We start from the raw sequence: 271674 nt of genomic DNA, 5'->3' as shown, positions 1-271674 counted from the left end.
CAACACTGGCTCTGCTCCATACTCATATCATTGACATCCATGCAGACGATTATAGAAAGGATCCTAGAACTGGCAGAATGGCACTACAAGACAGACCATTCAAAGGAGGTAAAACGAGTTACCAGACACACTGAAAGTTGCAGAAGGAGCTCGTGTCATGCTCACCAGAAACATTGACATACAAAATGGTTTGGTTAATGGAGCTTTTGGAAAACTACTTAGAGTAGTTCACTCTGAAAATGACCAACACATCATCAAGCTTGGACTTAAAATGGATAATGAGACATCTGAAAGAATAACCGCACACCAGCAGACGACATGGTGTACATTGAGAGAGCAGAGGAGAATCTAAAGCAGAAAGGAGTGGTACGAAGACAGTTCCCAGTGAAGCTGGCCTTTGCATGTACAATACATAAGGTACAGGGTATGACAACCACATCAGCTGTTGTCTCTCTTAAGAGCATTTTTGAGCCCGGCATGGCCTACGTAGCTGTCAGCAGAGTGACGTCTCTCAGTGGACTGTATCTTCTTGATATGGAGGAGAAAAAATATTCACCAACCCAGAAATCACTGCAGCGCTTGAGAACATGAGACAAGCCAACCTTGATGACATGATGCCTCTTCTACAAGTGAGACAAACACTGAGCAGGTCAGACGTTTTCACCATTGTTCATCATAACACAGAGGGACTGCCAGCTCACATTAATGACATCAAGAGTCACCATGAATTGTGTCTAGCAGATGTTTTGTGCCTAACAGAAACACACCTGCGGGGCTCTTTTTGTCGCAGAGAGTCTCCACTTGAAAATTACAGTTTGTTCAAACGCAACAGACACCTTTCCTACACAAACTTTCCCCAGATGGCAAACAGAAGTGGTGGTGGAGTTGCTGTTTATGTGAAAAGTGACATTCAAGTGCATGAAAACAGTACATCCATAATGTAACTGACCTTGAATTTCTGGCTTTAAAGGTTGAAGCACCAGTCAGTGCACTGATTGCAGTTGTGTACAGACCTCCAGACTACACTCTGAGGCCATTCCTGAAAAACCTGGTAAGCCTATTAGACTCATTAGAGATCATGGACTGTCATCCCATCATAGTGTGTGGTGATTTTAATGAGAATGTTTTATCCAGTGCAAACAAACCAATCCTGGAGCTGTTTGAGTCTAGGGATACGCACAGGTCATCACTGCCCCTACCACAGAGAAGAACACACTGCTTGACCTAATTTTCATTTCTCAGCCAGAGCGATGTCTCCATTCTGGAGTCATGAAGACCTACTATAGTTACCATGACCCTGTATACTGTGTATTGTCCTGTGATGATTCATGATCTAGATCTTTGACTACAGTAAGTAATTTCTATATTTTTGAATGACTTAAGAAAGTAGAGCGATATTTAAAAGTTGACTTAAGAAAAAAATGCCCTGCATTGCAGTATAATGTTTGAATTTTTACATAAAATACAATTAAATGAATTAAATAATGATATCAATAAAATATGACAATTTTATTTATTACAGAAAATCTAAAAATCAGTAATCTATGAATGTCAGAAAAATCAAATATAGCAGTTTAAAACGAACAGTGTAGGCATATCCTCTCTGCAGCCAGGCTTCAAAATCCTGCCAGGCTGCCCCAGTCTCACTGTGGCTGGGAGGGAGGGAGGGTGGACCAGAGGATTGCCCACACAACAAATAAATGTTCAACAGCTTCTTCATTGTTTCTGAGAGAACAACACAGACTAACGTTTGCTTTTTTAAAAAGAAAAAAAAAAAGAAAAGAAAAAAAAAAAAAGAAAAAACCTAATTACAGCAATAATGACAGTTAAGCCAGTTTATCTGTGCCTCTATTTTGAAATAATATTTACAAAATGTTATTGATTTCAGTTTGTTATAATCTTTAAACTTTTTCAAAAGTATATGATTATATTTTTGGACAAATCTTACGATGAAACATACATTTTTATGAGCTTTTATCATGTTTCAGCCAGTGCATTTATCAGGGTGGGTCTGGGTTGATAAATGCACTGGCTGATAACTTCACATTTCTGGCCAGAATGTTTCAGCAGTGTTACATATGCACTACATATGTTACACTTGCTTTTGTTACCAGCTGATACCCTACATTTGTATAGACATTGGATGGTGTGAGGCTGGGGAGTTGAGTGGAGTGGGTGGGTGGGAGTTGAGTGGGCGGGTACGGTGGGAGGTTGTTAGGCTTCTTTCTTTTTTTTTTTTTTTTTTAAGAGAGACACAGTCCTCCTGTGTCTTCTCAAAGCTTCACATGTACAATCCAACAGTGTGAAGCACATAGCAGCCAGAAACTGTAATGCCACAGATCAGAGAGGCTTCATCATCACCATCTTCGCCGTGACGATCAGAGCGTGAGACTTCACATCTAGAAGTCCTCCTTCTAGCTTGTCCCACAAGCAGTCGGTGAGATTTACTCACAACAAAAAGGGTTAATGACATTATTTCCATGAAAACGTATTAATTCTTTGTAAAGTGTTTAAATTGTGTTTTCACTTGACCTTAGGAGTGTTATTTTGAGTGTATTTTAATATCTGTACTCAGGTGTTTCCCTCTGTGATCCATCCCTTCAGAGCTGAGACACTCAGGACTGAACAGACTGCACAGTTTCTGTGACCGAGCCTCAAAACATCTTCTTTGAAACCACACATGATAGAAGGGCTTTATATTTGCAGCAGCACTACTAAAGGTATTCAGTTTATTACAGGATGTGTTTGTTTCTTAGGACCAGCTCCAAGTGCACACTACCTAACATATACACCTTTCTGTTCCTTACAAACCAACTACTCTGGATCATATGGCCAGTTGGCAGGAATGTTGCTGCAGGAAAACATCCCTGGAGATCACCATCATTGCCAGACTGACTGTGCCTCCTCTGTGCAGTGTCAAGATCCTCCTTAAATGAGTGTGTAAGTTAACATTTTCATTATTTTATTCCCTTTGACAAGTATCACCGGTATTTACATTTACAACTACATATGTTCCTGTTTTCTGCTCTTCTTTTAAAGTCCTCAGCTATCCTGCTTCTGTGCTGCTTGCCACACATCAAACACTGGCCGGATGACAGGAGGATCCACTCTGAAGTCACTGGACATGATGAGGATCATATGGGACTTTATAGTTTCACAGAAACGTTGTGCTCTTTGATTACAGGTTTTAAATGGACATAATGACTGCCTCTCTCTGATCAACAGGCTAAAGGATTGTTTTCATTGTTAGAGCTCTGTACAATGTATGCTTATTTAATATTTCATCACAGAGCAAACCTTTATTTATTTAACATATTTTTATTTTGTTTTACTGTTGAATTAACTGTGGGATTTTTTTTAAGTGGGCACTCAGGATGTCATATGACCAGAAATGTGGTAACTGGAATTCTACAGTATGTTAAAAAAAATCTGCTAAGAACAAAACACACACAAAAAAACCCCAAGAGAACTCAAATTCGTTCCATGTAATCCAATCTAAAACATTTTAAACTGCTGAACAGCAACACAAACAGTGTTAAAGAAACAGTGTTAACAGAATAATTATGATGAGTTTGTACCAAAGTTTCAGGTCACATGGCACACCTAGTGTGTAGTGCGGGGTATCAGCTGGTAAGTATAGGTTTTTTCATATTTGTGTCCTTAGAGTTCAGATAGATAAAGCCTTGTGTATAATAATTAGTCATAACCACAACTCAAAGTCAGGGACTAACTAAATTTGTGACTTTGTGTCTGAGCCCAGGTTAAAACACAGTGTTAAAAAGCATTTAGTGGCATGGCTGAACAATGCTGTAAACTAATGATACTTATTTATCCATGTTCACAAAAAGGACTAATGTGTTTATTTGATTATTTTTATGTGTTAAACTGTGTTACCACCTTAGGCTTTCATTTGAGTTTACTCAAAAATCTCTATACAGTTCTCTTTTTACCACTGTGTGGACACTGTTTACAATAAAACATAAAAAGAATGAGTAATAAAAGATGTGTAGACAGATCAGTAGATTAAGTAGACCAATAGAAACAGCTGTTCAGCCATGTTCTAAGAAACCAACACAATTTAAAAGGTTCAGGATTATGGTTTTAAAAGTTGAATTTTCATGTATTTCATATGTTGCTTATTATTTTTATTTGGTTATTTAATTTAGTTATTTTTATTTATTCTCCTGTGAAGTGTTTAACAAAAATAGCTACTTTAATTTCAATTTTATTTGTTTATTATTTGGTAATTCGTTCTTTGAGAATCGAGTCTGTGCCAAAACTAAAGTTGAACAGACACATGACAGGATCAGATTATTAACACCTTAAAACATTGCAAACGTCTCTTTTAAAAGGATTTTATTCTATTTTGAAAAAAAACATTTGTTGAATTAATTTAAGTCCTTTTCAGAAAGAAGCTGTAAAATATGACGTAAGATTTTCATGTTATTTTCTATGACATACAAAACAATTGATGTATGTAATACCATTAAACATGATATACACATGTGTATATGTCTGAAAAACATTATGCTGTATATTAAAGCTTGTATTTTCTCCAGAATGTTTGTTCATCTTTTCAGTTCAATTCAACAAATTTGTTTTTACATTTATTTTATTATTATTTTTTATGAATTAGAGATTTATAATACATAATTCCACTCTTTAACTGATTAGAAGAATATGAACTTTTGTTATTCATTCAGAGGTTTTCTGACTACATTTTCTTTTGTCATTACTCATCTTTTCTAATTTACATTTTAAACATGTTCAGCTATTTTCCAACTTCTTCTGTGTGAAAATCAGCTTTCAAAAGTTCAGCACTTTTGTTTTCAGGTTAAAAATTCTGTATTTTCCAGCTAATTCAACATTTTTAGCTTAATATTCAGTAATTATTTCATTTCAGTGCATACATTCAGATTCAAGCATTCACACTGCAGTTTCTTCAGAAAATGCACTTTCTAGTTATTAGTGTGAATGCTTGTAAAAGCATTCACAGTATTGTTCTTCTAATCTTTATTATTCTATTTTATTATTATCTATTCCAGACGTTTTTTGTACTCCTACTCCTTCAAAACCGTTCAACTTAGAAAACCATTCAAACACCGTTAGATTCCTCTTCTTTTGGACATGACTGCTTCTATTTTTCTCATTTTTAACATTTATATTTTTAATTTTATTTAACTTTTTTCAACAAAAATTTCCCATGTATTTCAATGGGGAGACCCTTCAAATCATCATTCAACTTACTCATTTTAAACTCCTACTACTTCGACATACATTGACGTAGAGCCACCATTCAAACTTTAAATCGAAGACAAGACATTCAACTATTGAACTTGTATTTATCTTTTCAATATCTCTTATACTTTTTCTTCAGTTCCAGTTTAAGTTTCATGATGTTTTTCACCCGTTTCAGAGTTTATAATGGGTGTGTATGGGACGGAATGTTGGGGCTAGAGTGAGACAGCTGAACTGCTAGAGTGAGAGGAGCGAAAAAAAATTAATCTTAAAATATTTTTAAAACTGCCGCTGTGTCCGCAGCGTTTGCTCTACAGGTATGATTTTACCCTCAAAACGTAGCCATCGCTGTCCTCTTTCATCCAATGTGTTTACTATTGTACTAGGTGTTATGGTTCTTTCATAAATGTCACCAATGCACAGCCTCCTCCCTCCAACTCCTCCATAGACTCTAATGTTAAAATGGCTCAGAAGGTTCGTTTGAAAAGCAGAAGAGCATGGTGTTTTTACACTGTCACCACGTCCATATAATAAACTCCACAGGCATGAAAACTGAGAATTAGGTAGACTGGACATTGCTGCCGCTCACGGTGAAAGAATTTCGTCAATAGGACCTGTACTTTTCATTTGGGAGCGATTTGTTTCGACCTGACTTTTCTGTTCATTTTAAGCAGCAAAAGTGAGGTGCATGTCTGTGTGCGTGTGTATGGAGCCACTGGGTGCAGTCACTATAGCAACCAGGCTCACACCTGCCTGCCTAACGAGCTCTCTCTCTCTCACTGTGCCAAGATTCATCTTAAACACTTCTCTTTCAACTGCTGCTGTATCCACAGTGTTTGCTCTACAGACATCATTTTACCCTCAAAACGAAGCCATCGTTGTTCTCTTTCCAACAGCGTGTCTTTCAAAGCTCATAGATACAAATGTTTTAAACTGTGTGCATCCAAGTGGAGGGATCACATTTTAGTCATTCAGTGATTCAAAGAATATGAACTTTTAATATTCATTCAGATGTTTTCTGACTCTAAATTTTCTTTTCTCATTTCTTAGGTTTTTCTAATTTTAATTTAAAAACTTTTCAGCTATTTTCCAACTTCTTCTGTGTGAACATCAGCTTTCAAAAGTTCTGCACTTTTGTTTTCAGGTTAAAAACTCTGTATTTTCCAGCTCATTCAACATTTTTATTTTTAACTCAAAATTCAGCAATTAATTCATTTCAGTGCATACATTCAGATTCAAGCATTCACACTGCAGTTTCTTCAGAAAATGCACTTTCTAGTTATATTTTATTATATATTCCGTACGTTTTTTGTACTCCTACTCCTTCAAAACCGTTCTACTTAGAAAAACCATTCAAACACCGTTAGATTCCTCTTCTTTAGGACACGACTGCTTCTACTTTTCTCATTTTTAACATTTATATTTTTAATTTTATTCAACTTTTTTCAACAAAAATTTCCCATGTATTTCAATGGGGAGACCCTTCAAATCATCATTCAACTTACTCATTTTTAAACTCCTACTACTTCCACATACATTGACGTAGATCCACCATTCAAACTTTAAAACGAAGACAAGACATTCAACTATTCAACTTGTATTTATCTTTTCAATATCTGTTATACTTTTTCTTCAGTTCCAGTTTAAGTTTCATGATGTTTTTTCAGCCGTTTCAGAGTTTATAATGGGTGTGTATGGGACGGAATGTTGGGGCTAGAGTGAGACAGCTCAACTGCTAGAGTGAGAGGAGCAAAAAAATTAATCTTAAAATATTTTTTAAAACTGCTGCTGTGTCCGCAGCGTTTGCTCTACAGGTATGATTTTACCCTCAAAACGTAGCCATCGCTGTCCTCTTTCATCCAATGTGTTTACTATTGTACTAGGTGTTATGGTTCTTTCATAAATGTCACCAAAGCACAGCCTCCTCCCTCCAACTCCTCCATAGACTCTAATGTTAAAATGGCTCAGAAAGTTCCTTTGAAAATCAGAAGAGCAGGCTGTCTTTACACTGTCACCACGTCCATATAATAAACTCCACAAGCATGAAAACTGAGAATTAGGTAGACTGGACATTGCTGCCGCTCACGGTGAAAGAATTTCGTCAATAGGACCTGTACTTTTCATTTGGGAAGGATTTGTTTGGGGCTGACTTTTCTGTTCATTTTAAGCAGCAAAAGTGAGGTGCATGTCTGCGTGCGTGTGTACTGAGCCATTGGGTGCAGTCACTATAGCAACCAGGCTCACACCTGCCTGCTTAACGAGCTCTCTCTCTCACTGTGCCAAGATTCATTTTAAACACTTCTCTTTCAACTGCTGCTGTGTCCACAGTGTTTGCTCTACAGCCATCATTTTACCCTCAAAACGTCGCCATCGATGTTCTCTTTCCAACAGCATGTCTTTCAAAGCTCAGAAATATAAACTTTTTAAACTGTGTGGATCCAAGTGGAGGGATCACATTTCAGTCATTCAGTGATTCAAAGAATATGAACTTTTAATATTCATTCAGATGTTTTCTGACTCTAAATTTTCTGTTCTCATTACTTAGGTTTTTCTAATTTAAAATTAAAACATTTTCAGCAATTTTCCAACTTCTTCTCTGTGCTTGTCAGCTTTTAGCAGTTCAGCACTTTTGTTTTCAGGTGCAAATTTCTGTATTTTTTTATCTCATTCAACATTTTTAACTTAAAATTCAGCAATTAATTCATTTCAGTGCATACATTCAGATTCAAGCATTCACACTGCAGTTTCTTCAGAAAATGCACTTTCTAGTTATTTGTTATTATTAATCTTCATCTCTGTTCCACAGCTCGTCTTTGTCCGGTCTTCAGCCACTGACCCCGAACCTGTTGATGCTGAAGTCACAAAGTGCCTCATACACTAGACCCCACACTAAAATCTGCACTACACTTGGCACAGTATAGTCAGACAAGTACTGTTCTCATTGCAACCACCAAACTCAGACTTGTCCATCAGAACCTGTTGCAGCAGATGGCCGCACCCTCCCTGAGCCTGGTCCTGCTGGAGGTTTCTTCCTGTTCGAAGGGAGTTTCTCCTTCCCACTGTCACCAAAACACTTGCTCCTATGGGGCCATATGATTGTTGGGGTTTGCTCTGTTTTCTTTGTATTATTGTAGGGTCTTTACCTTACAATATGAAGTCCTTGAGGCAACTGTGGTTGTGGTTTAGGACTATATAAATAAAACTGAATTTAATTTAATGCAGTGACTCCAGAGAGCAGAGGCTGAATTGTAGTTATCATGTACAACCTTATATACGTCTTTGTCTCTTCTGCTGGATGTGAGGATATGTCATAATACAAAAAAATAATGCTCATACAAATTTCTGTCCAATTAGATTCCACTACTCTCTAAATCTGTTTGCACTGGTGTCAAAGAAAAGGCTGATAATGATGATAAAACTCTGTTTACTAGTCTTTACTAGTTTTTCTCCACCTCACGTGGCAAAAAAGGGCTTTGTCCTAAGTGGGCCTAAGTTTCTGCACCAGGACCAGCAATCTGGAAACTCTGGCACAGACCCAGGACCCACTGAAAAGATAATATCTAAGCAGAGATGGCCAGAAGGATATCCGTGAATGTTTGCTTAGACTTTTTGCCCCATCAATCTACACCCAGATGAAACTGTATGGATGCATGTCAGTCTTTGTACAGTATAGTCTTTTAAAAGTATTATATATTCAGTACCTATATTATGAAGCTAAATATAATTAATAGTAAATACCATTCTAAAATAGATATTTAAAATAGAATTGATTAAAGAACATTTTAATTAATGGGAATAAAAGACAAAAGTTTGCTTTATTATATTAGACCATTATTCATTAATAAAAAAGACACTAATTCTGACAATGAATTCAACAAACACTTTGGACATGCAAAGGAATTCAACGGACTTCATCCCTCTTTCCTTCAGCTTTGCTGAACCCAGAATGACCTTTATGAATAATGAGGTATTCCAGTGGTAACCTTGACAACTGGTCTATGTTGTTGGCAGATAGGCACAGAGTTAACGTAATTCAGCTGCCGACAAGGAATGCAGAGTGTTTATTCTGCCCACTGAATAGAGGGATGGAAGTTTCCTGATTAACACTGACAATCTGAAGAGCACAATGTGCAAGTACATTAATAATAAACACTTAAAATGCCTGAGCATGCTTTTAAAAAGGGTTACACAGTCATGAAAAGATGTAGGTAAGGTGTATGAATGAACGATGAGGGAGGGATGACAGCAAGGTTAAAAGATATCTTGGCTCGGTTTCCTAAACTTTATTTGGACCGCTTGTCCTATTTTATAGCACCTAAGAAGAAATTCTACAAATTTTTTGGGGTGTACTAATTAGTGAGGTTTTTTTAGGATGTACAAAGTGCATAATTAATAAGCCAAGAAACTTAAATGGCTTCCTTGGTGTTCAGCATTAATTACCTCCTCAAATTAACATATCCGCCCCATCATTTTCTCCCACTGTGACTTTAACACTTTAAGATTACAGAATACCCACGGGCACTTCCTCACAGGGACACTGAAAAGGTCATGAACCCAGAACATATATGGCATGTCTCTGTGGTATATAAAGGATAACTTTATGGTTATGACAGCATTATGTAGGGTCAGTTTTCTGTCCCATCCCCCGTTCTGAAATGCCTGGGGATGGTTTGAGTTCTCTAAGTATATTGATCTGTTTGTCTATATGAAGAATGGATAACCATAAGAACAAATAAAATCTACTGTAGCATTGACTTCTGTTCATTTAACACATAAATAGTAATTGCTCACTACATATCTGAGATCATGCAAAGGACACTTAACCATTAAATATTGTGAAGTATCTTTTTTACTGGTATACTGGTATATTGTAGATATTAACTTTCACATTTCTGTACTTTGTATGTGTTTCTGTGAGTAATTGTTACTTAACTTGCTAAAAGAAATATTTTTGCATGATTAATATTGACAAAGCCCTTACTGGCATAACTTGTTATGAGGCCAATAAAAAAATGTGTTCAACACTAGAGCCTTTCCTAAGGCTGCAAAATATTTACTGAATATTACTGAAATGAATTTCATTGACTTGTGCTCTGCATAGATGCACTGATGTGTGCCAAATGTGCCAAGCCAGTGTGCCAGCTCTGTGGGTGCAACTCCCCCAATGTCAGATGACCAGGTTGTGAATCATTGATCTGAGCAAATCAATAGTCAGCACGTCCATCTCCCGTCCACTCTCAGTGGGTCACCATCTGTGTGTGTGTCCATATCCTGTCCGAAGCCATCGCAGGAGCCCATCAGCACACACCAGGTGGCTGCCATCTGGGTCCCGCCGCTTAACACACAGCATGGTTCTCTGTGTAGGAGAGTGTTGTATGTATGCATGTGCTTGCAAGATAGAGACTGACTACTAAATGTCACATTTGTGGGCGTGGATCCACAGTTACTGTGTTGTAAGTGTTGAATTGAGTCCACACATGTGAAACCACAAAGGTGCACAGCGTGTCCATGCAGAAAGGTGAGGATTTCTGTAAAATGTGTGCAGACAGAGATACCCAGTTCCAGAGGAGCTGGTGGCCAGCATTGAAAAATGTTGCGTGATAATAAAGTGTTAACAAGGTGCTTGTTGTTTTGGCATGCCACTATCTTGATGACTAGGTGTGAAATATTTTAGAAGATAGTGTTTTGAAATAAGTGTACAAACATGGAAGTGTTGTTGCGTTGGTGTGAGTTTCTAACACTTTTTGACTAGCTCCCTTTCACACTCTTAAGTATCACACGGCTTGCTGAATTTGTGGACTTGAGTCATGACACTTCACTGCACATTACATCATGCTTAGCTGTCAAAATTGGGACAGAAATCACCACATTTCTCCTCCCTTTATCTATTTGCGATATTCATTGCCATGCCATTTGACTTCGAAAAGGTACATATTTTGAAATTTAAACAGATTTTTAAACTCCTACACATTTTTTGACAAGTCTTTCTAATTCAACTTTATTTTTAACTACCAACTTCTTCACATGTGCTGCACTACACTAATGTATACTAATGTATACACTAGTAACTAGCTGCATATTTTCTGGGCTTTACCGTACATGGGCCGCCATCTTCTCCTCCGTCAAAGACAGGAAGTCAATATACATCCGTCCAATCTCTTCACAGCATTTCAGAACAACATATTAGGATGCTTGGACACTCATAAATCAGAATTGGTCTTGTCACAAGTTATTCACCCATAAAATAATTATATTCTCATCAAATTTATTTAAACTAATACACAGTAATTTTGTTAGAGTACCTAATGTAATTATGAAGCTTCTAACCTGCCAAGCTCAAATGTAAAAAAACAAAACAAAAAAAAAAACATGAAATATCCACATTATTTTGTGCAACTTTGACCATAAATTAAATTTATATATTGTTAATTAAAATTACATTTTAATTAAACCTGATTTAAATATGACTGCACTCACTTGCATATATGCATCCAAAACCATGGACTTGTCAAAGAGCAAAGATTAATTTCTGTGTCAAATTGTCACAACAGCTGGCCTCGAGCCATGACCCAGAGACTGAACAGCACTTTTTGGTGAAAAAGTCTTCTGAAGGGTAAGATGAGTTCAGGAGTACAACCAGGAGCATGTTCAGTGTCTTGGCATTCATAGCGTTTGAATTGGGGACGCGTTCCCTAAGGTCAGACTGTCAATGCAGATTTATGCTGTAATGCTCTAAGATGTCAGAGGGAAGCCAAGCAATGTGTTCTATTCTGTGCAAGGACAGAGCACATTGAAAACACAATAGTTTTTGCCAAATCCAGTTTTTACTTAGCACCCACCACACTCTGAATTTGGGCTCCCTGCAGTCTCCAAAAAGTACTACTAGTACAAATCCTAAACATATAATGAACGCCCATCGCACATCACAGATGCACAAAGAAAAGTGGTTCTAATGTAGCTGTGCTTTAGGTGCAGCACTTGCCAAGGAGACAACTTTCCAAGAGAGTTTGTCTAAAATTAGATATGAGTTTTGATTAGGCAGCAATTTAATCCTCTTTATTGCTTTACCATAGAATGCATATAAAATGTAGACATCTCTGATGTCAACCATTTCTTTGTGGATTCCCATTTTGACTTTAGCATTTTCACTGTCGTCATTCCAGTTCTGTTTAGGAGTAAAATATTGCCATTTTGCATGCGAAGGTGAAATGCAATGATAGCAACTAATGTTAGCAAGCTTGTAATCCAGACTACATGGATGCACACCTTCTAATTAGTGCTAAGCAACATAATAAAGTACTAGACTTCCAGTTGTTTGTAAGCACTGTTAGTAGAAGGCTCTGTAAAACGTGTTTTGCCAGATAACTTCAGTAATAATGTTCCAAATGCACCAACACCACAAACATGGTCCCGTGACTCATATTAGCATAAGTGACACTTGGCAGACAACTAGATTGGCTAGCTTTTGGAACCAGCCTTGAGTGGCCATTGGAGGTACTTCAGCATTAACATTACCCTTTCATCAACAGAGGCTACTTAAAGGGAAATACTTGATGTAAGAATTATATTAATATATTTAGAACTTTTCTTTTCCATTTTTATTGAACCTTTTACTAATGTAATTAAGAAATTCTTATTCTTAACAAATTCTTATGCATATACTTCTCAAATAACATTATTTAAATTAAATATTAATTTAAATAATCTTATTTGACCTTCAAGGATACAATAATTCTTTTGGTTGTCAGTTACATCTGCAGTTGTACATATTTACTTACATAAGTGCATAAGTTTTATGAAGGGCCATATATGAGTACAAATCTAACTTCTGTCTATAAGTTCATTAACATACACATTCTGGGCAGCCAACCATCGCACATAACCTTTCTGCATGATTTCCTCCTCTGCTTTATCTATCACTAGGGATGGGAATTGTTAGTCTGCTTGTTGGTTCCACTTAAACATGCACAACAATCTGCTGATTTTAATTTGTGTGTCAGAGGAAAATAACAATGCAATCTATAGCATGTATGGACATAACCTTTTTTATAATGCACAAAAGCACGAGAGTGCGATTGTAAAGTGGAAACTGCATCCCGGACAGAAACAGCTGCATTATGCTGCTAAAACATATTTGACTTTTTGCAAGCACCTGCATAGACAGCATTCTAATACTAAGCTAGCCAAGAACCCAGAATGACATTAAAGCTGAGTGAAGACTGTCCCCAGCCCGGCAGCCAGAACCTGTACTTCAATAGGTAACAAACCCATGAACATCATGCTGCAGCCTGACTAATTAAGTGGAAATAACTAACTCTAACTAATTAGAATCTCTGTGGCGGTTGCTTTAAAGTGTCTTTGTGCTGGTGGTCAGTTTTGCTTGGTTTCAGCTTTGTGTTCATATAGAAATACTAATCAAAAGATCATAGAATAGGGACTTGGGTTGGTGTGTGGGGCTGTAGCCTCTGGTTTACATTGTTAACTGGTAATCAGGAGTGTGTTTTAGCTATTTTATAGAATAACAAGAAAGTAATGTAACAAGGAGTATAATAACTTACAAGTGTTCTGTGTAATATGCCTAATATTTACTTTTTGAGTAATGACCCCAACACTGAGCACAAGAAAGATGGCAAATACCTCCAAAATGCACAAACATTTGATCCAGAGCATGCAATGCATTTTCAAAAATGTAATGTCTTTGATATGCTGCTCAGCAATGGTGGTCAGTCTCAAAGTGAAGCCAAAGAGAACCCAATGAGAATCAATAAGAGATTTGACAAGTGATATTGACAATGGAAACACAATCACTAAATTCTTATCACTTCCCATCCCTATCTATCACTGACACAAAGCATAATGTACCACACAATTCCCTGCATCTTGTATGGGTGTGTACCCCATTCCGTCTTCAGTGCAGATGTTTTAGGTGTGTATAGATTAACATGCACATACATACAGTCTGTTTTGTATGTTGTCCCAAATCCCCAAACACTGCTACCTGCTATCATAGTAGCAGTTACACAGGCTGCGCTTTGGAACAGAAAAGTAAACATACTGTGAAAGACTCTTACTCCCTTGATAAAACTTGCAGTAACCATACATCACAAGAAAGTGACCTGAAAAAAAAGAGACATATTCAGGTTCATAGGCAAGGGTAGTTTCAGAGCCTGGCTTGGCTTTAGTCTGTGATTACAGTGTAAAAGTAAACAATTTCTTTGGTCTGCAGAGAAAATAAGAGGCACACTGGCGTTGTTCACTGCAGGTCTAATTATAAACCATAAATTCCTCATTCACCCTGCTGGGGCCTTTGGGGTCCTGTTTAGTATCTTAGGTGTCCATAGGACTCTGCTCTTCTGGATAAAGCTCTCAAATGTCGTTCCTAAAATCTGCTGGAACCACTCCCCAGTTTGGGGGGGTCACTGCCCTAAGTGTTTTGATTACTACTGGGACCACTGTAACCTTCATCTTCCACATCTTCTCTTGCTCTTCTCTCAGCCCTTGGTATTTCACGAGCTTCTCAAGTTCCTTCTTCCTGATGTTGCTATTGCTTAGTATTGATACATATATCATTGTGGCTTTATTCCTCTGCTTGTTCATCACTACTATTAGCTATTAGCCATAAAGTTAACATGCAGAACAATTAGGATTCAAAGAACGCATTGGGAGATACTCCTTTCTACCTTCCTTTTTGTAAAATAACCTGTGTCAGAACATTGCATCCAAAAAGGAGTAAATATGGCAATTAAAGATTCAAATTTAACACTGCCTGTAAGTAGTGAACAATAATGGGTTATTTCTTCTGTGTTGATCGCTCTGTGTACTGTATTGATAGTGGCTGCTAGGTTACAATAAAAGCAGAAGAGTTTTGGGGTGTAGTACAACATTTGGGTCTTTGCCACAGACAATATAAAAGATTAAACTGCATACTCATTGGCTAACAACACATCCTTGTACCTTCCACCAAGGTGATGACAGTGAAAACACTTATCTCGAGGCTTCAAAATGTCACCCATTGGTTTATGTTACTGTGTTAATGTGTCATATTTCAAGCATAGTATAACCAAGATTTACAAAATAGTTTTCTTTTTTCAATTCAGTATTAATTGAGTGGCTGAGCAAGTGAACTAGCAGGAACTTAACAGAAAGCCATTTCCCATGGATTTCTAAAGGACTATACCAGTGGTGTCCAAACCCAGGCCTAGAGGGCCGGTGTCCTGCAGGTTTTAGATGTGTCCTTGATGCATCACAGCTGATGCTAAATTAACTCCTCTTGAAGTTCTCCAGAGGAGTGGTAATGAACTAATCATTTGGTTCAGGTGTGTAGACCCAAGGTGGCATCTAAAACATGCAGGACACCGGCCCTCTAGGCCTGGAGTTGGCTAAGCCTGGTCTTTTTGGAACCACAGCTATCACCATCCGGTGGTCTTTAGATAGAGTGCAAATTATTTTGACCTTAATTTTCCTGATGTGGCAACTCTATCCATGTTTTATACGCTCTATAGTCTTTGCAACAGCCTTTGCTTTAGGGCCCATTTTGCATAGAGAAAAACAACAGCTATTTGATAGATACAAATCATATTTAGACTTGCACCCCCAGGCTAATGCTAGCTTAAGCTAGATATTTGCAGTTTTGTCTTAAATGTTTCAATAAATATTACATGAACTAACATAAGCATGAAATGTCAAAGATTTGGTGAACTTTCATCATAAACTGGTTTTATAGTCCCACAAATGTTCCAGTTTTTTCAGTTGGACAGAGGGGGGACATGGGTTTATACCCTCCCAAGATGTGTTCCTGTGCAGTCCTCCAAGATGCTGACTTCCAAATCTTGATTGGCTGACGAGTGGGATAGAACAGAGAAAGGAGCAACAGCGGAGTTCACTGGTAACCAGAAAACCATGAAAAACACCTCAAACATAAAAAAAATATAGTATGAAAAGCACAGAATGTGGCTGGAGTGGACGATTTTCATTGTTTTTAACACTCGTTTTTGCTTGAGCTTTTTGTCTGTTAAAACGTTTGAGTTACCAACAACAGCACAAGCAAGAGTGGCCTACGGGCCATTTGTACATTACCTCTATCTGACAGCAGACAGATGGGCAGTGTGTGGGGTGGAGCAGACAACAAACATGCTACTTCTGCTCAACCATAAAACCAGCTGTAGCTTTCTTAGATTTGTGTTTTTGCGCTATTTACCAAATGTTAGGATACTAACAATACTACCTTAACAACCTAAGACGTTCAGCATTTTGATTGTAAGCCTGTTACCAAGAATATACAATCATAATTTCAAGATTAATTCAGTAACATTTGATTTGTATTTGTTGGTGAAGTTTCCTAATCTGACACATGCTGTGTTGTGCTGTGTGTTATGAGCAGGTTGGTTTCTTCATAACGCTCGGCTGAGTTATATTGTACACTGCTTTTTTTTTTTTACATGCAAAAAAAGGTCTTAAAATAGCAGGTGGTGAATCACATGCAGAAATATGTAGAAAATGAGTGACTTTGTGTGTGTGTGTACACATGAGCCTGTCAGTGGATATTTGCTTTGTTTTCGCACAGTTTCACAAGCTTAAGTGACAGGGTCGTATGCCATCTTCTTCTCTCCCTTCTTTAGGTGTCAAACTTGGACAGGAAGTCAGGGAATTTAAGCCCTGTGCTTCCTGCCAGTGTATGACTCAGTTATCGTTCAAGCACAGCTGTTTCTGCTGAGAAATGTTGTCATCTCCCTTGTTGCTAGGATTATTTCGATTTAGGTATCTGTCACGCACACTGATGCTGAGGCAGAGTTCATAGAAATCTGGGGGAAGTGCTCTTATTTAAAATTCAGACCCGCAAAGTGCATATAAATTTAACAGTTAACCAAGCTACATTTTAATGACACATACAAAGAGGTTTATAATTCAACAATTCATGATTTTGGACTCTGGCACCAAAGGAATCTTATGTGATATGATCAAAAATTGCCGTTACACATGAACAGAATTTAGCATGGCTTTGTAAATGCAACAGGTGCCAACAGTAACTTTCTTGCTTGACTTCAAACGCTGAACATAAACACTGATGTTACATACGTTTTTGAGGGCACTTGCAAGCCCACATTTACTATGGGGCAATACTATCAGACTGTGTCACATCTGCTAAGAATTAAAGGCCTCGGATCAGCCAACCTTCATTTTGAAACATTAGGTGAGAAGAAAATGTATTATATTTCAAAGAATTTCCAAAGTATCTCTCATCTTTAGAGCCCCCGGCTATTAATTTTGGCTTTACATTTATGCAGCTGTTAATGAGGATTTTTCAGTGAAGGATAAATAGTAGATATTATTTTAAGAATTTATAACCAGTTAATCAAACTTTCTGAAAAATCCACAGGAGACACAATTATTCTAAATGATTATTAATTGTCTTGAACACAGAGACAGTCTTCGATTATATAAATTTTTCAAATTAGATGTTCATTGGCGTATAAAATGTGAAATGTGTATGAATATTATTATATTTAGTAGATTTAGACAAATAAAATATACTTCCTGCTAAATGATAGAAATATACAAATCTATATTAATTGTACACCAGGCTATAGTCCTACTATTTACACTAACAGACTATGAAATTTTAATATTTAAAGATTAACAGCATTGCATTTAGTGACTGAGTTTGCAGATTTATCACAATCTTTAAATTTCATGCTTTACTCTTTGTAACACTAACCTATTGGAAATTGATCTTTTTATTGATAAATGTTTAAATCATGGCAGTTAAAGAATTACATCTCTAAGATAGACATGCTCTCAATCTTTTCTGAAGGATGCTGATAACATGATAACAATGTAATTCTAACAGGTTTTTTATAGAATATTTTTATTTGTCCTTGAAAACTGATTTGTTATTTGCAGCCAATCTTGAACTGAAACATTATTAAGACTTGTTGCTGTTGCTAAATAAATGCAAAGACATATCTCAGACATTTGTATAAGGCTTGCATGGTTAACATGCAAGTGTTTTTCTCACCTCCGCCTCCAGCTTAAATTAAACAGTTTTTTCAGGTGCTGCCAACAGCCCTCTTAAGGCAACGTTTGTTTCTTTCCTTTAAGTGAATGGGTTATCATTATCGGTATGTTCATCTCAGGCAGGTCATTTAAAACTAGCACAAGGTTAATTAATTAATCAAGCTTAATGGAGGACCTTTAAGAATCTCATGAAGAAATATGTGTTTTATAAAGACCTTAAGAAATGTGGCCTTACTCTTCGCCAGGAGTTTATTGATTGGGCAACCTCATTCTTTTTAGAGGTCTAAGTAAGTTTTGTGGGTGTAAGTGAGACGTACTCGGTCTCTTTTTATTACCGAAGCAGATGATACGCAATTGAAAATGTAGTTTTTAAAGGGTAAAATATTTCAGTGGATATTTTGCAAACAAATACTATTTAAACTATGGACAAGCAATGTAACTAAAAAAACATATTAATCTATCAGGATCTAAATTTGTACAGTGTGTCAGATACATAATTGCCCATAAGGACTTCAATATTTATATAAAAAAGAAGCAATCTTTGGGAAAAGCTACGGTAGTTCCCTTCTTTATTATTATTAGCGTTTACAGAACTTAGAGTACTTTGAGTTGAATGATTCATTTAGCAGTCCAAATTAATTTAATAGCTTCAATTATCCTCAGAGCTGTAGATGATTTATTTACACAAAAAACATTACTACTCTTGGTTTATTGGAAAAAAATCAGTATGTTCTTTTTTCTGTTCTTGTTTTGTCATTTGCGATGGCGCTCAATCATATATAATATCTGTTACAGATTAAAGTTCAGAAGACAAAGAAGCTCTCCCTATATTTTCTATACTTCTGAACATGCTAAGTGTCTCAGAAGTGCACAGTCAAAAAGCAATTCCCCAGTATAGGAAAAATATTGAGATTTTCTTTCCGTCAGAATCAAAATAACTCCAGCGAAGCAAGGGTTAAATGATATTTTAGTGCCATTATTTTGCTTATGATCAAGTGAGAAGCACAGATGATGATTACACACTTGGTTCAAAGCATCACAGAGACTCCTGTGGTAATTCATGTGTTTGTTGATTTTAGCTCAGCTTTTAACACTGCACAGCTGCATATCTTAATGCAGTGGATGCTTTGTTCTTCTTGCCACACTATGAAAGAAGTGTTTAATTATTTTTCTTAGTTTGGAGTATGGCTAATAACTGTCAGAACCAAGATCAATCAGCATCAGCGCTCTCCAGGGTTGTTTCTGCTTAAGCTGTCAACTGTGTCACGTTCTCTTATGACACTTGTTCGTGGCTTGAAGCACAATAACAGTGGTCTGTCATATTGCCTCTTTTAAGTATGCGTTTGCAAAGTGCAGTGATAAGCATGCGCTGCTTTGTGAGTGAATGCATTCCAGGTTTAAAACATTAAAACTAACTGCCTAATATTGTGCAGGTCACCCTGCTTCAACCTAAAAAACACTGATCTCTTGAGTGATGGACACTGGACCTGTGAGCATAATGCAGGATTTCTATGGATAAATGCCAGCTCATCACCATCAGACTGGGATCTGCAATGTTGGAAACTGTGTCATGTGTTTTTTTGTCATGTTCTTTAAACCTGGACACTCTTATAGGGTTTGTTTATATGTAGGGTTATTGGCCTGCCTCAATGTTTAGGCGGGTTGGAAAACTCAAAGTAACATGCTGGGACCTAAGGTTTTCCAGAACAACATAGGAAGATGTGTGTGATTTTAATGTTGAGACTGTTCAAATATGCAGCTATTTAATCTCTTGGGTCACTTTTAATGAATTTGAAGTGTCTATAATTTTTTTTCCTTTCAACAAATATATTTTCATACTGACTTTGGGGTTTTGGTGTCAAACACAAGCTTGTGCAAGATGTGGGATAGCACGGTTTATATTCAAACCCGGCACAATAAGCTATTGTGTCCTGGGGTGCTTCAGTGCAGCATATTGTTGGAGGCTAAAATACATTTAATGATGCAATACAAATTAAATTTTTTTCTTTTGTAAATGTGTTTTTTATTGTAAATGTGTGGGACATGTTGTCTACCTGATGGCAGGAAGCTCTGTTTTGTTTCATGATTTGTAATTATGGTGGATCAACTCAGCTGTGAAGCCAACTTTCCCCACAGGGACAATTAAATGTATTATCTCTAATCATAATATGTAGCTGAACTTTGCAGTCACAGTTATACTCTCTCACTGCGCCTGTGTCTGGGTGCAGACTGCATGTTGTCTGATTTTGTGCAGTTTCTGGAGCAGGCAATTAAATACTATGTGGCATAACTTAAAGAAAAACCATACATTCATACAACCTCTTGCCACAAATATTTGTGTAGTTATGCAAAATTTTATGTCAAGCATTTTTAAAATTAAGGGGTATATATTCCATATTTATTTCCACCACATCAGTCCATGTTTGCAATATGTTAAAGGTTAATTGAAGAATTTTGGCAAAAATACTTGTTGAAGTGATGCAACATGAACTGCGGTCTCTGGGGCACATCATATTTTACACTGACACTATATGTAAATTGAGCTGCACATTTGTCAAATGTATGTATGGGTTGAATAATTGTGAGCTGTCCTCTTCAGTTCAAGTGTCATCGTAGAGCTCAGCATACCTTCCAAAACATGCAAATTAGACAATATGACTGGAAAGACCCCCCCCCCCCCAAAAGGGACTGAAATAACTAAGTTTACTGTTATAACATTGTTATATAATACCACCATTGTCAGAATTAGAAATAGTGGGTCTTCACATCTTGGGGAAGGCATCATCAGTTCCAAGATATTTTGCTGATTTTCAAACTAGCTAATTAAGCTCAGATGGTAAGAAGACACACATCATCCTTGTGTAATGCACTGGCAGACACTCTTACTTGTTTCATAAACACAAGAGAGCATCCCACCGTGAAATGAAAAGGTGTCCCTACTGGTAAATGTTTGGTTTGTTTTCCATATTAGCATGCAAAGTGTAATTAAAAATTGAAGAAAACTACCTGCACGTGGCCTGTGAAATGGAGTGTGCTGATGAAGCTGCATTAAAGCATTGATTTTTAATTAGCAATTCCCAGGTGTGACATGAGCTGAAACGTGAGTCTGATTAAATATGGTCTCTCATTTCAACTCCCTATTTATGATAAAGACATTTTTCAGTATTTAATAAATTATTATTAATGTTAATAATCATCTCGGTTTTGTTAGTATAACAAAATATTGTAAAACATTTAAGTGTTCATTTCCTTTTCATTTGAACACCATACCCTCCATAAGCATATTGCTTTCTTGTCAGTGGGTTATTTAATATACAATGGTGACAACATAATGGAGCACATTATTCTTCCTGCTTTCTTTATATCCATTACCATAATATAACTGTTGAACTGTTGTGATAAAAAGGGGATCCTGGTAATGAGAAAATCATACTTTGCAGCAAATAATCATTGAATATATAGTATACGTCACTCTAATCTACTTTCTGTGTTATTCATCCTCAGGCTTTCATAACATTGTTGTGCTGCTGAAACATTTGCCAGAGTGTATTTAACCTACACTCATTTCCAGAGAATTGGCTTGGTAGTTTGCTAAGCCAACAGTCGTTTCTCTTCCACATCACATCCTCTGAATGTATGCTGTTTGTTTTTTTCCTTTCATTCTTAGCTCTGTCTGGTTTTGTCAAATGTTCAGCCAGCATTTCAGTCACAATAAGAAGTAAACTTACACTGAAGCAAATGATTTAAATATCCTATGTCTCTGATATAGCATACTCACACATGGACACATTTGTTGCACACTGCAGGTTTGGAAGGCCAGAGTGGCAAACTAGAATGCTAATAGAACAGAAAGTATAACAGTCCAAATAAGTCATGCTAATCTTTATCGAACTGGGAATGAAGAACTTGAAAAAGCTCATCTTTATAGCACACACATAAACACACACACACACACACACACACACACACACACACACACACACACACGGTCTTATTAATACAGTAATACCATGCATAAATATGTTTGTGTACATAAGTACACGCACAAGTGCAGTCAATTGGAAAATTGTTTGTTGGTGATTTACTGCGTGTGGCTCGACAGACTGGTTAAGAGACAGTAAGAAAAAGCAGCGGGTGTCTGTTTAAATGTTGACAAATCCCTGACACTTGGACAGTTTGTTATCTTTCCACCCGTCTCCCATAGTGTCCCATCACACAATATCATTTTTTTATATTTTTCATGGATGGATTATGAAAGTGTTCGCTGAATTCACAGATGTTAAACAGCACAACTTCAATCTTTCAGCTCAAGACAAAGGTCTAGTTGGGCTTGTCAGGATTTTCTAGCATATAACATATTTTTAGAAGTGGCTAGCATGCTTGTGTTTTATTTTCATCACCAAATTTAAGCCAACCCTTCCAAGGAACGAATCCTATTTGATCCTGTGTTTTTGTTATTAAGAAGGCCACTTCCCCTTCTCCTCATGCATAATGCAGACCAACAAAGCTGCTGGCACAAATTTGAGTTCAAGACCATCAAGGACAAGAAGCTGCCTCTACAAATACACAAATTCCATTCATCATGCATCATGTCCTTAGTTTTTTCCTGAGTGTCTTTTGACAAGATCAGAAGTAACAAAGAACAAATAATTTATTACAGTACTTTTCAGATATTTGGCTGTGTATTTATTATTATAGTACTATTATATTAGTATTTATTATTTTGAAACTGTTATTATTCACTGTAAATAAATATACTGTACTTTGACTTGGAGCCCTGCATCAGAGTTCTACCTGTGTCCAGATCTTGGCAGCTACTTTTTATTTTAAGCCTTTATATTTTCACTTTTACTTGAGTAAAGATATTGAATCAGTACTTCAACTTTTATTTAGTATCTTGTACTTATATACTTTTGTACTTATATTTGAGTGACAAATGTATGTACTTTTGCCACTTCTGTTTTTATTTTTTATTGTTTAACTGATTCGCTCTGTTGATTAATTTAGTTCCTCTGAATTTGAACCAACTCTTGTTTGCGTCATGTGCCGAGTCCACCATGCTTACATCCTGGCAACTAACCCAAGATGGATGCACAGTGTGTTGGATTCAAATGCAGTGCTCGCAATTCATAGTTCGTTCTTGTTACAGCCCCTAAATCCATGGCTCAAAGGAACCTAACATATAAGATACCACAATGCTGCTGCAGTATCAATTTTGAATAATGCAAACAAACATCAAACACTAATAAGAGAAATTGGAACCCCGGTGAAAACAAAAGGGGAAGAAGACCATGAACCAACCACATGACAGGAGGTTGGGTTCACTCTTATCTCTTAAACTAATATTGGTAATCTAAGTTAATAGAAACAAAACTAAAACGGAATTGCCAGGACATCTGCTTTAGTTAATAATTATTAAACAAAACTAAGCTGTAAAGCATGACTAAAGAGTAATGTCAAAAGTGAAAAGGGGAAGGGAAAGTGAAAGAGACAGAGCAAACCTGATCTGCATTTTTGAGCTTTATGTGCATGCAGGTGAGTCTTCTGCAGCCAATCAGCCCCATGAATTAAAGAGGAGAAACCAGATTAATAAAGATGGCAGATGGCAGCAGTTTCATCTGAAATCAAAAATGGGATTTTATATTTTTGTACAGAGTGACCTTTGTAAGCACCTTTGTAAAAAACTGTAACCATACAAATACTTGACATCATTCCTAAGGATACATTGATAAGAAAGTTAATGTAACCTCAGTCAGTCACATATACTTTCTGACCCACAATGGCATGTATTTGAATTTATTCCTTACTTTTGGTCAGTGCCATAGATATATGACATGTGAAATCCCCATTCAATACATTTAAGAGAGGTTTACTTTGGTTTGAGGGGTCAGTTTCTATTTACTATAAAATCCAGTAAACGATGTATATGACGATGTTTCGCATTGACAGGAGTCAGTATAATAAATGAATAAACTACCTTTTAAAAAAGATAAGTACACCTCAATGCTAAATACTGTTACTGCGACTTTGATGGAATGTCTCAATGGATTTTGAAAGTCACCATGTATAGTGATTAATAAACCACGGTTACATGTCCAAATTCTACGATTTAACATGATGAATCTCACATATTATTTCTGGCCTTTCTGATATCTGCTAAAATGACTAATCACAGGATGAATTGCTCAGCTCAGTTTCTGGATACAGTATAAATCACACTGTCAGAGCAAGCCTAGCATCATCCCCCCTGTTGGAGTTTGCATTTCTGAAGGCATGAAGCAGAATGGTGATTTTGTGATTTTTAATTACGGCCGTTGGTTATGTCTTTGGCTTCATTATAACATTGTCACACAGTTCTGTTTGCAGTGAAAGAAAGAAGCAGCTCCCTCACATTGCTTCTCATTAGAGACACTCCTGGGGCCTCATCAAAGATCCCCCCTCCCTTCTGCCACTTTCCTCCCTCACTTTTTCCATAATGTGCCGTTTTCCCAGTACACTGCTCCCGACAGCTCTAGGACATGCTTAACAAACACACCAGCAAAACATTCCTCCTGATGCTAACTTTTCACCATTTTGCTTTACCAGGAAAGAAAAATCACAGCCAGTCTCTTCCACTACAAAGTTCAGTGTAGCTTCTTTGCCAGCAAATTGTGTTTTCAGAGATGGATGTTTGATCTGCACAGCACGAAACAGGATCTAGAGTCCTAATATTGTTTGAGAATTATTGGCTCATGGATGCGCGTTATACATGTGAAAGATGAAAGAGCCTAAAACATGGCACTTTTCAGCATTGCATTTCTATAATCACTGTGTTGACCTGTCAAATTTTGAACAGCAAATTAAACTTACCTAAAAGCAATGATAAAAATACTGAGCCTAGTTAATAGCATTTAGAGTAATAAAACAGATTTGACCAAAAACTCAGTGTTAAATTCTTTAGCGTATTATCAGTGCACGCAATATGCAAAAGAAAAAAATATTCTTCCCAAGTCTCTCTTTTATTACTCACAAACCAGGTGATACTTATTGACCCAATGAGATTTTTATTCTCGAGACTTTGTTCACTACTTCCTAGTCTATGGTTTTCCTGAGGCACAAAAGGTCTGGGAGGCATCATGCCACACCTGGCCTATCTATTATTCATCATCAAAGTACTACTGAGGCATTACAATAATACAAAGTACCCACACAGGGTTCAAAGGCCCAACTGAATGGAAAAACAGTCAAAAACTCAGTTTGTAACAATTCAGTTCAGCTTTCAGTACAACAATAATGGAATTGTTAGTGATCTACAGTTTTTGAGACATATAGTTAAATGTGTCTATCACACACACCCACACTCATAAACTCTTTTATATACAAGTCATAACAGTAGGACAACTAGTAGTGAAGCTGGTTAAGAGGCAGAATAAAGGAGATAAGGGAGTGGCAGGAAGTGGGGATATAGAGTTTTTGTTTCTAGTTTTGTTTTGATTTTGATTTTTTTGGTCTGATATAACGATTTCCCCAAGTTTTTGGTACAATGGACATGTTTGCTCAGTGCAAGAAAAAGGAATTATTTCAAATTGAGTTTAATTACTGGGGAAACAAATATAATGAGATTAAAATATATGTACTTTGCAATGCTACTAACAGTAACAGTATTACTAAATTAAAATCTTTTACATAATTAAAAATTATGTAAAAAAATAAGACCAAATCAAAGACACTGAAAGCAAGTAAAAAGGAAAACTAAATCCACAACCACAAGGTCAAAAAAATCAACCATGTTTGATTATGTGCAACATTTTAGATCACCAGGACACCTCAGTTAAACAATCAATATTCCCCACCTCGAAGTGAACTTATTGCATTAATGACGGGCTAAATTTCTTTCTGTATTTTGATACAAACATAGCTAGTGTTGTTGTTGGACTGCAAAGCTGTGACCATTAATGCTATATGTTAGATATGTGTCATCTGATTGCCCCCTACTAACCCCTACAAATCCATACCAGTAGTCAGCCACAGACCCCAACAGTTTCTTCTATTTATTATTGAATTCCATTTATCCATCAACAAAAATACAGCTCATGTCTTTAATTTTGGTTTACAGTACACATGGACAAACTAGTACACTGCCATGATGGGATAGGTGACCCATAGTTATTATATTATCCACTGTATTATTCATAACTTCAGAGAAGAACATTATTTTATGTGAAACATGGTTCATAGAGTAACACCATAGGGTTTCATTCCTCACTTTGTAGGTTATGCATTTTCTCTTATGACTTCTGACATCAAAAAAGCAGAAAAGAGGAAAAATCACTACAAAGATCAATGTTTTACACAGACTAGTACACCCATCATCATATATGAAACCCATCATTCAAATTGAATGAGACAGTTCATAAATCTTGACAGCAAAAATCTGAAAAAAAGAAAAGAAAAAATGAAGCTGAAAATACAGCAGGGGAATGCATTTGTTATGTTTATTATATGTTTTGAACAGATGTGTTCATTGTTGTATCTTTAGAAAACAGCAATGTGTTTACATTTTAGGAATTTGCTTTTACGGGAATTTGCCAGTGAGGTCAAATTAAGTTGGAACTAGGTTCTTCAGTGCAGCGCTACACCATGGACCTTCATGTGATATTTATTTGTAATAGTTTTCAAGACCTTGGTTAACCCTGGGGGTTTCTCCTCTGTAAGGTACAGACATCCGTCTGCTTTAGCTATACAAGTGTGGCACCAACTAGCCTACAGTCTTTCTCTTCTAAACAAACAAAGAAAAAAAGCACAAACAATCCTTCAAATTTTGTCTACCTGTGAAGAACTTCCCACTAGTCTGAACACTTTCAAAGGACATGCAGACTCTTTTCAAAGCAGGCTTTAGCATAAAGGCCAAAGCCCTGTTTTGAAAAACTCTTATGGCCAAGTACAGGGATTAAAAGAAGAAACCAGACACAATATGGATTGCGGTACCATTAAAGACTTGAAAGAATGATAGGCCCATCCATGCACATTGTGTTGCACACATCTCTTAGAAACCATCAAAGCACTGCTGAGCAAGGTTGTGCAGAAGGGGTCATTGCAAAAATCATCAACTACAGGCAATCAACAATGCCACATATTGTTTGAGATACCAATCATGAAAAGAAGGCCTTTGGATACAAAGTATGCCTTAGGATCACCAACTACATGAACAGCACAAACTTCAATCACTATATCAAATAAGATACATAGAGCCATCAAAGCAGTTCTGTTGAACAGTGCTCTATGTTCAGTAGGCTCTCTAGGAAAAGTTTTAGTGGATGAAGCTTCAGTATGTGCAGCTTCTGTCAGTCCTCTCCTTTCAGCTTATAGTGTTATTACTAAAACTATGTTTACAACATACAAGTTATGCACAAGATGGAATATTTTGTGGCAATTCACACCTGTGCATTACTGATCTTTGCGAGTTGTCACTCATTTTCTTCATAAATGCATTGTGCATTGCGTTGAACAAAGGCATTTCCTTATTTGCCAAAGAAAATAAGAAAGGAAGTATTGAACCTGACCTTAGGATTCATAGAAGTACACTAATTCATATCATAGATGACAATTAACATTATTATCACTAAATAATAATATAAATAGTAAAATTCTCACAAATCATAATTTAATGCAGTTTTATAATGTTCCAAGCACCTGTGTCATGACAAATTCATTCAGATAAAAATGCACCCAGGGGTTGGAAGGTGTCAGATTTGATAGTTTCAGATTGTAAAGGTGACCCTCAGCTTACATTTGAGTGGTTTGCAGTGGAGTGTAAAGGACCTGGAATGAGAATCACCTTCATGTCTGAGGCCATGGTTCACAGCTTGAAAAGGGTGGCTTTCCCATTCCTAGCTGGGAATGATTTGCTGTCCCAAGTGCAAGAATTCAACTGTTTCTGTGTCTTGTTCATCAGTGAGATAGTTGAACATGACAACAAAGCTGTCGAGCTACCGCTCAATCTGCATTTCCACCCTTACGCATGGCCATGAGCTAGCTGTGGGTAAGAATGAGCTCGCATATGCAAGACATTTGTTTCTTCTAAAAGTTGTCTCCACTCTCAGTTAGATATAGAGTGAGGAGTACAGACTAGAGCTGCTACTCCTCCACTTCCAAAGATGCCAGTTTAGGGGGTTCAGCCATCTGACTAAAATACCTTCTTGTTAAATTAGGTGTTTCAGGCATGTCCAACTGGGAGGAGACTCGGAGTTGGGCCAGAGCATGATGAAGAGATTATATCTGTTGGCTGTCTTGTGTCCTACAAGAAAAGCTAAAGGAGGTGGCTGGGGAGAAAAAGGCCCTGGCAATTCTACTTAGAGTGTTGTTCCTGTGACTTTGTCATAGGGTGGATAAATGGCAGAAAATGGGTGGGTGGATGGATGGATAAAAACATTATATAATTGTTGAGGCAAAAAGCTTTATTAAGGATGAGCATTAAGCGATTCCCACCTCTTCAGTGATGTTCCTAAAGTACCTTAATCAAAAATGTCCCAAATACTTCTTTAAATGGAATTTGTCATTTTCTTTTCTTGTATACATAAAAAATAAAGGAAAAGCTCATTTAAACTTGAAAAAAAAAAACCCTAACAAAACTCCACAAAAAACTGCAAGTATAAGGACAACACACAGAACGGCATTCATGAATTGCACAGATCATGTACTCCAATGCACTGTAATATCCAGTCTGGCTAGAATTTATCAAGTGTTCCACAACAACTTTCAACAAGTACCATGCAAGGCAATATACAATGGAAGGGAGGAATAAAGGAAGAAATAAAAGAAGAAAGAAAGGGCCTGTTCAAGCCTGCATAATAGAGTTTACAATACTGAGGACTGTCTTGGCCTAATTACCTTCTATTTGGTATTTTTTTGGCAGCAAAAGAACAATTATAAAAGGAAGATGAAAGTTGTGGACACACAAATGACAAAAAACATGGTAAACCTGTTTTTATGTATAATTTCACTTTGTATCCCAATCTTCTTCTTGCTCCCTCTTCATATTCCTCTCTCTATTCACAGCAAATTGGTCTGAGACTTATAAAGTGCCTCTAGCAGAGTCCTCACCTGGGAACTGGCCCAGGTCTACGATCTATGCCTCATGCACTTCTAACTTTAAGTGTGTTGCCATCAGCTCAGCCAATTAAGCCTCTTGTTTCCCTGAAGTCCTGCCTTCCTCCTCTAACACCAGTCATTGGAAATGAAAACAAGGTAGATGGTTTTCCCAAGGCATTTGAAAGGAATAGTCTCTTCAGGTCTCTGCCTGCTCTTGGACATACATATCAAGCTACTGATGTGTGCCTAATCTGGAGTTTAAAGAGTAAAAATAATACAACCCCACAGAAATCTGTCAGTTTTTCATCATATGAGGTTAATAAATACCCTTTCACCTGCATAGTCTGCTGCTGTCAGTTGCCTAATTATGCACAATCCCAGACCTTGCACTGAGACAGGAACATTGGATAACACTCATGTTAACCCCCTGTACACTAAAACATTTACAAGTAAATCGCAGTTAAGTGCTGTGGGAAGGATGAAAAACACCAAGTGTATTAGGCTCCAGGTTTTTAATAGTCTCCTCTGAGAACCAATTGAAATTCCATTTGTCCAGAATAGACCATGGCTACTTCAGCTCACTGTAAATAAATATTAAGAAACAAATGAAATAAATGTGCGTACCTAAATATATGACCAAAAGAAGTTTATGCCAAAAGAACAGGCATCTTTTTGACTGGTTATGTTTTATTTTCACCATATCCTACTTGTGATTTTGGTTTGGATTAAATTTCTTTGCGTTATTGTTCTTTTTTCAAGGGTATTTAAAAAAAGATTCAGAAATGAGACATCAGTTAAATAAAAAGAAAAGAAAAATATTTTTGAAACATAAAAATACACAATATACAGGTGTAACCAATGTAACGTCCTCAGACCCGCTACAAAATAGAGGACCAGTGCTTAGGTTTGAGAGGTAGGCACTAAAAGATGTAGGAGTACAAGGAAATAGCTTGAGGCTTTGACAGTGTTTATAACACTTTATTTTGCAATACAGAAGCACAATGAATAACTTAAAAGACTGCATTTACTGTACGCTGAAATAAAATATTAACATAAGTGGTATATGGTGTAAATCTTACTCCAGATTAGAAATAAATACAAATAAAAATAAAAACAAAACAATGCCACTACAAAGTGGGTACCAATAGGATTTTTAAAATAATTATAATAATAATAATAATGATAATAATGATAATAACACAAGCTGTTTAACTCCTTTCACTCAAGTTCAAAGAAGCACCTCTCCAACAGCCAAACCCATCTGTTCTCTGATTGGATTGTTAAATTTGTGATTGACATGACATTGACCAATCAGCTGAAAGGAAGAAAAATCGGGTCAAAATTTGTACTTGCAACTTTAAACTTGCACGCAAGTGAAGGAACTTGAGTGCAGTTTTACAGTTTTTTTGCTTTGTATGTGCAACCAGAGCTGTTTACACGTAGTTTTTTGATTTGTGTGTGCAACCAGACCTTAACGAAAAAATTTGTAACTTGTGTAAATATTTTTTACAAACGCAAATCATTTTTTCTTTTCTTTTTTTTTTCCTTTTTTTTTTTTTTTTTTTACACACACACACACACACACACACACAAATTCTCATCTACAGACAGCACAAACATAAAATTTTCAGATATTTTGGTTTACAAGGTTACAAAACTCAGTTCACACATACGCATTTGATTTACAAATACAAATTATTTATGACCTCAATTTGAGCCATATAAAACAGACACAGACACATTAGCAAGACACTGTGCTGGCTGTCATGCCAACACTATAGTTAGCTACATTAGCTTAGCTAAACTCTAACTTGATATTTCACTCACCAAGATGGGTTTTTTTTTATCTTGCTTAGGTGGTATATAAGTCACCTTATATAGTGTAAACTAGCATTAGAAAAAAGCTTTTTTTTAAAAAAAAAAAAAAAAAAAGTATTGAAATACTTGCACAAAACAAAGTGCTATAAAAACAATCAAATAAAAAATCTCTAAAAATACTTGCTTAGCTATTTATGGTAGATAAGTTTTTTGTTGACCCATCTATCCACCTTAACCTTCTGATAGATTAGAAGATTAAAAACATTGTCAACCAACTTCCTTCTTTACTCCTGTCACAGCAGTGACAGGAGTAATTTTTCATTTTAATATGAACACATCTTTGAGGTACTTGCTTAAAAATCAAATTTAAAAATCCTTGACAGGCAATAAAATGAACTGGTCCCAGTAATCTTACCATGTGGGAAACAAATAGTAGTTGGCCTTATGAGCAGTCTTCTGCATCCACTCCCTCCCTTTGCCTCTTTCACTAATTGCTGTGATGTTCATTTGCACCTTATAATTAACTCACAATATCGCTGTCATAATGTGGAAATAAACTGCTATTTTGCACAAATGGTAATTTAAGCATGTGTTTGTGTGTGGAGGGGTAATGGTAAAACAAACGATATCAAGAGGTTAATAGGAAGAGAATTAAAAGTGAGATTAGACACTGATTAGCTTGTGTAGTGCGCTAAAAGTAAATGAAGGGAGGAGGGAACTAGAGGAAAGGAGAGCCAGGAAGAAGCACAGAAAAGAAGGAGTGGTAGACATTAAACCGCAGAAGGGATGTAAGGAGTTGAAATAAATATGGAGTAAATTGTCCTCGCATAAAAGAAAATTTCATAGGTCATTTCTAAAAAGCAGCTTGTTAGTACTCCTGCTTGCATTTTATTTTTAAGAACCTTGAGTAATGCTTTATAGCCATTATGTTTAAGTAATCAATTAGCTGCTATCTCATCTTGACATGAGATACTGTTTAAGTATTTGTCAGATGTATTTTGGCAATTAATTTAACAGATATAACATCCAATGGGTTTAAAGGAGCGGGTAGGCTTACCAGTAATTATGATAATGAGTAAGAAAAAGCTAAGGAGAAAGTGGTTTTTTTTTACTTTTTTACTCTTCTTTTTTACTTTACTATGTACGCTCTTTTTTAATCTATACGAAACAATATTTCATTGCCGACTATTTGGAAGTGCAGGAACAATGACATTAAAGGATTCATTTTAATTTGATTCAAGTCAGGTGGCATTGTTGTAGAGCATTCTGGATACCATTAAAGATGACAGCTTATTTTTCCCAGTAAATACCAACAACTTATTCATACTTCTTCTTTTTTTTTTTTTTGGCCTGTAAGGAATTTGAAATGGCAGCCATCTGGCTGACTTCATGTTGGTTCACTACCTACATTATTGGAACATAATACATTAATCAAGCTAAGGGGCGTACACTTGTTTCAATCATTTAGTTGTCAAGCTTGGGTAATGTCTAGTGTCTGATGTTCAGATCACAAATACACGATGCACAATGTGTCTGTAGGCATACTGCCACTGCAACTGTAGCAATCTACAGTTATGTTGATATGCTGTAGTATTTTCAGGACATTCTCAGATTTGTATATGTTTGCAGCTAGGCTCAGGTGGTGCAGTGGATTGCCAACTAATCACAGACGTTGCATCTATTTCAAATGCCAAGATGTAGTCGAGCAAGATAATGGATACAGAATTTCTCTCAATAGCAGTACCTTTATGGCAGTCCTGCCACAACTGGTTGGTATCTGGTCAGTAAATAATAAAAAACATGAAGGTTGGGGCCACACTAAATTTATTTTAAACAAGTAAATATTTTAATAGCTTTGTAAAGAGTACATACCTCTGCAGATACTCCCAAGCACACAGAATTTCTTTTTCTACTACTTTTTTTTTTTTTAAAACTGTACCACTATACCTCTGTGTATACTTACTGAGAGAGCATGGTGTGAGTCTGAGTTCTCTTCATTTTCTGCTTCATACTAATAGAAACCACTTTCTCTTCCTCATGTCCACCAGTGAGATGTAGAGTGAGATCAAATGAATCCCACCGTGCACAGGTCTTGGAGAGGTTCTCTCAGGCTGACTTCAGTTTAGATTTGTCAGCATGAGCTCAAATGAAGTCTCCATTAGCTGTGCCTGAGTACCTAAGCCTATTAGTTTGGGGTTGAAAGGAACCACAAAATAAACTAAGTAGAAGAAATAACCATATCTACTTCCATGCTTGCAAAAAAGTTCTAAAGGAGCAAATGCTTGAAAACAAGTAATTGTGTTCCTGTACCTACTAAATTACTGATTTCAGACTTATGGTAAAACTCATTAGCAGAGGTACTACAACTGATATTTTGATTATTATTTTCTGCTCTTCCACCTGTAAAGAATATCTTATAGTGAAAGATGGTGGTTTTATAGCTTTTTAGAAATTTGTCTATTGATTGTAAAAATGACAAAATGTAAAAATTACTGAATAACTCACCAACATCAAACACCTACTACTGATGTTTATATGCTAACAACAAATATAGTTTGAAAAATGTCTGTACTGTAGCGCACAGATCATTCAATATCACACTGAATAGTAAAAACAAAATTGCACCCCACTCAGCGCAGCTATTATAAAATATTAATATTCAACATATCAGCAATATGATCAGTAACAATAGGTAGTATCTGATTTGTTTTAACTACTTTATGTATTTGTATATATTGAATATGTCAACTTTCAAAGGGGTATTAGGATTATACATTTTGTGGCTATTTTATGGTTAAACTCTCACTGGAAGTTTGTGATTTTGGTTTTCACTAAAAAACTTGAAGAATTAGATGTTTGACAGAATTGTTTATTTATTGACATATAACAAAAGTACACACTTCCTTATTTAACAGTTCCCATGATTCCAATTTGCCTGTGGGTTTCCAGTGTACTTATAGCTATCCTCATTGTCTGCAATCGAAGGAGCTCAGAAAGAAAACGCATCTGGACTTCTTTAAGTTTCTTGGAGATGTTTCACCTCTCATCCGAGAAGCTTTTTCAGTTCTAAGAGCAATTGTTGGAGAGTCCAAGATTTTAATCCCTATGGGACGGTCCCAAAGAGGGTTGTGGACCCCTTATTGATCCTCTACCTAATCACATGAGCCAAGGTGTGAAAACGAGTATGTGTCACAATCAGCCAAGGTTTCGGGTGACCTCATTGTGAGACCTAGCCCCACCCTATCATGTGATTTCCTGAGGTCAAATGGCCCAGGATGTGAGTGGCCATTAAAGCGTCTGGGAAGGGATCTCAAAACTGGATTATAGATGGCACACAGTTGGTGTCGTAAGCCACCGCCTCTGCTCAAACATGGTCATTCACAGTGGACGGCTTCTTTCACTCCTCTTTCAAACCATCTATCTTCTCTGTCCAAAATGTGAACATTGGCATCCTCAAAAGAGTGACCTTTGTCTTTTCAATGCAGATAAACAGCTGAGTCTTGTCCCATGGAGGTGGCTCTTCTATGTTGTGCCATGCGCTTGTGAAGTGGCTGTTTGGTCTCTCCAATGTAGAGGTCTGGGCATTCCTCGCTATACACTGTAAACCCAGATTTTGTTTCTAGTTAAACTTCTGAGTGATCATTACTTATACTGTTATGTTTTGTAAAAACCTGCTATCATTACTAAACAACATTAGTTAATTGTACTTTTTAGCTGAAATAGTAAGTGCCACTAATCCGGTTTAGTAGAATTAACTTGGTGTGTTTAGTTTTATAACAAAGGGGAGGGGCCTAATTCAAAACTTCACTGGGCGCCCCACAAGGCCTCTGCAACGGATTCAACGCGGACTCTGCGGGAGGGAAGAAAGCAGACTGTTGCCGACATTTTCTCAGCAGCATTGAACGCCTTGAACGGTTAGTATGTAAAATAAGTAGTATAAATATCTTTGTTGGAACATGCAACACCAAAAAGCTTGAGGTATTTTTGACGCTGTCACTTACTGTACGGTTTAAACTTGGTGCATATCGGTAATATATAGGCTACTTATTGCTAGCTAGAGTCCATCTATTATTGTCAGCAGAATAATAAAGTTAGATTTAGTCAGTTTAATTTGTCAACCACAATTACTTTGATATATAGGGTAACATAAGTTTATATTTGCTGAATCAACGATTTAGAACACTATGATGACCCAGGTCAGAAACTCAGAACACGATGTCTTAGAGAAATGATTAACATTAAAAAAATGTAACAACGTTAAAAACAACATTGTTAGACAAACTTTCTTGTGGCCTTCTGAAGTGTTCTTTAATTTTTCACAACTCTGCTTGGCTTGTTATCAACTTTTACACATACTGCCACCTTTCATTTTTAACATAAAAGGTCTTAAAAGACTAACTAACCTGTAGGAACTCTGTTCTCGTTCTCCTCACTCTCTCTTACCTATTTACGTGCCAGTTTTATGGTAACACATATATTTTGGTTCTATTACTTTTTGTGTTATACAGCAATATTATTTTGGTCTGATAGTTTTCTTGTTTTATGTTTTACAGATCCTTGTGTTGTGAAGATGCTGTGGAAGTGTAAGTATTGTGAGTTTATGTGTGAGAAAAGGGTTACCTTTAAAAACATTACCGGTTAAAACACGGAAACTATGGAAGAACAGCCCCATTTCCTGCTTACACCAAGAATGTGTGTGCACATTCAACTCCATGAATGCACTCAAGGTTCACTTAGCAAAGATCCACCAAAAACCCAGGTTCCACAGCCAATATATACTGCACAAGTAACCTTTCAGTGTCAGTCATGTGACTTTTCTGCACCCTGCACAGAAGCAGTCTTCCTCACTCACTTGCGCAGTACACATTTGAAGGTAAATCACAGAGTCCAGTGTCCATTTAATGGCTGCAACTTTCACACCAGTGTGTATTCTACATTTAATGCACACAGAAGTAAAGAGCACAGAACACTCGACTGGAGGATGTTCAGGCCGGAAATTGTTGCTGGTAATGTAACTAATGAAATGGCACAAGAATATCACGAGCCTCCCAATGACACCTCCGAATCGGAAGACAATGAGGACTCTACCAATGAAGATCTTCATGATTTAGAAAAACAGCTGGAGCACAATCTTGCTGCTCTTTTTTAAAGATGCAAACAGTGCTACACATTCCAGAAAATACAGTACAAGAAGTTATAAAACAGCTGCTACAGATTTGTGAACTAGCCCAGCCACTGCTGCATAATGCAGTCAAGGAAATTCTCAAACCACATACAAATGTGGAAGATTCTGTTGTGGAAGAATTAGTAAGGGCTGCTGAAAAGGGTAATGTAATGATGAAATTCTGTGGCAAGAATGGCCCCTTATCAACTACAAAAAGGAGAGCAGCATATGTGAATAAAAACTTTACAGAGGTTAAACCAGTAGAGTACCTTATTGAAAGAGGAAAAAAATGTAGTGCTGTATATGTACCTTTGCATCCAATGCTACAGAAGATGTTGAGTAGGGCAGACATTTTGGATAAAGCTCTTTCCATCCAAAAGCATGTGCAACATGAGTACAGTTCATACAGAGATGGTACATACTGTAATGAAAATGACCTCCTTAAAGGGGATGAATTCAAAATCGCTGTTGGACTATATACAGATGATTTTGAAGTGTCCAACCCTTTGGGAACATCTAGAAAGAAACACAAAATGAGTGCAGTGTATTGGGTGATAGCTAATGTCCCATCAAAGTACAGATCCACACTCCACTCCATCCAGCTTGCTGTCTTGTGTAAAGCCTCTTATGTGAAAGAATTTGGCTATGCAAAAATTCTCCACCCACTCATTCAAGATCTAGCTTCTTTGGAGCAACATGGTGTCTATGTTGAGAAGTTGGGAGAATGTGTTAAAGGGACAGTTGTATATGTGGCTGCAGATAACCTGGCTGCTCATTCTCTGGCAGGATTCTTCGAAAGCTTTACGGTGGACAGATTCTGCAGGTTCTGCATGGCAACAAGGGACGAGATGCAAGCCAAAGAGGTAAATTCAGGTGCTTTTGAACCCCGCACTATTGATGCTCACAATCAGCAGGTGCAGGAGGTAAAGCAGGATCCTACTAAGGCAAAACAATATGGTGTTAAAGGAGAGTGTGTACTGACTGATGGTCTGGAGCATTTTCACGTTGTCCATGGGTATCCCCCCGACATCCTCCATGACCTTTTGGAAGGATTGTTCCTGTTGAGCTATCACTCTGCATTTCAAACATGATTTCTAAAAATATTTTACCATAGACACACTGAACTATGCTATAAAAGCTTTTGAATATGCCTTTGATGACAAAACTGACCAGCCTCAGCCAATTTCCCACAGCTTCTCTACCAAAGGGACCATTGGGGCAATGGCCATGAGAACTGGGCTCTACTTAGGCTGCTCCCACTTATCATTGGCCATAAAGTCCCTGAGGGAGACGATGCATGGAACATTTTACTGCTCCTAAAAGAGATTGTTGAGTTGGCTGTTGCAACAAAGCACACTGAAGAGTCAGTACATTTCCTTGACTGCAAAGTGTCAGAACACAGAGAATTGTTGCAAACAACATTCCCAGATTTTAGATTACGGCCAAAACATCACTACCTCGAGCATTACCCCGAGCTGATCAAAGCATTTGGTCCCCTTTCAGACGTTTGGACAATGCGATTTGAGGGGAAACACAAATTCTTCAAACGGGTCATACGTAATGCCCACAACTTCAAAAATGTAGCTCTGACATTGGCTGTTAAGCATCAGAAAATGATGGCTTACTATTTGGACACAAGTTCATTTTTCAGGCCATCAGTTGAAATGGACAAGGTCACTACAGCATCAATCAGATCTTATCCTGAGGATGTCCAACAGGTTTTCTGCCGGAAAGTTCCTCAGCTCACATCAGTGCTTGTTGCATCATCAGTCTCTGTAGATGGAGTTACATATCGTTCTGGCATGATAGTCTCTGTTGGTTCATGCGCTGGGCTACCTTCATTTAGGCAGATCAAACAGATAGTGGCACTCAACACCGAGATCCTGTTTATTTGTAATGAGATGACTGCTTGGTACCACGAGCATCTGAGGTCTTTTGAACTCATCTGTGACAGCAGGAACCCCTCTCTGTGTGTGGTGCAGCTGAAAGATCTAAATGATGTGTTCCTCTTCCAGCATACACATATGGTCAACATTTAGTAGTGACCCTCAAGCGTCATATTATATGCTAAAAAGCAAAAGTGTGGTTTCTGCAATCAGTCTAGACTGTAAGGTTTTTGTCTAATTTTAGAGCTCATGATGAAATATATAATAATACAGTCTGAGAAGGGTTTTATATTTTTTCATAAATGTCTGACTATTTTAGTAAATGTTTTTCTTGTACATTTGAGTAGGGGGCTTCTATAGAAATAGACTAAAAATGGAATTACCACTTAAATCTCAGGATAAATCATAATTTTCTTATCTTACATAGAACACCAAGACAAACAACAAAGTCATGTACCACACAGACACAAGCAACACCAACAAAAAACAACACACATTTATTGGATGTACAACTTCAATCTCATGGACATCCATAGTTTTTCCCCTCTGGATAGTACTCATAACTTGTTTCTGTGTTGGTGATAGTTCAGCTTGTTCAGTGTTTTCCAAAGCCCAGTATGATGCTCTCAAATATTTTGACTTGAAATCATAAACACTTCTATCATTTAAGTTATCTTAATTATTTTCATAGTGATGTTTCTTCTGAAGGAAAAAAAAAAGTGTACTGAATTTAGGCAACAAATGCATTAATCAACTATTTTTGTGATGCACATAGTGATTGTTTAGCCGTTAAATTCCTTTTTTTATATGTAAAGTTATATTCTAATTGTTGTTTCTATTTCCAAGATGACTGCAAACCAGAAAATGACCATGAGAGTCATTCTAACAGAGGCAGATATAAGGAAAGTCATCCCACATTCAAGGCCTTCTACAGTAAAAGACTTGATAACCAAGCTTCGAGAGTCACTGGGACTTCAATACAACTTCAGTCTCCAATTCCAAGACCCTGAATTCAATAATGAACTATGTAATCTAACAGATCTTCAAGAACTTCCAGAAAAACCAACCATTAAAGTCCTGCCTGTCTTTGACCTGGTGCCTGTCTCATCTGATGACGCCTTTAGCGACACAAGTACTGCAGATACAGAGATACTCTCACATTCACCTCAGGATCGACGTGAACCATGGCCAGAATTTTTGACATTCCAACATTTTCTGTTGATGTGGAGTATAGACTGAGGCAAGCAGATTTGCTGTTTATGAGTGAAGGAACACACCTTAAGGTCTCAAAAGAGCTGAAACATGAGATACTAGAGAGACTGGCAGAAAGCATGTATAGCTACACAGCATACCCAACTGCTGCTCAGTTTGAAAGTGTTGCAACAGCACTGATAAACAAACACCCCTGTCTCCAGGAGCGAGGCTCTGTCACTCGCTGTTGTGGTTGGAAAAATAGTCTAAAGCATAAAATGGGAAATTATAGAACAAAGCGCAGGCAATCAGGATGCCTTGATGTTGCAGTAAATGCCGGTAAGCGGGAAGGCATTCATCAGATGGACAACCAGCAAACAAGCGGATAAAAAGGCAAAGAAAGGTGAAATCAACTACTTGCCCAACTTTCCGGATGGATTTGATCAAGCTGCCCTGGAAGAGGCCCGTAAGGACTTGGCTGATGAAATGCAGAAGAGAACCCCAAATGGACTTCTTGTAAAACAAAAGATGGATCAGACTTTTGCTTTGAGAAGAAAAGAGGTTGTGGACTCTGAACCCCCATAAACATGATGGTGAAACGCTGGCCTGCCCTCTTCACAGAAGATCAGGTATGTTCACAAAAGCAAAGATAACTAATAACTATCTGTGTTTTATATAATGTGCCTAGATGTCGATTTCTTTTGACCCCTTTAAGGAAAACATGGATGACTTTAATGTGGAGCATGTCGTTTATACATAGAAACATCAAAACTTAAAATTCCACAAAATGACATTCATGGCTGTTTCTCCAGCTCTACTTTGCAGATGGCTTGTCTTGTACAGGTTGGTTATGTTAAGTGCTTTTTTTTACTCTCTCTCTTTTCTGTATTTTTCAGGTGTTCATGGAGTTCAGCAGGATTGTGGGCAAGAACCTCAAGCAGGAATTTTATGAGAACATCGATCGGCACAGTCCTCGCTTTCCTTGAGTTATTTCGTTCCAAGAGAGGGAATGTTGGACAGTTGTTGACTCAGATTTCACAACAGACCAATGTAAGTTCATACAAATTATGTTTAGTATTGTTCTTTACAGGTTTTACAAACATCATAGTCCCAGTCTATAGTTTGTGTAATTCAGTTTATTGTTGATCAGTAGCTTTCTTACTGATAAGTTATTTTGTTTTATTTTAGTCGCCTAATTTGTTATTCTGTTTCATTCCCAAAGACTACTGACCCAACTGCAATCCGGACACAGGTGCTCAGAGGGCTTCCAATCATCCTGGGGACAATCCTTCAACCTTCTTCAAAGCAGGCTTTGTAAGTACACTCTTGTGTTCTTTTAGCCAAACGTCTCCTGGCACAGCTTCACCCACATGCAAGGTGCACAGAGAAGGTCAAGAGTTGATTGGACAGACGCCTGCAGTAAATAAAACGCTTTGAGGTTATAGGAAACAATAATCAACCTGAAATGCACAAAATATATTTGGAAAAAGAACAAAAGAAAAATAATATGAAAATAAAATATCAAAAGGAATGCAAAGAAAGAATGTCTAAGTATAAAAGGAAGTAATTAACACAATTAGAATGGAATTAGAACCGGATCAAGTCTGAAAAATCACTTATACTGATCCAGTTCAAATTGCTTTTGACCCAATTAAATTGAAGGTACCACCCTACATTTTGATTGGTGTATCGACGCTCCTTCCTATATTATGCTGCATATTTAAACGCTGGTTGGTTGGTTGTTGTTTTTTTGTTTCAATAACCCTGTCAATCTACTTATGAAGATTGTTTTATAGCACTTCCAAGTGTTCCCGAAGCCTCTATTCCACTCTTTTCTTTTACATTTCACTATGACACTCTCATGGTATCATGATTGAAGTTTATTTTTGTAACGAGTATTCTAATGATTATGTACTTTTGTTTTACAAGGAATCAGATGCTGATTTTTTCCGTGACCTTGACATCGGGATTCTTCTCACTGAGCGTGAAGAGGCTGTGCTCACATCTGCCCAGCATCCAAGTCCAACCTTGTTGAAAATTATCATTGAGGGAGAAGTCGTGATGGAAAACATCCAAGATCTGCCTAAAGCAATGTGCATTCTGTTTGGACTCACGTATGCACTTATCGAGAATAGAAATATTTTACTGCTATTATTTGTTGCTATTTTATAATCGTCATTACCATTTCAAGTGATGTTGCATTCAGATGCACTCAGATGTTCAAAATATATTGGTATTATATTAGTCTTTATTACAGGTTCAGTTATAATCAGTTGAATCTATAATTTAAAGGTTTCTGAATGTTTTATATTCTTACATATAGTCTTCCGTGGGTGAGAAAACTGAGTTGCAGGCTGACAGGAAACGGTGTGCTTTTTGCAAAAGTGAAACCAAAACCAGAGTCTGGGTTTGTATAATGAGTTTATACATTTTACATAGAAGTTAAGATCATCACAACACAGGATGGCCTTTAGCCTGGTTGCCTACGTGAGGTCAACTAAGGTTCAGAAAGCAGATGCACACTCTGTGCACGCCAGCAGAGACATACACACACACACACTGTTAGGGTGTAGGTGAGAGTTGACTGATGAAGCAGTAGATGCACGATGCGAGAGCTGAGCTGGCTTACGGAAACCACCGGGAGAAGATGGAAGCCAGTGTACTTTTAATTGTGCCTTAAGCTGTCAAATAGAACATTTGTGGTTTTGAAGCTGATGTATGTGATGACGCAATGAGGGGGCGTCACTAAATATACTCTGATGCATATAAAACTGTATTTTGATGTTAGGAGGATGAGATTGTGGGGCTGTCTGCTTACAGAGTCCGCTCATTCTCCCACGCGTGTCATTTCATTAAAATCATCGTCTTTACCCTTTGGACCAGTGTGGTTACTTGCATTCCTCCTGTGTTTCCTTCCCTATATTTTTGAACCTTAACATTTGGGGGCTTCGTCCGAGGGGGGAAGTGAGACAGGACGGAGAAAGGTCCGAGGCCAGGCGCTCAGGCATTGGTCAGTGGTCAAAGTGAGTGACAAGCCGGCATATAACAAAAGGTAGGCACCACCTGTTGATCTTATGAACCAAAGTGTGTCAAATTGGGCTGTGTAAATTGAAAGTCTACTCACTGAAACTACTGGTAGATGTCTGCTTTGATTTTGGTGAAAAGTTGAAGGTTGAAGTAATGATAATGATAAGGAAGTATAAGTGACAGTACTGAGTAATGAGAATAAAGGAATGAAAAGAGAATTAAAGCAGTTGGACTGCGAAGTGAACTTTAGAATGATAGGGAATTTGGTCATTGTGTGGGTTCAAGTCCCATTGGTTATGCAACCCTTAAGAACTTTCTCGGAGGTGACGCCCCTGCTGGATAGAGAAATTTATCCTTCACCTAGCGATGACTAGGGATAGTTTCGGGCAACATCCGAAGAGGACTGGGGAATCTCTAAAACTGTTGAGGGTTGTCCTTAATCTTAATCCTGTTTTGGGTGTAGATTGTTGTTTCAAATTATTCTAAAATTACTTGAGGACGAGGAGTCTGGGACCCTTAAGAAGCGCATTTTCTCCTTGGTAACGCTTGCGCTAAGACAGGACGCTGATCTTAGACCTACTAGGACAGTAGGGATAGTACCGTCGACAGCGGGAGAGAGAACTTGGGAACCTCTGAAATTGCTAGGAGTTAGAGTCTCCTATTTGCGCTTTTTGGCTACGATAAATTTGGTTAGGGCATTAGCAATCGGGCCACCGTCAGGGACGGAATACTGGCTAAAATTGGTCGCAAAAAAGTCAGGGACTTTTATCGGTTGGACCGTTATGGATAAATTTGTCGAAATTTGTAGGAGCGACAAGGCCTAAAAAATCTGTGCAGTTGTAATTTAAGACGTCTGTAATATAAAATATGAGATCTATGAGTAGGATCAGTCTCTGTGTCAGTCATGCACAGCCGGAAGTGCACTGATTGTGTGTGTAAATGCAAATGAGCAGCAGTGACGCGCAGAGAGGGTGGTTTCAGTTTTCGAGAGGACTGAGCTTTTTGCTAAATGCCTGTATATAAGAGGTTGGTTTTGATTATTATGAGAGTGTAAATACAGTGTGAATATATTAGTGTGGATGTATAGTAAATGACTGAATTTTGATAGATGTATATTTCGTGAGCCATAAATGTTGGTGTGTTTTATTTTCAGTTATGTGTGTGGGGAGAAGCCGTGAGGATGATGAGAGGTTTCAGTTTTCTTTTTCTTTTTCTTTTGACTTGCTCTTTCTGATCATGGAAGGCATGTCCAAAATACTCGTATGAAAGCGTATTTCGAGTGATTTTAACTGTGTGAGTGCTGTCAGTATTTGATTTGAGTGACTCTGCATGATTTGTCTGAGTGAGTGGAAAATGGCAGTTTGAGAGAGAAAAGGCAGTGTGTGAGACGATTACTGAATGACTAAAGAGGTTAGAACTTTTAAAGGTGTGTATGGAATAAAGGAGTGTGAAATATATTTCTTGGGTGATGAAAAAGTAGGATGTTTTAAAGTTTGAAAGTGCTTTTAATTCAAGAAATCCATGAGAGATGTTATGACAGGTTGAGTTTATTTTTTCTGATTGAAAATACATAAGTATATACACTTGGGAAGCCCAGTTAAGAGATTATTGGGTGACTGATGCTATAAAACTGACCTAAAGAATGGTCCTGTGCGTGGAGAAGTGTTAGTTGTCCTGATGTTTGGAAGAGCTCTATTTAAAAGTGTGTGTGAGAGGAAGGTGTGTGTGACTGATGATGTCAGGGGAGCACCCAGAGAAATAGACAGAGTTAAATTCTAAGAAGATGAAGCGAATGCATGTGTTAAGAAAAAGTAATAAAGTAATAAAATTATATTAATTACAGGGTTTAGAAAAGAGACAGACTGAGAGAAATAAATACAGGAACTAACAATTACATTAATGAATTGAAAACGCACGTACACAAACTGTTACATGTGAAATTATTGTTGAAAGTTTAATAAAGAAAGCAGTTTACACTCCTTTAATTTCCAGAACCAGTGTGTCCCCTAGATCTGATAACACTCTTGCCCAGTTGGCTCCTGTAGTAGGCGGGCATGGAAGGCTGGACAGCCCATGACGGGTAAGATCCCACCTCGAAACCCTGGGACAACCTAAGGCAAGGCGCAGTCACGATTGCTCGAACCTAAGTCCCGGAGTGACCTTGGAGTCACTGGAGGAGACGGATTTAACAGGTAAGGCCACTGGGCACAGACGAAGGGAAATGTCATTCACAATGACCAGTGATGAGCCAAAGAGAGAAAACACACCCTGTCAAAAGGAGTTTGGAACACTGGAAAAGAAACATTTACAAGATCACAAAGATCATAAAGAAACATTTATAAGAATCACACATACAAACAGAAAATGCACTAACCTTACAGAGACAAGCTCATGAAGATTAATGAACAGATAATGACTTAAAACCTGGCTAAGAACACAAACATACGTAATTAAATCAGCCTGCTAATTTCATGAGGGTTAAAATGGTGTGAATGGTTAATACAATTGATGGAAAGATTTAAAAAGATGGAAAAACAAAAGAAAAGTCTCTATAAGAGTGACTCAGGAGTGCTCTTGCACTGATTGATCAAAGTAAGTGATTAGTATAGAAAGAAAATGAAAATAATTCAATAATGTGATAAGGTTTAAACATGTATTCCTCTTGTTAAGTTGGCTGTTGAGCTGTGGGTTTATGCAAATTAGCTGGAGTGAGTGAGTGACAAAGACACTTCCTGTGTGCGTGTGTGTCGGAGGCTTTCAGTTCAAGAGAGATCGGGGCTGATGAAGAGTATGGGGAGAAATATATAATGGTAAAGTATCAGGATATTTGATTACGGTGGTCAGGTCTGTTCAGAGGGGCAGATTTGGACAGGAAATTTATAATTTAAGGATGATACGTTGTTGAAATTGGTTTTTATCTTGTGCTGAATGAAAACGGTCTTTGATCTTTTGACGAGGTTTTCGGTGTGTTGAACGGGTGAAATTTAAGATTGTTTTAGATTTTTGAGGCTGTTGTTTCTATTTCAAGAGAGGGAGTTTTGATAAACATGGACATGTCTAAAAGGGCCCATAGTTTTTGTAACAGTGCACTTAGAGAAAAAACCTGTCAGGTGATTTTGTTTTGTACTTTGATGAGCTAATAATTAGCTCTCTTTTTCATTTTTGTTCTAAGCAGGCCTGGAAGAGAGTGAACGGACGGCGCTGACAAATTACCAAGTACGAAAATCAGGTGGGCTTTACAGAATTATAATTGATTACAATCAGAGACTGATTGGCGGCAAGTCTCTGTCTAAAAATGGATTGTATCGATTCAATCCAGTCAAAAGTATAGAGAACTATTTTCCTAAAAACGAAAACGGAATAAAACAAATGATTGAGCTCATTTTGCTGATGTGGAGCATCTGATGACGTGCGCGGAAGGCTGCAGATCAGCAAAAAAATATCATGTGTGAATGCATGGGAGTGAATGTGAGTGGTTGGACCAAGGGGGGAAATAAATAAAAGGTTGACAAACAGGAGAAGTGGGAGACTTAAATCTGGGGATGCTGATGTTCCTTTGAGTGAATTTCTGCTTTGTTGATTTGGGTTAGACCATATTGATACATTATAAAATGCTAAAAGGGAAACATTGATGTAACTTAAGTTACCATTAACTGAGGTAACACATGATTAATAACTGTTCTGTTTAAGTTTATTTTGTGTCATGACACAGACTAGATCATAAAGGGAGAGTTGAGTATGAAATGTAAGGCACAGGTTTTGTTTTCAGGAAATTCCAAGGATCCAGACTTTGCATGGAGCAACGAGTTGGAGGGGATTTGACATGATGATTGAATTGATTTTGTTCCTTAAACACAGGTTTTCAGGGCTGGAGCAAAACACCGGAGAGGAGAATTGCTGAGCTGTTCTGGGAAATGAAATGACTAACCTTTTTCCTTTTGATTTGTTAAGCTTGGGTGAAGATGTTGAGTTTTTGCCACATGAGATGTGTCAAAAAGAGAGGGATTTAAGATTTAATTTGTTTAATTTGAAAGGGTTTTACTAGGATTTTATAATGATCGGGGTTGTTTGATAATTTAGAGATGGTAAAACTGAGGCAGAGATTGTTAATTCTAAAGAAAGGAGTAAAATGAACCGAATTCTGTTTAGAAGATAAATTGCTGGGGTTAATAAGAAGTTGTACACCAAATTTAAAGGGGAAACTGTGGGAATAAAGGATATGCTTTGGGGAAAATAGTGAAGATTTTATGAGTAGAAAATGTGGGATTTCTTTTGAACAGATAGTAAATAGATTTATTTTAGGGTAGAGGAGAGCTTTTATGAGGATGTTAAAAGTCTCGCTGACTCAAATGAATAATATTGGAGATTATATATGTAGAAATGATTTTTCATACACATTGCATTTTTGTGCATTTTGTGGCTCAGAGAGTCGTCTCTTGAGGGTCACAAACTTTTGGTTAACGTTATGATTAGCCAATCTACTGTGAGAATGACCTGAGTTATTGAAGGATTGCACACGCTTACAGACATATAGAGTTCATTAAGACCTGACAGTATTGATTCCAGGCAAAAGGCCTGAAATCCATTTAGCATTTAACTGAATAGGAGTTTCGTTTGTAACTAAATTGGGTGACATGTAAAATATGGAGATAACACATGCAGTTCTAAATTAGTCCTCTTATATAAAATGCAGTTACAGGATAACAAATACTTGTTGAAGGGATCAAGTTTTTGCTTTAAACCAGGTCCAAGGGGGAAAAGCTTATGTATTTTGGTTAAAACTGATAAAATATAATGACTGATAAAATATAATTAGAATGTACCATTACATTAGAAGCAGCAAAATGAAATAAAATGATAGATTCAAACAGGTTATCACCTAGGAAATGGGAGTTCAAAATACAGTTAGAGTTCAGCTTTTAGCTATGATGAAGTTTATTTAGGAGCAATTAACTATGTGTTTACATGTAATGATTAAAGTGGTTGTTTTTATCCTTTTAGTAGAATAAGCCGTTATGATGATTTCCTTGATACATTTTCTTGTGATAGGTGACTTTAGGTGAGGGAACTTGCAGCAGCAGCGACAGTTTGTGCACAGGATGTTGATGATCAGATAGGAGCAATAGGAAGCACATGCAGAGACGTGCTTCCTTTGATCCTCTTAAAGACAACGCTTTCAGAGGTTCACAAATGCTGAGTACGGTTGAGTGAGATATAAAATAAAAAAGTCAAAAACCAAATACAAAATTAGGTTCATGCTTTGAGTAATATTAGCTGGAATCAGGTTTGAATAAAGTAGGGGAAAGTGTTTTCTATCCTTTACAGGAGAAGATTTCCACGAGAGAGGGACCAAGGACAACCTGACTTTACCCATGGAGTGTTCTTAGGGGAGCTGGCATTTCTAGAGAGGGTCAGAGTAATGTTATAAGTGTATGGTGACCCTTTTAAGGGTCACCAAGAGAGGGAGTATCGAGAATAGAAATATTTTACTGCTATTATTTGTTGCTATTTTATAATCGTCATTACCATTTCAAGTGATGTTGCATTCAGATGCACTCAGATGTTCAAAATATATTGGTATTATATTAGTCTTTATTACAGGTTCAGTTATAATCAGTTGAATCTATAATTTAAAGGTTTCTGAATGTTTTATATTCTTACATATAGTCTTCCGTGGGTGAGAAAACTGAGTTGCAGGCTGACAGGAAACGGTGTGCTTTTGCAAAAGTGAAACCAAAACCAGAGTCTGGGTTTGTATAATGAGTTTATACATTTTACATAGAAGTTAAGATCATCACAACACAGGATGGCCTTAGCCTGGTTGCCTACGTGAGGTCAACTAAGGTTCAGAAAGCAGATGCACACTCTGTGCACGCGCAGAGACATACACACACACACTGTTAGGGTGTAGGTGAGAGTTGACTGATGAAGCAGTAGATGCACGATGCGAGAGCTGAGCTGGCTTACGGAAACCACCGGGAGAAGATGGAAGCCAGTGTACTTTTAATTGTGCCTTAAGCTGTCAAATAGAACATTTGTGGTTTTGAAGCTGATGTATGTGATGACGCAATGAGGGGGCGTCACTAAATATACTCTGATGCATATAAAACTGTATTTTGATGTTAGGAGGATGAGATTGTGGGGCTGTCTGCTTACAGAGTCCGCTCATTCTCCCACGCGTGTCATTTCATTAAAATCATCGTCTTTACCCTTTGGACCAGTGTGGTTACTTGCATTCCTCCTGTGTTTCCTTCCCTATATTTTTGAACCTTAACACACTCCATCTTAACTATCCTAAAAGTATGAAGCTGACCTTTCTGTTCATCCAACAGATTTTGCTCTCATTAGGCCACACTGACCTAAAGCCAAAGATACAATCTTTGAAAAATCAGCTTACAATGTAAAGTGATGTCATCTCTACTGTGACATGTTTGTTTTTTTTCCTCACCTTTTTGGTTCTGTAAAACAGCCCAACAAAAAGGCACAAAACGCAGAAACAGACACATTCAGCACCCAGTCAGAACAGTCCCATACAACACCTACAAACAAAAAACACTACACATAAACTTCTATACACACAAACACACACACACACACACTTAGATGCTTTAGAAGTGAGCAGAAGCATGTGACGTGAAAGTAAAAATTGAAGAGTTGTACCTGAAAGACAGACATTGTTTAAGTTGTTGCATCATAAGTCTTTGTAGATGGAGTTGGATATTGTTCTAATTAGAAAGTCTTTGTTAGTATGTCTGTTGACCTGCCTTAATGTAGGCAGATGGTGCAGATCCTGTTTGTAACAGGAATTTTTGGGAATTCTGTTTTTGTTGGTTGTTACATTCACCTACCACACAACACACACATTCAACTACCACACAAACACACACACATTCAACTACCACACAAACACACACACATTCAACTACCACACAAACACACACACATTCAACTACCACACAAACACACACACATTCAACTACCACACAAACACACACACATTCAACTACCACACAAACACACACACATTCAACTACCACACAAACACACACACATTCAACTACCACACAAACACACACACATTCAACTACCACACAGACAAATTAACATTGGCTTTGTTGTGGCTTTTTCTTAAAAATAAAATGCATTGGAGCATTTGAAGATTTTGTTTTTTTTCCTATCCAACTTCATTGTAACAATGTTTTTTATAATTCATAAAAAAGTTATTTTGTTAGAGGAAAATACAATCTAATTTTTTTAGTAAGTACCAGTAACAAGTAATATCTTGTTATTCAATAATTCTGACTACACAAAAAAATATGAATATGAAAATTCATGTTATATTAATACAGCTAAAAGTATTTAGTTTCAGCTTGTGTAAAAACGTAGTATTCCATGTTAATAAAACTAAAAATATTTAGTTTTAGCTTGTGTAAAAACTTAACATTCCATGTTAGTTAAACTAAACCTATTTAGTTTCAGCTTGTGTAAAAACGTAGTATTCCATGTTAATAAAACTAAAAATATTTAGTTTCAGCTTGTGTAAAAACTTATGATTCCAAGTTGGTCAAACTAAACCTATTTAGTTTCAGCTTGTGTAAAAACTTAACATTCCATGTTAGTTAAACTAAACGTATTTAGTTTCAGCTTGTGTAAAAACTAAAGTGGTATAAGGCAACGGGTTTCCTCGCAATTTGCGAGTAAAGTCAACTAATTCGGGTTAAGAGTGTACTGTACAGCATACACTACATTGTTAAGTTTGTGTTTGGGAGTTTTGTCTTTGGGATGAACCAGTTTTTGTCTGAGTGTGTGGCTGGATCTGAAGTACACTGGGATGTCGTGCTTGGAGAAGACTCTCCTGAGTTTCTGCTACATAAAGGATGGCAATATTGTTTTGTTTGTCCTTCTGATTCTCCCTAGTTGGTGTCTGATCTTCTTTTCTGTGCATCTTTGCTGATTTGATGAAAGCAAAATTAGGATAACCGCATGTTTTAAGAGTTTTCTTTACAAGGGTGTGTTCCCTCTTTTTCCTTTCTGGCTTATAGGGAACATTTTCTGCCCGGTGATGTAGGGTCCTGATTACTCCAAGTTTGTGTTCCAGAGGGTGGCGGGAGTCAAAGAGTAAGTACTGGTCCGTGTGTGTGAGTTTCTGATAAACTTCAATGTTGAGGTTTCCATTCTCCTAAATGCACACAGCACAGTCCAGAAATGCAAACTCTTATCCTTTGTGTCTTCCCTGGTGAACTTTATGTTTTTATCCACTGAGTTGATGTGAGCAGTGAAGGATTCCACTTCTTGGACTTTGATTTTGACCCAGGTGTCATCAACATATCTGTACCAGTGGCTAGGTACTGTCCCTTTAAAAGAGCCAAGAGCCTTTCTTTTCACTTCCTCCATGTAAAGGTTGGCTACAATAGGTAACACCAGGGAGCCCATGGCACATCCATGTTTTTGTCTGGCACCTTGATAAAGATGCAAGGTCAGCCACAGCCAAAATAGCTCCAGAAGATAACATGGGTGCTGAGAGGCCTGCTCAATGGTAAGAATAAGATCAAAGGTTTTATTGCATATGCACCACTGGCCATCAGATATCCAACTGAAACAATAAGTGGAATTATTATATTTACTTATTTGCTTAATAAGGAGCAGAACACTGCAGTTAGGATAGCATTTCCCACTGACAGCAACAAGGAGCACTGGAAAACCAAGAAGTAACATTGGCTGACAGAAATGGATGGTTGGAGCAGATGTGGAAGGTGAAGTCCAAAGTTGTCCCAGTGGTGATAGGAAGGTCAAGTCAATTCAGTTCAATTCAGTTCAAATTAGAATAGTAGCTCTAGCATAACATTAGAGGTCTTTGTTCATTTGAGAGAGAGCAACATGTCTGAGAGAGGACCCAACTTTTAGGAGGAACACACGGGGGATTGGGGTATTATAAATATTCAACTAGCAAAGAAAGGATGCTTCAACTTAGCAATTATTGTTGAGTATTTGAAATATAATGTATTTTTTCGTCATCGTGAAATGATGAAGGAAGCTCTAACACAAGTGTTACAACAAGTAGCAGAAAAAACAACAACAGAAACTTAAATCAGACCTCTTCATTTACTCATTTTCATCACGGAGAGTTACTTTGTATCAATCACATCTGCACACAATCAGCCCCAAAGCAGATTTGTTCTTCTTGTTTTATGCATGCACCCCACTTGTTTGTTTGCTCTTATTATTGATGGCTTTTTTCTTTTGTATTACCAGAACAAATTTAATTAGAGCTGAAGGAATACAAATCAGAGTTCACCCACCAATTGCTATTTGGTCCCCTAATAAAGAGCGTGGAGAGGGGAAGGAAAGAATTACAAATGCATTTCAAGAGCTGGAAAGAGAATTGCTTGAGGTATGCGAGTCTTTTAATAAATGGATTTTACAAATTGGCTTTATAAACTTGGAAGAATATCTATCCATCCATCCATGCATCCATAGCTGAATAGACAATCACAGACAGGGTGTCTCAGTGACATAAAACATCAGAGGTTTCTAAACCTCCAGTAGTTATAATGCAACTTGAAATGACACACAAATGAGTAAAGTTTTCAAAGCTCATGCATGGTGTTATAAAAGCTGCATTATCTGTCTATCAAGTTTTTATTGTAAACCTGAAAAGAACCTAAGGTCTATGAATATTGGAGAAACAGTTAGATGTAATATTTGATTTAACACTTGTTAACAGCTCTCTTTTATTTTGATACGAAGTCACACAAAGGCAGACTTTGAGCTTATCCTCCTCCCACTCACATTGTACATATTCATCTGAAAGCATGGGGAGTATCATTCCACCAGGGCTCTGATAGTGGATTATTGTATTTAATCCTAAATGGAGCAACACAGTCCAGGATATTAGTGTATGTTGAGTCAAAAGGGGTGATTAGTTCCTCAGCACTTAGAACATCCAGGGTTAATAGCACACAGGGTGCATGAGGTAGAACAGAATTCTACCCCCAAAAGAGCAGCTTTAGCAGAAAATTAAACATAGAAAATATATTGAGACATAGTACATGTGTCAAACATTTCATACATGTATATGTTAAGGTTGGGCAATATGTAAAGTTTTTCAACGACATTCATCAGGCCAATAAATGACGATAGGTGACATATTTGCGCAGGTGACTTTTTGATGGGCAGAACAATGTAGCCATGCACAGACTGATTTGTGCATTTATAACACAGAAGAAGTCCAAACATGGAGGAACAAGTTGCCAAAAAAAACACAAAGTCACCAATTCTGGATTCTTTGGCTTTAAACAGGATGAAAGAAGTAAACCTGAGGATGTAACCAAAGGGGTGTGCTGCTTGCGCAGACGTATAGTGGCAACAAACGACTCAAACATGGCTTATTTACTTGAGCATTTACGTGTCCACCATCTGGTTGAGTATGCTAGGCTGTTACCAGCTTCTGCAGCTCCATCAACAAGCTCTGGAAAAGCTTTTCACCAGTAGAATATCCAAAGTGCTTTTACTAAAACAATATTATTAGCAAACTAACTCATGAGCGGGGAAATAAATAAGTAAACCGCTCTTGTAAAAATGACCGGTAAAAGGCTCAGCCTATAGTTGATGGTTGATAAATTCATCCAATCCCCCAACCTTAGTATATCTATATAGCTACAATCAGCAAGAACTTACATAAAAAAGTTGAAGCTTTTACTCACAAAATCTTTAGAATCTCCAATTTACAAGCACTGAAGAAACAATTATGCAAGGAAGTCTTGTTTAAAGGCTATTAAAAGATTAACTAGAGCCATTACAAAGTATGAGCGTTTTGTTGACCAATATGAAAATATGAGCCAACAGCTGAAGACCTCCATTGACCACACTGACTATACAGCCACAGACCAGTCACACTAGAAAATGCTAGATAAATCTTCAATTCCAACAGTACACTTTCCTGCTTACCCAGTCCTTTTAAACATTCCTTTTGGGAAATGTAGCAGGGTAGGTAATGCAGATATAATGGTGTACAAGTAATTAAACTAATTTAACTTTGTTTCTTCCCAGATATTTTTTACACTGTTAAGTAACTAAATTTTTCTTCACTATGCCATCCAACTGCACCTCTAATCTTACTTTATTCCTTTCTCCCTCTAGCTTGTTCTGTTCCCTCACTTCACATTTCAGCCAACTTTATGTTATATTGAACCTATCGTTTCTTCCTTGTATTTCTTCTCCCTTCCTAAGTTTACCACACGTCCTTCCATGGCCAGGGATTGGACCACCAAGAAACGGACGTGCAGAAACATGTAAGGCAAAGCTCAGGCCTAGTAAACTGAATACATGCTTAACCATGGATTTTCTTGAGGTACTCCAGTCCACACACATGCAGGTTAGTTTCATTGTTGCATCTACATTTGTCATGGTCTTGGTGGTCTGTTTTTGTCCCCCTTATTTGTTTTTCTTTCTCTTCATATCATCTCTCACTCTCAGATGGAGTTGTGGGCTGGCTGTTCTCACTGGACCTTGTCCACTGGCAGAGCTTCTGATTTTCATGAACTTCAGTCATCACATCTGTTTTCCATCTCCTCATCAAACCGGCTTGTGCTTCCACTCTCCACCAGATCATTGTCACCTCCTTGATCATAATTGGGTTTTTTATGCTCTTGTGCTTGCCTCCTGCTTTGTTTAATCCTGCCTTCTTGTCTAACTCCAGTGACCTCCCTGGTGAAAAAAGGTCCCTAACTCCTCTGCTCTGTGGAGAGTTCTGAGCTAACCTGCAATACTTAGCTGTTTCCAGAAACAAGGTCACATGCCTTCCAAAGGAAAACTCACCTGCCTGCCTACTCTCCATTGCTGTGCTTCCCCCCCTTCTGGATTCCTTCAACCCACCAGGAACCCTTCTTCTACCTAACAAAAGAAATAACTAACTAAGATATCTAACCAAAAATCCATTCATTATTAAGATTACTTCTAAAACACTCATCTCTGGCTGTGTTTCAGAATTGATTTCAAATAACAAGTTATTAATCTGGGCAGTTGTAGAGCATGTAAATCCTTACAGATAATTAGCAGATGCAGTGCAATTCATTCTTCAAGGAGAAATCCTTGACTGCCATGCAGCATTCGTACATTAAGTAAAAATTAATCAAATCACAGGAAATGCATCTCATGTAGACCCTAAGGAATTTGCATGTAAAATATCATTGTATTTTTCTTCCATTACACATTAAGTTGTTGAATTGAACTGGGAAGCTTTAATAGTGATAGATACTCTTTGGACAGTTTAACTGACACATATGATTAGTGTAACCTAGTAATGTTAATTAAATGTAAAGAATTTGACAAGCGCAATGAATTTACCTTTTTTTCTACAGGTTGTTTTTTTTCTATAGTTGTTGTTAAATGGTCACCACTGGAGTTTGTTAGCTTATCAGCTCAGGCTGCAGTGAGATAGTGTCTGCTACTCACAATCCAAACTACGCAGTCTGAAACAAAGTTCATTTACTATATTCTGAAGCTTCTAATCTTTATAAAATCTAATTAATGTTTTAGATCTTGTAGCAAGCTGAACACTGAAACACAATTGATAAGATACCAACTACCGTCAAATAACTTGTGAGGTTTTCGGAAAAGCCAGACACACATTGCATCATTGTTTTGAGGAATTGTACACTTCTTAACTAAAAAAAAGGCTTCATGAACTATGTGCAGCTTTTCTTTCAATGAAATCTCTGCAGAGTCTTCACTACCAACAAATTTATTCTGCAGGTCTGCCCTATAGACTTCTCTGGCTCTCCAGCTTAGTAGGAAAGCCCTTTATACCAGACAAACACATTGATTGATTGACTGGTTTATTGATTACTGTTACCTTGACATTTTGAATGAAATGAATCAATGAAGCAATAAGTACAATGTAAACATAGAGGCATACGAAATATCTGATGGTGGATTATGAGCCAAAATGTGCACTGATGTCTGCATTACTGCAAAGCACACGATGACTTCAAGGCAAATAAAAAAAAATGTTGATATAAAATACACATTTTACAAAAGGTGTCTGTATTACATTAAAAATACATTACATTAAAAATAGTGTAAAGAGCACTTATATACAAAAAATAGAAATCTTGTGCGCTTAAGCATACTTGTACACATAGCTAAATATAGGATGTACAGATACTTTGCTTACAGTGTTGTTTCAGTGCATTTTCTACATCTCATTTATCATTCAGAATGCAGGACCAGTCATGGCTTTACTTTCGAAGCAGTGCTCACCTCGAGCCCTGCTGTATTTATGGCCATGTTCCTCTGTGGATGATACAATTTCCAATTCATTAAGCTGGGTTTTGTTTGAGAGGGCTTGCAAATTAAAGTGCCGGATGCATTTTTTTTTCACCCTCTTTACACCCTTCATTTGTGTGGATCTTTCTCTACTCTTACACAGCGGAGTGTTGCAGTGAGCATGACTTTGTCTCTAAACCTCTAATATAGAGCCTGGCTCCTCAATGCCCTCCACTGTGTGTGTGTGTGTGTGTGTGTGTGTGTGTGTGTGTGTGTGTGTGTGTGTGTGTCTGTCCTTTTTAATCTAACAAAGAAACTCCGCCCAACTGTGTTCTTTCATTAGCTTCCCACCAATTCACCCTACCAAAACAAGCAGAAGTACTTGTTTACTGTCTAACAATACACAACAGGCATAAACAATCTGATTCAGCAAATAACCAACTCTGTTATCCTGTTTTACCTCTTTGCTCATCCCTTATGAACTGATTGTTTAACCACTGGAGCCAGTAAGCCAGTAAGGCTTTTTTCTTCCAACAATAGCTATTTTTTCAGGATAGCTTCTATTTAGATCATCTTCAAAGAAACCTACTTACCTTAAAATATTACATGGTATATTTGTTATTTTGATTCAGAGACCACACTATCAGCTTTATAGGCTATATAGACCATATAGGTACTGAAGTGCTTTGACTTAATGCTAATATCATCATGTTAATTGTAATTTGCTGATGTTTATCATCATGCTAAACAACGCAGATATAAACTCAAACACTGCAATTGGAATTGCTAGGGTTTTTTTTTTTTATTTCTTTTATGGGAACTGGAAACTATGCAATGTTTATTTGGACATTTAAAAATGAGAACTTCAAAGTAGCTGGGGCAGAAAAGTCAAGAGATTCTTAAAGGCATTGGTAAAGGCGGAATTCAGTCATTTTCGTAACCTTTTGATAATCAAGTAGCAGGTTATTAATAATGTTAATATTTGCATAATCCATCCAGTTATCATATTTCAGCTTTCACCAAAATGAGAAGCTGAATTCTCAGACCTATATTGTTGGTGTGACTAACAACACAAAATGCCATATTTTGGATGTGCTGTTGTGGTACCAATAGAGGCACACGTAAATTTAATAATATAGCTCCAAACATGTTTTGACTAATATCACAGGGAAATCAAAAAAGCAGAGAGTGTATGTAGAATGTTTCACATTCTGTACACCATGCCCCCTTTGCTTCAGGTAGGAACAATATTTATATTACCTCCAGCTCCGTTTCCACCTCCCCACAATTTCTGTCAGTAAATTTGTACAAACCGCCCAATTCAGAACCCCAAATAATCTGGTTCAAAGTTCCACAAAGAGGGGATGGACAATATAGAGAGAACATTAACTCAAAAATATATTTTGGTTCCTTCTTGATGACTATGTTTCTTTTGTTTTTATTGTTTTGTTTTCTCCCCAAACCAATAAATCCACAAAAGCGTTTGAACAGGATGTATTAAATATTGCATTATTATCTTTATGATTTCATCTGAAAACCAAAATCTGAAGTCTTGTTAGACAATCAATTTCACATCAGTTTGTACCTTTAGTATCTTCACAATATGTGTCTCCCTAAAGTGCATTTTAAGAACTTGGCTATCTGAGTTTATCAGCAGACACAGATGCATAGAGGTGTTTCAGTAAAGTGGACAAAGAGAAGAAGGAAGCTAGTGGTATCATGGAAACCTTATTATCTTTTACAATAGAGGCGCAAACTTGGAAAGCTATATAATTGGTTGGGAGGCTGCCTGTGCGTGCACAGTGTGAAAGGACCCTGTGCTACAGATGAGCCACAGTCAGAGCAATGTGGATTGGAATACATTAGACTGTAATAGATTTGTGGATATTCCTCACTTACCATCTGTAACTCAGTGTTGTGCTGCTCTGTGCTGCCTTATCTGTCCGTGAGTTGTCAGTGTCTACGTTATGCCAAAAAAATTTGTCAGGTCTGTGTAAGAATGGATGTGCATATATCATCTTACAATAAATGTATAAGAGCTGGGAGCCCTGTTAGTAACACTACACATGTTGTAATATTCACATTACAAGCAGTGCGACTAAGAGTAGCAGTAGAAATAATTGAGGCAAAAATTTATTTACAAAAAAAAAGATTGGTATCAGAACCATAGTTTCTCCCCTGCTCCTTTACTCCAAAGTGTATATAAAGATACCACAGCCATACATGAAATGCAACTCAATCAAGCTCCTGCTCCCAACGTATGGAGTATATGTCACTTAATACAGCTCTGAGTCCGGAGGACTCCAAAGGCAAAACAGGAAAGAAAAAAGAAACAGGTTGAGGCCAAGGGACAGCCAGAACTGAGACCAACAGTCAAGGGAACAGAGAAATGAGAAAGTGCTTACAGAGACTAGGCAACAGAAAGTTATACAGCACATACACATGGTTTAAGTCATTAAGGATTTTAATGTTTTAAAATCTCCTGTGTATACGAACATTTAATGGTAATTGAGATTTAAATAGAACATTTTTTTTCCCCAATCTATGCATTTGTTTTCCCTTTGTTTGACTTTTTGATAATCACAAATGGTAAAGTTTTGTTGTAATACTTTTCCAGTAACTTTTCAACAACAGAGCTGAAAGATAAGCCAGTCACTTTGGTGATTGTATTAACTGTTATCTAGCTGTTAGCACCAATGGAGAGCAAACATACTTAGCACGATGTTCTCTATCTGGTCCATGCTGAAGCAGAATACACACTTTATGCTGATTGTGCCTGTTAGTGTGTGTGTTTGTGTGCGTGTGTGTGTGTTTGTGTCAGCACATTTATGCAGAGAGTGTGCAAACACAGAAACAGATAAGCAGGCGATTCAGTGAGAGTGGGTATCAGACTAATTGGCCAGTAATAAAACCACTGGCTTAATTACTCACACGGATATTTAATTTGTTCGAAAAAGAAATCACAGGACTGGAAAAATCTGCACAAGGTCAGGGATGTATTGTAGTAAATCAGCAGTTAGGTCACAGGATAAAATGCCTTTTTGCCTGTCTATTTATCTGTCCAAAAATGATTTAAGTCTATCGATTCTCACAAGTTCTTTTCAGATAAGGTCACTTGTGAATGTGAAAACTACTGTTCATCTGGATATAGGGTCCGGATGAACAGAATCAACTTTTTAGGATCAATGCCAAAAGGCTGGTGGAAACTAAGAATAGGCCACAGCAACCTCTCGGAGCAAGAGTCAGTAAATATGACAAAGGCAAACATCCAACTACATGCCTTCAGAATGAAGAGCTGGACAGCATCAGGATCTGACATCACCCACCCTACTGGGTGAAGAAATGGCACCTAGCAACACAAAAAAGGGGGCTGCTAATACCTGGTTCTCATCAGAACCGGCTAACATAGGACAGATCATGGAGAATCTTCACAAGGGTATGACACCATTAAACTATTGACCGATTACTTGCCTCCATGATGTGGAAGCTATTCTTAGGGGTCATAGTAAAACAGCTGAGTAGCCACATGAGTCAATACATGAGCATAGATCAGCAAGGGACTGAAAATAACACCAGAAGGCCAAAGGACCAGCTCCTGGTTGACTAGAGCAGTAGGCCAGGAGACCAGGCCAGGCAGAGTGACCTGATAACTGCCTGGATAGACTACAAGAAATCCTGTGACTCAATGCCCCACACACTGTACAAGGATTCAAGAGTGGCGCGAACATCATTTCTGTATATGAATGACATCAAAGCCAATGTCCTCAAATCTACAGTAGGACATTGAGATGTCATTCGGACTTGATAATGAATGCTGCAAAGAGAGAGAAGGTAATCCAGACTGAAGTGGAGGAGCTACTAGAAGGCAGAATAGCAGATATACAGGTCTCAGGCAACCGAATCCATGATAAAGATGCAAAAAGGTCAGCCACAGCCAAATACCTCCAAAACGTAATAGCCCTTTTCCACTAGTACCTACTCGGCTCAGCTTGACTCAATTTGGTTTTTCATTCAGTAACACTTAAAACCTATTACCCGCTTGGCATTAGGGCGATATGAGGAAAATCTAATATCACGATACTCAATATATACTGCGATACGTCTTGAGCCCCAGCACCCCTGGTACAGGGGGAGAAGGGGGTGTGCTGCAGTTTATGTGAAGTCAAGTTTTTTATGTAAATATCAGCATGCGCGGTATCCACAGAAAGCTCCGAATCTCAGCTAAACGCTCATATAAACCATTTCTACAACCAACAAACAGCGAAAATAACAAAAAATTAAAAGAGCATGTACATAATTTTCCAAAATGTGCCTAAACACAAACAACAAAGCCACAAGCTTTCTCGACTTTATGTAACCAAGCAAGCGGCACATTGTCTAAAAGCAGAGATCTCACAGATTCCAAAACTGCTAGTTTCGTCATGCTCCGATGAAAATTCACTGAACCAGCCTCAAAAGAAGAGCACAAATATGCTTCTTGTTCTATAAACAATAAAATGGAATTAGACTTACCGTGCTGCTTCTCTTACCGTTGTAGCTCCAATCACAGCTGGTTTATTTTAAGTTTTTTTGGTGTGGGGAGACCTTCACATGCAGATTTTAAAACAGTCTTAATTTGGCAGTGGATGACTTTTCAGCTGACATAATAATTTTTTGATACTGCTACCATTTGTTGCAATAGTTTTATGGCATGTTTTGTAAATTTCCGCATTTTATTTGACATCCTTGTGAAATCCAAACGACGACCGACGAGGCCATATTTTTCCCTAAACACGCATGCTCCGGGTAGAAGACTTTCCGTTTGCGAGGGGGGATCAATGATGCATTTGTTGCATGTGGGAGAAAAAAACTCACACTGAATTATGTGGAGACAGCTTAATATTTCCATGGCAACCTATTCTCTGTGGTTACATAAAGCCATTTTAACCATGGTGCGTTAAAAGACGATACATCGAGTATATTCAATAGATCCTCATCCCTACTTGGCAGCGGTTCCAAATGAGCTGAGTCAATTGAAAATGTGACATCAACAAACTGTATGCCGCCAATTGGCCAGTTAGTGGCATCACTTGACAAGTTATCAGAGTGACTCTCTCACAAAAATTAAAACCATTTTTGAAATCCGACAGCAAGGAAATGGCTGCACAAGACCAACGCTATGGTCCCTGAGTGAGTCTCACAAAAACCATAGACTGAGCAACAGTTATACATGGTAAGCCCCCATTGTTGTGTTTATAACACATCCAAATGATGTCACAGTACTTTTAGCCCCATTGCTATGTTGACCCAAGTTGGTCCTCAATTGTAATGATAAATGACCAAAATCCAGTAGAGCTGAATCGAGTCGAGCTGAGTCAAGCCAAGTAGGTACGAGTGAAACAGGTGCTGAGAAGTCAGCTGAACGGTAGGAATAGGATCCAAGCCATCAATACATAAACCATACTCCACCCGAAATCCAACACCCTGAGGCTCTATAAGCTACAGAAGGCAGGAGGGCAAGGATTATTGAGTGTCATAGCCACAATCCAGCATCAAAACTGAGAATCTGCGATTACATCAGAAAGATGACCTCCCTCACTCGTGAAAAGAGCTGCTCCAAGAATAACTCAGGACACCTTTATTTGCCACTTAAACCTTGTCGCATTTCATGATATAGCATCAAAATTGATACCACATTTGCTGGTGCAAACTTCTGTTCTGGTGTCAATTTAGTTGGTTGTGCACTTCTTGATTTTTGTAAACTGGAGCATGGTGGTGCTGCCACTGAACCTGGGTTGAAGACTTGAGTGTAAGATTGCTTTGGTTTTACCCCCATTTTAATAATATATCTGTTTCAAAGCTCACATATTACACAGTTGGGTATTTTGCAACAGTTTGAAAATACAACACATTGTGAAAAATAAAACTATGGAAAAAACACTCTGCAATGCCTTCTTCCAGTTCTGATTTCTTTTTCTGCTATATGAGTGCTGAGGTAGTGGCAACACATATTGGTCAGGAGAATACTACAGTTGCTACTTGCTAGTTGCTCCTTAATGGTGAGCATAAATGAAAGTGACTGTGTGATGACATTGCAGCAGCACACGAAGTAGCCAATGCAAAAGCCATACTGGCACCTTTAGGCAGCTGAAAACAGAAAGCCATAAGGAACAGGAAAGGGAAGTATCATGGACAACCACCCCCCTGCATGGGATGTACCATAAACACTTTAGTCCACACTTTTTGAGAATCTTTAACAGCTTTTAAAAGTGTAAACCCACAAATTCCGATCTGACAATTTAAATGTTGCTGCAGAATTCAAGACACATCAGACCAGGCAACATTTTTCCAATCTTGTTCAATTTTTGTGTGAATTGTAACCTCAGCTTCGTGTTTGTAGCCTTAGCAGATCACTGAGAAGGGCGATCTGCTTTAGGGCTGGATCCCTTAAATTGATGTGTTGTGCATTGTTCACTGTTGCCTCACAGCAAAAAGTTCCTGAGTTCAACCAGATTACCATCTGGCCAGGGCCTTTCTTTGTGGAGTTCTGTGAGGATGTTCTCCCTTGTCTGTGTGGATACTATGGCTTCTTCCCACAGTCCAAACACATGCAATTAGTGGGGTTGGGTTAATCGGTGATTCTAAATTGCCCATAGCTGTGAATATGGCTGGGAATGATTGTCTGTCTTTCTCTGTTAGCCCTGTGACAGACTGGCGACCTGTCCGGTGTACCCTACCACTTGCCCTTTGGCAGCTGGGATAGGCCACAGCCCCCCGTGACCCTGAATTGGATAAGTGGATGAAGATGGATGGATAGAGGGATAGACACTCCTAAACCATGTGGAAAGCCATCCTAGAAGAGTTTAAACTGTTATAAATGAAGCAGGTAGGTCACCATCATATGAAACCCTATGCATTTAGAACGGGATGTCACTGACGTTTATATGGTGGGAAAGCAGATGAGTGAATACTTTTGGCAATTAAGTGTATAAAGATTCCTCTTAGTGCTTCATGATCACACATACCAACCTCTTGCTTTCTCTCTTTTATTTTGTTTCTCTTACATTAGACACAACACACACATGTACACACAAACGTGCTCTTACTACTCTAACTCAGTATATCTTGATCACTATAACAACGAGTCCATTTACAGATAAAAGGATAGTAGAAAAATCAAAGAAATACTTTTAAGGATCCCTGTGATGGACTAGGTAGCAATATATAGAGTTAAATAAATATTCAAAATGAATTATTCTAGAAGCCAGCTTGATTTTGAATTGTTAAATATTAAACAATGATGGCAACATTATTATTACTCTATTATGATTGCAATGATAACACACAATAATTTACTATATATACTCTCCTATTTTGACTCCATAATTAATTAGTCTCTTCTTTTTTATCATCATCTTTCTTTTATTTCTCTGTAAGTAAATGCTTCTCTGACTCTGGAAGATAGCTTGTATGTGAATTAAGGAATTTTCATTTTTTTATCCTTTAAACTCATGTCTTTTATATAAAAAATGAATAAACAATAAGTGTTACATTCCTTAACAGCAACATTAGCTTGTTGTTCACATTGACTATTAACTTATAATTGCTTCTGGTCTGTAGTGTATGAATGGATAGCTTAGCTGCACCAGTTTAAAACTTAAAAACAAAAGGTAGTACCAGGGAAGTATCTCTTGTAAAATGTTGTGAATTTAAAACAGTCTGAAGCTGCATTTTCTGATTCCACCTGCTTCTTGTACACGAGCCATTCCTGTCTCTGTTGTTGTGTATGACCTTGCTTAGCCCAAATCAATAGTTGTGATTTTTAAGTCACTTTGATTCCATTTAGATGCCAATGAACATTAGTATTCATGAGGACCGCTCACGGTCTTCAGTATTTACCAATTTCAAATAAAGTTGCATTGATTATCTTATTCTGTCTTTTTGGCCCACCTAATATTTTGAATTTGGAATGATAAAAAGAATATATTTTATTAAACTATGACTGACATAAGCTAAACATGGAGGCTAAACATGTAACAGTGGGAAAGGCAATAGGATTATCACAGAAGAGTCTGTAAGTATGCTACCAGGTCTTTGGGGCTATATAGCTGCCCTTCTGTGTTAAATCTCAGGAAAACTCTTGGAATAACTGAGGCATTTAATTTAAAACCACATATTTGAAATCTATTGTGGCACAAGAAAGGTCACATTTTCATGCCAATTCATCCAATATTTATTGGAATGCTTTCGTCAAAATGTGGTGCTATTGTTAAAGTTACAGGATTACTAAACTATTGTAGGCTGTTACTGTCTGAAGGTTGATTATAATTGATTATATTCCACATACCCAACATAGTATCATGTAATTATAGGTACATAGAGTTGCAGTTAAGACACAATTTTTATGCCAAGTCATTGTCAGTGGCAGTGGTTTGAGCTAGTTAGAGTGAAGATGTCATTCCTTGAGACTACAACATGAAATTAAACCTTAAAATATGATTACTAATAATTTAATAAATGAAAAGTTTGCTATTATTACATAATTTCATTATACCAGCCTGTATATATATATTTTGTATGTGGAGTGTGTGTGCAGACTTCACTTGTTTTGTTCAGCTAAAATCAGAAAACTGATGGTGCAGTTCATCCAGGTGATTGGAAGTAATGTTGGAAATGTTGCTTACTCTAATGAGTCTCAATTTCTGCTGCAACATTTGGATGTAAGGGCCAGAATTTTTAGTAATAAACATGCATACATCCTGCATCATATGAACAGTTTAAGCTGCTGGTGGTGTAATGATGAGGAAATTGATTATGGAAATTATGCAACTATGAGGAAATTAAACAATTTCCTCTGGGATCAATAAAGTATTCAGATTCTGATTGATTCTGATGATGTGGTGGATAGTTTTTCTTAGTACACATTGGGAACCTTAGTGCCTGATGACCATCATTTATACGCCACTGACTATATGCATCCCTTTATGATCACAGTGCAAACAGTGGAAGTGACCGCTTCTAGCAGGATAAGGTGCCATGTCAGAAAGCTTAAATAATCTCAAACTGGCTTCTTAATCATCACAACATGAACTCGTAATCAAATGGCCTCCACAGTCACCAGATCACATTCTAAAAGAGTACCTTTGGGATGTAGTGGAACATGAGATTCTCATTCATGTGCAGCCACACATCTGCAGCAACTGTTTAATGTTATCACGTCAATATGCACCAAAATCCCAAAAGAATTTTTCCAGCATCTTGTTGAATCTGTGACAGGAAGTCAAATGGTAGTCCAACCTGGTATTAGGTGACCAGAGAGTATGTTTACTATCGCATAGACCAGCATGTGCAGAAAATCATAAAACTGTGTGTGAAAAGAAGATGTGACCTTTTTTCTGTATAGTAAATCATTCTCGTGAGACCCTGAAACATTTATCAGAACAATTCAGCATTGTACCCTCAGATTTCTGCCACTGAAGTAGCATTTAAAAACGCCACAGTAGAGCAGTGTTTGATGAATAATGTAAAGAGGACAATCATAAGGATGTAGAAGTTTTCCCCCCTAGAGTGTCTAGAATAAACCACATAAGACCTCCAGTGGTTGAATATCAAACAAGTGAAATTCACTCCTCAAGCATAACAGAATGTTTCCTGTGTAAGTTTGCCACTCCTTTGAGAGCAATGCACATGTTAAAGTGTGTATGTGTGAAGCTCTCAGCCATGAGATGTACTGGTATTCTCAAGAGGGAAGAAAGAATGGAGGTAAGACAGGTAGAAAAAGTAAAGTCCTGAATTGTACTTCTTTAAATGTGATTCTCTTAATCTCTGTTTTAAAGCCTACTGATGGCTCAGTTTTTGAAAAACTTGAGTTATATAACTGAATATAATGTACCTGACACAGCAAGCCTTTCTTTCTTGTTTTTTTTTTTTTTTTTGGTATAAAAATATACATATATAACATTTAAATAGTTCAATTTAAGTGTCATACCATGTAGTAAAAGTTGTGATTTTACTTTAGATATTAAAAAAATGTTCAAATTCAGCAAGCAATTTTGGTCTATTGTGGTTCACAATCCTATTTTCAGAGATTAAACACTGTTAAGTTACTAAAAGATACTTAGGAATAGGTTTGTGCGATACACCCCCCCAAAATAGTCAATCTTTCAGCAACAGTGCAAAAAATCGGGTCAAAAATGAGCAGATCAGATGATGGAGTTTTATCTATGTGTTTATCTCTGTAAGCAGCAAGGCAGGTTTGATCGGGAGAATCAATATGTTGATGTTGATGCAAGTGGAACTCTTAACCTAGGGGCGGCTGTAGCTCAGGAGGTAGAGCAGGTCATCTACTAATCAGACAGTTGGTGGTTTGATCCCTGTCTGCTCCAGTCTGCTTACCAAATAACCGATATCTGCTCTCTGATGCATTCATTGGTGTATGAATGTGTGTGAGTGTTAGAAAAAACATAGAAAAAGCTTAGAAAAAAGTGCTTGTATAAATGGCTGTGAATGGGTGAATGAGGCAAGTTTTATAAAGAGCTTTGAGTGCTCGGGTAGAGTAGAAAAACATAATATAAGATCCATTTATCTAACTCAAAGACAGAACCAGTGTTGTGTCTACGCATGACAGACCAAAGATATAAAGTACCAGTTTTACATTTTATTTTTAGGCACATATTAGACATTGTGTACAGTGTGCGGACAAGTGGAGGACAAAGTGTCAGGACTAAAAAACTATCCACAGCAAATGAACAGCATTTTGAAGTCATGTCCTTAGGAAGTTAAAAAAGAAAAAAAGTCCAGCAAAGACATGCCACAAAGACATGCCAGGGTCTGAGAGATGAATCTTGATCTACTGAAGCCTCTTCAGAAATGGTCTCAGTGGAAGGGTGACTTCTAAGAAGCCATGCTTAAGGAAAAAAAAGATGGAAAAAAAAGTTGAGATGTTTCAAATTACACAAGACCTAAACTGATAATCAATGGCAATAGGTCTTATGGAGTGATGAATCAAAGTGTAATATTTTAACATGATTAAAGCAGTGTGGGATCATCTTGACAGAGAACAGAACAAAATGTAGCCAACATCCAGAGAAGATCTTTGTAATGTTTTTCAAGAAGGCTGATGAACTGTTGCTTAAAAAATTCTTAAAAAATAAATAAAGAGAATTCAGACTACGTTGAAGAATGAAGATGGTTATATCAAACACTGACTTTCAAGTTTTTTAGTATTGGACAAGCACTGCATGTTTCATTTTCCATACTCCAAATTTTAAAAAAAAGAAAAAAAAAAGAAATGAGGGGTGGCTTAAGAGTTTTGCACAGTATGGTACATTGATAAAAAGTTGCTTCCTATATTGGCAACTCCCTCTCCCTCCGACACTGTTCTTCTCACATCAAAATTCCAGTACTGAGTACCAGAAATAAACGTGACCCTGCTAAACATTTGGGGTGGCAAAGCTTTTAGCGCCAAGCACACAGCAATTCACCCACAACAATCCTGCATATATTCTAACAATATTTCCCCATGCCACTGCAAATAAATAAGCAGATACTATCACTGCAGTACCAGGTGCAAAATAAGACATTGTTTTATTTTTAAGCATTAAATAATGGCAAAATTAGCACATAATAAATTAGTAGCTGCTATTATGTTTGTATAACTCATTTAATTATGCTCCAAATATGCTGTATTGTTTTTTTATAGGAACATTATGGCAATATGTAGTTGGCTTATTCATAGTGAGAAACCCAGAAAAAATATATTAATGCAAACCTTGATAATTGTATGTTAATTGTAGGCAACTTTCTCTATGTAACCAGGATTTCTCAGCAGCAAAACTTGGAACTATCAGTAAGGAACCCTGGTAAATCTTTGAATTAAGCAGGCACATACAAGTTCAAGACGACTGCAGTCACAGTCAGTAAGAAATCCTACCTCCCCAGTGTCGAAGACAACAAATGAAGGAGAACAGTGCAGCCCTGAACCATTCAGCTCAAACCACTCCACCTAGCTCTCCACTAAGAGGCAGCTTAGAGTAGAAAGCACACATTAATTAAACTTCTATCAGTACATCTCTGCCTAGTTGAGTTGAGGGAGTAAAGGAGTGGAGGAGAGAGTAAAAAGAAAAAGAGATGGGAAGAGAAAAAAAAAGCTTTATGTCAGCTTTGATACTGTGCCTGTAAGATGACAGGATTTTTTTATAATTATTCCTTTTTTAAACCTATAAGAGCAAGCTATAATATATAAAAGTCAATACGAATGTCAGTGAGGAAAAAAAAAACGAAAAATATATACTCGCATGCATGGATCTGATTGTGACAGAGAGAGAACAGCCTTGTCTCAAACAGACCTTGCAGTTTATTGTGAGAATAGAAAGCCTCCTGCTAAAGCCAAAGGCTGAAACTTAGAGAAAATAATTTGAGTAAAAATAGCCGAAAACCTCAACTATATGACACCCATCACTTTTCTCAGCTCTTTAGACTGAAGTGAGCAAGCTAAACAGGAACAGCCTGTTATAAGAAGGTCAAGAGCAGACAGAGCTGTTATACTTACTGTACATTTTTACATCCGATATCTATTTTAGCCGCCATAGAACAGCAATCGGAGTCAGTGTGGGGAAATACCGAAATAACAGGCAGAATGACAAAAAAGACAGACCAAAAGTAATGGTTAGAAAAAGAAAGCGTATGCCAAAAAAAAAAAAAAAAAAAAAGGCGTTTATAGACAGCGATAATGTTAGTGCAAGTGAGAAGATAATCGCACACTTCAGTGGAGTGTAAATTACTTCTTATTACTGTATTCATTGTGATGGTATTACTTTGTGGTGACATCCTAAACTGAGGTGCTGAAAGACAGAACACATTTGTGTCGCTTCATTACACTTGTGCAAACATTTTAAAGATTAGGTGTCACGGTGAGTAGAGTGAGCCATGTGGAAATATTAAAGGAGGATCCAGTCGCAGGCACTCGTGAAGGTGAGGTGGTTTATTGAACACAAAATGCAAATGGAGAAACAGCAAACGGGACTGAAAACTATCTAAACTGAGAACAACTAAACTACTGGACACAAACCAGGACCTGAACATGAAGGAGGATGAGCAGAGGTAAAAGACGACGGACAGCAGGGAGACACACAAACAAACAGAAAACAAGGAGCACAAGAGTTCAGATCAGTCCATAACAGAAGAAAACAGTCCAAGAACAAAACCAAACCAGAGCTCAACAAGAGTCCATGAAAAGTCCAAAAAACACAAGAAAACAGTTCAACACAAAAAAGGAGCACTCATGAGTCCACAGTAAGGTCTGGGGGTCGACCCGTGTAGACGAAAACAGCGGCGACGAGCCAACAGTTCAGGGGGCCAGCCGTGCACACGGCAATGGCGGCGACAGGCAAACAGTTCTGGAGGCCGACCGTGCACACGGCAACGGCAGCGGCGCAGGCAAAATCAATCTGGAGGCCGACCACTTGGAAGGCAGTGGCGGCCACTGAGCAGGTCCGGAGGTCGGCCGCGATGCCAGTGGCGGCCGTCCTCGACGGCCATGATGCCAACTTAGAGGCCTGGAAAACGGCCGGCAGAGGCGAGGTGGAACAGGGCGGGCTGGGTCCCATGACGGTGTGGCAACCGCAGGACCAGACGAGGCCGGACCAGACGAGGCCGGACCAGGCGTGGATGAAGACACAGAGGCCGGACCACGCGTGGATGAAGACACGGCTGCGGAACCTGACGGCAGCGTGGCGGCTGCGGAACCTGATAGCGGTGATGCTGCAGGCGACGATGTGGATGCTGCAGGCGACGGTGTGGATGCTGCAGGCGACGGTGTAGAAGTCGCAGGTGATGATTCAGCAGGTGACGGCTGAACAGACTTCCCCGGACCATCAGCTGACATGAGGATGTGCTGGCTGGGTCCTCCTGAACCCCCAGGTGACGAAACTTGAGGCTGGACGGGCTCCTCGGGCCCTCCAGCTGACGAAACTTCCGACGTAGCAAGATGCTGGCTGGGTTCTCCTGAACCCCCAGCTGACAATACTTGAGGCTGGCTGGGTTCTCCCGAACCCCCAGCAGACGTGGCTTGAGACTGGACGAGCTCCTCGGGCCCTCCAGTGGAGACAGACACTGAAGCAGCAGGTACTGAGACCTCTGGCAGTGTGGACACTGGCTGGGGCTGAGCAGCACAGTGGCTTGACTCAGGCAGCAACAGTGGGATGCAGTCCTCGGAGGGGTGAAAGTGTTCCCCAATACACTCAGCAGAGGACGGAGGCGGACGGGTGAACTCACTTGAACTCTCAGGGGGTGCTGAGAGCCAAGACTGTTCTGGTGAGTTCTTTGGGTGAGCTGCTGGCGCTGGCGTCTTGACCTCTAGAGGTCCAGAGTTGGCTGGTGACTGACACCCAGCCTCTGGGGAGGCCCTAGAGGGAGCAACTGTCTCTGAGAAGGCCAGCTTAAGAGAACCAGCAGATGTAATGATGAAGTGTGTTCCCTGCTCGTAATGAGACGGTGAGGATGGTGACTGAATGAACGAGTGGGTAGGCTGCTGAACTAGTGGCAACTGAACTACAGGTAACGAAGATGGCGGTAGCGGAGGTGTAACAGGTGGTGGAGTGGCTGACTGAACTGCGGGCAGCGGGGCAGCCGACTGAACTGCGGGCAGCCGGGCAGCCGACTGAACTGCGGGCAGCCGGGCAGCCGACTGAACTGCGGGCAGCCGGGCAGCCGACTGAACTGCGGGCAGCCGGGCAGCCGACTGAACTGCGGGCAGCCGGGCAGCCGACTGAACTGCGGGCAGCCGGGCAGCCGACTGAACTGCGGGCAGCCGGGCAGCCGACTGAACTGCGGGCAGCCGGGCAGCCGGGCAGCCGACTGAACTGCGGGCAGCCGGGCAGCCGACTGAACTGCGGGCGGCCGGGCAGCTGGGCAGCCCGACTGCCCGACTGAACTGCGGGCGGCCGGGCAGCTGGGCAGCCCGACTGCCCGACTGAACTGCGGGCGGCCGGGCTGCAGACTGAACTGCGGGCAGCCGGACCCCACATTGAATTGTGGTGAAGGTGTGGATGGGGGGGTATGGTCAGGAAAAACTGTTTCAGGGAAGTTTATTGCTTTGCCTAAAGGAACTGATGCAGACGAAAAGGCTCCCCGAACATATTCATTCCCTAAACTCGTAGTGCTAGACTCAGTAACTCCAGGCTTAGAAACAACAGCGTGAACACAGTCATTAACCCTGAATGTGGGCTCAGCAAAGGCAGTCTTTGGAGCAGTGGCCATGGGTGAGACGGAAAAATCATTGTTATCTTCAGAAGACACACAAAAAATAGCTCCAGAAAACACAGTCACAGAATCTGACGCAGCAGAAAAAGTGTCCCTTTCACTCACCACAGCCGGCAGCTTACACATCCCGACATCCGGCTGTGGGGTGCCACGCCGGCGGCGCGAACATCGCTTCTTTCTTGGAGACGGCTCCGACGGGCCGGGTAATTCCTCGTCCAGCGGTTCGGACGGCACGTCCTCCGTTGAAGCGAGCAGGCGAGCGGTAGCGGTGGGGGGGGTGTAGGTGAAGCTCGTGGAGAATGAAATTCTGTACGAGCGGATGCAGAGAGTCCAATAGCCAGGGATAACCGGAAATAAGGTGTTGTAGGTTGGCTTCCACAGTGTAAAGAGACGCTTCTCCCTCATGCTCTAACCACTGGTTGATCAATTCGGAAGCAGAGTCGACAACGGCCTCCTGAAGCTCCCTGGGTGGGCTGAACGCCGCTGGATCGTACTGTCACGGCGAGTAGAGTGAGCCGTGTGGAAATATTAAAGGAGGATCCAGTCGCAGGCACTCATGAAGGTGAGGTGGTTTATTGAACACAAAATGCAAATGGAGAAACAGCAAACGGGACTGAAAACTATCTAAACTGAGAACAACTAAACTGCTGGACACAAACCAGGACCTGAACATGAAGGAGGATGAGCAGAGGTAAAAGACGACGGACAGCAGGGAGACACACAGATGAAGCAGCGTGGATACACAGACGGACCAGCAACTACAATGACAGAAGACGCGACTGAAATACACACAGAGAAACACAGGGAGATTACACACAGGTGGGGGAAACAGCTGGGAGTAATCAACAAGACGAGACAAGAGGTAAAACTGAACACACTCACATGAGACCCAGACCTTCACAATAAAACAGGAAGCAAGAAATCACTACACAAAGACGCAGACTCAACACTGAGAGACAGAGAAAATGACACATGGAACTAAACCCACACAAAACATGAGAACAGAAATCCTTAACCATGAGTAAACAGAAACATGGAACTCTAATAATACGCAACTCAAACAATAGGCAACAAATCCTTAAACATGAATAAACAGACACAGAATTCTAATAATAATGATAATAATAATAATAATAATAATAGCACCCGAAAAACACAACAATCATTCAAGAGATAAACCAAAACATAATAAACTCAAAATGCTGGGTCGAACCGACCCAGAACCATGACATTAGGCATGCATACTCTGGGAATCTTGTCGGTTATTAGTGTAAGTTATTAGTGTTAAAGCATTTATATATATATATATATATATATGTATTTATTTATTTATTTTTAAATAACTTCTCAGAATTCTTGCTTAATATGTTTCATCTGCCATTAATTCTGTTTAGCAGAAAGGGTTCATCCAAACATTATTTCTTCAACCTATAGTCAAGCTATTTACTTCTGTTCAGCTATCCTCAGAACAATTTAGTGACTTTGCTCCATTATTATGACAGGTTGACAGTCATCCAAACATGTTTTTCTATTAATCAACGTAGCATTTAAAAAAAAAATAATAAAAATCTTGCTGTATACAAGCACCTTCTGATTTGGTGTATTTTGTAAAAGAAAAAAAAGTGGCAACAACCTGTCTGAATATTAAATATGACAAGAAATACTTTGCAGTCCAATAAGTAACTCATGAGCTACAATTATTTACTGTGCAGGAATGAAATTGAACATAAATAAATGCTTTGTTTCTAGTAAAAAGTATGGTGTGGGTTAACAACACTAGAATCAACCACTTGAACTCCATTTCAAAGTCTCAATACTAAAGCCTTTTTTAAACTCAAGCTGATTTGTTATCTTTAAAGACATGCAGATAGAGTCCCAGGTTTAAAAAGGGCTTTATTCATAAGCTTGAAAAGCCTCCTTCATTTTATTGTTTTCTTGCCAAAAGTTAGATGACAGCAGTTGGTCAGCAACTGTAAACTGAAAAACAACTAGTTCAGCTTTAAGTAAAGACAGTCAAACCTGCCAACCAATGACTATTTAATGTTTAGGCTAATCAACTGCTGGCTGTCGCTTCAAATCTGGCATAGAACCGCAACTCAAAATGTATATTGTCAATATTATTTTTGTAAGATTTGTTTAATGATGGTTAATCTAAAAACAGTAATAAACTGAAGTAAAATATAGTCAGAGTCCAAAGTTATAATGATAGTCAGTATATATGATATATAAAAAGAAAAAAGTCTCTCATTTGAGCAACTGATTAAATCAATTAATAGACACCATGTATTTAGAGTATGTGTAGGGTATTGCTCTCAACAGCTCTCTCCCAACACTGTCCTCACCCCTATTTGAGAGAGAGTTTTGAGATTTGAGAATAATAATAATAATAATGATAATAATAATAATGATACTAAACACATCTATTTGTTTAATAGTTTTTTTTATTTATACCTCTTGGGTAAAATTTCAAATATATTCTCCTCTAAAATGCTCAATTACATGACAGAGATGTACAACACGCAGCATCTTTTGCTACCGCTCTTTCTTTTCTACCCGTTAAAGGTGCATTTCACATTTTCTGTTCCAAAATGGATCAATGCATTGACTGCTGCATGCTGTAAAATCTGACAGTCTGCACTGTGACCGGTGTGCGGGTTCCCAAAATTGACTTGATATGAAGACGATGTTCTTACAGTGTGTTACAACAGTCAGGTGAGTCATAAAAAGTAATTTATAAGATTTTAAGGCTTATCACGTTGAAGGTGTTTGCTGTCATATGACACAGCACATAGATACTGTTGTGGGTGTGTTGAATATTAAAAAGTCCACTTGGACACTGGCATTCAGTTACTTGTGGACTTGCAAGATATATGCATCGGCCACATGTTAATCAATTTCGATAAGTCCTTCTGTTTTTGCAGAGAGTGTACTCCATCAAACATTGAGCTGATATGATCTTTGTCTACAACCACATAACTCGGTCTTGAACCTTCTGTTTAGAAATCAGGCAAAGGTCAAAGTATTTAGTGAAAAAGGTTATTCTGGTGTATAAACAAAGGCTGTAAGACCTAAATGATACTTTAAGGAACATTACAGGAAAGACTTATTCAGGCATGTTCAGCACTTACATCGTGTTTCACATTATATTATTTTGATGTAAAAAAAATAAATAAATAAAATATGTCTCACTTTTTCTGTTGCTGGGAAGAATATCGCCACAGAACTGCTCAGTGCAGACGCTTTGTTCTCTGCTTTCACATTGTTTCGTGTAGGTCCACAATTGCAAGACAGTAGACATTTTATAGTAGGTGGAAGATTAACAGTCAGTGTGCCCACTCCGTTTGTTATTATTCATGTGCATGATAGCAGAAATGTGTGTTTGTGTGTCAGTGTTTGCCTAAGCCAGCAGATGAATGATATTGCTGCAAATGGAAAGTGGAAATGAGCATTTAATGGACACAAACAAGATCCAAGAATTCTGTAATTTTTGGAAGACTACACTGAGCACTGGTGTTTCACTGAGCAACTGATCTAAACACTGGAGCAGATTTTATGGTTACCAAATCACCAGATAACTTTATACTGTTTACATAATTTTATCCCCAGTATGCGTGTATTAAGCATTTAAATTGTTTTCCTCTCTTTGGTTTCACTTTTCAATTGTTTTAAGTATATTATTATATTAAGAGCATCACTCAAACCACTATTAACCATCTTTAAAAAATAATGAGTTTATGACAGATGTTACTTTAAAACAAATGAAGTAGATAGTTTTATTGTATGGCACTCAAATAATGAATATCACTTGAATTCAAAAGCATGTAATCAGCATGTCATTTTATTATGGAAGATGTACGCAAAGCTTACTTTTTATCTAGCCTAAATACATGTCCAAACTGTTGCTACATGTGTGATTACACTCAAAATATTGAAAGGAATCAATGGATAGTAACTAAAGGATCATTATAATTGTTTATATAAAAACAAATACAAACATAAAGCCATTTAATTAAAAGTTTGTTAAAAAAATTTTTTTTTTCCAATTTAGATTTGAACAGGGATCGAGTACTGCCAGTACCAGTAAGGTGCAAAATTTGTTGGATAAAAATACAGATTTTGTAGTTCTCTAAATAGTGTCTTTGCCTAAAGTGACCCAAGACAATGTTCAGAAATCTAAAATTGTAATAAATCTAATTGTATTTCTCAAAATTTATTATTTTGTGTCATACATACTTAAATCAAAAAGTAATACATTGATTTTTAATCAGGGAATACTAAATAATAATTATATGTGTATCTTTATGTGTTAACATTTTATTCCTATGTGGGACCACTAATATGATGGCTTTGCCTTTAATTATAAGTTGTCATGGAAACAAAAAATGAAAAATGAAAAGCATTTGCATCTCTTTGTGAAAAAGATAATGCATCATACGACTTCCATCTTTAACTTGCAGTTCTAACAGTGTTTATCTTGTTATTTCTAAGGACAAAGAACTATGAGGAATGATATGATGTTAACATGATAAAATGCCACATATAGCAATGCTTTGTAATATTTCTAAAGTGCATTACCTACTGCACTGTTATTGTGCTTGTTAATGCTTCTGATGATGCTATACAACTTAAGCTGATATGAATGGCTCATGTAACACATTTGCCTAATCACACAAGGTGGGGAGACACTGAAATCAATGCTGAAAAAAACAAAACAAAACAAAAAGAGCCACTATGCTGTGTTGTGTTCTATAAATTGATGGCTATTTTGAAGACATTACCAGGAAATGAAGATATTTTAGGCCACTTGCAGAATGAACAATCTACATTTACAAGAAAGCATCTCCCTAGAATTCCCCATCAACTAATTCGAATTAACTCATCCATCAGATGCACTTATCAGATCAAAGTAAATGGATGACGACAGAGCTAAAGCTAAGATACAGGACTATTTTTGCAATATGATGATTTGCTTAGAGTAGGCTTCAAAGGGCTTCAGTGTTCATATAATACAGTACTGTCTGTGGTGTTTCACAGAGATATCCTACATGTGTTGCACAACCTTGCAGCAATTACACAATATGATGTTATACACATAAGCTGTGCAAGCAGGATTGCCGCGCACAGCAGTCTCAGCAAGTTAAATAGGCACATAATCTCTTCTATTTATGAATGAAAAAACATTTATGAATAATGTATATTGTTTACCAACTACAACAAAGAAAACAGATATAAACAAAAAAGTGAAATAAATTCACTGATGAACTCTCTGTGACATAATACACAGAAAAGAGATGAATACACTGAAACACATGGTGATGAAGATGATCAGCATAGTGGCTGATCAATGTGGAGTTTTTTGAAACAGCTGAAGCACAGTACAGAAAAACTGAAGCACACTAAAATTTAAATGGCTACAATTACCAGAATTACACTGGTAACTGCAATAATTGATGAAAGATGAAAGATAAAGCCGTTCTGCTGTGCTTTGGACACAATGATTTTTTTCAGAATACTTTTAAATGCAATGAGAAACAATTATGTAGATATATAGATATGAGTATTGCTTAATTTTAACAATCATATCTATGGGACTATGAGAAGTGCTTATAATACAGACATTCAGTAATTAAACAAAGAATGTATTATTCAATCCACACTGCACATCTGGCAGAGACTGATAATCTTCTCCACCTTTGACGCATTGGGTAGGGGAAATCCATACATGACATTCAATAACCCGCGAAGGAAGAAGTGCTGAAACTTACTCCAGGCGCTTATCCATTTCCCATAAAACACCACAATTTGCTTTATGTTTGAGGCACGTCTGCCTGCTGTGTTCTGATTAATTCAGATATTTGACTCCTATATCTAGTAAAAAGAAGTTTATGAAATAGACAGTACAAAAGTAAAAGTTGCATCTACCAGCCAAGGTTTTCCTTCTGTGTTCCTCATCGGATGACATGTGTTTGACTGTGATTTCAGAAATGAAAACTGAGTGTGCATTCGTTTATGTTTGAGTGTATGTGTGTACTCAGTACTGTATCTGCGAAGAAAATTTGAGGTTACCAGATGGTTTGGGTCATCTTTGCATTTCCATTCACGTGCTCAGTCAGGTTCTGGATCACAAATCATCCTCTCTGCCTCTCATAAATATTAATGTAATACTTTAATTACCTTGACCCTCATGATGCCATAACAGAACAAAAGAGCAAATATCAAAAACACTGAATAGGTCTGACAAATTGCAATATCACATAAGAAGTTGAATAAAATCCAAAGGAACAGCAGAGGTTGTATAAACGTTGTGCTTCTTTAATTTCACTTTGTAAAGTCCTCCACTGCCCTAGCTGTGTTTTTGTTTAACCTTCATTATATTTAATATATATTTATTTATATATATGTATATATATATATATAAGATAAATGTACACGTATAATCCGCACTGAGGTTCGTCTCTTGTGGCAAGCAGAGAGGCTACCAAGAGGCTACCAAGGACACCCTTCTTTTATCCTCAGTCCTGGTTTGTCATTTCCTCATCGATTTAGTTATTTATTTATTCATTCAGTCATCAGTTTTTAGTGTCTCCTTATCAATCAGTAGCTCCCATGGTGCCAAACGCTGGTCCGGAAGGGAGACAGTCTTTGTGGAAAAGGTTGTTTTGACCACTTTCCCTCTTCTCTCGCTCTTTCTTTAACTTTCTTCCTAGAATTCCCGTTCCCCCATTTCATTCCCTCAGGTCCTTTGTCATCTTTGGTTGAGTGTCTGACACTTTGGTGTGTCTGGGGAATAGGGTGGAAGGGCTTCTGAGGATAGCGGCTCAAGGGAGTGAAGATACATGAAGGGTGCACATATGGACGAAGAAGGATGACAAAGGAGAGAAAAGAGACAAAGTTGACAAAGTGACACACTGACATGGATAAAGAGAATCTAATCAAGGGACAAAGGAGGGAATTTCAAGTCTCTATGTCAAAGACCATTAAGTATGTTAACCTTAAATACAGTATGAGCATTGGTTGGTTATATGAAGCGAATAGGTGAAATATTAAAAAAAAGAGCAGAGGACGAGAAGATAGACAAATACATAGTGTTTCTTGTTGGATGCATGAAGGACAGCAAGACAATAACTGAAGAGGACAGACAAGTAAACGGACAGGTACGCAGAGGAAAAGACAGGTAGAGGGGAAGAGAGAGAAGTAAAAGAGCGCAAGTCAGGGCAGTGTCTGTCAGCACAGACAGTTGGTGGTGCTATGGGGAGTGCTCATCATCTGAAGAGTAGTGAAAGAAAGCAGGAGAGGCCAAAGGTCAGCCATTTAGCCAGTGGGAGTGGGTGTGATCCTCCGATCAGAACTACAAAAAACACAGAGAAACAGAAACAAAAAAGAGTCATGTTAAGAAATAACATATTAGCAATTTTTTTAACAGCTTCTGCTATCAAGATTAAATAATTCCAGTATTCTTCCAAAACTGTCCTGCACTATAGAAATGTAGGCCTTGGTAAGGTTCATTGCTGCTATGCTAACTTACTTTATGTTCAGGGTAAAAGAAGAGATACAAAACCATAACCTAAAAATCCCTCATATCTAGGGTCACAGATTGCAATAGTCTACATTTAAAAAGAATATTGTCTATCAAACACAAAAAAAACTGCTATGCTTTTTTTTTTGCAGCTGGCCTTATTGCATATTTATGTGTGGGGTTTTCCCTTTTAGAGCACAACATTTTGGGAGGAGACTATTTAAAGAATCACACGCATGTGATTTACTCGGAAAAACAGCATGTAACAGCAACAGTAACAGCATGTTTCCTTCGTGCCTGTGATACTTGCCACAAAGAATGTTCGTTGCTTTGGAATAAGAGGGGGTAATGTTTTCTCACAAATGGATGTCTCAAATTTATGAGTACGGAGCCAAAAGTCTGGCTATGTCTTGTAACTTTTCCCTGAGTCCTACATTCCATCTGAGTCTTAACTCATATGACCCATTAATAACTCATTTTCCCATTAATTTGTAATACAAATCTGATTCCAAAAAGTTGGAACGCTTTGTAATGTGTAAACAAAAAGAGAATGATAAGATGATAATGAGATTTTTAATTACTTGCAGTCTCATAAACCAAATTTTTTTAAATGTACCATTCTAGGAAAAATATTAGCTCATTTAGCTGGGACACAGCCCAGTTACCATTATGTAGTATCCAATCTTTTAGCAACAGTTTGTAAACTTTGTAATTTGGGAACTATGGCGACCAGTTGCTGGCCTTTTGGGAGAGGAGTATTGTGCCATTCTTGTCTGATATAGGATTCTAGCTGCTCAAAAGTCCTGAATCTTCTGTGCTCCAAAACCAGTGTATACCTTTTGTGCAAGTGGCCAATTCCATAGACACTAATGCATACCATCAAAAATGCAAAGATTTGAACTGAACAAGCCAGATAGACCATATCCTTTCAGTCCTTCAGTTCTGGATCATGTTCACATATGACTTCTTCTTTGCATGATAGAGCTTTAACCTGCATTTGAGGATGGCACGATGAACTGTGTTCACAGACAGTGAGTTTTGGAAGTGTTTCTGAGCCTATGCGGTCATTTCCGTGACAGAAACATGATTGTTTTTGATGCAGTGCTGCTTGAGAGCTTGAAATCATGGACATCCAATATTTGTTTTTCAGCCTTGTCCCTTGCACACAAGGATTTCTTCATATTCTGGGAATCATTTGATATTACAGCTAGCAAGATGATCGGTGCCCCTCTGCCCTCCCTTATGGACATTTTCAACATCCGCCTCACCCACAAAGCCATCAGCCTTGCAGGTGACCCCTCCAACCCTTCACAGGCCCTCTCCAGCCCCCTGCCATCGGGGAAAAGGTACCAGAGCATACGGGTTTGGTCCAGTAGACAGCTGATGAGTATATCTTGCGCTACTGCACTACTGTACATAGGTTTAACTTTTGCACATTTCCCTAGAATGTCCATTATCTTTCTTAACTCTTGTCTTCATTCTTCTTTACAGTAAGATTAGAGAATTTCCTATATGTTCCTACTTGTACATGTAGCAAACTGACAATAAAAACCTTTGAGTCTTGTATCTTACTGTAAAAATGAGATATTAGAGAGAAATAGCAAAGATATATGTCTTTGCTATTTTAAGTCCAGGAACATTATTCTGAAATTTTTACACAATTCGTAGACGATGGGATTCGTGGGACGACAGTCCCACTGCTGTAATCATACCAAACAGGGTGCAGAACAACGCTCCCACTGCTCTTAGTAAAATGCAAACTGAAATATATTGGCTGCAATTTTGCAGAATTTCCTAAAGGTGCTTTTTTGTGTTAAAAACAAGCGGTCTCAAATTTTTTACACATATAATTAAATTTCAACAATAACAAATATAAAAATGACACTTTTCCTGTTGTAAGCAATATATTTCTACAAGAGTTTGCCAAAGCCTTTTACAGTACTTGTTATTTTTTTCAACAACCTGTTTTGTATGAACACAGTCATAGCTACATTCGCAAACTGGTTTGAATGATCCAAATCAAATAATCACCTTTTTGTGAAAATTTAGTCATGTTAGACTTTGTGAAGCAAAATCCATCTAAGCTTTCTTGAACTTGCTTTTTACTACAGGTCTCAACTGATGTGCTATTTGTAATATCCCTAATTAAAGTAGCAGTGAACAATCACAAAGGCTTTGTAGCCATAAACAAATATATATTTTTAAAATTACAAGAAACATGATTTTTATATCTCACAGGAATGAACTTGTTGCAAGGGCTGTATAACCAGGATGGTTCAGAAGGTTTTCTGTGATAAAGACAACTTTTAGTAAGAGATGTGACAGTTTACTGAAATCTAAAAACTATGAAGGACACTTATAGGCATTTACATAATAATCATCCATTATCAAGGATACAAGGAACATCACACTAAAGCAGACAGCAAGCTTTTATGTGACAAAACTGTGATAGAAGACAAACCGAAGATTGAAGACAAACTAAGTAAATAACTGTGCAAGTGATGATTATGTTTATCTATGTGGCTTAAGACTTTCTTAAAGCCTGCGGGTGTGTTGTCTGAATCTTGTATGACTGTATTTGTTTTATTGTGTTCCTTTTTTATATTTTATGTCTCTTTTATTGCATTTTTAAATGCATAACATGAATGTAAATTAGAACTATCCTTCAATGATTTATTGACTCTAAACAAATTTAATTTAATTTGAGCAGTAAAGAATGCCCTGAAGTGGTAGTTTTACTAAGAAGTATCATGTGAAAAATATCAAACCGTGTGGTGAATGTTATGAAGAAAGAAGGAGGGTTTGTAGAAAAAGGTTCACAGAAACTGTCAGGGAAGAAAGAACAGGTTGCATGGAAAAGAAAAGATGAGAAGACAGTCATGGCTGAGAAGGTGGTTGAGTAAACAAGAGAAACAGAAAGCTTCACCACTGAGATCCCATACATTGCCATGACAGCTTTGAGATTTTAATGAGAGAAAAGAAGTTACGATTGATGTCATCATCAATATTTGTTGAACCGTTTTCCTTAGCTTTTTCCTGAAGGTCGTGACTGTTAAAACACAGTTGGAAGACACAATGCAGACATTTTTTTATATAGTGTAATCTAATTGTTCAGATTTGTTGAATTTGAAAATTAAAATACCAGCTCAGACACAGCACACAGGATCATCTAAAGCTTTCATTTATATTCATTTATATATACAGTCCTATAAAGCAAACTACAAACTACAAAACACAAAAACACACATACAATACACACCCTCCTTTAATACATAAATTACAAATGCAAGCTGTTCAAACACAGTTTCATAAAAAAGCATGGGTATTGTATTTAAAAGATCAATATGATTTCATATCAGGGGTCCATCCTTCAGGCAGAAAATCAATGTTTGCAATAAATTTTGTATCTGTATGCAGAAGATACACACTTAAACAGGCACGCACAGACACACACACATTCCTATAGTAGAGTCTAAAGTATGCAGGCAACCAATTGAGTGAAACATGGTGTTTAGGATACAGAGTAATAGAGCACTCAACTCCAAATCTTTGGAAGATAAACAGGGTGCAGTCTTTAGAAATGTAGCAGAAAAGGGAGAAAACACTGATAAAAATACTAAAGGGCAAAAAGACATACAAGTTTCAGCAAGCCGCCATTAGTATAATTTAAGAAAACAATAATCACAATATGTAAAAACCAGGTGGTATTCAAATACCAATCAAAAACCAGCACACCGTAAAGAGAACTGCCCCAGAGGTTAGCAGATAGGAGCAACTTGTGTCAGCATTCACAGCCAAATTACAACCAGATTCTAAATATACTTCTACACTGAAAGTATCAACACAGCATCAATATACACAATAATATTAAAAACTAGAAGTAAAAATATAGCAAACTAAAAAGTATGACTAGAAAAAAATGTTTCCACTAAAGTTGACAGACGTTAAAAGAATGCATGAAATACTCTATCTCTAAGTGACCCCATCCACCATATTAATTGGTTTAACAATTAAAAATTCTTCATTTATGCTTTATTCAAGATTTTAGGGCTTTCCATGTGTAATGCAGTTAAATATGCTTCCCTCTGTAGTAATAATCTCTGTAATATTCTCCCTTCAGAAAAATGTGGCTGCAAATGCCAATTTTTTAAAGTGTTAAAAAGAATTCTGGGTAAACACTGGCATATCTGATGAACCTTCCATAAGTCACTTGTTCTAAGAAACTGAAAAAAAGATATTATTCAGGCCTTATTGCCATAAATCACATAACGTTTCTTTTTTGGCTGTAAATGATGACACGATTCTCTCGTCTGCTATCCTATGTGGCGGTTCTGTTTGCAGATGGTTTTCATTATTTAACTACAGCTCTGATTTTTGATTGGTATTGGAACATTGTATTTCAAATACTTTTGTCTTGCTTCCCTTTCATTTAACAAATGTTCTCTTTACACACTCATTCATTTGTTCTATTTCCAAGACCAGGGGTGCTGGGGGTGTTGCAGCACCCCCTCTGGCCAAAGGCAGCCATCACAGCACCCCCTGGCAAATGAAAAAAAAAATAGATGAAGGTGTTGAAACACTTTTGCTGTTGTTATTTTACTCTGAAATTTGTAATTCAGAAAGTTGTGTTAAATAAATTAAAATACTCCGTCTCCCTGACCCCCCACTGCACGTCTTTTATTCTCCAAACTGCGATTAAAAGCATGTCTAAGGATAACCATGGTGCAAAATATACTCACACACCTGTTGAAAAACTTTGGACATCAGTGCCCCTCATGAGGAAATTTATCAAATTAACTTCAGAGTGCCGAGTCACATTTGGATTAAAATATCTGCATTCAAATAAGTGTAACACTTTGGCTTATTATGAGCTGCCCGGCACAGGTTAACAAAATAATTAAGCAGTAATTCCACAGTTCTGCCTTTTTTGCAAAGGTTTTTGACTATCTAAATCTGGCTATTGGGTGGAGTTAAATAATATCCACATTTGGACAGGTTCTTGTCAGGTGTGCAAAAATGGGATTATTTATATCTTGACTCCTGGATCTTATGAAAATTCACAGTTAGAAGGCTGGTATAGTTTTCATAATAAATTTGATCACCTGTGTGTGTGTGTCTGACATGTGTGCCCTGTGGGGTTTAATTAGTATTTGTGTTAAAACCTTGTGTGTAAGCTGAGGTTTTAACTTCGTTATTATCTGTGCGACCAAGTTCAGTTTAATTTTGGCTGCTTATTCTTGCCTGCTGCGTGCAGCAATAGAATCAAATATATTGTAGTTTCCAGTATTATTTTCTTTAAGAAAGAAATGAGCATTCTGTTGGAACTTTTACCCACAAATTAAATTAAACCTTGAAAAATAGGATAAAGCTCCATTTGTATTACTGCATAGGCAGACATTTAATATCAGTACCAGAACTCTGCATGTCATTACCCAATAGGTCTTTTTGGACTAATTTCAGCCTTTTGTATGTACTGTTCATACACTTTTTTAGAAAAGGTTTTTGTTTAATTCTTTGAGAATGGACCAGCATGACAGAAGAGCAACAGAAAAACAACAAAGATTTCAGTTAAAAGTAAAACTATAAGAGACAAGCCTACCTTCCACTTCCTCTTCTCCTGCAACAAAACACATCTGAGCCAGGTGGGGCTCTGTGATTTGTGCAGGTGGAGTTGCACCAAACATGTCAGAGGCAATCATCCTTCATTTAGGATAACAGTCTCCTGTGTGTGCACAAAGCTGACCTGAAGTAAATGTGTGCAGATGTGCATGTGAGTATGCTTATACGGCAGCTGCAGTGGTCGCATACACAGTAAGCACCTGCTCAAAACACTTCCAAGGTGGACGCACATGTATTCGTGGGAGTGTGTGTGGGTGTGTGCACTTTATGTAAAAGTATGAAAAAGACACAAGCGTGATCACAGCAGGGCAATGCTGCTGGTTACATCTACATGTACTCCTGTCACATATTGTGCAGACAAGTGCCATAGTACTGATTTTTCATCTCTCCCCCCTAATATCTATCTCTTCATTGATAACCTAAAAAAGGTCTAGATCTATATTTTACACAAGGTTCCAATTATGACACAGACTTGTACCTTTCTGTTAATCAGTCATAAATGTGTGCTCCATCGTTCACTGCCAGAAGTGGTAAATGTCTGTACCTAGCCTTCCTGCCTAGAGCTTGGTCATGAATTAACTTCATGTATTCTAAATTAATTAGCATTTTTCTCAAAGTCATAAATTAAAATTTACAATTACTGACAAACAGAGTTGGGTTTATTCTTCTCTAATCCCTATTTTACCTCACCAACTTCATGGAGGTAGTGCTTGTACCCAAGACTTGTACCCATTTTGTTTCTTGCAGTGGCAAAGACTTTTTAGTTACTTGCATGATAATTGCCCATCTGTCTGCACTGTGAGTCTCTGCCTGCATAAAACCTGCAGGACACAAATGCACACGTGCCCGCTCTGAGAGCTCAAGAGCTTTCCTCTTCCTGTTTACACCTTCATCCATTATTCACTCCATCCGCTAGTGTTGTTACATGCACATATGTGTGAGATTGCACTGCACATCCAAGCAGACATTCATCAGCACACTCAGACACACCAACTCACACTTAAGGTTTGAGAAGGTAAAAGGAGGATGTTAATAATCCATTAGATTGTGTGTTTTGAATTTTTTTTCTTTTTGTTTATTTCTAATATTTTTTCATAATAATTTCTGGCAAAAGTTAACATGAACATTCTCAGTACATGTCGTTGTATTTTGTAATGCGGCTCACAGCATTTGCTCCTGTATTTCATGTATGTCTGTACCTGGGGTCCTTCCTATTTTGCTCTGAGTTCTTATTCTTTCCCTAGTAAAGAGTGTATTTCAATCTTTTTTTCGTTTTTTTTTAAACCAATGAGATAGTGAAACCACTGAGGTAAATTTGTCATGTTGGGCTGTGTAAAATTTGTCACTTAAAACTGGTCAATCAAATTGTAGGATCAATATATTATGATAGAAAGATTTTTTTTTCCTATTAGAAAAAAGTAAGTGAGCACAAAATTACTAACAAAACTTCTTTAACAGTCTTAAATTTCATCAGATCCTTCTTGACTTGGTTTGCAGAGGACAGCTGATGGTAGCCATCTTTTGTCTTTTGGATCACTTTCCATTTGTCTTTGTTTTGCTGTTTCTTACATTAACAGACACATATACATGCAAATGAACAAATACATATATAAATAATTTTGAACACTGTGTTTTTGACCTCTTATCTTGCTATATCTTCTCTAACCTGCAGGCTATTGGAATCCCTCCACACACTTACATGGACTGAAACTGCTTCACTGAAACTTTTTCCTGTTGGATTCCCGCCTCTTGCTAAAGTTGCTCTTGTCAAACAGTATTTGTAAGCAACAAAATAATATCATGAGTATAGCTTAGCTTGACCTAGGATACATTACTGTATATTAGGAGCGGACTGCTTGATTTAACTTAGCATGCAAACTTGATTGGTCAGTTTACTGTGTATAAACATTTTTTCCTTTTCTTGTGCATATGTTTCTGCATTTAACTTCTTTTCTTATCTAAATCCTTAATTATCACACAGTGTCTCTGTCATTTCTCTACATTTCTAAAATAAATAAAACAAGCTTTTAAAGATAAAGAGCAGTGAGCAGAGCTATGCTGATGAATAAATGATAGATGAAGAATGTAGGGTAAAAGGAAACAAGAATAGATATAATGACAATAAGTGTGGAAGACGCAGCAGGATGTGGTATGGACAGTTAGATGATGAAAAGATAGCAAGATAAATGCAGTTATTAAAGAAGAAGAAGAAGGACCACAAATTATGATGAGCCTTCCAGCTTGCCTCCATGCTGGTGCCCTGTGGTGTCCACTTGTCTCTATACATCCCGCACAAAGACAATATTTTTTCTTTGCTCTATATTCCAATACCACCCAAACACTACAGAAGACTTTTAGTTCTCATATCGTGACAGCTCTAAAAATATGGTTTCTATAGCAATTAAATTCTCTATTGCCTCACTTTATTTTCATTTTAAATTAATCCAGCTCAACACAGGTGAATTTAGTTTGATAATTCATTTTCTTAGTAAGTCTCTGATTTTTATTTATTTCTGCTGAAAATAATATCAAAGCTATACATTTTTTTAAAGAATGGTATTGCCTGTCTCATTTGAAGTTTCTCTGAATGGATGAAGATGACCAAACCACAAATTCCAAAAGTTGCTTTTGTGTGCTTCTTTGTTAATTAAGTATATTTCTACACAAAAATCACAAAATATCTTACCTGTCTTACCTGCGTTGGCTACAGTGTTTTGTTGCTTGCACTCTCCTCTGGTGATAGACACGTCGTCAATGGCAATATCCCCCTCAAAACCCGAGCCTCGAATTCCTTCAAACACAATCTGTTTAGAAAAGAAACATCAACAGATGAATGCTAGCTGAGTATGTCCCGAGAAATATATACAAGGCCCTCTCTGCTTTTGTGTACACTTTGTACACAAAAGTTTGTACACTCCATGATGTTGCTTGCAAAACAACCTTTACTAAAAAATAAGTAGTTGTTTTCTGTATGTTTTTATCAGTGTCTCGTATTGTTGTGGTGGAAGTGGAGGAATGGCCCACTTGTCTTTACGGTGTAGCTTCAGTTCATTCAGGTTTTCAAGCATTGTTTATACACAGCTCTCTGAGCTCTCTTTAGGATCATTGTTCTTTGCATGACTCATTACTGGCCTGCCTTTAGCTGTTGGGATAAAGGGCCTCATATTTGATTCCAGAATAATTTGACATACAGGGGTTATTTGTGTGGCTGTAAAACAAGCCCAAATCACCATCCCCATAGGTGTTAAGTGTTTGTGCTCATGTGCTGTGTTTGGTATTTGCCAAATGTGGTGTTATGCTAAAATATATCAACTTTGACCTCATTTCACCAAAGGACACTGAACTAGAAGTCTTTTTAAAACCTAAGCTATGTCCTTTTTAGAGAGTGAAGGCAACCCTCTTAGCAACCCTTCCAAATAAGCCATAATTGCTCTTCTTTTCCTAATTGTGTCATTAAACTTAACTTTTCACGCACTGAGATATCATTCTTTGGTTTTGGATAATTCTCTGAGCATTTCATGGTTTGAAGTGAATTTCTTGGGATGTCCACATCTGGGAAGATTGGGACATTGTGTTAACACACACCTGAATGGCAAACCAGCCAAATCTGCCAAAATTTATTGAGGTGATGCTTACTTATTATCGGCACCTGCTACTTCTTAATACCTATAGAAACAGTAAGTATACTTAGTTTTTCACGGGACTGGATACTCCTTTAAAACTTCTTAAATTTTGTAAAATTAATTTAAAATTAAAATGCAAAACTAATTTAATTAATTTAAAGAACCTACTTTCTGTATGTAAAGTTCAGCAATAATATCAATAATAACAACAACAACAATCTAATTAATAATTATAGAAAATATGAATACTTTAATTAAATAAAGACATGGAAACATCTATTACAGATAGCAACATGCTAGTTTATTCTCCCATTTCAGGAATTTACAAGCTGCAGTCATATCCTAACATCATTTTTGGACCCACAACAAGAAAACTAAGCAGGAGACTCTTCTGAACACTTCCCCATTTTAGCCACCAGCCATCTGGTTTTGACTGACAGCCTAATTACTGTGGTGTACCAAGGCACCAAAAGCCCAGCGCACCCAGCTAATCAAAAACCAAGTGTATTCTCTCTCGCTTCTGAGGAGGGAAAAGCAAATAAACAAGAAAACTTTGTTTCTCCAAAATAACAACAAAAGTAACTCTCATGGCTGCAGTTGTTATTGACTTTTACTGCAGACCCCAGTGCTTGATAAGTTTAATTCTGAAAACAATAGCCAGAGTTGTTGCTTTGTAATCATATTTGAGCGTTTCTGCAATTCCAATGCCTCATTCTGTTTTGTGAAAATTACTACATGGGCTGAAGTATACAGCAATAACTTTTTTTTTAAACTCCAGCATCTAGCAGAGCTTTAGCAAGGTATTTAACCCTCAATTTATTCAAAAAAAAAAGTGAGAACAGAGCAGGTGGTACTGTAGAAAGGAATGCAATACTAATGAAAATAAAAAAAAAAACTAAATGCACTCTACTTGCATAGTATGTCTGTATACCTACAGGTTAACAAGCGAGCAGGTGCAAGCATGGAGGGGAGGCAGACCGTGCATAACTGGGTTCACTTTAAAAACTCCATCTGTTAACTGCAACATGCTGCGGTTAAAGTATCAACTGAGCAGGCTTGCTATCAATTTGTGTGTAAATATATCGAGCCAGAGCAAGGGTGGGTCCAATTAACCTGATTCTGACCCAGCAAGAAGAAAAGAGTGACCTAATCCCACAGGTACTCAAAAAAAAACATATACAATGGCAGTGCAAACACACTGTTAACATGATCTTACTTTTGAGGCATTCCACTATTGTGTTTTAATCTATGAGTCCTGTTAGTATCTAACGGCAAGTTAACTTTAGTGGGCAGATAATAACTCTTGTAACCTTGTAATAACAACTAATCTAACTTTAGAGTAGTTTTCTTCTTTACTTAGCATAAGTTAGATCTGCTCTTGCACAATTTATCCTCATATACACTTATATATTTCATATATACTGCAATATATTCTACTCCAGCTGCTAACTAACCCTTGAGTACACCGCATAATCCACAAGTTATTTCAAAACAACAGAGCGAGGAGCAGGTGTCTCTATGCATACAAATGTAATTTTGATAGAAAAGCTGCACATACTCTCGTTGTATACCATGAGTACATAGGTACCCTAATCATTTTCTTATATTTTCTCTCTACTTCTCTCCACACAGAGCCAATTCAATTTCATTCAGAAAGGGGAGGAAAGTACAAGAGCATTATCATTTATTCCCTATTTGCTTTCTAATTTATTCCCCGAATGAGAGCTACTCTTTGAATTAACAAATAAAATAATTAGGAGAACCTTGACGCTGATTGCGTGGTGGCGAGGGAGCAAGTCCAGCGGCACAAGCTGTATGGCTTTAACAGGTCTGCTCATTTATACAAAAAGGCTATTTTCTTCCATATAAGCTGTAAAGAAAATTCTGTGGTCCTCAAGTGAAGAGGCTTATTCGCCACAAGGCCATGATCCTTTAATTTAAAAATGCTACAATGAAATTTCCTTGCTGCTTGACTGTCGTAAACATTTTGCTTTATTTATGCTTTTTCTTTCTTTAATTCCAGTTTTCTTTGTATATTTGCCAGCCATAGTGTGATTTTTTTTTTTTTTTTTTTTACATATGCACACATGTACTGTACCTTTACATCACTTAACTAACAAGTGTGTCTTTATAAACAAGCCTGTTGTTTAAATATAGTCCAGACTATAGACTAGAGTATGATAATTGAAAAATGGAAGCTAAATGACTAACATTGGCCTTAACAAAGAAAGGTGCAAAACTACTAATTAACTGTCTCATTTAAGGTACATAATACAATATGGTCAGCAAAGATTTTTTTTCTCTAAGATATCAAACACAATAGCATGAATAAAACAACACAATACGATATCCTGTCACCGCAAAATAATGTTTTTCTATGTTTAGTTTTTGGATATGGCTCAGGGAAATAACTGACGAGCAAGCTTAAATGTGAGCACCGACATTACTGCTGGGCACTTTGCTGGGGTCCCCAACAGTAATGTGCTTCTCAGAGTTTCTAAACCTTGTTAGTTGTGTTTGGTGACCTGTATTTTTGCATCACCTGAGTTATACAGAAATGATAAGTTGGAGAGCTGTTGTAAATTATGCAGTTATCAAATTCTGGGACATAAAAATGTGATCATAAAAGATACATGTTAAATATAATAAAGCTGATATTTACCTCTTACATTTTCTGAATATTTAAATAAATAAAAGATCTGCACCCTTCATGAAAAAAACATGACATAATTTTCTTTTTGAAAAACTGTGTAAAATTTTCTGTATTCCAGTTCTTGTTATTATACTGCATAACATGTGGGTGTGAAGGATCTTGAGTGAGATAGAAAACTTGCGCATGTGTGTGCGTGCATGAGTGTGTGAATGCAGGATCAAAGGGTGTGCAGTAAAGTGTCAGGTTGAAGTTGTGAGTGTGTCGTTTTGTCAAGCCTTGTAACCTTTAATGTTCCCATTGATGTGCTATCCACATACCAGAGGGGACACAGCTGTGAGAGTGAGGGAGTAAAAAAGAGAGAGACTGCATGCACATGTGTGTCTATGTGTGTGTGAGAGAGAGAGAAAGAGAGAGAGAGCTTTAAAATACCAGTGCAATGTGAGGCACACAAATGTGGGTTGGCCTGGTTTCCAACAAGCCCCCCAGGTACCAAACACTGCTAGGAACACAGATGGCCTCTGGGTAATCCACAGAGGAGCAAGTAGGGACACAAATAATCTACTACAACACGTTACCGCCTTCTTTGCAACTCCATTGATTTTATGTGTTCATGTAATTTCTGCTATACAAGTTGGTCTCAATAAACAACCTCATTAAGATGAATTTATTTACTAGGAACCTCAAGAAGTCTGAGTGGAAGCTTGGGAAAGTAAAAGAGTTGCAGATTTAGTGCAAGAGAGATCGTCACAGTTATACTGATATCATAACAAAACATACACCCCTCCATTAGGTACACCTGCTGTATGCCAGTTCATGGAGGTTTGAAGCCTATCGCTGCTATTACTGGGCAGGAGGCTGGGTAGATAGGTCAGCAGTCCATTACAGGGATAAGTTGAAGACACAACACTTTGAAAGCTAAAATTCGCACCTGTGGCCAATTTACAATTGCCACTTAACCTACTGTGCTTATCTTTGAGCTGTTGCAAGAAGCCATAGGTTCCACAGAAAACAACAACACACATTTGTTCCTAAGGATATTATGATCCCTGATAAACAGCATTAAAGGTCCTAAAGTAACGCTTCAAATTACGTGACTTTACAACTTTAATATACATGGAAAGTAGTAATCATAGCCAGTAGACCGTATACAATGTAAAATCTTACGCTTCCTTATCAGTTAGCTTGCCACTGTTTACAATGAGAATCTTACATTAATGCTAGCCAGAGGCTGGGCTCAAGCCTGGGCTGTTGTAGAGAGGCAGGAAGGAAAGCTGTTTTTCAATACATCATTACTTTTGTTGGATAGAGCACAAAGAGAGAGGAAATGCAGAGCCGAGTGGCAGCACCTCAAAGACTTTCTGTGTATGCAGTCAGTGAGGTGTGCACACGACTAGAAAGTTTGTGTTCTCCATGGACAGCTCTCAACACTAAGCAGAAATGAAACATGCGTCAATACGCAGTCACTTCTGCACTCTGTGGAACTCAATAACATCCACATCAAAAACCACCTCTGGGAATTCAAGCGAATTAGAAAATCATATTGTTCAAAGGCTACATTTGAGATAACAGATAATGGACACAAAAGGCTACCACTGTTTGTTTTTCTATTGAATTTGGATAAATGGTTTCTTCGGTGGCAGACAAAAAAGAATTAACATTTACATTCAAAGCAATAGTCACAGACAGAGCCACTGCTGCACTCAACAACTCAGCTATGGGCTATTTAATAGTGGCTAAACGAGCAAGCTACTGTTTATACATGCCACAAGAAGGGAAAGTCAAAGTCAAGAATTTGTCATCTTAGATGATTCTATTATATTACCAGACACAAGTAAGTTTATTAGAGATATATTCAGGGTCCATACAAGCTCCAGTGTGTTGCAAGTCTAAAAAGCGGGGATGGTAGCTAATTACATTTTATTTTTTTTACTCTTGTAGTTGTGGTGGAGGCGTGGTCCCTGGCTCAGCTGCAGGGGAGGGGTGGTGCAGTGAGCCAGAGACCACACCTCCGCCACACTAGTCAAAAAACAAACAAAACAAATAACTCCCATGTATTTTAACCCTGGGGAAAGAATTCAAAGTCTAGGCTTGGAAAATGTGGACTATTTAACTAAAACCTGCTCAGCTTGATGGAGATGGAGCAGATGGAGCATTAGCCTTCGTCACCAACAAAGCTACTTGAATTTGAAACCTAGGTCACTTTGAAACACACGTTTTGTCTCTGCATACATCCAAAGTCCATGCAGAAACTAGCAGAAAATAAACTAGCAGGAAACACAGCTTTACTGGTCATGAGAGGATTTAGAAACACAAAGCGCGAGTTCCTGTTTCGAAAATCAGAACATGGGTTTTGATTTTTAAGAGTTGGTTTGAAGAATTATTTGATTAAATTTTGTACAGTACATAGAGGCCGTGTTTGATTTCATTTGTGCTGATATAAGCTGGAAGCGAAACTCTTGAGATTCTTGCATGTTATTTCATATTAGACTTAATATGACTTAATTAATACAAATATATACACAGCCAATCACATGGTGCAATGCATTTAGGTGTGCAAGTATGGTCACAGCGTGTTTAAGTTTAAGCCAAGCACTACATTAGGGAAGAAAGGTGACTTAAGTGACTTTAAAAGTGGCATGATTGCTGGTGCCTGACAGGCTGGCCTGAGTATTTTAGAAAGTGCTGATCTGCTGGGATTTTCAGCACAGATATCTCTAGGGTTTAGAGACAATCATCTGAAAAAGAGAAAATATCCAGTCAACAGCAATGTTCTGAGTGAAAATACTGTCTTGGATAGAGGTGGATAGCAGAGGAGAATGGCCAGACTGTTTCACACTGATAAGAAGGCAACAGTAACTCAAATAACTACTTGTTGCCACCATAGAGAAGTACATCTCTGAGCACACAACATATCAAACCTTTAAACAGATGGGTTTAAAGCAGCAGAAGACCACACTCCTGTCATCTAAGAATAGGAAACTGAGACTACAATTTGCATAGACTCACTAAAATTGGACAATAGAAACTGGGAAAAAATCTGTCTGGTATGATGAGTTTCGACTTCTGCTGCAACATTTGGTTGGGATCAGAATTTAGCATAAACAATGGGCATGGCTCTATCATGCCTCGTATCAATGGTTCAGGATAGTGATAGTGGTGTCATGGTATTTGGATATCTTCTTGGCACATTTTGATACTCTTACCACCAATTAAGCACAATTTAAATAACACAGATAACCTATATACCTTTTTGACAACAGTGGTACGCATCTTTACAGTTTTATAGTTGTCTCTGAGCTTTGTGCAGTGAATCCCTAATTACATAACATTTCTATGATTTATATATTTGCTTTTTCTCTCTTCCTTTTTTGGGGTGGAGGAGTCCAACATTTTTAAATAAATAAATAAATAGATAAAGTTTTCCTTTTCATTTTAACAAAATGCCCCATACGATGAGGATTCATTTTATCATGCACCACTAAAATGTGTGCAGCAGAAGATGCCTGAAAATTCTCCAACTGTAATTTTTAATCTTTAAATCCCCAACATTTGCACTGCAGACAGTCTTATACCCACTAAAAACTGTGGGAAGGTTTTATTAATAAATAAATAAATAAAAATGTATTGAATATCACACAGAAATCAACTGGAAGTTTACTATCTTTTCTACATTTGCTTAGCCTTAAGTCATTTAGGCGTGGAGCTTATAACGCGCCTAGACAGTACCAGAAAGCATATTTGTTTTGAACGAAAATAAACATTAAAAATCCATCCTTTCTAGATACTGTTTCGTTGCTAAAGGCTGCTGGCCCTTGCATCATATCCTTGTGAAGACACAGTAATATCTAACTACATCCTTGTAGCGAAAACACAATCCCCCTTTAACACTCATCTCCTCCTATCAAGAGTTTTTGAAGCAGTGAACTGAAAGCAAAAAGCAAAATGGGCTTAATAGACCCACTGAGTGTATAAAAAAGAAGCTAAGCAGTACAACACAACAACACCAATTGTGTCATAATTCCCACTGTCATGAGCAGACAGCTCAAGTCATTACTATTGATTATGAGGATACCAGCACTCCCCAAAGACATACAAAGAGGAAGAAGAAGAGACAGATAGAGGATGGGGGGAAAACAGGATAGCTTGAAAACCCACAGCAACAGAGAGTAGTGGCAGGCAGGACTAACCACTGAGACGGGCCATGCATTTAAAACCTTTATGATATGTATAAAAGTATTTTCACAGACAACAGTGAAAATTATTGAGCAACCATTTTTTATAGCTTTTCTATAGTAATCTCAACATTTTGAGGGGTTTTAATGCTGGATTGGAAAAAAAAGCAAATGTACTGTGATAACTGGCTAATAATGGGGATTTTCATTTGATGATCACGATTGTTTGTAGATTTACAATTATTTTGCAATTGAATGATGACATTTCTTGTGTGTTAATTACTTATATACAAAAAAGAAAGAAAGAAAGAGAGGGAAAGAAATGAAGTTTGATCAAACACAACTTTAATCTATCAAAAAGTCGTCCTTCTTAGATGCTCCAAACATATTAATTAAATAATGTATTAATTAAACCATGTAGGAAACAAATAATTCAGAGTGATCCTGTGGCCTTACACTGGCCTGCTGGTAATTCTCGGTTAGTGATAGAGCAGTAATAGGAGTTGAATGGAGGAGGAGGAGGATGGGCTACTCAAAAGAGCAACTCAAGGAAGACAGACAGGTATAGAGCAGAGGGAGAAATGGGGTTCACCCTTCTTATTTCATTTCATCAGGCCCTTGGGGAGCTTGGAACATAACAGAACGTCGTAAGAAATGAGTCAAAGTGAGAGACGGAGAGAAAGAGTATGTTTATCAGCTCACCTCCTCTGTCTGGCTGCTAGGATCAAGGCTGCTTGCTTTCTACATTATTAAACAACTCCATTTGTTACACAGCAGTGGTTTGTGTGTATGTGTGCATGTATGAGTTGAACAGATAGATCACACCGAAGTACTGGAATATCTGTTGTTGTAAAGGTAAAGAAAGATATGTTTTTAGCTAAAGGAGCGAAGCTAAAATAGCCCATAGGATTTGCTCAATATCTGTCATACCTGAAAAGTTGTGTACAAGTGAGTTTTCTGATATTAGATTGTGGCAGTTAAGGCATTAAACTGTATAAGTTAGAAAAAAGAAAATGTTCTGAAAAATTACAGACTGACTGATGCTGTGTACTTTGTATTTTTGTGTTGTCAAGCAGTCTTAAATATGCTTGCTGAGTGTTAAGAATTAAAAATTGGAATTAGTGCAATCATCCTAAAATATAGCTCAGTGAGGAGTAATTGGGAATCCTTGCATTTCTCCATAAAGTTGAAATATTTCAGAGTTGTACATGAAAAAGGAACAAATACAAATATAATATGAAAAATATATATATATAACAACAACTCTGAAAGACAGTAATCGCACAGTGCACAAAGTCTCACAAAGACATGTGCTGAACCAGACAAGCATGCATATGAAAAAAAGAGTACACCTTGAAGAGAGAGACACCAGCCATGTACAAGGCAACCCTCAGTTGCCAAGGAGACGACCACTATCTTTCTTGCATCCTTCCTTATTCATCCATCCTGCCTCATCTACCTTTGCAAAGTCACGTATAAATAGAGTGGATGAATAATTAAGCTGCATTAGGAGCTTTATTGATGAAATAAAGACATCCCCACCTGACTCACTCCATCTTGTTCATACCCTTTTTGTAAAGTACCTTTTACTTGGTTCACAAACACTTACACGTAGTTTCCCTTTTGTCTTTTTCTTGGCTGTGTAATTGCTGTTGATAACCAGCAGATGTTAGTACCTTATGCCTAAGTCACACAGACCCAAGGACCACTGGTCATGAGGAAAAAGATGTATTCCCTGACTAGTTACAAGTGTTTGCAAAATGTCCCATCCATGGTGTGAAACATATACTATTGCCTTCAGAGTGAGATCTCAACTTAAATGAACCTCAGTGAGCTGCACAGTTTCAATGGTAGAGCTTTCATATTGTTTTAATACGTGACCGTTTATAATACTTCTGAGAAAAGTATGATTTGTTCTGTTGTATGTGCATTATGTACTAAGAGTGGATGCTTGTTTTCTTGGGTAAAGAGATTACCCTACTGTAATTTAACAACTGTGTTGCACTTCAAAACATTGACGTCAACTACCATGCCAATACAGTATCACAGAAGAACCTTAAAACATACACTTTGCCCATGGGTTTACTGTTCGCTTCCCCTTTAATAGTTAAAGAAACATTGGGTCGCAAAGGCATGGTTAATGAAGAGCAAATGCAGCCCCTAGCTAAGGCCTTCAGCCCACATTCATCATGAATTCAATTTCCCCAATGCACGTACAAAGAGTATCTGGAATCATTACAACACAACTAGCAGGCATCCCCTGCTCATAAATAAGCCTGTTAATTGACCTGTCATAGCTAATTGCTGCAGGGGATATGAGACTGGTGAGTGTGTGTTTAAGAAAAAGAGTTTATGTGTACGTCTGCATACTGTACTGTGCAACAACCACCCTTTGTATTTTCCTAGGAAAAGGGGAACTCGATAAGGTGATTTATTGACATGTAAAAACATACATGAAGATGCAGTATGCAAGGCAAAAACAATCCTAATGAGGTTGAAAGTCATTATTTGGTATGACCACCTTTATTCTTTAATGGTGAGATGGAGGAGGCAAATCTATATTTTTCATTTGTGTTGTGCTTTTCTTTTAATCCAGGTTTGCTTTTACTGAATTGCCGATGTATTTGGGACCATTGCTATACAGAGAAGCAAAGCCTTTTCAAGTCAGATGGTTTCTAGATTGAATCAAAATCTAATGGTAATTTTTCTGTGTTCATAATTAAATAATTTTTAACAAGGTTCTCAAAACCACTGGCTTAAACAGCCCAAACCATGACTGAACCTCCACCATGTTTTACAGATGGCTGCAGACACTCACTGACTTGTTTTGTGTATATAATCAAGTGATACCTGTCAGGTGATCGAGTGCAGACCTTTTAACTGTTCCCATAATTAGATCTTCTGTAACGAGCTGAGAATACTTTCACTTTACGTGATCATGTGATCCTGTTCTTTGGAAAAGGTTATCTGCTGGCCTGAGGTCAATTATCACTTCAAAAAACAGACTCAAAACAGTTTTATTCCCACAGACTTACATTTAACTGTGGGTGTGGGTGTTTTAACTTATATTTTATTTCTTCACAAAGCTGTTTAATGTTTTTATCTTCTGTGTCAAGCACATTGAGTTTATGTGTGAAGAAATATGCTATATAAATACAATTGTACCTCTCTCCTGACCTCCTTCACACATATTTAGTGATGATTTGAAACAACAATTCCAAATTTGAATTCATGATTCTACAAGACCTGTTGTCACTGATTTTCTGTCCAGTTCTTGTGTAATATGGCATACCTCGACTTTTCTTCTATGCTTCTCTTTCACTGAGACCATTTCTGATGAGGTTTCAGTAACAGTAGATGTCTACATTGATGCACTCTCAGGTCCTGTGTCAGTTGTTTCCTATTTCTTAAAGACAGAACTTCCAGATACTAGTTATCTGCTATAGATAGTATTTTAGACCTGCAACGTTTTCTTTCATCCTCACTGTATTCAGTTTCCTTTTTTTCCTTAACAGACTACTGGTAACAAAGTGTCTAAAGATTACAATCTAAAATTAATTCTTTGCTAAGTTCCCTGTCATATGTAGACACAACACTGAGGCATCCCTCGAGCTATAGGTGCCTTTTTATGTTTGAATAATTCATAGGCCATTGTTAAGTGGAAAAGAGGAACTGCTCGAGACCACTTTAACAAATTAAAAGAAAGTCTGGTTCCTTAAAAACAAAATATAAAGAAAGGAGGGTTGGCTCAAAACTTTTGCATAGTACAGATGCCTGAATCTACGCTGTATGCTTGTGATTTTATTTGTGCATAGATAGAATGTAGACAGATATATGGAAAAAGAATGTGTGATGGGGTATTGGCAGCTTGATAGCTGAAGACTGTCCTTTTTAAATTTAAAGCCATTAGTCATCAGCCTTGAGAGAAGATATCTTGAAAGCAGACCAGGACAAGAATCAAGCCAGTTACTCCCCTTGCCCCAGCACTCCACGAGAGAGAAAGATAAGTGGAGAGAATGGGAACTAAACAGACGGAGACAGCAAAACACACATAGCAAAACTAAATTGTCATCATTTTTGCCCTCCTTTTTTCTCACCCTCCGCTGGATTTTAAACATTCTAAAATAGAAACATATATATACAAACTCACAAACAAACACATCGAGTAAGAAAAGCTGGAAAAATGAGTGAGAAAGGAAACATCATGTCCAGTTAGAAAGAAGGACTGAGTCATCTAGTTTGTTCTGCCACATGCCAACAGGGAAGAACTAACTGCAAGCGCAGCTGCCAAAGAGCCGAAGGGACTTCAAGGATGTGTCAACAGACAGTGCTCAAACACGGGCGCTTCTTCTGTTATGTCTTCCAGGCTATTTTCTTCCACTATTGACTGAATGTGCACAGTTACTGTAACCCAAACTTTAAACTTCCGGTGAACTTAAACAAGGAAAGATGACTGTACAGCTAAAAGCATGAACAATTGCACCCCTTGAACTGAACTGAGAAATAGTTCGGATAACTTTCTAATCCAGTCGAACAGACTTTTAAATGGAGTTTCATTTGAGGGTAACAGCTCTTGTATAAGCAACAATCAGAGACTGGAAATCACCAGCTGATGTAGAAGGCCTGAGGTAGTTCTCTTGCAATTGTCTTTGTACAGTAAATTGAATTGTCACTGTCCAATCAAGTGTGTGTTCCTTTACTGTAGTACTAGGTTTCCTACTGTATAATCACAAGTTAGTATGACATTTCTTGTCAAACTAGTGTTTTCATGAAGAGTTTTTTGCAAATGCAAGAACATTGAGTTGGTGCCCTCTCTTTGTATCAGCTGCATTACTTTCTCTTCATGGGAGAAGTTGAAAATAAACTACCTACACTGTGCCTAAGAAGAGCTGTTTTGTCTGTGACACACAATTCACCAGGCTTTTAACAGGAGGATCTTGCAACTTTAATCAAGTGCAAGTGCAAGTCCAGATGTGTGACTAATTAAAAGGAATAAAAAGTGCCCTTAACCCCCACAGGTACGAAATTTGGTGTCTTAGTTATGCCTTTTGGATTCACTCATACCTTTAGAGGTAGAGGCCACTGTTAATCAACCAAAAGTTTTTTTGACTCATCACTTTTAACACGTAATTAGACTTGTCTCTTCCAGGCAGACAATTGCCCTATTCATAGTGCAACAATTGTGTGAATCACATGCTGTGGCCTTCGCGGTCAGATCTGAACTACAGTATGGGAGATTTTGTACAAATGAAAATAAAGTAATGAATATCTTTTTGAAAAATTACATTTTATTCCTCATGTGGACCTCATTGTTGGATTAATTCCAAGTTATACTGAAGCTGTTATCCTTACAAAAAAAAAAAAAAAAAAAACCAAAAAACCCAACAGATTTGGTCTTGTATTTCTGTCCATTTGCGTACCTCTAAAACTAAAGAAGCAATATGGGAATTAAACCAACCCAGAGGCTAAAGAGATGTGCTTGCAAGCAGTCCTCAACAAAAATATGCCATCCATGCAGAATGTACTATATTAGGTTGAATGCTCATTGTATAAAAAGCACAACAGAGTAAACTACAAAAGAAACTATCACATTTTTGGTACTGATTCATATATTGGCTTGTACATTTGGGTCTAAAACATTTTGCTAGTACCAAAACAGAGCCAGTCCATCTATTCTAAAGAACTGTCTGAGTGTAAATAAATAAGATCACTGGTGCCGGGATGTTTTTCTTTTGTTTTGTTTCTGGAAACAAATAAATTAAGCGTCAGTATTTAGAGAAATTTATTGTATTTGATCACCACTAGCTACAGATGTTTCTGTCTGCTTACTTTCATTTAGAGGTCAAAGCTGTATGCATAGCTGCACATTTATGTCATTTGGACCTTTCAAATCTGTATGAAATCTTGTTGCCAGCCGTAAGATTAGCACATTCTTGATGAAGTAAATGATTTTCTGGTTACTATGTGAATAGGCTTGCTGCTGACATTCAGCAGAAATGAGCCCAATGTGTACTCAAAGGTCCCCATTTATCAATAGTGCCCTCAGTGCTAAAATGTCAAAATCCTGTATCCACATTTATTTAAGAAATGAAAAATGCACACAAGTCATACAAAAAGCTTGGGGTTAATTTATATTTATCATATTTTTCATTGCCTTCATTAGTACTACTTTTGGCACAAATTTGTAAAACTTGATAAATAATAATGTCACATTATATTGATTCTATTGGGTGTACTCTCACATCGCAGAGTATGTCTACCTGCAGTGTCGAAGCCACTGAGGGGAGGACTGACTGGATGTATGACCGCTAAAAGGGGTATGAATTCTTTCCCAACACACTGCACCAACCAACTCCTAAAAGCTTAAATACTGTATTTGTTTTTATGCTACTTGCAAGTTTTCTTTCATCACAGAAGAGAAATGAGATTATTGGATATTAGTTAACTCAAACATCAATAAATATAAAGCGATAGTGATTTTGGGAAGTAGATCTCTGGGCAGTTTAAATGTCAGTCTTTAAAATATATAGTGAAAAATTCAAGCAGTGTTTCAAGACCAACTCTTTTTGGGAATTTCCTCATTTCCATTAATTCATGGTGTAAAATCCCAGTGCTGCCTTTGTGCAGTGGAGAATGTTCCTCTTGGGAAAGACACAGTAGAGAGAAAGTGGCTGAGAAAGAGGGACATCCCACAGATGAAAGAGATGACAAAAAAATAGATTTTTTTAAATGTTTTGTCAAAATACAGTTAGGTCCATGATTTGTTGGACAAAGACAAATCTTTTGTAGTTTTGCCTTAGTATGCCACCACAGTGGATTTTAAATCAGCCAATCAATATGTGATTGAAGTGCAGACTTTCAACTTTAATTCTAAGGGTTTTACAAAAGATTTCGCATTAACTGTTTAGAAATTACAGCCATCATTATACACAGTGCCCCGTGTTCAAAGGCTTAGAATTAATTGGAAAATTGACTGACACACAGTTTTGTGCACTAGGTGAGACCTGTTTCCTTGTTATTTCATGGCAAATGAAGCAAACATAATATCTGAACTGGATTCAAAGAGTTGAATTTCTACGTCGGAGCTTTTTAACAGAATTTTAAGTATGAGAGATGTCTGTGCAAGTGAGAGAGGCCATCATTTGTCTGAAAAACAAAAAAGCAAAACAACAACAACAAAAAACTATCAGAGAGATAATAAATAACTTTAGGAGTGGCCAAATAAAAAGAATCTGGTACAGTATATTAATAAAAGGAACATCTTTGCAAATGGAAATATAGACTGGAACCAAGAAGGTGTAAACACTCAAGGAAAGGAACGCCTGAAGAGATTTTGCGACCAAAAAAAATGTAAAAAAAAAGTCTGTCCAGTTCTGGAAAGAATTAAAAAAAAATCTTTGCACAGGTGAACTTGTACCAGAATGATAGGAAGAGAAAAGCCGCTCACGTTATTAAGCATACCGCGTTATCGACACGTATGGCTCCTACTGGTCACTAGTGTTTATTATTGATGTGACTGCTGATTCTGTAATCACCAATCCTACGAAGCAAAGAAATCAGAAAGGCCTTACCTGAAAGGGTCCACTGGGGGTAACGTCAAAGAATGCTTTCTTCCAGTCTGGGCCTTGATGACCAGACTTTGTCCACATCGCTCTGTCCACAGAGGCAATGCTTCTCACTCGCAGATAAACATTGAGAGTACCTGTGAAAGAAAATGCCATGCACAGCCACACATCCAGACAAACACAGCCACAAACATGCACAGGAAATTAGAAACATTCAAAGTCATTGTCACTCTAGCTAGTCTTATAGTTATGAGCATTACCAAACACAGATATATTCCACTGCAAAAAATTAAATGGACTGAGAAACTGCTATAAACATAAAGTGAACTACTTTATGTTTAACCGCCCATCAAGAAGTAAGCTGTGTTGTGATTGCTAAGTTATAAGTAACAAAGATATTGTCTGATAAGATTAATATCCAAAAGCACGTTGGAAGGACAATATTCCAGCACGAAAATGATCCATAACCAGTGAAAACTAAGGCCTGGCCAAGTAAGTTGCTTTGAATCCGAAAGAATACATTGGGGTTAGTTAAAGATAATACTAGAGCAAAGATCAGTTTGTCTTGGAAGAATGGCCAAATGTTTCTCCTGAAATTTGTGAAACATGGTATCATCCTGTGGAGATTTGAGTCTGTCCCCCAGAATAAAAATGACTATAATAAACATTTAAACAAGATTCCAATTTCAATAGCTAAAGGTGCCGTGACTTTTGTTGCATTTTATTCACATTGTGAGGACTGTATATTTAATATAGCAAGTCTAAAACTCTACCCTATTGTTTTACTTGCCATGGAGAAATAATCCAAATAGTGTCCATCTCTTTTTTCGCCTCTCTCTGTCTCTTTCAGGTCTCTAAAAGTAGGTGTGAGAGAATCATTCATCTTCTTAATGATCCCCAGCCAGCTCCTAATTGGAACATTAACCAACCACGAGTCTCTTAAACAAATTTGCAAGCAGGGGGCATGCTATGCTATACTATATTTGTGTGTGTGTGTGTGTGTGTGTGTGTGTGTGTGTGTGTGTGTGTGTACTTATAGACTTATGCTTACACAATGGAATCAATCATTGTTTTGTGAAAATATAAGCCTATATTCTTTAAATCCTGGAAAAATCACCAGGCTGGCAGCACTAAGCATCATACTTTGTCACAGGAGATTTGTGATACTAGGGGAAGGATCCAACTGAGCAGTTAAGCAACATGTTTCAACTGTCTGTGGGCACCGAGGGAAGCAGTGTTATCGGACTGTCAATCCAGTCTTCACCTTAACCCTACATATTTTAGCACTGTGAAAATGTCAAATAAAACGAATGACGCTGTTTAATTAAACATTTCTGGCACATTTACAGAGATTTAAAGATTTGTTTGGCAACTGGCAGATGGCTGGTTTGATTCCAGTTGATAACAGGAAGGGCATCTCATGTAAAAAAAAAAAAAATCAAGACATGCGGAGGTGCTGTAGTGATCCTTGTGACAAGGGAGGAAGTGAAAGTAGCTTTAGTGGAAGCCAAATTGATAACAGCTACAGCCAGTAGCTAGTCGATATATACTGAGAACCACCAATACCTCCAGAAAACCATTGTATCTGACCAAACCTGACTCCTATCAAAGAACATCTTGTTTTTGTTGAGTTTTTAGATTCTGTGTGAATTACATAAAAGCAATATGCCGTATTTAGTTGCTTTTGAAAGCCATGATTCTTTTGCTGCCTTTGAATCAGTAAAGCTGTTTTTCCATGGTTGTGGTCATTATAAGGAAAGTCTAGTCTCCACAAAAGATGGGCAGTAACGCGTTACCGATTACTATTTTCAAGTAACGAGTAAAGTAAGGGATTACTATTGCAAAAAAGTAATTAAATTACTGTTACTTTCCCGTAAGCACGCTGCGTTACTGCGTTACTAAACCGTGATTTTGTTTGTGAGAGTGTCTCATGACAATGACGTACGAGCGTGCGACGTCCGTGGCAGCAACAGATGTGTGTAGTACATCAACAATGGATAATATAGAGTGCGGGACAGAATATGACCATGCAGTATTTAAAGCTTGGAAGTACTGACTGTTAGTCCGTAAAAAGTGACAAAAACATTAGCGTCCACTGTACACGCTGCGTGGGAAGAAAACTTCTTTCTACAGTGAAAAATTAAACTTCAAATCTGAGCAAGCACCTAACAAGCTGCCACAGGAATGTGAAATTCACAGAGAAACCCCTGGATCCCCCCGCTGACTTGACCACTGCGGCACCGGGCAAACCTCCACCAGCCCCACTCCTGCTAAACAGGTGAAAATAGACTTAAGAGTGACAGGGCTTCGTGCTGCTGAATCTTTGATTTTATTTATGTTTTGCTGTGTTTTACTTGCATCTATTTGAAAGAGTGAGTGTAAACACAAAAAATTATTTTATTTTATATGCTGAAATATGCAGAAAATAGGTTTAAATGTTAAATAAATTTCTTCGAGTCAAAGACTGTTGCATAATTACATTTTTGCTTGATGGAATGTGCATAAAGTTAAAAGATTAAAACTAATAAAACAATTTTTAAAAAGAGACTTTTTCATTTGATTCAATTTTATATGATAAATTATGCAGAAAAAATAGAATTGGGCTGAAAGGTCCTATTGCTTCATTACGTATTCAGGTTGTGTATCATGTTTTTAAAAAGTAGCTAAGAAATAAGTAACTAATTACTTTTGAAAATAAACAATCAGTAAAGTAACAGGATTACTTTATTGGAAAAGTAATCAGTAATTAGTAACTAATTACTACTTTCAAGTAACTTGACCAACACTGGTCTCCACAGTGAAAAGGCAAATGTAAAACAGAATTTACCTTTTAAATGTAACTGTGGGAAAAAGAATAAGGTCACATATACCAAAATGTCTAAAATCATTTTTTTTAATACTGAGTATATTTCGCATGGTTTAGTAAAATCTGGATCTCAGTAAAAATAATGATCTGATAGAGTTGGAACAGCTACATTACTACATTACAAATGTTAATTACATTAAAGGTTACTTGCTCTTCTATTAGGTGAAATCTAGCAGATCTGTTTTTCGGTGTCCTACAAGGTTTTCCAACTGGAACTTAAATTTCACTTCCAAGAAGTGAACAAACATTAAATGTTAGAAAATATTTACCTCCCAAAGTCCAAAAAAGCAGCATTTCTGCAAGCAAGACCTAATTTTGATGTATAGCTTTACCTTTTAACTCAATCTCTTAATGTAACACTACATATCTGAGCCTCATAGTTTCTTTCTTCTCTCATTAGCCATACTCTCTTTCTCCTCTTACCTCCATAACCACCTACACACACACACAGAGCCAAAAGAGTGTTTGCGGACTCTGATAAGCAGTCTATTGATTGGACTGAGGTAAGGCAGTATATGCTGGTGAGAGTGTCAGGCAAGCAGAGGAGAAGGCACAGCTCTATCAAGGCTACTTGTCTGTGGAATCATGATTGGGGAAGACAGCAGAGATACACAGACCCACACACAGACGGGCATGCACTGTGATACTTGAAATCAAATGAGTTGTTTTTGTTTTGATATCTGAAAGGCCTACATTGGGTTCTCATCTCCCCCCATCCCTCATCTCATCCTAAATAAGGCTCATGGCCTGTCTGGTATGTTTCTGCTGCTGGTTTGCTATGAAAGCAATGCTGAAGAGTCCAGAGTAAACTGAAGCTTGTAGCCTCTGTCACCAAAGGGCAATACTATTCAATGTTTTCAGTAAATGCCTGATTCAGGGGTATACCACTGGGGGAAAAAAATCTAGGCTTAGACATATTCTTTTTTAAATCAACCTTTGCCATGCAGAGGCTGGTTATAATGCTTTCCTGAAGATAGGGACTAAAACCTATCAAGTGAGAGACAGACATAAAAAGCATCTAGAAAAACTGCGTATAATTAAAAAGAAAGTTGTGTGTGCAAAATACTATGCTAACATTTATATTGCCAAAGTTATTTAAAGTGTAATAAAACTGTTTTTCAAACCGCATACAGGAACTAATTGTCTTCAATCACTCTGGAGTGAAAATAATCCAGTAATTCCAAGTAAGCTTGCCAGTGGCATTGCAAACCTGAGCCATAAAAAATACTAGCCAATGCCAAACAGAACTAATTAAATGTTGTTTATTGTTGCTGCCAGCAAGCCCACAGATAAACATATTAAGGTGAAAAAAAAACACATCACCTGGGGAGGTCTTTATTTGTGCTGCCCTATTGCAAACCTGCAATCCAAAGTGAGGAAAGGGCATTATTCTTTCTGCCCTCATTTTTTTGCAAAATCTTTGAAAGGTGCCTTTACCTCTTTTAAACTCTCAAAGTCTTAGGATTACAAACAAGCAAACTATATGTGGGCTAGAAAAGAGCAGCATTTCAACATCTTGTCTGAAAATTGTGTGGCGTCAAAGTGCCTAAATGCTTTCAATATATACAACCTTTTAACACTTTTAGCACACTATATATCAAGTACATTAAAACTGGCTAGCACTACAGCATGCTCTCACTATTTCTGGACATCAACAGGCTCTCTATTTTCTGTGCTTAATTTTTCTCAGTATTTTTCTTACCATTCACTTTGGTCTCAGTCTCATCATTAACCATCTCCCTTTTTCAAAAGGTTGGCCAGCCCTCATCCTCCCCTCACTTGTCTTGTCTCATCTCTCACTGACCCCCTGTCTTATCCTCATCTTGTCTCTTTCCATCATTAAGAGTCACACTGTGTCTCCCTAGCAAAACTGTTAGCTCTGCCAAGGTAAGGCAATTAAAGTAACAACAAATTGGACAGACCGGGACGAACAGCACTGGAAATTGAGAGAGGGCTTGCAGCGGTGGTACCACAATGTGCTAATCATATGCAAGCATAGTGCAACTGATGTTTCACTGTCTCATTGCAAAACATCTAAAATACCTTTGACCAAACTACCCAATAAGAAATGAAGTGCTCCAGTATCTCTTATAAATCTGCCACCTATAAACAGGCATTACATATTATAGTAACAGTCAGGCCACCTCTATTTTAAGCAGAGACATTTTGAGTAGTAGCCAATTTTTGGCTCATTCTTTCTGATCTATTAAGGTTTCTCTCTTTACTGCAAAACCCTGAATAACCTGACAGAAACATTTCTACTCTCTTGTTAGCATGCCATTGAAATATTTGTGTGTGCAAAGCTATTTCTCTGTGGTAAATGTGCCCAAATCTTTGTCTTAATAAACTACCTCTCATTTCTCAACTTGAATATGCTTAACTATTACATTATCACACTTGGTTACACACACAGACACAAAGGCAAACTCCCACACACACAATACACTGTGCCCTTTTAAACCAAACACATCCTAAGGAGACAGGGAGGTCAGCAGGTAACAAATGCTAGATTAAAGCATATATGCTTGGGCTATGGACACATAAATCAATATTGTGTGCGTGTGTTTGTGGATAAATGTAGGTGTGCCTCTATGTATTTGCCATTTTTCCCCTTTTTGTAAAGAGCACATTCCCGCGTGCGTGCGTGCATGTGTGTGTCTTCGTGTGTGCACAAAAGTGTAAGAGTGTGCATGCAGGTGTGTAGGGCTCCTAGATGTATGCATTCTAGCTGTGTGACAGAGCATATTATGATGAACAACTCGCCCAAGTGACTGATTGTGTCTTGCCACTGCCATAAATCACACACCCACTGCCCCCTTCAACCACCTCCAAACACACAAAACACACACACACACAAACTGAGACCCAAGAAGCCACATACAAACAGAACTTTTGTAGCATCCTACATCCCAACACCCTCGCCCCCCTCTCTATTCCACCTTTCACCCACATATACACACGCACACACGTACACACTCTCTCACACAGACCTACAATTTTCTGTCTGACATGCTCTGCAAGCAAGGTTCAAGCACAGGGTTCAGCTTTTGACAGAGGCAAGAGCGATATGAGAACCCCGATAGCAGAGAGCACCAGTACACTGTTCCCTGTATACCCATGTGTGCCATTGTGCTCTCATACGAGAGAAGATAATAATGTTTGTGTATGTGTATATGTTTGTGTGAGCATTATTCTTCTTTCTGCGACTTACCAATGTGTTTGCCCTTCATGTGATAGTAGAAGGAGACGCAGTATGGGACTCTTCCTTTGGGGCCCTTGCTTGAGGTAATATTAAAAAGTGGCGATAGAAGAAGAGCCTTGTCACCCTGAGTACGTGGGCGTGATGCTTCAATGTACATGTAGTAGCCTAGAGTCAACAAGAAAGATAAAGAGTAGAAATATTAATAATAATAAAAGGCTTTCAATGGCTAATAAAGCCCTCTAATGTAAATTATAGACTGTAGGTATTGGGATAACAACATATTTCTGGGAGGTTTGAGGTAACATAATGGATCATAAGCTAGTGCCAAGTTTCTGCTTTATTTTCTATGTGATAAAAATATCTTAACACATTTAATCACATGTTCCACAAGTAAGTTAGACAAACTGAGGAAAAACAATTGAAATTTTTTCTTGGTCTTCCAAGTTGTTTGACATTTTATACACCTCCTCAATCTAATGCTAACTTCAAACTCTAAATCAGCTTTGAGATTTGAGCACTTTAATGCATGAAATGATGTCAGAATAAAATATCTTCCACAGCAGTCCTTTATATGGTAATGTAGAACTACTCACACTAAAGTTGAGACCTGACACTAATGTATTATCCCATATTTTATTTATAATTGCCGTGAAACACAACAGTGCGTGTACAACAACAACAACAACAAAAAGCACAGTGTCTGAAGATGAATGGTCTTGACTGTACATACACATTTGTTTTGTTTCTGTGCCTTTGAATTTACACTTCCACATTATACATTTGTATTTCTCTTTAGATGAGTCATAGTTTCCTCACCCTCCTTTGTTCCACTGCGGTCAGTGTCTGGCCCGGTGTTCGCAGACCGCTTGGGATTCTGCGTCAGGTGATTTTGTCTCGTCCAGTCAAAGATATCACTCCGGTCTTGAGAGAAGCCACATATGCGCTCATCTTCAAAACCACACACATGGTCTGAGGTGTGTGCGTGTTGTTACAAAAAAAAAAAAAAGAAAAACGGTAGAAAAACACATTAAATCACTGACATGTCAAGTGGGTGACATTGCAAACTGTAGATGACATAAAAGGCTGTTTCTTTTTTTTCACCCACCTTTCCCAGGAAACAAATGGCAACATCTATATAGGTCTATAATGACCTCTGCAATGTGCACTTCAAATCAGACAGCCAGGCAATTACTGACAAAGTGATAGGCACCATGTAGGAGGCACTGGTATACATATTATGTATAATTGAAAGTATGACTCTTACATTCTCAGACTCAAACTGTGTAAAACGATAAAAAAAGGAAATTAAAAATACCTGGAATAATGAATTGCACTAAAGAATTGCACTAAATCTTCTCCTTTGTATTCACTGTGCAATTCAGTGAAAAAATGCTCACCTGATATTGTATAACACTACTACTCATCATAAAAATAAAAGCAGTATTAAACATTCAGTCATCCAGTCATATGGCAATTACAAATGTTGTAAAATTTGTGGCTGTTCATCTAATTCTGTAGTTTTAAATAGCAGTGAGAGTCAAATACAATGTGCCAGTTTGGAAAATTAAAGGCTAAAGACAGATTCTAGCAAAGTTCGTTGAATATGCAAAGTTCATATTGTTAGTGTACCGACTGCTTTGACTTATGTTTAAAATCAAACCAATAAAACGAGAAAACACTGGCATGTAGGGAATATACCATAATACGGACTCATTTTCAAAATAAAACTGCAGACGGGTGGTACGAGTGTATATGCCTCTGCTCTTATACACTCTGTTCTATTAGTTGGGAGTGTTATGGTTCACCACACATTCATGGTACAGTTTGACATGCCTCAAATTGACCTTGTAAAGTGCAAGACAGATTGAGACCAAGATTTCATTAAATCTATCTTGAACTGTGTGATATGAAAAAAATAAATGTTGTTGGACCAAAACACATTGTTGGAGCTTCACCTCAGCACACCTACACAGTTAATGTTAAATCAATCAACCAATATGTGATTGAAGTGCAGACATTCGGCTTTAAATCAAGTGTTTTTACAAAAAAAAAAAACTAACAGAATTTTAAATATAAGGATTGTTTTCAATACTTGGATGAAAATCCTTTCCTTTTCTCCCACGAGATGCTCTGCTAGGCCTTTACTGTAGCCACCTTCAGTTGCTTCTTGATTGTCGGTCATTCTGAATTCAATTTTGTATTTAATAATGGAGAAGCATGCTCTATTGGGTCCATCACGTGACTGCCCGATTTCTTTGCCTTGAGAAAGTAGTTTTTACATTATGCTTTGGGTCATTATCCATTTGCACTGAAGCATTATCCGGTCAGTGCTGCAGCATTTCGCTGAATCTGAGCAGAGAATATAGCCCTGTACACTTATTTATTCATTCTGCTCCTTTTGTCAGCAGTCACATCATCAATAAACACTAGTGTCCTGGTTCCACTGGCAGCCATACATGCCCATGCCCTAACCTGTCCGCTGCCTCTGACATGTTTGATGGATAATGTGGTATGCTTCTGATCATGAGTCGTTTTTCTCCTTTTCCATACTTTTCTCTTCCCATCCTTCTGGTACAAATTTGTAATCTGCCCAAAGAATTTTTTTCTTCGGCAGAGTCTTTTATATGTTTTCTGGCAAAGTCTGATCTGGCCTTCTTGTTCTTGACTACCACAATGATTTTTTCCTTGTTGTAAACCATCTTATTTCCATTCCTGGAAATTTCCTTTATTTATAACCTTGACAATAATATGTGTAACTCTTGAAAGTGTTCTTGAGTTGGTTAAATGCTTTTTAAGTTAGTTTTTTAACCATATAAATTCTGTCATCACACTTTGGAACTGTCTTCTGTGGTCTTTTAGGCTTTTTGCTTTTGCTGAGCTGGTACCACAATCTGGTACAATTTTAAAAAGAATGTACCAGATTGTGATATTGGCTACTCCGTAAATTTTTACTATGCCTCTAATAGATTTTTTTTGCTTTATGTTTTGGGGTTTTTTTTGCCAAATGATTCCATCCCTCACATGTGCTCTCTTTGGGTCTTATAATTAAAATGACTGTGAAAAGCTCTAAAATACAAATTCAATATTTGATCAAAGTCAAATATGATGTGTCCTTTATTAAAAATGACCATAACACTTCGTGTCAGTCAGCTGTTGAATTAAAGCTGCTCCAGAGTTATGCAATTTCATTTTGATTGTTTTGTTTTTATTTCAGTTTCGATTCAGTATTAGTTTTAGTCATTTTAATTATTACTGAATGGAGCCTGCATATGTCAGAGGCACGATTTTGGAAAATCACGACAGGTATTGTAATAAAAAGCAGAACTTTTCGAAAGCAGTTGATTCGCAGTCTTATTGACATCCAAAATCTCAGTAAACGCATCCATCACAGCCTCATGTGGCAAGTAATATCATTTTTACCAAACTAGCAGATACTAAAACTGAGGCTGTTTCCTCTGTATTTTCATTTTATTTTTGTTAGTTTTTTCACAAAATAATTTCCGCCAGCTTTAATTTTCTTAATAAGTTTTTATTTTTATTTTATTTAACTAAAATGTTTTTTGCACATTTAGTTTTAGTTGTGAGTTTTAGTTAACCATAACAACCTTGGTCTGCACTTTATTCGTATATTGATTATTTGATTAAAAATCCACCGCGCAGGTGTGCAAGGGCAAAACTGCAATTTCTTTGTTCAACATATTTTGGACCTGACAGTAGAAGTACGAGTCTACCTTTCTTGTTTTTGAGTGCTCCTACTGGCTGTTGACACCTTGTGAATATAATCCATAAACACAATTGGGTAAAAGCTCTAATGAGATGCAGTTTCCCTGAACATTTAATCTTCTCTGAGCTATGTGATTCTTTTAATGTTTTCCCATTAATATGTTTTGAGGGACACTTTGATACTGTCACATAGATCATTAAGGATAAAAAAGATATTTTGAAGAACACCTCGAGTTTTGTCGTCGTTGATGTTAATGTCTCTTGTTAAGCAAGATAAAGAGCCTTGTTTCCGTGGTGTAGTCACCTTCATTAGCCCATCTGGAGGGCAATTATCAGAGACTCACTAAACAAATGAAAATTGAGCCAAGAGAGTATAACAACAGCCATCTAAAACCGTCCAAGCTGACAGCATCAGTGAAAGCTTCCCGGACACACACACACACAGTCCGCTGCAGATGCATATGGCTTGTGCTCCCCATGAGGACGGCGTGTGTGTGCCTCTTTGTTTCAGGGAGCTAATCTATTACTATTCACACCCTGCTCTAGTACATGCGCTGCTTTCAATTTACACTGTTGTTCTCGCAGTCTGTTCCAATCTGCTGTTGTTTTAATTGCCTCACCCTGGCGGAGCCAACTGACACTCCTGCCAGAAAAATGCTGCGTGTCTCTTAATGAAGAAAATAGACAAGATGCAATTGACTGAGAAAAAGAGAGGGATGGTAAGAGAGAGGCAGGACCAGGATAGACGCTGGTGGAAAACTGTGACAGACAGAGGGGGCTAACAGAGAGAGAAAGGAACTAAAAATCTATGATGAGATGGAACATAGTTTTAATATAGCCTGATCAAGTAAGTTAACACATACAGAATGGCCCACATTTTGTATTTTTCATTTTTCAAGCCAAGCCAATCATACCATCATAACCAGCCTGATGTCCTTCTCCCATTGTCACTATCTCAGGACATTTAAAATTCTATAGAACTTGTTTCAGCCACATTTTTTGTTACCCCATTATTGTCATCGCAACAACATGATTAAGGGTCATGAGTCACGGGGTCATGTGTTGGGAACCTTTGCCTTGGCAGACTTGTGCTGACACTGCTTGCAGCAAACATGCTTATTTAACCCTTCATCAAAATTCAACATGCCTTCATCTCTTTACCACTCTGTCATAAATCAGGTTGAAAAAGCAAGATGAAATGTACAAGAGCAAAGGATGGCAGCTGAGTCTCACCTGAAGGTCTTGGGTAAGTGTAGGCTGTAAAAAGAATTATAATAATATTGATTAGCACTCAAACATGAACAACCCATCAATTGATCTATGCTCTGTGTAAGTATATGATTGGATTAAAAAAAAATATCTAATGACTGCAGACAAAGATCGAGGATTTTAAGAGAGACTCACGTTCTGAATACTGGATGATTCGACTGACATAGTCCCCAGTGCTGTAGGTGGTAATAGGGGCCAGCCGGACCTCGTAGGACAAAGGGATTTTCAGGTCTGATACTGTGTAGGACATCAGAACACCCTTTTCTGGTGCCTTACCCTTGAGGTCTATTTGTTTTGACAGCAGGTTTTGCTTGTTCTGCATTCATACATAGGCACACAAACACATACACACAAATAGAAAAGATGAAGACTTGTTAATGTGCTATGTGTACTTGGTCAAAAGTGTAAAAAACTATACATACAATGATTTCACTGAGTAGGAGAAAGGGTATAGGAGTCACATAAGGACGTGTCAGTAGTGTCAGGCATATTTCCCATTCCCCTTTCTTTCTTTTCATTTTGGGTTCATTCATCTCCGGTCATACCCCATCAGCTCTATCACTTCACTTTGATATCCTAAAATTTCGTCAATCAGAAGTCACTGGGAAAAAGCCAAAACTCATTTAACAACTCCAGCTCATCTCGCATCTGGAGGATTTTCATGCAATCCTAATCCTTACTAGTGTAACAGTCATAATACCCCAGCACTTTCATTTAAATACACAAACAACCTTCAGACACAGGGTTGAAGTTTGTCTTGGCAAAAAAAAAGAAAAAAAGAAAAAAGTAAAACATGGCAGCTCATTTAACAAAAAAATCATCAAATCACATCACTGTATGGTTTTATAAGTGTGCCTGTTTAAGTTTTTGTTTATGGAATGTGAAATTACATATAGGGATAAACTTACCTTTATGGGGTATATTCCCAACCAACATAGCTTAGGTATGTTTTCAGTCTACTTTTTTTTTTCAAAATAAAGTATACAAGCTGCCTTCCTAAAACTGATTCTCTCTAAGAGCTTTAAAGGCCAGAAGAGGCTACATTAGTCTCGGTATATCATTGGTCTCCCACATCAATTTTGATGTTTAAAAATACCTGTTGGTTAGTTTTAGTGCTCTGAGCAAGTTATGTGATTTCCACTTCTGTTTCCACAACAGGGACTCAATAAGTTTGTTTAATAGCAGCACTTTTCAACCATGTATGCTTTTAAATATAAATATAATCTCAAAAAAATACAACTTCTAATAACTTATTTGGCTGTGTATCATTAAAAGTCATATGAAATATTACAATGGTTAAGATATTGAGCTCAACCAATTGGTGTCTTCTCATTCTTTTAAAGTTAAGTCTTTTTTTCCATTAAATAGAGCTATTGCTGTGTTATTCCACCCACGGAGAGAAGGATCCATTAGCTGTGTATCTGCCTCTGATCCCAGCTACTTAAAGACCTGACAGTGAGCTCAATCTAATGCATTAGGTCAGCCACTCCACCATAACAGCTTAGTACACCCACAGCATGCCATTATCAGGTAACACATGCAGCACAGGGGTGTGTGTATACTGCGGGTGTTGTGTGTTTAAGTGTGCACATGGTTTTGTGTTTATGATAAATGTCTCCTGCACAGTTTCCTCAGATAGTCAGCAGCTGAAGTTTTGTGAACATCATACAATTACAGACACATTTTCTGCTATCCAGCATGAATTTGGATTTAGGATCTCTTAGATATGACATTTCATACTTCTTGAGTGACACTGCGATAAAAATATATATAGGTTTATATAGGTATATGTATAGAAAAAAATGCCCTTATGGGCACACTTGTTGTTCTAATTTAACATTAAATCACTGGTGGATTTAGTTACTTTTGCTATAATTGCTATAGTACTCTATGCTCTGACATCCCCCCTCAAGTTGAGGTGTGCAGTTTCCATTGGATGTCTACTCACTGACACAAATTCCAACTCTGCTAGACTGAGCTGACTCCTGCCTGGCCTGCCAAAAACTTTGTACAACTCCAATTACTGTACGAGACCCCAATGGCAGCCACAGCCCAAGTGTGTGCTCAGCAACATGCTTGGGATCAAGTCCATGCATCCTCACCAGACATTGTGCCATAATGGCAAACTTCTTTTCTCAGTGCCAATCTTGGTGTTTCCATTTCAGTTCTTCCAAAATGAAGTTTGCCCTTTTTGCCAGCCATTGCAGATCCCTTTTGCTGCTCCACCACTAGAGACCATACAAGCTAAATAATTGCTTACAGAAAAAACAAAAACAAAAAAACACCTCTTCCACTTAAATATTTTTTTGGTTTTAAAATAGTATAAGTTGTATCTAAAAAAAACTGAACTGTTAAAAAAAAACCATCCATAGTTTTCCCAGCTTTTCCCAAACATTCCTGTTGCAATGCAACTAACCAAAATACTTGAGTCCATCAGTGCATGGCTGATATGCAATGGACCTAATGATCCATTCACTAAAAACTTGAAGAGGGTAATTTTAAGCAAAAGCAATAATACAGCCTAATAAAGTTTTAAGCCAAAAATGGTCTACAGCTTCAATTTCTCCAAAAGTAACGAGTCTTGTCAAGTGTTATAGGTAGGGCATGATATGAATATTATTTGTCCATTCTTTTGGTGCTGTTGTTGCTTATTATTTATTGTAATCAGCTGCGACTACAACTGCAGATGAGTGATTTCCTCAGATATTTGCTCCGTGCTGGACCATTTACATTATTATATAATGCAGAAGAGTATGAATTGCACCCTTTTAGCACCAACTTATGCTCATATTGAGCCATAAAAACATTTAGACTCTGCTCACACATCGGATATGCATATTTATATGGAAATACAGCGGGAAAGAAAAGTTATGCTCATTTAAAATGTATAGAGTGTGTGTTAGCAGGAAGAGATGAGTGAATATCTGTCTGAGTTTTGGAAATATATTATCCTTTATTAATGAATGGGCAGTGTGTATGTGTGTGTACACACACATGCAGTGCGATGGAGATAAATGATACTGAAAAACTATGAGGGGACTTTAACACACATGCACATACACTCTTTGGAACTAGGACCACTGGATCAATGAGGTGCTGAAGTGTGACTTAGAGGAACCAGCTGCTCCTACCACAGGTTGAAGTCTGTTTCACCCTGCCTCTGTCTTTCTCTGCTTTCCTCAGCAGGACATATTGTCAGTGTCTCTACGCGTATTTGTGTGAGTCTATGTGACAGGCAAGGGGAAAGGGGTAAGAGTACAAAAAAATAGTACAAAGGGAACAACAGAATGAGACAGGAGTGTGACTGACATATTGCCTGCTGTACAGACACTTTCACCCAAACAGCATTTTCATCTGTATTGCCATTGGACTTTTAATAAAGACACAACAAGACAAATAATGTGTAAAAGAGGGCAAGCGCAGGAGAACATGTACTATGAAATAGTACCATGGATACAGACTGATCTGTAAATGACAGAAATGTGGACTGACAGCATAAGGCGAGGCAGCCTTGTGCTTAGGTTAATTTTTCTATTATCGTCTGTTAATGGTTCTCTTTTATGACTGATCCAGCAATTTACTGATACTTGATGCATTTCTTTGCACTCTGTCTATTGAAAAGGTATGCTTACAAAGGCCTATGTGGTCTATCTGTGTGCAAACATGTGTGTGTATCTGCCTTGTTGGGCTAGTTATGTACATAAATTATTCCTATATTTGATTTAATGTACAACTCTAATTCATCATGAATATTTTTCATCTCTCATATATATGGTAATGTGGACTGTGTGTTTGCACAGAGACACTTTGTGTGACTGTGTGTGGCTAAATCTTAGAGTGCAAGAACCTGCATAGTTATTATGTGAAGGCAGGTCAGCTACTAGCTGAACAACTTCAGTCATATAACACACACAACTTGGGTTTAGACTGGTCAACATAGAAAAGAGGTGAAGGATATTCAGACTTGACAGGAAAGGTTTTTTTGAATAAAAATGGATAAAAAAAAATACAAAGAAATGGAAAGAATACAAATATAAATTATATACTATTTTTGGCAATAGCTAAATGTGAGTAAGTCACTTTGTCACCAGAATCACACACTGAATTCAGGATTTTTACACTTTCTTTGGTTTCTTTTAGGCTTTAGCTTCTTTTTTGTGTGTTGTTTGGTTTGATCTTGATGTTTTCTTAGGCTTAAGCAACATACACACTGAAAGAAATTCACAGTGACATGGAGACTGGTGCTCATAGAGAGTGAATGACACGCAAATTTTAGCAACTATGGGCGAAATAACCATGGGGGCCACTTTTCTGAACTTCCAGGCAAACAGCTAAAGTGAATACCAATGACAGAGTGATAACACTGACTGACATTTGACCTGAAAATAAATACATTTGGGAGTCTTTTAAGTAACTAGAACCGTGACCAGCGGTCAGCTTCAAAGTGATGCGTGATGAGCAAATAGCTTCCAGTGTATATGCATGTTTAGGCACCAAAACCAGTTAATCTGGTTCAGGCAATAAAACAAGCTGGCTAGTGTGAGAGAGAGACTATTCGCTCTTTAAGTCTGATGTCATTAGCTGTTTCCAGGTCCAATCTTAAAGCCGACACAGCAGTCGCAACCTACAGCAGCAGAAGACCACCTTAGTGCAGCCTTGGCTTAGTGTCAGCCAAGACTGAGACTACAATTTGCAAAAGCCTAACAAAATGGGATAATAGAAGATTGGAAAAGTCTTGCTTGGTCTCGATTTCTGCTGAAACATTTGGATGGTTACAGTTGCTCCAAGGCAATAAAGACAGCAACAGACTGAACTAAATTAAATAACAGAATATATTACAAAGTTAGAAATTATAAGAAATAGTTGTAATATATACAAATAGCTCTGATATAAACATCCAGAATATTACAGAGATTAAATACATATGATTGACATTTTACTCTAAATTATAGACTGTAAAACTTTGTAATTTGTTATTTTCACTGTGCAAAAAGGTGTAAGTATTGCACTGTGCACTGTGCATTAGATGGAGGAGTTGTACAGGGAGATATCCACAGGCAGTGTCGTTCAGTGGTGCATTTGGGTAATCTAAGTCTTTCACTGAACGTGCTTCTGTGACTGGCTACCTCATCAGGGGGTGGGTGGGAGGTATTGCCCAGCATTGTCCTTATCTTGGACAAGATCCGCCTCTCCAACACCACCTTAAAGGAGTCCAGCTCCATTCCCACAACTTTACTGGCCTTGCAGATCAGTTTATTGAGTCTGTTGCCATATGTGACCCTCAACATGAAGTGCATAGAATCAGAGATTGGACCAAAACCTCAGAGGAATGTTTCCAGCACCCTATTGAATCTTTGCCCTAAATAATTAAGGGAGTTCTGAAGCAAGGTGTACCTAATAATGTGTCCAGTGAGTGTATGTAAGAAAATAAAGGACAGCAGTAAAAAAGTAGTTTCTGATTGGCCAGAGTTAATAAGGATATTCAAAAACCTTCACCAAGGCCATGTTATTGCATACGAGGTTAATGGAAAGATGCGGTTAGAGTCCGTCAGAAAAAAGACCAGAGTTTAATAAATTTGATTTACAATCCTACAGAAAAAAAATCATAAAATGAAGAGAGAGCAAAGTGAAATAACAGAGTTCAATCAGCTAGCTTCAGTGTAAGCACACAGTGACATATTTCAGCACACAAGCAGTGAGAGAATCCAGTGTCAGCTAGTCATCGTTTGTACAGTTGGTCGAGGGCTGTTTTGAGTGGATCAAAGGAGACTTCACCAACTTCTCGACTACTCAATCAATTGGAAACACCCGCGTTTCCATAGCTGTGGCAGCTGCAGACAACCACTGCAGAGTGTAGACCTCTCTATGTAATGCTCTCTCTGTGCTCTTCTTTCTTTTCTTTGCTTTCCCCTTACTCCAACAGGTCACTACAGATGGTGCACGTCCTGAACCTAGTGCTGCCTTTCTTCATGTAATCATTTATTTTTTGTTCTTCGCAGTAGTCAAGTGTTTGTTCAAAGGTAAATTTTTAATCAATGGGGTTTTTATCTGTAATATACAATACCAGGAACTTTATTTTGCAATACATAATAAAGTGTCTTGAGCTGCCAATTGTCGCTAAATTGTTGATTGTTGAAATGAATTAAACTAAATTGAAAACTTCAACAAAGCTGCATGCAAATATATGCAAAAGACTAATTCACTTTCTTTTACAGTTAAAGACATGTTTACTGAGCAGCTTTCTGTATGTCCATTTCAAGTTTGATGACCACCATGTTAAACCTTTCTTGTTCTTCAGTTGTTTACGTGTATTTCTAGATTTTGCAAATCTGTAACTAATTCTACAAATTTGACCCTCTTAGGTTGAATCATATTTATTTACATAACACATAAATGCACATGCATCACAGAAGAATTCTGATGACATAAACCCTGAGCTTTCTATGTGTGTGAGACTAAATAATATCAAAGCCATGAGAAACAAAAGTAAATCAGCCGCTCTTGCTGTAAAAAGGTAAAATTATCACATATTAATTTATTATCTCTCGAGGAAAAGTGGAGTGAGGACAGGTTTAAAAAAAAGGCCCTGTCAACACTGTTAATTCAAACACAGGGAAACCCCCTGCAGGGAGAATGAAACTAAATTAAGACGTGTAAGCAAGGAATTCATAGCCTGCCAATGAGTCATGGTGTAAAGCACATAAACTGCCATGCGAACACACACACACACACACACACACACACACACACGGACATTTCTTGTTCAAACGAGTAAATATATTAATGCCAGTTATACAATATGAAATACATTCATATTCTTCAGGCATAAAACAGAATAAATCTGCATTAACTCTCATTTAAAACATACCCATTCGCACATAATCAAAAATCAAGCTGCAGCAAAAAGTATAAAAGTTATAGTCATGTACTCAGATCTGCGATGAAGAGCACTGTTCTACACGAACCGAGTCCTCTTGTATTCCCCTCTATACCTGCTTGTTTCTCATGAGACCCCCATATCATTTTGTAGGTGCTAAAAAGATAGAGTGCCAAGGCGTTAAAAGGATGAGCTGGAGAAAATGTTTCAGAAATAGATGGGTTGTGAAATTGAGATGGTATTACATTTGAATTTTCTCGTACTCTATTTAATAGTTGAGAGGGCCAGTGAGATTTGATGTTTTTCTTTAATTTGCATCGTATTTCTCTCCATTCGCACCCTTCCGTTCACTTTCTTGCTCACAACCTCCATGCCTTCCTTATTTTTCTGTCTCTTTTCACTCTCTAATGAACACATAAAAAAAACATTCAGGTAAAAACCTTGAAATTAAATTAAAGCTTAACAACATTTAAGAAGTCCTAAACTGCCACTTAATGCAACTCATTATTTTAACACTGTCGGCATAAGAACTTGCAGCCACCATTTATCAGCGCTATTCCGCTTTCCATGGTTCACCCGACATCAAATGCCATTAGGTTTACAGTTTACGGAGATGGGGAGAGAGAGAGAGAGAGAGAGAGGGAGAGAGAGGCCGAGAGGGGTGGAAGGATTGAATGCAAAAGTGTGACCAAGGCACAAAGGGAGAAAGAAATGGGATGGACAGTAGGTAAGAGACTAAAGTGAAATAAGGATACATAGCAGAAAAGGCGAGGACAGCCAGGAGAGGTTGATGGAACAAAGGAGGAAGAGTGAGTTTTCAGAGAGCTTAGGCATGCAATCTAATGTGCATCTTAGGAAGACTAGTGCTCATTTTCTGTCTCCCAGAAGAGCCTTACTTAATAAGGTAAGCAGCCAAGTCTTGAAGCAGGAGGGGAATTAACTATTCATCCACACAAAAGCAAGCTGGCAGTCCTCGCATTCCCTCTGTTTAAGTGTCTCTCTCTCACACACATGCATGCACACCATACCCAACCCCAGCCAGTTGTGTATAATTCACCACTACCTTCATGTCTTCTGACAAAGGCCAGTAATATACGAGTAGATGCTTGAAACATAACAAGAACATGGCCTCAGGGTGCTCTACTATTGTGGACAGAGGTTCCTAATTTTAGATCATAGTCCTATTAGGGGCTTCGAAAGTACTGGAGTTCATCTAGGGTCAGTCATAAAGCCTACGAGTTTATGTAAACGTACATAAATGCGGTGTATCAGATCATGGTGAAAACATCACCTTGTTTTGGCTCAAAATTGAGTTGAAAGAAGTTAAGGTTTTAAAAGCTTCTTCAGCACATGCTTAATCTAATTTGTGACTGCAAGACTAATTTAACAACCTTCACGGGGTTCCAGAAATGTAGTGGCATCAATAGAAAGTCAATCCTTTGGGGGCAAGCTAAAACATGAAAATGGATTTAAAAAATGCTAACTGTCTCTCGACTCATGTGGATAAAAGATGGCATTCCTTCCATTGTGGAATTGGTAATAAACACATTAGTACTAGTCTGGCACTCAGAGCCAGACAGCAAATTAAATATATGTGGCAAATCTGAAATAAAAAGTCCAGAAGGCTGATAAATCCTGCCTAGGAATTGCCTCAGAGTGATCTGTCACTGCAAGGAAACACAAATGTGTTTAATACAAAACTTTTTTTAATAAAAAAAACATACGTACAATACAATCCTATTATCCTTAAAAAGTTTGCATGAGTGAAAGGAAATGAGTGGCTTCGACTGTCTACACATGTCTGACACTTTGACACTTCCCAAGCTCATAAAGCCCCATGTTTACTTAGAATGTAAACTTTACTGCTTACAGTCCTGTGTGTATGCTTTTTATCTATACAAGCTGTCAGCTTTCAAGGTGATTTTTACAAAGGCAGGTGACCAAAGTTTGCCTTGGATAAAGTTAGACCAACCAAATCAGTCTCATGAGTGCTTGATAAACAAAGTCAGTGAGTTACTGTTTGTCAATCCACTGCACTTGCCTCTTATCAAGATCTCAGGAATGATATTATAAGATGCTACACACAGGACATGTGTGTAAAGAGGCATGCAAATAGGCATACAGTACATATATACATATATATATATATATATAAATAGAGACTAAATATGGGAGAACTTTACCTTTCGAACATTAATCCAGTATCCAATGATGCGATCTGTGGCATCGGGATCTTTTTGTGTCCACTGCAAATTGTAGGAATAGTTGTTTCCTTTCAGAATCCGGACAGGGTTGGGTGTATCAAAGTAAAACTCAGCATTGTATGGTTGTGCTGTATGACAGAGAGCGATGTAGAACAAGAGGGCAACAATGTTTTATAAAAATTTACTGAATGACACAGAAGGAAAAATAAATCTTTATATGGAGGTAAGGGTGCATGAGTACGGGAATATAAAACTGATAACAAGAGGATTACGACTTTTTTTCCATTAATGGCACACTCACCAGAGACATTAAATGTGCATGCTGATGTTCCCACAGTATTGCTCACTCGGCACTCGTAAGAGCCATTGTTGGTGGGTTCCAGTTTGAACTTCAGCTCCGGTGTCTCCTTCAGGTCTGGCATTGGCATACGGATGAAGTCACCATTACGGAACCAGCGGATGTCTGTCAGGCGAGGAGGGTTTGATCGTAGGACTGTACATCTCAGGGTTACCATTTGATAGTTCCTGGAACGGACATCTTGAAAGACTGGGTCCAGAATGGGAGGGTCTGCAGAAAAATAAACGCTTGTGTTTTAATAATAGAATGAATATTATACTCTGTTTTTATGCAAGTGCAGCAGTAGCATTTTTTAAACAGCCTTGCCACTGTTATTGCAAGTCTAATACTCATTATTAGGTTTTTGCATGAGTACATCTTTATTGTAGAGCTGAATCCTTATTTTATACTCTCTTACTTATATTCAGTAACTGTGCAATAACTTAATTTGTGATTATGAATGCAGATAAACATTTGAAAATTAGTTTGGTCTAGCTGGTTTCCAATGTTAAAAATTGTTTTCATCATAAGGGAATGAAGATAAACTGAAGCAGACATTTCCAAAAAAACACATTTTAATCTCAGAAACTCGTCTTCGACATGCAGTACCAAACAGACTGCAAAGACAGTCTCATCCATGTCTCACTTCTTTATGTTCTTTGCAAAGTGGATTTCCTCAAACCATTATAAAAAATGTGTTGTTACAAATCATCCAACACAAAACAACTGTTATTGCCACAAGGGATGAGGCGTTTCAAGCCACACTCTCATCCCTGCTTCTAACCTATCCTAACCAGTTGTAATTAACCTGTCAACAGTGATGTGTGCCTTTGTGGTTAATGATTGACTAGCCACTGCTGCCCTGGGGTCAGCCAAGACACAACACAGCCAAATTACTCTGCCACAAATCACCAGCCAGCTAGTTCACCCCTGGCTAATCATGTAGATAATAGACAAGATGCTAATGGTGGTACTGCAGTACTAACGTTGATGAGATCTGGTGTTAAGGCCCCAGAGGTGATACAGCATGACTAGCGCCCCTTATGAATCAAGTTTATCAGACACAGATGTGTAATTATAGTCTAATCTATGTTATGCCTGTAATTTAGACAGACAGAATGAGCTGCAGTATGGAGGGGAGAAAAAGACGGTAAGATAATGTAAAGCAAGGAGCAGGGAGGGAAAGAGAAACAGAGATCCTGTTATTGTGTTTTATACAATATCAAAATCTCTGGTTGGCTGATAATGGAGGTGTTGATATGATTAAACAGAAACCTAAACCTGCCTCTACAGTATAGCTATATATAGAGATTAAAAATAATGGTTAAAAACTCTCTTCTTTTTCTGTCTTATACAGTCAATGTTAATAATGTTAATAATTAAATTAATATTATATATTTCTATTACAAATTGATTACCCTGAGTTGCACTCAATTGAAAGAAAGGTGCTAGACAATTAATGTTTTATTGACACACAGATGTTGCACCTTTTTAAAATTTGAAAGACTAATGTCATTTAAGTTTAAGGATTCAGCAGCGTCTGCATTTTAGACATCAGAAACCAGAATAGATAAGCTGAGAGCTATAACCTGCCTGAACACATTATCCATTTAATACATATTCTTGAAAGCTAAAGAACTGAAGAAAATACATTTAAATTCACTATGACTAAAACTTTCAATAATATGTTTTTTTTTCTTGTTGCTGTTGTTTATTTTGCTACGGACGGGTATACACAGCCAAACCAAATTCTTGTTTGAAATCAGTTTACCATTCTATGCCAGCACTCCAGTCAAAGAAATGTGAGTAAGCACCTGAATGCTAAAAAGACTGCAAACCACCAAAGCATTTAACGTCTCAGCCACTAGGTTGTCTTTTGGCTTATAGTCAAGATTCCCAGCATGTATCCAAAGTTCTTCCCACAAATGCTAACTTAGTGTTGTGTACTCAGTTACAATTACTGCCTCTCTGATCTCTCAAAACTAATGTTTAGCTACTCCCTACACCCACAGCTATGTGATGATGTGCGACGCTGAGGGATGTGTAAGTGGTCAAAGGTCATACTGTAATCCCAGTGGATTGATTAGTGTATGGTCACACACCCTGCTCCTACTTACAGAAGCACATATGCATACTGATTACTGACTTTGGAAATGGATAGGAAGGATAAAGAAAAAAAGGCAAAACGTGGAGGAATGGCAACAGAAGCAAGGAGGAAAACAGAGGTGAGTTATAAGTTGGTATGTAATCAATTTAGAAATCGTTAAGCTAGCACAGTTCCCTTTCTCATCTAATATATTCATTTCAACAACTGCTCAAGTAGATTCCACTTTTTGTGGTTACTTTACTTTCTAATTAAACTTCTTCCCCCCCAAATTCTCCAGAGCATTGTTTTTGCATTTATTTGCTTCTCAGGACTCATAGCACACTGTTGCAGTGTTTCATAGTCAAAAGACTATAATCCATGTAAACACGCCATCGCTATCCATCTTATTGAATGCGAAATGAATTCCATCCGGGAATGCAACACTGACCAAGCCAAACATTTACAGTGCACAAAGAGAAAATCAATTTACATGAGACTGAGAGAGGAAGGTAGCATGCATGAGGGGTAAGGAGGGATGAGAGAAGAAAGAATCGCTCTTAAAGAAGAAGACAAAGAGGAAGACAAATGATAGGGAAAGTGCAGTGTGAAAGTGAGAGAAGTCAGTGATTGAGTATGGGAGGTGGGGAGTGAATGAGAGAATGCAGGATGCAGAAAGAGAATGACAAGACAGAGAGAGGTCTTCTCTCATGGCCAGCAGTTAGCTGATTGATGATGATGAGAATGGCAATGAGGAAGAACAGCCACCTCTCCAGGAGGGAAAAAAGGAACACTGGGCAAGTATAGAAGTGATACAAGGCAAAAGTGGGAGTGGGAGAGGCAAGAGTGGAAACAGTGGCGAGCATCTGCCTATCCACTTAATTACATCAGCCTTAAAAAATGATGCTATGCTTCCCTCACATCAATCAACAGTGGTAAACAGAATAAAGCAAAGAAACGTGATAAAATAAACAAATTAAGTCAGGGGACAAAGGGGCAGCTGAATAAAAGTGGGAAATTTATTTTCCACAGTTTGATTGGCTGCACTGAAATATGTTCTTTTTTCTCTATTTGCCAACCAGTCCCTCACTTTGTTAGCACCTTCTCACCCTCTCTTCCCCCTTCCCCCATCACTATCCATGCTTTCCTGTTTCAAGCTCTCTCTTAACCCCGTTATGCTCACTCCTATTCCTGCTCATGTAGCTGTCTCGTTGCTCCGTTTCTTTCGCTGTCCATAGTGCGGTGGCCACCTGGTCCATTAATCAGAGTTGGCCAGTGCAGACAGCAGAGCTCACAGAGTGTTGCCCTTGCACCCTGCCTGCATTAGTAAGCCCTGTAAATCCGCCTTGCAGAGAAGAGGGGAGGAGAGGAGAGGGCTCTAATTTGGGCTGTATCTATCAGGTAGGTCAGTAAATAGGTGGGAAATTGGTTCTTTACTTCCTGATAAATGTACCGTTTTTAGTAGAGATAAAGAAAAGAAAAAGCCTTTGACTTTTTTGACAGAATCAACGGTGAGGTTTTTTTTTAAATGTATGTATTGTATTGTTGAAGCCATGGAAATAAACAATTTACTTTCAGTGTTACAATGTTTCAATGTTCCTTGACAACAACAAAATACAGATACAATTTATCAATGACTGTTTACCTCAAAACTGACTTCACAGATTGACTACCATCCAAAAAATATATCTATGTACCAACTTAAAACAACTGTCTTAGTCAACTGGTTAAAAATATACTCAGTTTCTTTAGTATATACCTAATATACCTATATTTATATAGACGCTATATATACTCTATCTACAATTCCACAGTGTCTAACTCTTACAACATTAACATAAATGAGAAATAAACGTTATGTTTTGATTCAAGTAGTTGAAGGAAGAAGAGATATTCTTTTAAAGGGCTGAAAGTTTTGCAAAAGGCTTGCTCAGTTTTACACATATGCAGGCTGATGTGTAGTACTCACACATTCCATGACTTAGCACTGATAAAGGCTGTCAAAGTTCCAGGATGGTACAAGTAAGTAAAAGAAGATAACCTCAAGGGAAGGAAAAAGGTATCAAAATGATGCGTTACGTTACTAAGACACATCCTCTCCTCTCTCAAAGTAGATCCTCTGGGAGTTTTATAATGACAGACCTCAGTGGAATGTTCACAAAGGGAAAGCAGTAGGTTTAGTGAAAGCTGCCTCTGAGCAATAGAGGTATGTCCTCATTTGCTTTCAGTTCCACCTTTTACAATTTCTTATCTGCTGATGGGGTCCATAGTTGTTAGTGAAGTATAACTGTTATGACTTCACTGAGGGTGAGAGAAAGAAAAGTGATTATTTAAATTTAATAGAAAAGTAAAATAACAGTTTTTAAAAACCAGGATATGTTCTTTAATTTACAGAAACGGGTCTCTGTTGGAAAGTTGTCAAAATGATTTTTTCTCTACGTGTTTCCACTCGCTGCCCATTACTAAGCATGTTTTTCCCCTCTTTAGTCGCTACATGCTCCCTTATAAGGGATCATAATTATTTGATCCTCTGCTAAAATTTTGAGTTTGCCCACTTACAAAGAAATAAAAAGTCATTCAATTTTGCCGTATGTTCATTTTAATGGACAGAGAGAGAATATTAACCTAAAGTCCAGAAACTCCAGAATTCTTCATCATGTGCAGAACGTGCACCTGTCCAGTTAATTCATTTCTTCCATTCCATCCTCTCCACCACAATGGACAAGACCAAAAAGCTGTCAAAGAACAAGATTGTAGACCCTGACAAAGCTGGAATGAGCTACAAAAACATCAGCAAGAACCTTGGTGAGAAGATGACAACTACTGGTGTGATTATTCAGAAACCCAAGAAATCTAAATATAGAAGGAGCTTGTCAATGATCCAAAGGATTTAAATCTTGTAGTAGCGCCCTGCTCAAGTTTGCTAGTGAACATCTAACTAATCAGAGAAGGCCACAGATGAAAACAAAATCAAGCTCTTTAACATCAAATTGACTCATTGGTGGTAGGAAACCAAATGCTGAGGATGACACAAATAAGACCATCCCCACAGTCAAGCATAGAATAATATTCTGTCTCTTTCCACTAAATTCAACCTTCTAATAAAAGTGAAAGACTGTTCAATTCTTTGTAAGTAAGCAAATTTACAAATTTAGAAATGGATCAGGTAATTATTTCCTTGATTGTAACTGAAAACTTTGATCGATTGATTGCAATAAAGTTAAACAGCCAGTTGGCTTCCTAGCTTCTGTGATGCATTCAGAATCATTACAGTTTTTGCTGGTGTTATCATGTATTATTGTGCATTTTCCTAATAGTATACAAGCTGCACCCAAAACAGTATTTGAAAAGAGTTTACACTAACCTAGACTTACTGACACCAGGATATGTTCTCAATTTGAGAGACATGTATTCAGCTTAAGCCAAAGGATTTTGGATGTTGAACTGAAAGTACGCTGATCCATACTTACACTGCACATTGAGTTGAACCTGTGCCTCTCTGCGTTTAATGTTAAGCCCATTGTATGGAGCAGTCTGGCACCTGTATGCCCCCATCATGTCCCGGCTAACGTTTTTTAGCCTCAAGCGACCATCAGGCGTCTCCACTGTGGGCTTCCCCGAGGGCATTAGCAAGTCCTTTTCTGTCCGTGACCACAGTATAGGAGGACGTGGTTTGCCATCTACGACTAAGCACACCAGTTCGGCATTACCTCCCTCTCGCACACTAACAACCTGACCTCCGGGTGGAACAGACAGCACTGGAGGAGAGACTGGGGGAAAGCAAAGAAAAAAAATGCAAGTAAGACAAAGTGTAAATTTATATTTTCTTATTTCCATATAATCTGAGCATATAATAATATTTGTTTAGAAATGGTTATAACAGTACAATATATATATATATATACACACATATATTAAGAATAACAGTTCCTTAAACCGTTGGCTATTGTTAGAGTTTCCATTTTAAAATATCCTCCAATTTAGTCAGTAACATTAGAAAAGTGCACAAATACATAACCTTGGGCTCTAAGATAAAATAAAGTAGCCTTGTCCTTGTTGCCAAGCTAACGAGAAACTGGCACTTTTTTTCTGGATCAAAAATAAATTTCAGATTAATTAACGGAATTAACAAGAAGTCAGAGGGCAAACATGATTTAAAATATCAGATAGTGCTAATGGATAAACTGGCAAAAACTAGGGAAACAGAGACAGATGGACAATAAAATTGTATGACAGACACTGACATTTAAAGAGCTGGTTTTATTAGACAATCGCACAGTTTTAATGACATGTGGGGACATTAAAAATATTATTACTAGGATTAAGTATATATTATGGTTTAAAACACACAAGAAAGAATACATGAACACAGAACTGAACCATCAAAGCAACAAGCAGTGCAAGGCAGAGGTAGAGAGGGAAGAAATGGGATAAAAACTGTCTGAATGAAGACGCTAACTTTCAGTTGCTCCATTATTCACAAGGGGTTGCAGCACAGCGGGTAGCTCTGCATATTTAATTTGTGAAATTTATTGAAAAAAAAAATTGAGATGCCATTCATGGTGCAACCACAAATGGATTTCCTGGAATCAAACTTAGGATCCTTCAGTTGTTAGGTGAATGGGTAAACCACTAAGCTTATGTTTTAACACTGCACGACACTTGCATGATGTAAAAACACAGATTGCTAGAATATTTAATCACTGGCATGAGATAGTGTTAAGATTCATATAATTCATGAAAAATTACAACCTTTTGGATTTAGGAAAAACTTTTTTTTTTTTTACATACTAAATGTACTGCTTAGGTTAAGCAGCATTGTGTACCTGAACATTTGTTCAATTAGTTTATCAGTCAACTCAAACATGTCTGTTTTATAAGTTTGTTTATTCCACAAACAGCAACTGCCTAACCTCTATTAACCAGTTGCCACCATACATATTTATTAATGACGATCAAGAGCTTAATTAAATGCATGGGCGATTTACAGCTAACTGTAGCCCATACTCGTAGCCTTAACAGAGAAATATGTTTTGAGCCATCATTATATGTATCTTGGTTTGTTTATTTTTGGGATTGTGTTAGCTCTGTAGCTGACAATCAAAAAAAAAGAAGAAACCAAACATACAATTTCCCTCAGTCTGACAGAGACAAGGAACAACAAGGAAAAAGGGAAACTTACCGCTGTTTTGAGAAATGTTGACATCAACACGAAGCTCTCGCACTGTGCTACCTGAAAAGCTAGCCATGCAGCTGTAGGTGGCCAGGTCTCTGAATTTCATGTCCACAATCTCCAGACTGCTGGTGCCAGGTGCCATGTCTGGGTCACTGCGCAGTAAAATCAAACTATCTGAGTTGAAGACTGGTGCACCGTTCTTGTACCAGGTATAGTTGACCTTGTCCTGGGGGGTGGCATCAACATGGCACGAGAGCTTGAGGTCACGACCCATTTGAATGGTTTCACTGTCCTTGTTAGAGTCTGGTGTAATTTGGAAGGTGAGGTTGCTCATTGCTTTTTGTGGTGGTAGAGAGGGAAAAAAGAAGAGAGAAGAAAATTTAAATATTTGTTACAATATAAGGCATTTAGTACAAAATGTACTAAAAAATACAATATTAAAATAATAATACAAAAAAAATAATAAAGGGGATAAGCATTACTTGGCATCACTGGCAAGGTCTGTCTTTTTTTCCACTACTACAGTTGCTGAATGCTCTTATTTATCTTTAAATTTTCACTTGGTCTTTACTTAATTTAGAGTTTCTCTGTAGCTAAACTATATATATAGTCCCTAGGAAAACAAAAAAAGTACAACCCAAGGAAATACATTAATTTTTAGCACATTTAATCAAGGAAACACTGTAGAGAGAGTGCCCAGAGATACAGTGGGCATACCTCCACATAACCAGATGAAAAAATTAGCTCATGGAATCATTTGTTCAACGAAATCATTAAGAGATGTAAAAAGTAATCACATTTATGTAGTGCTTTTCTAATCTTACAACCAAAGCTTTGGACTATAAGGCACTTTAACCATACATTCATAACTAAATTTTATACACTTTAAGCACCTTATCTGCCTCACATCTGTGGGTCAATTTCAAATTACCAGCTGACCTAACATGTCTGTCTTTGCAATTCTGTGTACTGTCAGGAGAAGACCCTCATACCAACTGTAAATCATGAGAGTGGGAAACTTGGTTTGGGGTTGCTTTGCTGCCTCATGAACTTTGCATCTTACAGTCATTAATTCACTAATAAATTCTGCCTCATATTAAGCTGAAATTAACCTGGAAGTTGAAGTTGATCAAAGCAGAGTTATAATTAATGTAAAAGCCTTAATCTTAGTCTCGCACACCCTGACCGGAGAACAGCAAATACCAGTTTCATTTATTGTTCTTTTTCAACTGAGAGTTTTGTTTTGATATATAAAACTCTCTTTAGATAGCAAATGCTTCTTGACATGTATGTGAACATTTTTTGCATCCCCTTTATTAATTGACACACTTTACAAAGGAACCAAGTATTTGATTGTTCAGATTTGCCAAAAGTCAGTAATTTCATAGGAAAGGCAAATTATTTGAATGATTGTATTCCATTCCAGTACAGAATAGTAAAGTGTACAAATTAAAATTAAGAAAACAAACAGAAAATTTAGAAGAAAAACACATTTATGAGATCAAAAAGAAGGAACTGATACTACACAATAAAAAGAAACTAAACGGAAGAATGCAGGAGAAGAAGAATGGTTAATACCCCCACCACCATCACCACTAACAAAATTAAAAAAGAAAAAAATGAAGGGGTCGCCTTGTACCAAAGGAAAGAGGAAATTAGAGAAGAAAGAAAGCGAGTGAGAGAGGAAGAATCAAATTGTGAAGGAAGCCAAGACAAAAGGAGCCAAATACAGAATAAAATAACAGGGGGGTAAGAAGGAGGGGGGAAACAAAATCAAGGACAAAGAGTAACTCTCACACTGTCACATTTAATTTTCAGTTTCAAAGGCTCCGTTTCCCCAACAGATTTCCATGTTGAATACAAAATAGCTCTCTGTTTCCCCACGAAGGGGAGAGACAGGCGGTAAGGAGGAGAGGAGAGCTTGATTCAAACTCTTTTGAGCTTGTTAACAAGATACTTGGGTGGAGCCATGGATATGAAGCAGTGACCATATGGCTAACATGAACTTGCAACTTTACCTGATTAATGTGAGTGCGTGTGTGCGTGTATACTCCTTAAATATACGGATGCACTTGTCTACCTACCTGCCTGCAGACCTTTTCCTTTATGAACTCACTGACTGTGAATGTGTGTCTCTTTCAGCATCTTGCCACCTGCGCTGGTGTGACAGTGTGTTCAGGCCCATTAAGCTAACAGGAGAAGCCCATCTAACATACGCTCTCCACAGTGCTAACTAACAGAAGAGACTGTTGCTAATTGCTTCCACTCCAGTCTAACTAATTGGAGTGAATAAAGATGATTAAAGGGGCTAAAAATAGCCAGAGGGGAGAGAGAATGGAAGTATTCTGTTTTAACAGCATGGAAATTAAAAAAAGAGCAATACTTAACCCGCCCATTCTGACAAGATTCACATCAGCTTCGTTAATGACGGATCAGCGGCTAGCTCCACACACTCGCACGCACGCGCAGACTCACAAATATCAACGAATGAAGCTAACGAGGACTATACAGACACTTTGCATAAAGCAATTATCAGTTGTACGAGACTTCTCAATGGGAAAAGGATCCTGACTGTGCCTTTGTCAACTATTTTAACTACCCCCTGGCTAGCCAAAGAATTAAATGCAACATGATTTTTAGTTGTAAAATCAGTGAAGTCTAAATTGTGCAAACACTTAACAATTCCTGCCTCCCATATGCAGTATTATCATATGGGAATGTCACATTGCTATATGTTTTTTTTTTAAGTAATAATAATAATAAATACATGAGGACTGGACAATATGTAAAAAACACCAAAAGGCTCACATCCAGACTAATTCTGAAAGTATATCCAGAATCTTTTAAATAGCCATTCAGATTGTAAAACAATCTTGATGCAATTATGCATCTGGAGCTAGTTTATACCAAGGTTGTAAAAAACACAAATCTAGATTTTTTTTTAAATTTTTTTTTTGCATAAGCATCACCCCTTTTCACAGGTGCAAATACAAACATTACTTACTTCTCACAATGAGGTTGACGTTCTTGCGTGCAGGGTTACCCACATTGTTGACTGCCGTGCAGTTGTAGAAGCCGGCATCTGCTGGTGTGACAGCTCTCAAAATCAGTGTTTCTCCTCGAACTTGAGCACTGAGGGGAAGAGGGCCAGGGTAACGTGACCATGTCACAGTGGGAGGAGGGAAACCTGCTGTGACCTCACAGGTTATGCGCACATCCTGGCCAGGATCCACCACCACTGTATCATTCACTGACAGCCGGATCATTGGTGGACCTGTGGGGTACAGACACATGGAAAGAAACAAACAGACAACCAAAATAGTTTAAATGGGAGCAATACATGTTTTTTCAGCAAAAAATTAAGTTGTGAATATTTCTATTATGACCATTTTTAAGGTATGACTTTACTGTCTTTATAAGTTTCTTCTGCCTGCAATTGTAATGCTGGTAATAGATAGTACGTATAAATATGTGCTTGTTTCAAGCTCACATTCGAGTTCAAGTTCACTTTATTTTGTCTTTTCAGCCATATTAAAATACACTGCAATGTAATTCTGTTTCACACAGCCCAAGTGATGGGAAAAAATTGCAAAATTTAAAAGCACTCAAAACAAGATGGAGCGGTACAATAAAAGAGACAGTGCAAGGTCATAAAGTGCAACCAATAGCTGAGTTACAGAATAATAAAATAGTGAAAGACATAAAAAGAATAGACAGATAGAAAAAAATACATGAAATGACATAAAACATTACCAACACCTGACTTAAAAATAGCAAGATAATCAACACATTAAAACATCACAGTTCCTGTATCTCAGTGTCTGTCTGCTATCTGGGTCTTAGCATGAGTCTTTGAATATATAGCTTTTCTCCGTACAAACTAATCAGTGTACCAAAGGTAATTCAGGTCCCTGTTCTGCTCTCATATCATCCCCTAGTCACTGCCTCCATTTCCTATGACTGACCTAACAGAAAAGTACAAGATGACCCGTAATGCTACTGCAAAAGAGGCTGAAAAATGCTGTTGGCACAGAAAGAAATCGATTGGACCCCAGCATGTTCCCAAAAAAAAAAAAAAGTGGCAGAGGCGTGAGGATAGGGACACATACAACACAACGGGGAAAAACTAAGTGGAAAGACAGAGTAAAAGCCGGGGCCAAAGTTGAAGAGGGGACAATATGAAAAATGTGATATTAACCACCTACAATGATGTTTTGAGATGTACATCCAAAGCGACAGTGAAAACCGTGTAATGCTATTTAGAATGCTGTCTGCACAAATATCAAATGGAAACATTAAGGCAGAGTTTAAATGGCATATCCTATAACACTTTTTCATTTATTTTGTTTCATATTTATTTGATATTTTCAAATCAGTTGCAATAAACATATATTTTTTAAATTCAGCTATTCAGGCGGCTGCAAGCAGGTCAGAGTTGGGAATTTAGAGTTATGTAAAACCAGTAAATGGATGTTTAGTTAAATTTTGTGTACATAACAATTTTGGCTTCCTGTGTTTAGTTTAAAAGGAGTCTCTGTCTTATTTGGAGCATCAAATATGGAGTCTTTTACAGTTCAAGATGATAAAAAACACGTTTCATTATATGTTTTAGTTCAGTGCAAACCAAAGCAGTCTAAGCAGCAGACTCAAATGGCTCTAGTAGGCTGCAACACTATTTGCAACATCATGTAATAGGTTTTTGCATATCTTGCCACAAGGTGTAGATGGGGTGACAGGAGGTTAACATTGAGAGAAATTAGCTTGTGACCAAAATGTCACCCATTTAAATCCTTCAAGTTGCTGCAGAAATCTTTTTGGTACACTAGAATAGAAAGGTTTTCACCTCCCTCATCAACTAGAGTAGAAACAGCCTGGGGCGAAGCAGTCAAACCACAGTTTCTTTACTGGAGCTGCTCAGTGGTCACAAGTCACTAATCTTTGGTTGTTACAGTCTCTGGCTGGAAATCATCTGTGTAACTCTCCCTTAAACTATCTGGCTAAGTGAATGCTTAAAAAGAGAAAAAAGGATTTAACTGTTTTTTCACATGCTGTATGTACTTAATAAAATTGAATGACATAATTTTTTTGCTTGAACTTGTAAAACATACAACAAGTTGATGACTTTTATATACTTTTTTACTATATGGACACATAAAATTAAAAGTAAACATTAATGTTTGCTCTTAATATATATTTTTGGCAATAATGAAATAGCACAGATGTTTTATTGAATCCACAATAATATGGGTTTGATTATAAGCAGCAATATGTGCAATCTGTCATCTGGGAAAAACACCACTAGCAATACTTCAAAAAGGTCCTTGAAAAACTGAAGGGGCTTTGACAATGTATCACTCTTCCACCACTTAAAAAAAGCAAAAAGAATAGTATTCATGTGTAGAAATCAAGCTGTCCTTTGTCAGACTTGGATTATGAACGTGGACATTTAAAAGAGGCATCTTTATCATCTTTAACCCATATTTTTCTAGTTTACTTTTCTCTGTATTTTGTCTCACATACCATTGTAATTGTGGGTCCTGATCAAGACAAAGCCATGACAGATTTTGTCGTATAGTGCGTATTCATATCATTTATGACAATCATTTATGATTTATGATTCGTTCATGTATTTTTGTGGGACTAAAAGAACTGTATAGTATGAAACATTAGCAAGAGTGTGAAAAAATATGTTCAAGCTATTCAATATAAATATATTTAATAATCTACCTATCTATCTATTGACTCATAATTAATTTAAGAATTATCCAGCCATAATTTTAAATGGGCTCTAGAGGACAAGGAGTAGAAGAATTTAGGCTTTTATCAACCTGAGACTGTTAATCCTCAGTAAGAGACCAAACCAATAGGGTACAGGAAGCAATTCATTCTAATAGACTTCATGCACTACATCCTCTCATCTAATCTCTCTCATTTTTTTATTTATTTATTTTTTTAGCATATTGCAATCGGCGTAATGAAAGTGGTGCAGAGCTTTAACAAGCAAGTTTACAGGTGCATGTTTCTACTAATACAAGAATGTGCACAGAGCTCTACACACAAACGCAAACATTCTTCCACTCTAATGGGTAACAAAAATGTGCAAGCAAACACACATACGTACACACACACTCACACACACACAGACACACACACGCACTAATGGGATATCTCTTTAGCTAACCTCACTAGTGATGGCTCCAAAGCTGACAAGAAATTTCACTGGTGTAACAGCTGCAATCAGCACATAAATAGCACTGTCTACTCCCATTGTATCAAATCACAGCACTAGGAAAGTAAACCCCTGTGGGCCTGCAAACCCTTCTAAGCATTGAACAAACCTCAATGCAAGCTTTCATGCTTGGTTATGTGGCTGTTTGTTTAATTAATTTACAGTGAAATAAAGTTTTTGTTGGAGATGCAATGTAGAAAAGCCCTACTGTATGCTGATCTAACTGATTTTATCATTAAGTCTGAGCTGTCTGCACATTTTTCCAGGTAGGGTTTGTACATAGTAGGTTAGGTTAATAGATAGAACATGCATAGTTAAAACACAAGTCAGGTATACCAGGGACTGGGTTTAAATAAAACATTGGGTCTATACGGTAGCTCTATAAGGCACATGTTAAGAGTTCCTTCCTGTTCTGTTGTAAAGTTACCCCTATGTCCCACAGTCTTTAAAGAGTTAAGTCATCAACCAGAATATATATAGGACTGAGCCCATCCAAAGACGACTGTTGGTGATTTATTCTGTCTGGGTGTAAAAATCACTTAAATCCATCAATCTATCAATCCATCCATTTTAACAGCTTTTTCAATTCAAGGGCCTGAGTCTATCCCAGGTTTAATGGGCCGAGAGCTGGGGGACACAATAGACAGGTTATCAGTCCATCACAGTGCCATTCAATCCAGTGATGGTATAACAATTATAGCATTTATCCATCTACATTGCAAAATTATTTCTGCGCAAGGTCTAGCCTATTCACTTTTTAATCTCAGTTCACAACATTTTCTGCAGACTGTTGATGGGATCTATCATTAATTTGCAAAACAAATAAACAAACTAATTAAATATTTAAGCCACAGAAAAAAAGCGGGTAAAAATGGAGAGAAAATCTGGGAAGACGAAAAAAAAAGTGAGAGTTAGGCAATGGGGAGGAACAGAGGATTTGAGAATTATAGCTTCAATTTCCTGGGGATGCGTGGGTGACGGTAACGGAGGGATCAGCCACTGCTCTTCCCAAAGTAATGGGATTTATGTGCAGCACAGTGGTTTACAACCAGGTAACAAATGCCTCTCTTTTCCATGCACACACTTCGACTTCCTCTCTTCCTTTAACTCTCTGTCAGTTTGTCATCTCCGTATCTTCAGTATTCTCTCTTTTCACGTCTTCACATCTCTGTCATACCTCGGCCTCAGCCTTCCATCCTGCATTTTTTTAAAAACCCTATGGTTTGCTTTCTTTCTCATCGTCATCCCGTGTAACCTGTTTGAGATTTAATTTGTCTCTAAGGTAAAGGCAGAGGGGTTATTGGGGGGAAATTGGCTGGAAATAAAAGCTTAAAGGTTTGGAGAGAGGTGTTAGCTGACAAGAGCTCTATGTTTGTGTATTGTACTCAGGCACAGCGCTTGTCACTATCGCCAAGTTAGTCAGAATCATGCCGGGATTGCAGGCTGGCCAATGGGTTTGAAGATCAAATAGCGATCGACACTTTTTTGCTGGTCATTGGTGGCAATATGAGTAAAAGTTTAGGGTGTGATTGTAAAATGAAGGGTTGGCAGCTATACAACAGAAAAAATATTCTGAAGCATAGAAAAGCTAGGCCATGGGATATGCTGTTTAATTAAATATAATATAAAGTTTATTCAGTTTCAGTTCAGTTCAACTCAGTTTTATTTCTATTGTATCAGATCACAACAATGGTCATCAAAGATGGACAATTAAAGACATCCATTTAAATAACATAATTTTAAACTATTTTAACCATTGCAAAATTACCATGAGCCTTGAGTGACGAAAAAGAAGACAATGAAAATTTAATATAAGTGGAAAATACAGAACATGAAAATTTAGAAATTCATTATTTATTCATTATTTAGTCTTTAGTTTCAAATTTCAAAAATTTAATCATAAGCCACAGACAAAATACAGCTGGATCCAATATAGAAATGCAAATATCCTAAAATATCCCAATTTTTGTGTTGCTCATGGGTGAAGAAGTGTGAAAAAGTGCAGACCGTATTCAAAATTCCTTGGATTTTTAAAGCTACATATTTTTTTAACTCTAAAGTTCGAATTCAGAGAGTACAGAACTAAAATTCTCAGACTCTTAAAGCCCCGACCAATGACTTCACAAAAAATGATCAAGGCAGCCTTGAGAGCAAATCGATTCTTGCCTGTGGTGTGGCTGTACATATCCCCACAGTGATCCCCTAACTAGAGTGGATTTGAGAGTGATGAAGAAATGTCAGAGAAATTTATGAACTGAATGGTGAAATGTTTTACGTTGGGGTACACCATGAAGCCCGGACATACCATTCAATAAATTTGTATGTTTCTATATAAATAATACAATAAGTAAATATAATGGATCCACAAGCATCAGTTTTAAAACAATATTTTGCTTTTTAAATTCTGTTTAAATATATGTCTGGTCTCTCTTTCTCTCTCTCTCTTTCACACAACCCTTTCCTGGCATGGATTATAGCCTTACATAAAACTGACTGCACAGGTGCAATAAAGTGTCCTACGAGAGGTTTTAGTGTAGTGAGGATTATTGCAGATTGCCCATTGATCTTCAACTTTTCAAGGGGGGATTCATTTGCAGTAGGATTAGCCTCCTATTGATAATAATAATATATATCATGCAATTGTACAACTGCCATATTATCTTGAAGGTATACTGTGGTATGTGTTATAATAATCAATAAAACACTAAATAAACTCGAAAGTACAAATTCAATTCTCCAAATTTTTGTGTATGTGTCCTTTTTCCTTCTTCTTCTTCTTTCACGCAACATACCTGACATTGTTGTTTTGGGGGGGTTGTTTGTTTTTTTGCCATAAAATGTGTTCCATTTATGTCAATGTAGCAGGAGGAAAAAATCTTCAAAAAAAATCTACATTGACACCAGGAGCTACATAATAAGTGGAGTTTCTAACTTAATCAAAGGCACACAGTAAGAACTTGTCAGAAGTCTGTGATCTATATTAACTGTAAATTATTTAACAAACCTGACAATTTGTGAAGGAAATTTCTACTTTTCAGTTTCTTCTTTTTTTCCCTTTGTGTATATAAGAAGAGTTTCAGTTTTTCCATTTCATTTCAATTCAGTGTTATTTGAATAGTGCCAAATCACAAGAACACACACACACATACTTGCAGGTGCCACTATTAGAGAATATTTTAGGTCAAATTAAAAATTTATTGTATGACAGAAGTTATTCACTTCGAATCAACTTGGTTAAACAAATTGGACTGCCTCTTTCTTTTTGTTTAATATAGACATAAAACAATGAGAAGATATGAAGAGAAAATTACTTTAAAACCTTTAAAATAGGGAGCAGGAGGTTATAAAGAGATTAGTTGATTTATGGGTTTTGACACAGATATTCTCTCATGCATATTTTCCCACTTTTTTAAACATGCAATGTATTACTAATACTTGAGTATTTTTCACTTATGGTGACAGTCCATCTAAGTTACTCAATGCCACACATCCGGTTCATGTTCCATTACCCCCTAAACCCTTGTACGCTACCACTTTAAATAACATGACAAGCTCCAGAGTATGCCCCCATGTTCTTCTTTATGAGAGGCAAGGGAAGAGGATTTGGTCTCTGATGACGGTTACTAGAGGGCAGAAGCCAGTACTAAAATCCCAGGGTAGGATTATAATATAAAAATCAATCAATCCCCTTGTCCCAGTGCGGTGAATCAGCAGTAATCGTGTGACCTAGTTGGATGTATCTAATCTAAGCGGTGAGTGGTACACAAGGACAAACAAGGGGCTCAGTGAGGAAAAGCAAAATATGCTCATTAAATGAATATTATAGAAGATAAAAAAGCAACTCGCTGTCTGCTTTTGTCTTTTACAATTTCTCTATTTCCATCTTTGTGTCCATCTGTTTATACCTCTCCCTCTCTTTGCCCCCTGTCTATTTCCCTGTTCTTTGTGTCTTTGTGTCATTTTCTTTGTTTCTGCATCTGTCACTTTATTTATTTCAGTTTTATACTTCTATTCATTTTTGGAGATCTACAGTCTACAGATGTAATTTTCTGAGAGAATGTTTACACCCGTAAAAGGAAATGTTTGTTTTCTTTTGAGATCAAGTCTAATTTTTAATTCTTATTTATTTTTGTTTAAAGTATTAAAATATGTGCTAAAAAATTTGAGACCTGAAATTTGCAAAAATCTGTTTTTCCATTACTACATGTTTTCATGGTGTGCCTTTAGGTAGTATTAGTGATTTAGATGATTTAGGAGTATCTTAAGTGTATTTATGTGAGTATTTCAAAATGGTGCCGAAGTCTAAGGTATATAAACTTGTTAATGCAGTTAATCTGGATTTGTTTTAGGAAATGCAGTTCTCTCTATTCTTTATTTCAACAGTTTATCTCATTAGATATCTGTGCTCATAGGGCAGGTTAGGAAGTGAAGAAAAGTGCACACTCAGACATAATCACACTTCATCCCTCTCCCCTTAACCACATTTCTTTCCTCTTTCTTTTGTAACCACAGACATGTGCACACAAAAAACACACACACACACACACACACACACACACACACACACACACACACACTAAGCGGTGTGTGCTTTCCATCAGTCTGTGAGGCTGTGAGGTCCAGACAGATTGGCTGCTTTGGCAAGCTTCTGAGCCCTGATGCCAGGGCCAGGCAGGCGTTTATTGCTGTGTTTGCTGTGTGTGTCTTTGTGTGTGTGTGTGTTGAGTGCGCTGTGGGAATACAATTGATCTTAGCCACAGGAGCCCAAGAGGGGAGGAGAAGAAGGCTGGGGCAATGGTAGTGAAGAACCCCTATCTCACACAGCGGGAGCATGAAGACCTGTTTGTTTTCCTTGCCTACTTGTTGATTTTAACGCTGGTAAATTGTTCGACTCACCATGTTTGTTTGCCATGTCCTTTTGGTCATTGTCTATTAAAAGTGTGTTTTCTGTATTTTTAAAAGAAAACATTGTGTTATAATTGTTGTCTGCTCTAATTAATTGGGTGTTTCTGAGTTACAGCTGATATACCTAATACTGAATTATTAGCATTAATTATTAATTATTAGTTTTCTGAAATATTTCAGTAAGCTGTGTCCATCTGTTATTTTTCATCCAGTTAGTTTTTAGGTTGTTTCGTCCTCGTGTGCGCAGTCTCTTTTTCTTTCCTTTTTTTAACAACAGAGGTGCCAAATTCTGTTTATTTTCTTCCTAACTTTGTCACAGTTTCTTCTCTTTGATTTCTTTTATCTTTCCCACCTTTAGCACACTTTAGAAGACTCCTGGGAAACTTTGTCTTTTATCTCAAAAGAGGCCTTATTTTTCACTGGATAACATCTTCAGTTCAAAACCTGTAAATATATTTTAAAAGTGTCACAAAACCTTGTGCTCATCATAAAAAAATATATACTCTATAGTGTTGCTGATATATACTGTATACTGTTATTGCCAGTGAAAAGTAGCACAGTCCCACAGGAAAGTGTGAAATAGCTGATCTATTGTAGAAATTTATAATTTTTAATAATAAAGGCTGTAAACTTGCAAGATGCCTATTTCTGGGGGGCAAATAACAGCGGTGGGATTTGTCCCACTGAGAACATAGCAAAATGGAAAATGAAGTTAATGTGATCTACGCTGGGAAAGGTTCCAAATTATGTCCTTTTGCATATTTTACATATTTTTCATTTGTCTGCACGGCTTCCTTCCAAGTACTCTGTTTTCCTTCCACAGTCCAAAGACATGCAGTGGGCATAAGTGAGAACGTGTGTGTGAATGGTTGTATACCTCTGTGTTAGCCCTGTGACAGACTGGTCACCTCTACAGGGCGTATCTCATCTACTTCCCTATGACAGCTGAGCTGGGATTCACTCCAGCCCGCCGCAACTCTGAATTCTCTGGATAAGCAGAAGAAGTTGGATGGATGGATGGATGGATGGATACAAAAGTGCAGAACAACTTTCAACCAGGGTCCAAGTTAAAAGTTACTGTATCCTAGTGTTGTGCTGCCATAGCACTGTAGTGTTTAATTGCTACATATCTACATACATTATACTTATACTTGTAAAAATTTGCACTACAAACAAAACAATATTTACAATCACTGTATGTGCTTCTTGAGAAAAAACACAGCATTCCAGTTTTTGGTTGCATATATGACCCTCTGATGTGTTTATTAGCAGTGGAGTTGGAGTTTTAAACTCATGTTTAGCTTTTAAGGCTCCATGTTTATTCAACAGCCTGCTTTCAACTAAAATTGCAATTCACTAATTAAAATTAATTAAATAAAATTAGCGTAAACTTATGAGAGTAAAGGCTCAGTGAGAGAAAGACAGAACCTTGTAGGGTTTTAAAACACTCATGTTTTATTAAATCTCACAAGGACCTTCTTGTCAAATAAATTAAATCTAATTACTGAAAGGAAATAAATATAACTGAATAATGTGCTTCAAAAAAAATTCAAACACTTAATTGTCAATCAATCTAGGCTAGCCGACTTTTAGAAAATTAGGTTAGAAGAGGAGGAAGAGGAGAAAATAAACAAAATAGGGAAAAAAAATCATTTAAAAAATACAGCTCAGACAGGCATGGCCCTCTCCCTTGTGGAATACCATACTGACAGTAACAAACCTGACAGGGTTGTCAACGGCAACAATGTTGTCGTAAGTAACAGAGTTGCTGGGCGATGGCGTGGAGATGGACAGAGCGGTGCAAAGTGAATTGGAGATAACAGGGAGTGTGACAACTGAATTACAGCTGACGGCCCTGAGATGAGCTCTCAGCAACCGTACAACAAGACAGATAGACAATATCCCGCACTGGGAGGCAGGCAGGAAGATAGAACGAGACCGTATTTCAGTGGAGAGTCAAAAGCAAGAGGGGAAAAAAACTCACTATGAGAAAAGAAGACAGAGGGAGAGATCATACAGGAAGTGAGAAAACAAGAGGAAGAAGAAAGGAATCCTATTTCCTGAACAAGTAAAGATAGGAGACACTTTAACAATGAGAGAAAGACACAGAACTAGAGATTCCTGCACAATCACAGAGCAAGCATGATCAGAATAGTCAGATAAGATGGAATTATTAGAGGAAGAGAAAAAGATGTTTTATTTCTGTACATCGACAGAAATAAAACATCTTGGCTTTGTAAAGTTGTAAACAGTTGTGGTCAGAAATGTATATACATTCATCATGGACATAATTACCTTGGTAATTCTGGGTTTGATTGATAAAGATTTCTTTAAACAGTTCTTTTTCCAAGGTGGAATGACTGTACCACATACATCTTTACTGAATGTGAAGAACAAGAATTATGTGCACAAGTCTGAAATTATTTTAGATTTTCTCTAATCCACACAGGGTGACACAAGTATACATATAGGCTCAAATGTATAAATGCACTCACTTAAATCTCTTAATAAGCGGTGCTAACGGTTCTACACTTTCTCTTGACTTGACAAGTCCATGGCTTTTTCATTTCTCATGATCATGATTGATCAAAACAGTCAGGCTTTTTTTTTCCAACATAAAAAAAATTCACTTTTTGGATTTGCCAATATATAGAAAATACAAAATACACACTGTAAAAAAAAAATCCTATTTGTCTGTACATATGCATATTTAGATTGTTAAAATACATTCACAAATGTATCATGATTTCACAAATATGTGTTCGTTATTTGAAAAATTGAACTGTTAAATTCAAATGTAATGCTATGGAAAAATATATGATTCTCATAAACTTTTTGTACATCAAATAATAATTATTATTATTGCTATTTTGGGCGATCGTAGCTCAAGAGTTGGCAGTTCGCCTTGTAATCAGAAGGTTGCCGGTTCGAGCCCCGGCTCGGACACTCTCGGTCGTTGTGTCCTTGGTCAAGACACTTCACCTACCGCCTACTGGTGGTGGCCAGAGGGTGCGATATGGCAACCTCGCCTCTGTCAGTCTGTCCCAGGGCATGCAATCCATTATTATTTAAACCAACTGTTAACTGTATATTTCTGTACATTTAAGTATTATTATTCATATTGCCACATTCATTGACCTTGTTTATAGGTAATTTCATTGTTTAATCACATTAACATGTTCCTAATTTAATGTTTAAAAGCACTTGAAAAAGGCAAAATCCCATGTAAAATTAGGGCAACAAAGTGTATTGTCATTACTGAAAATAACCGTATTTTTATGAGAAAGTTATTTTCTGGTATTATTTTGGCGCCCCAGCTGCCGGAATATTACTGTTTTTCTAGGATTTTTATTTTTAACAGTGCAGGAAATAAATACAGGAAAGTCCAAGGACCTCAGTGAAGATTTAGGAAGGATAATAGTGGATTTACACAAGTTGGGAAGATATCTGTGAGCCATTTCTAAAAACGTTTGCAGATTCCCAGATCAGATTCCCAAATAAATGTGCATAAGCATAAGTTTTGGATGTGTCTGGAAAATTGGCTAGCCAAATAACTTGTTGAAAAAGTTTTTATAGCCAAATACGACAAAGATTCAGCTATTTGACAGGACAAGCGGTATGTTTGGAAGAGTAAAGGTGATGCTTTCTAACCTAAGAATACTATACCACCTGTCAAGATGGTACAGTCACGCTCTGGGACAGTTTTGCTGCAAGTGGCACTGGTATGTTGCACCAAGTGGATGGAAAAATAAAGGAGGAGGACTAACTCTAAATTAAGCCTCTGGACTGACCTTCTCAAAGTCCCAACCTGAACCCCGTTGAAAATGTGAAGACTACAGTGAAAAGTCAGGTCTGTGCTCGGAAAACAACCAGCTTAATTAAACTTTACCAATTATGCCAGGAGGAGTGGTTAAATATCCAACCGGAATTAAGCTTATTGTTGGCCATCAAAAGCATATGTCCATGGTGCAACTTACTAAGGAACATTTAACCAAATATTAGTTAATATAAATTCTGTGAACTGTAATGATAATGAAGCACAACTCAGAAAACTTACTTGTGGCATTTGTCAGCCTGAAGGTGACGGACTTGTCTTTGATGTTACACACATTGCGGACTGACACCTGACAGGTATAATCAGCAAAGTCCTTGGGTCGGAGATTCTTCAGCTTCAGCACCTTGGTCTCACCCTGAATGGGAGAAACAGGACATCATACAACATCATGCTGGATTATTGTGCTGTAAAAAGAAGTGCTGTAAAATTAATCTGAGTATTAATTTAATCACATTAACATCAATATAAACATAATAAACAAAACTCATATTTTGATCGTAATCCATAAACCTGAAAACCCAGAGCTTTTATTTCAGTCTCTTCTAAACTGGGCTGTAATCTTGTGCAAAAGTCTTTTTAATTTTTGATGAGCTTTGGTATGCTGAACCGGGTTAAATACAAACTGAGAGAAGCTCAAATATTAACATAGATACATGCACACACACATCCTGCGCTTGTATATTGCACGCTCTGGTTATCAAGTGAAGCATTTCAAATATTCATTCATTGTCATTTGATTGGTACATACCAAATAGCTTTCACATGCAACCATCGGGAAAATGAAACTGATCTGGTTCAAAAATAAAAACTAAATCTGTTCATCTTCTCTCTATTTCTGAAAGCATGCTACTTGCAATCTCAGCAGTGTGCTCACTTCTTCTCATGTAGACATACACACACTGACTTGGACACACAAAAGCAGTCACACATCTCTTAAGATCACTGATGATTTTCAGATCAAGGTTTTGAGTCTGATACAGTAGGCAGTGTCTTAGGCAGCCCTGAGAAGAGCTTTGCTGGCTGGTTAATTGAACTCCAGGGGCTCTGCTTTGTTGCTGACTGGTGCTTTGATAAGTGAAGAAAATGGGAACAGTTGTACTAACTGAACAATTGTGTGCTCAGCCTGGGGATCAGGCTTGGGGACTGTTTATTTGGCAGTTTTTTCAGCTTACTGGATATTGCTGGGTAAATGAACAAGTAACTGACTGTTCAACTTGATGGCCAGTTCATTTTAACCTAATTAAAAGCGTGCTTGTCTTACTGTTGATAGAAAGGAAGAAAAACAATCTCATAATGCTACTATGAACAACAATGTAAAAGTGTAATACATAATTATTCATGTGTTTGCTAAGGCATTCCAGTGTACCTACCATGTTCTAGGCTTCCTGACATAGTATATTTCTAGACTTTTTGGGATATGTTTGCATAGAGTGATTAATGAAAATTTTAGTCATTAAAAAGGGCCACGTTATTAAAGTTAATTGAACCTATTATGCCTGGCCCATGGTAATTTTTTGTTTTTTTACTTGGATTTCGTAGCTTATAGTATTTTCACAGTAATTACTTCAGCAATTTTTATGCAAAACAGGTCTATCTGACTACCACAAAGAAACCCACAGCAACACATGGTGCAGTTGATAACCTGTATTATCAACTGCAACTGTCTAGCTTAATCAAGTCAATATTAGTTGCATTAAATAGTGAAAGAGATTAATAAGAGAAATATTGTTTTGAAGGTTTAAAACTAAATCTGCTTCAAATTATGAAGTTATGTTTCAGTTATTACATGAATGTCTCACATAAAACATTAAACATGGAGGATGCATATTTCCCAAAAGTAGGTTAGACCTTCAACGGGTGAAGAGTCCAGGAGTAGCATCCACAACATATTATGTATTTAAATATATGTATTAAAATGTCTTTTTTGTGATATAACCTGTAACTGCACAAAATAATGTGACATAAAATTGTAGTTAGCCTTAGTTGTACTCTATGTAGAGCTGATACAGAGCATTAAAGGGCTTCTTCCACTTCAGAGTGTCACAGTGATTTGAAAAGTAAGCGTAGTGTCACAGTGTCACACACACTGAATAATGTAATCAAAACAATGTTACAGGTTACAATGAAATTATTGCTATCATAAAAATAAATCCATCTAAATGATATATCTTGCTAACTGTCTGATACATACAGCTCCACAGGTCACTGATAATACACATGGAATCAAATCATGTTAAATAGCCATACAGATTCATTGCAAGTCCTTTAATGCCAAGTAAAACATGCATAGTTTCAGCAAATCCAAAGCTTATCAGTCTTGCCGTGGAGAATTATTGGATAATTGCTCTTCAGGGGAGAGGTTTAAGAAAGAGACAGTTCAATATGACAACCTTACGTCAACACTAATTCCACAACACTGTCTAAGTAAACATTGAACGTGAGACATATTCAATTAATAATCACGAGAGAATTAAATACGAGGCTTTAATTCTGAGGCTTTATCTTGATGGCAGAAAAGAACAGGGTTGAAATGGGAAGATAAGGGCAGACAGCAGGGAGCGACTCCACACCTGGCAGAGCGTTTGTGAGCTGTACGTGTTCATGTGTACCTGAGTGTAAAGAGGCTCATAAATGTCCACTCCATTGTCTTTGCTCTGCTCGATGAGCATATCCCCACGTTTCCAGATGAAGCGTGCGGGAGGGTTGGAGTTGACGGTGCAGCGCAGGAATACTGTCTTCTCCTGGTAGTAACTGCCGCGCACATCGCTGATGGTCTGGTGTACTGTCAGAACTGGTATATCAAGATCTGCAAAATAGACGGTGAAGAAAACAGTAAAACTATGAAGACTTTGATAATGCTGCAGGGAGAAGATTGCACATTAAGCTCTTACTCCATCACACAGGGAAATAAATAACCACAAAATACAATTTTATAAAATCACAATCTCTTCACAGCCTTTGCAGTTAAAAAGGCTTTTCATGGTTTTGAGGCTTTTTTTTTTTCAGGAGAAAACACTGGCAATAATATGTAGCAGGGATGAGATCTGATATCTGGGATAATACTTGTAAATAAAGCAAACAGTTCTAGTTTGTTGCCCACCCACACTGACCAAAGCTGTCCTAACAGTCACCCATTTATTTTACTTTTTAAGGAGCACAAATGTCCAAAAATCTCTGTTTACCATTTCCATCTCTTGCTGTGACTCTTGCACACTGTGCATTCATATTTTTTTTCTGTCATTTTTTAATCCCCCTTTTCCCCCACTTGCTTCATTTTTCGTGGGCATTTACTTCATGGAAGTGTCGTCTCCCTTTTCCTCCAGTGGATAGGATTTCAGCTGCTGTCACGAGCACAGAGGCTGCTCTCCCCTGGTTTCTGCCATCTCTACAAAACTCACTGCCACTTTCACTCCACATCACCATCCCTTCCTTTCTATCCTCTCCTCCTCGCTCTCCGCTTCTATCTCTTACAGGGCAGAGTGGTCTGTGTGTGTGTGTGCCTGTGCGTGCGTGTGTGTGTAATTCTGATTCTTTGCAGCCTAATTGGACTGTTGCAGCCTTCAAACATTATGGAAACAATTTCTACCAACACCAAAGGTTCCTCTCTTTGCTCCCCACTCCATTGTACTTCTCCCCTTCCTGCTCACCACCTTTTTCTTTCTCTTTGCACCTCCTGTCCTTCACCTCCCGTCTATTGTGTCAACTCATCTCACCTCCAGCACACTTAAGTTGCAAGCTATGGAAAAATGTGAGATGCGAATGTAACGACTATGTTGCTTGACATCACTGGATGTGAGCACAGCAGGGCTCATGCGATGCAGTAAGGAGGGAAGCATTTGTATTTTTGGCTGGAGACATTTGAGAGAAACAATGTGTAGCTAAGCATGGTTGATTTGTGAGTTTGTTGTTGAAAAGGGCACCGTTGTCACATGAGGGCTGTGCTTCACACACACAGCCATATGCACATGCATGCACTCACACACATCTAGAACTATATCAAAGTGTGCGCAGCCTGAACATAGCATCAGAGCACTTTTGTAGTTTGAAGGTTAGAGCTCAGAGGCAGACTGAGACATAAACTCACAGAGGCAACTTAAGCGCATTGAAGTGGCTACAAATAAACCAGACATTGCATGAGAAACAACTCCTTTTTAAAATAAAAGGGTCATGGGAATGTTTACTAAATCATAGGACATTGCATGCTTTACAGTGTGCAGTAACCTTTTTTGAATACCTTGGGAAATAAAGGTGAGTCAGGATCTGTACAGCACTTAAACCACATGCGAACACTTGTGACTACAGTTGTTTTATCAAATCATCTTCAAAATAATTTAACAAAACAAACACCAAAAAAATGCAGTCGCTTGAGTATTCCACTGGAATACATAAACGTGCAACCTAATTAAATAAATTCTTATCAAAACAATGTCTGAATAAAGCAAATATTATGCTTCCATGTTATAAAATTATTTTCCAAGTTATCTCCATTCATCCATCATTTCCCTAACCATTTATCCAAATGAATGTGTTCGGAGAAGGTGTTGAGTACTAGCCATAATAGATACACTCTTATAGCTAGAACCTATGGCCAATCTGGAATCACCAATTATCTGCCAGGTGAGTCTTGTGGGAGGACCACTTGACAATTCACCACCATGCAAATCTTTTTTTTTTCTGGATTATATCTTAACTGCAGTGGATCTACAAAGTATGCACTGCTGTAGTATAGTCCTGCTTCGTTGTACATTTTTATGACATGATTTTATTGCACATTTTATAATCTACACTTTTTTTCATCCAATTTATACACAATCTGAGCTGCCTAAGCTTACTTTAATACAGTACACTTGTTTTGTACTGCATTTGTTTGTTTTAGTTGTTTTTTTTAGTGAAGTAGTTCTAAGCTTTGTGAAGTGCTCACCGGATTCTATGGTTTTCTGCTCTAAGTGGATATTGTGATTTATGAAGCAACAGCTTGAGACAAAAGGCCCAGCAAGAAACTAGACAGTGAGTTGTACCAGTATTTCTAGAAGCCTCTGCCAGGAAAAGGGCTTCAAACCTGGGAAGCTATCAATGATATCTGCCTCCTGGTTCTGCCATGTGCGCATGTGTGTGTGAAAGAGATTTGGAAACGGAGCTAGCACCTTTGTATACTTGAATTTGTGAATAGGTGCATGTGAATGTGTGCATTTATCTGTCCAGGACTGGCAAAGGATTTCTGTATATTTTTCACAGATCATTTGCAGCGCAAGGGGAACCCTAGCTGACTAATGCCCCAGTAGTATGTGTGGTGTGTGCTTGTGTGTCTGCCAGAGAGTCAGTGCAATGTGTGATTTGTTGGCATTCTGCATATTTCCTGTTTGAATGAGAAGGTGGAAAGCCTGCCACAAAGAGAAGACGATACAAAGAGAGTATAAACAAATGTAAATAGCTGATGTGGTGGTCCACACTGCGTGGTCATGCATTCTGATTCTATATTACACATATTGCCCAAGAGATACTTTTTTTTCGTGGGTTAATATATTCTGGCATGGCCTTACATTATGATTGCGTCATGAAAATGTGGATAATTCAAACTATAATCAACATAACCTGACGTAAGAAATAGTGCAAGAACTCAAAACTAATATTAAAAGAAGCATTTCTTTTGTTTATATTTGGAAACAATGACAATGCTTCTTTGATTTTTTTTCTGAAAAACAGTTGTGCTGTTAAAGCTTTTGCAATGCAAAACTAGAGGGGAACTCTAACTTTGCTCAGTATGGGCCTTTAAGTAAATAGAGACAGGGTGAAACTGCAAGTGCACAGAAATACAATATGAAACTTTAATGAAGTTTCTGATTTCCCCAAAGTCCTGCCTTTGCACACAGTTTAGATCAATTGCACTGTGCGGCTTTTGTTAGCCACAGCTTTTAATGCACATCTCTGCTCTGGGGGTCTGGCATTGTTTTCTGCTTAGACACCACACAGTGGTGCTGACTCAAAGACACCTTTAGTTCTCTCTTAGAGTGGCCCTTAGCTTGGACAGATGCCTGCGAATAGAGATTTTTTTTCCAAACACTATGTGAGATTGCATTTTATAATTACAGTGCTGAAAAACAAATGTGCAGTAATGGAGTCAACATTAGCTGCCTTTAACTATAGTTTCTTTCATAAATCTAGACAGCAGTAAGAGGTACCAGCTAAAAGCTATGATATCTAGGAAAGATCACACTTTACTTGTTCCATTTCATCATCTGTCTTGTTATGGCTTTATTTTATGTTTTTTAAATCTAAGGTAGCAAGGTGGTGTTGGGGTTAGCATTGTTGCCTCACAGCAAGAAGGTCCTGAGTTTGACTCCACCATCTGGCTTGTCTGTGTACAGTTTTTATGTTGTTTCCAGGTACTCTGGCTTTCTCCCACAACCCAGTCATGCAGTTGGTGTTAGGTTAACTGGTGATTTTAAATTGCCCATAGACGCTTGTAAGTGTGAATGGTTGTCTGTCTCTCTGTGTTAGCCCTGTGTCAGACTGGTGACCTGTTCGAGGTGTACCCCGCCTCTCGCCCTACAGTAGCTGGGATAGACTGCAGCCCCCCTGCAACCCTGTTAAGGATAAACAGAAGAAAATGAATGGATTTTTGTCTAGTAACACACAGCACATAATTCATGTATAAATTTTAGTTATATATGAATTCTGAAAATAAGAAAAAAGTCAGACCTTTATGACATAGTCTTATCTCACTTACAAGTAAATTGAGAAAGTTTTATTCAGCGGTGTTTTAAAATTTCTGATCAAGCAATCAGATTCAGTTGGTCCAGCTGAAATTTATTTATCATTGAGAAATAAGTAACTGCAGTTTTTTGTTCTGAAGTCTCAATCCGAAATTAATCTAATATTATTAAAGAGATATACCCAATTTAAACCCACTTTCATTGATCCTGAAAGTATCACTGAAAAACATGCAATTTTAAAAATGTCATTTTAAGCTTACTGTTTTAGGTTTACCATAAATTATATCTATAAAGTCTGATTTACACGTCTATTCCTGTCTCATTTGGAAGGATCTAAGCTACTGGCAAATAACACCTAACAAATGCACTTAAGCTGTTAACACAGTTAACAAAGACATAACAAGAGGAAAATGTACATTTACAGCATCACAGACATGTACAGCATGCATCTTTTATAGATTAAAAATGTGCCTGCATGCCATCATTTCGCTAAAATAACCAGAGTAACCATTAAAATGAAGGAAGCAGAGATTTACTAATCCATCCTGGCGGTCAGAGTTGACAGAGTGTGTTTTTGTAACAAGCTGACCTCTGCTAGGTACTTACTCCTGCAGGAGGATGCTCTGGACTCCAAATCCTCTTTGATTTCCAATAACATGTCCTGTACTCTAATAGCTCTCTAGGAGTAGATGGCCATTAGAGAAGATGACAGGCTCAATTGAGTGTGAGTGTACAATAGTGTACAATAGAGTCTGTGTGTGTGAGTGATTGGGTAAGTAGTGGAGTTAGTACCTGCTTATACATGTAACAATTTTCCCCCCCAAAAAGTTTGAACATAGTGTTAAAAATGGAATTAAACAGAATATAAATTTTTTAAAACCCATATTTATTATTAAATTATTGCATTTAATAGTTGCCAGAGTTATGCACTGTATGTACTGTATTTAAATAATGATATAAACTTTTTATTACAGCTCAACCTTACCAAAGCTCAAGTTTCATTTAAGATATTTTATATAAAAGTAGGATGTTTGGTCATTTAACACTTTGAGTTTCTATTTTAAAAGCTTGTTTCAGTCCACAGCAATATAGTAAGTCATCATCAAACCAGGTAAGGAATTAAAAAATAATAATACTTGAGCTGTTTTTTGTCAAGCTCACATTTGCATACATCTGTAGGTATTTACAGAGTCTGAAAACACATTCTTTTATACCATTGACCACACACAAACACTAATGGAAGCTCATAGCAGCACACACAGCAGGAAAAGTCTGCGCATACAGAGAGGCACAAACAGAGGCAGACTTGCCGTTTGATCCAGCTTCGCATCTCGTCAATTATTCAGCATTCTGCTCATAGACATTGCCTTAAAGACGGCATAAAACATGCACGAGGCCCACATTTGGAAATAACGAGAGCATTGCCTGCATTTAAAATGCAATGTTTGGAAGTAAAGGTTGATTTATTCTGATTTTCCTTGCTAAATTTGTTTTGTTTAGTTTTTAGTATAATAACATAAATCACTTTTTTTCTTTTAACACACAAATTATGCCTTCATGCATCCTCAATCATCCAGGTAAGGATATCCCAAAAAGTTGATTTTGTTCATCTGGAAGTATGAACATCCTACGTATCCAGAAAGTAATGAGAGTAAACTAATTTAAACACATAGACCATTTAGTTTGGCGCTTGCTTTACACATGCACAAAGAGCACATCAGGTCAATACACAATACATGTCATTTCTTCAGCGTAAAACTACTGTTAAACCACAATTACAATAAATGCAAAAAAGATTGCAACCTCTGCAGCAACTTGTGTACATGTTCTGCTGTTAGGTTTAATAGCAAGGCACAGGAGTGTGGTTAGGAAGAACAACACTATGAGTCTTCTCCCAAACTACCACTCTTGAATTTGCTGAAAATGGTGCATTTTCGTTGAGGCAGCGCGTTATGTGCGAGCCTTAATTATGCTTTTGTCAGCAAAGAGCCTGGGAAAATGTATTAAACATTCATGATGGTGTGACTCTATTCTTTTAGGCCATAAAAAGACTAATTTGGGCACGGTTATTTACCGTGAGTGTGACAGTGTAACTGCACAGCGGTAGTGACAGCAAAGAGGGTGTTAAAGGATGCAGAAGCACAGTTCATTCACTTAGCCTCTGGGTTAAAATAACACACAATCTCTCACATGCAGGAACACAAGAAAAGTTGCATAGGCTCACACAATGTTATGCAATAGTATGTATACACACACACACACACACACACACACACACACACACACAGTGATACGTCTACATATACAAGTACCCAATCACCAACCCCAATACACACAATTTCCTCAGGGCCACAATAACACATGAATCTCAGGTCCCTTGCTGTAGCCCCTAAGGGCAAAAACAAGAAAGTCCTTCTATGTCCCCGTAAATGGCTTCTGAACATATCTATGGGGAGCAGAATGGATAAAGGATGTCCTTCGTACTCCTCCTGTGTTCCTCTGAATGCTTAGGTCATGGTGTATCAGCCGCATCCATCCATCCATCCATGCATCCATCCATCCATCCATGCATCCATCCATGCATCCATCTCACAAGTATATATACTTAGACAATTTCCTCTCAACCATGCAGACACATCCATAGCATATTGTTGGGCATGGCCAGATGGCAGATAAAGCTTTTTGCATATATAATTAGCTTTGTTGAGTGTATAGCACAGTGGACCACGACAATAATATGTATAGAGAAAATATATAGAAATACACCTTGTAATATAGGCGGCTGCTGGTCTTAAAGTTATTAAATTGCTTGTGCTTTATTGTGTTGTGTCTCGAGGTGAACACTGGACTCAGGGGCAATATGCACAATCCCTTTATTAAAACAACTCTGGACAACTTCTGTTGATCTTGTCCAGATACTAAAGTGGCATTCTGGCAAAACTTTACTGGTTCCTGGTTAATAGGGGGCAGCGAACACATAAACAGATAAGAACAAAAAGACTCCCAAGATAACACTAGGTGTGAAAATACGGTCCGATCAGCAGTCACTGAGAAGGTGGGAATGCTTTTGTAACTTACCGCACTTTGGACAAACAATATGGAACATGAGAAGATTTAAACATACACAACAACACTACACTGTCACACATGCAGCTGTTAACCTTATGGACAATATAAGTTTGAATAAAGCAACTCTACCAATCTTAGAATCCTGTTCATCTATCCACCCTGAACAGCTCACAGCTCATTAGATTAAAGTTCATTCACTCCCGTGGATTAGAAAAGTGAAGCTGCTGTGGCGACCTCTTCATTTGCATGATGTATTTGTTATTATCATTTTTATCAGAAGCAAAACTTTACAAAGCAGCTGATAAAGGACACTTGGGTGGTATGATCAGACAGGAAGCAGATCATTTTTTTTGTCTATCAAGTGACTGCATGGCCAACTTCTCTTTCACTGAATTCAGTTCAATTCAATTCCATTTTATTTATACAGCACCAAATCACAACAGCGTTTGCCTCAAGGCACCTCAAGGCTTTATATTATAAGGTAAAGACCCTACAAAAAAGAAAGGAGATCTCAATAAATGACCCCTTTGAGCAAGCAGTTGCCAGAAGTGGGAAGGAAATACTCATCCATCTGCTGCAACTAGTTGGCTTTGGGGCTGGGCAAAACCATAAATTTAAAAAAACTTCCTACTACACTCATCTGATTTTTAGTTGATTAAGCATATGGATAAGCAAGTAAAAATAATTTTAAAAAGTTTGTCAAGAGTGTGTACAACTTTACCAAGAGGATAAACTCCATCACGGAGGCTCTGCTAAACCAAAACACTGCAATTCACACAACCCACAGTCCTCCAAGATTTATTTCAAAAATTGCCCAGAGCAAAACATAGAGCCTATTAGGCAATGCTTTAGCACAGAATAACCCCACCTGCCTGTTGGTAAGATGGTTATTGCCTACTCTCCAGACTGATTTGTGCAGCTCTTCGCACCAACAGCGCCGCCTGCACTCAGAAAGTGCTGAGTTAGCCCACTCCTAACAAAATTTACCACCTTGAGTTTGTGGTAGTGCACCTAGATACCCATTTCAGATTTTTTCGGGTGTTATTTTCTGGTTTATTTGGCGGTTTCTTTACATTGTTTATTTCTTAGTGTCTTTTCTAGGGTTTTTGCCCTTCCCTACTTTTTATATAGAGACAGGGAGTATTTCCTCAGGCTGGAACACTTCCAAAGGTTTTACAGAATAGATCTGAACTGATTTTAGGTTTGGGTTGACTGAGATTAGTGGCTTTATAATGTCCTGCTTCTTTTTTCCACAAAATGTATTTTGTACTCACTCACACACACATACACACACACACACACACACACACACACACACACACACACACACACACACATATATATATACATATATATATGTACATGGATATATATATGTACATGGATGACATCAAGCTGTATGCCAAGAGTGAACGAGACATCGATTCACTGATCCACACTACCAGGCTATACAGCAATGACATTGGAATGTCGTTCGGACTGGAGAAGTGTAGTCGGATGGTAACAAAAAGAGGGAAGGTAGTCAGAACTGAGGGGATTGAACTACCAGAAGGCAACATTGCAGACATAGAGGACAGTTACAAGTACCTGGGGATCCCGCAAGCGAATGGGAACCATGAAGAGGGCGCTAGGAAAGCTGCAACCACCAAGTACCTGCAGAGGGTCAGGCAAGTCCTGAGGAGTCAGCTGAACGGTAAGAACAAGATCCGGGCCATCAACACCCACGCCCTGCCCGTGATCAGGTACCCTGCTGGGGTAATAGGCTGGCCAAAGGAGGAGATAGAAGCCACTGACATAAAGACAAGAAAGCTCCTTACCATGCATGGAGGGTTTCACCCCAAGTCCAGCACCCTGAGGCTGTATGCTAAGCGGAAGGAAGGGGGCCGGGACTGGTGAGTGTCAGCACCACAGTCCAGGATGAGACAAGAAACATCCACAAATACATCACGAAGATGGCCCCATCTGACAGCGTGCTCAGTGAATACCTCAGGCAGCAGAAACCCAAGAAAGAGGAGGAAGGCGAGGAACCATCATGGAAGGACAGGCCCCTGCACGGTATGTACCACCGGCAGATAGAGGAGGTGGCTGATATCCAGAAATCCTACCAGTGGCTGGACAAAGCTGGACTGAAAGACAGCACAGAGGCACTAATCATGGCAGCACAAGAACAAGCTCTGAGTACAAGATCCATAGAGGCTGGGGTCTATCACACCAGGCAAGACCCCAGGTGCAGGCTGTGTAAAGATGCCCTGAGACAATCCAGCACATAACAGCAGGGTGCAAGATGCTAGCAGGCAAGGCATACATGGAACGCCATAACCAAGTGGCCGGCATAGTGTACAGGAACATCTGTGCCGAGTATAACCTGGAAGTCCCAAGGTCAAAATGGGAGATGCCCCAAGGGTGGTGGAGAATGACCGAGCTAAGATCCTGTGGGACTTCCAGATGCAGACGGACAAAATGGTGGTGGCTAACCAACCGGACATAGTGGTGGTAGACAAACAGAAGAAGACGGCTGTAGTGATCGATGTAGCAGTTCCGAATGACAGCAATATCAGGAAGAAGGAACACGAGAAGCTGGAGAAATACCAAGGGCTCAGAGAAGAGCTCGAGAGGATGTGGAGGGTGAAGGTGACGGTGGTCCCGTGGTAATCGGAGCACTAGGTGCGGTGACTCCCAAGCTAGGCGAGTGGCTCCAGCAGATCCCGGAACAACATCGGAGATCTCTGTCCAGAAGAGCGCAGTCCTGGGAACAGCTAAGATACTGCGCAGGACCCTCAAGCTCCCAGGCCTCTGGTAGAGGACCCGAGCTTGAAGGATAAACCGCCCGCAGGGGCGTGCTGGGTGTTTTTTTTTATATATATATATATATATATGATTATTGCCAAAAGTATTCATTTGTCTGCCTTTACTGGACTGGACTCGTTCATTCGTTTGGCAGATTGAGAAGCCTGACTCTTCACTCCAGAAAACACGCTCTAGAGTAGTGGCAGCATGCTTTACACCACTGCATCTATTGGTTTGTATTGTGCTTGGTGATGTAAGGTTTGGATGCAGCTGCTCAACCATGGAAACCTGTTTCATAAAGCTCTCTGTGCTTGAGCTAATCTGAAGTTCGGAGGTCTTTAGCAACTGATTCTGAAGAATGTTGATGATCTCTGCACACTATGCACCTTAGCGTCCACTGACCTTGCTCTATGATTTTATGTGGCCTACCAATTTGTGTCTGAGTTGCTTTCATTCCCAGTTACTTCCACTTTGTTGTAATACCACCAACAGTTCACAGTAGAATGTTTACTTGTAAGAACATCCTATCATGGTACCATGTTGGAATTCACAGAGCTCCTGAGAGCCACCAATTCTTATACAAATGTTTGCAGAAGCAGTCTGCACGCCTAGGTGCTTGATTTTATACACATAAGGCCATGGAAGTGATTGGAACACCTGCATTCAATAATTTGGATGGGTGAGTAAATACTTTTGGCAATATAGTGTATATATACCACCCTTAACCACCACTGGCAAGCTACCAGAGGCCTGGAAGCATGACAGTCCTCTGCAGTATTTTTGCTGTTCCTAGGTCTGCACTCTTCTGAAAAAAGATCTCATATGTCGCCCACATATTCGCTCAGCTTTGGGGTCATTGTCCCGAGTCTAAATATGTAAATATTTACATATGTACAGAGAGTGAATATGTTTACTCCTGCACAAACAGTTTCTATTATGGCTGGCACCACATATAAAGCACTGGGACATGACCACATGGCAATGAACACCTGCAACAGCACAAGCATAAATGTCGACAATGATGCTGTCCACTTCAGTGGTTATGTTTAAGGCTCTACAAAGATTCCCTGCAAATGTCTAAACCATGCCTTAGTCTATACAAGAAATGCTGGCAAAGTGAGAAAAAAATGTTTTCATACTAGCGATGACTTTCTTTGTTGCTTTAATGTTTTTCTACATTTTTCTAATCTTGGATCATTTCTCTGTTTCATGGCCTTCTACGTAATCCTTCAGTCTATGCCCTTCTGTCTCCATCCTCATCCTATTTCAATTTTTCTATCTGCCAATACCCAGGCTCTGAGTCTGCCCCAAGGCACGTCCCATACTTTATAACACTGCCTTCATTACCTAGCCCACTGCAGCTGGTCATAAATGGAAAAAAGGGGAGGGTAAAGACAATGTGAGAGGAAAAGGGTGGAGAAAAACAAAGAAATAAGTATACAAAAGGAAAGGGTCAAAAACTACTGATTGAGTCAAATGTGAGAAGATAGTTGAGGTAAAAATCAGGAAACTAAGAATAAAAATTGGATAATTTTGAGCAGGATATAGGGGCATGCTGAAACATGGGTGAAAAAGAGGGGAAATGCAAAGCCATAAAATCAAAGTTGGAAGTTATTGGATAGTGGCTGGATGAAAAATGCCACTGCCATAAAATAATATTAAAATTGGCCTGGTCTTATGGCACTGATGAATACAGATGCCAAACTAGATAGGTCTTTGGCTAGTGGGGGTTAGCTAATTTGAACAGCCATCCTACCTGTGAGGGCAGTAAAAATAAATAAAAAAAAAATAAATAAATGAAAGGAATGGAAATGAAACTTTCACTGTCAGTTATTCAGTTTACAGCCCCACATTTCCATCTCTTAGTGCGTTCAGATTTCACTAAAAATAGTGGCCAGCAAGAGAGTTAGCCATGTCTGCAAGGATTTATTATTAATATCACTAAAATGAACAACTACATACCAGAGCAGAAATCACTCCACCGCTGCTTTAAGCGAATATAATGTACGATGAGAGTTATACCTTCTTTCACCTTTGCACACTCAAATTACACCTTATTTTACCACCCCTCCCCCTCCACCACCATGTCAATAAATGGCCCAGAGGGGCCGTGAATACTGGCAAATTGATGACGGTTGAGTGAAAAGGGACCCGCTAAAATCTGATCAGCCTTATTGACCGGAAGATATTGAAAAGACAGCTGGATATCTTAATTACTGCAACATCCTGGTATTACCATTATATCACATTTGAACTAGATTTACAGATGCCCTTTTTACAGATAAAAATAGAGAAATTATACTGCATGATGATGCAAGCCATATGTGCTTGAATCTAGTGTGAGTCTCTGCTGCTTTTGTTTATGAGTGACAAATGCTACTCATGCTTTACGTAATAATGTTTATGAACTGCGACCAATATATTCATATACTTGACAAATATGATAAAAAACTTTCAATCTGCATTCATCTACTGTTGCAATGATCCTTGAATCCTTATATATTTCCACCTGCCTAAATTTCAGTTCTTTTCTTTTATTTCTTTCTTTGATGTACCACAGTACCACAGAAAACCTACCATGAACCATGTGATTTATGCTTCATTCACATGGAATGGTTATTTTTCCAGAGAAAAATAGCAATTTGTGCTACAAGAGCCTCTAGTGAGGCCAAGATAATTTCAAGCCTGCACTGCATTGTACAACCTTCATAAAGAAGGAGTCAATAAATAAAAGACAAAAAAACAAAAATCACATTTTAGATAAAGCCGCCCAAATCATGGGGACAAGTAGAGTGTTCTTATCTCCTCGTGGTCTGTGGGACAGCTCATAACTAAACCATACTGCATCTTATGTGTGCACTCACTATCCAGGGTTTTTTTGCTCATAAATGCTTCATTCCTTTTTCAAAGCCTACATTCAAAATAAATTATTTTGTGTCAAATACAAGAAAAACTGATTTTATAAACTAAAAGGAAAAACAAAGTAAAAAATAAATCTCAACATTTGGAATATTGGTATAGTCGTTATTGGTCTAAGCCAGTAGATATACTGCAATACATTTACACATGACTATATTTTCGTCTGATGTATTCTTTTATGCCACTCTGCATCTCCCTGTCTCTCTATCATTGTCTGGCAGTCAGCCTTTTAGATCAGCAAAACACAGTTTCCTTATCTTGTCTCCACCTAGCAAACTGATATAAAAGCTTCACCTTACTCGACTATGTATGAGACAGTGATTTTATTTTTTTTATGGCAGTTTGCCAAACTCCTCCTGGCCATTTATAATGTCTAAAGCTCTGGTGTGATTTTGGCAATGTCCCAATGGTTCTCCTAGTTTTTCAGTCTTATAATAATTTGGCTTTTTTTTTTAAGCATCATTTTTCCACTCTGCAGGTGTTCTCCACATTGCAATGTGGCTCTGTTCATATAGTGTCTCTTTCTCTTTCCCTTTCATCCTCAAGCCTATATCTTCTATCTCTCATGCTCCATGCGTCACTTTGTTGCCTCTGTCCTTTTTTACCCTCCTTTCCACAATGTACCTTTGTCTTTATCTAAATGTAATGTTTGACAAAACCTTCAACTATGTCTGCTCTTTGAATTAACTGTGATGTAGTAGCTCAGTAGAGAGGGGTGGGAGGCATAGGTGACCCCAAACTGTCATGGAAACCAATGTCACATGTTATCAATGACTCACCACCCTTAACCACCAGGAACCAAGAGTAAGGAAACTGTACAGAGTAGCAGAAAGTACGCAGTGTCTTCAATGGATGGATGCATACACATGCATATAAACTCATTCTATCAAAACCTTGTAATTTTTCATTCCTTGATATGGACAGGTATATTTGACATAAATCTCCAAGGTATACCAAAAGGAAAAAGAAACATTGTGTGGCTGGTCCAAATATGCACTGAGAAAATGACCAGAATAGCAGATCCTAGCATAGTCTGAACAAACCAGAAGCTTTGATAAAAGCAGTTTTTTTTTAATGAATTATAGCTGTACAAGCCGTTTAAGAGGTCAGATATTAATATATTAGCTTCAAATACTGCCCATAAGATATGTGTAGCTCAGTTAGAGTTTCTGCCACAGTGGGAACTGAGAATTGCCTTTATGATCACATATAGCTTGTTGTTGAAATGCATTTGAATCTTTTGGATTTTTCACTGACTTATTACAGTTGCTATATAAACTTGCATTAAGAGAAATCATTAGCACAATCTAACTGATATCTAAAATTAGAATCAGTTGGATTTAGCTGTGTCAAAGAAATATGATATGAGTAGATGGCGCCTGAAATTTGGATAAACGAGGCTGTATTGTGACAGTGTAATTGTAACATGTCATATTAAGCATATGGCTGGGAAGTAATGGCAGGCTCATTGTGGTTTGTGCTCATCACCTCCATCTGCTCATCCATCTGGCTTGACAAATACAGCTGATTTGCAAGTAAACTATAAAACTTCTCGAGTCGCACTAATTGGGGGACCTCTGATCAGACTGTGTTAAAATGACCTAATTAATGCTGTAATATAATGCTTATAGGATTCACAGTGATGCCTGTGAATACAACCAGCATGCTAAATTCACTACTCCATTGGAAATTGTCCCTGTTTAGCAGTGCGTTATTCAGTGATAACAGTTATTTGGAAAATAAGTGATTAAATCCACAATTTGCTAAATGAACTAACTTTGTGCAGATCAAAGAAAGAGTCCCAAAAATGGAATATGTGTCTCCTACATCGCTGATATGTGACAAACATGAGCTAAAGAAAAGCAGGAAAAAAATCTGCTTTACCTAATTTAGAACTGGGAAGATCTGCCAAATTATTTACATAAATCTGCTCAAACAACAAACATGATTGATTTTTAGAGGAAAAACAAATAATACTGACATAGTGAGTCTGCAGAAACCTCTGTGCATTATGTGCCTCAGCATACGCTGAATCCGCTCTGTGATTTTACATGGCCTACCATTCTGTGGTTACCGTATTTTTCAGACCATAAGGTGCACCGGACCTGTTTGGTCCGTTTACAGCATCCTGCCATGCGATTGCATTTGTCCCTGACCACCGGGAACCCTCATGTTAACTTATCGAGTGGAAAAAGGTTAGCATTCATCCTCCAGCTTCACTGTGTTTATGTTATGCTAACATAGCTGTGTCGCTAGCGACCACGTAGCACATCATTATATACCAGCTAGTCCAACTTCAGTAATGTTTGGTTTTCTGTCTTCATTTATGTTGGAAGTGACAGCAGAGTTGTACGTTTTCATTTTTTCAGAAATTTCTCAGTCAGAACATGGTATATCATGTTTAGGTGGAAACTAGAGAGCTAACTTCCTGCTAACTTCTAACTCCGTTTAATGTAATAAATTCTGTTTTCATGGATGCCTGAATGTTAAACTTAATTATTACACCTGGTAAAGCAGCAATGCTGATCATTTTATTAAAGATGAAAGAATTTAGACAGTTTTTAACTCTCAGTGATGCCGCAGTGTTCGTTTGACTTTGGGAAGTGTAGTTTGGACCCGGATTACTCCACGAGGCTCCTAATTACAGTAGCCGTAATGCTCCAACAATCAAGTGGTGCGGCTTCGTAGCTTACCAAAGTCATACTAAAACATTTTTTGACAGATTTTTGAGCGCCGTGTACCACAAAAAATTGGTTCGAGGTCAAGAAGCACAACCGGAATTCATATATAAGGCGCACCGAATTAAAAGGCAATTTTTGAGAAAATTAAAGGATTTTAAGTGCGCCTTATAGCCCGAAAAATAGAGCAAATTGTCATCGTTCCCAATCACTTCCACGTTGTTATAAGGCCACTAATAGTTCATTGTGGAAATTTCATGTCTCGACTTGCTGCACAGGTGGCAGCCTATCATGGTACCACGCTGGAATTCACTGAGCTCCTGAGAGCAGCCCATTTTTATACAAATGTTTGTAGAAGCAGTCTGCACGCTTAGGTGTTTGACTTTATACACGTGTGGCCGTGGAAGTCATTGGAACACATGAATTCAGTGATTTGGAAGGGTGAGTGAATACTTTTGGCAATATGATGTAGATAAAGGTAGGACATATTTTTTGCATAACAAACAGCTAGTGCTCCATTGTGTGTTTTTCTATTCAGATATGCTTTTACTGCATTGACAGTGGGGTTTGTTTTGTAATTTTGTCAAGCTCATAAGCTGATGCCAATCAGTTTTCTAGGCTATGTGGTGGCTGAAAGTCTGATTTTTACAAGATCCCCTGAGCAGTCCTTACCATCAAAAATAATCTCTCATGTTCCTGTTCTCTCCTGTCTATCTCACACCTTTCTCCATCTCTGAGTGTCACATATTAAAAGTGTCATAACATTACATATAGCTAACAGACACATCTTGTGACAAACTGCCCAGATATAATTTGTGTGTTTGGTGATATTTATCAAGTTGACTGAAATGTTGGATTTGAAATTACCTTCCACTTGACAGAAAAAAAACAAAAATCTTTATCTTCACTTTATTTATTTAGTGTTAGCTAGATGCTGATTACTGCACCCATAGCTTTACACTTTTATTTATACAATAAACACAAACAGGGACGAGAAGAAATAATGTTGTGTTGAAGGTGCAAACTGGGCATCAGATGTCGTTAGTTTCTTATTACTGTGCAATATTTCCATGCCATCACCGAAAACACTGCAAAACTGCAGCACGTGAAAAATTACCTCATCCTAATATAATGATCAGATTCAATTGCACTTTATTTGTGGCTATAACGCCTCACACTGAGGGCTGTTTCTGATTTTAGGGGGAAAAAACAGAAACAAAAAGATGTAAAATTTGTTAAACTTCTGTTAAAAGAATTTTGCCTGTTAAAAAAATAAAATATGTACAAATTAGTGTTTTAATATTTTTCTTTTTACGAACATTTAATGACAAGGAAATTTTATAAAGTTGTATTTGGCATATAGTATTACTGATCAATAAAATTTGAATAAAAACTAAAATGCTGTTGCAAGTTTTGGAAATATTAAATTGGTTACCTTTGTAAAAAGCATTTTTATACAGGCTGAGTTTGGTATTATAGTTTATAACAGATATTTCCCCCTTTTTACATGTTCCTTATTGAATATTTTACATCACAAGCATTTAACTAAATGTTGCTCTCTTGAGAAATGTAAAGTACAGTAAATTCACTCTTTTATGTGGATGTTGCTATCTGTAATGTGACAAAAAAAATCCCAGTACAAGGACTGATACAAGGAACAAGAAACACTCTCACACAGGATCAACTACTTGAGGTTTTTAAAGTAGAAAGGATTTTTTAAAATCCTGTTCTCTTTCCTGATCAGAAGGAAGACGGGATGCGTTTAAGTGCTTTTCCCTGTTGGTCTGATCCATATAACCGTGGACACAGAGACGCCATTATCTGCAGTTGTGACTTTCTAGATGTCTCTGTATGCTCCACCATCAAGGTGACACCACCGCACTTGTCAGGAACGCACATGTCAGATTATAGAAGATGCTTTTTGCTTGAAGGCAAAGGTTTTGTTAAAGACTCAATCACACTATCCATGTCTCAAGCTGTATGCCCACACACAGCGTCTGCCAGCAAGGGAAAATAATTAGGCCACGGTGGCTGTCAGAAGCATAACGATCCATTAGTAACAGATCTTTCATATTACTGTCAGTCTTTACAAAGGTAACTGGAGACTGATGAGAAGGGCAAATGGAAACCACAATTGTCAAAAGAAAGCCTCTTCTGTTACCATTTACAGCAGTAACAGTGCCCACACATGTCAGTACAAGAAATCAATGAAATTTATATCTGTTCAAATGAGTCTTTAACTACATACATTCAACAAATGAAAGGAAGAAGCCTTTTTCTTTTCAGGAGTCATCAGTTTCTACTGTCTGAACATCCACACCTGCTAAAAATTACCAAGAGGGACACGATTAGGGTGCATTTTTTGAGTACTATGCTGAAATGTTATTCATCAACATTGCTTTTCCACACTGCATTGCGGAAAAGGAGAGATTTTGACTACAATGTTATGCCATTACTCAGAAATTAAAGATCTGTATTTGCTGTCTAGTGAAGTAAACATGGCAGACCTGTGTATTTGAAACAATGAACATCTATTAAGACAGTTTAAAGGAATTAAAATTATGATAAAAAGATGCCACATGTGGTAACAACTAAGCAACTTCATTAAAGAAAAAATTTTCTCCCATGAGGACACGTTATATTTTTTTTAATGACACGACACGTTTTTCATGTCACCAGAAAAACAGAAAGGAAATACAGTTAATATGAATGCATTAAAGAAAGCTTAAATTCACAGTCTGCAATTTGAACATAACCAGTAGTGTCATTACATAAAGTATGTGTTCGAACTCAAGCTCTATCCTCCTCACCCCATGCACATACAAATACAGCAACGCTTACCATAATTGACCATAATACTCACACGATATTTTTATTATAAACACCCCCAGGAGAGGTCTGGCTTTGCCTTCTGCGATAACATCAAGGTCACTGAACTTCTATTAGTGAATTATACCATAGCAAAGTGCTAATTAATTAGGCCTAATGTGAGACAATGGGTGGATTGTCGCCCATTTTCCTTGGAGGAGATACAGTGCTATGCTCTGCTAGTCTCTTGGGTGGGCTATTTCAGGTCAAACTAAATCTTGCTTTTGCAATAGTTAATTTGGAAAGCTTTGTTAAATTGCATAGTATATTTAACAGTGACCTAACATGCATTCTTGTTAAACTTACATTTCTGAAGCAAGAAGCAAATAGAAATGCTAAAGGGTGTATAGATGGCTGATAAAAAAGGTGATGCAGCCTTCCCAACATCACTCCTCCTGCAGCTTTTTTAATGTCATCCTTTAACTTCCATATCTATTTTAGAAAATCTTTGGAATTTCGTGATCAGCAAGATACATCATGGATATTTTTGTAATTTTTAAAAAATGTATCCAAAAGAGAACAAAGATTAGCATTAGCTAGAGCTGGTGAAGAAAATAGACTGTGATTGTTATGCAGATACCATCTGAAAGTCATTTTATTGTAAATCATGTGTTTTATATTATTACCGATTGTTTTAAAATTGTTTTTGAACGTTATCACAGTTTCCCCATTATTGCAGAGACATTCAAATTTTGACAAAATTATTTTATCATTTTACACATGCCACAATCAACCATATGGCAAATTACCTTTAATTCTGTAACTTATTAACAGGATAGCATTAGCCTACCTTGAAGAAAGTGCGGGGGTTTTTTTAAATCCATGGTGGTGTTTTGTTCAATCACACACTGTGCATGGGTCCACAGGGGGAGAAAAGGGCAAATAAACATTGAGCTTAATAATTAGTTTTCTCATAAAGCAGATATGAACGAAACCTTGAAGCTGAATGTTGAAAGAGAATGAAAACTCTTCCCTTTGCCGTTACCAAAAGGACTTTAAATATCACAAAGATGAATTTAATCAAAAATAGGTATTCATGAGGAGCAGGACAATAGCTCCTTCACCTTTTCATACCGCTATGCCTTCATATATCTATGGAACATCTTTGCGTGTTGAGTCAAAAAAAACACAATGCACTATGGGACTAAATTAGATTTGATAGAAAGACTCTTATGACAATAGTCCTCCTGCTCCTGTTTTGCATACTGTTAAGCACATACACTGACACACACATTTACCTGTCTGCACATACTGTACAATTCATTTTCTCAGAAAAAATAGATATACAGGATGTCTCTTTTGCTTACAAATAGACTTCGAGACATGTTCAGTATCTGTGTCGAGCTCATTTCTTTGAAAAAACACTGTGTGGATATACTGTATGTGACTGGTTGTGAACTCTACCTTAGTATTCCATCATATTAGTTCTGAAATGGGATCCGACAAGGATGTGATGATAATGTGGTAGCAGTGGAGGTGATAATAATAATATTCTGCTTGCTATGAAGATCAAATGAGAACTCAGAGTGACTAGGCTAGTTCCATATGATGTAGGTGTGCTTTACTTCATATTGTGAGTCAAATTATTTCATTTGCATATTTGACTGGAGGTTAAACAGAGGTAATGCGAATCTTTGAAATGCAGAGAGCAGAGAACATGACCAAAAGACACGTCTATTGCTCTGTGTAGTGTATATCGTATAATTTAACTTAAAAAAATAAATAAAATATGGCCCTCATCCTTGGGTACCACCACTTTTTAATTAATTACATTCTAGGGTCATGCTATATTTTTGTACAGCTATACATTGATTTCTTTTCAGATGGAATTACTAAGGATACATGAGAAAACTGAATGTCACTGACATTTATTTTACCTAGCCTAGCACTAAACTAAGAAGGAAATCTGTATAGTAAAAGCCCTTTACAGGACTATGTGTAAAATTTCCAACAGGTTTTAAAAAACATGTTATATTGCTATTAATCATGGATTCCAGAACCTCAAAAATATGCAATGTAAGGAGAGACACCGTTTGGCTACAGCGTTTGATTACTGTATATAGCAAGTGCTGGATGACTTATCTTCATACCGTCGACAACGAGGATCAGAAGTATGTATTTTTTTCACACTATAAATAATTCAGCAATGATGCCCATGTCAAATTTGGACCCTGTCATCTGAATGTCACAGCACAAATCGAGAATCATCAGACCAGGTAATGTTTTGTCAGTTTTCTATTGTCTGATTTTGGTGAGGTGATTCGCGTGAATTCTAATCTCTGTTTCATGTTTTGACTTGATAGAAGTGGCACATGGTGAGGACTTCTGCTGCTATAGCCCATCTGCTGAAAGGTTTGATGGTTTTTGATTTCAGATATGTCCTCCTGCACACTTTCGTTGTAATAACTGTTTATCTGAGTTGCTGCTTCTATCGTCCTAATTAGCTCAAAGCAGTCTGGCCATTCTCCTTTCTATGGGATATATTGTTAAGGTAAACTGTGTTTTCTTGCCAGTTTTTATATTTTTATTTGAAAAGTGAACATCCTAAATCCTACATTTGATGTAAGTTTAGTGAATAAAATTACACCTTAATTAAACTGTAGCTTATAGACTGTGACTGAGTCCAGTTTCACCTGAGATAAGTGAAAAAGACAACGTCATGTGCAATTGATTCCTGTCCAAAAGTCACTATGAGTATGTTAATGGAAAGACTCACAGGTGTACTCCCTGCTGTCATTTGTTGCATAAACCCAGAGGAACAACTTTTAAAACAGATGGAGGTAACTAACAAGCCTTCACCTCCTTGTAATGTTATTGTTCAGTTCAAAAGTGGGTGGAAATATCTTGTCTGGATTTTTGGTTTAAAACCAGCTGGAAGCACCACATTTTTGCTAATCCTTTTGTTTAAAATAAGCTTTAGGTGCTGACGGAACGTATTTTAGAAATGCAATCTGTTGAGGGGTATCTTATCAAAGCTGCAGATGACTGCAAACTATTCTGTTTAGATGTCTAACCCCTATTCCTCTGATAATGTCTCATATTTGAGTAGGCAGGGCTCAGTTGATCCCTTTTCTGTAGCAAAATGACATGACACATCAAATGACTTGATTTGAAGTTAAAAAAACCACAAGCAAAAATCTCGATTATGAAATAAAGTTGACAACCATAGTCATGATATCGCTTATCTCCAACTGGGTGATTTAGGTTTTAGGTTTTGTCGGGCCACATAACACAAAGACTAGCTATGTTGCACTTGTTTCATAGTACACCCTGATCAACAAGGATTTTTTATGTTTGTTTTAAGAAGAAAAGTAACCTTTAACCAAGTGCCAGAATGCTAAGAATACTAAAAACTCACATGCACTAAAACAGGCAATATGACAAAGGCAATAAGGTCTGGAGGACACTGTGGAAACAGGTGGTGAACAAAACACAGCTGAACACATAGCACAGGTGAAAACAATCAGGAAAGACTCATAGCAGGGAGTAATTCTAAAATCAGACACTGCTGAAAAATAGCCTTAATAGTAAAATTATAAACACCCCAACACAATGTGACTGGGACATGAATAGTGAAATAAGACAGTAATAAAGACATGGAGAAATAATAACAGGGGCTGAACACACAATTAACAACCTCAAAGTAGTAAGTGAAGCTACAGTAGATACAAAATGAGGAATTGCAAGCTAATACTAGAATAGAAACCAAAAAACAAAACCCAAATACTACAAGAACAATAACAACAAAAGAAAAAAATAGTCCATCACTGGAAACATGAACCAAAACACAGGATTGCACAGTAATGACTTTTCACTAGGAAAATCAAGAACATACACCCCCCCCCCAGAAATCAAAGACTCCGCTACATCCACAAGAAAACAAGCATAATAAAGAAATCAAAACATGGATCTGAAACTTCAAATAGTTGGATAATAAAAGTGAATGTTAAAGTGGACATGAAACACTACATATTTAAAGGCTAATTTACACTATTGAGCCCTGCTGTCAAAAACCAATAGATTTAAGTCTGTCTGTGAAGGCGGATTTAAGAAATAAGAGCTTAAAGTTCCATCCATCCATCCATTCACTTCCGCTTATCCTTTTCAGGGTTGCTGGAGCCTATCCCAGCTGTCATAGGGCAAAAGGCGGGGTACACCCTGGACAGGTCGCGAGTCTGTCGCAGGGCCAACACACAAGGACAGCCAACCATTCGCACTCACATTCACTCGCACATTCATTATACATATAGTGTTTCATGTTCCCTTTAAGTATATTTACTAAGAAATCTTCGAATCAAATACAGTCAGACCATGGCATGGCATATTATCACACCCTAACACAACCTAAAGTTGTATTTTATATACATTTATTGCAGAGCCAAGTGAACAAGGGAAAAGTCAACTTTAATGAAAGGTGTTTGTTAATTTCAGATAAGTCTGTCTGTCAACCAAAGGAGCACAAACGGTTTCTTTTTTGCTCTTTCAAGATTTTGTACCAGGGTTGGTGGTGAAATGTTTACACTTTATCATATTTGCAGAAAGAAAATGTTTTCTATAAGCCGGTCTCAGGCTTGCATCACATTAGTATGAGAGCTTGAGAATGCAAGACACTAAAAGCAATTAAAAAATCATTAGTATGCTAATTTAGACATGAAGTAGCTATGTTTAAATGCTCTCACATGACCATAAATGAGTTAGTCTGAAAGGTGCTACACATTATTTACCCTTGACACTGGGGAATGCTGGCAGTTCACGATACCTACACACTTGATAATCTCACTTATATTAGAAAATTATAATGAGCTTATAAAATACAAAATAACATACTAAGCATATTGTATTACACCTGAACTCTATGCAGTTTGGTAGATGGTTTAATCCAAAGAGCTGTCTTGATATATTTTTGGCACATAAGCCCAGTGGGAACTAGACCCCTAACCCTGACAGTGTTAGCACCAAATTAAACTCATTGAGCTACTGCACAGAAGCACTATATATCACTTAAGTGGAACATTTTTACTTTTAAGAATGTAGCCTTTGGTACTCACTGTCCCAGATATTTGACAGCTTGGAAAATGTGAATCACAGTCTGAATGTTGAGTTCAATTCTTTAACTGGGGATGATGTTTTAACCTGGCTGTCGATCACTTAAAAATAAACTTGTGAGGCAAGGTAAAGCTTGCAATGTCAGGTCTAAGGCTAGGATTTGTGTATGCCAGAATGCATAGTATCCACCAAACTAACTGCGAGTAAACACAACACGGAGATCCACATCTTCTTTCTCATAGTATAGCATGTAGTGCATTTCATCAACCTTTAGGATTTATATGAATGTAGTTTGTAACTTTTTAAATATTAAGACAAATCTAACACACACACACACACACACACATAATGCCTAACTTCCATTTTTGTGGGACTTTTATCATCCCCTATAATTACCCAGTCATTTCATCAACATTTTTGAGTTGGATCAAGTGGCAGTTGAAGAACCTGGACAAAACTGGTGTACCTAAACGCATAGTTCGGGTGTGCTTGGAAAATCTGGCAAAATCTAAATCTGAGGCTAAAGTCCACGAGATCGTCAATTGCCACCTCTGGCAATGCTTTGATTGGATTCTGAGGGAGACTGCGGACCACACCTCAATTGCTGAGGTGGATTCAAGGACCTGTGGCTGCAAGGTCACTGTTGCCTGTCGTCGTGGTAATCACAAAACCAGATGATGGACACTGAAGGTGAAGGGAGCGATCAGGCTAAGAAAGGAGTCTTGGTAAGCCTGTGGGACTCCAGAGGCTGACAGGTACCGACAAGCCAAACAGTGTCGCTCTGTCAGTGGATGACCCAAAAACTCAGGTGTGGTAGGAGTTCAACAAGACCATGGCACAAGACTTTTGGTTGGCCTCAAAGGGATTCTGGTAAAACTTCAGACAATTCAGTGCTCTACTCACACTATATGTAGTGCTAGTGGGATGGTGCTGATCTCAACTGAGGTGCGCAGGAGTTTGCCCATGAGTCCACGTATCTTTTGGACTTGGAGAAGATGTATAACAGTGTCCATCAGGATATCCTGTGTGAGCTGCTTTGGGAGTATGGTGTTTCTGGCCTGTTGTTATGGGCCATTTGGTCCTTGTACAACTGCAGCGAGAGCTTGTATTATCAGGAGTAGGTCAGACTCATTTCTGTTGAGGAACCGGTGACGGGTCTCAGATTTAGTGGCTTAGGGATTTCATCTTTGCTTTTTGCAGATGAAGTGTTTTTGTTGGCTTTATTAGATGCATACATCAGATGACCTCCAGCTTGGACTGGAGTGGTTTACAGTTGAGTGTGAAGCAGCAGGAATGAGAATCAGCACTTCCAAGTCCAGCACCATGGTTCTCAGTCAGAAAAGGGTGGAAAGCCTACTCTGAGTCTGAGATAAGTTGTTGCACTCAAGGTCTTGTTCACGAAGCATGAGAATAACAAACAGATATAGCTTGTATGTTACTGCCAACCAGTGTGGATGTAGTGGTGAAGAGAGAACTGCCGGTCAATCTGCTATTGTACCCTCACCAATGGTAACAAGCTCTGGGTAGGGACTGAAAGAATGAGGGTGATCATTCTGGAAGCCTAGAGCAGACCCAGGATTTGCTGGAGAGATTATATCTCTTGGCTGGCTCATGAATGACTTAGTGGCTCCCTGGAACAGGTGGCCAGAGTGAGGGAAATCTGGGTTTAGACTGCTGCCCCAATGATCTGAACCCGGATAAGGAGTAGAAAATGGATGGCTGGATCAACACTCAGTGTAATATCACAGTAAAGGGGGAAAAATAAATAAATAATAATAATAATAATAATAATAAAGATCTTGTGATCTTTTTTAAATTACTGATGTGGCAACAGATGCTATTATATAACATTTCAAACACTTTAACCTATAGAACATAGCTGACTTCAGAATTTTTATATATATAAAGGTATTATAAAGTGTCATCCCTAATCCATACATATTGATGGATGAAAACATGGATCGTAACACACAAAATTCAGTAGATACACACAGATAAAGGAACATGTCATGGGTTAGGGTTAGGTTACAGAAAGAAGATAAAAACAGACTCTGTAAATATCAATAAACCAGGGCTCGCAAAATCGCTAGCCCGACGTCCCGGGGCTAGCGATTTTTCCAGTCGGGCTACCAAAATCTATCTCAGCCCTGCCCGTCGGGCTATCATAGGAAGGAAAAATACATGTCAATGCTTTTGCATTCTTTTGGAAATGTAGCTTGGTAATTATGTCATTGGCATCGGTGAGCCACTGTCAATATGTGACATATTGAAATCGCGTTTGAATTTGCTGTTTTTTGCTTTCACTTTGCGATCGCGCGAACTGTGTATAGAGAGCGGCAGTACTGATTGGTGAGTGACGATTAATTGCACACCAATTCCTCTGACATCGTCTTATCACTCATTAGCTTACTATTCAAACGTGACAAGTGAAATCTCCCACAGCAAGCTTAAACATGTGAGAGGTTGATTGCGCAGAGAGTCGCTGACCGTTATGTGAGTGCGTGTGTAAAAGCAGCAGGATATATATTTTAGTTCTGCTGAGCCAAATAAGACAGGTCAGGGTGAAGAAGTGACAGCCAAAGAAAAGCCGACCACAAAACGGAAAAGATATGACAAATCAGACTATCAGGCAAAAAGAAAGCTCAGCTTTATGGTTTCATGGACAAGAATTTCTGTGGCTGGAATATGACAAGCTAAATAACCAGGGGTGCGCATAAGTGGTCCGCAGGTGCGCATTCGCTGTCAAAATAAAAGACGCGCACCAGATAAGAAGTTGCAACACGCGTTTGCGTACATAAGATTTTCTGGAGGACGACAGACATTTGTTTAGAACTCTTAAAGATGTCGAAGAAGCTCCTTTAAGCAATTACTTTGGTGTTTCTCCACCTCCAAAGAAACGTCAGAAGGAGTCCGAACCGCAAAAGAAGCTCGTATTCTCGGAAAAGTGGTTGCAGGAGGTGAGCTGGCTTTAAACAAATGATGAACGCACAGAGATGTGGTGCAGAGTATGCCGTGAAAATCCCACTCTAGCGGACAAAAACAGTGCCTTTTAAATGTACGCAAACACACGTTGCAACTTCTTATCTGGTGCGCGTCTTTTATTTTGACAGCGAATGCGCACCTGCGGAGCACTTATGTGCACCCCTGTAAATAACATAATGTTCTGCCGGGCGTGTTGTTGGTTTTCCCTCGATTTCTGAGTCGACAAGCGCCTTTGTTACTGGGACCAGTAATTTTAAGAAAGACCCCCATTAGAACCCATGAGAAATGCAAGAAATGCATTATTGCTCAGTCTGCAATATCTTTCCCAGAACAAACACCAATTGCAAAGAACGTACTAAAAATAAACCTGAAAAATCTGTTTAGAACAGCGTACTATGTTGCAAAGAGTGAACTACCATTGGCAAAATTTAGCAGTCTTTGCAAACTTCAAAAAAAAAATGTCCTAGATCTTGGTTTCACTTACCTCTTACCTGTGACTTCAGTGGAAATTTCAAGTTCAGGATCTGACACAGACTGATTCATGGTCTACACAGTTTTACAAGTTCATAGAAATTTCTGTTCAATTAGAACCAAGTATTTGAGTTGATGATTGTAATTTTTATACAATGTTGTAATTTGTGTCAACAATTTTTTGATTCGTGTTTTGTTTGCGTTACAATATTATACTTTAATGTATAATATTGTAAATGAAAAAAAAAACAGGAAAGAAAACATCAATCAAAAAATTGCTCTCTTTTTTATTCGGGCTACTTAAATTTATTTTGGGCTACCAAAAACTGAAGAGTCCCTGCCCGAAGGGCTACCAGGGATTTTGAAATTTTGCGAGCCCTGTGAACTTTACCTCACAGATCAAAATGATGCATCCTTAACGTTTTATCATAATACTTATTTTCTAGCTAATCAGACCAAAACTGTGAAGCCAGATTTGGTCTGAAGTCAACTCCAACCACAGACAAAATAATCCATAAAGACCCCATCTAATGTTGGACTGAAAATGTTAATGTAGAGCCAGCAGCATTTTTAGATTTATTAAATAACATAAGAGCGATCCAAGTAATACCCACTAATGGGAGACATTCTCTCTAAAAAAAAAAGCAGCATCCCACTGCACAGATTGTAGTAGTGTGCAGCAGAGTAGGACTGCTCGATTATGGCAAAAATGATAATCACGATTATTTTCACTGAAATTGAGATCTCGATTATTTGACGATATTTATTTAACAATAACAATGTATTGAATAATGGCTTTAAAGATTGTCAAAAAATAATATAAAATAGTGTGCAAATAGTGATAACAGTGCAAATGTTTGCAATATAAAAAAATAAATGAAAAATGTAAACATCTATGTTTAATGAACTTCAAAATACTGCATAATATTTATGCATACAAATAACCAAACATCAAGGCAAGCTGTGTAGCCACACAATGCACAATTGCATCAAACTGACATTGAGGTATGTCAACTAAAGTTGCTGCTCCTTTATTGTTTGATCGTATGTCACTTTGTGAGCGGTCTTCAAATGATTGAATAAATTTGTAGTGTTGCTCTGTGGTGCAGCTACGACACAGTAGCAAAGTTTACACACTATGTCTACTTGATCCACGTCTGACCCCGCGAACCCGTAATGTTTCCACACCACTGAAGTCGTTTTGCCTAGTAGTAGCTGTTTATTAGAAATGGGTAGCTGTCAGTATTGGCTGCAAAATATAGAAATAAACAACCCCAAAACAACATAATTTTGACTTTTGACCCAGACCAAAGTTCTCATGATACCCATGCACTGAAAAAAGGGATTGGCCAGCTCTTGGATTTACGTAAGCATCTTGTGTGTATTTAACACAAGTGCCTCATGCTTTAAAGTTAAATTGTAACTATATAGAGTAGAAACTACATGATATGCAGAGCGGGTAGATTAAATTGTTCATATCATGTTCGAGTGAAGTAAGTCAATAATATAGCAATGTTAAATCCCGCGACACTGCACAGGATTTCAGTCTTGCGTGCTTTGTATCGTGGTTTGACATCTCAGTCAAGTCAAGCAGCCGCCTCTACTTTTTTTGGTATACCGAAAAAAGTAAATTGGGTGGTTGTTACATTTACAAAAGTCTACCTTGTAATTTGAACATAAAAATTTCATGTTTCTATCTTGAACGTAATTAAATCATGTAGGATCTATATGAAATTCAACAACTTAATTTGTTCTTGTTGAGATGACATGATACAATCTAGTAAGAGTGGTTAGTTGCTGGACTCATGAAATTCACGAGATCGCATGAGATTTCAAACTGCAGGAAAATCAGTGGAGTTATGAGGCAGAAAACTACTCACACACCACCTGTCGAGGACAAAAACGTACAGAAGATTCTGCATCAACCCTTGAAATCATAGCTTTCCTAGTGTTGCTGATTCTGGATTGATGGCATGGAGGTTAGTGCTGTTGCCTCACAGCAAGAAGGTCCTGGGTTCAAATCCACAATCTGGCTAGTTTGCAGTGGTTTCTCTCTGGGTATTCTGGTTTCTTCCCACAGTTAAAAGTCATACAGTTGTTAGGTTAGGTTAATTGGTGATTCTAAATTACCCGTGAATGTTAGTGCAAATGGTTGTTTGCCTCTATGTGATAGGCTGGTGAGCTATCCAGGGTGCACCCTGCCTTGTAACCTATCACTTCTGGGTTATGCCCCAACCACCCTGCAACCAGGATAAAGGAAGGAGGATGGTTGTTGTTGTAGATCCATTCAACTTCTATGGTAACCACACTCTAAATTTTGTTGAACATTATGTGGTATGAAGACAGCATGTAGTATTTAAGTGACCAAGTAGTACTGGGGTAAAAGTTATTGAATAGTGTTGAAATAAAATGACAAAATTGTGAAGGATTAAAATATTCCAAGAGCTCAATTTACTTCATCTAAACATGTGTCAATCGCGTTTTATCAACACAAAATGTACAGGTTAATTGAATATGAATAAGTTGTGTTGATTTAACTCAGTTGTTTAAGTTTCTGCCAAAGCAAAACATTTGTGTGAAACCAATGTCCACTATTGAATTAAGTAAATCCAACATGGCCTTTTTTTCAGTGTGGGCTGAATTTGGCGCTGTGTTACATTGTGGAATATACATAGTATATTTACTAACAGTGGGAATTGATCACAGATTTTTCAGCGACAAACACTATCAATAAATACTTTTTAAATGACTTTTCTCAGTATACATTTTCATCAAGACCATGCAAAGTTTTTGGATTAGGACAAACTGACTTGGTCACCTTTAAAGTACTCCCTCTAACTATCAAATCAAATTCAGTCTTGGAAAATCAGAGTGAAAGTAAAAAAATAATTTAAAAAAAGCTATAAACTATATATCAAAATGCCGCCCTTCAATAACAGTGGGAAAAAAAATTACCACTCCTTCATAGAAAGAGAATGGATAAGAAAAGCAGAGTGTATGAAACTAACAAAAAACAAGTACAAGATGGATTTCCTACAGAGGCTAGGCTGCCATGATGTAGAAAACACAAACAGGCAAGGGAAATCACAAAAATGCACAATCAGAAATATATATTGCAAGTGTAAGAGGATATATTCAGTTATTGTGAAGATCTAAGAGGGGGGAGACACTGTATAGCCCTTTCTGTAACTTTATTTAACTTTTTGTTTTTCCCAAGAAGTCCCACTGACTATATCTTGAGAAAGTGAATTCTATGGTATATACCATCACCACAGAAAAAGCAACCAAGAGTAATAACAAGCTGTGGGAGGGGTACAGAGTGGCACAGAGACACAGGGAAAGTAAGAAAGGGAGGAACACATGGAGAGAGATATGAAAGAGATGATGAGCAAAGGAAGAAAGTTTGTGTGAGCTTACTACACTGTGTGACTCAGACAGTGGTGTGGTGGGCCCATGATTCACCCTGTGGCTTCAACCTTAATCTGACTGAAAGGTCAACGTTTCCTTTAAACTGCCTGTTTCTGCTTCACTCTGTGTAGACCACAGTTCAGTTATTGACTGGTAAAAGTGTGCGCATGCAACCAGTATTAAAAAAGTACTATACCTGTATGCTTTCCCTTACTTCACCAGCAGGGCTCCTGCCAATTTCTATTTCTTCAGCCCAAACCCCATCACCCTGAACCACAGAGCACATATCGTGATAGAAGAATTTCAACAGGGATCAACTGACCACCTAGCCTACTACTTATGCGTGAAAATATGTGTGTGTGGGGGGGTGGGTATCATTGTTAAAATACAGATTCAGAAGTTCATCTATTGACACCCACAGCTAATGGCAAAGTGATAACAAAGTTGTTAAAGGACTCATGCGGATTTAGAAACTCATGGTTTCACACTCCATTGACTTACACAGTAACTGCTGAGTATGCCACAGGATTTGTCATTTTCTCTGGAACGTATTCTGAAGAGGAGGTTTAATGTTGATCACTTGGATTTAGTTGTAACATTCTGCTTAAATTCAAAATGAACACAACATATAGATACCATGCAAGTAAAAGTAGTAGTACAGTAATGCACCATGTTGGATGGATGCAGGGAAGCTTTGTTAGGTTAAATCAAGGATGGCAGACATTAATTTATATTTAAGCCAATGATGTTAATTCGATTCCCTGAATTCCACCTTTATACAAGCTTTCTACTGTGTAGGAGTTGGAAACCATCCATAATAATTCATGTAGTATTGAAAAATTGAAATATTTAAATCCATAAAGAGGAATGACTTACTGAGCAGTACCACAGCTCAGCTGATCACAGCCTGTACACAAACTCTACTGGAGCTCACAATAAAAATGATTGGTTTTTTCTGTTTGTGTTCAACGTGACAGATGTTCAAGCTGAGTATGTTATGTAAAATTACAATTTAAGTTGAAATAAAGTTTGTATTCTTTTGTATTATAGGTATTTTATTATGGTATTAATATGAGATGAGTTGAGGGTAGCTGGGCAAACAGATAGATGTCTGGTAGAAATGTACTTTTGCCACTTCTGAAGTACAGTAGCTTCCACTTACCTCAATAGCATGCGATATATTAAAATGGAATTAATGGAGATGAGTGATTGGACATCAATAAGGGATTAACAGTAGCAAGAGAAACAACAAAGAGAAGCAATATTCCCCTCCCAGGGGATCAGCATCATGATCCTCATCCCTGCTGTAACAACATCCACATAAACATCATCAGCGTAATTACAGACATCACTATATGATCATCATGATTAACTCAACACTTGCTGTTTTCCACTTACCTTGGCGTATCCTAAAGAGAGTAATGGGTCCAGGTATCCTCTGATCTGATCTAAACAAAAATACTTTTCACAAATTCTATCTATATATCACCAGTTGGGTTTCTGAACCAAGTCCATCCCATCAGTAGAGGCTACGCAAAGTTAAACCCCGCCTGCTCACTGCCCCACTGTCTCGGTGGTTAGGGTGCCAGATCACTGGTGTGCAGTTTGATTTGAGTGACCCAGTTATGGTGGAGGTCTGAGAAGGAAAGGAGGTTGTTTGCACTAATGGCTGATTGGTGGATGGGGTGTTGCTGTGTGGAGAGTATTAGCATAACTAAGTGGCAGTTAATTAATGTAAAGATTGCAAAGATTAATGTGCCCCCCTTGTGGAAGTGGGAAAGAGAAGACTGGCAGCAGAAAGGAATAGCCCATGCTTCACATGTATTTGACAAAGGAAAAAACTATATAAGGGATCAATTAACACAACTGCAAAGAGATTATTATAGAAAAAATCCTTTTATTTTAACTAGAATATTGTATTTGTGCCTTTGCTCCAGTCCGAAAACTTTGTTGTACATGTGTGTACATGTTCCTGCATGCATCAGTGCACGTTTATTTATGTAAATAAAAAAATATGTGCATGTGCTGCCTATAAATAAGTAATGAGCAAGGGGTTGTGTTTGCATGTGTGAGCACTTCTTGCATGCTTCCATGAAACTAACACTAAATCTACATTTGGGTAAATGACCTACAACCAGAGACTGCTGTGTTTGGTTTAGCCTCACAGCTGAGTGGAGAAAGACACCAGCAGATTTACTGCATATGTACACATCCACCCATGCAGGCATGCAGATGTGTGCTTGCACACACACACACGGACAAAACCAAAGCACATAAATACATTGTTCCATCATTCACTGGTGCAGTTTATGGAGGAAGGCAGTAAGTGTGCAGGAAGCAGGAGGAAGAAAAAACAAGGAGGGTAAGAACATGAAAGATGGGGGAATAAGAGGAGAAAGAAGAAGATGTGACAAATAAAAGGTAACAGTGAATGTGAAGAGCAGTGTTTGGTCACCCCATTTTAAAAACATTTTAAAGCTGTTTAAAAACAGCTGAGACACGGAGGATAAGATCAGTTTTATGACTGAGAGATGGAGAGAGGGAGAGCTAAATCTCTTGTTCGCACCCTGTACAGGTAACAGCATGTTCTACCCTCTAGTCCAATAACCGGTCTCTTGGATCCATCCAAATTGAAAAGCACAAGTGCATCTAATGCGCATTGCTCTCTACTCTCATTTCCCTTCACAAATTCCATTCCTCCTTTTTAATGCCTTCATTTGTCTTTTGGCCTCTCTTTCCGTTTGTCTCATTCTTTTCCATCTTCTTGTTATTCTTTGTCCTTCCTTTCTTCCCCATTATTTCAGCGGAAATTTGGCCACCATAATAATAGAATCTATTTGACTGCAATCACTCACCACTACCTCGGCTTTCCACTGTTCATTTTTACCTAGAAAGGTCAAGTACTCTTTAGGTAACTATGATCTGACCTGCAAACCCAATAGGCAGGATCCAGGTCAGTGTTCTCACACTGTGTGCACTCTTTCTTTCTCAGACACTGCAAAGGCAGTGGCAAACAAGATAAGAAGTATCATTGTGTTTCCTTTTTCCACAGTTTCGTTCTTCCTGCTGGGACTACAAATCTAAAACCCTTCTGGTTCTTATGCACCATTTTTTTTAGAAAAAAAAAAAAAGCCAGACATTTCATTTGTAATGCCTCTTATTCATTTTTTGACATGACCTATTTGAACCCGTCTTTTGTGTTTACCGCTAGCTGCAATCTTGTAAGCTGTTTAAGGCTACAAAAGCCACATTTTGGCAACACTAAATATTGCTGATTCTGGCCAAGTAAGCAGCAGTCATAGTGATAACTAAAATTCATTTAAGATTATGTGTTTGATTCTTTTTCTTTTAATAAGTATGATCATAGCAATCCCTCTGCACTATATTGGCACTATAGTTAATTATCTATTACAAAAACATTTTAGTGGGTGCCAGTTCATTTAGTTACCGAGGAGACACTTTTACATTAGATAGAAAAACTTATCTGCCTGAAATATCAGCCCAGTCTTGTATCCGAAGTGCATAAGGGGTCACTGAATACACTGGTATATATAAAACTAATGTGAATCATACACTTTGCCAAGCTGCAGTAACTTTTAGAATCTGCTCTAAGAAGAATATGATCTACTTCCAAGTTCTGATGTAAAATGGCTCAGCTTCATAGGAACCAACCACAATGTATCATTTAATTTGTTAGCCACCCATGCATTTATATACATAAATAAATGAGGGGGGGGGGACCTTCATGCAGGACCTTTAAGGATTTTTCATATCACGTAAGCAGTAAACCTAAATGGTTGCTGTTCCTTGTTTCTCCCCTGCTTGTCTCTCTTCCTTCCTCCCTCTTTCGAACCCTCTTTCTCTCTCCTCTCCCATCCATCTTCACCTCGACTTTCATATATCTCTCTTCCTTTTTTTCCCCCGGTAGCCTGGGCTAATTGTTACATCGTTCTAGCACTAAAGTTGCCCTGTGTAGGAAGCTTGGCTGATTGCCGCTGGGTCTAACGCAGCATGGGGGAAGGGGAATTGAACAAGCATTGGCCGTCAGAGCTGGTTAGCTTCACAGAGCTCCTGTCACAACTACACTCACAATGCAACCTGTTTACTACCCAAGCCCCCTGCAATTACCAGCTCCCCAGCAGGGGCCAAGCTAGCGCCTGGGGAGAACTAACACTATCAGCTGAAAGGGGGACTGAACAAGGAGAGAGGAGGGAGAGCCCCATTAAGAGGCTGAGCCAGGGTTGTGGGTAAGCGACAAATTCTACAGGGACAAGCATGGTGCGAATATGTATGTGTGTGTGTCTGTAGATGTGTGTATTTGTGTGAGTGCACAGGTGAAATAATTTGGGAATTTGAACTGAAGGAGGCAGACAAGAAAGGAAAAAAAAGAGATTAACTAAGCACAAGAAAGGCAGGTAATGGATGCGTTACATTATAGGGTCTTCTCTTAAAATCAGCCTCTTTCTATTAGTCTATAAACCCACCATCAAAATGATTAAATCAATGAAGAAAGATACTATTTACGCAGTAAGAAGCCATAACAAATGGATAAGGATTTTAAGATGCCAGGAAAGAATAAAAGTGGATAACAGTATTGATGTGTTGAGTATGTAGTTGCATTTCAATCAACCTGTCACCATGACCTGGCCCTTGACTCACTGGGACAGTGGGGCAGTGAAACAGGCAGCAGCACGGGACCCCTACAACACAATGCTGCATCTAAACAGTCAATGTTGGGCAATGGGGGGGTAGTCTCAGTTTTATTTTAAAGAAAACAAAATTCATAAATATCTCTGAAATCATCAATAATATTTTTTCTGAGTGTTAGTAAGTAAATGACATCAACGATTTTTGTGAGGCAATGTTGCAGTGCTGTTAACCTTAACATTTAAGGAGGCACAACAAAGTGTTTCCAGAAGCTGATACTAACTTTGGCTGCATGAGAACATATTTCAAAAGCATTTTTTTTTTCATAAAAATAGATGATGGAACTTGCACCGAAGTCACATTTAAGTGGCATGTTAAGTAAATTTTAACAATTACTGTGGATGCACAAATAGCATGCAGTCCTGGCATTACATGGCCTTTCACAGTTGTTTTCTTTCTCCAGTTCCAGCATACATTTATTTTTATTTGACTGCAACAGACTCTTAAAAATGTTGTACAGTGTTTCAGGTTAAAACACTTCAACATTGGAGTGTCACTCTCAAAAATGTCTGTTACCTGCTTAAGCCTAGAAGTAGAACTGAAGTAGAATTTGAAGCAGAATTTTGTACCTTTGCCTAGTACCTTTTTTTCAAGATACAGTATAATAAGTCCCATTGTAAAACTGAAGTGTGCAAGGACAGGTCAAAGAAGGTCTGAAAAGGAGAGGTCATCTCTGAATGATAAGCTGGTTGGCATTTGTGGCTGGCATTGGCAAGTTAGAGGATATTTTAAAAAGATCAAGAAACTTTAAGTGCATCTTAGTCTAAGCAGCCAATAATTTGATTTTGTAGATGTTACTTTTCCTCTCTTACCCTTTTTGATTTCATGACATTTGTTAGTTCAGAAACATTGTGTTAGGGAGCCCGTACTGCCTGGACTAACTGTTATTAAACTCTTGATATGTGCCACAGACTTCACATTTCCCCAAGAGTATCTGACAAAAAACACCTTTTCCCCTTCTTACCTTATTTACCTTTATTGGTGGAGTAAACTGTCCACTGTTGTCCCAGTGTGTCCTCTATAACCCAAACCTATGGCTAATATCTCAATGAAATAATGTGTTGCACATTCTTATCTATATTGTATCCCAATGCTACATTTCTGTTTGATCTATCACCCCTCCCCCTAATCCTACTTCATCCACCGACCTATAATTCATCAGATACTCTTGGAAGCCATTCCCACCTGAAATCTCATCATCCATCCAATCAGTCTTTCATCTTTCCTCTTGCAATCTTTCCATCTCTCCCCATCTTGATCTTTTCTAACGGTGGGAATAGCTGTAGTGAAAGTCAGCTGTGGTCTTGAAGTGGAAGGAGCATTTTTTTTTTTCTTTTTCTCCCTGCCCACTTACACTGCACATCTACACGGATGGACTTGATGGCAGCCACCCCCACCCCGTTGTCAGCCTTGCAGTAGTAGCGACCTCCCTGCACCCTCTGGATGCCCTCAATGCGTAGTGTCTCATTGTAGATGGATGTTTCCTGGAACTTGTCTGACGCACTGCCTGCTGTCTTCGTCCACCGTACCTGAAGAGAGTGGGGGAAGGGTGGAGATGTTAAGAAGACGAAAGTGCTGTCGAAGGCAGTGAGTTATGTTAAAGGACAGAATCAGTCAAGTGTAACAGAAAAAAGTTGAGAAGGCAACAGAGCAAAGTTCTTCAAAAATGCACTTCTTTAAAAACATGAAAATCAAAAATGTAAACAAAAAAGTAGAAAAAGTCTCTGCGCCCAAAATCCTTGTGCAAGTACACATCTTGTAAAAACACCAATAAAATAATAACACATAGCGGTGACACTAACAAACACTGGCAAAGCACAACAAGATATTGTTCTTATCTGTCGATAGACAGAAAACAGATGTTCACTAAATGTTAGCAACACACTCAAGTAATATGCATTGCAAGTGTGTATGACCCTCAGAAGGAAAAAAGACTGCATCACTGTCAGTAAATTAAGTTAATGTAAATATCTGTCTGGTAGTCAAATAGGTCAAATACTCATTTATCAGCATGATTTGTTTTAAAACAGTGATCTGAAACTCCTTTCTAATTTTCTGTGGCAGTTGGCACAAGCATGCTGAAAGACTTGGAGTAGTTGGATGCATATCCTACCTAATTAATCATTTAAAACAATCCACACAAACAAGTGGAAGTGACCTGCAGAAATGCCAAGTCTGTATAAAGACAATTCCTTAATTTACTGTGTAGGTCATTTAATTGCATATATAGCAAATTAACATTATAAATGATTTTCTTTCACTGAGATAAAATCTGCCTTCTCCATAGAGAGGGAGTTAACAGCACTAAGCTCTGTACTCATGGTGTCTGTGATACTCAGACCATTAAGAGTTTTGACAAATTCTATATGGCTTTTCCACGCTTCAATTATCCTATCAAGCCATGGGAGCACCGCACGGCCGACAGCTACATGACACTTTCACTTGAATAATCAAACCCACAAACATTCGTGCACACACACAGATGCATAAAAGCCTGCAAACTCATCAGCACTGGAATGGTTTCCTCTTGCATATGTATCTGTATAACTATGTGTATACAGTCCATTAATCCCTATTAACCCTACTGTCTGTTATCAACCTCAGCAAGACTATCAACCATGTCCTGTTAAGGAGGTCAGAGAGGATAATAGGCAAAAGTCACTGATATAGAGCGATTGTCTGTATGTGTCCATGCAAACGTTTGCGTGTGGAAGTGTGCATTACCATTTTCATGCACTCTACTCTGCTTGTGTTCCTGGATCTGTACATCATATCTGGTTACCAATTCACTCCCACATATATGTGTGTGTCTGTCTGTGTGTTGATTAGAAAACAGGTTATATGGATTAGCAGATTATCAGTGCCTGTGTAAATGCGCTCTGTCTGTTTATTCAGCTCTGTTTGTGGGAGGGATTTGGAGGAGACAGACTGCCATTGATCAACCGGCCAAGGTGAGCAATGAAGCGAACCCTGTCTGTCCACGGTTTAGTGGCTCTAGTTTGGATGAGGGCACGTGTTTGTGTGTGGGTGTCTTTTGTGGACCTTTTTGAGACACACAAAGGGAGAGAGTGAAAGTGAGCATGAAGTGTGCATTTGTGTTTTCCTGCTTATCATTTTCTATGCAAGGATTAAAAGATGAGTCAAAATCTTACAAATTGTGAACACTTTGTTTGCTGAAGTTTTGTAGAAGTAGCATTTTAGAGTTATTCATAGGTTTTAAGTTCAGGGCCATTAGGCTCAAGTTCACTAGAATCTTAATGACAAGATTATGTACTAAGAATTTAAACTTAGGGAGAAATATACTACATCTCAGTTAAAGGCAGTTGTGTGCTTGATGATGTGTGTATACATGATGAAATTGTGAATGTAAAAATGAGGCTGAACATGAAATCTTGATAATGTATTGCACTCAAAATATTGAAGAAAGTCTGTGCAACATTTAAGTTTTCCATAATATTCCTGCTAAGAATAATGTAAAATAAGGAGATCGCAGGGTAAAGAGAGACAAATATGTAAGGAAGGAGTTTTACTTGGTTAGAAATAGTAGGTCTGTGTGAGGGAAAAATAAGGTCTGCATATGTAAGTGAGATATAGTTTTTTTTTCCAGCCTGCGAGAGTGAGTAAGAAAAAGAATAAGAGGGAATGATATATACTGTATTGCTGGCAGCTGTATGATGGGAAGAGAAAAAGTGCATCACACTGGGAGTTGCTCCACCAGGGTGGCAGATGAAGCAAAATAGAAGGAGGTGATACTGTGAATAAAGGAGATATTGTGTGCAATGCAGATGACAAACCAGGCGGCAGAGAAGCCTTTATCTGCCTGCGACACCAGCAGCTTAAAACTATCACCTGCACTCTCTTTCTCTGACCTCCTTCACCCTCCCTCTACACCTCTTTCTTTTCTTTTTCCTTCAATAGCCAGTGCCTTTTTTTCCTACTCCAGTCCTGAAAGATTGGTCTGGATATCTCTCTTAGTCCCTCATCTTATCCCTGTCTGGGCGCTTTTCTTGATACCTTTCTTTTATTTCTTTACAAAGTACAGGAAAGCCAAACACTCACTTGTCATCAGATTTTGTGTCTACATACACCTCCATTTACACACATGAAAGACACATATTTCCCCAGACTTACTCCCCCATCCACATGCTGGGAGATGAAGACACATTTGTTGAGTCAGAGACTTATAATATTAGCTCTTACATTCGGTTAGAAGTGTAATGTGAAGGGAAGTTTTGGTGTCCCATTGGATTGAGCCTGACATGAAAAGCGGCAGTTTTGTTCACTTTTTCTGTATTCAGGTGGTGATCTGTGTGCTGTCTAGGGCACAGATGTTTCAACAGGAGCATAGAAACAGCGCCAAGGAAAGAAGAACAACCTTTTCAGAGTATTTCAGGTGAAGGTTTAGGGGCCACTTGGTGTTTGTAAGGAAGGTGGGTGGGTTGGCCATTACGCCTTCTTTGAATGGGGTCATAGAATGCACTAAAATACTGGCCAGACTTAAATAAGCTAGTAAATGTTCCATTAGTGGCCAAGTGCTATGTGTTATTCGTTTATAGTATTTTCATCTTAGAGCATTTATTTCCTACCAGTGCATTACACTTTGCACACCATTAAAACCATTAGGACTGATAACATATCCATTTAATCATATGATATGTCTAACATAATTTTGAGTTATTATTGTTTAGTGAAACACTCTTTTAATTTTGGCTTAAAGGTGAACTTTTGGTACCTTCAGCAGCAGTCGTCTCCAGCCGTGTGCAAACTGCAGCAACAGTGTTTTTGATAAGTTGTTTTGGAAAGTATCATGGACGCTTCGTATTTATTTGATTCAAATAAACAGACCTGCTTGTCAGTGTCAAACATATTGCGACCCAACTAGCAAGTTAACATTTTCTGAGCAGCTCAAAGCTTCACCAGCCACAGTAAATATGCTGTGCTCCATAATACAGTTGGAAATTTGAACAATACCAGGTCCAAGTGAATTAGAAACACACACCTTGCTAAAACTACTGAAATCCAATACAAGGGCCCTGATAAAAACCAGTTTTTGAAGCTTATAATCCTCAGTAGACTTAATATAGAGCATTTAATGTTCAACATCCTTCCAAAATGTCCAGACAGTTGAATAAATGGCTCCTTCTCACAGCGACAACAAAACTAAACATTACAAGCTTTGAGTAAAGGACGGATTTATTATAGAGCTGTTGTATTGGATTTTAATGGATTTACTGTACCTATACTGGCAAAAGATACAGCCTGAAATCAGAAATTCTGGAAAAGGAAAAGAGAGAACGACAGCAGGCACTAATTATGCATGATGAATATGGATCTGAAACATTGATGGCATGCTTAGGAAGAAATGAGACAGCTACAAGGAGAAGAGAAGAGAAGATTGTTTAGGTGATAGGGAAGAAGAGGGCTCATGTGTGTTGACTATCCTGATAGGTCATTGGCCAGCAACTGTCAAATGTCTCTGTCTATTTGTTTTCGACTGTGTGTCTCTATGTGTGTGGTTGCCTTATTATCTCCTTTCTTTCTCAGCCCGTCTCTGTTTAATTCTGTCCCTCTATGATTCTGGCATTATCCTTCACATTTTTACTTTACATGTCGACACGACACAAACATGTTCCTCCCTCTCTGCATCGTACCATAAGGTTCTCACTTCACTCCTCAGACTGACACATCAGAGAGAATCAGCAGGATCTAGCAGATATGGTCCAGTGCCTGTAAGACACCATTGCACTGTTGTTCAAACTGGAAACTGACAGAACAACACAACAATACATCAGAGGCCTTAATACGGACATTTAGCTAGAAAAAGGATTTTGAGATGTTTCTACCATATTCCTCTCTATGCTAACCTGCAACATTCAGCTCACTGGCCACAAATAATGAAAATAAAACACAAGCAAACAAAATTTCTTCACCAGATGGTAAATAAATTGGATGTTGTTCACAAATTGGACAGGTCACTCCTGTGGACACCTGCTGTGCTCCACACCTAAAGTCAATAACGTTTGCAGTTGCTAATATGGTGTAATTTAACTACGTTGCTTTCTTTGATTCAAAGAAGTCAAATTGCACACTTAACAGAGAGATTTAGCTTTAAAACAAGGACATGCACAACCACTCAGTAAAACAAAGTGAAAATTAAATCCTTCCATGTTTGACATCACTGTAAGCAAAGCTTAGCTTGCAAGGCTTTCCCACCTCTATACAACTGCTTCCCGTGGCGCTACAGAAGTTGAATCCTTTATATTCCCTCTCAGTAACTCACAGAGAGCCTGCTAGGCTTGCCTTCCACAATTTTCCTAACTCTCTTCTTGATGTAGCACCAGCAGAGTTGACGATACAGTGCTTTATCCGTCCAACTGGCTCACTTACCGTGAATGGGCTTAAGATGGTAATCCTGTTATCGGGGAATACTACTTGGCACGGATGCAGACCCACACTCACACACACAGGCACTAAGGCATACATGAATGCACGCACAAGCACGGAAGATGCAACATCTGAGGGGAAGTGTGGGAAAGAAAGGGTGAAAGTAAATAGAATATCAGTAAAATTATGATGAAAAAATGCATAGTCCAGGTTGACAGCAGCAGCTTGAACTGATAAACACTGAAGTAATTATCCCAGCTCTGGTTTACGAACAATGGCTTTATTGAATAACTAAAAGTGACAAGGTGTGGATGACATGCAGCATAAGTCAAAACATCTACTGCATAGAAATATCTCTTTTAATTATCTGTCACAGCAGAGCAGAGGTGGATGGAGAGTATTTGCAAGAAAATTGGAATACGTGGGTTTCTAAAAGAGTTAGCACCAATGGCAAATAATAAATATAAGTTAAAGAACGGAGTTTGCCTATGTGCATCACAATCTGGTCTACTGCTTATCATTCCATTAACTCTTTTACTGTGTGATGACGAGCTTAAGGCCTTTTTCTTTCCTTTTACCCCTAAATAGAATAAACATATTTGTTTAGAGTGGTTCCCGGTTTTCTCCGTGTATCACTCCATTAAAAAAACACAAAAAATGACTCTGTTTGTGTGGAACATCAGCCATCCCTCTGTGCACAGATCACAGAAAAAAAGTTCAATAAAACTGACTCATTGATATTGAACACATCATCCTTCTCTCTAACCTTGTCATACAATATGGATGTCTTTATCACTCTTTTTGCCTCTGTAATATGAAACTAAGGCTGTGATAACATTACAGGAATCAGAAGAATCATCAGCATTTACAAAAAAAGGCATAATCTTGAAAATAATAAAAATAAATGCATGTGGTTAACAAAGTCATTTACATTTGCCTGCATAGCATACAGATGTTAAAACACTTAACATCAGCACTTTCTTAGTTTCAAAACGTGTGATTTATGAATATTCAGTTAATGTGCCTTCTTGAGGGCAAGTAAAAAGAAATGCACTATTTACATTTCTGGAAGTGTCTCAATAGTTTGCTCAACATTTGCTTGACCATCAGATAGTTTAAGTCAGAAGAAAACAAACAGGGGCAGACCGCATCAGCAGATATACAGAGCTCTCTCCAAAGTGTCAACAGCCGTCAGCTGCAGTGTCAGCTGCTACCTAACACACTCTGCTCATGTTGGATGTGTTAGCCGTAATGAGTAATGGCTAATTATTACAAGCACGGCATAGGATGGGGAAATTTGAGCATAGCCATCTTTTTTTTTTTGAGTATGTCCTGATCAGATGATGTCAGGCTGCTGAGAAATGAGAAACTGAAGAAGGCTTACACACAAGGGAAGAAAAAGAATCTTATGGATTACTTTGCCCTACGATATCAATTAAAGCACGGATCAACCAATAAAGTCCGAACATCCACGGTTTTGACTTGTGCTCAGACTGAAAAAGCTCTGCGGCTCTAGCTTTCAACAAAGCTATCTTAAATTTTTCCCCACAAAGAGCTCAAATCGTTTAAGTGGGAAACAAATGCAACACCTTTGCTGCGAAACAAGACCCTTATCCCACGCATGCAAACATCTTAATCAGGAAATCACTGGATGCATGAAAGCCACAGCATTCATAATGATGTTCCAAATGCCACAGCAAACTGCTTCTGTTCTAAAAGTGCCTGAAAAAGACTAGAATAAAACAATCTTAAAATGTAATATTACTTTATAACTTTTAAATAAAACATACATCATCAAACAAGCACACATACCTGTCTCTCATTGTCTAGTCTCTAGTCAATACAGACTTTGCTTTTTTTCTGTGGTTTCATTTTAGTTTGTAAGAACAGACGTTTAGACCTTAACTTTATTATTTTTAGTCTCAGAGAGGGTTTCATCTACAAAGCACAGTGTGTGTTACCACGGCAGCAGACACTCCAGAGACACTCAAACATACAGAAAAGGTATGGAAGACTCCAATACAGAGGTCTTCACCCAGGAACATCACCAGCACAAGTATTTTGTTTTGAGATCTAATTTGATGCGGTGTTTGTGTTCTCTCTCAATGTCTCAAGCAGTCAAGGACAGTGATCCTTGCACTCACAGAAAAGCTGTCTGGCTGAACAAGAGTGAAGTGATATGTAGACATGACACAAAAGCTACACTTTAAAGAGGCATCCCTATGTGAAAGACTTGATTAGCCAAGTAGATATATCCTAATCTATTCAAACACATCTTCATGAAGCCAAAAGGCAATGTAACACACAAATACCATAAATGTATAAGAAGCAAGGCAAAAGAAGAAAATTACAATGTAGGTACAATAGCCCACATATGAATCCTTTGTTCAGATATAGTATCAATTAAATTCTAGGCATTGATTTAAAAACAGAAAGTTGGAGAAGGCCTTGGGTTGTTGAATTCGCTTGTTTGTTGTTTAGTTTCAAATCAAAGAAGTCTGAATAGCTCATAACAGCAGATCTAAAAGTGAACTTGGCCTCAAAGCATCTGCTCGTCTATAAACTAACAGTAGTGCTTCAAAATTGATTCTTTAACAAACAATAAGTCAATCGAATATAAGCTGATGAAACTGGACAGTTTCACACTGTTCTTTATTTAGTAATAATACGACATAAACATGGAAGCATGTTTTGCAAATTAATTTTAAAAAAGGGAGTTTTCTCATTCCAACATCCCAAAGCAAGCAAGACGAACCCGCCAAAAAGATGGAAATAAAAGGTATGAGAGCCTTGAAGATTGCTAAACTGGATTCAAATAACTCTGAAAGCATTAGTTTTAATAAATCAATAAACTTTAAATAATAATAGTTATATGATAATAGTTCACCGTGCTACAGTCTCGTTAGGACAAAATTAGACTATGCTTTATTGGCCCAGCCAAACGTAAATTTTAAATGCTTAAAAAAGTTTGTGAACACAATTGAAAGCATGTTCACAGACAACTTGAGTGGAACTACCATGAAAAATGGCAGTTGTTAAAAAAAAATCTAATTGTACTTGTTTAAAATAAATGAGGCATACATTTAATTTTGTGGATGTGAAAACTTCTAAATACTTAAGCCTGTAGACAGCATAACAACAGAATGACCTTCCAAAATACAAAATGGATCGCAACCAATGCCTTTTTATGGAGCATGTGAAATACAAGATCTGAAGCAGATGTTTTGCCTCATCTTGTGATTTATTGTCATCTGTTGTTGAGTTTGGAATACGCTCAAGTAGTCCCGTCTACAAGCGTAAACATAATAAGCACAATTTCCCACCTCATCCTCATGTCTTGATTCTCGTTCTCTTTTATTAGTGGTCAGCATGTCCTCTGCACCGTGCAGCACTTATCATTGCGATTCATCTATCTTGTTAGAGTTTGTTTTCTTATCTCTGCTCTTGATGTCTTTCGTTTGTTCTCGGTTTTCAGTTGGTATTCACATTCATAATCTTGATGACAGACATGTTTTTGTGTATTCAACCACATGTCTAAAAGTGAAACTACCTGGGTGGTGTGTATGCTGAAACATATTTTTTTCTTATGGCTTCAAAGAGATCATGAAAGTAAGTCAAAGATTGCTTGTCTTTTTTGCTGGCTTTGTCATGCAGAGATTTTTTACACGTTACCAATTTTTTATGCAATTTTTTGATGCTTCAAGTTAATAACGATCGTGTTTTATCTCCTTCATCAAGTCCTTAAAATTTTCATGTCCCTTCATCATACCCTTGTATTTTTTACTGCAATAAAAAAAAGGAGAGAGTTGATTGTTTTTAGTTCCAAGTCCATTTCTTCTTCTTCTTCTTCCCCTAACCTGTCTTTTTCGCACTTCTTCTTCTCTCCATCTTTCTTGTCTTTTCTTGCTCTCATCTTCCTCTTCATTCTTCCTCTCCATCCACTTAGGGGTCAAGCAGTGACCTTGTTTGTGTCTAGGTCGTGTTCTTGCTGAGTGCCTGTGCAGCCTCGTGCTGCCACCTGATCAGCTTTGCTTTCAGCCTCACTATCGATCGCATTCCACTCACCCCTCAAGGACAGAAATCCAAAACCATATTCCAGACCGCAGCCCTCATCTTCCTCCCTCCATTCCTTCCTCTTTCCCACTTCTTTTTTCTCTGCCTCTCCACTTTTCTCATCTATAATTCTCTCTCTACCTTTTCCTCGTATAGAATTCATCACGCACGCACACACCCATGCAAGTCTCAAGGTTGCAATGACCAGAAGACCCATGAATAAATAATAAGGAGGTAGGAATCACTTTCAGAAAAACCATTTACTCTCCTATTGTGTTTTTGAAGAAGCTGTGAGAGTGTGTGTGCGAGCTCTATGTGTGTGTAACAAGAAAAGCTTTGTGAGTGAGACTACAGTGCTTTGTTAACTAAAAGCCCCGCTGTCTCAGGAGTTAACTTGAGTGATGCTACGAGCACCTTGTAGGTGACCTCTAACACTGATTTTTTTTTCTTGTGTAGATACTTTGATTTCTTTTTCCTTCTTTCTTTAAAGAGTCTTACAATATTTGTGGGTATAACCAATGAGGGTGGCAGAAGGACAGTGTAGCAGAAAGGAAATGTGTCACCTTGTCTTGAAAAACTCATTCTTTTAAAATTGTCTAAGGTCATTTTTGCCATGAAACAAAACAAAGAGGTGAGTATGGGCCAGCTGTTTTGTTTCCCGTGAACACAATATGCATACAGTTTGACTTTTCCCAAAGCAAGATGGTCCGTGAGCTAAACTGTTTTTGACTTGATATATGCTTTGTTGCAGTTGGTCTGAAGTATAGAGACAATAGAAATGGGAGCGAGAGCTTAAAATGAACAGAAAAAGAGGCAGTGTGGAATGGGGAATTTAAGGAGTTATAGGCAGGGACAGGATGGAGAAAAAATAAGCGTGGAAGAGAGAAGGATAAGACAAGGACGAAAGAAGAGTAAAGGGAAGAAATGACTTGTAGTGAGTGATAAAAAGGAGAGAGCAGAGACTGAGACAATATGAAGGAGAAGGCAGCAACAAAAAGAGGAAAACAGACATAGACAAAGAAAGACATAGACAGAGAAAGAAATGATTAGATTTTTCTCTCCTCTGTATGGATCAGGGTGAGAGCTCCCATTTCAATCCAATCTAGCTCAGGCAAAAGTAAACAATCAGTCTTGATAAAGGATTGGATAAATCCTCAATCAGTCTCATTTTCAGTAAAGAAGCTATTTATTGGGCTGGCCTCACATGGCTAAATTGGATCCTCCTTCTTCTGAGCAAGCTGAAGTGAGAGAGAAAAAGCGGAGAAAGTGAATCATCTGTGAGAAGGCACAGATTAAAGTTTTTGTGAATAAAATGGTCCTTGCATTAAAAAATAATACACAGTATAAAAGTCTTTACTGGTAATACATGTAGACTGAAAATGTAGGAAAAGCCACTGCCAATCAGAACTCATACATCATATTCCTGTGATCTTAAATCGACTCATCAAAATGTGGGACAAGTAGCTCCCTCACAAAGCCAGAAACCAGAGACAGGCAGAACACTCTGAACTGGTATCAAACAACTCGTGATTAATAAAATATAAAGCCCTAATGTTTTTAAAGAGTCAGTGTGGTCTGCTATGGAGTGGGTGTGTTTATCAATAAATGCATTAAAATGTTGTCAGCATAAATTTGTAAGTCTATTGTTTCTCTGAAGGGTGAAAACAGAGAGCATTATGAGGACATTCGTGTTAGAATAGAGTACAGCCATAAATAATAACAAAGCTGCCAGAACACTTGGAACATCTTGCCTGTCTGCCAACACCTAGAGGCCAATACAAACTTCCCAGTTAGGATGGGGAGGGGGGGAAGGACGCAGTTCACTGCAGTAGCTGTCATATCTCTTTTTCTTCTTCATGAGGTGAACATTCAACAGAATAAAGCGACCAGTTCCAAAATAAGATGAAAACAGTTCTACTCCTATGGAAAACAAACAGAAATGATCCAACAGAAAAGAAATAAGATTATTTCTGTAATATTTCTATGTATTACACTATGAGCTACTTGCAAAGTGGCACTTTTACTTTGTTATCAAGTCGTGCATATACAACATAAAGCATTACCTATACATATATTCATTTTCTTTTTCATAAACACATTGGTAGGTTTATAAGATTGCTAAGAAAGATAACACCACATAAACTGTTTTAAAAGGTTTTGACCACACTTTATTTAGACATTTCTTAGTTTTGAAAATACGGATCAGTCTTCTTTTAATAATCTTTCGCCACATGTTTTCACATGTCCTGCACAGTGTATCATATAGCTTTCATATAAAAAGAATTTCAGGCAGAGCTAATACAATAAGAAGACTGTTATTTCTGCAAAAATATATATCAGGCTCTATCGCTCTGTTCTGGGATCTCTCTGCCCTTCAAAGTGCAAATATGAAAAGTATAGTAATGAAGAGAGAGCACTATTCCCCACTTTTTTATGTGTATACATGTAAAGGTAGAGGTTGAGAAAAGAAAAAGCAAAATCCCCAGAACATTGCATGAAATTGGTGGAGGGACTGTGGTAGAAATCTGAGTTAAATTACAGACTGTAAGACTCCAAGTGTCTTCCTATATTCTTTATTCAACCTTTATGAAGGGTCCAAAGGGGTCCAGAAGGGTTTCTTTTCTTTTGTTGTGGGTATGTGGCAACAAAGGAAAAAGAAACCCCCTGCCTATAAAGCTTGGCTTATCACATACATAGAATATCTGCTGTCTGTCTGGAGTGAAAGTAGTTTTACTTTCACAGAACAAAGAACTATGATTCCGAACCTGCTTCTTCTCTCCTAAGGATCATACAAAGTGTCTGTTTCACACCCCAAATTCCTATATACTGATAAAGACAGTTCATATATATGTCAGATAATAGTTAAACAAATTACAAAGAAGACTTATGTTTATAAGCAAACTATGTGTATAGACAATTGTACATAAACTTGCATTAACTTGTGTTTTTCTATTACAGGTCGCAAGAACATGATTTTAAAGTAGTAATATTATCTTTTTGTGGCTAAAAACATCATAAGTTAGATGAATATTAGAGACGTTTCATCCAAAGAATCCCTGAGCTTTATAGGTTGGATTTCTATTGTGTACGTTTACCAAAGTGCAACATGTTAGAGCAAACAGACAAAAACGGCTTTGTGAGCTTTCATTTTTAGTCTACTCACTATGACTAATGTATAAAATGTAATGTACCAGAAAAAAAATACCTGAAACCACAACTTTGTGTGTTGCCAGAAGTGGAGATTCAATATGTGTAAGGAAGAGACTGCATGAGAAGTAAGGATGGATGGAGGAGAAGCTGGGGTGACAAGGATCAAGTTATCAATACAGCCAATAGAGATCAGTGGAAACTCTGTAACCCCAATGGGACACAATGCAGAATGCTACAGTGTGCTATTCAAGCAGAGCACACTCGGACAGAGGTCAGCACTCTGTTTACATCCACTGTAACAGTAAAAATCCTTTTCTGGTTTTTGGATTTGATGTGTCTCATGCTCCCTTAATGAAGGTAGCATAAAACAATAACAAAACACTAGCACACCTGTTTCTAAGTAACAGGTTTATGCTACAACCTTTATTTATGCAATCACTCAATAACATGGCCTTCAAATTCCCTCTCCAATCACCAGATCAGAATCCAAAAGAACATTATTTTGGATGTGATGAATGAAAAAATTTGCAGCATGTATGCACAACTGAAAAATGATCAAATCTGCATAAAAAACAAAATGTGGTACGGTTGTAGATGGTATGGCTGACTGAGGATTTTTCCAAAGTGCCGATCTACTGGGATTTTTACACACAACCATCTCTAAAGTTTCCAGAGAATGGTTCAAAACAGGAAAAAATGAGCAGTGGCTCATGGTGAAAACGCTTTATTGATGGCAGAGTTCAGAGAAAAATCACCACATTCGGTCAAGCTGATGGAAAGGCAACAGTAAAACAAATAACCGGTTAAAAGAACGAGCTTAGAGGGCCCCTAATGAACCACAGCATCAGATGAACACACCAGGTGCCACTCATGTCACCTAAAGACAGAAAGACAGTGAAATGAAAGGATCCGAATTTGGCATAAATACTAGTGTGCATAAGTCCTGATGGTGGGGTAATGGTTTGGGGCATATTTGAGCCCCTTAGTACAAATAGAGCATAATTTGAATGTTGCAGTCCATAAAAGTATTGTTGCTGACTCTGTCCACTGTAAACATCTTATAATGGCAACGCTCAGTATTTCGCAGCTCATATCATTACAGTCTGGTCTCTAAGTTTACTGTACTTAAATGGTACTTCTGGGATGTGGTGGAAGCTAGGAATCAAATCAGGAAGGTGCTGCCCACAAATGTGCAGAAACTGTAATAATATTATGTCGTTTTCAGCCAGATCTCTGAGGGTTGTATCCTGCACTTGCACAATGAATAATTAAGGCAGAAACCAACACAGCTATAGCACAATGTAACTAAGAAAGGATCTGACTTCTCCAGTGCCACCATAATTCCTTGTTATTGACCCCACACTGACCCATTATGTTCTCTTTCTGTGTTTGTATCTTAGCTCTGTCTTCGCCTCTCTTTGTAGTGCATTTTGCATGTGGTTTCAATCTACATTGCAGCTTATTGTTTATTTGAATTGTTATTTTTATTACATTAGCAAATTGCATTACAAAGCTGGGTAAAGCTGGGTAAAACCCATAACCTTTGGTAGAGTTAATAATTTCAAATAGCTCTAGCTAAACAGGTCTGGTCCATCAGCCTGTTCCACATCCTTAACTCTTCATTTCACACAACATGGCTATGACCCTATATACAAGTCTGACAGTTGTTGGCTTTCAGCTTCTTCTGTAACATTTCTAAAATATGTTGAATTGATATACCTTTATTAGTCCCACAAGGGGAAATTTCATGTTGTAAAGAGTGGTTTTAGAAAAATATAAGGATGTTGCTCTTTAATCCAAGGTGACTGACTGTTCTACACTTGGAGTAGCTCAGTAGCAAATCCAACGGGTCCAGGTGCCATTTGACATCATGGAATCTAACACTAACAAAAACACCTAAAAGTTTAGAAGTGCTTGGACCTTTGGCTTAGATGGTTTTAAATCAGAAGTGGGTGTTTATAATAATACTCACAATGATGTCTAAATGAGCAAATGTGGCCATAGTAATTAACTTATTTTCTTCAAATTTGATCGACTAAATAATCATATCTTTACTTTATTTGAAATATCTATAAAATTGTCAAGCAATTTACATATATATTTCCTCTTCAACTTTGAATGTGAATGATATAATAAAGATATATTACTTCTCATTCAATTTCTGGTGCAAGGACAGAGAAAACCAAATGTTTTCTGAGCTGCAACTCTTTGCTAGTTCTTTATTTGTCTTTTCCATCTCTAACTGCCTCTGTTTGTTAGTTTGTGTCTACATACACGTTTCCTCACTGACGGCAGCACATGCACTAACTCAACCGATGTCTCTTTGCCAGAGGCACTGTACGTCTTGTCTGTGCATACACCATATATATTTTACATTCTGACAATGTGACCAAAGTGATCATTATTCAAAATACAGTTCCACCTCCGACCAAGAGAACAAGCAATCACTGACGCAATTTCCTACATCTTTGAACTGCTCTAGGGGAATGAACTTGTGTAGTATGTGTTATGCAGAGTATGTTTTGTGTAATGATTATTCCAGTGTTGCTGAAAATAAAAGTTTTATTAAAAGTTGCATTTGTTCCTGGGAACGCGGCCTGTAAATTTAAAGTGTACGTCTGTATGTGTGTGTGTCTATGCTTGTATCCAAGAGCAAGCGAGTCACAGAGACGGAGAGAATTGGAGGAAACAAATAGGAGAGGAAAGACAGCCACTCTTAGTATGGGCAGGTAAGGTCAACAGTTTGGTATGTAATTAGATTCTGCGCCTTTTGTACAAATGATTGTTTTGCATCTGCAGAGTCATGCAATCAAGCCCTTTTTCGTTGTTTTTTTTTTCAAACACACACTCTCATACACATCCATCGTCGAGTTACACATACACACAAATAGAAGAAAACAAGGCTTAGACACAGGCACTGTTTTATTCATGCTGATGTGATGCCAGTGGACATGCACCCGTGAGGAACACTGCTTTTCTCACCTCACACACTTGCACACAAGTACACACAACACACACAACCCCTCCACAGTCACCTCAGTTCATTTCATTTCATCTAGCTATGTACGCTCACACAGATGTATGCTCACAGAGAGATCCTGATGCAAAATGTTTCACTGGGGTTCAACCCAGGGAGCCAGATGGGTCGAGGGTGGACTGCACCTCCTGCTCAACTTTTATGTGTGTGCTGTTTGGAAAGTATTTTTCACTATTTGTTAATGCGTATATTTTGGTGTTAGTATGGTCATATATTTTAAGGACTGCTTATATGTACATAGTGTGTATTTAAAATATGTCTTTATAAAAGATTAAAGCAATCCTCCTTTCAAGTATACAAATTGCTAATGCACGCAAAGCCTAGCATGCACAATGCTTTCATCCTTACTTCTTTCTAATGCAGCTTAATATATACCCATTACTTATTTATAGTCACAGTGCATGTGATCATTCTTGTGCTAGTTTTGAGAACTTTATTTTTATAGTACAACATAACTATAATATAACAATAATAAAGTTTGTCATTTACAAAAGATCCATTACTGTAGCTGGACAGTTAGCCTCGCCAAAGGCAGGTATTTTAAATAAACTGAAACAGTTTAAGTACAGAGTACAGATTTTTCCATTTTAATCGTTCTGTAGAACTTAACTGATTATATTAAGTCAGAAAGCAGATTCTTTATATAAAGCTGCCCCTACTCATCAAAACCATTTTAAAGGGCTAAATTATATGTACTGAATCTCTTTCTCCTTCTTTGTCACATACAGACGAAGATATATACGTGTATTTACAGAAATAATGAGAAAAGGCCACGCTCTAGGTTCCTTTGGACTCAAAAGTGGGTGGGCAGAGGCATAAGCTAATCGTTAGGCTTTTGCCCAGCAAGCTGGGATTCCAGTCCTGTCTGAACTATTAACATCTGATGTTCTTTTTTTGCCTTTTTGTTTTCAATGTTTCCTTATTTAGGATAAGGCACAAAAAACTACTTGTTTCAGATTACAGAGTACATGGCCCAAAATGTATTTTGTAACGTATTCCTTTATATTACTCAATGAGAGTAACGTATTCTGAGTACTTTGGATGGTTACACTGGATTGGTTTAAGAAATGGTAACTGTTTTGGTTAAAATACATCCTTTTGCAGGTAAAACGGAGTTCATGTACTAAACTCCCTGTAAAACCAGAACACCAGTGGCATTGTAGCTCAGATGGCTCAGAAAACCACCTCACTTTACATGTTATTTCTTGTAAAATGACAAATGTGACCGTTACCTTGAGCTTCAGCACAATTTCAGTGAAGAGCCATTAGGTAATCCTTCTCTATAGGTTTAATTACATTTTGAACAATACTGTAGGAAGAGTAATATTTATTGTGAAATGCGCAGGTGGAAACACGGTCATCAGTTGCTCATTCAAATGAGATAAAAATGATACTAAAATGGTGCTAAAGTGTGTATGTAACAAGTTTGGAGTTGGCTTAAATGTTTCACAGAGTGAACAAAGGAAAGTATGGCTTTAGTTAATTCCAGTGTAAACAGAGTAAATTAAGAGATTATGTGACTAAACACAAACAAAAGAATGACACGATAAACATAAGTAATGACTAACTGGTGATTCATACTATTTATGCTACCGTGTACAGGGCAACTGATGGTAATCATAAAATGTGTCCATGTTGCCTGAAGTGTTTTCAGTCACCAGCATGTTTTGCCTGAAAGTGCTGCAGTGAAAATAGTCCCTACATGTAAACAAAGCTGAATTTTACCAGCTTTGAGGAGGTGTTCATGCATTATAACAACATCATCATCTTCACATGACCTTAGGCTTTCTTATATTTGTCTTGGGAAAATAGCAAATAAAGACAGAAAAACTAGAGTTTGAACACTGAGAATCCAGCAAGACAGGAAAGATCTGAAAATGTGGAAATTCTTGATGACAGTCGGCTGATCAATGCTCTTTGATTATACTACTGCAATCAGTGATAGACTCTGACTAACCAAAGGACACATGGGTGCTACTTTCATAAATATGGTATGGTCTTATCAGCTTTAGTTTGATCCATTTCATACATAAAATACAGGAATTTTATGTATTAGATTTTTTTAAATGCCAGTTTTAATAAACTACATAAATGCATTTTAATAGATAATATATCAAACACAGGAAAAGTTTAAATCAAAACATTTACCAGACTAAATGAGAGTAGCCCATATGGTTGCTAAAACTATGTTTTAGAATGACAAGAGACATTGCTGTCAAGGTATCATTGAGCAAGAGAGGTGGAACGTACCTGCTCGCTCAGTGAAGGTCACAGTGGATCACCAAGAACATATATTGCATGTATAAATGCACATTTTAATAAATGCCCGGTGAGTGGTCTTGGAGCTTACCTGGGGTCGTGGATGTCCTTTAACAATACACTGAAGCACTAGTGTGTCTCCTTCTTTGATGGTGTAGATCCTCTCACTCATGTTATCATCTTTGACGTTACATGCTGCGCCCGAGTGCACAATCTGGGCGTTGGCAGGAGCTGTGAAAGAAGGCATGGACACACACACACACATACACCACAACCAAGCATGTAGTCATGCAGGCACACACATATACACACAGACAAACACAAAGGAAGAGAAAACCACATTACATATTTAGTAACATTTCTGCAGCAGAATAAAAGGTCATAGTCTTGTGGGTGTATGTGTAACACTAGTGCTAGTATTGATGACTCAGATAAATAAATATATCACATTACTCCTTTATCTGCATGATCTGACAAAAATTTACAAAAATGCAGCAGTGTCATGTGGATCAGTGTCTGAGGGAATGCAGACATTTATTGGGAAACTGAAACGTTGGTCACCTTTAGAAGTTCAAAAGGTTGAATCTTTACTCTGGAACAATGTTTTTGTCTTTAACAGATTAAGTTGTGTGGTAATGGAAGTTTTATATGTTAGACATTACAAGATAGGTTTAATAAAGTTGTTAGTTGTAACCTGTGTCAGTCTGCATTATACTATCATGTGGAAAAAGTCAAATGCACTTGTATGGCTTGTTTAGAAGGGTTGCCAAGAAGAAGCCTCTTTTCTCTAAAAAGAACATGACAGCACAACTTAGGTTTGCAAAGCTGTATCTGAGCAAACCATAAAACTCCTGGACAAATTTCCCTTAGACAAACAAGACCAAAGTGGAAACATTTGGCCATAATGCACAGCACCACATTTAGTGAAAACCAAAAAACAGCATATCGGTAGGGGTGGAGGTGATGATTTAGACTTGCAATCACTGTCTGAACCATGAACTCCTCTGTATACCAAAGTATTCTAAGCTGTGATGTGAGGCCAGCTGTCAAACAGCTAAAGCTTGATCAAAACTATGTCAATGATCTCAAGCATACCAGTAAATCTACAGTGGCTTGCAAAAGTATTCGGCCGCCTTGAACTTTTCCACATTTTGTCACATTACAGCCACAAACATGAATCAATGTTATTGGAATTCCACGTGAAAGACCAATACAAAGTGGTGTACACGTGAGAAGTGGAACGAAAATCATACATGATTCCAAACATTTTTTACAAAAAAATAACTGCAAAGTGGGGTGTGCGTAATTATTCAGCCCCCTGAGTCAGTACTTTGTAGAACCACCTTTTGCTGCAATTACAGCTGCCAGTCTTTTAGGGTATGTCTCTACCAGCTTTGCACATCTAGAGACTGAAATCCTTGCCCATTCTTCTTTGCAAAACAGCTCCAGCTCAGTCAGATTAGATGGACAGCGTTTGTGAACAGCAGTTTTCAGATCTTGCCACAGATTCTCGATTGGATTTAGATCTGGACTTTGACTGGGCCATTCTAACACATGGATAGGTTTTGTTTTAAACCATTCCATTGTTGCCCTGGCTTTATGTTCAGGGTCGTTGTCCTGCTGGAAGGTGAACGTCCGCCCCAGTCTCAAGTCTTTTGCAGACTCCAAGAGGTTTTCTTCCAAGATTGCCCTGTATTTGGCTCCATCCATCTTCCCATCAACTCTGACCAGCTTCCCTGTCCCTGCTGAAGAAAAGCACCCCCAGAGCATGATGCTGCCACCACCATATTTGACAGTAGGGATGGTGTGTTCAGAGTGATGTGCAGTGTTAGTTTTCCGCCACACATAGCGTTTTTGCATTTTGGCCAAAAGTTCCATTTTGGTCTCATCTGACCAGAGCACCTTCTTCCACATGTTTGCTGTGTCCCCACATGGCTTGTGGCAAACTGCAAACGGGACTTCTTATGGTTTTCTGTTAACAATGGCTTTCTTCTTGCCACTCTTCCATAAAGGCCAACTTTGTGCAGTGCACGACTAATAGTTGTCCTATGGACAGATTCCCCCACCTGAGCTGTAGATCTCTGCAGCTCGTCCAGAGTCACCATGGGCCTCTTGGCTGCATTTCTGATCAGCGCTCTCCTTGTTCGGCCTGTGAGTTTAGGTGGACGGCCTTGTCTTGGTAGGTTTCCAGTTGTGCCATACTCCTTCCATTTCTGAATGATGGCTTGAACAGTGCTCCGTGGGATGTTCAAGGCTTGGGAAATCTTTTTGTGGCTTAAGCCTGCTTTAAATTTCTCAAAAACTTTATCCCTGATCTCTCTGGTGTGTTCTTTGGACTTCATGGTGTTGTTGCTCCCAATATTCTCTTAGACAACCTCTGAGGCCGTCACAGAGCAGCTGTATTTGTACTGACATTAGATTACACACAGGTGCACTCTATTTAGTCATTGGCTCTCATCAGGCAATGTCTATGGGCAACTGACTGCACTCAGACCAAAGGGGGCTGAATAATTACGCACACCCCACTTTGCAGTTATTTATTTGTAAAAAATGTTTGGAATCATGTATGATTTTCGTTCCACTTCTGACGTGTACACCACTTTGTATTGGTCTTTCACGTGGAATTCCCATAAAATTGATTCATGTTTGTGGATGTAAGGATGGTGAGACTTTAAGAGAGTTATGTATAACTGAAAGTCTGCAAATCTCAATAAACAGAAGCAAACTTTTTTATGAAGAGGGTTTGAATATTTTTGTTGTAGAAAATATCAACAGCTTACTAAGGCTGGTTCATTATTGATCCCCCCCCCCCCCCAAAAAAAATCTATGCGTACAGTATTCATAACAAAAAATGAAAACAAGATTTTCTGTCCAGTTATAATGATCAACAAATTCCCACATCCCAATAAAACATGGAGTAGAAAGCAGTTTGTGGCATACTCTGAAGCAATAACGGATGACAGATGCATGATGGGAACTCTTTGCGGTGACAATATCTGCACAGCACTGACCCATGTGGAGGCTGGCTCGCGTGCAAATAGACTCAGATGGCTTCACCTCCCTTATGATGAGGTAAGACAGGAGGGGGGAGGGAAGAAATGGAGACAGAGCGAGAGAATCAGCGGGTGAGGAGGAAAAGGCCAGAGAGGAGTGTGAAACCCCAGAGAGAAACATGGGGGACGGGGCAGCACAATGATGTGATTAGCATCGATTCAAAGGGAGAACAAATCTTCACTGTGCTGTACGACTGTTATCATTGAACGGACAGGAAGAAAGTGGGCGGCCTGTTCACCTTAAACTTCAACTCGATCAGACATAACAACAGCTGGCGTGATCCGCAGCCAGAAATCAAGTTCAAAATAAAAGAAGGTTTAAAATCTGTCTCTCTATGTTGCCGCTCATGCTAATAGCTTAAGGTGTGACAGCACAGCGAGTGTAACTTTCTGCTTATATTTGTATCTTTTGAATGATATTTTCATTCATGGGATATTTTTTTTAATCCCCCCCAAAAAGAAGTAAAAGGGATGAAATAGAAGACTGTAGGTCAAACTGACTCCCAGTTGCAAAGACGTGGTTAATAAAATCTGTGATATTGGCTTTTGGCTGTAGCTTTCTAAACCACATCGGTACTGTCAGTGACCAGGCCTCTGTGCCCTGTGAGCACAAAAAGTAATCCTGTGAATCTTGTTGTTTGGCTATCATCATTTTGTTCTTATTTTCTGAAGATTTATATTTTAGAAAAGAAAAGAGGAAACAAGAGCATTTGTGGTATGAGCGCAGTTACTCATTTCGTGTACGTATTACGGTAAGTGCATGCTGGCTGTGTGCACCAAAGGAATGTGTGTTTGTGTGTTTGTGATTGTAAATGAAACTTTGCGCTTGAGGAGCTCATCAAAAAAGCAGTCAATCATTTACTGCTTCAGTCTTTTCATTATTGTATTGAAAAAAAAAATCATACCAAAACCATTTCTTCTCTAACTTCTCCTGACTTTGTGCTAAAAGAACAAAAAAACACTTTTTAAACATATTAAAAAGTTTGAAATGTAAGCCAGATTTAAATGCAGTGCTCAGTTTTTCTTGGTTATGTTGAAATTCATTTAAATGGTTTAACAAACACAGGTCTTTTCAGCACCCAAGCTGTCTCTAGTTCATACACCTAACCACATTTACACAAGGGAGCTGCTCAGTATAATTGCAGGCTTTATGCAGGAGAGCAACCAGATCACGTGGAGCAGTTGAGGGTTAAATGCCTTGCTGAAGGGCACACTAATAGTAGTTTCAATGGGAAGGGAGATCATGTCTAATTTATCTGCTATTTCTAACATTTTCGCTGTTAGATTACTGTTCAGTAAAGTGGTTTCTCCAGTAACAAGCATGCTGTAACCTTTAAGCTTTAACATCCCGGCGTGAATCTCTCCTGATCAATCAATTAAAATGTAACCCATAAAAGGATAAAAACCTAAAAATTACTATGTGGGGTAACAGAGCCGGGTTCCAGATGTGTGCTGCACTATCTTGAAAAGATGTCGGGCTGATATAAATGGTGAATAATTGTCTCCTTACAGCTTATTGGCGTGTCTGCATTAGTTTGCCTCTCTGGAGAGGGAGGGAGGTCGGACAGAGCGGCTCCTCTGTCTGCTCTAGCCTCCGGCAGCTTGGCTGCTTCAACTGTCTGATCGACTAAAGAAAGGGAGGCTGCGAAAGAGGAGGAGGAGGAGAGAGATGCAGAGAGGGTGAGCAAAAAAAAAAGAAGGAAGAAAATAAAACAGGCAAGAGGAGGAAGACAGAAAAAACAGAAACTTACAGAAGGAAGGAAAGCATAAAAGGAAATGGAGAAGGATTCAAGTGTGGGGAAAAATAACATTGCATAGATTTAGAAAACAGGTAGGCAGAGAGTCTGAATGAATAAGACTGGAAATGGAAAGCAGGGACTAAGAGACAAATTACTATAACTATATATTTAAAACTAAAAAAAAAAAAAATCAAGCGGAAAGGAAACTTAGGAAGATACAGAACAAACAGGAAAAAAAGCATCTGATAATCATAACCGTAAACTGCAGACCAAAGCAGGTGAAAGCCAGAGGAGAGAAGGACTGAGGGGAAGAGAGGCTGGTTTGAGGGAGACTCCTAGGCCAATACAGACAAAAACAAAACCAAGAAATGATGAAAATAAAGCAAGAGGGCTCAGGCTGCTTGACTACAGATACACGTCCCCTCTAGTTACACACTAACAAGGATAAAAACCCAACTACAACTAACTAACCCAACAATCATGTAAGGTAAACATAATTTTACCTGCCTATAATTTTCCACAATCCTACATCTGGATGACAACTATTACAGTTTGATATACCCTATAAAATGTCCATTCACTGAATATACATTTCACATAACAAAAACAAGGACCATCACACAGTCGTTCATGTTTTCTGATCAACAAAGCATGAAGAAGCAAGACTGTCTCTCTGTTACGTACATTTGCGAATTCATCTAGACAATCAGACATGAATGATAGACGTGATATCTGTTGATATCACATGTCATTGACACATGACCCCTGTCATTTGACCCAACAAATTACTATACCTATCTAATAACAAAACAAAAAGATCAGGGACCATGTGATCCTTAAAGGCGGCAGAAAAGTACAGGAATTATTAGACTAAACAAAGCAGCAATCATTAAAAAAAAGTGAAAAAGTTATTCACACAAATAATGGAACCATGTCCCACAAGGAGATGCATCAATTCAGTTAGTACGGAAAGAGATCATCAGTCATGGAGAGCTGGCGCTTTGACAGTAAACTATCCGAGTCTGATGATTCATCGATCAAAACTGTTCTGGCGGAAACCGATTGAAGGTGTTGTCCATGCATTATTGGAAACTTTTCTGAGACGTTCAATGCACATTAGTTGTAAGTGAAATATAACTATCGGCAAATGCCCTGTCTGATTAATTGATTTGTCACTGCCTGCCATGTTTGTTTTTGTTGAGGGGACAGGACATATCTCACCAAAACTAATGATGAGACAGGAGAGCTGGTGTCAAACTGCACTGACAGCTTGACAGAGTGCTGAGCAGCATGTGTGTGATTGTGGTTGAAAGAGTGACTGAGTGTGCCCGCTCTGGTGAAATGTGAGTGTGCATACATGCATGTGTAAGTGTCTGTGTGTGTTTTCATGTACATTATACTGTATCTTGCCAGAGGAATCCCAAGGAAGGTGATGAATCCTGTCGAACACGAAGCCACGCCGAGCATGATTGATATGCGTAGTTACTTTATGGGAGCCTCTCATGCATACAGATGAGCCCTGACTCAATTCACTTCATTCACAAGAGACCATTCAATGCTTTGGCCTTTCCTCTGCTATCACAACATAGGATTTGAAAATAAGGAAAGGAAAGGAAAGGAAAGGAAAGGAAAGGAAAGGAGAGGTTGATGAGCAGAAGGAGATAAGAGAGTGGGTGCCTGAGAGAAAAGTCACAGAATTTATTGATTAACTGCAATTGAGGGAAGTGTTCATTTGACCCACAGAAGCACTAATCACACACACACAGTCTTCCACACACAGAAAAAACAACCTTATGGCCAAAAGTCTGTGTGACTCACATTGCCTCAGTATTTTATCAGGATTTTTCTGTGCAGACAGGATGGAGGAAGATCAAATGGTTGATGTCATGACCCCATCCTTTTCATTTTGGCTCGATTGGAGCTCTAGATATCAAAACGCATCAGGGACATTGATTTAACTTTTGACCTGACCATTAAATGGCAGTTATAAATGAAAGGACTAACCTTCACTAACCTTTTCATTCTTTCAATCAACTATAAATGGCTGTTTCCCTGCTTACACACTCACACAAACACACACACACAAAAGAACAAGTAGATTTTTTTCCTTTTAACTGTATCTTACTCTGTAACAGTAAATAGATGCAATGAGCCTCCCTTAAACATACAAATGTGGATTCCATAGATACTGAATTCAGTGGCAGGCTTTCAAGTGTAGACTGTTCTTGAATAAACACTAGCTAGCAAATTCTTTTATTTGTTTTAGGGTTTTTTGTTTGTTTTTTTTATTTAAATGCCTTGTGATTTTATTTTGATGCTGGTTTTGGAGACATCTACAAACCAATTTCTCAAAAAATGTTAGGAATTTGTGTAAAATGTAAACAAAAAGAGAATGCAACCTTACAAATGCTTGCAATCTGTGAGCTCTCACACATGTAGTGGCGCACACATTCAAGAATCAGTGCATAAAGGGAAACCTAATATATATCCTAGTAACACAGTAACAAAAAAAAACAAGGAAAAGGGACATTCTTTCCAAAAGAAGCTTATTATATAACGTATTTAATCTCTAAATTCACTCCGTTTAACTCATAATTTATATTTGTGTGTTTACCAACACTTAAATAAATGTCTGTGATCATGTCTCCATATATTTGTATGCATCTCTCTCTTTCTGAATCACTGTACAGCCTGTGTGTTTGTGTGTGGACGGTTCAAATAGCTTATATCTTTAGTGGATGCTTGGCTGTTTTATATATGTTTTTATCTGTCATAGTTGTTGTAATTGCAGGTTATAATGAATCTGTATGGGCAAATATGGCATATTGACATGATAATCCGAGCACTCCTATTTTTTAAGTAAATCTTTATGTTTTTATAAACATGTTAAAGCTACAATGTATCTGACGGCCAGTATGATAGCCAAAACAAATGCACTGAACACTGAACAAAAACATTGAAATAATGTCTGATTTAGTGTCTCATGGTGTGCGATACATGCTGTGCTACCTAATGCATGTGTACCTGTGTTTGTCAGTGAATGACTCTGTGTTTTCCACCACAACTACTGCAAGAGGACAAAGGGATTGTGCGATCAACAAATGTCAGATGACAGCACAAGCCAATAAAGGTGGATCACTGGAGAGCAGAGGGAAGATTGGAGTGGAGAAAAGGTGGAGAAACAAGAAAAAAAAAACACCTGTAATGGAAAACAGATGGGTAGGAAAGGGGACAGCCGTTTCCTGGAAACACTGCCGGTTTTATATCCAAGAAAAGTGACTCTTCCCTTTGCCATCGTGTGTAATATCTATTATTAAAAGGCACAGAACATGAAAATGTAGAGGAAAGGGAAAATAAGAATCCGTGAGCTCTTTAACTTGTCCATTCAGCTTTTCTACACGTAACTGAGCATTAACATCAGTCAATGAATTTTGCCTTTTCTTCTCTTTTATACACACCTCACCCTCACGTGCAAAAATATTATTCGTCCACTTTTTGGCTGCTATAAGTAGAAACAACAAACAAAAACAAAAATAGAAATCCGATTAATTCTAAACACAGCATAGTGTCTTTAATGCAGGCCACATGTGTATACACACACACATATATGATGCTTTGTTGTTTTGAAGAAAAAAAAGTTCATAGAACGACATGTAAGAAGTGAGGGGAGTCAGAATTGACACTGGTGGAGGACTGGAGTTATGTGAAGTGATTGGGGGTTTGTAGAACGTGGTCAAACATGACTCGTACTCCTCAAAGGAGTGTATTTGCTGCACTTGAGCTATCCCAGGATGAAAAGATAAAGAACAAGAGAGGGAGAGGGAGAGTTCCAACAAAAAGATGCACACTGCTTAGATCTTTGGCACAGATGGACAGAGAAGAGTATGGAAAAAGCTGGGAGGACAGAGAAGAGAAACAAAAGAGAAATGTGTGACTGGCATTCTCTTTGTGCAAGCTCCATTTACAAAGATGGCTGAATCTAATATTCGCTGTGTTGATACTGACATACTAAAGAGAATATTGACAGTGTATTTAATGCCAGCTAGCAGTAATATTAATAAGTACAATTTAAAACATGTGTTAATAATTATATATCAATTAGATATTGATTATAGATTTATAAAGCCACCTGATCATTGTATTTGCACCTTAAGGTAAGTAATATAAATTGCATTTCACCTTAATACACTTGCATAACTTTTAATCAACACTCTACACTTAAAAATGCACAAAAATGCAAGCGTGAATATAACTGAAGTATTTATTTATTTATTTTAAACACATAAATTGACAAATAAAATTGCGTCGCTGGATGTTGGAGTGGGTAATGCAAATTAAACTGAAGTGAAGTAAACAAGATATTCAATCAGCTTTAATTTGAAACTCAACAAAACATCAGTGTGTGCAGTTAAGTCACAACAGCATATATTGATACCTTGATTAGAGTGTCAAGTGTTGCTCAGACGTAGTAATCCACAAATCCATGCACGTGTACACAACGACACACATGCACTTTGCTCTAAGTCAAGCTTAGTGCTACTAAAAACAACACTAAACATCTTGCTAGGGATACAGGAGCACATCATTGCTTTGTGTAGATTCCTTAAATTCATTAAGTGCAAAGTCACCATGATCAGAAGCATAATGTTCCAAGTTTGGATGTTCTGACATTAATAAAGAATGATGTGAGACTTCTTAAATGCTGTCACTGGGAATATTAACTGCGAAACACCTTGTGATGTTGAATGGGTAATGTTATCTCAATGTCTCAAATCAGCAGACCTGTCTTACAGACACATGGATTTCTCTCTTTAAACTATAAGCCCACCTTTTAGGGCCTTTTTAGCAGATATCCACATTGACACGCACCAAATGCACTAAATCAACACAAAATTTGCATCAAGGTGCTTTATACTGTAAGTTAAAGACCCTACAATATTACTGAGGAAACCCCAACAATCAGATGATCCTCTATGAGGAAGCACATGGCGATAGTGGGAAGGAAAAACTCCCTTTTAACAAGAAGAAACCACTAGCAGAACCAGGCTCAGGGAGTTGCAGCTATCTGTCTGATTCAATGCAGAGTGATGTGTATAATGTTGTGTACCAGTCCACAGTAGTAGCAACTACTAGTAGTACTTAGTAGCAACTGAAATATTATCAAAAATGTTAAAAAAAAATGTCAAAAATGTTAAAAATGAAAAAAAAAATCAAGTAATGTCTGTTTTATGTGCAAATGATTTTTTAAGATTTACATTTCACACTTCCTACATCATCATTTCCACCAACCTATGGGTGCTTCAAAGCAACATGACATCTGTTAAGACAAGAAAATAGCCCACAACAAGAGCATTAAAAAGAGCAAGATAAAACAAGAGAAACGATAGTAACAGCTGGTGAGGTTTAGAAATTGCACCAAAGGTTTTGCCTTCATTGCGTGTGTGTGTTGGTTCTTTCTGTGTTGTTACAGCATATGCCACAAAAAGCACCTTGGGTGTAACATATGGTTAGTCAATGTAGCTTTCTGGAGCAGGACAGTCAAGATAAGGAAGAGATATAACAGAAAAAGAGAAAGCGAAAGATAATGAAATTAAAGGGAAATTGAGAGCAGAGGATAAAAGCACTGTATTCAGGAGCAAAGACAGAAGTAGTGAAGACAAGGCATGTGCCTCACGTCATCTGCCTGCCTGACAGTCAACCTGACCTTATTCTATTCACCCATAACTCTTCAGCTCCCTTTGATGGCATACATAAACACACACACATATGCACATTTACACACAGACTAAGAGCACAAGAAAAACACTTGATGTGAACAAAAGACAAGATGTGCATGCGTGTGTAGGTGTGTGTGTCCGTGTACACATGTGTGTATATTTCCAAGGAAACTGCGGCAGAGCATCCAACAGTGCATAGTGATCAGTCCAGGTGAAGTGGTGAGAAGGAGGGAGGCACTAAGAAAGGATTTCGATAAAGAGGAGAGAAGAAGAAGCGCTCGAATGAAAGGTCAGAGTCAAAGCTGGAGGTAAAGAGAAAGCCACGAGTGTACGTGTGTGTGTATGTGTGGTGGAGGAGTGGGGGATCCTCAGAAGTACCACAAGAACAAGCTAGATATTATGGTTTCCATCGGTTTTAACGGTCATGCCAATAAAGTGACTGAAATTGGAAAATTTAAATTTACAGAAGTGGGAAGACAGAATGACAAAGAGCAAAGAAATGCTGAGACAGACTTCAATACAGACACACAGATGAAGAAAGGCAGAGATTGAAAGGTTCTAACAACCGTGATGTGTAAATCATGTATAGAGCGAGACTAGGAAAAGGTGAAAAGGAGAAAGCATTAAGAGCAGGTAGAGATACAGACTAAATGATGACACCGCAGCGAGTGAAAGACAGGGAGAAAAAGCAAGAAGGGCAGCAATTATCTTACATCTAGAGTCTAACTTCCTGCTTGTCAAAACAGCTAGACTTTAGATATTGATATTAGTCTCACTGGTGCTGTTTTACTCATTGATAAATAATACTTCATTAATCTGTCACACTTCATTTAACGCAGGCCTTTTTGAGCTGCCATTAGGATTTAATGAAGCATTGACTCATGATAAAGGCTGGATTCAGCGGCAGTAAAGAGAGACATAATTTTTTCATGTACAAGAGACATGAAGGAAGGAAAAAGAGAGCTGTGGATGGTTTTTTTTTATCAACTTAAAAAATTTAATAAAATAAAATAATTTCCAGCATTCTGGTCATGACTGGTGACTAGCTGGTCAGTCTCTTGTATGTCCATTTACAAGCTTGTTCATTTCATGCATGCACAACAAGGTCACAGCATTAACACGCTAACATCTTATTTTGTGTGGAAGGTCGTCACTGTGAGTGAAGACACAAAGAGGGCAGGGGTGTAACACCAAAAAAAACCCACCACCAAATCACCCTCCAGCCAAAGAGAAGGGGGTCAATACCCTCATATCTACTGAATTTATAGAGATACTGGAAAATGATGCAAGTAACTGACATTTATTTTGTTATATAAATCTGCTGCACCTACTTTAGTAAGGTGTCAGGTAAACGTGGGTGTGCAACAGCTCTTTTCAGTTGTTCAATTACATAAGATCCTGTAACTTACTGCGGTTTCAGGTAAATTATGAAGTTTATTAATTTCTTTTACTATGAAAATAATATTTTGAAAAAAACAAAACAAATATTTTTTGCTTCTATAGCGGGGGAAATATTTAATTATTTGATCCTCTGCTGAACATGTAAGTTTGCTCACTTTCAAAGACGTGAACAGTCTATAATTTCTATAGTTTCATTTTAATGAAGAAAGACAGAATATCAACCAAAAATCCATAAAAACACATTACATAAAAGTTAAAAATTAATTTGCATGCTACTGTGTGAAATAAGCATTTAATCCCCACAATCAGAACTCCAGCTCCCACAGATCATCTGTGTGTGCATTACAATCAAACAATCAGTCAGTCTATTACAAATATGCCTGATCTCAACTCATTATGTGTATAAAGCACAACTTTCCATGGAATGAATCTCTTCCATTCAAGCCCCTCACCTACCATGGGTAAGACCAAACAGCTGTCCCAGGACATTAGACACAAGATAGCAGACCTGCAACATCAGCAACAAGCTTGGTGAGAAAGTGACAACTGTGCAATCGTTCAGAAATGACACATAAAATAACCAGCCTCGGTCTGGTTTCCCATGCAAGAAGCTGCCTCATTGGATGAGGATGATTATTAGAATGGTGGTGGAGCTGGGACCATAGTCACCAAGAACACTGCTAGGTAGACAACACTACAAAATTTTGCAGTACCCTATAAGTGCTAATGGTTCAAATTTTATTTGTGAAGAAATTCATGAAGTCATTACTGGATAAGGTTAAATGAATGCTTGGCTCAACAGTGCTCTGACTTTTTGTCAGCCTGGCTACAGTACTGAAGAGAAACCTAGGGTTTTTCTTATTTTCTTCAATCAGTGATAAATAGTAAGATGTTCTAGTTTTGCAGAGGTGTGCATTTGAGAGTTATACAAGGAGTCAAGTACTTCTGATTTGTGGCTTTCTTTCTAAGAGGAGCCACAGCCTCAGGAGGAGGAGGAGCCTCAGAGTCATATGCAGTGAAGATGTAAAACTATTAACAGTAATGGAAAGTACAGATGTAATTATATGGTGGAAAAGCAGAGCTTAAAGTGCTCGACCGAAGACATAACATCCCAGGTAACGAATACTGTTCAGTTTTATTATGTGACAATACTGTGCAGCTCCTTATTGGAGATTATGTATGGGAATTTCAGGAGCGGGACCACGCCTCCAAACACGCTCCTTCCAGTTGTCATCTATATAGGTTCCTCCAGTTCTGCAAGCTGTTCCTTCTCGTTTACGTGTCCCACCCTCCCTCCCTCCTTGTTTTCAATTCTTTAACTTCTTCACTTCTATTTAGTACACGGGGATCTGCCAGGCCCGAGAGCCGTCGCCAGTCCCCTTCAAGGCCTTCCCCAAACCACAGCTCAGTTCATGTCCAAGCATTCACCTTTACTAAAATGCTGTCAAACCTAAAATGAGGACGTGGGCCCAGCTAGTGAAACAGTTATTGTTAAACTAATGTGTTAAGCGGATGTTTTGACACGTTGGATAAAATATGGATTCTATTTCTTCTTTCAATGATTTTGACCTAAATATTTTTTCTATGTGCAGTAAACTTTTATCTGTTTGGTCATAAATGCACGTAGATACTATATTTAATCAATACATCCTTTAATGGTGAAGTGTGTCTAGTCTTGCGACCAACTGCGGCACTATTCTGTCACTCCTTCCAGCTATTTGTTATTAGTATTCTTGTGCCAAATGTTTATATTTTTATTAAACAATGCAAATGGTTTAGCTGAATTTCATCCACCAATTTCACTAACTAGAGTCGTTTTTTTGAGTCCTTCGGCACTTTTTTAAACAAATGAGGGTCAAGTGAATGAAAGTATGCTAATTTCTGGTGGAGAAGTAGAAACTAATGGGGATGGGGGAAATGGAGGACAACAAAGGCAAGCAAACTAAAGAGCTAATTGGTTGAAATGATACATCAATAAAATAAAAATTAGTTAAAAAAATATATATATGTATATAAAATACAATTAAAAAACTATAAATAATAATAATTTCTCTCTCTCTCTCTCTCTCAAACACACGCACACACACACGAACACAAACAGACACTGCACTTAAGTGGATAAATAATTACTTCTTATTTTACCTTTGTATGGGTATTTATTTATCTGTTACATGGCTATTGTTATGTATCATAAACTGTCAGTCGAGTTGTTGCCCATCTGCTGCATTGTGACAGTATTGCATTGTGAATTATTCAGTGAGCCCCATTCCTTGGTGTCACTAAGTATACAGAAAACTTTCTGCATGTGTGCTGCGCTCAGTTCTCAGTTTAGCAAAAAAAAGGGGGCACTGGAAATTCATGACACAAAAAGGCACATTATCTGTTCAATGAGGAATGTAACAGAACAAAATAATCTATCATGAGCTTTCAGCATAAACTGAAAATCTATAATGCAGAACAGCTAACAGTCTCTGCTTAATTCCTTAAGAACAGTTCAAGTTTTAGACAAAAGACTGTAATATTATTCTGTTTTCACACTTTGCCAGTCCCCCTACTGTTGTGAGAGACTGATGTGCAGGAGCACAACATCTGCTGTATATGGCAAAGACAAGTCACGATAATTGCAGTTACTAAAAATGTTTGTAGGGCGAAAAAAAAGAAATGAAGAAGAGACATGTTAACAATTGTTAACATGCAGTGTCATCCAGAAACAGCTCTGCTTGGTAATACACTTAGGATATATCTGCTTTTCAAACATGTTGCAGTGATTGCTAACTAGTATAACATGACATACACAACGAATATAATCCTTCAAAAAAAACCAAAAAAACAGCCATCTCACTTGTTTTGCATGCTCTTTAGTGTGAAAAAGGTTGGAAAGGGAGGGGGTGCAAACTGCAATTTCCCCTCTTACTCTTAGTCCAAAAAGTGTTTGCACAAAGTCCACAATATTTATCAGTTTTATATCAAAATCTACATTAGCAACACACAACAGCATCAGTCACAGGCAAAATAAATGCATCTCACAAGACAAATGAAGTTTATAAAAAAGCAGTAAAATCCAGGTTGTCAGAGGGGTATTTAGTGGCCTGTAATTTATGAATGCAAAAAGCTTGCCTTTGGTTAAGACTACTTTGTCTGTCACTACTTTGTAAGGATTGCAAATGTTTGCAATGTAGATTCGACGAGAAGTAGAATCCATCTCAAAGTATGGATGTATGTGCATGTGTGTAACACCTAGTACAATCAGCTATGATGAATCATCAGCTCTAGACCTGCACTGGATAAGCCCTTAGATGAAAATGGAACAGCAAGCAAAGCACTAAAACCTGACAGCTGGTCGAGGATCGCCAGGATGTTGCTTTTTGACTTGAACGCCAAAGATGGGTCACTTTAAAAAAAAACAGGGGCGGTCAATGGATTAATTTGAAGTAGGAATTATGCTATACCAGAACCAGTGTTTAATACATCCTGTGCTTTCTGGTTGCTGAATCTTATTTCACCATGTATTGGAGACGAGAGACAGTGTACGGCCTAGACAGGTCATCCATCTGTCACAGGGATAATACATCTAAACAAACACTTATGGAACATTTCCACTTCGCATAAGCTGTATTTCCCATATGCCGTGAAGGGAATCAAACACAAACAAAAGGATAGCACATAAACTCCACAATGTGAGCTTTGCTCTCACATTCTGACTGGCTGGCAGGCTTTCTAATGCATTAAAGTTTCTCTCGCTATAGTGTTTGTTCCACATGTCTGTAAATTTAGTTTTTCCTTTTCCTTAAATACCAACCTGTAACCTAGAAATAATTATGGTCAGCTATCTCCTAGGATGTACAAAATGTCACAGTTTCTAATTACAACCTCATTTCCCAAAAAGTTGTGATGCTGCGTAAAATGTAAAAAGAGAATGCAATGATTTTGCAAATCTCATAAACCCATATGTTATTCACAGTAGAACCTAGAAAACATATCAAATCTTTGAACGGAGAAAATGCATTAGCTACAAGTCATTGCATTCAGTTTTTATTTACATTTAACACAGCGTCACAACATTTTTGGAATCAGGGTTGTATTTAGAGAAGAAGCAGATATCTGGTATTCTGGCTATAATGGAGAGGCCAGGAGAATAACACACTGGAAGCTAAAATGTCAAAGGCTGTGATTTCTGCAAATGAATAGTTCTTTAAGGAAAACGTCTTTGAAGGATAACATCATTATCAGTACAATTCATTTTTCATAAGCTTGTTAATGTCTTGGCTATATTTTCTATTCAATCTGTATCTCATCTGAAGAATAAAAGCTTATTTTGAGAAACATGCAACTTTCTATCTGACCCTAAACTTTTGCGATAGTGTTTGAATAAGGCTGCTCATTAGCTGGGAGATTAAACAAAGATAAGTTGTATATAAAGGAAGTCAGGAATCAACATGTTTATACTCAAACAAGTATTTGAAAAGTTTCTTGCTGTTATGATAAGCAGGGAGGAGGAACAATATGTTGGAGCTACAGGTCATAAACAAAAGTGATCTTTAATGGCTGCTATCTAATTCCAAAAAACAGGCCTAACACAAGGCCAGTAACTCAGGAAGCAGCACTAGTCCAAAGTACATAGACATAGCAGGAACAGACTAACTAAGCTAACAATATAAGAGGGGTATATTAGAAAGCAAGTTCAACAGAGTCAGGCTTTACTTTTTGTTAGCTGGCTAGACAAAACTTAAATCACCAATCTGAGATAATGGGCATCATAACTGCGATTATAAACATTCATTATTAATCCAAGCTTGCTGCATCAGGCTGTGTGCATGCTCACATAAAAGGATGTGTTTGATGTATTTTTTGACTCTTCTTCCACACAAAATGGATCAACTGAGCACCACCTACTCCAATCAGAGACATTAATGGAGCATTATCATAACAGTAAAATCCAGCAGCGGAAATGGAAGTGAGTAAAACCACAGACTAATTCTGCATAAAATCATTAATCTTGTGACTGATCTTCACAAGCTCACAGAGCATTAAGGTAATTACATTGTCAAAGTATTTATTTTATCACTCTTTGCACACTTGGTGCTGCTGTTCATTTCTAACCTGACAGCCAAAAATTCAAGATCTGAATCTTTCAGCTTTATACATGTAAACATTACATATTATTCAGTGTTCAGGTCTGGCACAGTCCAATAGCCCAAAAAAGGGAGAAATCACCAGTTCCAAAGTGAAATTTATTTTATTGATTGAATCTGTGATAAATAACCTACAAATGTAACTCATCAGTTTTCTAATCTATGTTGCATTAGCTGCAATTCCAACTGTGTAGAAAAAAAAGTCTTAGTACCCGAGTAGGATCAAGCATAAAAAAAGAAAACAATTACACATCTTCTGCCACCAGCTGAATACATACAATTCCAGTGACAAGAGCACAGTTTGTGCTCATGAAACTTTACATCTGGTTTCATTTAGTTGTGAAGGTGGGCTGGTAAGTTACAACTTAACAAGTTGCATGTTTCCCTTCAGCAGAGAATCTGTATAGCACATAAGGCATAAAAGAATGAAATGAATCAATGAAAACACGGTGCTTCCAGCCAAGTTTGGCTGAAAAAAACGAACCAAAGGACTGTAACACATGCAGAGCTGATGAAGATGTGCCTGCTACTGCAGAGATCAGGTGCCCGTCCACTACAAACTCCCAATACTGTAAACAAAATATAGACTGACAAAAATGAGAATGGTTTTCATTAGCCCATTAGTACATATATTAATGTAATACCCAAACAAAATACACAAGCTGGAAAGTAAAAAAGACAATTTAAGCTGGATTTAGCTTTATTGCTGTTATTACTTTAAGACCCCACAGCTTATACAAACTCTGCTTTTACCAGGACGTAGGAAGGAAAATGATTTTTTCTTTATCATTATTATTTCAGTAATTCTTAATAAGCTATTCTTTTTTTCTAATGTGTTCAAAAATATTACCAGACATCCCTTAAACTTTTTCAGACAAATTAAAGTTTGCACAAAAGAGAAAAAAAGATAAATATAAAGACTCTGAGAGAAAAATCCTTATAGTCTCACAGTCTTGGTAGGTATTCTATCTGCTGTAGGCACATTACTGTAGAAATCTCTGTATGGGACAATGCCTCTGCCTTCCTCGATATATTTGTCCTAATATGGACCAACCAAACTGCAATTTGACCCAAAAAGAATAACACTGAGGTGTGTAAAGATCTAAGTGGATTACTCACAAACTGAAGCATCAGATAGTGACGTGATAACAGTAGACATATCCAGATACCAAAAGATTAGTAGTTGGTTACTTCCTTTCTTCCTTACTAGACTTTCAAGTCTGTCAGAGCTATCATGGCGCTTGTTCTAGAAAGCACGATGATATTTTCAGAAACTTTGGTATTTAAAGGTATTATAATGATCGATTCTGGTCTTCTTCTTCTACCACAATAAAATATCTACTTCCATTTCATTGTATTCCTTGCTTCGTCCCATGTCACACCAACCATCTGCGTGTCCTTCTTCACTACATCCATGCTTTAAAATCAGTTCTGGTGTCATCTCTAATTAATACTAAAACAGGATATTCAGTTTTCAGTTTTATGTTAGCAAGAGTTAAAAATTCCACAACATGCTCAGTAAAAATGTATCAAGAGTAAAATTTTTAATTATGCTTCATTTACTGATCCTATTATTTTGATAACAATTTAGGTAACAGTAATTATGTAACTGCAGATCCTTCACCCTACCCACAACGCTAGTTACCATGGCTAACCTTTTAATATATAAATGATCTAAGCAAGCTAGGTTTACTTTAGGCATAATAGCAGATATCTGCAGTAAACAGACTTAATAAAGAAGAGACTTCATTAATTTAATGATTCATCTTGGCAGTAATATGTTGTGTCCATGACTTTTTAGCACCCCCAGGAAGCATTTTGCTTGTAAACTGTGCATTTTTTTGTTTTTCTCTGGTTTCATCTTCTTTCTGTATTTGCAGCATGATTGTTGGCTTTGCAGCATGTTTTTATGTCTAAATGTTGTGATTGTGTTTTCAAAATGGTAAAAAATGTTTTCTTTGTTTGCTTTAATTTTGACTATAGCTGAAAGTTGACTCTCCTATTCCTGAAATCTGAAAGCTGCTTTAATAAGTGGCATATCTCAAAATAATCGGGCCGTTTGTAAAGGAGTTACAGGAGTTAACATGGTAAGTGCCAAAATGTATTCTAATTATACAGTTTGGAGATATCCTATTGTGTACATTAATAAGTGGTATTGCTGCTTATTATGAACTTGTCACTGATAAAGTAATGCTGCCCTCTAATAATTTGCTCTCTGTGAACTCAATATTTGGTTCATTTCCTGCCTTTGTTGATACATGATTTCTTTCTTCCTGCCCTCATAAGAATGAAGGTCATAGTGGAATCCAAAGCAGAAAAGTTTCTATTCAGCTCAAACCTGAAGCTCTGCTTTTAATTTGTTATATAAAGTAAGCACTTTTAAAAAAATCATCATACTTCTTTTTAATTCCACTTATTCTTAACATTCTCCACTCCTGGGTGTATTAAACTTGGAAAACTATATTACCTGCGATACCTCAAATTACCTCAGACTGAGTAAAGCTTTTGCAACAGAGAAAAGAACACGAGCAGAATAAAAACAATCTCTTGGAAAGTATTTTTTTCAGTCTACCTGCCTGCTGCGGGTACATTACATCTCTTTATATGTTTTAATGTCTCTGTCCTCCATGACATATGTGATGTAATATAAATCAACCAAACTGCAATCTCACACAGAAAAAGAAAACTAAGGGCTTCTAAAGATCCCAGTGGATGATTTGGCAACTGGGAATGCATCAGACACCGACTTAGCTGACGAGAATGTAAGCCCACAAATTTATTGCCAGAGAGCAGAATTGTATCCAAACAGCGCTTGTAGTCAAATTAAGCAGCCAGCTGAAACACAAAGTAAAAAATGGACATCTGTGCTTCTTAATTGACTGTGTGATGTTATGCGAACAGTCTGTCACAATCCTTGAAAATATGTTCATGCATTCATATTCTATGGTTACTTTTGCGGTCAATAGTATTGACTTCAACACCTTTGAGTCTGCTCACTGTTCTTCTTGACTGTCTTTTTATCTTTGCAAACCTGCCTTACCGCAGAACACAGTGTCCATTATGAACAAAGCAAGAGAAGTGAAGCCACAAGTATTTCAGGAGTTCTTGTCTTCTTATGTTCTATTGTATTTTTTAAAAGTATGTGGTTCATAAGCCCAGTGTAGGGAATTGGCGCCTGGAGGATCCTGTTAGCTTAAAATTCCTGCTGAGATGTTTTTCTAAGCACTTTTTTTACACAATAAGATAATATTTTGCAATATAAGCTACAGAACACACACTTTGCGACTGAATGTATTTAAGAAACAGTGACTCATCAAAAATGTGTTATTTAACAGTCGATTAATTATTAAGTAGCAGCTGAGAACAGTTGGACTAAAAGCCCCTGAGGACTATGGAGAGTAAGACAATAACAGATTGACAGAGAGAGAGAAAAAAGAAGTCCTAATGAGAAGAAGCAGTAAAAAGCCACAGAAAGGACAAGTGGTCTTTCCAATGTCTTATTAAATGCAAATAAGTAATATTAGCAATATGCTAAATTCATATATGGATATAAAGTATATAAGGCAAAAACTGGGTTTGTACAATTCTAACCAGCTTAAAAGTCAATATTTGGTATATTCTTCAACACAGCCTGAACTTTCTTAGGCAAGCTTTCTTGTTATTTCTCTAAGTAGTCTTAAGGAATAGTTGTCTTGTTTTCTTGAAGTACATTCAAAGCTCTTCTTTGGATTTTGGCTGCCTTTTATTCTTTTCTCTGTTAAGGTGATCTGCTTCAATAATTTTGAGGTCTGAGCTCTCAAGAGGTAGAAGATTGTAGTGTTCATTGTGTGTTTTTCTCTACAGGTATGCTTTTACTGCATTGGCAGTTTGTTTGGGCTCATCGTCATGCTAACAAATAAAACACCATCGAGAAGCTTTCCAAACACCCGTGTATGGTGGATCAAAATCTGATATTTACTTTTCTGCGTTCACAATTCCACTAATTTTGACAAGATCCCCAAAACCACTGGCTGAAGTACAGCTCCAAACCATGACAGAGCATTCATCTTGTTCTACAGATGGCTGTAGACACTCACTGCTGTGCCTCTGTCCTAATCTCCTGCAGATGCTAATTTTCAGTCCAGGGCTTGTGTGATTTGGCATATATGAGCCTATTTTCCCTGTTTCCCTTCTTTAAGATTGGCTTTGTGGCAGTCACCTTTCCATTAAGACTACTTCAGTCCAGGCTTAGGTAAACAGCAGATGGATCAATGAAGGGCCAGATGCATCACTCAGGTCCTGTGTCAAGTCTTTGCTAATTAATCAACTGTTTCTTATTTCTTAAGGACTTTTAGATACTATTCGACCAATGTAGACAGTATTTTTGTTTGTTTGCTTGCTTGTTTTTTTTTATACCTGCCAGTTCTTTTTTCTTCGACCTCTCCAGTTTTCTCAGATTATTAAAGACACACTGCACACTGTCCTAAGATATGCCAAGTTTTTGACTAACAGCTAACTAAGAATGAACTTTTTGTTGAAAAAATACAATTTCATGCCTGTCAAACTGTGTAATCTTTGGTATTTTTTTTATATATTCAACTAAAAAAATGTGTTGTGTTTTTGCAACAGGCTGGTTGTAATAAAGTGTTTGAGGATACTATTTAAAATGTATTTCCTATTATGTACAATACTGCTCTAGTATGAGTTAAGAGTTCTATGTCTTGTTTATGCTTGAGCAATCAGGTCTGGTCAAATGTAACTGGCCATGAGAAAATAACCAGATATATAATATATAATCAAAAATGTATCATATTTAACGAAAACATTGTACAGTTTATTGTATAATGAAATACAGGAGAAGCACTCTGACAAAGAGCTTTTATATGTCAAATTGTATACCATAGAGATAATTAATTCCTGCATGTGAGGGGGTTTTACATACCTTTTGCATACATGTGTATATGCTTTAACACAAATTGCATTAAGCATTCCTACAGGTTTCTTTTTTAGTGCACGCTTACATACAAGCACAAAGCATCGGGCCCTTTGAGTTCTCTGTGTTGTCATCCTGTTATCTCTGTAGCTTCACTTTGGGCTTCAGAAATAGAAAAGTGGGGGGAAAAAACAACACAAGAGAAGCTTTTGAAGTCTCCGTTTCCCTGTTTTGTCAAAGAACTTTGACAAGAGTGGAGGAGGAGCATTGATAAGAGCAAAAAGAGATGGATCCTAATTGGCTGAATGATGAAGAGGAGGACAAGGCCAAGAACGCTTCCTTATTCTGACAGCAGTGCTCACAACGTACACACCCGTAGTTCCCTTTTCTAGGCTCCAGCCTCATTAAATGCCACCTCAGCATTTAATACAAATTTGAAGAATTGGTGCAATTGGTGAATTCACAGATTTTTTTAACATCCATTTTAATGTTGGTGAACATTTATTTATGCATTTGCATGATTTACTTTTTTTAAGGAAGCCAGTAGCTCTCTAAATGGAGGAAAGTTTAATAGCTTATTAGCAATGTTCAGTGTGTTCTAGCTATCTGTGGAGCTATGTTTTACCATTTGTTGCTGTTTGTCTCTCTGTTTGTCAGCAGGTTTATGCAAAAACTACCAGGCTGAACTTAATGAAGCTTGCTGGAGAGGTAGAGCATGGGCAGAGGAAAAACCCATTTAATTTTGGTCTGAATGTGGAGCACTTTCTCTAAAAATATGACATGGGGCATCGGCCTTAGCAAGAGTATGGACTCTTCTAATTTTCATCATGTGCTTTTAGCTGTAAATCAGTTTTTCATTGCACTAATAATGCATTACTTTGCTGCAGCACTAATGAAAGGCAGATTGAGGATAGAAGATGGGGGTGGGGTGTTTCTATAATGGCCCTTACTGCAATACTGTTCAAATGCAAGAGAGCAGCAGCAAGAATTTCTTCAAGGACACTGTCATGAGTATGTGACACAGTAGGAACAAAGCACTTTGTGTGTGTGTGTGTGTGTGTGTGTGTGTGTGTGTGTGTGTGTGTGTGTGTGTGTGTGTGTGTGTGTGTGTGTGATGTCTGTGTGTATGGTATGTGCTAGAGTTGTAGGTGTTTTGAATACTGTATAACAGAAAAACTGTGAATTAAATTAAATATTTGGATAATCCAGACAAGAGAGTAGCACAGAATACACACAGCTGCAGCACAACGGTGTGGATTGAGAAGATAAAAACAGACATACACACCTAAAATAACTCATTGAGCAAATCCTCTCATGCTGTTTAAGTGGCACAAACTTTTCAACACAACTGTTACGAGCAAGGGAGAGTGGAGGAGAATAACCAAATAAGGGAAAGAGAGAGAGAGGAGAAAAAAACAGTAAATTACACAGTAAAGACATAAAAGGATAAAGGAGGAAAGAAGAAAATTCTACCAAGAAATTACATGAAAGAGAAAGACAGCAGAAGAATGAGAGGGAAAACGACTACAAAGACAAGAGACGAGTAGAGAAAGTGCAAGAATTAAGCGAGCGATGTGCTGTCACTGAGTGAAATGCCACCCGGCCTGTCACATATCTCTACAATATTAATTACACTGTGCCACGCTTCTGAATAATGGAACAGCTCTATTTAACCAGAGTGAATAATTTAACAGCTGCTTGGCCTAGTGTATATAACAGGATCAATAAGCACCAAGTACAGGTAATGAAATTCCAAAGGAAACCTCAAGGAGGAAAGTTAAGTTCACCTGCGCTCAGAGTTAGAGCCCTTCTAGTGTCTGTGTGTGTCGACATGTGAGCATTACTTATTGTTTGTTTACTGTAGCATGGCATGTAATTAGGACTAGAGTATTTGTGTGTGTGTAGCTCAACAAAATGGCAAAGATGTGAGATAGGTACTTCCAGTACATCTGAGTCCTGTTCATTAATGTCATAAGAAAATCTGGTAATAGCTCTAACTTTGAACTCGCTACTTAAGTGAAACTCCAATTCAGAGCAAGTTTGTAAAGCTGAGGAATGGTGAACCTTTCAGCTACAGGTTATTCGGACAGTCTGTGTCCATTGGGAGCATTATGGGCTCTAAAGGTCTTTTTTTTACACTCAACTTGCAATGCTTGAAGCTGTAAACAGTTCAATTTCTGGGTCAGCATCGCAGATGTCAGTGTCACGTCTCCCTTGACCAATCAAATACAGACGAGACAAGACTTATGATATCAATACCATCAACAAAAGTGGAGGTGAAAACATAAAATTACTGTAAAACCCAGTACTCTGTGATGCAACACTGAAAAAGGCAGTTCTGTAGAATAGCAAAAACAAGTGCTCAATAATAGCTCTCAGATGGCTGTAAAAGAGGTCATGAGTGCTTTTAGCAGAAAAAAGGAAGAAAAAAAGAAAGGAAAGAGGGGGAAAAAGAAGAAAAACTGCCTATGGACACAGACCCTTAATGTGGATTTCAAATTTATGTAAGATATACACAAACAACCTACGGTTCATTCAAGTAAAAACATTTTTTGCAATGCAATTTTTTTTAAGAAAGAGATGCTTCATAGTCTAAAAATATTCAGGTTCATTTAGATACTTCTTACTCAGATCTGAAACATTTTTGTTATTTTTGTCCTGAGCTAAACCTTACCCATAACAGTGCCCCATGCCCCGTCATAAACCTGATTTATTTTTCAAGAGTGATTTGTAATGGTTTGGAATGCAGAGATGACAGATGACTTTGTCTTGGTAGTGGGTGTGAAGGATGAGAAAATGTTTTATGTGACACCCTAGAGGGCATTAGCAAATGACATATTTTCTTCTTCAGTTTGTTGGTCTTGTTGCTATCACCACTGAAGAACAGTTAGTGGTTAATGTTCTCCACCAGAGACTGATCAGTGGCTTTCCATTTCTCCTCTTTTAGTCTCCAATAAATGAATTGACAATAAAATCCAATTAAATAGTCCATAAAAAATCCTCAATCAACATCTTCCCTTCATCCTCCTGCTGCTGTGTGCCAAAGCAGCATTTCAGACATTAAGTGCGCACGATTCATGTGCTATGGGACAAAAAAAAATGCTGCCTATTATTTTAACTTTGTCAGTTTTCACATGCAACCAGTGATGGATGGAAATAAAAGCAATTTCTCCAACCTCATCTGCTCTGCATCCAAAAGATTTAGCTCACAGGGACATTCATACTGCGGTTACAGGATGAGATGATTTGTGAGTTTACGTCACAAATTACTGTGATCTGATGAAGCCTAAAAAATGGTAGAAAGAGCAATCACCGAAGTCCTGTTATAAGTGCTGAAAGAGTTAATAATGGTAGTTTTAACTCTACCACAGCTAAATACAACATCTGGTGTTTTACCTGATTGTGTTGCTGCAATAACGTAAAACTAATTAGCACATACACAATATTTAAAACAAAACCTTATAAACTGTATATACAAGCTTCTGCACACACATACACATACACACACAGGATGGTCTCAGCAAACGAGTAAGCTACTCTGTTCAAAGTTAAACACTGAGAGGCCAGAGCCAGTGACAGAAGTCTGCTCTCCTGGAAAAGGTTGAAGCCTTAATGGCACTGTCCTTATAGTCAGTGTGTATTTGTGTTCACATTAGGTCCCTTAGGTAATAAAGCCCACACATTTGAACGAGTGTGTATGTAAATGTCATTAAGCATCTGTGGATATTTGTGTGTACCGGTGTGTTTATGTGTGCATAGGACAGTGTGTTAACTGGGCACAACAACCCCTTTCACAATTAATCAGCCCTGCCATCCTTTCCTCTCTGGGAAATAGATGTAAGCAAAAAGTTAAAAGACTTAATTCATTAATAAATCACACAGTAAATAATAGGTGTTTGTGTTACCAGCGACAATAGACAAGGCTGTATGTAAGCCAAGGGAGGGGGAAGATTTACCCTCACATGCTGCACATGCTGGATGAGGTAGGACCGCTGAAGCCAATAAATATGCATTGCTAGTGGCTGGTAGTAAAAAAAACAGGTAGGCAAAACTAAGAATAAGGAAAGAAGGGAGGAGGTGAAGCAAAAGCGAATGGGAAGGAGGAAGGTTAGGATGCTTAAAATAAGAAGATAAGAGAAAAGGTGGTGTATGAAAAGAAAAGCAGAAGAAGGGGAAGGAAACGTGAGGAGGGAGGAACACAGGTTAGATGCACCATTTTTTTTGATGGGAGCAGATAAAAGTATGCATAGTTTTCTGTTTTGGTGGTTTCTGCTAGTTTTGCTGGAAAAGCTTTTTTTCTGATAGTTATTCGTTTCACTGACAAAAACATAGAACTTTAAGGTGTTTTCACAAAACTAGACCTGTTATTTCCATTTCCATCTCAATATTTTAATTCTTGACTCTACTAGAATATAAATCAAAGCTTATATTTAAATTATAATAGGCCTTCTTGCAAGCACCTCAATTCATCTTCTGTCTTTAAATTATCATTGTAGTTCCTCTCCCGCGAATGCCACCCTTCCTTTAAGCAAGATTGACTGTGATTGGCTGCAACTCTCAAACAGAAGATTTGTACAGTAGGCGTGTTGGGCACACAGCCCGCCCCGTGTGTCTGAGATGATCATTCAGTGCAATTCAGTTCAATTTTATTTATATCACAACAGTCGCTTCAAGGCGCTTTATATCATAAGGTAAATGCCGTACAATAATAGAGAAAAATATATTAAGAAAATCTCTCTTACGGATGTCATGAAGTAGAAAAAACTGTATGAAACAAAACCTTCCGACTCACAAGGATTACTTGTACAAACCATTTTGGCCATGCTTAATACCAGCATCCACTGTAACAGTAAATATAAATGCCAGAAAATAAGGAAGCACACCAAACGTCCAGTTTAAGTATCACCACTGTGTAAACACAAACAGCATGAGATAGAGTTGATGAATGAATAACTGCAAAAGGCAGTTATTTATATTCTAAATATACACATTCACAACACATGCTTAACAACATGTAATTACTACAGATTTCCACCCAAAGAGAAAGAGACGGAGGTAATTACATGCACACACAAACTAGTTGCTCAAGCATTCATTTTCCAGCTCGATATGAACCCTTACAGGCACTGAGCCATAGCCTACAGCACACCTTCACATCCTCACTTGTACTCTGCTTTTCTGTCTTTTGCCAATAAACTCCTCATTTTTTAGATTTGTTTCTCTCCCAAATCATCAGGAAGATACATCATCACTGAGAACATGAGCTCTCAACGAGACACTAATTTTGGTATACATCTTTTTGCTTGGAGCCATGTGTATAAGCTGTCTCTTGTCTTTTGTCTTTCAGTTCCTCTTACTTTTTAAACTGTGCAAATCACCTTTTAACGAAGGTGCAGCGCAACAATCACATTCAAAATCAAGAGACGTGATCAGCTAATTTAAATTTTGTTTGAAGAGCTATTCTAAGAATGAGTTTAAATCAAATTTCATTTGAAATGTTCTGCTTTTCATTTGATGAGCACCAACGGATTCAGTGTTTTAACACTGCAAAGATCATCTTGGTTTTGCGATGCTATAGAGTTTGCAGATAAACAGCTTCCTTCATTTACTTCTGTCCAGAAAGGCCATCTTCCATACATTAATGTAGCTAGAAAAAAATTTATATTGGCTTTAATGCTTCTCATATTTACATATAAACACACACACACAGACAAGGGCACATACACGTTCGCGTCTTGAAATATCCCTCCCTTTCCCCCTGTGGAGATTTCCTTTTTTTTTCCCAGTGACTTTCATTTTTATTAGAGCACTTGGCATCTGATTAAGTCCCATTTGGAGTGTTAATTAGCTGTGCTGCTCTGCTCCGGCTGTCTATACACTGAATAAGGTCAAGTCAACACAATGACAAAACCATCAGGTTTCTTCGAGAGCAACTGACGAGTTTAGTCAGTGATCGCTTTTCAAAGTGCAAGTCAGTTTCTTTTGATTCCAGTATGGGCAGGCCTAGAAAAACAGACGCTGACTTTCACAAAAGTGAAAGTGACTCAACCAGTAGCCTCGCCTAACAAGGATGTGCTCACAAGAAAATCAATAGCACTGAATGTTTTAATGCTTAAAAATCCTGTTTACGTTTGTTAACAAATATGGCAGTCCTCTCTCAAATGCAAAGATCAAGTGGTTTTGCCAGAAAATCACAGTAAAAGAAAAGGCTTGGGAAGTAGGCTTCACTAGATGTTTGCAGTATGTGAGCCAAATCTTTGTTTTGCATCCAAAACCTATTAATTTGCAGGCCATAGCAAACTGAATGGACCTAATTTATCCTTTTGGTAAGAATAACTGATGAAACGCAGGCTGCTAGAAACATTGTTGTGTATATTTTTGGTAATCCGGTTGTTTGTCATTCTGTGTTAGCCTTGCAAAAGGCTAGCAACCTATCCAGAGTGCACCCCGCCTCAGCCTATGGTAGCTGGGATAGGCTCTGGTCTCCCCACAATGGATCAATGGATGGTTGTATGGATGAATGGATGGATGGATGGTGGCTTTTAGAGATTGAAACTACTGTTAATAAATGTACTTGAGAGTGCTGTCACTGGTAGACTTGTAGACACTATTTCAGATATTCAATATCTACCTAAAACATCTTAGCAGAGCAGAGAAAAAGTGAATCCTTTCTCCAGGTGCTGAAAAGGTAAAAATATAACCAAGCTGAAAAATGCCTGCCCCTTTTTAGTGTAGAAAGCTCCATTTCATTTTAATTCAACAGTAGCCTCTTTAGCTGCACATACTGGATTCAGCGATTCCTGATGTTTTCCGTGGGAGTTCTCTAAAGGCCAAGTTTTTAAAAAAGTTATTACAAAAAAGAGTGCATTCTAATATTCATCACCAAAAAGAGATTACAATTCTATAAAAAAAAAGTATCTAACCATTCAAACTTTTCCTCCAATAAAATCTCTTGACATCCACTATACTTTATTAGGACATTTGTTTCAGTATCTCTCAGACCAAATTCTCTTTTAGCTGCACCACCAGCACTTACTGTATCATTAGCTTGTGTTGCCATGGCAATTAACAAGACTTATGAATATCAAAGTCACAGAGACAAGAGGCTTATGACTTTCACACAGAAAGATCATTCAACTGACAAATGGATTAATTAAAGCTTGGGCTTAGTTATAAAGCTTTGGTTGAATTGTTTCCCCTGATCCCAGACAAACAAAACTGTCTTGCCACACTAGGCGTTTTATGTACTTTTACATAAACCTAGACAGGTTTATTATATATGTATTTTTATTGCAGTGGGAACGTGATATTATTATTATTCTTTATTATTCAAGCTGCATTTGTGGTTGCAAATGTGTTTACATGATCACATTATCCAGAGGCGGATCACTTTTGAAGACACAAAGTAAATCCACATAATTCAAAGTTTTAGGTGAAGACATGCTTTAAGGATAGAGTTTCTGAGGGTTATCAGCACACTAGCCTATCTAGCTTTTATTAATCAGTCCAAAGTAAAAATTCTGTATATAAAAACATTGATTGCCTTTTGCTTTTTCACATCTCTTTCCTTTCTGTGAATGATGTGGTCCTGCTGGTTTTATTGAGCAATGACCTCCAGCTCGCGCTGGGTGGGTTTTTAGCCAAGTGTGAAGCAGCTGGGATGAGAATTAGCACTTCCATGACTGAGGCCATGTTTCTCAGCTGGAAAAGGTGGAGCGCTCATTGCGGTGCAAGCAGTGATTTGGCTACTGTACTTCTCTGTTGTGATAAAGGTGAGAGCAGCAAAAACAGGTGGAGCTGTGAATTAACTGGTCAGTTTGCATTGCTGTCCCCACGTAGGGCCACAAGCTATGGGTAGTGACTGAAAGAATAAGATTATGGATACAAAACACCAATCTTAGCTCCCTCCAACGTTTGTCTCTCACTTCTAGAGAGAGAGAGAAACGTTGAGGAGTTTAGCTATGCAGAAGAGCTTCACAGTAGAACCACTGCTCCTTTGCATCAAAAGGAGCCATGAGAGAGGTTTAGAGCATCTGACTAGGATGCCTCCTGGATGCCTTCTAGGTGAGATGTTCCAGGCATGTCTAGGAGGAGTCCCTGGGGCATAACCAGGATAAGCTGGAGAGATTATGTCTCTTGGTTAGCTAAAAAATGCCTTGAAATCCTTGAAAAGTGCAGGTGTTGGCTGGATGAAGGTGGTTCCATGGGTTTATTTACACTTGCCTTGTACCACACCCTGGCATGATTGTCCCCAATAGCCTGAGCTCACACACAACCGATCTGGGCTCGAGTAGGCTTCAGTTTGTCTCATCTCCCCTCTCCTACCACACCCTGGCATGATTGTCCCCAATAGCCTGAGCTCACACACAACCGATCTGGGCTCGAGTAGGCTTCAGTTTGTCTCATCTCCCCTCTCCCAGGTGCTCTCTGTCTTTCTCTCACATGCACCCACACAATATTGAAAAGCACTCTTTCAGAGCACGGTGATGTTCGAAATTTTCGGCATGCTGTGGGTTAAATGCAGATCTGTGAAACACTATCCTCTCACACATTTGTCCATTTCTCAATAAAGTGATTTTCACATATCCAGCTGTTGTTGAAGGAACGTTCCTTGCTCGGGCACAGTTACCAATCACACTACATGTGCGCCATGCCCATGTCCAGCTGAACTCCAACTGGGACCACCTCTGCAAGGGAGTGAGGCCAAGGTTCTCTTAACCATACTTGGATACAGCATACAGCCATCACACTAGTCAAACCAGCTGAACTTTAGAGTTCAAATGTGCTTGAGCATGGTACAGATTGCCTAGTGTGACTACACTCTAGACTGCTGCTCCTGATGACTCAGAGAAGTAGAAAATTGATGGAAGATTGAAATGTGAAAAAAGGGCAGAAAAAAACCTAAAAAATCCCACAAAATGTTTTAGATAAACACATTGTTATTATCCTTTTTGAGTTTGTTAGCTCAAAAACTGTTTATTTACCAAATACACTAATATAGATTCTTACCAAACCTTGGAAAGAAAAAAGTGAGGTTGAGTGAGGTTTTGTTGAAATTCACTTTAGACATAAAATTCTTGGTGCACTGTACTGCCAAAAATGTGCCTCTGTTTTTTTAGCCTACCCTGTATCATAGAAATGGGGTGGGGGGAAAAAGAAACACCTCTTAGCATGCAATATATAATTTAATAGGGCATGAAACTGCAGCCTTTAAAATTACCAGACAGCTGAATCATCATGTAAAACATTTGCAACAAAAACAGAACATTATAGGATTTTTTCTGCTTGATTGAATTAGTTTGAGCTGTGCCGAATAATCATGCATCTAAGTGCAGATAATAGGTATACTCCAGATACTGCGGTGCTGAGCTGTTATAGCTATATGTTGGAAGTCTGGGCAGTGAAAGTACAGCAGGTGAACGATTCAGAGAACAAATGGTGCATATGAGGCTATGCGTGTTTCTGTTTGTGTGTATAATAGCATCTGTTTTTTTGTTTTTTGTTTTTTTACTGCTTTTGGATCTGCTGAGTGTATAAGCACAGCACATAGTGAATAATGAGCCTATTACAACCACAACAGACCACAGAACACTGCCTGTTCTCATTCAATAATGTGTGTTTATGCTTGTGTGTATAGTAGCATGTGTGTTTTGTGGGTGATCCTCTTAGTCAATATACTTGATGGACCCTTTCTCTATATTTTCTCTGTGAAACACTCCTGCAGGAGCATCACAGGTAATTCAATATTCACTTTATGGAATGAGTCCCATGTACAATCGGTAAACTTGACTTGTGTGTGACTGCTTATGTGTGTGTGTGTGTCTGTTGTTAAGGTAAATAGACAAAACATAAATTTGTGACAGCAAAAAAAAAAAAATTCTTATCATTAACTCACGGCAAGATGTCTCACCCTTGGCCTCGTTTTACCTTTCCTGGATCCTACTCGTAACCTCATCCCATAGTTTAAAATATCTCTATCTCTCTGGAGGACCAGCAACAATGCTCCAGTTAAGTCATTTTCTGAAGTACAGCTACATCTGTTTGACAGTCAAGACCTATAGCAATCGAAATAAGGTAGTCTTATACAGTACCACGCCTCTTCTCACTTAACACACACAGATCCACGCACACATATGCACAGACAATTATTCTTTAAGGTGAAAGATAATCAGATGTTGCCCTTTGCAGACCTTCGTTAGGATCCATGACAAAGCTTCCGGATTAGAGTTCCAGTCGTTTCTTTCCTCTCTGACAGGGCTTCTGTCCCATGGGTCAAGGATGGAAGCACAATTTGTGTGTCTTTGTGTGTTTGTGTGTTCTGCATGTGTTACAAAAGCAAAAGAGAAACAGGGCTCACCCAAATGTCTCACATATTCTACCATTGTTATAGTATCAATGTCTAAATTGGTATTCAAAAGCTTTAGTCTTTCACACCAGTAAAAAAGGGCTGTACGCATTGCATCAAAAATTCCCAAAAGCTCTTAGTAAATCAAATTTAAATTATCAAAATTGTCAGTAGGGTAGATATTCTACAACAACAACGTCTACTGTTGGCAACAGTTTTGAGAGTCACTGCTTTCCTCCAGTGTTACCAGCATTGAGACTGACAAAGACATGGATAGTAGTAGTAAAAAAAATGTATGGCATGTTTGAGGAATCTCAGAAACTACAGGGAGTGATCTTGTCACTCCCTGTAGTTTCTGATAATGGCTTTACATCTGTCTTTGCATTAGAAGGCAGTGAAAGTCACAATTTGCCTCAGGTTTTATATGACTGAGTTTTCTATGGCTTCTGAACTGTTGTTTGTGAGGAAAATATGTTGCATCATTAAATTCTGATAATGAGAATCATTAGTGAAGCCACTATACCCCTAGTTGTCCTTTCAGGATAGTCCAAAGACTACGCTGTACACTTTTAACAGTCAGTAAAAAATCGGTTATAGACTTTGGCTTGCGGTCTTACAACCAAATGTTTACAGTCCAAGTGCAATTATTAACTATATAACACACACAGGTCTAGACTTACTTTGATGCCATCTCCGCTGCAAAAAAATATTTATTTCTATGAGTAAATAAGATGAAAGAAGCAATCACAGTGATCACTTGGCATTTGTAACTACAGCTAAGGAGTGACGGAGAAACAAACAACCCACACTAACATGAGTAGCAAAAGTAAGGTGGTTTGTTGTATGGTAAACACAGTCTCTGGATGTCAATACATGTCTGCTGGCAATTTTATTCCGTGGAATGAATGATCAGTGAAAGCATGCAAGAAATTCAGTCAAGAAGAAAAACCCTGCTGATAGATGGAGTGTCTGAAATTCTGAAACCAATATTAGGGCAAGTAAATTATTCCTGACCACCTTAAGATAGACCCCAAGCTTAGAGAAACTGGAAGATCTTATCAGATTTGAAAATATGATCATGGTGGACATCCTGGATTCACTGTGATGAAGCAGCTTCAATATATAGACAAGAAGAAATCCCAAAGAGAGACAAATCGGCTAAAGGTACCAACATGTTCAATAATGTTCACATGAAACTCAAAAAGATGCTACCATAACTCAAGGAGAGAAAGAAGGAGAACATTGCCTTTGTGCAAGATGATCAACTTGTTGTGTGACATCTTAAGTCGAGCTAAATTTTCCCTACTTATTTGGCCATGTCTATCTAAGGTACAGATGTTTCATATCACAATGAATATATTAATATAGGTAGTGTTCTGGAGCTGTCATGTGTGATGTACATGAGTCAAATTCTCTCACAGCAGAAGATTTTACCATTAATCCTCTGAATTTAAATGATGGCAAAGCTGTGATGTATAATGAGTTCTTAGGACAAGGTGCAATTTTTTTCTTAAACTAAAAAAAAGTCCACTAAGAAAATAGGAAAATAAAATAATCAATAATCAAAATAGTATATATTCAAATCCTCATTTGATAACTGCTTTCCATGGATTAAAAATAAGAAATAATAAATTAAATAAACCTTTAATATTAATATTAAAAATCAAATATTTCATAGCAATTTTCTAAAATGCTACAGAAAAGGCTAAAATATTCATAGACAGTATTGAAATAACTAATGTTCAGTACATCAAATTCTTAGGTTTGATGGTGGATGAAGCATTAACTTGAAAGCAACATATTGGTTTTGTTTCTAAAACGACAGTATTTTGAGTAGTTTGTTCATTAATAAATCATTCTTGAATTTTAATACTTTGTTACTGTTTAATTCTTCCTTGTATTATAAATTGCAATATGGTTTGGGCTGCTACTTGTCCCACTTGTCTTACTAAAATGTTGTTATACCTGCTGTACACTGACTACTTAACATTGTATCAAAGTGTCATATCTTCAGTGTTGTCCCATGAAAGGATATTACAAAATATTTACAAAAATGTGAGGGGTGTACTCACTTTTGTGAGATATTGTACAATCTTTTATCAGTTTTAAATGTGAATGTGTATCAGACAGACTTGTGCTCAGGACCTGGCCATCATTTTGCAGAACTCTTTTAAGATGTCAACAGAGACTCACTTATGTTATCTTTTATAAGGACTTCCATCTCCCTTTTTGTCAGACTTCCCTGCATTGACTTATGATTTCTTTGGAGAAATTTACTACACTACACTGTACTCAATAGCTACATTATCACTGCCTGGCAACATTTGAAAAGATCCTCAGCTAATAAAGATTTTAAAGGATTTTGTGTATCTTATTATAAATATTTGTTAATATATCTCCTATGTAATTATTATTAATTATTATTATTTGTTCTTCTTATCTAACTTTCATTGCTACATAGTTTATTACTTATTTTATTTTTAATTGACTTCATCATAAGCAGACGCAGAATATAAATGAAAATATAAATGCAGATGAAAGAGAGGAGAGTCCCTGGCTCTTCTATGACTGGCACATTTATGATAATTTGATAACATAAGGTAATATTGATCTCTCTACAAGAGTGTTTCACTTAAAGTCAAATCGTGTTTAGCCAGATTACCCTATAATAATGAGATCCTTTTAGTGACTTCCTCAAGAATGAACCCCCGTGAAATGTCCTTCAAATGTTCAACTGAAAGGGCTGTGTTAAGCGACATTTTATAATATATGCATAAAACAGGCCAATAAAATAATACCATTTTGAAAAGTATAATGAACATCCACATACACTCCCTGCACATCCAAAAACATTCCCTTAACACTCTCTTTGAGCTTATTTAGAAGACTTCATTTAACATCACTTGTCAAGCTCAAGGACAACAGCTAAAGTTAGAAAGTTAACCTAGGATGCTCACAAATGTCTGAACGAGGTAGTATCTGCTCCAAAACTGTGCCAAAGCACATTCATCAACACTCTGGCGCAGAGCCGATTCCACAGTGAAACACATTTATATTGCATCAACAATTTTCAATTCAATTTGGCGCCAATAAAAAACATATTTTCTTGGGCAGGGATTCAAAGCTCTCACTGCCAAACAAAAAGCAGCAATTAGAGAAGTGAGACTCTTAAGAGAAGATAAAGTACATGAAATCCCACAACTAGTTTATCTTATGGGCAATATGATTCTAGTGAGGCTTTTCAGTGACACAAATATAAAGCCCTTTAGAGCATACTAACTGTTTTTGTCCTTTTTTGCCAAAAACTATGAATTATAAATGTTTATTTAGTGTTTTATATCAATTTATTGGTGTTTGTTAGTGTCTTTGAGCAGTTTTGACAGCCTTCCTTTATCTATATTTGCAGTACTATCTTATTCTTTTTTGTTGTCTTCAATATTTGATATGCAGTGCTGTGAAAAAAGCCTCCACCCTCACCGTTCTTTACTTTTATGTGTATCTCTTACTATACTGTGAATAAAACAAAAATATTGTAATAAAAAAAACACACAAAATGCAAGACTTAAATACCAGTTGTAATTTTAATGTTCTAATAGCAACTGGGAATATGTGAAACAGTATTTGCTACCTTAATTTTTGAATAAATGAAATAAATAACTGCATTGACAGCTGGTTGCAGCTGGACCTGATTAAATAGCAGAAATCATCGGAAAAATAGATCATTTTCAGAAGCATGTAGTTGGCTGGAACGTCTCTCCTGTTTACCAAAAAACAAAAGAAATTCTAAAAAAAAACAAAAAACATGAGGATGAAGGAGATAAATCAATGTTATGGGTTTAAATACTAATTTATAGTCAGGGACCGTACAGATCCACTGTGAGAGATATTTGCTACAAACAGGGATCAGTTGGAATAATGGTGAACCTTCCGAGTTGTTGCTGATGTTCTAAAATTCCTTGAAAAGCACAGTCACAAAACATCAAAGGAAAATTTCCAAGGAACTACAAGCATCCCACATCTTACAACAGGTCGCCATTCAGACGTTGCAAAGAGAGAGAAGACACAGAATTTGGCCAAAACACTTTGTTGATCTTCAAGCCTGTAGAGGAATTTTATTCAAACTGATGAGCTGAAAGAACACTTTGGAAATCAGGGGTCCTCTTACATCCAGTGTGAGTTTAAAATAACTTTGTACCAACAGGCAAGTGTGGAGGTGACAGTTTAATGTTGTGGGGATGCTTTGCAGCTTCAGGGCCAATGAGACTTGCCCTAATTGAGGGAAAAAATTACAATTGCTTTCCAAAGAAAATCCTTCAGGATAACTGCATTAATTAGCAAGAAACTTCAACTTTCAATGGTTCAAAAGGATTAAAATGTAGGTTTGGGGGTTTACCAAAACATTTGTGAAGAAAATAGTATAACCTCCACACACAGTCCCGCTTACCATCATTCTTATTATTCTTACGGTCTGTGCAACCTTCGTCAGGTTTGCACATATATATGCATTCAGTAAGGTTCAGCCAGTTAGGGATTCTTGGCATTAGACATCTCACATGTGCATGCTATCTGTGAGTTGATTTTGGAGACTTGATCACAGGACTTTTGTTTTTAGTGGACTTATTATTTGATTGACGCACTGAGTGTTTCTTTTTCACTCTCTATGTGTTTATACACCACTCTGCATTTAATCATTAGTTGTTAAAAGTCTCTGAATCTTTTCCACAGTGAGTCTTTTGTCCTGTCTTGGTCCCATAATCCCCAACCGGTCGCGGCAGTTGACTCCCCCTCTTTGAGCCTCGTTTTACTGGAGGTTACTTTAGTACTGAATGTGCTGAATGACAAAAATAATAATAATTCTTGAATCTTAATTTGGTGCTATATAAATAGAATAGAATTGACTTGAATAGAAAATGTCTTTCCAGTGGTTGACAGAGCAAACCTATGTAAAAGAATTGCCCTGCCTTAAAACTGTATATGTGCCCGTGGGGAACTAGAACAGAGTATATTTCAGAATGATTTTAATATAATTCCCAAAGATGAAAATCATATGCACACCCACACACACATTCAAGCACAAATTTCTTAAACATAAGATCTTGGGACTTTAATTAACAATTCTGCATATCTAAAAGGCTTAGAAGACAAAGTAAGATTAAGTAACTACACTTAGTTTGCCCTGTGTGAATATTTAAGAAATTTTAGCTTCAACATGAACATTTTGCCAGAGAAAAAAGCACTGTATTGGCATGAGTTTGAGACAGGAAAGACAGCAAGATAAAGAGAGTGTGCACAACAGAAAGGAATATATAGGGAAAGGGCAAAGTCAGAAAAAGACAGCAACGGTGTCAGAAAGGAAGACACTGTTGAATGTGTAATGACGCCTACTGTCAACTGTACTGTTTTTAAGAATTCAGAAAATAAAGCTAAACAAAAAGGCTAGTTTGTTTTAGGGATTATGCAATGAAATGTTTTACATTTTGCTTAACATGTTAGGCTAATTTTATGTAGCAGGATATTTAAAATAGCTCAATATAAACACAATTTACATAATTGACCTCCCTTACTTCTCCCACTACAGGCACCGTCCCATGCAGCAAAAATGTAAATAAAATCAGATTTCTCTGCACCCCAAAACCATCGTGCCTTCTTACAAATCTACCGTCTCCAATTCTTTCATCCCCCCCTTATTCCTCCCTCCGTTCCCCCCCAACCTTCCTCTGCGGCCCACTTCTGCACAGAGGGAATGGCAGCAGCGGCTTCAATAATTCACTTCCCTTCAGAACAGGTTGTGTTTGCATTGCAGGGTGCTGCAGGCGAGAATAGAGAGGGTGAGGAAGAAAGATTAAAAACATGGAAGAATGAGGAATGAAGCTGAAATGGATGAAGACTTTGAATACAGAGAAAGAATGAAAGTGTAAAAAAAAGTGTAGCTGAGGAAAAAGCCTGTTGTGAGTAATCATGATGTGGAAAAAAAACAAAAAAACAAGGCAAAGAAAAATAAACCCAGTGAAAGCGCTTAAGGTGGACAAGTCAGGCTCTTCCATGTACTGCCTGTAGTTTCCACTCCATGTTCTATAATGTGAAAAAGTGTACAATAATAATAAAAAAAGAGGGAGATATTCTGTTCTATCAGGGAATATATTGACAATGGCTTCCCGTGTAGAGGCAGAAAAGAAGAGAGATGAGAGTCTTATACGAGTCACAGCAGCTGCGAGCCAGACACTATCAGTGAAACTTTCTTTTTCTTCTGCAACCTGTAAATACCTCACAACTATACAACAAGTCTCAAATGTCTCTGCTTATAACTTTTAGGGGTTTGTCCAGGTGCACAGATGTGTTTCCGTGTCCGGTTTTGGAAAGCAATTTGAAAACAAAAGCATTTTGTCCAACATCATTGGAAAGCAGATGGATTAACCACACTAGCGGTAATTCAGAAAACTATTCAAAAACCTATCTGACTTTCTTTGATGTGTTTTTGATCAAAGTTCTCTTACAAGCAGCCAATCAATTCCACAAACAGATCACACATAAAAAAATGTACAATATAGTTAAGTATAAATCAAACCGACTTTAGGTCCTATCCTCACTCCCACCTTTACTGTCTCGCTGATTCTTTCCATTTCTTTTAGATTTTTTGTCAGTCTCTCTCTAGGGAAGCCTTTCTTCTTTTAGCTGCTCTGTATCTAGCCCTGCCCTTTTCAATGTCACTCTCACCGTGTCTGGTTTTTAATGTAAGCCTTTTGCTCTACTATGTGTCCTTTAACTGTATTTTTTTTACTCTTCTTTCATGAACCAAACCCATTCCACATCATCAGCTGTCAAAATTCAATCAGATTTCACCAATCATGTGTTAGTGTCTAAACTGGAAAGGTTGTGTTGATACAAAAATGATATGATTCATTTTAGGGAAGCAAAGTTGTCAGTTTACAAAAATTCATACAACCATGCCATTCAGATTTCTCTCCTCGTAGCTTCAAATCCTCAAAATGTGCTGATGACATACACCATCACTACCTAAAGCTTTTTTTCTCTACATCATGGCGGTGTAGCCACGAGATCAGCTGACAATTCAGAAAATTGTCGCACACATCTCTGGTTTCTTTGGATGAAAATGTGAAATTTACCCACTACATTATCCTGCCTCACAGTACCTCCTCCACAAATGAAGGATGTGTGGGGAAATTACTTTTATGCAGGGTAACATGTCCCTACTGAGCCACGGGCGTCACAGTGATTGAGTTCAAAATAATATTCTCATACACGAATCTGAAAATTGCAGATCTCATTAGTTTCCCATCCTCATAGAATGCATTTCCACAAGCTCTCTACAGGGCTAGATAGTTTAGACTTGCTTAAGATTCGGATAATCTTCATCTCAAGATTTTTATTAAGAATCAGTATGAACCCTGCCTTTTTTACCAACAACGCGTTTGCCTGACTTTTCCATGTCAGAGCGACTCATCGGCCACGGATATTGGCTGACTATTCCTGTGGAAAGACTATTCCTATCCACAGGAAAAGTACTGGCGCTGGTTCGAGGTATCACAAGTGAAACATGTGGAAAACTATGCTAAATTGTACAAATAGAAATTTGAATATTGTCAATAAATTTACCTGCCCTAGAGCATAAAATAAATAAACAAATAAATTGACATGTCACAGGATGTCATTTTCACCACTGTATAAAACACTTCAAAAATGCAGCAGAACCTAAGAAGTAATTTTAATATGCTTTTTAATTCATTGTCAAAGGCTGTTCCTACTTAACTCACACACTCATAACGCATCTTAGCCACCACAAGTCCAGATGCTTTTCTTTCCAGGCTCCTTAGACGACGATGACCTGGATGACTGAGAACCTACACAGAGACATGCTTCGTTTCATTTCAACTTACAAATAAATCAACTCTGAAAATTAAAAGTGTGAACTAACTACAAGTTACTTTTCATTTACAGCACCCACCACAGAATGACTTTACATGCCATGCACAACATAAATGAGCACACCTCTGTGCAATATCATTTTTATACCTCAGTCAGTGTACCTTTCATTACTAAATCCTGGTAATGAAAGGTACACTGACTGAGGTACTTGTCTTTCTTCCAATACTTCCCACTTTTTCTTTCTCATCACTGAGGATATCAGCTCTCCACAAATTTCTGGAGAAATGTACAACCAGATTTCGTTTCTTCTACTCTTTGCCCGAGGGCTGCGTTGCTCAGTCTTTTTAAAATAGAAATAAAGGTGTTTATTGGATTCCAGTCAGCATATCACCATCACAGGGGGACGGGCGGAAATTCAGGATTCAATAGACTGGGAAAAAATCCAAAATCTAAATCTTTATTCTAAAACAGGTAGTGGTCGTGCACAGGAAGGCAGGAACTGTGGCAAACAAACAGATGTCGAGAATGCAAAGCAGAAGTCCATGAAACAGTCCAAAAGGTCAAAGAGAAGATCAGCTGCAGACATGGAGAAACAAGCAGTGCTGGAAAGGCTGACTAATCCAAGTTTAAAGGCAATCAGGCAAGTGGGAGATAGACAGCTGACGCTATATTTGCACTGTGGAGCCTGACTGGGAGCAGGTGTGGAATATTTAACACAGGTGATCCTCGTCAAGGTTTACAGAATTAAGGAGACAAATACAGAACTTAAAAAACTAAACCTTTTATTAAGTCAATGAGTGTAAATATTCCAGAGTTAAAAGTCCACAATACAAAGAGAGAGTACACTGGGGAGACGCCAGAACCATAAATACATTCAAAATTGATGGGGCATAACAAACAGGTGAAGAAGGCAACACAGGTGAAAGCAATTAAAAAATACTGAAAGCAATCAGGGAATTGATGAAGGATATACAGGAAGCAAAGGACACAACAGAAAACTGAAATTTAAAGTAAAACAGGAAAATGACCCGAATAACCTGAATAAAAGACGTGAGATGTCAGGAACACAGATGGAGGCATGAACAGGGACACTAGTGAGACTATTAACAAAAAGCCAGAGACTACAAAGACTTATCACTAGAATAGAGAAAACACAAGAACCAAAGACTTAATACCATTGCAAGGAATCAAACTAATTATAAAATAATAAGGTAGCCTGAAGCTACAAAGAAAATAAGAATTAAAAACTAGAACTAAACAAGATAAACAGAAACTCATTCTCAAATGCAACCACTATTACTTTATGGACTCACTCCAAATCACTGCACTAACACCTCTGTGCTTCACTCCCAGACTATGTGGTATTCTATTGTGGTATTCTTGGCCCGGTTCATGCCTGACATGCTGGACCCCAGCTGAGCTGAACAATTTTATCTTAATCTCATTCGACCAAAGAACATCCCTCTAATATTCATCAGACTTCTTAAAAGTTCTTTAGAAAAGTTTAATCTTTCTATTTTGTGCCAAAGATTTCTTGGATGCTCACCATAGATGTCGTCTACACTGTCTGAGCTGCTCCAGAAACTCTGATGACCCTTGAGCCAAGAGTGAAGCACTTCCCCTTCGAGCTAGACTGTCCAAGTATCTCTGTCCATTGTGTCATTTTCAGAGATGTGCAGCTCTGAGCCTCCCATTTTACAATTGTCCTGTGTTCATTTTTGTCTTTGCAAATTTTCACAATTAACCTTTTCATTGTTCAATGACTGTTTTTTTCATGTGTTAGGTTCAAAAATTAACCAGAAATGTGGCTGAAAATTAACCTGGTAAAATTGCTATCAAGCAGTAGAAGAACCTTTGGTGTTTTGACCTCCAGATGTTCGTTCCCCTAATGAAGCAATGCCACTTTTATTAAATTTTACGTTAGACATAACATGCTATTTCATATAAATAAAAAATGACATTAACACTGATTACACTTCGTCCACACATGCTGTCTGCATTGCTGTTTCTGGTTTAATATAGCTGTTGCAGTGAACATGTCACATGTCAAGGTTGTGAAACCTGCCACTGTAAGCTTAGCTGCCTAGTCTATGTTTTTTAAAAAAGATCTTTTTCTGTGCATTCTGTGAATCACATCAATTTGTTCCAGGGTTACAAATGCACTTACTGTTATAAATCAGGAAAGTCATCAATAAGTTTTGTTTCTCACATTGTGCATCAGTAGTTCTTACAGACAATACTGACTTTTTCCCTCGATGTGAGTCTAAAAAAATAAATAAATAAAAAGAAAGTATATAAATACATTTAAATAATCAATGCAAGATTACACACTACACTGCAGTCTTACTTAACTGAATGTATGACCATGATATTTACATGCACAACATCACTAACATATAGAATATATTCTATCCCTTAAAGAACACAATGCAGTGCACTCAAATAACACAGAGCGCATGTTGTAGTAAATCCAGCAACTGAAATGAGGCTCACTCTGCTACAATAATGATGACTGGCAGGCTACTTAACCTATAAGAAAACACATTGGGTGGGGCTCATAGTTAAAGTCAAGTTAAAGAAAACGTGGAAAGGATGCATGAATCTTTTTTACACTTGTAACCTTTTCTTCTTAGATCTTTTTATATCCTTTTTATGACATAAAAGAAATTGAACCAGTTACATCCTCCAGTTTTGTTTTATTTTTGTTTTGCTTAATTTCATAAACAGTCAGACTTACACCAACCAACCAAATCAAACCAGAGCACCTTTCCCTCTGTCCTCATTTCCTCAGGTTGCGGCTGTCTCCTTGCTCCCTAGTGTCAGCCCTCCACTGGCTTCCCAAAAGCCTGTCTGCAGCTTTCAATGACCGTGTGCGCTATGTCCTATATTTGCAGTAAGTGGAGAGGTGGGTGGATGCTTGCCACTGAATCAGTGGATGATGGTGAGAAGATGACAGGGCTTTGGAGGAGAGAGAGGCTGTGTATAAAGAAAGGGAAGGGTAGTGAAGGGAGGTGGGGGGTGGGGGGTGAGGAGAGTTTAAGGGTTGGATCCAGCGAAAGGACGTGGATGAAGAGAGGGAATTAGGATGGAAAGAGGATGGAAAGCTCAGACTGGATGCACTTTTATGACATGCTAAGGGTAGCTGTATAGATGGCTGGGAAGGAAAAGAGGATCAGTGTGAGGAGGGAAGGGAGGGAGGAAGGTGACAGGAACATCTTTTTTGACTGGTAAAAGTTTAGTAGATGGTTAAAGCCAGAATGAGGAAAGATGTGGCGGAGGAGGAGAGGGATCAGAATGTGTAGCTGCTGGCAGGTAAATTGCTACACTGAGAACATGGGGACTTTTCAAAATATCCGGCAGATTATACCCCATCTCCTCTGAGCCAGCTGAGATGCATGAGAAGAAAAAGATGTGAAAGTGTGAGAGCAGCAGGCTAAAATTTCAAACATTTAAAGTGCCGGAAAATTTGAGTAAAACCACCATGTGTATGGGAGGAGGAGGGGAGTTTGCCACTGAGGGAGAACAAGTTTGAGACACTGACTGAGAACGAAAGAGGAAAAGGGAGAGGGCGAGATCTCCAAGCAGCACGCATCGCTGAATTATTGAGGCCCGACTTGTGTAGGAGCAAAAGATAGATTTCCAGTGTTGATCCCTTCTCGCTGTCAGAAAGTTTAGTTGGACACGACCAACTTGAGCAGTTGTGGTTGTTTTGTTGTTGTTTGGGGGTTTTTGGCAGTCACTACAGGGAAAGGCAAAATCTATGTGGTAGGCACAACTTGTGGCAGAAAGTAGACCGTGTGCTTCCTGCCACTCATTTATTTAAAACATATCTTTCTACCACTAATTTATTTACAGCATATATTTCTGCCACTCATTTATTTAGAACAAATCTGTATATACACTTGTGCTGAGGGCACCATCATAAATACAGATATGTAAAGTCCCCTAATTTGCTTTGTGTGAGTCAAAAAAATGTGTCTGTTGACACCTGTATCGTCCCATAGAGTATTCACTTACAGAGAGAATTCTTTAATCCAACCTAGTGTATTTCACGGTATTTCAGTTATTGTGCTTCATTTGTTTTTATTTGCACATGGCAATGTTTACCAAAGCTCCAATTTTATGTTTTAAGGACCTACAGCTAGGATGTCTCTCATCCATAGAAGCGCTGACACCTTTCATGTCTGGCATCAACAGGTTCCACTGTCTAAAAAAGATGAATATAACCACTATGACATCACCTTTCAGCTAAAGCCCTCTTTTGAAGCCTTCAAGGTTTTACCAAGGACAAAGATCAAGTGAGTAGTCGAGACACTTTTTCTATATCTTTTTATACCTCTGACCTCTTATAGCAGGGGTCAGCACCTTTCAACATAAAAAGAACAATTTATCCCCTTTTACCAAACAACAGAAGAAAAAGGACAGAATGAGTATAAAGTAAATAAATATACAAAAAGCAGATTTATATTTTTTTTTCTGTGTTTTCAAAGCTTGATTCACAGTTGAGGGGCTCCTAGAGCTCAAGAGCTACATGTACTTTGTTGTGGCTTCACTTTATAAGACTTGGAAACTGTATCAAATTTGTTTCATAGTCTATAGCGCCTTTTGTCTTTTTTGACTCTCTCCATTCTTCTCATGTGATTTAGCGCCTCGGCTGTGCAACCTGGTCCAAGAAATATGGCCAGTTGTCAGACTGTAACAACTTACTACTGTCTTGGTAATGATAGTAGTAAATGCACGACTGCATTTAGGTGTGAGTTTACTGAGAAGACAGCTTCATGAAGACAATGCGACAAAGGACATGCAAAAGTTATTAGCACACGCATGAACGAATCATTGTGTGAATGGATAAATATGCAAGTGAGGCGGTGAGGGTGGTGGTTAGGCCAACCAGCAGGTTGCCCTAGATTTATGACACCTGGCTCTTCATTTCCCCAAATATGTACAACAGAGGTGACAATAGCCATAGCCAATAGGTTACAATACCCATGTGTACAACAAACATGACTGCTTGAATTCTCCCTTCAACATATGAGAAATTTTGTAACCAACATTTTCATATTAATATATTCTGGATATTTCAATAAATGATGAAAAAGATATCAGGGACACAAAGCAATATTCCAAACAGAGCAACTTTATATGTGGGATTGCTGAAGCCAATGTCTGTAGGATTAAAAAATTCAAACTTTTAAAAGTACCAGTGGTGGCAAGAAAAAAATACTGTGGCTCGCATAATTTTCAAGGACAAGGACTGTCTAATATTTCTGAGAAAATCCACACATAGAAGCTTATATATAAATCTTGCAATATATGAGGAAACTATGCTAAGATTTACCAGCAAAAAGAATGAAGCTAAAGACAGAAATAAAGGCTGAAGATAAAGGAAAGCAGGGTGAAAGAGAAGTGAAGAAGAAAGCAAGTGACAGTGTGAGAGAAGTGCAAAAGGAGGCAGACGGTCTCTGATGTAAGCCATGTTCTCACCGCTGTTCACAACCGTCCTGTTGCCTTCATGAATAAGTTAGATGCCAAATGTTCCCTCCCTCTCATGTCCATGCATGCAGGCGCACAATACAACACACACATTAAAACACTATACTCCTTATTCTTCAACTTTTAGGTCCCCATGCACACAAAAAACTAAAAAGACACCACCAAGCACATCTGCACAACAACTTTGTTATTTTTTTCTTTCGCCAAAATACATTGAAATATTAAGATGCTCTGCTTTACTAAATTTCTGCACAAAGAAACATACAGAGACCCACACATATTCCCTCCTGAAGCAGAGCCAGTAAGAGGTGCTTGATAATGTCTGACAGAGTGACAGGAGTACAGAGGCAGTACAGAGGAGAAAAGTGAAGTTTCCCTGACAGTTTTTCCTACCCACAGGGCACCTACGTCATCCTGTTACACTCTGGACATCTCTCATCCAAAGAGGTATGTGTGCTGGTGTGTGTGTAGTCCCATGTATTATTACCATGTATGTGACACTGACCAACATCCAAGTGCAAAGACATGAAAATGGGTAGGAGTATGGTAATGAGTTCACCAGAAGGTAACATGTTTGTGCACATGCTTCTCTGTACATGCATGTGAAAACTGTATCTGCATGAACGATAACATAATCATCCGAGAGAGAGAGTTAAATACGAAGACAGGAGATAAGAACTACAAATGAACAGACTGAAGAAGGGTTGCGTAATGATCTTTGAGTAAGAATTATAAAGACTGTGATTGCGTTTCAACATAGAAACATGCTTCAGGAGCCTCCAGTGATTCTCAGCATTTTATTCTGCCTCATCAAACTTGTGTATTTAACTTGTCCTTGCAAAAGAATTGATTCACTGATAGTGTTGGATTGACAAAAGAAAGTTGTTGTTTTTTACAGCAAACCTATGACAAAAGTAATCTCGAGCCACTTTATATTTAATGCATTTATATGTATGATATAAACCTGCAATTTGAGAGGATGAACCCTAAGAAACAGACAGTCCCCTATGAGCAAGAATTTGGCAACAGTGGGGAGGAAGAACACTCTTTTAACATTAGGAGACCTCTGACATGAGTCGTGCTGTTAGGGACAACGATCTGCTATGAAGAGAAGAAGGGACAGTATTCAAACGATAATGGGATGCTGGAAGCAGACTATTCATATTGATCTTCTTGTTAAAGTGAACAATAATGTCCATACAAGACCAGTTATACTGCCCACCTTGCTATGAAGTTGAATGCAATTTCTTATGTTGTGAGTGCCCTCAAGTTGTTGAGCACCTTAGACTTTTTTTGCTGTATTGAAAAAAAAAAATTCTAATGAGTAAATTAAGTTGGAGTAAATATATATATACCTATGTATTGCCACCATGCACCACACTATCTAGTGCTAACTACTTGAGCTCACCGCCAGCTCAGGGTCTAACTTATGGCAAGCATGGTGATAAATCAGTCCTCCAATGACATTGTCTTAGTGTGCTTATCCTTTAGCCCCCAGGTAGTGAGGCTAGTGTAAACCAGAGTCAACATATCATTTTGGCCATAGGTCTGTGGCATTGCAGCTGACCTCTAGGTTAATAGAAATGTTGTCAGGCTGTAATATCCAGTCAGATATACAGAAAAATATGAAAGAGGAAAAGAGAGCAAGGAAGAGTGATCAAGGGTAAAAATGGTAAGAAAACTTAGATGAGGAAGCATTGTAGTGTAACTGTGAATGTCAGTTTTCTCAAAATAGGACCTGCTTAAAATTGATACAGTGGTGGCTGCATTTTCACTGAACTGACAAAGTAAAAAATTTAATCAAAGCATCTATCTATCTATCTATCTATCTATCTATCTATCTATCTATCTATCTATGCTTTTAAAAAGAGATTGAGTTATTGAGTTTGAGCAGCACTCCAACAATTTCAAGGCCTTTGATTAAAAGTGATACAGACAGAAAGGTCACACAGTAGCTGTAGTTCATATTCATGTAAGAGGCTGCAATCTGTTAAGCAAAACATGGATAGTGTGTGTGTGTTTGCATTACTGATGTATTTATAATCATCTGTGTACACAGTCATATTTTGGTGACCAACTCCCTTCTAGTGATGAAAAAACATGTCCTCAAAATATAAAACTACAGGTTTTAAGGTCGAGGTCAAAGTTCAAAGTGATTTTAAATTTCGGTTACATATGGGTAAGGTTTAGACTCGTGTTTTGATGTAAAACCTTGCCTGATTACATGTCTGCACGTGCCTGTGAACATTCTGTACCTACATCTCTTTATGTCAAAAGAAAAAAGAAAAAAGCAGGTAAGGATTAGGAGGAGGTGTCAGATTTTGGGATGTGAAAGATTATTATCATCTCCTGCTTAACGTTTCAGTCTCTTCCAATCTCTGTCTCCTCTCCCCCTTCCCCTCCTCCTCCACTGCCTCAGAGCCACCGATAAATTATGGATGCTTATTAGAAAAGGGCAATATTCAGCATTCAAAATAAACTCTGTAGCATGAGACATGAAAGAGACACAAACAAAAAGTGCTGATGTGGGAAGAGGAAGAGTTAAAGTCACAGGGGAGCCAGTGGCCAGGTCACATAAACCTACGGTGATCTATTTCAACTGTGTACCATCGGAAGATAATATACTGTAGATCGTCTGTGATATCACAATACAGAAATACTCTGTTAAAAGTAATGCATTTAAGTTTTCCATCCAAAAGAGGAAAAAAGTACAAAATTATTATAGCTTAAATTATAATTATTGTAAAAATTAAAGCATATAGAAAGCAGCAAGGTCTGTGTTAGTCTGGTTATATTATTTGGGATTTGGTCAATAATGTATTTTAATATTTATTACTTTAATATTGCAACTAGTAAAAATCAGGATGTATGTACTTCTTATACTGCTTAGCAAATGTAATCTTTTCTTTCTTAAATAAAAAAATTGTCACATTTTAAGTAATTTTAGATTTTGACATAAAGTGGTATAGAACAATACTTCAGATGTAATAGAGTTTTTTTGTTTGGTTCTTTAGCAGTGATGGATGTACTAAAGGTAGTTGCTTTAGGTAACCAGAGTACTTGAATAAATGTGTGTATTTAGTTTCCATCATAGACTGAAGTGAGTAAGTTCCAGATTAAAACATATACACAGAGACAGCAAATAAAAATGGGAAATGCAGCAAGCTTTTCATTCATCCTTAGGCAACATCTGCAAAGTTCTGTTACATCTGTGCACACTTTAAGCATATTAACTTATTTTCTGCATTTCCTGTAGTGCTTTGTTCTGTGGCCAGTGGCGAGGCCTAATTTCCCCAGCTACTGTACAAATCTAACAAAAAAAAAAAAAAAACACTGTTAAGCAAAATCACTGATTTAAGTTCATTAAATTTCCTGTTAACAAGCACATAATGAAGCATCACATTGCAGCCTAATGCAGTCTGGATTCCATCTACAGCACCAGCTAATGGCTTTGTGTGACTTTGTCGAGCAATCAATAATTTGGTGTCTCTGTGAACTCTGTTATTTCACACAGTGTGATGTCATGCAGTACCACAACATGAAGAGACACTTTTCTTGGTACACTCTGTCTGTGTTGACTCTTCAGTTTAGAAGTCACATCCTGCCAAACTGCCTCGAAATGTAATCCTTAAGTGTGTTAAGACTTGCCGCATGTGAATGCCACATCATGCTTGTAATGCCCCCGGATTACAGTATATCCAGATTAAATGAAACTTCAGAATCACTATGTATATATGCAAGGATGTTTGTGAGGAGATGCATATAAAAGGCTTATCCCCCAAGAGAAAACAGAGGAGCAAAGGAGAATGTTTAATAAAAAAAGAGGTACTATAAATGATCTTATTAAACTTGCATAACAAAGCTTGCTTTGCTGTGACAAAACATATGGTGTGAGGCTTTTTCTTTTCGCTTTTAAATACACAATCACATTTTATTGGTGTACTTGTCTGTCCAATTGCAATTTGACGGACAGGTGTTACAAGCTTTTTGACAGACCTCACAGAAGTCCAATCAATACTACACTGCTGCAAGAAAAACAGTGACTGATCCTAAAGTCCCTGCTGAGCCAGCAAACTGTTGCAGTGGGATTGAGTGTGTCTTCTGCACAAGCATATCCCTCTCACACTTGCACACACCAACACACCCAGAAGTTCACAGGCTCACACACTTCACACACTCGCATACACGAGCACAAACACCTGCATGCACAGATTCACAGGCGTGAACTGATAAAAACGCACACATCCAAAAACACCCCAGAGAAGGCTACAGTAAATGAACCTCACAGCCATCCAAAGCACTGACATCAATCAGGCACGCTTTCACCGTTTGGCTCCCGACGGACGGTGAGTCGCATCTGTCTGCTAGAGCAAGTGCTAAACAATTCCAAAGTGACAGAAACCATTTTATGCATATCTGCATATACAGCATGCCAAACTCGTTGGCACTCTTCCCGATCTCCCCTACTTGTGCTGTTTACTGCAATTGTGTAAATTGTGAAACCATTTGCGTTTTCTGAATGACTCTTTTTAGCGACGGTGATTTTCCTACATGAAACAGTTGTTGCACAGATACGCTCAGCTAAACAACACCAACACACAATCCACCGGGAATGCTGGGCATCTGAATAGTGGCAAGTACAATTCCCAAGAAAGCTGTGGGCCTTTTCCTCCCGCAGCGGTGCCTACAAGGCTACTTTTGCACAAAAGACACATATTCTATAAAACTGGAAAAGAAGACTGATAAAAAACAAACAAACTAAACAGCGCTGGAGCCTCCATGCCTGCCAGTGACTGCATATCTGCTTCGACCCACTGCATATTTGTGACAGAGCCCATGAGGCTCAGATGTTTCATCAGACCCAGTACATCACCCTGAAGAGAACACAAGACTGTTTTACACAGTTATGAAAAAAAAAAAATAGATGAGAACAAGAATGCACAAGGGTGATTTTGAAATGTGAGCCTTTAACGGGACCGTGTAAGTAGAACAGAAGTACCTTCACAGGGAGACAAATGTTCAATTTTTAAAAAAATGGTAGCCAGCAATGAAAGCACACCTCAAGTTCTGAGTATGTTTTTGAACCATTCTGTTAGAAAAACATCTGTGGCATCCATAAATTTAATCTTTTAGAACATAATAGCATGCTAATAACAAATACAAGGTAAGGCGTACACCTGCGGATAAAACATGAACTCAGAAAACTGTTTGTGATGGAACTAATAAGTGCACAGATGAGAGAAAATCAGAGAAAAAAATAATAACTTCTGCACACTTCTGGTGATTCCCATCCATCGCCATCATTGTACATTTATAGGCTCTTGCAACAGCTGAGGACTGACAAAATACAGATTTTAAAGGCAAAAATGCTCAAGTACTTTAAAAGTCAATGCAGTCTCTCAACTAGTGGTTCCAGTTGAAACGTTACAGTGGATACAATAGATCTGAGAATTGTCCGTGTAATTTGGATATAGTTTACACAGATGCTGACATGTCAGCCGCAGTGCAAAGTATTGGAGCAGTACGAGTCTGATTAGGAAGGACTTTTATACAGGCCTATATGCTTCAGCAAATGACAGATTGTCAGCATTTCTCAGTGTGAAGGCAGGCTGCGGGATTGCTTATGACAACAGCACTCTGTGCTACAATGACTAAACAGACCCTGTTTTCAATGGCTGCCACATGCCTTCAAATGTCAAAATCAAAGTATCAAAGCTGACAGATCGGTTTGTGTGTTTTTCTTGCCCGAAGGGACAGGAGGATGCATAACTGGCCAGGCGCCTGTCGCTGAAGCAACTGAGCTTCTGTAATACAGTAAACTGCAGTCGCAAGAGGTGACAAATCTCAGCTTTATCCTAAAAAGCATAGAGCGATTGTCCTGTTTAACCTGCCTGACAAAGACGGACCGTATATCAGAGCACTCTAACTCTGCCTGTGCTGCTCTCTCGTCTTTCTCGCTGTCGTTCAGAGTGCGGGTGCCTCTGTGTGCAGCTGATTCAGTATGTATGGGACAAAGTGGTAACTTAATTCAAGCCAAACTTTGCCCTTTTTTCATGTTTAATCATAAACCTTGGACAACTATAATCTCACTTTTGTGTAATAAATCACCAACCTAATTTAGACTATGTATAACACATGCGTTTGACCATGAAGATTTTTTTCAGCCTAAAAATGGAATTAAATTGGATTTACAGTAGCTGGGTTTCCCTTCCACTACAGGGTTGGATGTTTTCCCAGCTTTCCTCTTTTGACTTCCAAGAAGTGAACTCTCCCTTTTAAGATAATTTGTTGTCCATCTCCCTCAGGCTTTTCTCAGCAGTGTTAAGACCAGTTATTACAAGGCCTTGCTGAAACAAGAGCAATTTGGAGCTCATGACAAGCCCTCAATTAAGCTTGTTGCTAGCGAGCTCACTCAGTCAGCATAATAAAGCATGTATTGATGTAATAACAGGAATACATGAGTAAATATAATGCCCTTACCGTAAACCCCTTGGCCCCAGGCAAGAGCATAAACACGAGACAATAACAATATCCAAAAAAGCCCCATGTTCAGCTCAGGTCCGTCATAACCTGGGAGAAAAAGACAAGGGTGAAAACAGAGGCACGGAAAGGAACAGCCTGCAAACGTAACTATGAGGAGGGTGGAAGAAACGACAACTGAGTGATTGTAATCAAAAGGGAGGGGGAATATACTTTAAATTGCTTTGTTTTAATGTTCAACTATGTCCCCTGCAACCCCATAAGCCGTGAAAATAATATTACAGAGCAATTTAGTCCCCACCGCGCAGCCTACATCGCTTCATTCAACTTAAAGGGCGGGTAATTCAATCACCAATCGTGGATTATAGAAAGCTTACAAGCAGTGCAGTGTGATGGAGAATTGGAGATTGACAGGATTGTAGATGTCTGCTGTTTAGCGTGACTAAACTTCCTCTGTCCGCCCCTCACAGAGGCACAGCGGCGGGCAGGTGTAGTCGGGAGCACAATAAGGTTTACACTGCAGTATTCATGGAGGATTTGCAACAACAAGTGGGGTCACGGAGACCACTTTAGACCCCGAGACCCACACATATTCCCTCAGATCAGTACAGCTGTTCCTACTCTGTCAGGTCGACGGTGGTAGCAGAAATATGCACGTGTTACGCGATTTATTCTGATTCATTTTTATCATGCATGTGTATGTATTAATGGAAAAAAAATATTTATGTTGCACACTGGTGGTTCAAAACCTGTAGAACACCTGAAGACAGGCAATGAAATCCAGCTCAGTGAGGGAATAATGGACCCTCTTAGCTGACTCTTTTGCTCGAACACTGGGGTTTCCTCCTACGTCTAGAACGCACGTTTGTGAGAGGGCTGCATTCACCGTTCGCATTATAAAGCGCGCTGTAATCAAAGTTTCTTTCTGCGATACAAGCAAGTGAATCCCTGGCATTAATGCTTTGACGGGCATGCATTGCCTATATTGCAAATAATTTGGCGATCCCAAAATCTGAGCGCGTGTAACTAATGATCAACTTTGATAATGTTGGGTACATTTGAAAATACTTCCAGCGTCAATTAAGCGCTCACAGTCTATAAAGGCATTCTTTGAAAAATGATACAGACATGATGTGAAGCGAATAGAAAAATGATGCCAATCTGACATATATTTTTTTCAAGTATTGCCAGTTCAGCGTTGGGGACAGTGTGCCATCTCTACCTTGTCTCCGAGGTGCCGTCCTTTGGGTCAGTCCGCTACCCAGTACTACGCGCCCTTCTCACGGCTCAGTAACGAGGATTCCTTCGGTCTCCGTTAGACCAACCTCGCTTAGTGTTTCACCACAGAAACAGCAGAAAAGTTTTATATCCTCCACCACTGCGCGTCCAGTAAGAGCTTTAGCTAAAATTCCCAGAGAGTGGAAATATGGACTTTTTCGAGCTTCCAGACCTCTAAAGGATCTCTTCGGTGTGTTAAACTTTTATTTTACGCACGGAGAAGTAGACGACAGAACATCGCACAGCTCGGTTGCACAGAGTCCCTCTTCTCAAAAATGAAAATAAAACCTCTGTTCCTTTGAAAAACTCAGGCAAGGCTACTTGGGGGAAATCCTATACACTCGGACTGCCTTTTTGTGGATTATTTACTCTGAAAGGCGTGGTTGAAATGCCTTTACTGTCTCTCCCTCTTTGCTTCTGGCCGATGAAAGTCTATGAAGCCCCTCTAACGCAATCATGCGCTCTGAAAATGAGCTTCCCTCCGCTAGTTCAATCAGCGCTGTGTCTGTGGACTCCAAGTGATGCTGGCCAAGTGGAATATGTGCGCAGACTGAGAACGACCGCCCCTGTCTGTGTGAGAGAGAGAAAGAGAGAGAGAGGGATGGAGAGAAGAAGGGGAGGGAGGACAGAGGCTTACACATAGATGCTCTCAAGCCTCACAGCTTCCACACTGAACAGGTTGTCAAAAGAACGCCACTGCTCCCCTCTCCCCTGTTCCACTCCCAGTGTCTCACTCCCTTTGGAATAGGTTTTCAGCCCTTTGGTAGCAACAGGGTGTTTTTTAACAGCAGGGGAACGCGCGTGTTTTCCTGTTTTTCTCTTGTCGACTCTTTCCTGGAGTTCGTCAACTGCTGGTGCACGCAATCGTCGATGCCAATTACAGCTGAAGGGCGCCCTGAAAGTTATTTTTTCTTTTAGCATAATGGAGGAACCCCGAAAACAACCATCCCTCTGCATGGACCAATTATTTATGACAGCATAAACAGACCCATTGTTATCACAGAGCCCCCCCCAACTCGCCTAAGCACGCACATGGTGTCTCTCTCACACACAGATTTACAGTGCCCATCCCTCTATTTATCCTCTCTCTCTCTCCCTCTCTCCCTCTCTCTCGTTCTTGTGGGTTCTCAGTGAAGCCACTGGAGGGCGTTTCAGCTCATCGCCACTGTTGGAACGCACGTGCTATTGTGTGGCACTGGCATGAGTGTCAGTTGTGCTTGTGTGTGTGTGTGTGTGTGTGTGTGTGTGTGTGTGTGTGTGTGTGTGTGTGTGTGTGTGTGCATGGGGTCCGAAAACAGCACGTGTTAAGGGCTCTTGAAGGCAATTCTGGCCTTTCCACGAACGATGTTGGCTTATCACCAAGCAGCGCATCTGTATGCATCTGGATTGAATAAAATGGACACTTAAAATATCGAACACACAGAGTACAGATCCCAATCCGTCACCAAAGCAAAGCAACTGCCATCTAATTTCTGTTATGCAACAAAGCAGCAATGTTGCAATTTCTTCTCATTTAAAAAATAAATGTGGGTGGTGGGTGGGTTTACCTTTTGGTGATTAATCAGGATGAGTGGGTGATGAAAAGAAAAGGAGGAACAAGAAACTGTACCTTACACGAAGACAAGAAAAGCGTAGAGTTATTATGTTTAGAGGGAACTGCGTGTGAGCCTCTAAATGTATAATGCGATATAGTTCCTCGTAGAAATATATTAAGGCATCCAGTTTCCATTTTTCTGAGTCATTTATAATGTGACTAGCTTCGTTTATTCTAATAATTTTGCGTGTGACAGAGAAATAAATTCACACTTTAACCTTGAGGGTTTATGTTGTATAACGGTTTTCTTAATATCTTCTTTAGTCTGCTTAATGAGAACGATTTAGCAGTTTGAGAATATTGCTTATTTTGTTAAGTTTATGGTGAATGTCATTAAATACAAAGCAGTTGTAAATCATTTTTGGAATTATCTTTGGATACAGTGCAACATTTTTCTCTCACAGACCATTTACCTCTCTCACACAAAATAGAAATACCGAGACTCTGTAGTTTGTATTCTAATATTTCGTCTATCTTTATTGCATCTTATTGCTTTTAAAATACTTAATTTATTCACCTATTGTATTTCTGTCATGAAATATAAACATAGCTATTCGTTGTGTGATTTTTTTACTCAGTTATCTAATCATCTTTATTATTCCCTATTTAGTTGCATCTGCTAGTGAATAATTTTCATGCAGTTAATCAGTAAGTGTGACAACATAGTGTGTAAAACACAGACAATATGTTATGCTAGTAGTTTGTGTTTTTGACCAGGTAGTCCACAAACACAGCTGTGCATGATATGCTTTTCTCAAAGGTGCATTGTCAAGTCCTTTTTTTCATTTAGCTTAGAAGTCAACATTGTTGCAAAATCAGCAGCCCTTCAGTCAAATGTCCTTTTGTCTAATGAGGGAAGGCTCAGAGTAAAAGGCCTTAAAACATCAGTTCTCTTTGTTACTGTACTTTGAATGGCTTATTCAGAAAGTCTCTTTTTCTTCTGAGATGGACAATCCTAATTGCTCCCACATCACAGTGTGAAATGTATTTGAAAATTCACAAACATTGCATTTGTACAATGGAGGAAACACTAAAATGTTTTTTGTTTGTTTGTTTGTTTTATTTAACTTCTTCAGGCTTTCAAGTCTTTTTCTATAGACTGTAAGTCTTAAATATAGTTGATTTTGGCAGCACAAAAACGTATTTGGAATATAGTTTGAGTAAACCGATTAGCATAATTATAATACTGATCACTGGGAACAAAGTTGTGAGAAAAACAAACTTTTAATGTAAATTGTTTTCTGCCAAATATGGCAGTAACATTTGTACTCTTCAATCATTTCTGGGCAACAGTGAGCAGTGAACATTTGGGGGTTTTCATCTGACATTCCTAAACAGAATCAAGACACTCAGTAATTACTTTGCACTCTCAATTCAAATGAAACTTTTATTCAGAGTAAACAAAATCATGGGTTCTGGCTCAAGTATGTGTCTCTTTCCTTCCTTCCTTTCGTTTTTGCCCCTCATGTTGGGTTGGAGCCAGCAGTCTTGGCATGTCTTGCTGAGAGCGCATCATTGCTGCTTAAGGCAATGAATCTCAAAAGACAACATGTTGTAGGAACAACCTTGGGTGGGAGCCACACAGAAATACACACACAAACACACACGCACGCACACACACACACACACACACACACACACACACACACACACACACACACACACACACACACACACACACACAGTAAGTTTTCAATGATTTTGGAGGACTTTACATTGACTTATATGCATTTCCTGCTGAATTAGGTTGAGCACAAACACTATTTACCTACCTGCTAACTAACCTTGATTAACTTGATGCTCAGCCACAGCTACCACTTGTATTAACCATTCATAACTCATACATAAACATAACCTTATTTTGCCTAAAACATGCATTCACTTAAAAATCGATGATTTTATGACACCTTGTTTTTTGTCCCTTGCAATTAGATCCTCTCAAAATAAATAACATATGCACATGCACACATTTGTCCCACCACATTTTTCATTTATTTGTTTTTGTCAGAGAAGGAAGGGTTATGAAATAATTGCAGGTGGTGAGTGAACCAACAAAGATATTAACTCAGACAACAACAAAATGCTATCACACGTTCACAACAGATACAATTCCTACATTTTTGTAACTTGATGGAGCTGCAGTTTTAGTGACAGCTCTAAGATGGAAACTTAGCCTGTGTTCTGTGTTTTGTTTCTCTTCCCCATGGTTCGTTACAGTCTCACATAAAACATACTGTGTTACAGAATACCAAAGGTCTATAAAGTAGTGTCATTTTCTTGGAGAACCTGAGGGAAACTTGATGCATTCAAAGGCAAAATTATAGCTGTATTCTCAAATCAAAAATTATATAATAACAGAACTAAGGTAGTGATAACCTGAGCTGTATGGCATCAATCAAGAATCATGCAAAAGCATGTATTACAGCCTTTAAATTGGAGTCTAGTTTTTCAGTAATGGGGGTGGGGAGGGGGCAATAATGAAATACTTCAAAGCTAAATGAAGAACGTGCACACCCAAAATCAGTTGAGTAAAGATTCTGGAAAAATGGAAGCTGTTTGCAAGCTGCAATTTTCCAGCTCCCACGGTTTTCTAAGTGCACCAAAGCATCTCCCTTTCTTTTTTAATAACAAAATGCTTTTCTTTCTGTAATGCTTGAAATATGTAGGTACAGCACACAAAAGCCAGACCTTGCAAAATACTGAGGTCACAATTCGTCATTTAAAACGAGACATAGCAATTCTGTACTTCTGTAAAAAAAAAAAAAAAATTGGAAAATAAATAAATAAACACATTCATTGCAAAAACTCTCAGTGGACCTTTGAAAGAAGTAAAAAGCTCACACACTGTTCTTTTTGTGAACAGAACTACAACTGGTAACATCTCAAGATGAATAAAATCCCCGTTGGTGCCTTAAAATGTAGCCTACTGTCTGCCAAAGCTTTTATTTTGGTACCACATCCGAACACCACAGACTGTAATGTGATCTGAGGTGCCTGGTTAAAATTTTTCTGGTATCATGCTCTGTAATTGATGTTCCCATCAGTGTAATTCAATCAGAGCTCAAAGTACTGTATATCAGCGCCAAGCACTTTCCCCACACAGAAACAGCTAAATGGACAGAAAAGATACACTTGAGACCAGTGATAATTTAATTGTGTGTTCAGTGTGTGTGTGTGTCTGTGTGTGCGTGTGTGTGGCAGACACAATAGAGAAAAGAAAAGCAATATCACTCCGTTAAACTGAGATGTGATAACAGGCATCTCAACTTGACAATGCAACACATCCATACATAAGAGATTCAAAGTGGATGCTGCAGAGCGTAGACAGAGAGTAGAGAGGAAAGACATTCAGACTTCAGACATTATATATATATACATAACTATATATATTTTAACAGTATATGGTTGTTTTTTAATTTTACCAAAAATATTTGTTTATATATAATTAATATAGGCTTTAAGTCTTAACTTCAATTGGAGAACTTGAATCACAATGTTCCATTAATAATTAAAGAATTACAGCCATTTTTTTTTAACTCTTTCACTAAATCCATTGATAAACATGGACCATTTCTTTATTATTCTTTCATAAAGCAACATTTAAAAGGTCTTGATATAATTTCAGCTGTGGTATTTGCATTGGAAACCTGTTACTGTAAATCTGTGATATTCGGTAAAAGAAGCATTTGATGCAAGCAGGTAAATAAGTAAAGTTTATTTATTAAGCACAGGCAAACAGTCACAAAGCACTGTACACAAAAAGATTTAAATAAATAAGAACATTAAGTGCCATAATAGCCAGTAAAAGGTCATCCTTAGGCTACAGCAACAAAGAAATCTATTAGAGAGAAAGTCAGAATGTTGGGAGGAGCCAAATAAACAAAATGAAATATACTGAGAAAACCTTTTGGTGATGGTGAAAAACATTCAACAATCCCAAAAATGGAAAGGCTAGAGAAGACTTTGCCCCCCAAAAAAAGTGGAAGAGCGCTTCAGAACTGTGAAACTAAGGTCAAGCTGTACCAGAATGACAGGAAGAAAAACGCGTGGAGAAAACTTAGAAGGGCTCATGATCTGAAGCATACTACATCATCTTTAAAACTCAGTAGATGCATGGGCATGCATAGCTTCCAGTGGCACTGGGTCACTGCAGTTTATTGATGATGTGACTGCAGACAGAAGCAGCTGGATGAATTCTTAAGAGGACAGAGCTACTTTTTGTGCTTGAATTCAGCCAGATGTAGCAGTGTATATTCAACAGTGGTTCATAGTACAGATGGGCAACGAGCAAAAAGATCATGTGAAAGCTTTCCCAGGTCAAGAAATTAAGTAAATAAACTTATATTAACCTTTTTATAGCCATATAAAAAGGTGACTGTGTGTAAAATCCATGCAATATTTTTATTTAAATGCTCAGATCAGAGTTTAAGCTGATATTCTTTATATAACTAATTTTCATTTTGGTAAAAAGTTGAATGTCAAAAGATAAAATGGACTAAATGTATCCTGTAAGGTGTCATCAAATCCTGAAAATGTAAAAAATATAATTGGCCTGTTTCTATGTTCTACCCTTTTGCTCACTTCATTCTTTTTCTTTATTGATTGTTCTGCAACAGCAAAAATATTGTATACATAAAAGTGTCTGTTTAAGAAGAAAACGTGAGTGTTGCTCTCGATGTGTTACTAGCATAGAACAGCATCAGTTACTGAAGTCTCTGTAAGTCTAGTGGAGCAAATATTGGGAACATCATTCTTGTACAAGATGTGGTGCTGGAGCGTACTGTTTAACACATGCATCCCGAATCACTCATAGCAAATTATTGTGATCCAGTGACTGGGAAATGTCATAGCATGTGAGTCACCTCATTTTCATACTCATCAAGGCATTTAGTGACCCTTTGTGTCCTGTTAATGGGAGCATTTTATCCTAGAGAAAGCACTCCCATCAGGCTAGAAATTTTTCATCCTTGAATAAAGCTGATCACTCAGAATAAATCTGTATTGATTTGCAGTGACCCTCTCCTTTAAGGTGACAAGTGGATCCAAAACATGCCTCCATGCCACCTTCTCCCAGTTCTTTGTAGACCAGCAGTGCTGATGTCACAAATGTGACTTCATCTTTATATATGGACATTACGCAGTCAATTCATGGCCTTCATTGACTTTTTCATTCACCTGTGGAAGAGTCATTCTTCTGTTTCATATCACACTAATGCACAAACATCAAGGTCATCAAATGTGCAGCGAGAACCACAATTTCTGACAGGAAAGACTTTTTTTTCTTTTCTTTTTTACTTATGTCTATTGATTTCATTGCAAATGTCCAACTGAAACACTCACCAGCTGCTCAGTATTTGTGACTGAAGCTCCAACTATCCATGCTCCAATGATACATTAAGCCCTCTTTCAGAATTACTTAGATATTTTTCACTTTTGATCTTAATACAATATCAGAAACAACGGGACCTGCTCAGCAGTTTTATTAATGTCACATAGCTGGTAACTGCTCAATTGTATTAAGCACCACTCTTGTGCTGAATCATCTGAATTTACTGTGTTTCTTTCATTAAGTTGTATCTATTCAATTCCAACACATCTAGGAAAAAAGTCACACAGGCATCGAACCATTCTTAACCATTCATCATCTTTTACCTATCGTATTGCTCTTTCGGCCACTGAGAGCAGGTTGAAGCCAGCTAGCTGTAAAGTGGTTCATTATGTATACTTGTTTTTCTCCATTTATTTTATTTAGAGGTGGATGTAACTTTATATACTTATAAAAAAAATAAAATCAGCTCATTGTCCTCATAAATTGAATGCATAAGAACAAAGAAAAGAAAAACAGTTCAGATCCTTTTCTCTTGCCTTGAGGGCAGTTTGTCAAATAGGTTATCTCTCCTCAACAATGTTTGGGAAAATCTATTTCCAAGTAGCGAAATAAAGAAAAAAATGGCAACAGCACCATAGAAAAGTGGACCAGTGACAGATGTATGCTTTCTTGCTTTGGTATATTGTCTTTTAAAGCTGTTCTGTGCTATGCAGATCATCACAAGCAAAAGAGGCTTTCATTAGTTTGTGGAAACAACAGAAATTCTGTAGTCCCCTAAAGCTGATGGCTTCCGTGTTTCGCTAACATAGCCACCAAAAAACAAACAAGGAAAAAAGAACTGTTGTCATTAGTCACAATTTACAAATGTGTGTGCGTGTGTAGGGACAGAGACATGGAGTGTGGGTATATCTGTCCACAACTGTGCGACACCAGCCGGTCCATGTCAAACTCTCCACCCATCCAATACCCACACATCTGTGTGCAAAACACACACACACATACGTCCAAGAAAGGGTCATTTTTCACTGGGTAATTGGCGGAGAGGCACATTGCCCTTGGGATTCGATAATTCATAACCTCCTCCCATCCGATACTGGATAGCTAGTAGAAATGGGCTGAGACAAGGGGTGGTGTGCGCAGCGCAGAGAGGAGGGGGTGGCTGCATCATTAGAGAGGAGAGGTAATGGCTCTTATTGATTCTGCCCCACCGGGCTCCCTCACCATTTCATGTTTAAAACAACACTGATCCTCATTACCCAGGCAGCCACCAATGCCCTGATAAAGAAGAGAGAAAAGACACAGTGAAACACGATGAGGAGAGAGTGAGGAGAGGAAAAGGAGGATGGCAGGAGAGGAGGGGTAAAAGAAAGCATTAGAGAAGATGAGAGTGGAGAGGGAGGAAAGGAGAGAGGCGGAAAAGGAAAAAAATAATCAGGAGAAAGGATGAAAGTGAGTGCACAGCTTGTGTTTTGCTGTCTTAATGCCTCACTTTGAGTGGTATAAGTAATTACTGTCACCCTTTAATGCGTGTAATGCATTATTACTTGTTTAAATCTCCCTTTCCCCTCATCCTCCACCCCCTGTAGTGTGTAATAAGACTAAAGAATTGACTCAAACGCAGACTGCTTGGATCTGTCTAATAATTCTCTGTGCTATTATCCTCTCTTTGCTGCTAACACACAGCGCTCTCTGTGTGTTTGGCCACCGGCAAACATTATCATTACTGCAACAGTGGTATAAGACCAGCTCTAATGTCTTCTTTCTCCCTCCCTCTCTTTACTCTCTCCTTGACTCTTTCCAAATTTGAGGTTTTATTATAAGAAGGTAATTTGCCTGATCAAATTGCTTCAAACTAACAACTGGAGAATCAGATATTTTATTCTTTTCCAAGTCTGTATTTCCTACTAATGAACTATTTTTTAAAGTCTGTTCATAAATCGAGTCAATTGGCAGTTCTAATTTTCTGAAATTTTGTTTTGTGTTTTACTGGGACAGAGGTAAGTTAAACCCCTCATTAAATGTCAGTTCTTTTTCAAAAACCATCTGGGTCAAGAATCAACATCCATTCATTTATTTATTCTCTTCCGCTTATATAATTCAGGGTCGCAGGGGAGCGATATATATATGGCAAAAAATTATATTTTGCATGGTTGAAGTAGAGCTTCAACATGCAACAAGAAGAAACGGGAGTGGTTTTTGAGTGTGCAATTTATTGAAAACAACACTTAAATTGAAACAGACTGTTTTACAGCTGATCAAAAGTTTAGGACCACACCTCCAAAAAAACCTGTAAACCCCCCCAAAACAGAAATCAAAGTTCTGAACATGAACTCAGTAATGAGTAGCTCCACCGTTATTGTTGATCACAATAATTCAAAAATTTGTTGTGGCATGCTTGATGCAAGGGTTTCCATGAGGGGAGTGGGAACATTTCTCCAAGTGGTGAAGACAGCCGCACGAAGGGCATCTACTGTCTGGAACTGTTGTCCATTTTTGTAAATTTCCCTTGCCATCCATCCGTAAAGGTTCTCAATTGGATTTAGATCAGGGGAACATGCAGGATGGTCCAAAAGAGTGATATTATTCTCCTGGAAGAAGTCCCTTGTCCCCTTCAATTACATAGGAAATCCAAAAAAAGTGTCTCCAGTATGAAGAATTGGACGCCTACTGGCTGAAGAAGCTCACTGCACACCACGAACGTCTGGCAGCACAGATGAACCAGCTGCTAGTCGATGAGAGACACCCGGAATGGCTAACCGTAGGATGGACAGTCCTCAAGGACCCCCAGAAGGGACCGCTCCCATCCAACTACCAGCCAATAACCTGCCTCAGTACCACATGGAAGCTCCTGTCAGGCATCATAGCGGCAAAGATGAACAGGCACATAGCTCAATACATGAGTGGAGCACAGAAAAGAATGGGCAAGAATACCAGAGGCACCAAACACCAGCTACTGATAGACCGAGCAGTCGCCCGAGACTGTAAGACTAGGCTGACCAACCTGTGCACTGCCTGGATAGACTACAAGAAGGCCTATGACTCAATGCCCCACACCCGTGTCCTGGAATGCCTAGAACTATAGAAGATCAGCAGGACCCTAAGAGCTTTCATCGGAAACTCAATAGGGATGTGACAAACAACACTAGAGGCCGACTTCAAGCCTATAGCACAAGTCACCTATAGCACAAGTCACCAAAGCATTACCAAAGCATCACCAAGGAGATGCTTTGTCCCCACTGCTGTTCTGCATAGGCCTGAACACCCTCGTCATTAACAAGACTGTTCACAGATGCCGACTACGGAATGGAGCAGTTGTTTACCTCAAGCTTAAAAATAGCTGAGTAGAGATGTTCAGCATGAGCAGTAAGTGTTAGGTACTTGCAACTTGCATAAGATTCCAACTGTGTGTGAGATGGGTATGACAAATTGATATCACGTTCTTAATATTATACCTACCGTGGATATTTGTAATAGTATGCAACATCTACTTTTGGATCATCGTTACTGCTGTTATTGTAGAATCAAAACTGGAACATTTCAATTTATATGAATTTATTTACAAGACCTGCCAGAGATATTATGAATTTAGTAGAAGGCTTATTATCCTCACCTTGTTGACAAACAGTCACCACCAACACCTTTAATTTTTAACATATTTTTAACAATAAAAAAGAGACAACAGTTCTGAAAATGTGTGATAATAACATCTGTTGGTTGGGCATCGAGCAACTGTAGGTGGGGTGTGGAACCCCAGGGGAAAAATAAAAAGTGATACTGAGTTGAATGAGTATGATTTATTTATGGAAAACCAAGAGTTTGCTGGTGTTATCATGTTGATCTTTTTTTGTTAAAACCCCCCCAAAAAACTTTGATGCTTTTTTATTGTTTATGATTGGAAGAAACTATGAAGTGAGGCATAACTTCAAAAGTTTGAGAACTGCTTTAACCCCAGTAAACTTACTATTTTGCTCTTCTCCTTCTCTTGTGCTGCCAACTACGAACTGTTACTTTCAGTTCATCTGAATTAACAATTAGATGCAGACAGAAACTAAATAAAGAGATGAAAGTTATCAGGCGAAGGTCCCAAAGGAAAGTCGCTTGTATCAACTGAACACTACACACATGGATTTTGCCAGATTAATTTTAGGTGAAGCTGCCTTCATATAAAATTTGACAACTAATTAAAAACGACAAATTGCAATGCATGACTGTTTATTTCATGCTATATGTATATAAATCTTCTATGCGCTCCAAAATAATCATATTAGTATATCTTTTATTCAGTCATGAATTACGCAATTTATTGTAGTGAAGGTCAAATGATTTCATTGACTGTAAGCATGCATTTGTCAGCACTTTTCAAGATGAATGCATCCTTAGTGCATTAACACACTGCAACATGTACCAGACTCAAGAGTATTTTTCAGTTTTTATCTTACATTTTACTAACTCATTAGCCTAAATAATGATTACTGTGAACATCCTTTATTTTTGCACATCCCTTACTCTGTGTTTTACAATCTGTCATATTGACTACTGCTACACAGAGACTTTCCTTCATCGGAAAACAATCCAGTAGACGGTTACTGCAGGTTGGTATCATAACCTTGTTGCATTTTCAAGTAAAGCAACTTCCAGTGTGGCAGTATGAATACTGACAACATGGAGCTTGCCCTCTCTCAGTTGTTCTATGTGCATACTGCACTGGTAAACATATTGGACAGACACATACTGATCAAACATGAACTACCTGTTCATGTCACCACTTGTTAAAAAAGCTCTCACCGTGGGCTAAAAAATTGTTTTGAAGTTTGTTAAAGTTACAGTGAAACAGCAGGTTTGCAGCTGGCAGAGAGGAAGAGAACTTGTAAGCATCCACTTTCCATGGACGGACATTTAGATTCATGCCTGTAGATTCAGACTTAAGATATGAAGGATCATACCAGTATTATATCATTGGAGAAAAGCTCTCCTTTACAAAAGAACAAAAATGTGAAGGAAAGAGACAACACCTCACAGCAAGTTGCTGATGTGTACTGTAGCACAGATCACTCTTTTATAGTGCTTTTTGGCTTTTTCATTAAAAAATTAACTATGCAAAGGCAAATATTTCACAATGAACTCTCAGTTTTACTCTAATCCTATTTAGCAGAATTAGCTTCATATAAAATATAAATATATAAATCAACTAATAAGTTATGGTCTGATTTAGCTTCAGTGAATTAGCTCCAGCTGTGGTGTACAATTTAATAATTAAACATTTGTTTGAAGTATATAATGCAGAACATTTGTACTTTTACTACAGTAAAAAATCTATTTTTACAGAATATACTGCAGTATTACTACTTTTATATAAGTATAGGATTTAGGATAGGTACTTCTTCGACTATAATCAGAATTTGATCAGAGCATTTGTTCACTGTTTATTGAAACAGTGAACAATCATTTTACTAATAATTACAGATGTAAGCACCAACCAGAAACAGCACTTTAATGTTGTTCTCTTTGTGAACACTATTAAGATTTGTAAATAAACAAATACATAAACTTACCAAACAAAAATGTAAAAAAAGAAGAATTGAAAATTGTGCTAGGAATATGTGAGCAGTGACAACAGACAGCAGATAGATATGTGGTGTTTCCCTGTGGTTTGCGGTCCAGGGCAGGAGACCAGAGTGATGTCAACAACCTTGACTATCTTATCAGACACTAGTTCAGATCAGACAAATGAGCTTCTTACCAAAGACAGCCTGCGCATCCTCTTCTCCTGTCCACTCCACAGACTGTCTGCTTACAGAATCTGTGCTTTTATCTAGATGGATTATTACAGTGGAGCCTGAACCCACAGTGTTGGGAGCTCTGCAGCCAGATGTGTGTGGCTTTGTACACAAACAGCAAACAATAACAGTTGATAGTTAATTCAACAAACACTATTTTCCAAATTGTAAAAAAAAAATACAGTTTGGTTTCCTGACATCTAGTGGTGAATATTTTCCACACTGTAACTTTAAGAAGAGTAGAAGAGTTTACCACTGGGCTGAAATTTCACTTAAAAAACAAAGATTTTAAGCACTTTATAAATGCCTCCTGTCATAATACGTGACTGTTTTCCTAGAAATTTAAGATTTAGAATCTTCCGGCATGCATTGCATTGGTAGGCCACGGCCAAACAATTCAAAAGCTTGACCAAAACAGCCCAGCGCAGGACCCACTGGGCATACTGCACAATACACTTGGTTATATCACGCGACCCACTTGGCAGCACATAGCTATTCAAGCTATAAACAGTTTTATTTTGAAGAATTTATAAAAAAATAAATAAATGCATTTCATAAGACACTTAAAATATAAGCATAATTTACGCCTCTGTAAGATTTCTTTAATGTGCCTTTTAACTGCAAGGCCCCACTTTTTGCTGCAATCCTGCCACAGTTCAACAACAAAGAAATTCTCTGCTTAAACACTGTAAATGCAGCAGTCATCCATCTGATATGACTAACTCAGAGAGTTTAAGATAAAATATTAAATGCTTTTTTGCATAAAATGACTTTGTAGATGAACTGGATCACTTAAATACAATTCCAGGCAATATTTTAAGATAGAAAAAGATTATTGTGTTAACTTAAGAAAGGAGTAAAAAAATAAATAAAAGGGTGGGATGTTTTATACAGGTACAGCTTGTCTAAAGCATCTCTGATCATTTATTCACGCCCCTACAAATCCACAAAATCCAAAACTCCCACACACTCTCCAGTATCAATGAGAGGATAAAGAACTGGTCCAGTATTCCACGACCAGGACAAAAATTGGATTGCTCCTCCAGAATTAAAGCTTCGACTAACAGTCTCCTCTTCAGTGCCCTGGATAGAACTTCCCAGGTAGAACAAGGAGCACTAAACTCCTGAAGTTGAAATATCCTCTCAAGTTCCCCTTGTTGGACATGCGAATCCAGAGGTACTGTCCCAACTTCCATGCAATTTTACAGAGGTCTGTTAGCTTCTACAACCCCACAACATCAAGACCTTTTAGAAACTTAAGGTGACTCTCATCCACTCAAGGGGCCCTGCCACTGAGAGGCTGATAAACTCCTTCAGTGATGGGTAACTGCTAGTGTTGGTAGTTCATCCCTGTTACGTGCCAAGAGATGTGGCTTTGCTGTTGTGTTCTATTTATCTTTCAGGTGTCAAGCCTCCCCCTATTGGCCAATTCGAAGTTGATTGGCATGTGTCTATTGGCCGGTCTGGGCCCAGTTGGCCAATCACATGCCGAGGATCACTATAAATGAGCAGCTCCCTGGCCAGCTGCTGGCTTCTGCTTTATAACAAACGTTTGTGTGAAGGCTTCTTTGTATTGTGTGTGGTGGGAGGCTGGACAGGTAAGCTGGGGTACCCTATACACTGGTTGCAGGTTTTAAACTGTTAGACACACTAGGTTATGCGGTTGATGCCACTTTTGTATGTTTTCACTGACTTTTTGTCGAGCAGCTAGGTAGGCCTTTTGTTTTGCATTTTTGTTTTAGTTAGGCCCTGGAAGCTATCGATCTCTTTTTGTTTTATTCCTTTCTTTGAGTTGGCTCAACCGCCCAGTCCTCCTCCCCCCACCTTTTTCTGTTGTTAAGTTGACTATCAAGGCAAGCAACCAATAAATCCTGCCTGATTCTTAACTGTCCTGTTGTCCTCCTCCCTCATTGATTGTGGTTGTCCGGTGTTGCTGTCTCCTTCCTACCTTTGCCTCCACCGCGGTGGGGGGGACGTAACAATCCCCACTCTGTCCATGCTCCCTGAGTCTAGTTCTGCCGGAGGATTCTTCCTGCTAAAACTGAGTTTTTCTTTCCCACTGTTGCTAAAGTACTTGCTCATAGAGAGTCATATGATTGTTGGGGTTTTCTCTGTATTATTACAGGGTTTTAAATTACGATTTAGCATAATTTGGCGCTATGTAAATAAAATTGAATTGAACTGAATAAAAATGAACTTTGAGTATTTAGTTCTCTGGAAAGCATTCCTGGAACATTCCTGGAACCTCTGTGCAGTTCGAGGGTCTAAGTTTTTCAGTGACTTCAAATGTCTTTGTGTTTTCCTGATGAGCATCAATAATAAATATACATTATTAGACATAACTTTACTGCTTTAAATCACGCATTCATATCTTTTTAATGCTACAGTATTAAAAGGTATTTTGGTACAGTACTTCTCACACACCCTCTATCCAGCAGATATAGAATAGATATTACTTTATATAATCAGCGAATCTGTTGGCAGAATACTTCTTGTCACTGGACCAATGTTGTCAACACAACCCATTCTATGTGGTCATGCAGGAGAGACCTGAGGTTACCTTGGTGAGTTTAAAACCAGCTGTGTGTGACTGCTTATCCTGATAAGGGTAAGTGAAGCCAGATAATGGAAAGATAACTTGGATATACTGAACTCACTATGTAATACAGGGCCTTGGTATTCTGGGCTACTGTTGTTTAGCTGATGCCTACCATGTGGAAGAGAGGAGTCAGACAAATATCTTCTTCACAGTGAAGTGAAACTGAATGTTAAAAACAATTAAAATAGTTGCACTGCAGCCATTATTTATTCTTCTCCTTAATGCTTTTTATCATTGACCTTTATCCCTTCTTCTTTTTCTTTGTGGTGACCTCAGCTACGATTGATTTCAACCTACACATGGTGTCATCACAGCCGGTGAAGAGCTGTTTTTTTTCTTGTGAGGACTTTGCTCCAGTGTGTCTATGTTGCCTCTCCATTGTTTGAATGAATAAAAGTCCCTCACATTTCTGCCACCACCATGTCATAATGTAGACTTTCCTTCAGCCTTTTCAACTTTTAGACTCCTGTGTGTTATTTCAGGAATGCTTCTGAGGGCCACTTCAGAAAGCAGAAACAAACACCCAACCTACAACCTCTATTCGGTTGGAGGATTGTTGCTTTGATATGAATCGTACCCATTTAGCCGAGATGAGATATTGTGAAAAAAGAAAAAAACCACATCAGCTTCACCTTCTCAAACTGTTTTTCCTTTCCTTTTGTGCTGACACTGACAGCAGAGAAGTCTGGACAAACAAAATGGTTACTTCTCTCCTGCCCGTGCTTTCCACCCCTGCCTCGTCTTTGATGCCCTCTCTGCCCTTGTTCCTTGACAACAAACAAAACAGTCAAAACTCTTCACTCTCTTTCAATTATGGGCCTATTCTAACACTTCCTATCCCTGCATAGGCCTGTTAGCACAGCAGAAGAGAAGGAGGAAAGGCAGTAAATTGGAGAGGGCGGCTCCTAAGGGGATAATCCTTGTTCTGTGGCACATTGAGGGTCAGCTCTTTGCATCCTGAATAGTAACGAGTGGAGCATGAGAAAGCGAGAGAAAAGAGACTGATTATTCTGATTAGCTATGCATTCCTCAAACCATCTAACCCAGTTCAACACCGCCGTTCACACATACACACACAAACTCACTCAAAGCCTGACCGACCAGCTAGCAGATCCCGAGATAAGCCAGCTAAAGGGCAGAGTGTCCACAAAGCAGAACTTACACAAAAAATCATCATCAGTGAGACATGTCGGTCCTCGTCTTTTGACCTCACAGATAAACTACTCTATGTATCAGCTCAGTGATGGACTGAAAAGCCATCATGCCCCCAAAGCACCATTACTGCATCAATGTCAAATGAGTGTGAATCAGACTCAGGCATTAATAAATAATCATTTGCCACAAAGACTCTGTCTAGGTTTCTGCATTCCCATCTCTTAGATGTGGAGTCGCCATCATCCTCTGTGTGTGCATGCATGTGTGTGTGATTACTAGTAGAGACATACTTTCGGCAAAATGCCTCTATTGATGGTAGTCAAGTCAATGGCATCCTTGCAATAGTCATCCACACAGTCAATTACCTCACAGAAAGAAGGGTTATCTTCCAGATAGTCTGTGCTACAGCTGGCTATTTGCCCAGAGTGTCTGTTAGGCATGAATGTTTTTCTTGAAACGGCTCCTTTATTTGGGAAAAATAGGAATT

General features: G+C 38.0%; 1 protein-coding gene and 4 long non-coding RNA genes across 7 annotated transcripts; 4 read left to right on the top strand and 1 right to left on the bottom strand.

Annotated features, from left to right (window-relative positions):
• The first annotated feature begins 2655 nt into the window (after positions 1-2655).
• On the top strand, positions 2656-3095 carry LOC120439302. The gene is made up of 3 exons (XR_005612545.1): positions 2656-2720; positions 2837-2940; positions 3040-3095. It is a non-coding gene; the product is annotated as an uncharacterized LOC120439302 (long non-coding RNA).
• Positions 3096-34768: 31673 nt separating this feature from the next.
• Positions 34769-39103, top strand: LOC120440201. Its single transcript, XR_005613066.1, has 4 exons — positions 34769-35054; positions 35694-35723; positions 37091-37167; positions 39037-39103. It is a non-coding gene; the product is annotated as an uncharacterized LOC120440201 (long non-coding RNA).
• Positions 39104-40367: 1264 nt separating this feature from the next.
• Positions 40368-41503, top strand: LOC116322651. The gene is made up of 3 exons (XR_005613063.1): positions 40368-40431; positions 40604-40695; positions 41311-41503. It is a non-coding gene; the product is annotated as an uncharacterized LOC116322651 (long non-coding RNA).
• Positions 41504-50448: 8945 nt separating this feature from the next.
• Positions 50449-54220, top strand: LOC120440199. Its single transcript, XR_005613064.1, has 3 exons — positions 50449-50526; positions 53638-53782; positions 53884-54220. It is a non-coding gene; the product is annotated as an uncharacterized LOC120440199 (long non-coding RNA).
• Positions 54221-73374: 19154 nt separating this feature from the next.
• On the bottom strand, positions 73375-255509 carry LOC116313280 (MAM domain-containing glycosylphosphatidylinositol anchor protein 1). 3 transcript variants are annotated; one of them, XM_039612052.1, is made up of 18 exons: positions 254678-255509; positions 253456-253545; positions 201391-201530; positions 183771-183945; positions 147378-147574; positions 144991-145123; positions 132804-133073; positions 129806-130135; positions 128094-128393; positions 122505-122771; positions 122183-122331; positions 113258-113438; positions 113087-113110; positions 108947-109099; positions 108140-108295; positions 102069-102199; positions 86736-86853; positions 73375-78262 (listed from the first exon to the last, which is right to left on the bottom strand). In XM_039612052.1, exons 2-18 carry the CDS (start codon positions 253520-253522, stop codon positions 78177-78179), a joined length of 2877 nt encoding a protein of 958 aa, XP_039467986.1. In that variant the 5' UTR covers positions 253523-253545; positions 254678-255509; the 3' UTR covers positions 73375-78176. The 3 variants fall into 3 exon arrangements, with proteins under 3 accessions (XP_039467986.1, XP_039467995.1, XP_039467996.1); XM_039612061.1 differs by having other exon boundaries at positions 86745-86853; XM_039612062.1 differs by lacking the exons at positions 201391-201530; positions 253456-253545; positions 254678-255509 and having other exon boundaries at positions 183814-183924.
• Between the last annotated feature and the right edge of the window lie 16165 nt (positions 255510-271674).

This window comes from Oreochromis aureus, linkage group 1 (assembly GCF_013358895.1).
Source record: "Oreochromis aureus strain Israel breed Guangdong linkage group 1, ZZ_aureus, whole genome shotgun sequence".
Taxonomy (NCBI): domain Eukaryota; kingdom Metazoa; phylum Chordata; class Actinopteri; order Cichliformes; family Cichlidae; genus Oreochromis; species Oreochromis aureus.
Note: the sequence above shows the minus strand (reverse complement) of the source record. Positions and strands in the feature narration are given on the sequence as shown.

Excerpts from the sequence above, each read along its gene's own strand:
- LOC116313280 (XM_039612052.1), bottom strand. The coding sequence starts at position 253,522 with ATGGGGCTTTTTTGGATATTGTTATTGTCTCGTGTTTATGCTCTTGCC. Across the intron at positions 130,136-132,803 it reads CGTCAACCTCATTGTGAGAA|CAATGAGCAACCTCACCTTC; the intron begins GTAAGTAATGTT and ends CACCACAAAAAG. Across the intron at positions 86,854-102,068 it reads CCCCCAGTGGACCCTTTCAG|ATTGTGTTTGAAGGAATTCG; the intron begins GTAAGGCCTTTC and ends TTTTCTAAACAG.